Raw genomic sequence first — 260660 nt, forward strand, 5'->3', positions numbered from 1 at the left:
GAGTCTCTAGATTTATTTTTAAAAGGTTGGTGTGTCTTCCTTGTCTTTCCTATTTCAGAAGCATCTGTACTTGATTCCAGACATTTTACCCAAGATGCGCTGCATGTACAATCTGTACGTTCTACCAGTTTCACCTTGGGACCTCAATTTGGTCTTGGTGGTAATTCTGCAGGCTCCTTTTAGGCTCTGCAGTCATTTGAGCTGAAATGGCTTACTTGGAAGGTGACAATTTCTGATGGCCGTTGCTTCTGCTAGGATGGTCTCTGAGCTGGCAGTCCTGTCTGTTAGTTCCCCTCTTGATTTTCCACTCTGATCAGTCTGTACTCCGCACTCAACCATCTTTTCAGACCAAGTGGTCACTTGGTTTCACCTCACCTTCTTTAGGAGATAGTGTCACCAGCTTTTCATCCATTTGGCAGGTAACAAGGTGTCCACAGAGATTTGAAGGTTATGGGTACAATCCGGATCCGTACCAACAAGAGTCCTAAACATTCTGCAGTATTGTCCTAAAGTAGAACTTGGGTCAATAGGGTTTATATTTTGGAGGGCTCATATGTTTGGTGACCGCAGTTGGTATATGTGAATGATTATTCAAATTATGTTAAAATTTTAAAAATAAGATGATTGTAAAAAGTGTTTATGAGATTATAAGAGGTTGGCCAGTTAACCAGGTCTCTCATGGTGGTCTGTTTACCCTCCCTTTTTTTTTTCTTTTCCATTTTGCTATATACAAAAAAATCGATTGTATGTATTATGGTTGATCAATATACTATGCCATTTGAGCTCTAGCCTCGTGGGTCAGTATTCAGTCTACTGGAAGCTATGGAATTCGTGCATGTGCTTTTTGTATATTTGATGTCTTTTAATATCTTTGTTCAATAAAAACAAATGGTTAACTAAAGTAGAACTTATAGCTAGCTACTGAGCACCTTTTTTAAACCTAGTCTGGTTACCATAGTGTTGTGGCTTCAGCAGGGCATATTTTATATAACCCTTTCCAACAAGTTCAGGAATGTATTGGTACTTAAAGCAGACATCTAGAGAAAAGGAACACAACATATTTAAAAATACACAAATAAAGTCCTACAGTAAGTGACAAGTAATAAATTATTGGTGGAGAGATGATGTCAAGGAGGATTAACCTTTATCTACAACATGGCCAATAGCTTGCTGTCACCACATCTCTTCCCATGTTATCAGTTTTACAAGTTTCTCCTGTATGAGAAGTTTTACTTCCAGAATTGCTCCAACCTTTGCTCATACTACCTTGTTTCATTTTGTATTGCTCTATTTTGACATATGAATGCTGTAATACCCTGCCAAATAATCACTCTCTCCATGCTGGTTTTACCTAACAATTCAAATCAAGAATTTTACTGACTATGAGATATATAGATTAGGGCCATACCTAGGTGAGCGCACCGTCTGGTAGCAATTTCCCCCCCCCCCGGCCTCTCTCTCAAACATCAATAATCAGCAGTTTTCCGCCGCCTACTGCTGCTCCGCTTACCTGTATGTGGTGTGCGCTGAGCCCCTCTACAGCTAAGCGGCGAGTGCACCCACTATACAAGTTGCAGGCCGCTCTCTCAAGTGTCAATCACCACCGCCTCCTGCCTGCCTCTGCCCTGTATGTAGTGTGCACTAGGCAATACCCTCCCCTCCCCCCTCACTGTCCAGTCACTCAGTTCCTGGCACTGCTGATAAGGGTGAGCGGGGCTACGTGCACGCGCAGGAGTCAGGACGGCCCGGTTGTTGTCGGAAGCCTCGGTGTGGAGTGATTGATGTTAGTATGAGAGTGCTGGGTGTACGGGCGTGGACGCGGGGGAGGAGGATGAGGCGGGACCCCAGGTGCGTGACTGCCTGCAGCATGTGTCGTGATGTTCTCCAGCAAACGGTGCTATTTTCGCTAGTTGCAGTACTTAAAGCATACACCTGTTACACCTCACATGTCACCTTACACCTCAGGGTCACCTCTTACCTCACATACATGTCACCTAGAGATGACGTCTCTCCCAGCCCACCCTCTGCCCAACCACAGTGCCCTGCGCTGCGAAAAGCACAGCGTAGGGTGGGAAGAGGAGAGGCATGCCAGCTGGTCACAGCAGGTAAGTATAATTATCTCTCTCGCAAAAAGGGGGGCTCAGCTGCCATATGCCTGCTTAATGTGCAAAAAGGGGGACATTGCTGCTGTAATGTGTAAAAAAGGGGGACTTTGCCTGCCGTAATATGTAAAAAGGGAGCCCTGTGACCACAACCCTTCTGAGTGAAGCTACACCCCTATATTTTTTACACGCACACTGGCCTTGTTTTGTATGGGGGGTGCACTGATGCTGTTTCTTGCACACAGCGCTAAAATGTCTAGTTACAGCACTATATATTATATCTCCTATATAATAGCCCAGATCTGTGTCTGTGTGTATAACGCTGGGCGTGGCTAGGAGCTCTCATTGGGTTAGCGGCAGGTCTATCACACCCAGTCCACAGCTGATTGGGCAAGAAATGCCCTCCCACACAGGTTACATCCAATGGGAGGCTCTGCCCTTTCGCTGCTGTGTGTTCCCAGAGCAGGATTAACAATGGGGCTGATGGAACTGCAGCTCCAGGGCCACACCCCAAAATAGGCCCACTGCATCTACAGCAACATACCCTCCAACAATTTACACACAAAAATCAGTACAAATTCTAAAAAGGGGTGTGGCCACTGTAAAGGGGCCACACCCCTTTTCCTATACTTTCAATGAAGTTTGGAGAGACAAAAATTGGTACAGCCCATAAAAAAAAGGTACTGCACCTGCCAAAAAGGCACAGTTGGAGGGTATGAAGCAAGTATCTGCGCTGCAGATAGGGAAAAAATAAGAATTTACTCACCGGTAATTCTATTTCTCGTAGTCCGTAGTGGATGCTGGGAACTCCGTAAGGACCATGGGGAATAGCGGGCTCCGAAGGAGGCTGGGCACTCTAGAAAGATTTAGGACTACCTGGTGTGCACTGGCTCCTCCCACTATGACCCTCCTCCAAGCCTCAGTTAGGACACCGTGCCCGGACGAGCAGACATAATAAGGAAGGATTTAGAATCCCGGGTAAGACTCTTACCAGCCACACCAATCACACCGTACAACTCGTGATACAATATCCAGTTTGACAGTATGAAAACAACTGAGCCTCTCAACAGATGGCTCAACAATAACCCTTTTGTTAACAATAACTATTTACAAGTATTGCAGACGGATTGGGACGGGCGCCCAGCATCCACTACGGACTACGAGAAATAGAATTTTCGGTGAGTAAATTCTTATTTTCTCTAACGTCCTAGTGGATGCTGGGAACTCCGTAAGGACCATGGGGATTATACCAAAGCTCCCAAACGGGCGGGAGAGTGCGGATGACTCTGTAGCACCGAATGAGAGAACTCCAGGTCCTCCTCAGCCAGGGTATCAAATTTGTAGAATTTTGCAAACGTATTTGCCCCTGACCAAGTAGTTGCTCGGCAAAGTTGTAAAGCCGAGACCCCTCGGGCAGCCGCCCAAGATGAGCCCACCTTCCTTGTGGAATGGACCTTTACAGATTTTGGCTGTGGCATGCCTGCCACAGAATGTGCAAGCTGAATTGTACTGCAAATCCAGCGAGCAATAGACTGCTTAGAAGCAGGAGCACCCAACTTGTTGGGTGCATACAGGATAAACAGCGAGTCAGATTTTCTGACTCCAGCCGTCCTGGAAACATATATTTTCAGGGCCCTGACAACGTCTAGCAACTTGGAGTCCTACAATTCACTAGTAGCCGCCGGCACCACAATAGGCTGGTTCAGGTGAAACGCTGACACCACCTTAGGGAGAAATTGGGGACGAGTCCTCAACTCTGCCCTATCCATATGGAAAATCAGATAAGGGCTTTTACATGATAAAGCCGCCAATTCTGACACTCGCCTGGCTGAAGCCAAGGCTAATAACATGACCACTTTCCACGTGAGATATTTCAGATCCACGGTTTTTAGTGGCTCAAACCAATGTGATTTTAAGAAACTCAACTTCATGTTGAGATCCCAAGGTGCCACTGGAGGCACAAACGGGGGCTGAATATGCAGCACTCCCTTTACAAAAGTCTGAACTTCAGGTACTGAAGCTAGTTCTTTTTGAAAGAAAATCGACAGAGCCGAGATCTGTATTTTAATGGAGCCTAGTTTTAGGCCCATATCCACTCCTGCTTGCAGGAAATGCAGAAATCGACCTAGTTGAAATTCCTCTGTTGGGGCCTTATTGGCCTCGCACCATGCAACATATTTTCGCCATATGCGGTGATAATGCGTTGCCGTAACATCTTTCCTGGCCTTAATAAGCGTAGGAATGACTTCTTCCGGAATACCCTTTTCCTTCAGGATCCGGTGTTCAACCGCCATGCCGTCAAACGCAGCCGCGGTAAGTCTTGGAACAGACAGGGCCCCTGCTGCAGCAGGTCCTGTCTGAGCGGTAGAGGCCACGGGTCCTCTGAGAGCATCTCTTGAAGTTCCGGGTACCACGCTCGTCTTGGCCAATCCGGAACCACGAGTATTGTGTTTACTCCTCGCTTTCTTATTATTCTCAATACCTTTGGAATGAGAGGCAGAGGAGGGAACACATAAACCGACTGGTACACCCACGGTGTTACTAGAGCGTCCACAGCTAACGCCTGAGGGTCCCTTGACCTGGCGCAATATTTTTTTTAACTTTTTGTTGAGACGGGACGCCATCATGTCAACCTGTGGTTTTTCCCAACGGTTTACCAGCATCTGGAAGACTTCTGAGTGAAGTCCCCACTCCCCCGGGTGGAGGTCGTGTCTGCTGAGGAAGTCTGCTTCCCAGTTGTCCACTCCCGGAATGAACACTGCTGACAGTGCTAGTACATGATTTTCCGCCCATCGGAGAATTTTTGTGGCTTCTGCCATCGCCATCCTGCTTCTTGTGCCGCCCTGTCGATTTACATGGGCGACTGCCGTGATGTTGTCTGACTGGATCAGCACCGGCTGGTGTAGGAGCAGGGATTTTGCTTGACTTAGGGCATTGTAGATGGCCCTTAGTTCCAGAATATTTATGTGAAGGGAAGTCTCCTGACTCGACCATAGTCCTTGGAAGTTTCTTCCCTGTGTGACTGCCCCCCAGCCTCGAAGGCTGGCATCCGTGGTCACCAGGACCCAGTCCTGTATGCCGAACCTGCGGCCCTCTAGAAGATGAGCACTCTGCAGCCACCACAGTAGAGACACCCTGGTTCTTGGAGACAGGGTTATTAAGCGATGCATCTGAAGATGCGATCCGGACCACTGGTCCAACAGGTCCCACTGAAAGATTCTGGCATGGAACCTGCCGAAGGGAATTGCTTCGTAAGAAGCCACCATCTTTCCCAGGACCCGCGTGCAGTGATGCACTGATACCTGTTTTGGTTTCAGGAGGTCTCTGACTAGAGATGACAACTCCCTGGCTTTCTCCTCCGGGAGAAACACTTTTCTCTGGACTGTATCCAGAATCATACCCAGGAACAGTAGCCGTGTCGTCGGAACCAGCTGTGACTTTGGGATATTCAGAATCCAGCCGTGCTGGTGTAGCACTTCCTGGGATAGTGCTACTCCCACCAACAACTGTTCCTTGGACCTCGCTTTTATTAGGAGATCGCCCAAGTACGGGATAATTAAAACTCCCTTTCTTCGAAGGAGTATCATCATTTCCGCCATAATCTTGGTAAATACCCTCGGTGCCGTGGACAGTCCAAACGGCAGCGTCTGGAATTGGTAATGGCAATCCTGTACCACAAATCTGAGGTACTCCTGGTGAGGATGGTAAATGGGGACATGCAAGTAAGCATCCTTGATGTCCAGGGATACCATGTAATCCCCCTCGTCCAGGCTTGCAATAACCGCCCTGAGCGATTCCATCTTGAACTTGAATTTCTTTATGTATGTGTTCAAGGATTTCAAATTTAGAATGGGTCTCACCGAACCGTCCGGTTTCGGTACCACAAATCGTGTGGAATAATAACCCCGGCCTTGTTGAAGTAGGGGTACCTTGATTATCACCTGCTGAGAATACAGCTTGTGAATTGCCGTTAGCACCGCCTCCCTGTCTGAGGGAGCAATTGGCAAGGCAGATTTTAGGAACCGGTGGGGTGGGGAGGCCTCGAATTCCAGCTTGTACCCCTGAGATACTATTTGCAGGATCCAGGGATCCACCTGTGAGCGAACCCACTGATCGCTGAAATTTTTGAGGCGACCCCCCACCGTACCTGGCTCCGCCTGTGGAGCCCCACCGTCATGCGGCGGACTTGGAAGAGGAAGCGGGGGAGGACTTTTGCTCCTGGGAACCTGCTGTTTGTTGCAGCCTTTTTCCCCTACCTCTGCCTCTGGACAGAAAAGACCCGCCTTTTCCACGCCTGTTTTTCTGGGTCCGAAAGGACTGAACCTGATAAAACGGCGCCTTCTTAGGCTGTGAGGGGACATGGGGTAAAAATGCTGACTTCCCAGACGTTGCTGTGGAAACTAGGGCCCTCATTCCGAGTTGTTCGCTCGTTCTTTTTCATCGCATCGCAGTGAAAATCCGCTTAGTACGCATGCGCAAAGTTCGCACTGCGACTGCGCCAAGTAACTTTACTATGAAGAAAGTATTTTTACTCACGGCTTTTTCTTCGCTCCGGCGATCGTAATGTGATTGACAGGAAATGGGTGTTACTGGGCGGAAACACGGCGTTTCAGGGGCGTGTGGCTGAAAACGCTACCGTTTCCGGAAAAAACGCAGGAGTGGCCGGAGAAATGGTGGGAGTGCCTGGGCGAACGCTGGGTGTGTTTGTGACGTCAACCAGGAACGACAAGCACTGAACTGATCGCACAGGCAGAGTAAGTCTGGAGCTACTCTGAAACTGCTAAGTAGTTAGTAATCGCAATATTGCGAATACATCGGTCGCAATTTTAAGAAGCTAAGATTCACTCCCAGTAGGCGGCGGCTTAGCGTGTGTAACTCTGCTAAATTCGCCTTGCGACCGATCAACTCGGAATGAGGGCCTAGGTCCGAGAGACCATCCCCAAATAATTCCTCACCCTTATATGGCAACACTTCCATGTGCTTTTTAGAATCTGCATCTCCTGTCCACTGGCGAGTCCATAAGCCTCTCCTAGCAGAAATGGACAATGCACTTACTTTAGATGCCAGTCGGCAGATTTCCCTCTGTGCATCTCTCATATATAAGACTGAGTCTTTTATATGGTCTATGGTTAACAGGATCGTGTCTCTGTCTAATGGCCCTCATTCCGAGTTGTTCGCTCGTTCTTTTTCATCGCATCGCAGTGAAAATCTGCTTAGTACGCATGCGCAATGTTCGCACTGCGACTGCGCCAAGTAACTTTACTATGAAGAAAGTATTTTTACTCACGGCTTTTTCTTCGCTCCGGCGATCGTAATGTGATTGACAGGAAATGGGTGTTTCTGGGCGGAAACACGGCGTTTCAGGGGCGTGTGGCTGAAAACGCTACCGTTTCCGGAAAAAACGCAGGAGTGGCCGGAGAAACGGTGGGAGTGCCTGGGCGAACGCTGGGTGTGTTTGTGACGTCAACCAGGAACGACAAGCACTGAAATGATCGCACAGGCAGAGTAAGTCTGGAGCTACTCTGAAACTGCTAAGTAGTTAGTAATCGCATTATTGCGAATACATCGGTCGCAATTTTAAGAAGCTAAGATTCACTCCCAGTAGGCGGCGGCTTAGCGTGTGTAACTCTGCTAAATTCGCCTTGCGACCGATCAACTCGGAATGAGGGCCAATGTGTCAATATTTTCTGACAGTTTATCTGACCAAGCAGCGGCAGCACTGCACATCCAAGCTGACGCAATAGCTGGCCTAAGTATAATGCCTGTGTGTGTATATACAGACTTCAGGATCGCCTCCTGCTTTCTATCAGCAGGTTCCTTGAGGGCGGCCGTATCCGGAGACGGTAGTGCCACCTTTTTTGACAAACGTGTGAGCGCTTTATCCACTCTAGGGGGTGTTTCCCAACGTGACCAATCCTCTGGCGGGAAAGGGAACGCCATTAGTACCTTCTTAGGAATTACCAATTTTTTATCAGGGAAAGCCCACGCTTCTTCACACACTTCATTTAATTCATCTGATGGGGGAAAAACTACGGGTAGTTTTTTCTCTCCAAACATAATACCCTTTTTAGTGGTACCAGTAGTTATATCAGAAATGTTTAACACCTCTTTCATTGCCTCAATCATACAGTGAATGGCCTTAGTGGGCATCAGGTTTGACTCATCGTCGTCGACACTGGTGTCAGTATCAGTGTCGACATCTGGGTCTGCTTGTGGTAGCGGGCGTTTTAGAGCCCCTGACGACCCATGCGACGCCTGGGCAGGCACGAGTTGAGAAGTCGGCTGTCCCACATTTGGCATGTCGTCGATTTTCTTATATAAGGAGTCTATACGTGCACTCATTACTTTCCATAAGCCCATCCACTCAGGTGTCTGCCCCGCAGGGGGTGACATCCCTTCTAAAGGCATCTGCTCCGCCTCCACATCATTATCCTCATCAAACATGTCGACACATCCGTACCGACACACCGCACACACACAAGGAATGCTCCGAATGAGGACAGGACCCACAAAAGCCCTTTGGGGGGACAGAGTGAGAGTATGCAAGCACACACCAGAGCGCTATATAATGCAGGGACTAACTGAGTTATGTCCCCTATAGCTGCTTTTTATATTATATATGTATTGCGCCCAAATTTAGTGCCCCCCCTCTCTGTTTTTACCCTGTTCTGAAGTGTAGACTGCAGGGGAGAGCCAGGGAGCTTCCTTCCAGCGGATCTGTGAAGGAGAAATGGCGCCAGTGTGTCTGAGGGAGATAGCTCCGCCCCTTTTCCGCGGCCTATTCTCCCGCTTTTTCCAGGATTCTGGCAGGGGAATTTACCACATATATAGCCTCTAGGGCTATATATTGTGGTATTTTTGCCAGCCAAGGTGTTTTTATTGCAGCTCAGGGCGCCCCCCCCCAGCGCCCTGCACCCTCAGTGACCGGAGTGTGAAGTGTGCATGAGGAGCAATGGCGCACAGCTGCAGTGCTGTGCGCTACCTTGGTGAAGACTGATGTCTTCTGCCGCCGTTTTTCCGGACCTCTTCTTGCTTCTGGCTCTGTAAGGGGGACGGCGGCGCGGCTCCGGGACCGAACACCAAGGACTGGGCCTGCGGTCGATCCCTCTGGAGCTAATGGTGTCCAGTAGCCTAAGAAGCCCAATCCGGCTGCAAGCAGGCGAGTTCGCTTCTTCTCCCCTTAGTCCCTCGCTGCAGTGAGCCTGTTGCCAGCAGGTCTCACTGAAAATAAAAAACCTAAAACTATACTTTCTTTCTAAGGGCTCAGGAGAGCCCCTAGTGTGCATCCAACCTCGGCCGGGCACGAAATCTAACTGAGGCTTGGAGGAGGGTCATAGTGGGAGGAGCCAGTGCACACCAGGTAGTCCTAAATCTTTCTAGAGTGCCCAGCCTCCTTCGGAGCCCGCTATTCCCCATGGTCCTTACGGAGTTACCAGCATCCACTAGGACGTTAGAGAAATAAGAATTTACTCACCGGTAATTCTATTTCTCGTAGTCCGTAGTGGATGCTGGGGACTCCGTAAGGACCATGGGGAATAGCAGCTCCGCAGGAGACTGGGCACAACTAAAGAAAGCTTTAGGACCACCTGGTGAGCACTGGCTCCTCCCACTATGACCCTCCTCCAGACCTCAGTTAGAATCTTGTGCCCGGCTGAGCTGGATGCACACTAGGGGCTCTCCTGAGCTCCTAGAAAAGAAAGTATATTTTAGGTTTTTTATTTTCAGTGAGATCTGCTGGCAACAGACTCACTGCTACGAGGGACTAAGGGGAGAAGAAGTGAACCTACCTGCTTGCAGTTAGTTTGGGCTTCTCAGGCTACTGGACACCATTAGCTCCAGAGGGATCGAACACAGGACCCGACCTCGATCGTCCGGTCCCGGAGCCGCGCCGCCGTCCCCCTTACAGAGCCAGAAGCATGAAGATGGTCCTGAAAATCGGCGGCAGAAGACTTCGGTCTTCAACAAGGTAGCGCACAGCACTGCAGCTGTGCGCCATTGCTCCTCATGCACACCTCACACTCCGGTCACTGATGGGTGCAGGGCGCTGGGGGGGGGGGGGGGCGCCCTGAGCAGCAATATTAACACCTTGGCTGGCAAATAATCACAATATATAGTACTAGAGCCTATATATGTGAAAAATACCCCTGCCAGGATCCATAAAAAAGCGGGAGAAAGTCCGCCGAAAAAGGGACGGGGCTATCTCCCTCAGCACACTGGCGCCATTTTTCCCTCACAGCTCCGCTGGAAGGATCGCTCCCAGGCTCTCCCCTGCAGTTTCAAGACTACAAAGGGTTAAAAAGAGAGGGGGGGCACTAAATTTAGGCTCAGCAGTATATATATAAGCAGCTATAAGGGAAAATCACTCAGTTATAGTGTTCATCCCTGTGTTATATAGCGCTCTGGTGTGTGCTGGCATACTCTCTCTCTGTCTCCCCAAAGGGCTTTGTGGGGTCCTGTCCTCTGTCAGAACATTCCCTGTGTGTGTGCGTTGTGTCGGTACGGCTGTATCGACATGTTTGAGGAGGAGGCTTATGTGGAGGCGGAGCAGATGCCGATAAATGTGGTCACCCCCTGCGGGGTCGACACCTGAGTGGATGGTTATGTGGAAGGAATTACGCGACAGTGTTGACTTCTTACATAAAAGGTTTGACGACATACCAAATATGGGACAGCCGGCTTCTCAGCCTGTACCTGCCCAGGCGTCTCAAAAGCCATCAGGGGCTCTAAAACGCCCGCTACCTCAGATGGCAGACACAGATGTCGACACGGATACTGACTCCAGTGTCGACGACGATGAGACTAATGTAACTTCCAATAGGGCCACACGTTAAATGATTGAGGCAATGAAAAATGTGTTGCACATTTCTGATGTTACCCCAGGAACCACAAAAAAGGGTATTATGTTTGGAGAGAGAAAACTACCAGTAGTTTTTCCTCCATCTGAGGAATTAAATGAAGTGTGTGAAGAAGCGTGGGCTTCCCCCGATAAGAAACTGGTAATTTCTAAAAGGTTACTAATGACGTACCCTTTCCCGCCAGAGGATAGGTCACGTTGGGAAACATCCCCTAGGGTGGATAAAGCGCTCACACGTTTGTCAAAAAAGGTGGCACTACCGTCTCCGGATACGGCCGCCCTAAAGGAGCCTGCTGATAGGAAGCAGGAGGCTATCCTGAAGTCTGTATATACACACACAGGTATTATACTGAGACCAGCTATTGCTTCAGCATGGATGTGCAGTGCTGCAGCTGCGTGGTCAGATTCCCTGTCGGAAAATATTGATACCCTAGACAGGGACACTATATTGCTAACCGTAGAGCATATTAAAGACGCAGTCTTATACATGAGAGATGCACAGAGGGATATTTGCCGTCTGGCATCTAAAATAAGTGCAATGTCCATTTCTGCCAGGAGAGGGTTATGGACTCGGCAGTGGACAGGTGATGCAGATTCTAAAAGGCACATGGAAGTTTTGCCTTATAAGGGTGAGGAATTTTTCGGGGATGGTCTCTCGGACCTCGTTTCCACAGCAACAGCTGGGAAGTCAGCATTTTTACCCCATGCTCCCTCACAGCCAAAGAAAGCACCGTATTATCAGGTACAGTCCTTTCGGCCCCATAAGGGCAAGCGGGTTAAAGGCGCGTCCTTTCTGCCCAGAGGCAGAGGTAGAGGGAAAAAGCTGCAGCATACAGCCAGTTCCCAGGAGCAAAAGTCCTCCCCCGCTTCCTCCAAGTCCGCCGCATGACGCTGGGGCTCCACAGGCGGAGCCAGGTACGGTGGGGGCCCGTCTCAAAAACTTCAGCAATCAGTGGGCTCGCTCCCGGGTGGATCCCTGGATCCTTCAAGTAGTATCTCAGGGGTACAAGCTGGAATTCGAGACGTCTCCCCCCCGCCGTTTCCTCAAATCTGCCTTGCCAACAACTCCCTCAGGCAGGGAGGCAGTGCTAGAGGCGATTCACAAGCTGTATTCCCAGCAGGTGATAGTCAAGGTGCCCCTCCTTCAACAAGGACGGGGTTACTATTCCACAATGTTTGTGGTACCGAAACCGGACGGTTCGGTGAGACCCATTTTAAATTTGAAATCCTTGAACACATATATAAAAAAATTTAAGTTCAAGATGGAATCGCTCAGGGCGGTTATTGCAAGCCTGGATGAGGGGGATTACATGGTATCACTGGACATCAAGGATGCTTACCTGCATGTCCCCATTTACCATCCTCACCAGGAGTACCTCAGATTTGTGGTACAGGATTGTCATTACCAATTCCAGACGTTGCCGTTTGGTCTGTCCACGGCACCGAGGGTATTTACCAAGGTAATGGCCGAAATGATGATACTCCTTCGAAAAAAGGGAGTTTTAATTATCCCGTACTTGGACGATCTCCTGATAAAGACGAGGTCCAGGGAGCAGTTGTTGGTCGGGGTAGCACTATCTCGGGAGGTGCTACAACAGCACGGTTGGATTCTAAATATTCCAAAGTCACAGCTGGTCCCTACGACACGTCTACTGTTCCTGGGGATGGTTCTGGACACAGAACAGAAAAAAGTGTTTCTCCCGGAGGAGAAGGCCAAGGAGCTGTCATCTCTAGTCAGAGGCCTCCTAAAACCAAAACAGGTGTCGGTGCATCACTGCACGCGAGTCCTGGGAAAAATGGTAGCTTCCTACGAAGCAATTCCATTCGGCAGGTTCCATGCAAGGACTTTTCAGTGGGACCTGTTGGACAAGTGCTCCGGATCGCATCTTCAGATGCATCGGCTGATAACCCTGTCTCCAAGGACCAGGGTGTCTCTGCTGTGGTGGCTGCAAAGTGCTCATCTTCAAGAGGGCCGCAGATTCGGCATACAGGACTGGGTCCTGGTGACCACGGATGCCAGCCTTCGAGGCTGGGGGGCAGTCACACAGGGAAGAAACTTCCAAGGACTATGGTCTAGAGATGAGCGCCTGAAATTTTTCGGGTTTTGTGTTTTGGTTTTGGGTTCGGTTCCGCGGCCGTGTTTTGGGTTCGAACGCGTTTTGGCAAAACCTCACCGAATTTTTTTTGTCGGATTCGGGTGTGTTTTGGATTCGGGTGTTTTTTTCAAAAAACACTAAAAAACAGCTTAAATCATAGAATTTGGGGGTCATTTTGATCCCAAAGTATTATTAACCTCAAAAACCATAATTTACACTCATTTTCAGTCTATTCTGAATACCTCACACCTCACAATATTATTTTTAGTCCTAAAATTTGCACCGAGGTCGCTGTGTGAGTAAGATAAGCGACCCTAGTGGCCGACACAAACACCGGGCCCATCTAGGAGTGGCACTGCAGTGTCACGCAGGATGTCCCTTCCAAAAAACCCTCCCCAAACAGCACATGACGCAAAGAAAAAAAGAGGCGCAATGAGGTAGCTGTGTGAGTAAGATTAGCGACCCTAGTGGCCGACACAAACACCGGGCCCATCTAGGAGTGGCACTGCAGTGTCACGCAGGATGGCCCTTCCAAAAAACCCTCCCCAAACAGCACATGACGCAAAGAAAAAAAGAGGCGCAATGAGGTAGCTGTGTGAGTAAGATTAGCGACCCTAGTGGCCGACACAAACACCGGGCCCATCTAGGAGTGGCACTGCAGTGTCACGCAGGATGTCCCTTCCAAAAAACCCTCCCCAAACAGCACATGACGCAAAGAAAAAAAGAGGCGCAATGAGGTAGCTGTGTGAGTAAGATTAGCGACCCTAGTGGCCGACACAAACACCGGGCCCATCTAGGAGTGGCACTGCAGTGTCACGCAGGATGTCCCTTCCAAAAAACCCTCCCCAAACAGCACATGACGCAAAGAAAAAAAGAGGCGCAATGAGGTAGCTGACTGTGTGAGTAAGATTAGCGACCCTAGTGGCCGACACAAACACCGGGCCCATTTAGGAGTGGCACTGCAGTGTCACGCAGGATGTCCCTTCCAAAAAACCCTCCCCAATCAGCACATGATGCAAAGAAAAAGAAAAGAAAAAAGAGGTGCAAGATGGAATTGTCCTTGGGCCCTCCCACCCACCCTTATGTTGTATAAACAAAACAGGACATGCACACTTTAACCAACCCATCATTTCAGTGACAGGGTCTGCCACACGACTGTGACTGATATGACGGGTTGGTTTGGACCCCCCCAAAAAAGAAGCAATTAATCTCTCCTTGCACAAACTGGCTCTACAGAGGCAAGATGTCCACCTCATCATCACCCTCCGATATATCACCGTGTACATCCCCCTCCTCACAGATTATCAATTCGTCCCCACTGGAATCCACCATCTCAGCTCCCTGTGTACTTTGTGGAGGCAATTGCTGCTGGTCAATGTCTCCGCGGAGGAATTGATTATAATTCATTTTAATGAACATCATCTTCTCCACATTTTCTGGATGTAACCTCGTACGCCGATTGCTGACAAGGTGAGCGGCGGCACTAAACACTCTTTCGGAGTACACACTTGTGGGAGGGCAACTTAGGTAGAATAAAGCCAGTTTGTGCAAGGGCCTCCAAATTGCCTCTTTTTCCTGCCAGTATAAGTACGGACTGTGTGACGTGCCTACTTGGATGCGGTCACTCATATAATCCTCCACCATTCTATCAATGTTGAGAGAATCATATGCAGTGACAGTAGACGACATGTCCGTAATCGTTGTCAGGTCCTTCAGTCCGGACCAGATGTCAGCATCAGCAGTCGCTCCAGACTGCCCTGCATCACCGCCAGCGGGTGGGCTCGGAATTCTGAGCCTTTTCCTCGCACCCCCAGTTGCGGGAGAATGTGAAGGAGGAGATGTTGACAGGTCGCGTTCCGCTTGACTTGACAATTTTGTCACCAGCATGTCTTTCAACCCCAGCAGACTTGTGTCTGCCGGAAAGAGAGATCCAAGGTAGGCTTTAAATCTAGGATCGAGCACGGTGGCCAAAATGTAGTGCTCTGATTTCAACAGATTGACCACCCGTGAATCCTTGTTAAGCGAATTAAGGGCTCCATCCACAAGTCCCACATGCCTAGCGGAATCGCTCCGTGTTAGCTCCTCCTTCAATGTCTCCAGCTTCTTCTGCAAAAGCCTGATGAGGGGAATGACCTGACTCAGGCTGGCAGTGTCTGAACTGACTTCACGTGTGGCAAGTTCAAAGGGCATCAGAACCTTGCACAACGTTGAAATCATTCTCCACTGCGCTTGAGACAGGTGCATTCCACCTACTATATCGTGCTCAATTGTATAGGCTTGAATGGCCTTTTGCTGCTCCTCCAACCTCTGAAGCATATAGAGGGTTGAATTCCACCTCGTTACCACTTCTTGCTTCAGATGATGGCAGGGCAGGTTCAGTAGTTTTTGGTGGTGCTCCAGTCTTCTGTACGTGGTGCCTGTACGCCGAAAGTGTCCCGCAATTCTTCTGGCCACCGACAGCATCTCTTGCACGCCCCTGTCGTTTTTAAAAAAATTCTGCACCACCAAATTCAAGGTATGTGCAAAACATGGGACGTGCTGGAATTTGCCCATATTTAATGCACACACAATATTGCTGGCGTTGTCCGATGCCACAAATCCACAGGAGAGTCCAATTGGGGTAAGCCATTCCGCGATGATCTTCCTCAGTTGCCGTAAGAGGTTTTCAGCTGTGTGCGTATTCTGGAAAGCGGTGATACAAAGCGTAGCCTGCCTAGGAAAGAGTTGGCGTTTGCGAGATGCTGCTACTGGTGCCGCCGCTGCTGTTCTTGCGGCGGGAGTCCATACATCTACCCAGTGGGCTGTCACAGTCATATAGTCCTGACCCTGCCCTGCTCCACTTGTCCACATGTCCGTGGTTAAGTGGACATTGGGTACAACTGCATTTTTTAGGACACTGGTGAGTCTTTTTCTGACGTCCGTGTACATTCTCGGTATCGCCTGCCTAGAGAAGTGGAACCTAGATGGTATTTGGTAACGGGGGCACACTGCCTCAATAAATTGTCTAGTTCCCTGTGAACTAACGGCGGATACCGGACGCACGTCTAACACCAACATAGTTGTCAAGGCCTCAGTTATCCGCTTTGCAGTAGGATGACTGCTGTGATATTTCATCTTCCTCGCAAAGGACTGTTGAACAGTCAATTGCTTACTGGAAGTAGTACAAGTGGGCTTACGACTTCCCCTCTGGGATGACCATCGACTCCCAGCGGCAACAACAGCAGCGCCAGCAGCAGTAGGCGTTACACGCAAGGATGCATCGGAGGAATCCCAGGCAGGAGAGGACTCGTCAGAATTGCCAGTGACATGGCCTGCAGGACTATTGGCATTCCTGGGGAAGGAGGAAATTGACACTGAGGGAGTTGGTGGGGTGGTTTGCGTGAGCTTGGTTACAAGAGGAAGGGATTTACTGGTCAGTGGACTGCTTCCGCTGTCACCCAAAGTTTTTGAACTTGTCACTGACTTATTATGAATGCGCTGCAGGTGACGTATAAGGGAGGATGTTCCGAGGTGGTTAACGTCCTTACCCCTACTTATTACAGCTTGACAAAGGGAACACACGGCTTGACACCTGTTGTCCGCATTTCTGGTGAAATACCTCCACACCGAAGAGCTGATTTTTTTGGTATTTTCACCTGGCATGTCAATGGCCATATTCCTCCCACGGACAACAGGTGTCTCCCCGGGTGCCTGACTTAAACAAACCACCTCACCATCAGAATCCTCCTGGTCAATTTCCTCCCCAGCGCCAGCAACACCCATATCCTCCTCATCCTGGTGTACTTCAACACTGACATCTTCAATCTGACTATCAGGAACTGGACTGCGGGTGCTCCTTCCAGCACTTGCAGGGGGCGTGCAAATGGTGGAAGGCGCATGCTCTTCACGTCCAGTGTTGGGAAGGTCAGGCATCGCAACCGACACAATTGGACTCTCCTTGTGGATTTGGGATTTCGAAGAATGCACAGTTCTTTGCTGTGCTGCTTTTGCCAGCTTGAGTCTTTTCATTTTTCTAGCGAGAGGCTGAGTGCTTCCATCCTCATGTGAAGCTGAACCACTAGCCATGAACATAGGCCAGGGCCTCAGCCGTTCCTTGCCACTCCGTGTCGTAAATGGCATATTGGCAAGTTTACGCTTCTCCTCCGACAATTTTATTTTAGGTTTTGGAGTCCTTTTTTTTCTGATATTTGGTGTTTTGGATTTGACATGCTCTGTACTATGACATTGGGCATCGGCCTTGGCAGACGACGTTGCTGGCATTTCATCGTCTCGGCCATGACTAGTGGCAGCAGCTTCAGCACGAGGTGGAAGTGGATCTTGATCTTTCCCTAATTTTGGAACCTCAACATTTTTGTTCTCCATATTTTAATAGGCACAACTAAAAGGCACCTCAGGTAAACAATGGAGATGGATACTAGTATACAATTATGGACTGCCTGCCGAGTGCAGACACAGAGGTAGCCACAGCCGTGAACTACCGTACTGTACTGTGTCTGCTGCTAATATAGACTGCTTGATAAAGAGATAGTATACTCGTAACTAGTATGTATGTATAAAGAAAGAAAGAAAAACCACGGTTAGGTGGTATATACAATTATGGACGGGCTGCCGAGTGCCGACACAGAGGTAGCCACAGCCGTGAACTACCGCACTGTACTGTGTCTGCTGCTAGTATAGACTGGTTGATAAAGAGATAGTATACTCGTAACTAGTATGACTATAAAGAAAGAAAAAAAAACCACGGTTAGGTGGTATATACAATTATGGACGGGCTGCCGAGTGCCGACACAGAGGTAGCCACAGCCGTGAACTACCGCACTGTACTGTGTCTGCTGCTAATATATAGACTGGTTGATAAAGAGATAGTATACTCGTAACTAGTATGTATGTATAAAGAAAGAAAAAAAAACCACGGTTAGGTGGTATATACAATTATGGACGGGCTGCCGAGTGCCGACACAGAGGTAGCCACAGCCGTGAACTACCGCACTGTACTGTGTCTGCTGCTAATATAGACTGGTTGATAAAGAGATAGTATACTCGTAACTAGTATGTATGTATAAAGAAAGAAAAAAAAAACACGGTTAGGTGGTATATACAATTATGGACGGGCTGCCGAGTGCCGACACAGAGGTAGCCACAGCCGTGAACTACCGCACTGTACTGTGTCTGCTGCTAATATATAGACTGGTTGATAAAGAGATAGTATACTCGTAACTAGTATGTATGTATAAAGAAAGAAAAAAAAACCACGGTTAGGTGGTATATACAATTATGGACGGGCTGCCGAGTGCCGACACAGAGGTAGCCACAGCCGTGAACTACCGCACTGTACTGTGTCTGCTGCTAATATATAGACTGGTTGATAAAGAGATAGTATACTCGTAACTAGTATGTATGTATAAAGAAAGAAAGAAAAACCACGGTTAGGTGGTATATACAATTATGGACGGGCTGCCGAGTGCCGACACAGAGGTAGCCACAGCCGTGAACTACCGCACTGTACTGTGTCTGCTGCTAATATAGACTGGTTGATAAAGAGATAGTATACTCGTAACTAGTATGTATGTATAAAGAAAGAAAAAAAAACCACGGTTAGGTGGTATATACAATTATGGACGGGCTGCCGAGTGCCGACACAGAGGTAGCCACAGCCGTGAACTACCGCACTGTACTGTGTCTGCTGCTAATATAGACTGGTTGATAAAGAGATAGTATACTCGTAACTAGTATGTATGTATAAAGAAAGAAAAAAAAACCACGGTTAGGTGGTATATACAATTATGGACGGGCTGCCGAGTGCCGACACAGAGGTAGCCACAGCCGTGAACTACCGCACTGTACTGTGTCTGCTGCTAATATAGACTGGTTGATAAAGAGATAGTATACTCGTAACTAGTATGACTATAAAGAAAGAAAAAAAAACCACGGTTAGGTGGTATATACAATTATGGACGGGCTGCCGAGTGCCGACACAGAGGTAGCCACAGCCGTGAACTACCGCACTGTACTGTGTCTGCTGCTAATATAGACTGGTTGATAAAGAGATAGTATACTACTAATATTATATATACTGGTGGTCAGGTCACTGGTCACTAGTCACACTGGCAGTGGCACTCCTGCAGCAAAAGTGTGCACTGTTTAATTTTAATATAATATTATGTACTCCTGGCTCCTGCTATAACCTATAACTGGCACTGCAGTGCTCCCCAGTCTCCCCCACAATTATAAGCTGTGTGAGCTGAGCACAGTCAGATATATATATACATTGATGCAGCACACTGGGCTGAGCAGTGCACACAGATATGGTATGTGACTGAGTCACTGTGTGTATCGTTTTTTTCAGGCAGAGAACGGATATATTAAATAAAACAAACAACTGCACTGTCTGGTGGTCACTGTGGTCGTCAGTCACTAAACTCTGCACTCTCTTCTACAGTATCACACTCAGGTCAATCTCTCTCTCTCTCTCTCTCTCAACCCTAATCTAAATGGAGAGGACGCCAGCCACGTCCTCTCCCTATCAATCTCAATGCACGTGTGAAAATGGCGGCGACGCGCGGCTCCTTATATAGAATCCGAGTCTCGCGATAGAATCCGAGCCTCGCGAGAATCCGACAGCGTCATGATGACGTTCGGGCGCGCTCGGGTTAACCGAGCAAGGCGGGAAGATCCGAGTCGCTCGGACCCGTGAAAAAAAACATGAAGTTCGGGCTGGTTCGGATTCAGAGAAACCGAACCCGCTCATCTCTACTATGGTCAAGTCAGGAGACTTCCCTACACATAAATATTCTGGAACTGAGGGCCATTTTCAATGCCCTAAGTCAGGCAAAACCCCTGCTTCAAAACCAGCCGGTACTGATCCAGTCAGACAACATCACGGCAGTCGCCCATGTAAACCGACAGGGCGGCACAAGAAGCAAGACAGCGATGGCAGAAGCCACAAGGATTCTCCGATGGGCGGAAAATCACGTGTTAGCACTGTCAGCAGTGTTCATTCCGGGAGTGGACAACTGGGAAGCAGACTTCCTCAGCAGGCACGATCTTCACCCGGGAGAGTGGGGACTTCATCCAGAAGTCTTCCAACTGATTGTGAACCGTTGGGAAAGGCCACAGGTGGACATGATGGCGTCCCGCCTAAACAAAAAGCTAGAAAGATATTGCGCCAGGTCAAGAGACCCTCAGGCGATAGCTGTGGACGCTCTAGTGACACCGTGGGTGTACCGGTCGGTTTATGTGTTCCCTCCTCTTCCTCTCATACCCAAGGTACTGAGGATAATAAGGAGAAGAGGAGTAAGAACCTTTACTCATTGTTCCGGATTGGCCAAGAAGAGCTTGGTACCCGGAACTTCAAGAAATGATCTCAGAGGACACATGGCCTCTGCCGCTCAGACAGGACCTGCTGCAGCAGGGGCCCTGTCTGTTCCAAGACTTACCGCGGCTGCGTTTGACGGCATGGCGGTTGAACACCGGATCCTGAAGGAAAAGGGCATTCCGGAGGAAGTCATTCCTACGCTGATTAAAGCTAGGAAAGAAGTGACCGCAAACCATTATCACCGCATTTGGCGAAAATATGTTGCGTGGTGTGAGGCCAGGAAAGCCCCAACGGAGGAATTTCAGCTGGGCCGTTTTCTGTACTTCCTACAGTCGGGGGTGACTATGGGCCTAAAATTGGGTTCCATTAAGGTCCAGATTTCGGCTCTATCGATTTTCTTCCAGAGAGAACTGGCTTTGCTACCTGAAGTTCAGACTTTTGTTAAGGGAGTGCTGCATATTCAGCCCCCTTTTGTGCCTCCAGTGGCACCTTGGGATCTCAACGTGGTGTTGGATTTCTAAAAGTCACATTGGTTTGAGCCACTTAAAACCGTGGAATTAAAATATCTCACGTGGAAAGTGGTCATGCTGTTGGCCTTGGCTTCGGCCAGGCGTGTGTCAGAATTGGCGGCTTTGTCATGTAAAAGCCCTTATCTAATTTTCCATATGGATAGGGCAGAATTGAGGACTCGTCCCCAGTTTCTCCCTAAGGTGGTATCAGCCTTTCATTTGAACCAACCTATTGTGGTGCCTGCGGCTACTAAAGACTTGGAGGCTTCCAAGTTGTTGGACGTAGTCAGGGCCCTGAAAATTTATGTTTCCAGGATGGCTAGTGTCAGGAAAACTGACTCGCTATTTATCCTGTATGCACCCAACAAACTGGGTGCTCCTGCTTCAAAGCAGACTATTGCTCGCTGGATCTGTAGTACGATTCAGCTTGCACATTCTGCGGCTGGACTGCCGCATCCTAAATCAGTGAAAGCCCATTCCACAAGGAAGGTGGGCTCTTCTTGGGCGGCTGCCCGAGGGGTCTCGGCTTTACAACTTTGCCGAGCAGCTACTTGGTCGGGGTCAAACACATTTGCTAAATTCTACAAGTTTGACACCCTGGCTGAGGAGGACCTAGAGTTTGCCCATTCGGTGCTGCAGAGTCATCCGCACTCTCCCGCCCGTTTGGGAGCTTTGGTATAATCCCCATGGTCCTTACGGAGTCCCAGCATCCACTTAGGACGTCAGAGAAAATAAGATTTTACTCACCGGTAAATCTATTTCTCGTAGTCCGTAGTGGATGCTGGGCGCCCATCCCAAGTGCGGATTGTCTGCAATACTTGTATATAGTTATTGTTTAACTAAAGGGTTATTGTTGAGCCATCTGTTGAGAGGCTCAGTTATATTTTATACTGTTAACTGGGTATAGTATCACGAGTTATACGGTGTGATTGGTGTGGCTGGTATGAGTCTTACCCGGGATTCAAAATCCTTCCTTATTGTGTCAGCTCTTCCGGGCACAGTATCCTGAGGTCTGGAGGAGGGTCATAGTGGGAGGAGCCAGTGCACACCAGGTGGTCCTAAAGCTTTCTTTAGTTGTGCCCAGTCTCCTGCGGAGCCGCTATTCCCCATGGTCCTTACGGAGTCCCAGCATCCACTACGGACTACGAGAAATAGATTTACCGGTGAGTAAAATCTTATTATAGTCTTGCTGACTATATTATGTGTTTATTTGCCAATATAAGGTACTCTTATTGCAGCCCAGGGCGCCCCCCCCCCCCCCCAGCGCCCTGCACCCATCAGTGACCGGAGTGTGTGGTGTGCATGGGGAGCAATGGCGCACAGCTGCAGTGCTGTGCGCTACCTTAATGAAGACCGGAGTCTTCAGCCGCCGATTTTCTGGACGTTCTTCTTGCTTCTGGCTCTGCAAGGGGGACGGCGGCGCGGCTCCGGGACCGGACGACCGAGGCTGGGCCTGCGTTCGATCCCTCTGGAGCTAATGGTGTCCAGTAGCCTAAGAAGCCCAAGCTAGCTGCAAGCAGGTAGGTTCGCTTCTTCTCCCCTCAGTCCCTCGTAGCAGTGAGTCTGTTGCCAGCAGATCTCACTGAAAATAAAAAACCTAAATATACTTTCTTTCTAAGAGCTCAGGAGAGCCCCTAGTGTGCAACCAGCTCGGCCGGGCACAAAATTCTAACTGAGGTCTGGAGGAGGGGCATAGTGGGAGGAGCCAGTGCACACCAGGTAGTCCTAAATCTTTCTTAGTTGTGCCCAGTCTCCTGCGGAGCCGCTATTCCCCATGGTCCTTACGGAGTCCCCAGCATCCACTAGGACGTCAGAGAAATAAAAAATCCTTTTACTGTAGCATCCTATGTCCTGCTGCCAGTCCGCCTGCCCCCTCCGGCATCAACAATCCCCACTCCATAGCCACGGCGCAGGTGGAACAAAAGCTGCTGTGGCCACAGGTGTAGATGTGTATGAAAGCGGCACAGCGGAAGCCTTTCATGGCCCTCCCTGCACTGCATACTGTCTGAGACCCGGAGCCTCCTCTGCACGTGATGTCACAGAAGTGCCTCCCCGCCACAACCGCGCCCAGAGGCCCTGACTCCGTAACACAGCCCCTGGGCTGCCGGCCTGCAAGCCCCGAGATGGCTAATGTAACGGATAGAGTGGGTACTGGCCCTCATTCCGAGTTGATCGCTCGCTAGCTACTTTTAGCAGCCGTCCAAACGCATAGTCTCCGCCCAAGGGGGAGTGTATTTTTGCTTTTCAAGAGTGCAAACGCCTGTGCAGCCAAGCAGCAACAAACACATTTTGTGCAGAACTTACTTATTCTGTGCAATGATTGCTGTGACGAAGGTCCGGTATTGACGTCACACACCTGCCCAGCAAACGCCCAGCCACGCCTGCATTTTTCCAAACACTTCCAGAAAACGGTCATTTGACACCCAGAAACTCCCACTTCCTGTCAATCTCCTTGCATCCGCCAGTGCGACTGGAAGCGTCGCTAGAACCTGTGCAAAACCGCAAAGCTCTTTATACTTTTACAACGTGCCTGCGCATTGCGGTGCATCCGCTTGCGCAGATTAGCCCCGTTCTGCCATAATCGCTGCGCTGTGAAAATCCGTAGTGAGCGATCAATGTCTGGATGCTTAATCAATGTAAAAGGTGACAGTGCTGTGCAGTGCAGTGGGTGTGCAGCGTCATTGACACTAAACAGCACTCTCACCTTTTACATTGATTCAGCCAGTCAGTCAGTTCTGCCAGCCAGTCACTATTGTTAGCGCCGGTGTCCCAAAGCGCCGCATTACAGGGAAGTTAACACACTAAATAAATTACACCTTCCAGCAGCCCTTAGCGCCAAAGCATTCCGGCGCTAAGGGCTGCTGGGAGCTGTAGTTTATTGAGTGCAACTTCTTCCCTGTAATGCGGCGCGTTGGGACACCGGTGCTAACAATAGTGACTGGCTGCTTGCCTGCTGTGCGAGTCTCTGGGAGAGCCACTGCCAAAGGGGAGACAGCAGCTTAGCTACTTCCAGGAGGAGAAGCATTACCTACCCCTCCTCAACTCGCAGTACCTCCAGGCCCCATCTGCGGCACCCCCACACCCCATCTATCACCCGCGGTGGCTCCGGACCCCTCCCCCATGTGCAACACCCCCACCATTCCCCCACCCATGGTGGCTCTGGACCACCTTCCCCACCTGCGGCACCAATGCACCAGCCCCTCTCCCACCCGCGGCACCCCTGGACCCACTCCCCATCTGCGTCTCCCCTAACCATAGCACCTACTAGGTGATTCATCAGGCCCTGCATGCGCTGTTCACGCCGTTGCAAGAGGCTACGACCCCCTTAACCATTGCACGCCCTTTGTCGTGCAATATTTAACCACTCACACAATTATGATTGGAGGTAATACTCCATATAATAAAAATATTGGCGTGCAAGGGTTAAGGGGGCGTAGCCCATTACGATGGTGTGAAGTGTGCCCGTACGGCACGATGAATCACCTAGTCTGTGTGTGTGTGTGTGTATATATATATATATATATATGTGTGTATATATAATTCAAAAGTCGCAGTGCACCCTTTTGTTTACAAAAACTCTGCAGGAAATGGAAAAACTGAATACTCCAGTAAGGTATGGGTGAGGTGGGCTATCTTTTAGGGTATGTACCGAACATGGGTGCTATCTTGAAATTGGCCATCTTGAACCTAAGTCCATTCAGTTCAAATGGAAAGGGGGTCGTGTAACATGTCAAACAACATCAGAATTTGCTGAAAAGTTTATTGTTGCAGGCAGATTTGAAATAGCAGTTATGGTTCAAAAGTTACAACATTTTTTTTTTTTTTGCAGGAAACTGAAGATGGCTTTGACAAAAGAGGTCATTTTATTGTCTGGAGAACAAAGCCTCCCTGTCATAGCTGCAGATTTTAACAACCGGCACCCAGAAAGACCTCCAATTTCACATAACACTGTCAGCTGCCTAGTTTCCAAATTCTGAGAAACTGGGACTGTGGCTGACAAGTCACGGAGTGGTCGTCCAAAAAGTGCTACTGACGAGACAACCTCAACAATGGTTTTGGCATCCTTCGTGAAGTGCCCGCAACGCAGCACACGAAGTTTGTCAGCAGAATTACCTTAATTCTCTCCTCCTCTTCAGTTACCTGCAAAAAAAAAAAAAAAAAGGAAAAAAAAAGGATTTTAATTACCTAATGGTAAATCCTTTTCTTGTAGTCCGTAGAGGATACTGGGGTCCAGATTAGTACCATGGGGTATAGACAAGTCCACTAGGAGCCCTGGGCACTTTAAGAAATCAATAGTGTGGACTGGCTCCTCCCTCTATGTCCCTCCTACCAGACTCAGTCTAGAAACTGTGCCCGAGTAGACGGACATATTGTGAGAGAAGGATTCAGAAAAGAAAGTGGTGAGATTCGAACCAGCACACACAAACAAAAAGAAAACAAGTTAACACAACATAAATAAGAACAGCAACAGCTGATCCAACAAAAATACTTAACCAAGTAACCCTGCAGGAAACACGTAGCACTGGGCGGGTGCCCAGTATCTTCTACAGACTACGAGAAAAGGATTTACCGGTAGGTAATTAAAATCCTAGAGGATACTGGGGTCCACATTAGTACCATGGGGATGTACCAAAGCTTGCAAACCGGGTGGGAGAGTGCTGAGGTTCTTGCAGAACTAATTGACCAAACTGAAGGTCCTCAGAGGCCAAAGTATCAAACTTGTAGAACTTGGCAAACGTGTTCGAACCAGACCAAGTAGCTGCTCGGCAAAGCTGTAAAGCCAAGACACCCCGGGCAGCCACCCAGGAATAACCCACCGACCTAATAGAGTGGGCATGAACAGATTTAGGAACCGGCAAACCTGCCGTCGAATAAGCATGCTGGATAGTCAGCGTGATCCAGCGAGCAATAGACTGCTTAGAAGCAGGACACCCAATTTTCTTGGGATCATAGAGCACAAACAGCGAGTCCGATTTTCTGTGACGAGCTATCTGTTTGACAAAGATTCTCAAAGCCCTCACAACATCCAAGGACTTTGAAGTAGAAGACGTGTCAGTAAGCACCGGAACCACAATAGGTTGGTTGATATGAAACGCAGACACCACCTTTGGAAGAAAGTGCTGAAGAGTTCTGAGTTCAGCTCTATCTTCATGAAAAATCAAATAGTGGTGTTTGTGAGACAAGGCCCCCAAATATCGATGATGGTTAGTATGTGCTTAAATCCATCGTACTTCGCAAGATCCATGAGCGAAACCAAGTCGCATTGCCATTGTTGATTTATATCCGATACGCAGATCATGTTTCTTTTATAGTTTTCCCTGACCGGCTTATGTAATGTATACATATCATGTTTTTGCAGCCATTCTTAATATTGCTCCTTTTAAACACTTCTTTATTCGAAGCATAAAACTCCCTGGGTTTAATACGGTGTAATACGCATTCTTAATATGCTTTTTTCCGGTTAGCCGACCAACGTAACACGCCGGATCTTTTGTTCGCAGGCATAGCAGAATACACTTTTATAGATATCACACTCGAATCCAATAAACATCATTCACAGCTTGCATGCTTATTTTATAAATCAATTGGAAATAACATTTACTGTTGTAACTAAGAGTTAACAATACACAAATCAATTGGAAATAACACACTGATGCAACATTTAAGAGTTAATACACAGGAGGTTTTTCAATGATTAAACACCGCTTCTAATTAATTTGTAAGCTTATTTTATATAAAACACTAGCAAAAGGGGATGAACAGTGGGCATGTTAGGGGTGTGGTTAAAGGCAGATCTGGGCTTTTTTAGGGGCGTGTCGACCTGCGACTTGAGTTTGATGGAACATGGTGCTCTATCTACTCACGGGTCCTCCAGAAGCAGTTCCAGGAGATCTTAGTACCAAGCCCTTCTTGGCCAATCCGGAGCAATGAGAATTGCTTGAACCCTTTCCATTTTTATTCTTTTTAGAATTCTTGGGATCAATGGAAGTGGTGGAAAGACATACACTATCTGGTAGACCCACGGAGTCACGAGAGCATCCACCGCCACCGCCTGTGGATCTCTTGACCTGGAGCAGTACCACTGGAGCTTCTTGTTGAGACGAGAGGCCATCATGTCGATCTGTGGAATTCCCTACCGACGTGTCAAGTACCCGAACACCTCCGGGTGAAGGCCCCACTCTCCTGGGTGGAGGTCGTGTCTGCTGAGGAAGTCTGCTTCCCAGTTGTCCACTCCCAGAATGAAGATTGTGGACAGCGCCACAACGTGTCGCTCTGCCCAGAGGAGAATCCTTGTCACCTCGGACATTGCTGCTCTGCTCTTCGTTCCGCCCTGTCGGTTTATGTACATAACTGCCGTCACATTGTCCGACTGAACCTGGATGGCTTGATTTTGAAGATGAGACACCTGCAGAAGGGCATTGTATATTGCCCTTAGTTCCAACACGTTGATTGGAAGAATAGCTTCCTGACTTGTCCATCTTCCTTGGAAGTGTACCCCTTGGGTGACTGCTCCCCACCCTCTGAGGCTTGCATCCGTGGTTAGAGGATCCAATTTTGAATCCCGAACCTTTGGCCGTCGGTCAGGTGAGAAGTCTGTAGCCACCACAGAAGAGAAATCCTGGCTTTTGGCGACACGTATCCTCTGGTGCATGTGAAGATGCAAACCGGACCATTTGTCCAACAGATCCAGCTAGAAGGCCCTTGCATGAAACCTTCCGTACTGCAGAGCCTCGTAAGAGGCTACCATCTTTCCCAGGAGGCGAAGGCACAGATGTACCGATATACAGGGCAGCCGTAGGACATCCCTTACCATTGACTGAATTACCAATGCCAATTCCAGAGGTAGGAACACCTTCTGTACTTCCGTATCCAGTATCATCCCTAGGAACGGAAGCCTCCGTGTTGGTTCCAAGTGAGATTTTGGCAGATTCAGAATCCACCCGTGATCCTGTAGTCGTGTCGAGAGAGCAATGCTGTGTAACAACCTTTCCCTGGATGGTGCTTTTATCATTAAGATCATCCAGGTACGGTATTATGTTCACTCCCTGCTTGAGGAAGAGAAGCATCATCTCCACCATAACCTTGGTTAACACCCTTGGTGCCGTGGAGAGCCCAAAGGGCAGGGCCTGGAACTGGTAGTGACAGTCCTGCAACGCAAACCTTAGATAAGCCTGATGAGGCGGCCAAATCGGAATATGAAGATACACATCCTTGATATCCAGAGACACCAGGAATTCTCCCTCCTACAGACCTGAGATCACCGCTCTCAGCGACTCCATCTTCAATTTGAACACTCGTAAATATGGGTTCAGTGACTTGAAGTTTAAAATGGGTCTTACCGAACCATCCGCTTTGGGTACCACAAACAGGTTGGAATAGAAACCCTTGTTTTGTAGGTGAAATGGAACTGGAACAATGACCTGAGTCCGTACCAGTTTTTGAATTGCTGCTTGTAAGGTCATACTTGCTTCGGGTGAAGATGGTAAGCCGGATTTAAAGAATCTGTGAGGTGGGAGTTCCTGAAATTCCAGTCTGCAGCCCTGGACGATAAGATCATTTACCCATGGATCCAGGCATGAGGTGGTCCATACGTGACTGAAAAATCGTAACCGGGCTCCCACCTGCCTGTTGACCAGGCAGTGCGGTCCACCGTCATGCTGATGGCTTTGCGGAAGCAGAACCAGAGGACTGATCCTGCGAGACTGTATTTGCAGGTTTTCTGGGCTTACCTCTATTGCCTTTGAAGGCAGTAGAAGAGGCTTTGGCCTTACCTTTAAACTTTGCTGTCCGAAAGGACTGCAACGTTGGTGCAGCATAGGATTTCCTAGCCGGGGAAGCTGCGGAAGGAAGGTATGTAGACTTACCCGCCGTAGCCTTGGATATCCACGAATCCAGTTCATCTCCAAAAAGGGCTTCACCTGTGAAAGGCAGGCTTTCCACGCCTCTCCTGGAATCCGCATCCGCAGTCCACTGGCGTAGCCACAAGCCCCTATGTGCTGACACTGCCATGGAAGTAGTGCGCGCATTGAGCAATCCAATATCCTTCATGGCCTCCACCATAAAGTTAGCAGAATCTTGTATATGTTGTACGAGTAAAATAATCTCCCCCCTGGACAAGGAATCTAACCCATCAATTAGATTACCAGACAATTTTGCAATGGCCCCAGTGATCCATGCACAAGCTATAGTGGGTCTTTGGGCCACCCCCGCTGCTGTGCACAGAGATTTGAGAGTGGTCTCAATTTTGCGGTCTGCAGCATCCTTCAATGAAGCTGCCCCAGGAACCGATAAAACAATCTTAGGTGACAGCCTGGAAACTGACGCGTCCACTATTGGTGGGTTTTCCCATTTTTTCCTATCATCCTGACGAAACGGGAAGGACGTAATCAACCGTCTTGGAATTTGAAACTTCCTGTCAGGATTAACCCAAGTTGCTTCAAAGAGGGAATTTAGGGGCAAATTCAGTGTGAATCGCAAGTAGCGATTCATACAGAATTTTTGCTGAGGGGCCGTGGGTGCATGCGCAGCAGGCCCTACTGCGCATGCACCCGCAATTTCTGCGGGGCGGGAGGGGGGCAGCAATGCTCCATTTTCTGGGTGGAAACGGAGCGTTGCGGGTGTGTGCCAGCCCAAACGGTGGGCTGGTACATGCGAACGGGGGCGTGTCAGGGGTGCGGCTGCAGCGGCTGCGTGACAACAAAAATGGTGCTGGGACTCCTGCAGCCGCAGCTAAGCTGCGCCAGCAGGAGTCATCCTTAATTTCTGCTAACAAGCAGAAATTGCGTGCTGTTCGCAATTTCTGCTTGAAGCAGGGGAAGAGGCGCTGGTCAGCATGCTGGAAGGCCTCGGATCTTCCAGCAGTAACTCCGGAAGATCCGCATACCAAGCTCGCCTTGGCCAGCCTGGAGCAATGAGGATCGCCTGAACTCTTGTTCTTTTTAGAAGTTTTAGAATCCTTGGGATACACCGAAGATCCACGGCGTTACCAGTGCATCCATCACAACCGCCTGTGGGTCTCTCGACCTGGAACAGTACCTGCAAAGCTTCTTGTTGAGGTGGGAAGCCATAATGTCTATTTTAGGTACGCCCCAAAGACTTGTCACCTCTGCAAACACCTCGGGGTGGAGTCCCCACTCTCCTGGATGGAGGTCGTGTCTGCTGAGGAAGTCTGCTTCCCAGTTGTCCACTCCCAGAATGAAGATTGCTGATAATGCCATTGCATGCTTTTCTGCCCAGAGGAGAATCTTTGTTACCTCTGCCATTGCGGCTCTGCTCTTCGTTCCGTCTTGTCAGTTTATCTAGACCACCGTCGTTACATTGTCCGACTGCACCTGATCTTGCAGAAGATGTGCCGCTTGTAGAAGGCCGTTGTACACGGCTATTAGTTCCAGAATGTTTATCGGAAGGATGGATTCAAGATAGGTTGGGTGACCGCGCCCCAATCTCTGAGACTTGAATCCGTGGTTAGAAGGATCCAGTTCTGAATCCCGAACCTGCGGCCCTCGAGAAGGTGAGGCATCTGCAGCCACCATAGGAGCGAAATCCTGGCTTTCGGTGACAGACGTATCCTCTAGTGCATGTGCAGGTGAGATCTCGGCCACTTGTCCAGGAGAACCAGTTAGAAGGACCGTGCATGAAATCTACCGTACTGTGGAACCTCGTAGGAGGCAACCATCTTCCCCAGAAGGCGAATGCACTGATGAACCGATATTTGGGCAGGCTTCAAGACATCCCGGACCATTGATTGTATCACCAACGCTTTCTCTACCAGTAGAAATACCCTCTGCACTTCCGTGTCGAAGATCATCCCTAGGAAAGACAATCTTCTTGTCGGCTCCAAATGTGACTTCGGAAGGTTTAGGATCCATCCATGATCCCTGAACAGTCGAGTTGTGAGAACAATGGACTGCAACAACTTCTCCCTGGATGATGCTTTTATCAGCAGGTCGTCCAGATATGGAATTATGTTCACTCACTGCTTGCGGAGCAGAAGCACCATCTCTGCCATTACCTTGGTGAACACCCTCGGTACCATGGATAGCCCAAATGGCAGCACCTCGAACTGATAGTGACAGTCCAACAGTGCAAATCTAAGATAAGTCTGGAGCGGCGGCCAAATTGGAATGCGAAGGTACGCATCCCTGATATCTAATGATGCCAGGAATTCCCCCTTCTCCAGACCTGAGATCACCGCTCAGAGATTCCATCTTGAACTTGAAATCCCTCAAATTTGGATTTAATGATTTGAGGTTCAATATTGGTCTGACCGAACCGTCCGGTTTCGGCACCACAAATAGGATTTTGGTACCTACCGGTAAATCCTTTTCTCGTAGTCCGTAGAAGATGCTGGGGTCCACATTAGTACTATGTGATATAAACGGGGCCACCAGGAGCCATTGGCACGTTAAGAGTTTGAGAGTGTGGGCTGGCTCCTCCCTCTATGCCCCTCCTACCAGACTCAGTCTAGAAACTGTGCCCGAGGAGACAACATACTTCGAGAGAAGGATTTTACACAGATAGTGGTGAGATTCATACCAGCTCACACATACAAGGCACGTCAAGTGAACTACCTTGAACTACTCAGCAACTGCTGAAACATTACTTACCAAGTAACAATGCAGTACTCAACTAAAACGAAGTTGTACTGAACCAAATAACAAGTACAGGAAAACGAAGCGCTGGGCGGGCGCCCAGCATCCCCTACGGACTACGAGAAAAGGATTTACCGGTAGGTACCAAAATCCTATTTTCTCTTACGTCCTAGAGGATGCTGGGGTCCACATTAGTACCATAGGGATGTACCAAAGCTCCCAGAACGGGAGGGAGAGCGCAGAGGCTCCAGCAGAACTGAATGACTGAACTTCAGATCATCAGTAGCCAAAGTATCGAACTTGTAAAACTTTGCAAACATGTTCGACCCAGACCAAGTTGCAGCTCGGCAAAGTTGCAATGCCGAGACACCCCGGGCAGCCGCCCAGGAAGACCCCACTTAACGAGTAGAGTGGACCTTAACAGATTTTGGACATGGCAGTTCTGCCATAGAATAAGCGTGCTGGATAGTGAACCTAATCCAGCGAGAAATAGTCTGCTTAGAAGCAGGACACCCAATTTTCTTGGGATCATACAGGGTAAACAGAGAGTCCAACTTTCTGTTTTCTCAGAGCCCTTGCAACATCCAAGGACTTTGATGTAATTGAGGAGTCAGTAGCCACTGGCACCACAATAGGTTGGTTGATATGGAATGCCGACACAACCTTCGGAAGAAACTGCTGACAAGTCCGGAGCTCAGCTCTATCTTCATGGAAGATTAAGTAAGGGCTTTTACATGATAATCCCCCAGCTCGGACACACGTCTAGCAGAAGCTAAGGCCAACAAAGTGACCGCCTTCCAAGTAAGAAACTTGAGCTCTACCTCCTGTAGAGGCTCAAACCAATCCGATTGGAGGAACTGCAACACCACGTTAAGGTCCCATGGCGCCGTAGGTGGTACAAAGGGAGGTTGAATATGCAGGGCTCCCTTCAAAAAGGTCTGAACCTCAGGGAGGGCAGCTAATTGTTTCTGAAAGAAAATGGACAGGGCCGAGATCTGGACCTTCACAGATCCCAACCTCAGACCCATATCCACTCCTGCTTGCAGGAAGAGGAGGAAACGTCCCAGTTGAAACTCCACCGTAGGGAACTTCTTGGACTCACACCAAGAGACATATTTCTTCCAAATACGATGGTAATGTTTAGACGTTACCCCTTTCCTAGCCTGTATGAGGGTAGGAATAACTTTCTTCGGAAATACCCTTCCGAGCAAGAATCAGGTGCTCAACTTCCATGCCGTCAAACGTGGTAAGTCTTGATAGGCGAACGGCCCCTGCTGCAGCAGGTCCTCCCAAAGAGGAAGAGGCCTCGGCTCTTCTTGCAGTAGATTCAGAAGGTCCACTTACCAAGCCCTTCTTGGCCAGTCTGGGGCAATGAGGATCACTTGAACCCTTGTTCACTTTATGAGCTTTAGGATTCTTGAGATGAGTGGGAGTGGTGGAAACACGTACACTGACTGGAACACCCACGGAGACACCAGGGCGTCCACTGCCACTGCCTGTGGGTCCCTTGAACTGGAACAATAATGCCGAAGCTTCTTGTTGAGACGAAAGGCCATCATGTCTATTTGGGGTAAGCCCCAAAGATCTGTTACTTCCTTGAACACCTCCAGATGATGTCCCCACTCCCCTTGATGGAGATCGTGTGTGCTGAGAAAGTCTGCTTCCCAATTGTCTACTCCTGGAATGAAGATGGCTCGCAGCGCCAACGCGTGCTTTTCTGTCCAGAGGAGTATTCTTGTCACCTCTGACATTGCCGCTCTGCTCTTCGTTCTGCTCTGTCGGTTTATATAAGCCACTGTTGTTACATTGTCCAACTGTACTTGAATGGCCCAGTGTCTTAGAAGAGGGGCCGCCTGAAGAAGACCGTTGTAGACGGCTTTTAGCTCCAGAATATTGATGGGCAGGCCGGCTTCCATGCTTGACCACCGTCCTTGGAAGGTCACCCCTTGAGTGACTGCTCCCCAGCCAGGGAGGCTCGCATCCATTGTTAGCAGGACCCAGTCCTGAATCCCGAACCTGCGGCCTTCCAGGAGGTGAGGCAATTGGAGCCACCAGAGGAGTGAAATCCTTGCCCTTGGCGACAGACGAATTCTCTGATGCATGTGGAGGTGAGATCCCGACCACTTGTCCAGGAGATCCAATTGGAAGGTCTGAGCATGGAACCTCCCGTACTGGAGAGCCTCGTAAGAGGCCACCATCTTGCCCAATAGGCGAAAGCATTGATGAACAGACACCCGGGGTGGCTTAAAGACATCCCGAACCATGGATTGGATCACCAACGCCTTGTCCCACGGAAGAAACACCCGCTGCACTTCCGTATCCAGGATCATTCCCAGAAATGACAACTTCTGGGTTGGTTCCAAATGTGACTCTGGAGTCGCGTTGTGAGAGCAATGGACTGCAGCAGCTTCTCCTTGGACTATGCCTTTATCAGGAGATCATCCAGATAAGGAATGATGTTCACACCCTGCTTTCGTAGTACCATCATTTCCGCCATCACCTTGGTAAACACACTTGGTGCTGTGGAGAGGCCGACTGGCAGGGCCTGGAACTGAAAATGACAGTCCAGCAATGCGAAGCGGAGATAAGCCTGATGCAGCAGCCAGATCGGAATGTGAAGGTACGCATCCTTGATATCCAGTGATACCAGGAATTTCCCCTCTTCCAGACCTGATATCAGCACCCTGAGAGACTCCATCTTGAACTTGAACTCCTTTAGAAAGGGGTTCAATAATTTTAGGTTCAGAATGGGCCTGACCGAACCATCCAGTTTCAGTACCACGAAAAGGTTCGAATAGTAACCCTTGGTCAGCATGTGAGGTGGCACTGGCACAATGACCTGTGCCTCTATGAGCTTTTGGACAGCGTCTTGAAGCACTGTGCTGTCCTCCAACAGAGTTGGTAAGCCCGACTTGAAAAAACGATGAGGTGGGAGATTTTGAAATTCCAGCCTGTATCCCTGAGACACAATATCTGCTACCCAGGGATCCAGGCCGGATGATACCCAGACATGACTGAACTGAGTCTCACTCCCACAGGCCCCACCCCCGGGCCATGCAGTCCACCATCATGCGGAAGACTTTGGGGTACCTGAAGCAGGCTTTTGTTCCTGGGAACCTGCAGCTGCAGGTTTCTTGGACTTAACCCTACCTCCCCTAAAGAAGGTATTGGATGATCTGGTCTTTCTAGGCTTGTTAGGCCGAAAGTACTGCTGCGCAGCTGAGAAGGATTACTTCGGAGCAGGTGCTGCTGAGGGAAGAAACGGAGACTTACCCGCTGTAGCGGTGGATATCCACGCGTCAAGAGCTTCCCCAAAGAGAGCCTGACCTGTATAGGGTAGCGACTCAACGCTTCTTCTGGATTCCGCATCCGCTGACCACTGGCACAGCCACAGTCCCTGACGAGCTGAAACAGACATGGAAGAAATTCCTGCAACCATGGAACCCAGGGCTTTCATGGATTCTACCATAAAACCTGCAGAATCATGTATGTTGCGTAAATATAATGCAACGTCATCCCTATCCATCGTATCCCAAACCTCAAGCAAGGTAGCCGACTACTTCACTATTGCCTTCGCAATTCATGCACTAGCAATAGTGGGACGTAATATGGCTCCAGAGGCAGTGTACATTGATTTAAGTGTGTTATCAATTTTTCTATCTGCCGGCTCCTTTAAGGTGGTAGATCCCTTAACAGCTAAAACTACATTTTTTGAGAGTCTGGATACAGATGCGTCAACAATCGGCAGGTTTTCCCACTTTTTCCTATCCTCTTCAGGAAAAGGAAAAGCCACCAGAACCGTCTTAGGGATCTGAAACTTCTTTTCAGGGTTTAAACATGCTTTTTCAAATATAGCATTCAGCTCCTTTGACGCAGGGAAGGTTAGCGAGGCTTTCTTATTTTCAGTGAAGAAAAGCCTCCTCAACCTGCTCAGGTGTGGTATCATTAACATTTAACACATCCCTGATAGCCTCTATCAACAATTGCACCCCCCCTTGCAAGAGATGCGGACCCCCACAACACATCCCCATCACCATCTGTAGTGTCAGAATCGGTATCTGTGTAGTTCAGTGTGACATGCACAAGCGCACATTTGTGGGGGTATATAGCGCGGTGTCCTGAGGTAGCAGACATGGGCCATACAGCCATAGAGTTCTGCAATACCTGGGTTGCAGGTTCATTACTAGCAACCCTGTCAGAAATCTGAGAAATCCAAGTTTTGATAGGGGAAAATCACTCTGGTTCCCTTGCTGGTATCTGTGCTAAACCAGTGCTAACCTGATTACATGGAATGGGATCATCCTGGGAGGATAAATCCTCTGCAGCATATGACACAGTGTCCCTGGACATAGCTAAAGGAGACCACACACACACACACACACACACACACACACACACACACACACACACACACACGGGAAGACAGTTTCCCCTCCAAGAATGGCAAGGGAGACACAGATTGGAGCCAACCCACACACAGCGCTTTCAGCAAAGGGAGACCCCATGTCAGCACTGACTGTGCACCTTAATAGGATACACAGTTGTTTTACAGCCTCCCCTCCCTTCTACAACCCCCTGGTACTGTGTACAGTAAGCTGGAGTTGCTGTGGAGGGACCTGTTCTTCCTCTCAGCGCTGTGCAGGCAGGAAAATGGCGTTGGAACGCTGCTGGGTCCGCTCTAAGAAGCTCCGCCCCCTTAATGGCGCTGTCTTCCCGCTCTTCAGATTCTTAGACTGGCCTGAGGACGTTTGCTGGCTGAGATCCGCGGACCCCGACAGACTTGCTGACCAGTATGGGGGGTAAGCGCTGGCCCAGGGCGCCCCTCACAGTGCCGCACTATGTGCCTCCGGTACCTTCCAGGAGCGCAGTTAATACTGCACTCCCTCCCCGTTGCCATCTTCACACTGGCCCCCCGCTTCTTAGGGGGGTCGGTGACTCACTCACCACTTCTTCAGCTCTGTAAGGGGTTGGCGGCATGCTGCTGGGGCGAGCGGTTCCCCTGTGGCTGAGACCGATCAGACCCCTCTGGAGCTCAGTGTCCAGTCAGTGGAGTCAGTGGCTCAGACCCCGTAGGGCGGACACTGCTCCCCCCCTTAGTTCCTCGCTGCAGGCAGGCTGTTGCTAACAGCCTCCTGTAAAAAAAAAAAAAAAACTTTACTAGAAAAGCTCTGTAGAGCTCCCCTAGCTGTCACCAGTTCCTCCGGGCACATTTTCTAAACTGAGTCTGGTAGGAGGGGCATAGAGGGAGGAGCCAGCCCACACTCTCAAACTCTTAAAGTGCCAATGGCTCCTGGTGGACCAGTCTATACCCCATGGTACTAATGTGGACCCCAGCATCCTGTAGGACGTAAGAGAAAATAGGTTCGAGTAGTAACCCTTGTTTACCAGATGAGGTGGAACTGGAACAATGACATTTGCTTTTTCCAATTTTTGAATGGCTTCCTGCAGTATAGCCCTTTCTGTCAGCAAAGCTGGTAAGACTGATTTGAAGAATCTGTGAGGTGGAAGTTCTTGAAACTCCAGTCTGTACCCTTGGGATACAATATCTTGCACCCAGGGGTCCAGGCCTGAGGACACCCAGACCTGACTGAAATTCCGTAGACGAGCTCCCACCTGCCCGATCTCCAGGCTGGGAGGTCCACCGTCATTCTGAGGATTTTGAGGAAGCAGAACCCGGCTTCTGTTCCTGGGAACCTGTCGGTGCAGGTTTTCTTGATTTTCCCCTACCACCTCTGAAGAAGGTGGAAGAGGCTTTGGACTTCTTAAACTTTGCGGTCCGAAAGGACTGCATTGTAGATGTAGAAAAAGGCTTCTTCTGCGTTGGGGTGGCTGAGGGAAGAAAAGTTGACTTACCCGCAGTTGCCGTGGAAATCGATGCATCCAAAGCTTCCCCAAATAGAGCCTGACCTGTGAAGGGTAGGTTCTCCACACTCTTCAGGATTCCGCATCCGCAGACCATTGGCGCAGCCAGAGTCCCCTGCGTGCCGAGACAGCCATGGAAGACGTCCGTGCATTCAGATGACCAAGATCCTTCATGGCCTCCACCATGAAACCAGCAGAATCCTGTATGTGACGTAAAAACATTTCAATGTCACGTCTATCCATAGTGTCTAAATCCTCTAGTAATGTGCCTGACCACTTTACTATGGCTTTAGAAATCCATGCACAAGCAATGGTGGGGCTTAGCGCCACGCCTGAAGCAGTGTATATGGATTTGAGCGTAGTCTCAATCTTGCAGTCTGCTGGCTCTTTCAAAGCGGTAGACCCAGGGACAGGTAAAACCACCTTTTTAGACAATCTAGATACAGAAACGTCTACGTCTTCTCAAATAATGCGTTCAATTCCTTAGATGCAGGGAAAGTAAGGGAGGCTTTCTTATTGTCAGTAAAGTAAGCCTCCTCAACCTGTTCAGGTACCTTGTCAGAAATGTGTAAAACGTCCCGAATGGCCTCAATCATGAGCTGCACCCTCTTAGCAAGGGATGCCTCCCCCCTCAGTATATATCCCCGTCACCCGTGTCAGAGTCGGTATCCGTGTCGACCTGCATTACTTGGGTAAGAACGCGTTTTTGTGGGCATATACCAGGGGATTTTGATGAGGTAGTGAGAGAAGAATACGACAAAACCTCTACAGATTTTTTAAAACCTGTGTTTCAGTCTCATAATGTGCTATCAAAGATGAAATCTGGGATATCATTCCCTTAATGGAAGCCACCCACAGGGGTTCGAATTCGGAAGGTTGAGACATTATATTGCATTCCTGAGCACATGGAATGGACTCCTCTGGAGAAGATACATATTCTGCAGCACAAGGCACAGAGACCCTGGACATGCTAATGTGAGATATAAAACATACACACACACAGGAAAATGTCAGTCACAGTTTCCCTCCCAAGTACCCTCAGAGACACACAGAGTTAAGGAGCCAGCACACACAGCACTCCCGTAGGCAGCTATATAATAACAGCCTGGCGCTGCCTGAGTAACCTTAATAGACTACACAGAAATTTAGTGAACAAACACTCTCCTCCCCCCCCCCCCCCCCCCCCCTTCTATAACCCCCTGGTACTGCACAGGATAGCTGGAGTTATGTGGAGGGTCAGCGCTCCCTGTCAGCATCTCTGATCTGTGATCTGCAGGGAGGAAAATGGAGCTGGTGAGTGCTGGGTCCGCTCTGAGGAGAAGCTCCACCTCATTGTAATGGCATGTCTTCCCACACTTCTAAGGATTATACTGGACTAAGGTAATTGTTACTAGCAGTAGCACAGGGACCCTGATAGTCTTAGTGACCAGTTTTAGGGTATTGTCGCTGGCCCAGTGCGCCCCACTACAGTACCGCTGCGTCCTCACCCTGATGCCGCCATTCTCACCGGCTCCCCGCTTGTAAGGGCGCTGGCTTCCTACTCACCACCGACGTCTTCTGGCTCTGTTAGGGGGTGGCGGCAGTGCTGCGGGAGTGAGCGGTCGCCTCAGGGGCTTACGTTCGACAACCTCAGGAGCTCAGTGTCCTGTCAGCAGAGATAGTGGCCATTAATCTCAAGGGTTGTATACTACTCCCCCCCCCCCCCCCCCCCTCCTCCTCCTCCCCAAGTCCCACAAAGCAGGGAGGCTGTTGCCAAAAGCCTCCCTGTGCCTCACATCTTAAAATAAAAAAATAAAACCCAAAAAGCTCTAGGAGCTCACCCAGCTGTGACCGGCTCCACCGGGCAAATTTTATAAACTGAGTCTGGTAGGAGGGGCATAGAGGAAGGAGCCAGCCCACACTATCAAAGTGCCCATGGCTCCTAGTGGACCAGTCTATACCCCATGGTACTAATGTGGACCCCAGCATCCTCTTAGGATGCAAGAGAAACACAGTTAACTCACAGAGCCCTTCTAGGGGGAGACAGAGTAATGGAGCCAGCCGCACAGCGCCCCTATAGCTAAGGTATAGACCTAGCTGGTTCGCCAACTAAGAACCCCTAATAGGGTTTAGTATATCAAATTATTGCTCCACCCCCCCCCCCCCCCCTTTGCTATGACACCATGGTACCACTGAGGTGCTTTGGAGTCCACGTGGAGGAGCTGCAACGTCCAGTCAGGCTGCATGTGTAAACTTGCAGAAAGGAAATGGCGCTGGTGAGCCGCTGGATCCGCTCATAGTGAAGGTCCCACCCCCTTAATAGCGCGCGGCCTTTCTGCTTTTATACTGGCTAAAGTAACTTCAATTAAAGGGTTACAGTGGGTTAGAACCCCTGTAAACAGTGGCAGTCGTGAGTAATAAGCATGGCTTCGGCCGCCCCTCACAGCGGTCACTGCAGTGTCCCTGAAGCCGGAGCGCAGCGTGCATGCAGCACTGCGCTCTACCCTCATACCGCCATTACCACCAGCGACCCGCTAACCGGGACGCCGGCCACTTACTCACCACTCTTCTGGTTCTGTTAGGGGTGGCGGCGTGCTGCGTGTCTGTACGCTCGCCGTGGTGGGGCTTACGAATAGGACCCTCAAACTCAGTGTCCTCAGTCTGCTGCCAGCTAGTGTTACCTGAAAATAACAAAAAAAGAAAATAAATGCAGAAAACTTTTCAGGAGCTTCCCAAGTGTGATCGGCTCCTCTGGGCACATTTTCTAAACTGAGTCTGGTAGGAGGGGCATAGAGGGAGGAGCCAGTGCACACTATTGATTTCTTAAAGCGCCCAAGGCTCCTATTGGACCTATTTGGAATCCAGGGTAAGACTCATACCAGCCACACCGTATAACTTGTGATAACCTTACCCAGTTAACAGTATGAACAAACAACATAGCATCAACCAAAGGATGCCAATATAACATAACCCTTTATTAAGCAATAACTATATACACGTATTGCAGAAAGTCCGCACTGGGGACGGGCGCCCAGCATCCACTACGGACTACGAGAAAAAGATTTACCGGTGAGTAAAATCTTATTTTCTCTAACGTCCTAGTGGATGCTGGGGACTCCGTAAGGACCATGGGGATTATACCAAAGCCTCCAAACGGGCGGGAGAGTGCGGATGACTCTGCAGCACCGAATGGGCAAACACAAGGTCCTCCTCAGCCAGGGTATCAAACTTGTGGAATTTTGCAAAAGTGTTTGAACCCGACCAAGTAGCAGCTCGGCAAAGCTGTAATGCCGAGACCCCTCGGGCAGCCGCCCAAGAAGAGCCCACCTTCCTTGTGGAGTGGGCTTTCACTGATTTTGGATGCGGCAATCCTGCCGCAGAATGAGCCTGCTGAATCGTGTTACAGATCCAGCGAGCAATAGTCTGCTTTGAAGCAGGAGCACCCAGCTTGTTGGATGCATACAGGATAAACAGCGAGTCAGTCTTCCTGAATCCAGCCGTTCTGTTAACATAAGTCTTCAAAGCCAGGACCACGTCCAGCAACTTGGAATCTTCCAAGTCACGAGTAGCCGCAGGCACCACAATAGGTTGGTTCAAATGAAACGAAGACACAAGCTTTGGTAGAAATTGCGGACGAGTCCGCAATTCTGTCCTGTCCATATGAAAAACCAGATAGGGGCTTTTACATGACAAAGCCGCCAATTCTGACACACGCCTAGCCGACGCTAAGGCCAAGAGCATGACCACTTTCCATGTGAGATACTTTAGCTCCACGGTCTTAAGTGGCTCAAACCAGTGGGATTTCAGGAACCCCAAGACCACGTTAAGATCCCAAGGTGCCACTGGTGGCACAAAAGGGGTCTGAATATGCAGCACTCCCTTAACAAACGTCTGAACCTCAGGCAGTGAAGCCAGTTCCTTTTGAAAGAAAATGGATAGGGCCGAAATCTGGACCTTTATGGACCCTAATTTTAGGCCCATAGTCACTCCTGACTGTAGGAAGTGCAGGAATCGACCCAGCTGGAATTCCTCTGTAGGGGCCTTCCTGGCCTCACACCAAGCAACATATTTTCGCCATATACGGTGATAATGTTTTGCTGTCACGTCTTTCCTAGCCTTTATCAGCGTAGGAATAACTTCATCTGGAATGCCATTTTCCGCTAGGATCCGGCGTTCAACCGCCATGCCGTCAAACGCAGCCGCGGTAAGTCTTGGAACAGACAGGGCCCTTGTTGTAACAGGTCCTGTCTGAGAGGCAGAGGCCATGGGTCCTCTGTGAGCATTTCTTGCAGTTCCGGGTACCAAATCCTTCTTGGCCAATCCGGAGCAATGAATATTGTTCTCACTCCTCTTTTTCTTACAATTCTCAGCACCTTGGGTATGAGAGGAAGAGGAGGAAACACATAGACCGACTGGAACACCCATGGTGTTACTAGTGCGTCCACAGCTATCGCCTGAGGGTCCCTTGACCTGGCGCAATTCCCGTTTAGCTTTTTGTTGAGGCGTGACGCCATCATGTCCACCTGTGGGAGTTCCCATCGATTTGCAATCAGCGTGAAGACTTCTTGATGAAGTCCTCACTCTCCCGGGTGGAGGTCGTGTCTGCTGAGGTAGTCTGCTTCCCAGTTGTCGACCCCCGGAATGAACACTGCTGACAGTGCCTGCACGTGATTCTCCGCCCAACCAAGGAATCCTGGTGGCTTCTGCCTGTCGGTTGACATGGGCCACTGCAGTGATGTTGTCTGACTGAATCAGCACTGGTTGGTCTCGAAGCAGAGGCTCCGCTTGGCTTAGGGCGTTGTATATGGCCCTTAGTTCTAGGATATTTATGTGCAGACAAGTCTCCTGACTTGACCACAGCCCTTGGAAGTTTCTTCCCTGAGTGACTGCCCCTTAACCTCGGAGGCTTGCATCCGTGGTCACCAGGACCCAGTCCTGTATGCCGAACCTGCGGCCCTCGAGGAGGTGAGCCCTCTGCAGCCACCACAGAAGAGACACCCTGGCCCTGGGGGCCAGGGTGATCACCCAATGCATCTGAAGATGCGATCCGGACCACTTGTCCAACAGATCTCACTGAAAAATCCTGGCATGGAACCTGCCGAAGGGAATGGCTTCGTATGACGCCACCATCTTTCCCAGGACTCGCGTGCAGTGATGCACCGACACCTGTTTTGGTTTCAGGAGGTCCCTGACCAGAGTCACGAGCTCCTGAGCCTTCTCCTCCGGGAGAAATACCTTCTTCTGGCCTGTATCCAGAATCATGCCCAGGAAGGGCAGACGCTTCGTAGGGATCAGCTGCAACTTTGGAATATTCAGAATCCAGCCGTGCTGCCGCAACACTTCCTGAGAGTGTGCTACGCTGATCAGTAATTGCTCCCTGGACCTCGCCTTTATGAGGAGATCGTCCAAGTATGGGATAATTGTAACTCCTTGCTTCCGAAGGAGCACAATCATCTCCGCCATCACCTTGGTAAATATTCTCGGTGCCGTGGACAGGCCAAACGGCAGCGTCTGGAATTGGTAATGACAGTCCTGTACCACAAACCTGAGGTACTCTTGATGAGGCGGATAAATGGGGACATGCAAGTAAGCATCCTTGATGTCCAGAGACACCATGAAATCCCCCTCTTCCAGACTTGCAATGACCGCTCTGAGTGATTCCATTTTGAACTTGAATTTCCTCAGATAAATATTCAGGGATTTTAAATTCAGGATGGGCCTGACCGAACCGTCCGGTTTCGGTACCACAAACATAGTGGAATAGTAACCCCTTCCCTGTTGAAGGAGGGGAACCTTTACTACCACCTGCTGGAGGTATAGCTTGTGAATTGCCGCCAGCACTACCTCCCTTTCCATGGGGGAAGCTGGCAAGGCCAATTTTAGGTAACGGTGAGGGGGCGTTACTTCGAACTCCAGCTTGTATCCCTGAGACACAATTTGTATAGCCCAAGGATCCACCTGTGAGCGAACCCACCGCTCCTGGCTCCGCCTGTGGATTTAGTGGAAGCCGGGGAGGACTTTTGTTCCTGGGAACTAGCTGCATGGTGCAGTTTTTTTCCCTACCCCTGCCTCTGGCAAGAAAAGATGCCCCTCTGACTTTCTTGCTCTTTTGCGAACGAAAGGTCTGCATTTGGTAATACGGTGCTTTCTTCGGCTGTGAGGGAACATATGGCAAGAAATTTGACTTCCCTGCCGTAGCAGTGGAAACTAGGTCCGAGAGACCGTCCCTAAATAATTCCTCACCCTTATAAGGCAAAACCTCCATGTGTTTTTTAGAGTCTGCATCCCCTGTCCATTGCCGAGTCCATAAGACCCTTCTGGCAGAAATGGACATTGCGTTTATTCTAGAGCCCAGCAGGCAAATGTCCCTCTGGCCATCGCGCATATATAGGACAGCGTCCTTGATATGTCCAAGGGTCAGTAGAACAGTGTCCCTGTCCAGCGTATCTATCTCCTCCGAGAGATTATCAGTCCAAGCTGCTACAGCACTACACATCCAGGCCGAAGCAATTGCTGGCCTCAGGAGAGTACCAGAATGTGTATAAACAGACTTCAGGATAGCTTCCTGCTTTCTATCCGCAGGATCCTTTAGGGCGGCCGTATCCTGAGACGGCAGGGCCACCCTCTTAGATAAGCGTGTCAACGCCTTGTCTACCCTCGGGGAGGATTCCTAGCGTAACCGGTCCGTTGGCGGGAAAGGATACGCCATCAGTAATCTCTGGGAAATTACTACTTTCCTATCAGGGGAATCCCACGCTTTTACACATAATTCATTTAATTCATGTGAAGGGGGAAAAGTCACCTCTTGCTTTTTCTCCCCATACATATAAACCCTCTGGTCAGGGACAGGGGTTTCCTCTGATATGTGCAATATATCCTTCATTGCTATAATCATGTAGCGGATGGCTTTAGTCATTTTAGGCTGCAACTTTGCATCATCGTCATCGACACTGGAGTCAGACTCCGTGTCGGCAGAGCCGGCCATAGCTATAGGCAAACTAGGCAATTGCCTAGGGCATTTGATATGCCTAGGGGCATCAGCAGCTTCTGCTGATTAAAATGATATGCGGCATGCCTATATTCTGTGTGTAGCATTTTATATGCAGATACAGCCACAGTCTCACACAGTATATAGGCATGCAGCATATCATTTTAATCAGCAGAAGCTGCTTGTGCATCCTAGCCACATACCAATGCATTGCAAATAAGATGCATTTTCATAAAAAAAGGTGCCCGACGTTAGCATTGATGCAAGATTTGTGAGGACACATCTGTATCCAAGCAGAGGCAGAGGTCACAGTGTTAGTGGCAGTGTGAGTGCTGTGTGCATGTGAGTGGGTTGGTTGTGCAGTAGTGTTCGGAATATGTGTAAGGAGCATTATGTGTGTCATGTAAAAATGCATTAATAATGTGCAACATATGTGTAAGGGGCACTGTGTGTCATTATGTATATAAGGGCATTAATAATGTGCAGCATATGTGTAACAGGGTACTACTGTATGTGTGTCATTATGTGTATAGGGGCACTAATAATGTGCAGCAAATGTGTAGGGGGCACTATACATGTCATTATGTGTATAAGGTAATTAATAATGTGCGGCATATGTGTAAGGGACATTATGTGTAAAAGGGCATTAATAAAGGTTGTCATAATGTTTAAGGCGAATTATGTTTATAAGGACATTAATAATGTGTCTCATATGTGCAAGGGGCATTACTGTGTGGAATTATGTGTATAAATGCATTACTAATGTGTGGCATTATGTGTATAAGGTGCTCTACTATGTGGTGTTGCGTATAGAAAGGACACTACTGTTTCATCTAATGTGAATAAAGAGCAATAGGGTGTGGTGTAATGTGAATAAGGAGCAATTCAGTGTGATGTAATGTGAATAAGGGGCTCTACTGTGAGGCGTAACGTTTATAAGGTAAAGTGATACTACTGTGGGATGTAATATTAATTATGGACACTATTGCATGATAAAATGTGAATAAAGTCGCAGTACTATGTGGCGTAATTGGAATTGGGGTTACTTTTGTGTGGCCATGCCCCTTGCCATCAAAATCACACCCCTTTTTGGGCTGTGCGCCAAATGTGAGAACTGTTCCTATTTAAAATATAGGGGGTACAAACCCCAAAATAAGGACTGCTATGGGTGAGGGGTGATGGTGCTGGGAAAGAGGTGCAAGGTCAGAGGCGGAACCAGCGGTGGTGCTAGGGGGGCACCAGCCAAAATCTTGCCTAGGGCATCATATTGGTTAGGGCCGGCTCTGGGTGTCGGCATCTGTGTCAACCATCTGGGATAGTGGGCGCTTGTGAGACCCTGACGGCCTCTGCATTGTAGGATCAGGCATGGGTTGAGACCCTGACTGTCCCAAGGCTACAGCTTTATCCAACCTGTTATGCAAGGAGCTTACATTATCATTTAACACCTTCCACATATCCATCCAATCAGGTGTCGGCACCGTCGGCGGCGACACCTCATTCACCTGCACTTGTTCTGCCTCCACATATACTTCCTCATCAAACATGTCGACACTGACGTACCGACACACCGCACATACACAGGGAATGCTCTGACTGAGGACAGGACCCCACAAAGGCTTTTGGGGAGACAGAGAGAGAGTATGCCAGCACACACCCCAGCGCTATATAACCCAGGGATTACACTGTACCTTAGTGATTACCCAGTAGCTGCTGTTTGTGATCGTTTTGCGCCTAAATTTATGTGCCCCCCCTCTCTTTTTACCCTTTTTGCACCTGGATACTGCAGGGGAGAGCCTGGGGAGCGTCTTTCCAGCGGAGCTGTGAAAAGAAAATGGCGCTGTGTGCTGAGGAAGAAGGCCCCGTCCCCTCAGCGGCGGGCTTCTGTCCCGCTTCTATGTGTAAAAAATGGCGGGGGCTCGAACATATATCCAGTGCCTGACTGGATATATGTGTTATTTTGCCAAAAGGTACCTTAATTGCTGCCCAGGGCGCCCCCCCCCCCTGCGCCCTGCACCCTACAGTGACCAGGGTGTGCTGCGGGAGCAATGGCGCACAGCTGCAGTGCTGTGCGCTACCTTAAGTGAAGACAGGAGTCTTCTGCCGCCGATTTCGATGTCTTCATGCTTCTGCTGCTTCTGTACTTCTGGCTCTGCGAGGGGGACGGCGGCGCGGCTCCGGGAACGGACGATCAAGGTTAGGTACCTGTGTTCGATCCCTCTGGAGCTAATGGTGTCCAGTAGCCTAAGAAGCGCAACCTAGCCGCAGTTAGTAGGTTTGCTTCTCTCCCCTCAGTCCCACGTAGCAGAGAGTCTGTTGCCAGCAGAAGCTCTCTGAAAATAAAAAAACCTAAACTAAAATACTTTCTTCTTAGCAAGCTCAGGAGAGCCCACTAAAAGCACCCAGCTCTGGCCGGGCACAGATTCTAACTGAGGTCTGGAGGAGGGGCATAGAGGGAGGAGCCAGTGCACACCAGGTAGTACTAAATCTTTCTTTAGAGTGCCCAGTCTCCTGCGGAGCCCGTCTATTCCCCATGGTCCTTACGGAGTCCCCAGCATCCACTAGGACGTTAGAGAAACTGCTACAAATGCAGGTTATTGTTCCAGTTCCTCCTCTGTTCCAAAGCAGGGGATTTTATTCGAGCCTATTCGTGGTACTGAAACCGGACGGTTCGGTACGGCGGATCTTGAACCTCAAATCTCTGAACCCATACCTACGTGTGTTCAAGTTCAAGATGGAATCTCTAAGAGCGGTGGTCTCTGGCCTGGAGGATGGGGAATTCCTGATAGCCCTGGATAACAAGGATGCATACCTGCACATGCCGATATGGCTCCCTCATCAGGCTTATCTCAGAGTTGCGTTGCAGGACTGCCACTTCCAATCTCGGGCCTTGCGCTTTGGCCTATCCACGGCACCTAGGGTGTTCACGAAGATCATGGCGGAGATGATGCAGCAACTTACTTAGAAGATCTCCTCAAAAAAGCGGTGTCCAGAGAGCAACTGTTGCAAAGTATCAACCTGACTACGCGACTTCTTACGGACCACGGGTGGATCCTGAATCTACAGAAATCGCACCTGGAACCGTCGCAAAGGCTTTAGTTCCTGGGGATGATACTGGACACTGTCTCAGAAGGTTTTCCTCTCTATGGACAAAGCCTTGACAATTCAGTCTATGGTCCGCTCCATACTCAAGCCCCGCAAAATTTCGGTGCACCTTTGCATCCGCCTTTTAGGCAAGACGGTGGCCTCCTATGAGGCAATTCAGTATGGAAGGTTTCATGCCCATCCATTTCAACTAGATCTTCTGGACAAATTGTCTGTATCGCATCTTCATATGCACCAGAGGATATCCCTCTCACCAAAAAATAAGAATTTACTCACCGGTAATTCTATTTCTCGTAGTCCGTAGTGGATGCTGGGACTCCGTAAGGACCATGGGGAATAGCGGCTCCGCAGGAGACTGGGCACAACTATAAAGAAAGCTTTAGACTACTGGTGTGCACTGGCTCCTCCCACTATGACCCTCCTCCAGACTTCAGTTAGGATACTGTGCCCGGAAGAGCTGACACAATAAGGAAGGATTTTGAATCCCGGGTAAGACTCATACCAGCCACACCAATCACACCGTATAACTCGTGATACAATACCCAGTTAACAGTATGATAACAACTGAGTCTCCCAACAAATGGCTCAACTATAACCCTTTAGTTAACAATAACTATATACAAGTATTGCAGACAATCCGCACTTGGGATGGGCGCCCAGCATCTACTACGGACTACGAGAAATAGAATTACCGGTGAGTAAATTCTTATTTTCTCTGACGTCCTAAGTGGATGCTGGGACTCCGTAAGGACCATGGGGATTATACCAAAGCTCCCAAACGGGCGGGAGAGTGCGGATGACTCTGCAGTACCGAATGGGCAAACTCAAGGTCCTCCTCAGCCAGGGTGTCAAACTTGTAGAATTTAGCAAATGTGTTTGACCCCGACCAAGTAGCTGCTCAGCAAAGTTGTAGAGCCGAGACCCCTCGGGCAGCCGCCCAAGAAGAGCCCACCTTCCTCGTGGAATGGGCCTTCACTGATTTAGGATGCGGCAGTCCAGCCGCAGAATGTGCAAGCTGAATCGTACTACAGATCCAGCGAGCAATAGTCTGCTTTGAAGCAGGTGCACCCAACTTGTTGGGCGCATAAAGGATAAATAGCGAGTCAGTCTTTCTGACTCCAGCTGTCCTGGAAACATAAATTCTCAGGGCCCTGACTACGTCCAACAACTTGGAAGCCTCCGAGTCTTTAGTAGCCGCAGGCACCACGATAGGTTGGTTCAGATGAAAGGCTGATACCACCTTAGGGAGAAATTGGGGACGAGTCCTCAATTCTGCCCTATCCATATGGAAAATCAGATAAGGGCTTTTACATGACAAAGCCGCCAATTCTGATACACGCCTGGCCGAAGCCAAGGCCAACAACATGACCACTTTCCACGTGAGATATTTCAATTCCACGGTCTTAAGTGGCTCAAACCAATGTGACTTTAGGAAATCCAACACCACGTTGAGATCCCAAGGTGCCACTGGAGGCACAAAAGGGGGCAGAATATGCAGCACTCCCTTAACAAAAGTTTGAACTTCAGGTAGTGAAGCCAGTTCTCTCTGGAAGAAAATCGATAGAGCCGAAATCTGGACCTTAATGGAACCCAATTTAAGGCCCATAGTCACCCCTGACTGTAGGAAGTGCAGGAAACGGCCCAGTTGAAATTCTTCCGTTGGGGCCTTCCTGGCCTCACACCACGCAACATATTTTCGCCATATGCGGTGATAATGGTTTGCGGTTACTTCTTTCCTAGCTTTAATCAGCGTAGGAATGACTTCCTCCGGAATGCCCTTTTCCTTCAGGATCCGGTGTTCAACCGCCATGCCGTCAAACGCAGCCGCGGTAAGTCTTGGAACAGACAGGGCCCCTGCTGCAGCAGGTCCTGTCAGAGCGGCAGAGGCCATGGGTCCTCTGAGATCATTTCTTGAAGTTCCGGGTACCAAGCTCTTCTTGGCCAATCCGGAACAATGAGTATAGTTCTTACTCCTCTTCTCCTTATTATCCTCAGTACCTTTGGTATGAGAGGAAGAGGAGGGAACACATAAACCGACCGGTACACCCACGGTGTCACTAGAGCGTCCACAGCTATCGCCTGCGGGTCTCTTGACCTGGCGCAATACTTTTCTAGCTTTTTGTTTAGGCGGGACGCCATCATGTCCACCGGTGGCCTTTCCCAACGGTTTACAATCATTTGGAAGACTTCTGGATGAAGTCCCCACTCTCCCGGGTGGAGGTCGTGCCTGCTGAGGAAGTCTGCTTCCCAGTTGCCCACTCCCGGAATGAACACTGCTGACAGTGCTAACACGTGATTTTCCGCCCATCGGAGAATCCTTGTGGCTTCTGCCATCGCCGTCCTGCTTCTCGTGCCGCCCTGACGGTTTACATGGGCGACCGCCGTGATGTTGTCTGACTGGATCAGTACCGGCTGGTTTTGAAGCAGGGGTTTTGCCTGACTTAGGGCATTGTAAATGGCCCTTAGTTCCAGAATATTTATGTGCAGGGAAGTCTCCTGACTTGACCATAGTCCTTGGAAGTTTCTTCCCTGTGTGACTGCCCCCCAGCCTCGAAGGCTGGCATCCGTGGTCACCAGGACCCAGTCCTGTATGCCGAATCTGCGGCCCTCTCGAAGATGAGCACTCTGCAGCCACCACAGCAGAGACACCCTTGTCCTTGGAGACAGGGTTATCAGCCGATGCATCTGAAGATGCGATCCGGACCACTTGTCCAACAGGTCCCACTGAAAGGTTCTTGCATGGAACCTGCCGAATGGAATTGCTTCGTAGGAAGCTACCATCTTTCCCAGGATCCGCGTGCAGTGATGCACCGACACCTGTTTTGGTTTTAGGAGGCCTCTGACTAGAGATGACAGCTCCTCCGGGAGAAACACTTTTTTCTGTTCTGTGTCCAGAACCATCCCCAGGAACAGTAGACGTGTCGTAGGGACCAGCTGTGACTTTGGAATATTTAGAATCCAGCCGTGCTGTTGTAGCACCTCCCGAGATAGTGCTACCCCGACCAACAACTGCTCCCTGGACCTCGCCTTTATCAGGAGATCGTCCAAGTACGGGATAATTAAAACTCCCTTCTTTCGAAGGAGTATCATCATTTCTGCCATTACCTTGGTAAAGACCCTCGGAGCCGTGGATAGACCGAACGGCAACGTCTGGAATTGGTAATGACAATCCTGTACCACAAATCTGAGGTACTCCTGGTGAGGATGGTAAATGGGGACATGCAGGTAAGCATCCTTGATGTCCAGTGATACCATGTAATCCCCCTCGTCCAGGCTTGCAAATAACCGCCCTGAGCGATTCCATCTTGAACTTGAATTTTTTTATATATGTGTTCAAGGATTTCAAATTTAAAATGGGTCTCACCTAACCGTCCGGTTTCGGTACCACAAACATTGTGGAACTATCGCCTGTTGTGAATACAGATTGTGAATTGCCTGTAACACTGCCTCCCTGCCTGAGGGAGTGGTTGGTAAGGCAGATTTGAGGAAATGGCGGGGGGGGGGGGGGGGGGGGGGGGGACGTCTCGAATTCCAGCTTGTACCCCTGAGATACTATTTGAAAGATCCAGGGATCCACCCGTGAGCGAGCCCACTGATTGCTGAAATATTTGAGACGGGCCCCCACCGTACCTGGCTCCGCCTGTGGAGCCCCAGCGTCATGCCGTGGACTTAGAGGAAGCGGGGGAGGACTTTTGCTCCTGGGAACTGGCTGTATGCTGCAGCTTTTTCCCCCTACCTCTGCCTCTGGGCAGAAAGGACGCGCCCTTAACCCGCTTGCCCCTATTGGGCCGAAAGGACTGTACCTGATAATACGGTGCTTTCTTTGGCTGTGAGGGAACATGGGGTAAAAAATAAGAATTTACTCACCGATAATTCTATTTCTCGTAGTCCGTAGTGGATGCTGGGGACTCCGTAAGGACCATGGGGAATAGACGGCTCCGCAGGAGACTGGGCACATCTAAAGAAAGATTTAGGTCTATCTGGTGTGCACTGGCTCCTCCCCCTATGACCCTCCTCCAAGCCTCAGTTAGGACACTGTGCCCGGAAGAGCTGACACAATAAGGAAGGATTATGAATCCCGGGTAAGACTCATACCAGCCACACCAATCACACCGTATAACTCGTGATAGGAACCCCGGTTAACAGTATGATAACAACGGAGCCTCTGAACAGATGGCTCGCAATAACAACCCGATTTGTGTAACAATAACTATTTACAAGTATTGCAGACAATCCGCACTTGGGATGGGCGCCCAGCATCCACTACGGACTACGAGAAATAGAATTATCGGTGAGTAAATTCTTATTTTCTCTGACGTCCTAGTGGATGCTGGGGACTCCGTAAGGACCATGGGGATTATACCAAAGCTCCCAAACGGGCGGGAGAGTGCGGACGACTCTGCAGCACCGAATGAGAGAACTCCAGGTCCTCCTCAGCCAGGGTATCAAATTTGTAGAATTTTGCAAACGTGTTTGCCCCTGACCAAGTAGCAGCTCGGCAAAGTTGTAAAGCCGAGACCCCTCGGGCAGCCGCCCAAGATGAGCCCACCTTCCTTGTGGAATGGGCTTTTACAGATTTAGGCTGCGGTAGTCCCACCGCAGAATGCGCCAGCTGAATAGTGCTACAAATCCAGCGCGCGATAGTCTGCTTAGAAGCAGGAGCACCCAGTTCGTTGGGTGCATACAGGATAAACAGCAAGTCAGTTTTCCTGACTCCAGCCGTCCCGGAAACATAATTTTTCAGGGCCCTGACTACGTCCAGTAACTTGGAATCCTCCAAGTTCCTAGTAGCCGCAGGCACCACAATAGGCTGGTTCAAGTGAAAACGCTGATACCACCTTCGGGAGAAACTGAGGACGAGTCCTCAACTCTGCCCTATCCATATGGAAAATCAGATAAGGGCTTTTATAGGACAAAGCCGCCAATTCTGACACACGCCTGGCCGAAGCCAGAGCCAACAGCATGACCACTTTCCACGTGAGATATTTCAAATCCACAGTCTTAAGTGGTTCAAACCAATGTGATTTCAGGAACTCCAAAACCACATTGAGATCCCAAGGTGCCACTGGGGGCACAAAAGGAGGCAGAATACGCAGAACTCCTTTGACAAAAGTCTGAACTTCAGGCAGTGAAGCCAGTTCTTTCTGGAAGAAAATCGACAGGGCCGAAATCTGGACCTTAATGGACCCCAATTTGAGGCCCAACGTCACCCCTGCTTGCAGGAAATGCAGGAATCGACCCAGTTGAAATTCCTCCGTTGGGGCCTTCCTGGCCTCACACCAAGCAACATATTTCCGCCAAATGCGGTGATGTTTTGCAGTGACATCCTTCCTGGCTTTGATCAGGGTAGGGATGACTTCCTCCGGAATGCCCTTTTCTCAGTACCTTGGGAATGAGAGGCAGAGGAGGAAACACATAAACCGACTGGTACACCCACGGTGTTACTAGAGCGTCCACAGCGATCGCCTGAGGGTCCCTTGACCTGGCGCAATATCTTTTTAGCTTTTTGTTGAGGCGGGACGCCATCATGTCCACCTGTGGTCTTTCCCACCGGTTTTCCAGCATTTGGAAGACTTCTGGACGAAGTCCCCATTCTCCCGGGTGGAGGTCGTGCCTGCTGAGGAAGTCTGCTTCCCAGTTGTCCACTCCCGGAATGAACACTGCTGTCAGTGCTAACACATGATTTTCCGCCCAGCGGAGAATCCTTGTGGCTTCTGCCATTGCCCTCCTGCTTCTTGTGGCGCCCTGTCTGTTTACATGGGCGACCGCCGTGATGCTGTCTGATTGGATCAGTACCGGCTGGTTCTGAAGCAGGGGCCTTGCTTGGCTTAGGGCATTGTAAATGGCACTTAGCTCTAGAATATTTATGTGAAGCGAAATCTCCTGATTTGACCACAGTCCTTGGAAATTTCTTCCCTGTGTGACTGCGCCCCAGCCCCGAAGGCTGGCATCCGTGGTCACCAGGACCCAGTCCTGTATTCCGAATCTGCGGCCCTCTAGTAGATGAGCCCTCTGCAGCCACCACAGCAGCGACACCCTGGTCCTTGCCGACAGGGTTATCCGCTGTTGCATCTGGAGATGGGACCCGGACTATTTGTCCAACAGGTCCCACTGGAAAGTCCTTGCGTGGAACCTTCCGAATGGAATCGCTTCGTACGAAGCTACCATTTTTCCCAGGACTCGTGTGCATTGATGTACCGACACCTGTCCCGGTTTTAGGAGGTCTCTGACTAGAGATGACAACTCCTCGGCTTTTTCCACTGGAAGAAACACTTTTTTCTGGTCTGTGTCCAGAATCATTCCCAGGAACAGAAGACGTGTCGTCGGGACCAGCTGTGACTTTGGAATATTGAGAATCCAGCCGTGCTGTTGTAGCACTTCCCGAGAAAGTGCTACCCCCACTACCAACTCTTCCTTGGACCTCGCCTTTATCAGGAGATCGTCCAAGTACGGGATAATTAAAACTTCCTTCTTGCGAAGGAGTATCATCATTTCGGCCATTACCTTGGTAAAGACCCTCGGTGCCGTGGATAACCCAAACGGCAGCGTCTGGAACTGATAGTGACAGTCCTGTACCACAAATCTGAGGTACTCCTGGTGAGGAGGGTAAATGGGGACATGCAGGTACGCATCCTTGATGTCCAGGGAGACCATGTAATCCCCCTCGTCCAGGCTCGCAATAACCGCCCTGAGCGATTCCATCTTGAACTTGAACCTTTTGATATGTGTTCAAGGATTTTAAATTTAAGATGGGTCTCACCGAACCGTCCGGTTTCGGTACCACAAACATTGTGGAATAGTAACCCTTCCCTTGCTGAAGGAGGGGTACCTTGACAATCACTTGCTGTGAATACAGTTTTTGGATAGCCACCAACACTGCCTCCCTGGCAGAGGGAGTTGCTGGTAAGGCAGATTTTAGAAAACGGCGGGGGGGGGGGGGGGGGGGACATCTCGAATTCCAGCCTGTACCCCTGAGATACTACTTGAAGGGCCCAGGGATCCACCTGTGAGAGAGCCCACTGTGTGCTGAAATTTCTGAGACGGGCCCCCACCGTACCCGGATCCGCCTGTGAAGCCCCAGCGTCATGCTGTGGACTTACCGGACGCGGGGGAGGACTTTTGCTCTTGGGAACTGGCTGTATGCTGCAGCTTTTTCCCTCTACCTTTGCCTCTCGGCAGAAAGGATGCGCCTCGAGCCCTCTTGTGTTTATGGGCCCGAAAGGACTGTACTTGATAATACGGTGCCTTCTTTTGCTGTGGGGTAGCCTGTGGCAAAAATGTCGATTTCCCAGCCGTAGCTGTGGAAACGAGGTCTGAAAGACCATCCCCAAACAGTTCCACCCCCTTATAAGGCAAAACTTCCATGTGCCTTTTTGAATCGGCATCACCTGACCACTGCCGAGTCCATAACCCCCTTCTGGCGGCAATGGACATTGCGCTTATTTTTTATGCCAGCCGGCAAATATCCCTCTGTGCATCACGCATGTATAAGACAGCGTCCTTTATATGCTCTACTGTCAGCAAAATAGTGTCCCTATCCAGGGTATCAATATTATCCGACAGGGAATCTGACCACGCAGCAGCAGCACTGCACATCCATGCTGATGCAATCGCTGGTCGCAATATAATGCCCGTGTGTGTATATATAGCTTTTAGGGTAGCCTCCTGCTTTCTATCAGCAGGATCCTTTAGGGCGGCCGTATCCGGAGACGGTAGTGCCACCTGTTTTGATAAACGTGTAAGCGCTTTATCTACCCTAGGGGACGTTTCCCAACGTGACCTATCCTCTGGCGGGAAAGGGTACGCTGCCAATAACCGTTTAGAAATGATCAATTTCTTATCGGGGGAAGTCCAGGCTTCCTCACACACCTCATTTAATTCCTCAGATGCAGGAAAAAATAAGATTTTACTTACCGATAAATCTATTTCTCGTAGTCCGTAGTGGATGCTGGGACTCCGTAAGGACCATGGGGAATAGCGGCTCCGCAGGAGACAGGGCACAAAATAAAAGCTTGAGATATCAGGTGGTGTGCACTGGCTCCTCCCCTTATGACCCTCCTCCAAGCCAGTTAGGATACTGTGCCCGGACGAGCGTACATAATAAGGAAGGATATTGAATCCCGGGTAAGACTCATACCAGCCACACCAATCACACCGTACAACTCGTGATCTGAACCCAGTTAACAGTATGATAAATTTAAGAGAGCCTCTGAAAAGATGGCTCAACAATAATAACCCGAATTTTTTGTAACAATAACTATATACAAGTATTGCAGACAATCCGCACTAGGGATGGGCGCCCAGCATCCACTACGGACTACGAGAAATAGATTTATCGGTAAGTAAAATCTTATTTTCTCTAACGTCCTAAGTGGATGCTGGGACTCCGTAAGGACCATGGGGATTATACCAAAGCTCCCAAACGGGCGGGAGAGTGCGGATGACTCTGCAGCACCGAATGAGAGAACTCCAGGTCCTCCTCAGCCAGGGTATCAAATTTGTAGAATTTAGCAAACGTGTTTGCCCCTGACCAAGTAGCTGCTCGGCAAAGTTGTAAAGCCGAGACCCCTCGGGCAGCCGCCCAAGATGAGCCCACTTTCCTTGTGGAATGGGCTTTTACTGATTTTGGCTGTGGCAATCCTGCCACGGAATGTGCAAGCTGAATTGTACTACAAATCCAACGAGCAATCGTCTGCTTTGAAGCAGGAGCACCCAGCTTGTTGGGTGCATACAGGATAAACAGCGAGTCAGTTTTCCTGACTCCAGCCGTCCTGGAAACATATATTTTCAAGGCCCTGACAACGTCCAGCAACTTAGAGTCCTCTAAGTCCCTAGTAGCCGCAGGTACCACAATAGGTTGGTTCATGTGAAATGCAGAAACCACCTTAGGTAGAAATTGAGGACGAGTCCTCAATTCCGCCCTGTCAGAAAGAAAATTTAGGTAAGGGCTTTTACATGATAAAGCCGCCAATTCTGACACACGCCTAGCTGAAGCCAAGGCCAACAGCATCGACACCTTCCACGTGAGATATTTTAAATCTACCGTAGACAATGGTTCAAACCAGTGTGATTTTAGAAATCTCAACACAACATTGAGATCCCAAGGTGCCACTGGAGGCACAAAAGGAGGCTGTATGTGCAGCACCCCTTTCACAATGTCTGAACTTCAGGTACTGAAGCCAGTTCTTTCTGGAAGAATATCGACAGGGCCGAAATTTGAACCTTAATGGACCCTAATTTTAGGCCCATAGACAGTCCTGTTTGCAGGAAATGCAAGAAACGACCCAGTTGAAATTCCTGTGTAGGGGCCTTCTTGGCCTCACACCACGCAACATATTTACGCCAAATGCGGTGATAATGTTTTGCGGTTACTTCCTTTCTGGCTTTTACCAGAGTAGGGATGACTTCTTCTGGAATGCCCTTGTCCTTCAGGATCCGGCGTTCAACCGCCATGCCGTCAAACGCAGCCGCGGTAAGTCTTGGAACAGACAAGGCCCCTGCAGTAGCAGGTCCTGTCTTAGAGGTAGAGGCCACGGTTCGTCCGTGAGCATCTCTTGAAGTTCCGGGTACCAAGACCTTCTTGGCCAATCCGGAACCACGAGTATAGTTCTTACTCCTCTCCTTCTTATGATTCTCAATACTTTCGGTATGAGGGGCAGAGGAGGGAATACATACACTGACTGGTACACCCACGGCGTTACCAGAGCGTCCACTGCTATTGCCTGAGGGTCCCTTGACCTGGCGCAATATCTGTCCAGTTTTTTTGTTTAGACGTGACGCCATCATGTCCACCTTTGGTCTTTCCCAACGGTTTACAATTTGGTGGAAGACTTCTGGGTGAAGTCCCCACTCTCCCGGGTGAAGGTCGTGTCTGCTGAGGAAGTCTGCTTCCCAGTTGTCCACTCCCGGAATGAACACTGCTGACAGTGCTATCACATGATTTTCCGCCCAGCGAAGAATCCTTGCAGTTTCTGCCATTGCCCTCCTGCTTCTCGTGCCGCCCTGTCTGTTTATGTGGGCGACTGACGTGATGTTGTCCGACTGGATCAACACCGCCTGACCCTGAAGCAGAGGTTTTGCTTGAATTAAGGCATTGTAAATGGCCCTTAGTTCTAGAATGTTTATATGAAGAGATGTTTCCATGCTTGATCACAAGCCCTGGAAATTCCTTCCCTGTGTGACTGCTCCCCAGCCTCTCAGGCTGGCATCCGTGGTTACCAGGATCCAATCCTGAATGCCAAATCTGCGGCCCTCTAGTAGATGAGCCCTCTGAAGCCACCACAGGAGAGACACCCTTGTCCTTGGCGACAGGGTTATCCGTTGATGCATCTGAAGATGCGATCCGGACCATTTTCCCAGTAGATCCCACTGAAAAGTTCTTGCATGGAATCTTCCGAATGGAATCGCTTCGTAAGAAGCCACCATTTTTCCCAGGACCCTTGTGCACTGATGCACTGAGACCTGTCCTGGTTTTAGGAGGTTCCTGACTAGCTCGGATAACTCCCTGGCCTTCTCCTCCGGGAGAAACACCTTCTTCTGGACTGTGTCCAGAATCATTCCTAAGAACAGTAGACGTGTCGTTGGAATCAGCTGCGATTTTGGAATATTTAGAATCCATCCGTGCTGACTTAGCACTACCTGAGATAGTGCCACTCCGACTTCTAACTGTTCCTTGGTTCTTGCCCTTATCAGGAGATCGTCCAAGTAAGGGATAATTAAGATGCCTTTTCTTCGTAGAAGAATCATCATTTCGGCCATTACCTTGGTAAAGACCCGAGGCGCCGTGGACAATCCAAACGGCAGCGTCTGAAACTGATAATGACAGTTTTGTACTACAAACCTGAGGTACCCTTGGTGAGAAGGATATATTGGGACGTGGAGATAAGCATCCTTGATGTCCAGCGACACCATATAGTCCCCCTCTTCCAGGTTCGCTATCACCGCTCTGAGTGACTCCATCTTGAATTTGAACCTTTTTATGTAAGTGTTCAAAGATTTTAGATTTAATATTGGTCTCACCGAGCCGTCCGGCTTCGGTACCACAAATAGTGTGGAATAATACCCCTTCCCCTGTTGTAAGAGGGGTACCTTGATTATCACCTGCTGGGAGTACAGCTTGTGAATGGCTTCCAGAACTGCCTCCCTGTCGGAGGGAGACTTTGGTAAAGCAGACTTCAGGAACCGATGAGGAGGAAACGCCTCGAATTCCAGTTTGTACCCCTGTGATACTACCTGTAGAATCCAGGGATCCACTTGCGAGTGAGCCCACTGCGCGTTGAAATTCTTGAGACGGGCCCCCACCGTGTCTGAGTCTGCTTGTAAAGCCCCAGCGTCATGCTGAAGACTTGGCAGAAGCAGGGGAGGGCTTCTGCTCCTGGGAAGCGGCTGCATGGTGCTGCCTTTTTCCTCTTCCTCTGCCCTTGGGCAGAAAAGAGTGACCTTTTGCTCGCTTGTGAAGTAACCTGGGGTAAAAAGGTGGATTTTCCAGCCGTTGCCGTGGCCACCAGGTCTGTTAGACCAGCCCCAAATAACTCCTCCCCCTTATACGGCAATACTTCCATGTGCCATTTGGAATCTGCGTCCCCTGACCACTGTCTGGTCCATAATGCTCTTCTGGCAGAGATGGACATTGCGCTTACTCTTGATGCCAGGGTACAAATATCCCTCTGCGCATCACGCATATATAGCAATGCATCCTTTAAATGTTCTATAGTTAACAGAATATTGTCCCTATCCAGGGTATCAATATTCTCAGTCAGGGAATCCGCCCATGCGACTCCAGCACTGCACATCCAGGCTGATGCGATTGCTGGTCGCAGTATAACACCAGTATGTGTGTATATACTTTTCAGGATATTTTCCAGCCTCCTATCAGCTGGTTCTTTGAGGGTGGCCGTATCAGGGGACGGTAACGCTACTTGTTTAGATAAACGTGTGAGCGCCTTATCTACCCTAGGGGGTGTTTCCCACCGTGCCCTAACCTCTGGCGGGAAAGGGTATAGTGCTAATAACTTATTAGAAATTAGCTGTTTTTTATCGGGGGAAACCCACGCTTTATCACACACCTCATTTATTTTCTCAGACTCAGGAAAAACTATTGGCAGTTTTTTCACACCCCACATAATACCCGCCTTTGAGGTATTTGTAGTGTCAGAAAGGTTCAATGCCTCTTTCATTGCCGTGATCATGTAACGTGTGGCCCTACTGGACATTACGTTTGTCTCGTCACCGTCGACACTAGATTCAGTATCTGTATCTGGATCCGTGTCGACCCACTGAGGTAGCGGCCGTTTTAGGGCCCCTGAGGGTGTCTGAGACGCCTGAACAGGCACTAATTGATTTGCCGGCTTTCTCATGTCGTCAACAGTTTTTTGTAAATTGCTGACATTATCACTTAATTGCTTAAACACAATCATCCAGTCAGGTGTCGACTCCCTAGGGGGTGACATCACTAACACAGGCAACTGCTCCGCCTCCACCTCATTTTCCTCCTCATACATGTCGACACACGCGTACCGACACACAGCACACACACCGGGAATGCTCTGATAGAGGACAGGACCCTACTTAGCCCTTTGGAGAGACAGAGGGAGAGTCTGCCAGCACACACCCAGCGCTATATATATACAGGGATAACCTTATATAAGTGTTAATCCCTTATAGCTGCTGTTAATCTAGTTATTTGCTGCCAAAATGCCCCCCCTTCTCTTTTTTACCCTGAATCAGATGCAGTACTGCAGGGGAGAATCAGGGAGCCGTCCTTCCAGCGGAGCTGTGAGGGAATAATGGCGCCAGTGTGCTGAGGAGATAGGCCCCGCCCCTTCACGACGTCCTTAACTCCCGCTTTTTTGTGTAAAATGGCAGGGGAAAAAATACATCCATATAGCCCTGGAGCTATATGTGATGTATTCCTTTTGCCAGCTAAGGTATATGTGTGTTATATTGCGTCTCAGGGCGCTCCCCCCCAGCGCCCTGCACCCTCAGTGACCGAAGTGTGCTGAGAGCAATGGCGCACAGCTGCGGTGCTGTGCGCTACCTTAGTCTTGAAGACAGGATGTCTTCTGCCGCCGCTTTCACCGGACCTTCGTCTCTTCTGGCTCTGTAAGGGGGACGGCGGCGCGGCTCCGGTGACCCATCCAGGCTGAACCTGTGATCGTCCCTCTGGAGCTAACGTCCAGTAGCCTAAGAAGCCCAATCCACTCTGCACTCAGGTGAGTTCGCTTCTTCTCCCCTTAGTCCCACGATGCAGTGAGCCTGTTGCCAGCAGGACTCACTGAAAATAAAAAAAACCTAACTAAACTTTTATTCTAAGCAGCTCTGGAGAGCTACCTAGTTTGCACCCTTCTCGGCCGGGCACAAAAATCTAACTGGCTTGGAGGAGGGTCATAGGGGGAGGAGCCAGTGCACACCACCTGATATCTCAAGCTTTTATTTTGTGCCCTGTCTCCTGCGGAGCCGCTATTCCCCATGGTCCTTACGGAGTCCCAGCATCCACTTAGGACGTTAGAGAAACTACTGGTAGTTTTTTCTCACCGAACATAATACCCTTTTTTGTGGTACCTGGGGTACTATCAGAAATGTGTAATACATTTTTCATTGCCTCAATCATGTAACGGGTGGACCTATTGGAGGGTACACTAGTCTCATCGTCGTCGACACTGGAGTCGGTATCCGTGTCGACATCTGTGTCTGCCATCTGAGGTAGCGGGCGTTTTAAAGCCCCTGATGACATTTGAGACGCTGGAACAGTCACAAGCTGAGTAGCCGGCTGTCCTATGTCGTCAAACCTTTTATGTAAGGAGCTGACACGGTCACGTAATTCCTTCCATAAGTCCATCCACACAGGTGTCGACCCCTCAGGGGGTGACAACACATTTACAGGCATTTGCTCTGCCTCCACATCATTTTCCTCATCATACATGTCGACACAGCGGTACCGACACACAGCACACACACAGGGAATGCTCTGACAGAGGACAGGACCCCACAAAGCCCTTTGGGGAGACAGAGGGAGGGTATGCCAGCACACACCAGAGCGCTATATACCACAGGGATATCACCTATAAAGAGTGTTTTCCCTTATAGCTGCATATATATATTATACTGCGCCTAAATTTGTGCCCCCCCCCCCCCCCTCTCTTTTTTACCCTTTCTGTAGTGCAGGACTGCAGGGGAGAGCCAGGGAGCGATCCTTCCAGCGGAGCTGTGAGGGAAAATGGCGCCAGTGTGCTGAGGGAGATGGCTCCGCCCCTTTTTCGGCGGGCTTTCTCCCGCTTTTTGTGTTATTCTGGCAGGGGTAATATACACCTATATAGCCTCTGGGGCTATATATGGTGTCAGTTTTGCCAGCCAAGATGTCAATATTGCTGCTCAGGGCGCCCCCCCCCCCAGCGCCCTGCACCCATCAGTGACCGAAGTGTGTGGTGTGCATGAGGAGCAATGGCGCACAGCTGCAGTGCTGTGCGCTACCTTGGAGAAGACAGAAGTCTTCAGCCGCCGATTTTCCGGACCTTCTTGCTTCTGGCTCTGTAAGGGGGACGGCGGCGCGGCTCCGGGAACGGACGACGAAGTCGGGTCCTGTGTGCGATCCCTCTGGAGCTAATGGTGTCCAGTAGCCTAAGTAGTCCAAGCTACCACCACTTAGGTAGGTTCGCTTCTTCTCCCCTTAGTCCCTCGCTGCAGTGAGCCTGTTGCCAGCAGGTCTCACTGTAAAATAAAAAACCTAAACTATACTTTCTTTCTAGGAGCTCAGGAGAGCCCCTAGTGTGCATCCAGCTCGGCCGGGCACAGAAATCTAACTGAGGCTTGGAGGAGGGTCATAGGGAGAGGAGCCAGTGCACACCAGATAGACCTAAATCTTTCTTTAGATGTGCCCAGTCTCCTGCGGAGCCGTCTATTCCCCATGGTCCTTACGGAGTCCCCAGCATCCACTAGGACGTCAGAGAAATGTAGACTTCCCAGCTGTTGCTGTGGAAACGAGGTCCGAGAGACCATCCCCGAACAACTCCTCACCCTTATAAGGCAGAACTTCCATGTGCCTTTTGGAATCTGCATCTCCTGTCCACTGCCGAGTCCATAAACCTCTCCTAGCAGAAATGGACATTGCACTAATTTTAGATGCAGGCCGGCAAATATCCCTCTGTGCATCCCTCATGTATAAAAGTGCGTCTTTAATATGCTCTACGGTTAGCAATATAGTGTCCCTGTCCAGGGTATCAATATTTTCCGACAGGGAATCTGACCATGCAGCTGCAGCACTGCACATCCATGCTGAAGCAATAGCTGGTCTCAGTATAACACCTGTGTGTGTATATATAGACTTCAGGATAGCTTCCTGCTTTCTATCAGCAGATTCCTTGAGGGCGGCCGTATCCGGAGACGGTAGTGCCACCTTCTTTGACAAGCGTGTGAGCGCTTTATCCACCCTAGGGGATGTTTCCCAACGTGCCCTATCCTCTGGCGGGAAAGGGTACGCCATTAGTAACCTCTTAGAAATTACCAGTTTATTATCAGGGGAAGCCCACGCTTCTTCACACACTTCATTTAACTCCTCAGATGGAGGAAAAGCTACTGGTAGTTTTTTCTCTCCAAACATAATACCCTTTTTTGTGGTACCGGGGATAACATCAGAAATGTGCAACACATTTTTTCATTGCCTCAATCATGTAACGTGTGGCCCTACTGGAAGTTACATTAGTCTCATCGTCGTCGACACTGGAGTCAGTATCCGTGTCGACATCTGTGTCTGCCATCTGAGGTAGCGGGCGTTTTAGAGCCCCTGATGGCTTTTGAGACGCCTGGGCAGGCACAGGCTGAGAAGCCGGCTGTCCCACATTTGGTATGTCGTCAAACCTTTTATGCAAGGAGTCGACACTGTCGCGTAATTCCTTCCACAGCACTATCCACTCAGGTGTCGACCCCGCAGGGGGTGACCACATTTATCGGCATCTGCTCCGCCTCCACATAAGCCTCCTCATCAAACATGTCGACACAGCTGTACCGACACACCGCATACACACAGGGAATGCTCTGACAGAGGACAGGACCCCACAAAGCCCTTTGGGGAGACAGAGAGAGAGTATGCCAGCACACACCAGAGCGCTATATAACACAGGGATCCCACTATAAATGAGTGTTTTCCCTTATAGCTGCTTATTTTATATATACTGCGCCTAAATTTAGTGCCCCCCCTCTCTTTTTTACCCTTGTGTAGCTTGACAACTGCAGGGGAGAGCCAGGGTGCGTCCTTCCAGCGGAGCTGTGAGGGAAAAATGGCGCCAGTGTGCTGAGGGAGATGGCCCCGCCCCTTTTCCGGCAGACTTCTCCCGCTTTTTCTGGAATTCTGGCAGGGGTATTTTTACACCTATATAGCCTTCCTGACTATATATGGTGTAGATTTGCCAGCCAAGGTGTCTTATATTGCCCTCAGGGCGCCCCCCCCCCCCCAGCACCCATCAGTGACCGGAGTGTGAGGTGTGCATGAGGAGCAATGGCGCACAGCTGCAGTGCTGTGCGCTACCTTGTTGAAGACTGAAGTCTTCTGCCGCCGATTTTCCGGAACACTTCTTGCTTCTGGCTCTGTAAGGGGGCCGGCGGCGCGGCTCCGGGAACGAACACCAAGGTCGGGTCCTGCGGTCGATCCCTCTGGAGCTAATGGTGTCCAGTAGCCTAAGAAGCCCAAACTACCACCAGTTAGGTAGGTTCGCTTCTTCTCCCCTTAGTCCCTCGCTGCAGTGAGTCTGTTGCCAGCAGATCTCACTGTAAAATAAAAAACCTAAATATACTTTCTTTCTAGGAGCTCAGGAGAGCCCCTAGTGTGCATCCAGCTCAGCCGGGCACAAGATTCTAACTGAAGTCTGGAGGAGGGTCATAGTGGGAGGAGCCAGTGCACACCAGTAGTCTAAAGCTTTCTTTATAGTTGTGCCCAGTCTCCTGCGGAGCCGCTATTCCCCATGGTCCTTACGGAGTCCCAGCATCCACTTAGGACGTCAGAGAAACAAGGATTTCGGTGGTTGCAGATCTCTCACCTGGTAGAGTGTCGACAGTTCGGAATCCAGTACTGGATTCTGTTGACAATGTATGCGAGCCGCCGAGGGTGGGGTGCTGTGATCCAAGGGGCTCAGTTCCAAGGAAGGTGGTCGAGTCAGGAGTCTTCCCTTCCAATAAACATTCTGGAACTCAGGGCAATTTACAATGCCCTTCTACAGGCCTCCTCTATCCTCCAACATCAGGCCATACAGGTCCAGTCGGACAATGCTACGGCGGTAGCGTACATAAATAGACAGGGAGGAACAAAAAGCAGGGCCGCCATGCGAGAGGTGTCCAAGATACTCCTCTGGGTGGAAAACAACGCAAGGGCCCTGTCTGCCATATTCATTCCGGGAGTGGACAACTGGGAAGCGAACTTCCTCAGCAGACACGATCTACACCCAGGGAAATGGGGCCTTCTCCCTCAGGTGTTTCAACAGCTGGTTCATCGGTGGGGCTGCCCGCTGATAAACATGATGGCTTCTCGGCTCAACAAGAAGCTGCGTCGCTACTGTTACAGGACGGGGGATCCGCAGGCTGCAGCAGTGGACACTCTGATGGCATCGTGGGCTCACCATTTTATATATCTCTTCCCTTCAATTCCGCTCATTCCCAGAGTTCTAGAAAGACTCAAAAGGGAATGCGTTCAAGCAATTCTGATTGCCCTGGATTGGCCTCGTCAAGTTTGGTATGCGGACCTCATAACCATGTCCCTCGACGAGCCCTGGCCTCTGCCGCTTCGAAAAGATCTTCTCCAGCAAGGGCCATTCGTCTATCCAGACTTACTGTGGCTAGGTTTAACGGCATGGAAGTTGAAAGGGAGATTCTAGCCAGAAAAGGACTTCCGTCAAGGGTGGTCTCGACTATGGTCCAAGCCCGAAAGGTGGCCACATCGAAGCATTACCACCAAATCTGAAAGAAATATGTTTCTTGGTGTGAGGGTAGAAAATATTCTACTGTGAAATTTTAACTTGGCCGTTTCCTGCTCTTCTTGCAGGCAGGCGTGGATATGGGCCTACGGTCGGGCTCCATCATAGTTCAGATATCGGCTTTGTCCATATTTTTCCAGACACAATTGGCTGTGATTCCGGAGGCAAATGCCAAACGTACTGCACGGTGTTGGGCTGTAAGCACAAGCCCCACCTGTGGACATCGGGCCCTCATACCACCCTCATGGAGTCTGTTTCTGATCATTTGAGTAGACACATGCACATTTGTGGCTTGCTGGAGGTCATTTTGCAGGGCGCTGGCAGTGCTCCTCCTGTTCCTCCTTGCACAAAGGCGGAGGTAGCGGTCCTGCTGCTGGGATGTTGCCCTCCTACGGCCTCCTCCACGTCTCCTGATGTACTGCCCTGTCTCCTGGTAGTGCCTCCATGCTCTGGACACTACGCTGACAGACACAGCAAACCTTCTTGCCACAGCTCGCATTGATGTGCCATCCTTGATGAGCTGCACTACCTGAGCCACTTGTGTGGGTTGTAGGGAGGTCATACAGGCACGTGGAAGCCACACACACTACTGAGCCTCATTTTGACTTGTTTTAAGGACATTACATCAAAGTTGGATCAGCCTGTAGTGTGTTTATCCACTTTAATTTTGAGGGTGACTCCAAATCCAGACCTCCATGGGTTAATAAATTTGATTTCCTTTGATCATTTTTGTGTGATTTTGTTGTCAGCACATTCAACTATGTAAAGAACAAAGTATTTAATAAGAATATTTCATTCATTCAGATCTAGGATGTGTTATTTTAGTGTTCCCTTTATTTTTTGGAGAAGTATATATATATATATATGACGAAGACTGTGATAGGTCGAAACGCGTTGGGCGTGGCTAACTGCTGAGGACGTTGTGACGTCACCCGCCGGGTCCGGAGCCGACGAGACAGTTTCAGCTCGGTGAGCGCTGTTCCAGAGATCGTGTGGACCTCGCTGAGTTTGGATACTCTTACCGCTATGTATGTGGATATTACTCTTTTTTATACAAAGTAAATGATTTTACGTTTACCGGTGCGCTCTCCTTGTCTTGTTTCTAGCACCAATACCCTTTGCTCCCTGGCTGGGAGTAGGATTGAGCAGCACAGAATTAACGTTTAATAAAGACTCTGGATACATGGACTTGCAGCGCAGGAATTGAATCCTGTTTTCATATATATATATGCGTTGTATTACGCATATTCCCCACCGAATACCATTTTCTGACAACAATCTATCTAAAACACGGAGCTAATATTGCTAATACAGATATTGAATTATAATATCAACTATTGTGCAATTTATAACGGAAACTATTATAAAGTTAAAGTTGTTTTTTCAGATTATAGCCATTGAGCTGAACATGTATTAATAGTACTGTAATACATTTGTGGGTTTGTTTTTTTTATATGATTGTTTAGACAAATTTTGTTTTTAATAAATGGAGTCAATTATTCATTGCATACACACTCAATATATTAATATTCATTAACTAGCAGCCCTGTTCTCTTTAATTAGGTGACACAACCTAGCAGCAGCCTAAAGTAAAAAATTATCACGTAATCCCTCTGCATGTGCACAGCTGTGATGGCTTGCTGAGACCGTAGCCCCCCACTACGATCAGCAATCCCACAATCACATGGGTGGGGTGCAACCTCAGCAATGCCCTAAATTGAATACATGCTCTTAGTAGTTGATTTCTTCCCAAGCATCCTCAAATGAATTTCTAAGCCGTCACTTCACTTCACTACTTTCCCAATACCTTCCACATCCCTTTATTTAAACATAAACAACGTGCCAGAGTCATAATCATAGAAACACAGACCACCACAGGGAAGTCCAAGCATAGACAGGCCTACACAACACTGCCGTTTTAAAGCTACCATGGGAGATCGGAGAAGGAGCTTGTGCGGTCTGCCGTATCAAAGCTACTCAGCCTGTAAGGTGGGGTGGTAGAATAGGACACTATATTGTATCCTCCAGTCTTTGCATGTGTCACCCTGTGTGCTTTATATTCTATGTGTATTACAAACATGCAAGATACAATTAAAATCCATTTATTTTAATAATTACATTACTAAATTAATACCATATCTAAAGGCAAATATTAAATGTAGCCATAATGAATACGTGGGCTGCGCAGCAGCAATATTAAGAACGCCATTCCAGTGGCTGACACCGAAATAAAGGATCACTAAAGGTTGGAGCGAGTAGGTGTCAGGGAGATGGAAACACGATGTTGTAAATCTCTTCATAATGTTCAACAAAATGCACTTCCAGCCCTTCAGTAATAAAGTTGGCCAGATCGTAGTAATCTTTATTATTTTCTGCGGGGAGGATGATACAGGTCACACCTGCCCTTTTAGCCTGTAAACAGAAAGAAGAGTTTGTGGGTATAATAAGCATGGCATGGGAAAGGCGGCATGTTTTACAGTGAACAAAAATACTCTTCCTTTTATTAGCATTGCCGAGACAACTGAAGTGCTATAAAAAAAATATTTTTACCACATGATGTCCAAGTTGCGTACTTGTAAATCGGAGATCCATCTTCCCTCATCTGAAGGCTATTACAGCAACAGGCTGTGATACCTGGAAAGGCCGTACAATAGCCTGCTTTCCAGACAGTAATTATACTCGGGACTGTCATCACGTTATGGAGCAATGGGAATTAACAGTGTTCTGATGATCAACTCACACTCCCTTAATTAGACATAGCATTCAGTGGAGGACTATAAATGCTGACGGCTATATCCAAGTTCTGTATTAGTAAATCTGTTTTTTAAAGTTTGACAGCTGTTGTATACTCACAGCTATAGTTTTTTCTTTGATTCCCCCTACAGGCAGGATTTTGCCCGTCAAAGACACCTCCCCAGTCATTGCCACATTTTGGCGAGCTGGACAGCCCATAGCAAGGGAAAGTAAAGCAGTGACGATGGTGCAGCCAGCACTAGGACCGTCCTTTGGTGTAGCGCCCTAAACAGAACAAAAACATATTACTTCACTAAAATAACGGCATTAACCCTTTACTTATTTTTCTGGTCACATTGCAACATCAATATTAGTTATTTATCTGCCTTACTGCAACACGAAGACTGTTTGGTATTGGACGCTGTGGAGGCAGCCATCCACAGAGAAGAACTCCGTATGGCCAGCTCACTGAAAATGACAGCTCATTTTGGATAAGTAAATACAGGTTAAGTATCCATTATCCAAAATGCTTGGGACAAGAAGTATTTTGGATATCGTATTTTTCCATATTTTGGAATAATTGCATACCATAATGAGATATCATGGTGATGGGACCCAAGTCGAAGTACAGAATGCATTTATGTTTCATATACACCTTAAACACACAGCCTGAAGGTCATTTAATACAATATTTTTAATAACTTTTTGTATTAAACAAAGTTTGTGTACATTGAGCCATCAGAAAACAAAGGTTTCACTATCTCATTCAAAAAATTCCATATTTTGGAATATCTGGATGTGGGATACTCAACCTGTACTATATAAACTCTACAAAAGTCTATAGACTGTTGTACAGTTTATATAGTATTTACTTATCCGAAAGGGGCTGTATAGTTACCTTTTTTATTGTCTGTTTTCTGTACATACACAAAACACAGACAACAAAGAGGTTAAATATACAACATAGAATCTTAGGTCTATTGAGTTCATTGTAGAAGAGCAATCAATCCAAATGACCAAAGTTTGTGGATTTTTTTGTCAGGGCATACCTCAGCTACATATGTCATCTCAATAAGGGACCAATGACAAGCTCCATATATTCATTTATTAAAGGTTATAGCAGAGATTTCCAACAAAGTAATATTGACTTTTTAGAATAAAGCAGTTGGAGTACGAAGTACCTCTGGCATTTAAATTTTATTGACCAACCACAGAAGACAAAGGACGGTATCCAATTTGCCGCGGTTAATTACTGCAGCCAATTGATCCTCCAGGGGCTATCCAATTAGCCCCACAAGCTCGCAACTACAGTGGATTTTTTTCTTTTTACCTGCCCGAGGCAGGAGAAAAAATAAGAATTTACTTACCGATAATTCTATTTCTCATAGTCCGTAGTGGATGCTGGGGACTCCAAAAGGACCATGGGGAATAGCGGCTCCGCAGGAGACTGGGCACAAAAGTAAAAAGCTTTAGGACTACCTGGTGTGCACTGGCTCCTCCCCCTATGACCCTCCTCCAAGCCTCAGTTAGGATACTGTGCCCGGACGAGCGTACACAATAAGGAAGGATTTTGAATCCCGGGTAAGACTCATACCAGCCACACCAATCACACCGTACAACTTGTGATCTGAACCCAGTTAACAGCATGATAACAGAAAGAGCCTCTGAAAAGATGACTCACAACAACAATAACCCGATTTTTGTAACAATAACTATGTACAAGTAATGCAGACAATCCGCACTTGGGATGGGCGCCCAGCATCCACTACGGACTATGAGAAATAGAATTATCGGTAAGTAAATTCTTATTTTCTCTAACGTCCTAGTGGATGCTGGGGACTCCGAAAGGACCATGGGGATTATACCAAAGCTCCCAAACGGGCGGGAGAGTGCGGATGACTCTGCAGCACCGAATGAGAGAACTCCAGGTCCTCCTCAGCCAGGGTATCAAATTTGTAGAATTTAGCAAACGTGTTTGCCCCTGACCAAGTAGCTGCTCGGCAAAGTTGTAAAGCCGAGACCCCTCGGGCAGCCGCCCAAGATGAGCCCACTTTCCGTGTGGAATGGGCTTTTACAGATTTTGGCTGTGGCAGGCCTGCCACAGAATGTGCAAGCTAAATTGTACTACAAATCCAACGAGCAATCGTCTGCTTAGAAGCAGGAGCACCCAGCTTGTTGGGTGCATACAGGATAAACAGCGAATCAGATTTTCTGACTCCAGCCGTCCTGGAAACATATTTTCAGGGCCCTGACTACGTCCAGCAACTTGGAATCCTCCAAGTCCCTAGTAGCCGCAGGCACCACAATAGTCTGGTTTAAGTGAAATGCTGAAACCACCTTAGGGAGAAATTGAGGACGAGTCCTCAATTCTGCCCTGTCTGTATGAAAAATTAGGTAAGGGCTTTTATAGGATAAAGCCGCCAATTCTGAGACACGCCTGGCTGAAGCCAGGGCTAACAGCATTACCACTTTCCATGTGAGATATTTTAAGTCCACAGTGGTGAGTGGTTCAAACCAATGTGATTTTAGGAATCCCAAAACTACATTGAGATCCCAAGGTGCCACTGGAGGCACAAAAGGAGGCTGTATATGCAGTACTCCCTTGACAAACGTCTGAACTTCAGGAACAGAAGCTAGTTCTTTTTGGAAGAATATTGACAGGGCCGAAATTTGAACCTTAATGGACCCTAATTTGAGGCCCATAGACAGTCCTGTTTGCAGGAAATGTAGGAATCGACCCACTTGAAATTCCTCTGTAGGGGCCTTCCTGGCCTCGCACCACGCAACATATTTACGCCAAATACAGTGATAATGTTGTACGGTTACATCCTTCCTGGCTTTGATCAGGGTAGGGATGACTTCATCCGGAATGCCTTTTTCCTTCAGGATCCGGCGTTCAACCGCCATGCCGTCAAACGCAGCCGCGGTAAGTCTTGGAACAGACATGGTCCCTGCTGGAGCAGGTCCTTTCTTAGAGGTAGAGGCCACGGGTCTTCCGTGAGCATCTCTTGAATTTCCGGGTACCAAGTCCTTCTTGGCCAATCCGGAGCCACGAGTATAGTCTTTACTCCTCTCCTTCTTATGATTCTCAGTACTTTTGGTATGAGAGGAGAGGAGGGAACACATACCAGAGCGTCCACAGCTATTGCCTGAGGGTCCCTTGACCTGGCGCAATATCTGTCCAGTTTTTTGTTGAGGCGGGACGCCATCATGTCCACCTTTGGTTTTTCCCAACGGTTCACAATCATGTGGAAGACTTCTGGGTGAAGTCCCCACTCCCCCGGGTGAAGATAGTGTCTGCTGAGGAAGTCTGCTTCCCAGTTGTCCACTCCCGGAATGAACACTGCTGACAGTGCTATCACATGATTTTCCGCCCAGCGAAGAATCCTTGCCACTTCCATCATTGCCCTCCTGCTTCTTGTGCCGCCCTGTCTGTTTACGTGGGCGACTGCCGTGATGTTGTCCGACTGGATCAACACCGGCTGACCCTGAAGCAGAGGTCTTGCCTGACTTAGGGCATTGTAAATGGCCCTTAGTTCCAGGATATTTATGTGAAGTGACGTTTCCATGCTTGACCACAAGCCCTGGAAATTTCTTCCCTGTGTGACTGCTCCCCAGCCTCTCAGGCTGGCATCCGTGGTCACCAGGACCCAATCCTGAATGCCGAATCTGCGGCCCTCTAGGAGATGAGCACTCTGTAGCCACCACAGGAGAGACACCCTTGTCCTTGGAGACAGGGTTATCCGCTGATGCATTTGAAGATGCGATCCGGACCATTTGTCCAGCAGATCCCACTGAAAAGTTCTTGCGTGGAATCTGCCGAATGGAATCGCTTCGTAAGAAGCCACCATCTTTCCCAGGACCCTTGTGCATTGATGTACTGACACTTGGCCTGGTCTTAGGAGGTTCCTGACTAGGTCGGATAACTCCCTGGCTTTCTCTTCCGGGAGAAACACCTTTTTCTGTACTGTGTCCAGAATCATCCCTAGGAACAGCAGACGTGTCGTCGGAATCAGCTGCGATTTTGGAATATTTAGAATCCATCCGTGCTGTCGTAGTACTACTTGAGATAGTGCTACTCCGACCTCTAACTGTTCTCTGGACCTTGCCCTTATCAGGAGATCGTCCAAGTAAGGGATAATTAAGACGCCTTTTCTTCGAAGAAGAATCATCATTTCGGCCATTACCTTGGTAAAGACCCGGGGTGCCGTGGACAATCCAAACGGCAGCGTCTGAAACTGATAGTGACAGTTCTGTACCACCAACCTGAGGTACCCTTGGTGAGAAGGGCAAATTGGGACATGGAGGTAAGCATCCTTGATGTCCAGCGACACCATATAGTCCCCTTCTTCCAGGTTCGCTATCACTGCTCTGAGTGACTCCATCTTGAACTTGAACCTTTTTATGTAAGTGTTCAAGGATTTCAGATTTAAAATGGGTCTCACCGAGCCGTCCGGCTTCGGTACCACAAACAGCGTGGAATAATACCCCTTTCCCTGTTGTAGGAGGTGTACCTTGATTATCACCTGCTGGGAATACAGCTTGTGAATGGCTTCCAATACCGCCTCCCTGTCGGGGGGAGACGTTGGTAAAGCAGACTTCAGGAACCGGCGAGGGGTAGACGTCTCGAATTCCAATTTGTACCCCTGAGATACTACCTGCAGGATCCAGGGGTCCACTTGCGAGTGAGCCCACTGCGCGCTGAAATTCTTGAGACGGGCCCCCACCGTGCCTGAGTCCGCTTGTAAGGCCCCAGCGTCATGCTGAGGACTTGGCAGAAGCGGGGGAGGGCTTCTGTTCGTGGGAAGAGGCTGTCTGCTGCAGTCTTTTTCCCCTTCCTCTGCCCCGGGGCAGATATGAGTGGCCTTTTGCCCGCTTGCCCTTATGGGGACGAAAGGACTGAGCCTGAAAAGACGGTATCTTTTTCTGCTGCGAGGTGACTTGGGGTAAAAAGGTGGATTTCCCAGCCGTTGCCGTGGCCCCCAGGTCCGATAGACCGACCCCAAATAACTCCTCCCCTTTATACGGCAATACTTCCATATGCCGTTTGGAATCCGCATCCCCTGACCACTGTCGTGTCCATAATCCTCTTCTGGCAGAAATGGACATCGCACTTACTCTTGATGCCAGAGTGCAAATATCCCTCTGTGCATCTCGCATATATAGAAATGCATCCTTTAAATGCTCTATAGTCAATAATATATTGTCCCTGTCCAGGGTATCAATATTTTCAGTCAGGGAATCCGACCAAGCCACCCCAGCACTGCACATCCAGGCTGAGGCGATTGCTGGTCGCAGTATAATACCAGTATGTGTGTATATACTTTTAAGGATATTTTCCAGCTTCCTATCAGCTGGTTCCTTGAGGGCGGCCGTATCAGGAGACGGTAACGCCACTTGTTTTGATAAGCGTGTGAGCGCCTTATCTACCCTAGGGGGTGTTTCCCAACGCGCCCTAACCTCTGGCGGGAAAGGGTATAATGCCAATAACTTTTTAGAAATTAGCAGTTTTTTATCGGGGGAAACCCACGCTTCATCACACACCTCATTTAATTCATCTGATTCGGGAAAAACTACGGGTAGTTTTTTCACATCCCACATAATACCCTTTTTTGTGGTACTTGTAGTATCAGAAATGTTCAAAACCTCCTTCATTGCCGTGATCATGTAACGTGTGGCCCTACTGGAAAATACGTTTGTTTCCTCACCGTCGACACTGGAGTCAGTGTCCGTGTCTGTATCGACCTGAGGTAACGGGCGCTTTAGAGCCCCTGACGGTGTTTGAGACGCCTGTACAGGTATTAACTGATTTGCCGGCTGTCTCATGTCGTCAACAGTCTTTTGTGAAGTGCTGACACTATCACGTAATTCTTTCCATAAGACCATCCAGTCAGGTGTCGACTCCCTAGGGGGTGACATCACTAACACAGGCAATTGCTCCGCCTCCACACCATTTTCCTCCTCATACATGTCGACACAACGTACCGACACACAGCACACACACAGGGAATGCTCTGATAGAGGACAGGACCCCACTAGCCCTTTGGGGAGACAGAGGGAGAGTTTGCCAGCACACACCAGAGCGCTATATATATACAGGGATAACCTTATATAAGTGTTTTTCCCTAATATAGCTGCTGTATATATTTATATGCCAATTTAGTGCCCCCCCTCTCTTGTTTTACCCTGTTTCTGTAGTGCAGGACTGCAGGGGAGAGTCAGGGAGCCTTCCTCCAACGGAGCTGTGAGGAAAAAATGGCGCCAGTGTGCTGAGGAGATAGGCTCCGCCCCCTTATCGGCGGCCTTTCTCCCGCTTTTTTATGTAAAAATTGGCAGGGGTTAAATGCATCCATATAGCCCAGGAGCTATATGTGATGTATTTTTTGCCAAAAAAGGTGTTTTTATTGCGTCTCAGGGCGCCCCCCCCAGCGCCCTGCACCCTCAGTGGCCGGAGTGTGAAGTGTGCTGAGAGCAATGGCGCACAGCTGCAGTGCTGTGCGCTACCTTATTGAAGACAGGACGTCTTCTGCCGCCGATTTTCCGGACCTCTTCATTCTTCTGGCTCTGTAAGGGGGCCGGCGGCGCGGCTCTGGGACCCATCCATGGCTGGGCCTGTGATCGTCCCTCTGGAGCTAATGTCCAGTAGCCTAAGAAGCCCAATCCACTCTGCACGCAGGTGAGTTCGCTTCTTCTCCCCTTAGTCCCTCGGTGCAGTGAGCCTGTTGCCAGCAGGTCTCACTGAAAATAAAAAACCTACTTTAAACTTTTACACTAAGCAGCTCAGGAGAGCCCCTTAGCCTGCACCCGTCTCGTTCGGGCACAAAAATCTAACTGAGGCTTGGAGGAGGGTCATAGGGGGAGGAGCCAGTGCACACCAGGTAGTCCTAAAGCTTTTTACTTTTGTGCCCAGTCTCCTGCGGAGCCGCTATTCCCCATGGTCCTTTCGGAGTCCCCAGCATCCACTAGGACGTTAGAGAAATAATCCATGATAAACTACCCTTTTTTCGCGATTTCAGCCACAAAAATACATAGGTCCAGGAATTTATTCCACCCCTCCCCCCCCTCATCAAAAAAGGGGTAAAATTGGATAGCCCGATAAGGCACATTGGGAAAAATCACGCTAATAGCCCATTTTTTCAGGCCTAAAATTTTTAGTTGGTAATTCGATACCCCCCATAGTCTGGATGCTGAATATAGACAATGTGAGTCTTATTTAATACCAAAAATAAGTCATACCACTCACCTCTGGGACATGTAAGTGAATGTGTGAGGTCACCAGCATTTTATTATCTGGTTGTTTTCTCATTAGGAAAGCACGAGCAAATGTGTAGGCAATTTTTGCACTCTCCTTCATAACATCTCCAAGTTGACCTGTCACTTCCAGGGAACCATCCTTATTTTCTTTGTCAAGTGGACGTCGGAGGGAAGTCTCTATAAATAAGGTGGATCCACCTGAAAAGTGCCCATTTGATAAATGTAAAGGCTATGTCATATAACAGAAATTACAATATTGTTGTATATTTAACCAATCATTAGTCAATAATTCCCTGTATATCAGAAGGAGAAAGTCACAGGAAAAAATTTATTTAGAAGCTAACAAACTGAATTATTGTCTGTAAATGGTAGATAAATGCCTAAGATAATTGAGGATAACCATTTTGTGCAGTATCACAGCCTTATCTAGAACCAGAAGAGTAAAGGGAGGTACACACAGAGCGATGTTCAGCTAATTTCTAAGCAATCGCCGGTGCTAGACTGACACAATCTAGCAGGTCGCTCATTTCACCACTGGGTGAAATGAGCGTTCCCCCGTGTCGATCCCCCCCCCCCCCCTCGCTCAGCACATCGCGCTGTGCTGAGCGGGGAAGGGGGGGGGGGGGGGGGGGGAGACGTATGCTGAGCGGTCTGGGCTAGACTGCTCAGTACACATCTCTGGGGAAATCTCCCGATCAGTACGTCCCTGTAGGACGCCCAGTTATGATAGTTAGTGAAGGTTACCAGCAGAATACGGTGATACATTTCTAGAAGAACCTGTTCATTTCGGGTCTATAACTTTAGCAGTCTTACCACACCACCGGTTTCATTTTTCTGTCTTATTTGCAAATGGTGAAGCAATACACATGATCAGAACAGCCTTTTGGCTCCTCACCCATGGCAGTCCAAGCTAGGCCCATCACAACACCAGGTGGGGTGACATCATACATCCTATCCACAGTAAAGATTGGCTTTCCAACAAAGTCCTGCAGATTGGATGGGGTCACTTCCACATACTGGGTATCTCCATTCACAATTTTGTAAGCAGACTTGCGCAGAACCTTGAGAAAAGGGAAGATTTTTATCACCAGCTTATACAGTACATGCTTCTGGCATCATTTTCCACTTATGACAAATTACCCTATTAATATCATACGAGCTTTCTTATCTCACCCACCTTTTCCACTTGCTTCTGCAAGTTCCGGACTCCACTCTCTCTGCAATACTGTTTTATCAGCACAGTGAGAGCGTCCGATGTGATGCGAGTCTTTCCTTCGTCCAACCCACACATAGTCAGAGCATGTGGTACTAGATACCTCTACAAATGAACAGACACAAGTTTCATCATGAAAATCTGGGGCATTCCCTTTGTTGAAGGATGAAAAAATGTTTCCTAGTACTAACTTCTTAACAGAAAAACACACTTTAGGGACCATAGATAAAGTAAACATTTATAAATGATTAACTTCAAAAGTAGTAATAATAAAGCAATCCAAAAAATATGTTTCACCTCCGCTATGGCCAATTTCTCCTGGGCCACATAGCCAGAGATATTGATCATCTCCATACGATCCCTCAGAGGCTCTGGAATGGTTTCTGTTACATTGGCAGTGCAGATAAAGAGGACCTGAAAGAGATGGATGGAGATAAAGAGCTCAGTAGGGCAACAATGTTAGGGTCATAGTGGCCGACCAATCAGTCATAAGCATACAGTATGTTTTAGGAACTCATCAGAGCGAAAAACAATGGAACAGACTTGATACGTAATATAACACACTGCAGAGAGCACAAAATACCTTTCATTGGTGAACAGTGAATTACACTCTTCTGTAATAATCAATTTTTATACACACAGTGTCAACATAATCCAGTGGTGTATAATTATAGAGGAAACATAGGAACAGCACCACAGGGTAAAGCTCATAACCCACTGGCATCACGATACATGCTTTTATCAGCCGTTTTCTCCCAGTGAGAATAAAAGCATGAAAACTGGTATGAGAATATAATCCATGGGTTCTAGTGATCACACAGCATTTGCACTTACAGTCACAGTGTTTGTGCTGTGATGCTGTGCTTTGTATGTTGCCTCATCTATTTACTGTACATGTGATTACATGTGGAGAATGTACAGGATGTCACTGGAGTGTCCTCCAATTACCCCACTTTACCCTGACAAGTGCTCACATCCGCAATGCTCAAGTATTATTAGATGTTACTCTACCCAGCTGTTGTCACGTTTTAAATGTACCTGGCATTCCCAAGCTACCTAGTCAATGCTTTTTCATACGAGAAAAATGAAGTGGTTAATTCCCAATAAATCCTTTTCTCCAAGATTCAAATGGGAATACACATGCTATAAACATAGTTAAGCATCACCCAAAGTTGTCAATGACTAAAAACACAACAATTAGTCCCCATTAATCCCCATCTGAGCAAAGGGACTCTTTGTTTTTATGTAACAAGGAGGAGTGGACCAAACCAACCAAAAGGGAGTGATACATGTCTAGTCTAAACAAAAAATTAACAAAAATCCAACCATCCTAGGACAGCAAGACAACATCAACTATAGACCCAAGGAGAGATAATAATACTCCTAATAATATATATATATTTTTTAATATAACAAGCACTAATCATATATAATAAAATGCTAATGCTGTGCCTTACCTCTATGGGGGGGGAGAAAACCAAAGGCTTTTGCACACCGGCCACACAAAGATGGCGCCAACTGAGCAATTCAAGTGTTGCTCCATTCGGAAGCGCACCGCCGCTGACATTACTGTTATGTTACGTAATTTTGACAGGCTGATAACTAGTAAAATAATAAAAAATGAGATTTATGGTAAGAACTTACCATTGTTAAATCTCTTTCTGCGAGTTACACTTGGGCTCCACAGGGAATGACATTGGGGTGTAGAGTAGGATCTTGATCCGAGGCACCAACAGGCTCAAAGCTTTGACTGTTCCTAGAATGCCTAGTGCCGCCTGCTCTATAACCCCACCTCCGTGCACAGGAGCTCAGTTTTTGTTAACCAGCCCAATGCAGTAGCAGGTAAAAAAGACGACAATCGTTAGTAGCCACATACACCACACACTCACCACAGGAGAGGGTGTCAGCGGTTATTGCCATACCAACCCAAAGAAGCCAAGTGTGTCAGGGTGGGCGCCTTGTGGAGCCCAGTACCTCGCAGAAAGAGATTTAACATTGGTAAGTTCTTACCATAAACCTTGTTTTCTGCTGCGGGGTACACTGGGCTCCACAAGGATTAACATCGGGGATGTCCTAAAGCAGTTCCTTATGGGAGGGGACGCACTGTAGCGGGCACAAGAACCCGGCGTCCAAAGGAAGCATCCTGGGAGGCGGAAGTATTGAAGACATAGAACCTTATGAACGTGTTCACTGAGGACCACGTAGCCGCCTTGCACAATTGTTCAAGGGTTGCACCACGGCGGGCCGTCCAAGAAGGTCCAACAGACTGAGTAGAATGGGCTTTAATAGTAGCAGGAGTTGGGCGACCAGCCTGTACATAAGCATGTGCAATCACCATTCTAATCCATCTGGCCAAGGTCTGCTTGTGAGCAGGCCAGCCACGTTTGTGAAAACCAAACAGTACAAAGAGAATCAGACTTCCTGATGGAGGCAGTTCTCTTCACGTAGACACGGAGAGCCCGTACCACATCCAAAGACCGTTCTTTGGAAGACAAATCAGGAGAGGCAAAGGTCGGAACCACAATCTCCTGATTAAGGTGGAAAGACGACACCACCTTAGGTAAATACCCGGGACGTGTTCTAAGAACCGCCCAATCACGGTGAAAAATCAGATATGGTGACCTACAAGACAAGGCACCCAAAACCGACACCCGTCTAGCAGAGGCAATAGACAGCAGAAACAATACCGTAAGAGAAAGCCACTTAAGGTCTGCAGATTCAAGAGGCTCAAACGGAGACCCTTGCAACGCCTCCAGAACCACCGACAAGTCCCAAGGAGCCACCCGCGGGACCTAAGGAGGTTGAATCCGCAACACACCCTGAGTGAACGTATGCACATCAGGTAAGGTTGCAATTTTCCTCTGAAACCAAACCGACAAAGCAGAAATATTAACCTTGAGGGAGGCCAGATGAAAGGCCCAAGTCCAGGCCTTGTTGTAGAAAGGCCAAAAGTTTGGCCGTACTAAACTTGTAAGCGTCATGATTGTTAGATGCGCACCAAGCAAAGTAAGAATTCCAGACCCTATGACAAATCCGATCAGAAGCCGGTTTCCGGGCCTTCAACATGGTTTGAACGACCGCCTCAGAAAATCCCTTGGCCCTTAAGACGGAAGCTTCAAGAGCCACGCCGTCAGAGCCAATCGGGCTAAATCCTGATATACACAGGGACCCTGAATGAGGAGATCTGGGAGCTGCGGAAGTAGAAGGGGACGTGCTCTATCGAGAGACCCTGATGGTCTGAGAACCAATGCTGTCTGGGCCACGCTGGAGAGATCAAAAGTAGGATACCTCCTTTTTGCTTGAACTTCCTTATTACTCTGGGCAGGAGTGACACCGGAGGGAACACGTATGGCAGCCGAAAGTTCCATGGAATTGCCAGTGAGTCCACAAACGCTGCTTGAGGATCCCTTGTCCTTGCTCCGAAGACCGGAACCTTGAGATTGTGTCGAGATGCCATCAGGTCCACATCTGGAAGGCCCCACTTGTCCATGAGGATGGAGGCTCCACTCTCCGGCGTGCACGTCCTGGCGACTGAGAAAGTCCGCTTCCCAGTTTAGGACCCCCGGAATGAACACTGCCGATATGGCTGGCAGATGGCGTTCCACCCACTGAAGAATCCGTGATACTTTCCTCATTGCCATGCTGCTTCGAGTGCCGCCTTGATGACTGATGTACGCCACCGTGGTGGCGTTGTCCGACTATACTTGAACATGTCTGTTCTGTATTAAATGCTGGGCCAAGTTCAATGAGTTGAACACTGCCCGCAATTCCAGAATGTTTATCGGGAGGAGAGACTCCTCCCTGGTCCACCAACCCTGAAGGGAGTGTTGCTCCAACACTGCCCCAACCCCTCAGACTGGCGTCCGTCGTCAGAAGGACCCAGTTGGAGATCCAGAAGGGACGACCCCTGCTCAATCGTTGGTCCTGAAGCCACCAGTTCAGCGACAGACGGACCTCCGGAGACAATGAGATCACTTGAGACCTGATTCGGCGAGGCAGGCCGTCCCACTTGGCAAGAATTAGCCTCTGGAGAGGGCGGAAATGGAATTGAGCGTACACCACCATGTTGAAAGCCGACACCATGAGACCTAGCATTTGCATTGCCGAATGTATCGACACTTGTGGACGAGATAGGAAGCATCGAATCCTGTCCTGAAGCTTAAGGACTTTCTCCTGAGACAAGAACAACCGCTGGTTGTGAGTGTCCAACAACGCCCCCAGGTGCACCATGCTCTGAGCAGGGACCAGGGAGGATTTCTTCCAGTTGATGAGCCACCCGTGGGCTGGCAGAAACTGGAAGTCAGATCCAGATGGCGTAGCAGAATCTCTGGGGAATTTGCCAGTATCAACAAGTCATCCAAGTACGGTAGGATCCTGACCCCTTGACGGCGGAGTACAGCAGTCATTACCGTCATGAACTTGGTGAAGACTCGCGGAGCCGTGGTCAAACCAAAAGGTAACACCCGAAATTGGTAATGGAGGTTGCCAACTGCAAACCTCTGGTACTGCTGATGCGACACTGCAATGGGAATATGCAGGTAAGCATCCTGTATGTCCAGTGAGACCATATAGTCCCCAGGCCAGAACAATAGAGCGAAGAGTTTCCATACGAAACTTGGAGACCTTCACAAATTGTTCAAGGACATGAGGTTAAGAATGGGCTGGGAAGACCCATTCTGTTTCGGGACTAGGAACAGCGGTGAATAGTACCCCTTGCCTCTCTGAGCCAGAGGCACCTGTACTACCACTCCTGTATCCAGGAGGGACTGTACCACCAAATGAAGAGTCTGCCTTCACCTGATCCGAAGGGACGTCTGTCAGGCAAAATCGATGAGGGGGACGATTCTTGAAGGATACGGCGTAACCTCAAGTGACGACTTCCCGTACTCAGGCATCGGAAGTGGTCTTCAACCATTCCTGGGTAAACCCTAGAAGTCGGCCCCCCACTCTGGTATCCCCCAGAGGGAGGCCTGCCCCGTCATGCGGCAGGCTCGTAAGTTTTGGAAGCAGGCCGACGGGCAGCCCAGGACCGTTTGGGTTTATTGGGTTTGGAAGTGCGAACCTGTTTTAGGTACGCCTGACGTTTTGCTTTCCCTGAAGGATGAAAGGAGCGAAAGGAAGTACTCTTAGCCTTCGGCACCGAAGGAGCAGTACTAGGAAGTCATGCTGTTTTAGCAGACGCTAAGTCAGCCACTATTTTGTTGAGGTCTTCTCCGAAAAGAATGTCTCCTTTGAAGGGGAGTACGTCCAGGGTTTTCTTAGAGCCCAGGGCCACAGACCAGGACCGAAGCCAGAGAATTCGGCGAGCCAAAATGGACGTAGTAGAAGCCTTGACCGCCAGAATACCGGCATCAGAAGCCGCCTCTTTAATGTAATGGGATGCTGTAACAATATACAACAGGCATTTTCTAGCATGATCAGAAGCATTGGAAGGCAACTCCGACTCCAGCTTCTGAGCCCACGCTTCCACAGCTTCTGAGCTCATGTCGCTGCAATAGTGGGCCTATGCACCGCACCGTTTAGGGTGTAGATTGCCTTCAAACAACCCTCCACACGCTTGTCCGTCGGATCTCTCAAGGACGTGACGGTAGTTACAGGCAGAGCTGAGGATACTACCAGCCGCGCCACTTGCAAATCCAATTTTTATTAAGTTCCGCAGCAAGGGGGTAGCGAGCCAGCATCTTCTTGTGAGGCGTGAACTTCTTTCCTGGATTTTCCCAGGACTCATGACGTATGTCAATTAAATATTCAGAGTGAGGTAAAACTTGTTTAACCACCTTCTGACGTTTAAACCTGTCCGGTTTCTTAGGGGCAGTGTCAGGCTCTGGTTCAACATCAACCCGAAGAATGAGCCTCTAACAAATCAGGAAAATACACCTGCGAAAAAACTTCCCCATCAGGAGCATCAGGGTCAGAATATGTGGGGTCCGTATAAACGCCATCCTCATCAGACGAGGTGTCCGAGATGTTGGTGGATTGTGAGGAAGTAATTGCCCATTTCGAGGACCCCTTAGTCTTAGGCAGGCGAGGGTTAGACTTTTGAGCAGTCAGTGATTGGTTCAATTGCTGTAACTGAGTGGACAGTTGATCTGCCCATGGCGGGTTAACCGCAGGGACCATAAGCGGTTGTACCGGCACAGGAGGTCCCATAGGGGGCATTAGTCTAGTTACCAGCATATTCAATAACATGGAGAAGGTAGCCCAAGGGGTCATTTTGCACCCCTGTTGCTACAGTCCCACTGGGGGTAAGGAACCCCCATAACCTGAACCCTCAGCTGCTACGTTATCCTGAAATGTGTCTGCTGCGTCAACACCACGCAATGTGGGATAAGCCCCAGCTTATGTTGTCCTTTGTAGCTCACATAATAGAAGAAGAAGAAGCCAGCAACTGCACACCGCAATACCTAAGCTGTGATACAGCTTAGGTATTGCGGTGTGCAGTTGCTGGCTTCTTCTTCTTCTATTTGTGATATAGGGGCAAGACTCGGAGCGGCGCCATGTCAATCAAGCCAATCAGAAATTAGGAGGGACCATATAAGGAGTCCCATACAGCACTAATTGATACACTGCTCCCAGAGGAAGGCCAATTAAGGCTGAAACGCGTTGGAGGAACACGACATGATCTAACATTTATCATCTTTAAAAGATCCGCTGACAGCATCAACCGCTTCCCGATCCTACAGTCTCCTTCACTGGCTAGTGAAGTAGAGCCGCCGTCAGTGCTGCAGCGCGCCGGGGACTGAATGCCTACAACAGGCTAACAGTACCCAGAAGTGCCGTAGCCGCCGGTGATCTCGTCATCCCGGAGGTCCGTGCATCTCTGTGCAGGTTGCACACAGAGGTTCTACACCGGCCGGGGAGCGAGACGGAGGGACAAGCAAGCACAGCGGGGGACGAAAGACAAGGACGACCAGAAGAAGAAGGGTAAGTATATGCACCTGAGGGTTACGGGACGCCGCACCCCCAGAACATATATCCCCCAACGTATACCTGCATTTCTATTTTATACCCAAGAATCTGCTTCGGTTAGCAGGACTAAAGACGGCTCTATCTAGGGCGGAACATCACATTTAACAAGTACATTTGCGATCAGCAATTGAATTCTTTTATTTATTTTTTATTTTTATTTCTATATTTTGTTGATTGGATCATTTGGGCGCATTAACTTTGCGGGCCTATGATAATGGTCAGAGATTATTAAAAGTAATTTACAGGAGAAAATTCACGCAATTTGCATGGACAGAATTAACCCTGAACCCATAGTATTAACAAAGTGTCTGGGAGGAGCACTGTGACTCCCCAATAAAAGTTTAATTGATACCTTAAGTTATTATTATCTGTTTGACATCAATACAATCTATGATTCACACCTGTGACATAATATTATAATCAAGACTACATAGATAAGGTGAACACTGACACCCCATAAGTTCAATTATCAGGGGCTGAGCGCTGTGTTATACATACTCTGCAATAGATATAACAATGCACAGTAAAGACTGGATGTATATCAAAGGGTACTTGTACTAAATAACCCTGACTAAATGCACTTTTTCTTAACTAACACTGTCAGCAGACATGTAGACTACTTAAGTGTCCTGTAAAATACACAGCGCTGACAGGCAGGCAGCTTTACAGAGGAGGATTTGCCCAAACAGTCCCAGGATCAGCTCTGCTTGCTATAATGGCGCCCAAACACCGACAGGAAGTGAGGGAGAGAGAGCTATGCAGCTCCAGGGCGGGAACATTTACTCTAAATGGCGCCCTGGTGCTGGGGGAGGGGCTACAGGTCAAAGCCTTATTCCCCTGCTGGACTACACCACCGGGTACTGGGGGCTTAATAAAACGTTTTTATGAGAGAAAACCGACCTGTGCCCATGCCCTGGTGGTCTAGTGGGGTCCCTGTACTACCACAGTGTCCACGCCAGGTCGCGCGGGATCGAGGGGACCCCTTACCTCCTCCCTGAGTGCGGCCATGCGATCCGGGAGAGCAGCGGTCGCGTGTGTTACTTACTTGGAAGAAAACCGGAGCCTCCGCTGTAGGTACCCGGCAACCAGGATGGAGGTGATGGAGCTGCAGCAGGAGATGTCGGTGATTGACATCTAACACAGTCAGTGTCTCTGCTGCAGCCCTTGAAGTCTTCAATATTCTTTAAAAGCTTCTCTCAGGGCTGATGGAGCAGCCCCCCTGTTATGTGCCTGCTTACTGCATGGCACCAACTAGAAAACTGAGCTCCTGTTCACGGAGGCAGGGTGATATAGGAGGCGGCGCTATGCATCTTGGGAAGAAGGTCAAAGCTTTGAGCCTGTTGGTGCCTCGGATCAAGATCTTACTCTACATCCGATGTTAATCCTTGTGGAGCCCAGTGTACCTCGCAGCAGAAATACAAAATAAGTATATCCTGTGAACTACCTATATCAAACAAAAACCCTGACGCACTTAGCACCCCTCAGGGTACAGAATATAGTGATAGCAGTATGAGTGAGATACACGGAGTGGATAACATACAGCAGCTATATGCACACACAGTCACATGTACAATGCAGAAATTATGACAAACAATAAAACTGCACTGGACCAGCGATACCAATTAATACTAAGTAAAGCTATACAGATTAATAAATATAACAATGCACAGTAAAGACTGGATGTATATCACAGGGTACTTGCACTAAATAACCCTGCAGTAATGCACGGTTTCTTAACGAACACTGTCTAAGGACATGTAGAATACTTAAGTGTCCTGTAAAATGCACAGCGCTGATGATGCAGGCGGCTTTACAGAGTAGACATTGCCCATACATTCCCAGAATCAACTCCGCATGTAGTGATGGCGCCAAACGCTGACAGGGAGTGAGGGAGAGAGCTAAATATGCAGCTCCAAGACGGGAACATTTCAGTAAATGGCGCCTGGGGCTGGTGGAGGGGCTACAGGCCAGAGCCTTATTCCCTTGCTGGACTTCACCGCCAGGTACTGCGGGCCTTGTAAGAGAGATTAATAATGTAATCCGATCTGTGCCCTAGTGGTCTAGTGGGGTCCCTGTACAACCACAGTGTCCACGCCAGCGTGCGCGGCCTGTCTCCCAAAGGCCGCGCCAGTTCGCGGTTTGCAGCGGGTCCCGCCTGTGGGACCCTCTTATCCCCTCCCTTGGTGCGGCCACGCGATCCCGGAGAGCAGCGGCAGGTTTGTGTGTGCTAGTCAGCGCCGGAGCCCTCCGCTGTAAGTACCCGGCTACCAGGGCGCGGGAGTATACAACACCGCCGGGGGAGGTGATGGAGCTGCAGCATGAGATGACAGAATGACATCTAGCACTGTGAGTGCCTATGCTGCAGCCCTTGAAATCTTCTATTTCTTCTTATAAAAGCTCTTTTCAAGGCTGCTGGAGCAGCCCCACTGTTAGTGACCTGCCTGCAGGGCACCAACTTACAAACTGAGCTCCTGTGCACAGAGGCGAGGTTATAGAGGAGGCAGCTCTGTGCATCCTGGGAACAGTCAAAGCTTTTAGCCTGTTGGTGCCTCGGATCAAGATCCTACTCTACACCCCGATGTTATCCCTGTGGAACTCCAGTGTACCTCCGCTGCAGAAATATCATTTATATAGAGGAGTGAAAGGCTTACTGTGACTCAAAGTTCCCTGAGAAGGGACCGCAGAACATTAACCAGGCAAAAATGAATGGTTGGTACAATGAAGAAACCAGGGGCCCCAGATAAAGTCAAATTTGTGGGGGCAATCATGGAGATAGTAGGTAATCTTTTCCATATTTGCTATGAACCATACATTAGGGCAGGAATACTTGGGGGATTATTTGACTTCCAGTTTCTAGCAATTACAGATTTAGCTGCTGCAAGGATATGGGAAAACAATTTGTTTAGTGAAGGATATAAATATGGAAACGGTCAAGCTAATAGGAACACCCATGGGTCCAAGGAGAGCGGGAGGCCCTTTTTGAAGTGTTTTCACAGATTTAGGTAGGACCGAAGTGTCTGGAAAACCCTGTCCCAACAATTGTGGAAAATGAACCATTCCTGTACATATTCAGGAAACAGCTGCATATGTCTTACCTTCGATAAGTCTACCGGCACATCCAAATAATGGTCCAGGAAGTTTGAGTTCTGCTCTGGATCCAGGAGCTCCAGAAGAGCAGAAGATGGGTCGCCTTGATACCCACGCCCGAGTTTGTCCACCTGTCAGGGAGAGAGAGAGACACTGTCATATCATTCACGTTAGGACAAGTAAAGGTGGATCGCAAATTAAATATTGTACAAGTTCTTTGAAAATGACACTTTCTCTGCAATATTCAACTGCAAAGTCATCTATATATTTTAAGTAGAACAAAATGTATGAATGAAAGCATATAGTAAAAATCCAGAATTAACATCCCTGATGTTAAGACTCTACTCCTCAATATAACCATGAGTATAACCAGGGTCGGCTATACAATTAGTCAACTTTAGGCTGCTGCCTAGGGGCACCGGCCACTGGAGGCCACCACTGAATTCATCTAGCAAAAAAAATTGAAGGATGTCTCTGTATGCGAGTCAGTAATAAACTTACAGAGGGGAGGATGGAACACACTAAGTAGCATACCAATACACGCATGTCTGTGCGTATATATGTATGTGTACACATGTAGTTGGCATCGCGGCGGATGGGATGCTGGCGTTCAAACTAAAAAGTGAAATTGGCCTCAGTGTTCTATACGATTCCTAACATGCCAGCTTGTGTGTATACATAAAGAATAGACGGCAGTCAAGGACTTTAAAGTGAAAGAATATAGTAAGTAAAGTCACAAAATTGTATCACTTTAAGGGGGAATGAATTAGCTCCGATCATTTCAGAACTGATGAATTCCACTGCAGGTCGTTTTTGCCCGTTTTTAAGGCATTTTTGCCAATGCCTTTTCACCTTTTTGTTTTAAGTGAAAAGGCATTCACGAAAAATGCCTCAAAAATCTGCAAAAACGGTCTGTGGATCCGCCGGCGCAAAAACACATGGATCCTCCAACGCGAAAACACGTGGATCCACTGGTCCACATGTTTTTCGCTCCTGTCGAAAGTTCCGCCTAGGTGAAAATACAGCACTGCTATTGCATAGGGCGAATCCCTATTTGCCCTAAAAATAGCAAAAAGCTCAGTTTTTTCACCTAGGCGAAAAAAATTGACCTAATTGCATACCCCCAAGTCCTTGAGTGTTGTGCCTTTTGTCTGTATATGTATAATGATGCAATTCACCCCAGCCCCCTAGTGACCACCCGCAACTCCCCTCTGGGAGGGAAGTAAAAGGTTTTACAAAGGTTTTGATGGTCATAGAATGAGAATGAAGAAATTTAGATGCATGAAAGAAACCAATCAGATACCAATAAGACCATATCAATGCAATGGTTGGATGCATGGCCCCCTTTAAAGAAAAACTCCTTTATATTCACTAATAGTCACTTATAAATGAGGTTCTAGAAGAACAAAGACTTAAGTATCAGTGCCTATAATGCAAAATTCAGCTTCTCATGTATTCCTCCTTTCACAGATTACACCTGAGGTGCAATGAAATAGTGTTGATCATATCACCATTACATTGCAGCACAGAATGTGTAGTGGTTAGCATTACTACCCCACAGCACTGAGGTCTTGGCTGCAATTCCCACCAAAGCCCTGTGTGGCGTAAGTAAAGTCTCCCCATTCTTGCTTGGGTGGGTTTACTCCGGGTACTCCAGTTTTCTCCCACGCATGTTAAAATGAATATAGAATGTAAGCTCCACTGGGTCAGGGACTGTGGAATATGTATGCGCTATATAAATAAATAATTGCTTGAGATAACAAACCTCATCGATAAGAACAAGAGGATTCTCTGTCTTAGTCTTCTTCAGGCACTGAATGATTTTCCCTGGCATGGCCCCAACATATGTCCTCCTGCAGATAGAATGAGTACCACCATTGTAATGGTTACTGTACATAGTTATTCTATACACACACGTTTTGTTTTCTGAGCGATCTGAACATTACAGGTCGAGGTTATCACAGAATATTAATTACTGCGATTGCAATGGTGAATTAATGAGGGAACTGTTACCTTAGCCTGCACCATTCTATTACCTATGTACAATACAACATCAAAATATAATTTTATTTCACTAAACTTATTTTCAAAAAAGAAATGCCTGGGTAGAGTGGTCAAGAGAAGATTAAACCACTTGTTGGGGTATATAAAATGTTCTATTTATAGTATAAATGGTGAAGTAAAATGAATGGAGAGGTAACATAAGCAGAGCAGACACATACAGATGCCCAATCCATGAAGAGCAGAAACTAACACACATGAATAACTTTGGCCTGACTATGACCTGTGTCTTGAGCAAACACTGCCTGATCTTACCAGTCAGGAAGCAAAGTCAGTGGCAAAGTCAGCCCAACTTGTCATAATAGAAAAAAATTGGAGTTAAGAGTTTGGAAAATGCCATCAGACACTTCCGCTAAAAGAAACTGGAAATACACTCACCTGTGGCCCTTAATCTCAGCAACATCAGTCATTCCACCCACACTGAACCTGAAGTACTCCCTGTTCAGTGCACAAGCAATAGAGCGGGCAATACTAGTTTTTCCCACTCCTGGTGGACCATAGAAACACAGAATCTTTCCCTGGGTACTTCCTCGGAGCTGACTCACAGCTATAAACTCCTGTATAAGAAATCAAAGCATCAATTATACATATGACCAACAAGCACAGACATAGTAAATACGTATGTCCTTTACAGCTGAAATTAGGTTCCTGGAGTTTTGAGTTTATGCCATCTTTGGCACCACTAAATTAACAGCTAAGTGCACTTAAGAATTATTATTTTTTTTAAACTGTTTTTTGATAGTTCCCATTAGAGAATGTTCTGAGTGAATCCCCCCTCCCCCCCAAAAAAAAAGGGAAGCCAAGTTGAACCCCAAATAGGTAGATGTAAGTCCAAAATCAAATTTATTATAAGGATTGATACAGTATGTCCATACCAAAATACTGATACCCTAGACACTGGTGATGGGAAATACATACAGCAACAAAAGCCAAGATAACAAGTGAGGTATGATACACACAGTCCGCATGTTCTAAGGTAGGAGGTGTAAAGGTCCAACGTTGTGGACCCCCCCCCTCTCCCCCCAACCCCCGGTATTAGATATCATAACTATAAGATGCACACACAGAAAGACTCCTTATAGACCTTTGTAAAAGGGTGTTCATTCTGAAAGGTAAAATTGTATTTACACTGTATAATACCAACCTGATATTGGCCATATGACAATGTAAGACTCCAGCATGTCTGCATTCTAAAGCTGGGTTACACACTAATAGATACATCACCCGTTCCATTGAATGGTCGATATCTCTAGTGCATCAGCAGGTGCGTGCACTCGATATGTCTGTGAATGTTCAGGTCAGGCCCTACAGCACAACCAACGCATATTACAGATATATCATCATGTCTGTGTGTACGGGCGACCCGCCGATCGCCCGTGCACTGGCTGCAAGGACTGACATCACAGCTGGGCAGACAATCCGTCAGCATAGTGTGAACAAGACTACATCAACCCCATGAAAACACAAGGCCCTTTTATATTTTTTTATTCATGAATTAGTAAATATACTTGAAAACAGGGTTTGTGAAACTAATGATGCAAGCTAGCTAGTCAGTGTTACCTGCAAAATAGACCCACAGCAGGTCCATAACAATTACACAAAAAAATGTAAATAGAAAAACTAAAAAACAACATTGGACTATTCCTATAAAATACGATGAGAGCCGACACAGTATAAGCAGAGACTGCAGCAGACCTGCATCAATGAGATAAAGATTTCAATTTTAGTTTAAGGAATAAATTAATAGTTTGAAGACCAAAAACATTTTTTAAATGCATGAGTGACTATACATGGGAAAAAGAAAGACAAGTCCCTATCACTTCCCATGCCAGTTGAGATTATGCACCTGCTTGTTCTGTATTACATTTTTAAATGTTCAATGAAACTTGTTTTCTTTCACACAGAGAGTTAGAGCATACAAGACTGCAATAGTATTGTTGGTCCCTGTCCCTAGGTAAAACATACTTTGTACTGATGTGTAACATATTAAACCGGTCACTTTGCCTTTTTTCAATATATTCCAGTGATCTCCTCAGTTTAAAACTTTGCCAGCCAGGTGGCACCAGGAAGAAGCTGGGTGGTGGCCTCTGCAATATATTATATATTAATTATTCTCTTACTCTTAGAGGTCCAGTTGTCGGAAGCTTTTTCATAAACACAGCCTGTAGGATCTGGTCCTTTTAGTGATATCAGTATGAAATAATTTAATCTGCTCTGCTACATGCCATTCCATATACAGGTTTTAAAGTAGTAAATCCTCTTATAGCGGCCCAGATACTGCACCACTTGCTGACTACACAGAAGGCCACCCAGTAACAAATATGTCACCTCTGAACGCAGAGATGGACCCAGGCAGCCCACTTTCTCACTGTTCACCAGTGACTGTTCGTGCCGGCAATCCCTCTCTTTTTATATTGGGGGTGGAACCTGCTCTGTCCTCCTCCAACCTGATGCGGTTGCGCAACTTTCTGCTGCGTCACAGTTCCATGCGGCAGGGGAATTTTGCCAAGCGAACCACTCAACCTATCCAATATCAAATGTTTTTTTTTGTGTGTAATCAATTTGTATTAATTTTTGCAAATATATAAAACAAAAAACTGTTGCAGGCAATTATTATTATTATTATAATTATTAATAAAGACATTTCAATGGAACAATAAAACCTCAGACTCTTCCATTTTGTACATAAACTGTCTAAATAATTTGCTCAATATATCAGAAAAAAACAAAACAAAACAAAAAACAAGACAATAGAGAAAATTTGAATAGAGGATAGTAACAGATAAGAAAAGAATTGGGAGGGTAGGGATCAAGGGAGGGATCGACTCCTTCCAAGTAACTAGTATAATTAAAAGATTAGGTAGAGGACATGTAGAGCTTATAATCATCTGAAGTTTTCTATTCCAACCAAGGTAGCCATGTGGCCATATAACCAGATAACTTATACCCCTTTCAGACTGACAGAGCCGGGTCACACCCGGGAATGTGTTCCGGGACGCATCCCGGGATTGACCTCTTTCAGACTGCACTTAGACCTGGGATCGACCCGGGGCAGCCCCATTCACACTGATCTCGGGAAATCCCTGCAAATGCATACGGACATTTTTCTGTCCAGCCCCACTCTTTTTATGGTTGTTGTCATGCACCTTCAAGAACTGCTTGTTTAGAGTCTTCATTTTATTTACAACTTGCTGTTGTGTACATATAATGCCTCTTGCTTCAAGTAGCTTTGCAATATTTTTATAAATGACTGCATCCTTCACTGCGCCTGTGATTTTTTTTTTATCTCCTCCTCACACCTTATGCTGAGCAGCTCTTTCACCTCCTGATCTGTCCAGGTCGCCATGACTGTCTCCTCCGCTTCCTGCACGCTTCCCCGGGATCTGGATGATGACATCATATTTTCTGAGCCGGTAGAAGCTCCAATGAGAGGCCTTTTAACAGTCCCGGGTACTGAATACCGGGTAGGTCCCATTCACACTACACTGCATCCCGGGACGATCGCGGATTCAACCATGGTCGAGACCTGGGATGAAAAAATTGTTCCTGTACCCTTTCACACGGAGCAATTTCCCGGGTTGATGCGCGTTCATGTGAAATAACCCACAAAATTTTTGTCAGTCTGAAAGGGGTGGAGTTCAAAATGTGTGGAGTTCAAAATGTCTTCCACTGACATAAAGTAGTTTAGTTTATTAAACCAGTCTTTACGACATGGAGGTGTCTTAGATTTCCATAGGACCGGTATAAGAGTACGCGCTGTGTTTCCTAAATGTCTAAGGAGGGATACTTTAAATCCAGACAGAGGAGTGCAGGAGTGATTGAGAAGCCAAAAAGCAGACTCAAAGGGAACTGTGCACTTCAATATTTGCTGGGTGACGTTAACTACATCTGACCAATCATTTTTCAGTTTGGGACAGCTCCAACAGATATGTGCCAAAATTCCAGTATCTGATAAACTTCTCCAGCAAGTTTTGGGTGTTGAGGGATATATTACATGAAGTAGAGAATAGCGTCTATACAATCGCATAAGTAATTTATATTGCGTTTCCCTTGTAGTGATGCATATAGAGCTAAAATGGGTTTTTAGAAATATATTGCGCCAGTCAGTATCCGATAGGGAAATTCCCAATTCCCTTTCCAAGACTTAGCCCAGATAAGAATAGGAGAACCCTGTTTATGCTAAATAATTTTATATAAAGCGGAGATTCTGTGGGCTTGGGAAATAGTAGCAATACACTTTCTCAAAACTTGTAAGTTCTCTTTTAGCTGAAATCAGTCTATGTTCCGTCATTAAAAAATGATGAACCTGTAGAAATTTCCAAAAATCGGTCTGAAGAATATTCCATTGGTCACGAAGCTCTGTGAACGATTTAAGTCCTGAGCTAGACACCAGCTGACCCACTCTGAAAAGGCCCTCCTGAACCCAAGTCAGAAGAGATATTTGTTGTGTTTCTAAGAGATTTCCAGACAGCCAAAGTAGGGGTAATAGTAGGGGGGGGGGGGGGGGGAGAGTTTAAAGATTCTAGGTAGCCAATGCAATATTTCAATAGTAGAAGTCATAAGACTGTCCTCTAAGTCAACCCATTGTTTATTCCCCCTGTCCCTAGTCCATCTGAGAATTTCATTTAGCTGTATCGCTTGGAAGTATCGTTTAAAGTCTGGGAGTTGGAGACCACCCATCATTCCGGAATGAGTTAGAAAAGTCAGTTTGACTCTGGGATATTTCCTAGCCCATATAAACAGTCTAATCAAGGTATTAAGTGAATTGAACCAAGCCACAGGGATTTGTATTGGTAGGGCCTGAAAAAGGTAAAGAAGTTTGGGGAGTGTAATCATTTTAAGTGCATTGATCCTGCCTAACCAGGGGAGGGGTTTCATATTCCACTTAGCGTATTCAGATTTTAAAAAAGAAAGCATTGGAGTAAAATTAGTGGAAAAAAGAAGGGAGAGATCTCTCGGTATTTTAACTCCTAGGTAAGTTATATGCGAGGGGTGCCAGATAAGAGGGAAGGCAGGTTTCAAACCTTCTATCAGCTTATGGGGAGCTGTTTATTTTTCTAAATCATCAGCTTTGAATTTATCTTAAAATTAGAGAGTGTTAAAGGTCTTAAACTCAGACATAATGTGAGGCAACAACGTTATAGGATGAGAAATGGTAGCAAGCAGATCGTCTGCAAACAAAGCAAGTTTATACTCTAACCCTCCCACCCAAACCCCCTAAATCTGGAAATTAAATGTTATAGCAATGGCCAGAGCCTCGATACACAACACGAACACAAGGGGGGATAGAGAACATCCTTGGCGTGTACCATTACGGATTGTAATTGATTCCGACAGGGTGCCATTCATTTTTATTTTTGCCGTTGGGGACGAATAAAAGGGACAAGATTTTATGTAGGGCAGTCGGACCCAGACCCATATGCTCCAGCACAGATCTCATAAATGTCCAATTTATTTTATTGAAAGCTTTTTCGACATCCGTGGACAAAAGGATAGCAGGTGTGTTAATTCTAGTTTAACGTTGAATTAGATTCAGAATTTTAGTCATATTATCTCTTGCTTCTCTCCCTTTTATAAATCCTACTTGATCACTATGATCAACTGGGGGAGAATAACATTAATTCTATTGGCAATAATTATGGCATACAATTTGAGATCAACATTGAGCAAAGAGATAGGTCTGTAGCTAGAGCACAGGGACGGGTCATTACCTGGTTTGTGAATCACTGATATATGAGCTTCTAACGATTGGGGGGGGGGGGAAATATGAAGCAGCAGAAACCTTGTTAAAAGCTTTAAGAAGCATAGGTGCTAGCAAATTTTTAAACATTTTATAGTTCATTAAGTTGCCAGGACCACTGCTTGGGAGAAGATGAGGGCAGAATTATCGTCAGCGATATGGGGGCATGGTCAGACCATGTTATTGACTACACTTTAGCATCAACTAACAAGTGGAGGTGCCTATGGCTGAGAGAGAGATAATCAATACGAGAGTAACTTTTATGAGGGTGTGAACAGAAAGTAAAGTCTTTTTCAGATGGGTGGAGTACCCTCCAAGAGTCAGCCAACTGGTGCTCATGAAAAATCTTCCAGACTTTAGAGTACTCTGCCAATGAGAAGTTAGGGGCGTAAGTGGAGGTGTCAATAGAAAGGTTAAGAGTCCAATTAAGGTATCCACCGAAGATAGTACTATTTTTCATTAAGGGGCAACCAATTCAATTGCTGCCCTACGAAAAGTCAGTTGTGCATGGTTCGAGACATAGATATTAATTATGGTAAATGGTTGATGAAATATCAGGCATGTGATTAAAAGAAGTCTTCCAGGGATCAATCTGTGGACTTTTATATCTAGTATAGGAAGTCTGCGTGAGGATAAAATTGCAACTCCTTTGGCTTTCCAGTCAGGATTGTTACCATAAAATCCCAAAGGAAAACGATGGTCTCGAAGAAAGGGAGAAAGTAAACCTGTTTTGAAATGTCTCTCTTGGATTAAAGCTATATCAGTTGTACTCACCCACAGACCTCTTTTCAGCAACATTTAGACCTCTAGCGTTTATTGAAGAAATTACAAGTTTGGTCGGAATAGTAATTTATAAAAAAAATAAGCTTTTGCTTAGGGAGGTATCCCATATGTAAGGGGGAGGGGTGGGTTTTGCGGGAAATAGATGAAGTAAGCAAGGTAGAGAAAAGAAGAAAAAAGAAGAGAAAAAAGATAAAGTTATTATTATTACATTTTATTTATAGGGCGCCACAAGTGTTACGCAGCGCCGTACAAAGGACAGTACAGGGAGACAAAACTTAGCATAACAGTAATTAAATAACAAAAATGGAGTACAGGTAACAAAGAGCACCACTATTCTCAAAATATAATACAGCTTAGATGTAAGTAGCAAGGGAGTACCGTATTTTTCGGACCATAAGACGCACCTGACCATAAGAGGCACCTAGTTTTTAGAGTAGGAAAACTGGAAAAAAAATATTCTGAACCATTTCTGCTTTATCATCCTTGCGCTGCCTCCCTAGTTTTCACCAACCTCTAAGAGATATTTCTGTGTGATTTCTCAGACTCCTACAAGGATTCTGTACAGTGCAGCCTTCTGTCAGAGCCAGCATACAGAGACACACACACATCAGAGCCAGCATACACACACACTCACACTGACAGTACCAGTGGTTCCCCACGTCCAGGCTCTCAGCTAACGCTGCCCGCGGTGCACTCCTGAGGAGGGAGGAGGTGGGGGGGGGGGAGCGGGGGAGTCGCATGATGCCGGCTCTGCTGCTGAGATGCGGGCGCTCTGCTGATGACGGCGCAGCAGCATCATCCAGGACCCGCCGATACCCGCCGGCGCTACCCGCAAACACGTCTTATTCGCTCCATAAGACGCACATACTTTTCCCCCCACATTTTTGGGGAGAAAAAGTGCGTCTTATGGTCCGAAAATACGGGTAATCATTGTACTACTTGGGGCTGGCAACCATACATAGAGAGGAGCCTTTACCAGTAGGAGAAAAAGCAGGTAAAGATGGTCGCTGACTGAAATGTGTCGAGAAGAGGGCTTAGACAACAATAGGAAAGAGGGCCCTGCTCTGAAGAGCTAACAATCTAGTGGGGAGGGGTGACAGACAGATGACATGAGGTGCAAGCAAGCAGGAGGAAGCCTGATGGCAGTTCAGACATAACATCAAATGAGAGACCCACAACTGAGGATATGGAACAGGCAACATGTCCCAGCAACAAGTGTGAGATGTGGGTTTGTGGGATCAAGGGGGCCTGTGTCACTTAATCTTTAAATGTAATAACAATGGATACGGTGCATTAACAATAACACTTCTACAATAAGAATAACCATTTGTCAATAGTACGTCGTGAGGGAGATATCCTCACAAACATTTTAAACTTACATGAATGTCAAACCGTGATCAATGAAACGCATATTGCAAAGAAATACTTATCAACTGGAACAAGAAATATTTCGGAAAATTCAAGTATTCCCTGGGGAATAGACCATCATGCTTGAAGAAGATAAGGCAGTGTTTCAACATCAAGTCTTTTCTAGAAGAATGTCTATTCTTTTTGACTTTTTGCCAAGTAGATTTCTTCTCTGGAATACTGGAAAAGTCCACTTGAACTAGTGGATCCCTCCAGTCCGGAGTATCAATTATTGGGAGGCCCAGGGTAGAGCAGAAAGACTGTAAATCCGATGGGGTATGGAGGAAATGCGACTTTCCTGAACACTTGTAGATTGATTGGATAGCTCCATCGATATTTTATTTGGCGCTTACGCAGTTCATCAGTAAGTGGACGCAGTGCCCTACGTTGCTGCAGTGTATACCAAGATAAATCTTGATATATCTGTATAGTATCTCCATTGTAGTCTACGCAATCAAGTTGTCATACTCTGCATTATCCTGTCCTTTTGAGAGTAGTAGTGCAACCTACAGATCACATCTCTAAGTTTTTCAGAGGGGGTACCTCTTGGACAGAGAGCTCTGTGTACTCAGTCAAAAACAATTCCTTGTTAGAATCACTCAAGAACTTCGTTAAACACCTTCGTCAATGCTGGGATCAGATTAGGAGGTTGAATAGACCCAGGGAGGCCTCTAATTCTATTATTATTTCTTCTCCCTCTATTGCCTAGAACCTCAATCCGAGCTTTCATAGAACGTATTTCAGTCTATTGAAGTGCTATAAAACAGAATTTTGGTACTTACCAGTAAATCCCTTTCTCCAATTCCACAGGGAACACTGGAAGGCTTAAGACCGTGGGGTATAGATGGTGGCAGATGGGAGGCGGGCACTTTAAGAATGTAAATGTGTGACTGGCTCCTCCCCCTCTACGCCCCACCTCTAGACCAGTTAGAGACACTGAGCCCGAGGAGAGACGGAATAATAGACAACAGAGGAGGAGGATGAGCCCAACTGATAACTATGGGCAATGATACCGAAAAAATACACACTAAGAAAGATATAACAGATTTTATATAATATATAATAAGAATTTACTCACCGGTAATTCTATTTCTCGTAGTCCGTAGTGGATGCTGGGAACTCCGTAAGGACCATGGGGAATAGACGGGCTCCGCAGGAGACTGGGCACTCTAAAAGAAAGATTCGGTACTATCTGGTGTGCACTGGCTCCTCCCTCTATGCCCCTCCTCCAGACCTCAGTTAGGGAAACTGTGCCCGGAAGAGCTGACACAATAAGGAAAGGATTTGGAATCCCGGGTAAGACTCATACCAGCCACACCAATCACACCGTACAACTCGTGATACTATACCCAGTTAACAGTATGAATAACAACTGAGCCTCACGAACAGATGGCTCATAACAATAACCCTTTAGTTAGGCAATAACTATATACAAGTATTGCAGACAATCCGCACTTGGGATGGGCGCCCAGCATCCACTACGGACTACGAGAAATAGAATTACCGGTGAGTAAATTCTTATTTTCTCTGACGTCCTAGTGGATGCTGGGAACTCCGTAAGGACCATGGGGATTATACCAAAGCTCCCAAACGGGCGGGAGAGTGCGGATGACTCTGCAGCACCGAATGAGCAACTCAAGGTCCTCCTCAGCCAGGGTATCAAACTTGTAGAATTTTTGCAAACGTGTTTGATCCCGACCAAGTAGCAGCTCGGCAAAGTTGTAAAGCCGAGACCCCTCGGGCAGCCGCCCAAGAAGAGCCCCCTTCCTCGTGGAATGGGCCTTTACTGATTTAGGATGCGGCAGTCCAGCCGCAGAATGTGCAAGTTGAATCGTGGAGCAGATCCAGCGAGCAATAGTCTGCTTAGAAGCAGGAGCACCCAGCTTGTTGGGTGCATGCAGGATAAACAGCGAGTCAGTTTTTCTGACTCTAGCCGTCCTGGAAACATAGATTTTCAGGGCCCGGACTACGTCCAGCAACTTGGAGGCCTCCAAGTCCCGAGTAGCCGCAGGCACCACAATAGGTTGGTTCAAATGAAACGCTGATACCACCTTAGGGAGGAATTGGGGACGCGTCCTCAATTCTGCTCTGTCCATATGGAAGATCAGATAGGGGCTTTTACAGGACAAAGCCGCCAATTCTGACACCCGCCTAGCCGAAGCCAAGGCCAAAAGCATGACCACTTTCCACATGAGATATTTTAATTCCACGGTCTGAAGTGGCTCAAACCAATGTGATTTTAGGAAATCCAACACAACGTTGAGATCCCAAGGTGCCACTGGGGGCACAAAAGGGGCTGAATATGCAGCACTCCCTTAACAAACGTCTGAACTTCAGGCAGTGAACCCAGTTCTTTTTGAAAGAAAAGAGACAGGGCTGAAATCTGGACTTTAATGGAACCCAATTTTAGGCCCATAGTCACTCCTGACTGTAGGAAGTGCAGAAAACGACCCAGCTGAAATTCTTCTGTGGGGGCCTTCATAGCCTCACACCAAGCAACATATTTTCGCCATATGCGGTGATAATGCTTTGCTGTCACATCTTTCCTAGCTTTAATCAGCGTAGGAATGACTTCAACCGGAATGCCCTTTACCATCAGGATCCGGCGTTCAACCGCCATGCTGTCAAACGCAGCCGCGGTAAGTCTTGGAACAGACAGGGCCCCTGCTGTAGCAGGTCCTGTCTGAGAGGCAGAGGCCAAGGGTCCTCTGAGATCATTTCTTGCAGTTCCGGGTACCAAGTCCTTCTTGGCCAATCCGGAACGATGAGTATAGTTCTCACTCCTCTCTTTCTTATTATCCTCAGCACCTTTGGTATGAGAGGAAGAGGAGGGAACACATAAACCGACTGGTACACCCACGGTGTCACTAGAGCGTCCACAGCTATCGCCTGAGGGTCCCTTGACCTGGCGCAATATCTTTTTAACTTTTTGTTTAGGCGGGACGCCATCATGTCCACCTGTGGCCTTTCCCAACGGTTTACAATCAGTTGGAAGACTTCTGGATGAAGTCCCCACTCTCCCGGGTGGAGGCCGTGCCTGCTGAGGAAGTCTGCTTCCCAGTTGTCCACTCCCGGAATGAACACTGCTGACAGTGCTATCACGTGATTTTCCGCCCATCGGAGAATCCTTGTGGCTTCTGCCATCGCCATCCTGCTTCTTGTGCCGCCCTGTCGATTTACATGGGCGACCGCCGTGATGTTGTCTGACTGAATCAGCACCGGCTGGTTTTGAAGCGGGGATCTTGTGTAGGGAAGCCTCCTGACTCGACCATTGTCCCTGGAAGTTTCTTCCCTGAGTGACTGCCCCCCAACCTCGGAGGCTTGCATCCGTGGTCACCAGGACCCAGTCCTGTATGCCGAATCTGCGGCCCTCTAGAAGATGAGCACTCTGCAGCCACCACAGCAGAGACACCCTGGCCCTTGGGGACAGGGTGATCAGCCGATGCATCTGAAGATGCGATCCGGACCACTTGTCTAACAGATCCCACTGAAAGATCCTTGCATGGAACCTGCCGAATGGAATTGCCTCGTAAGAAGCTACCATCTTTCCCAGGACTCGCGTGCAGTGATGCACCGACACCTGTTTTGGTTTCAGGAGGTCTCTGACCAGAGATGACAACTCCTTGGCCTTCTCCTCCGGGAGAAACACCTTCTTCTGTTCTGTGTCCAGAACCATACCCAGGAACAGCAGACGCGTCGTAGGAACCAGCTGCGACTTTGGAATATTCAGAATCCAGCCGTGCTGTTGAAGCACTTCCTGAGATAGTGCTACTCCGACCAACAACTGCTCCCTGGACCTCGCCTTTATAAGGACATCGTCCAAGTATGGGATAATTATAACTCCCGTCTTTCGAAGGAGTATTATCATTTCGGCCATTACCTTGGTAACTACCCTCGGTGCCGTGGACAGACCAAACTGCAACGTCTGGAATTGGTAATGGCAGTCTTGTACCACAAAACGAAGGTACACCTGGTGAGGAGGGTAAATGGGGACATGCAGGTAGGCATCCTTGATGTCCAGTGATACCATGTAATCCCCTTCTTCCAGGCTTGCAATACCCGCCCTGAGCAATTCCATTTTGAACTTGAACCTTCTTATATAAGTGTTCAAGGATTTTAAATTTAGAATGGGTCTCACCGAACCGTCTGGTTTCGGTACCACAAACATTGTGGAATAGTAACCCCGTCCCTGTTGAAGGAGGGGAACTTTTATTATCACCTGCTGGAGGAACAGCTTGTGAATTGCCGCCAGCACTACCTCCCTGTCCGGGGGAGTAGCTGGCAAGGCTGATTTGAGGTAACGGCGAGGGGGAAGACGTCTCGAATTCCAGCTTGTATCCCTGAGATAACACTTGTAGAACCCAGGGATCCACCCGTGAGCGAACCCACCGGTCGCTGAAGTTCCGGAGACGGGCCCCCACCGCACCTGGCTCCACCAGTGGAGCCCCAGCGTCATGCGGTGGATTTAGTGGAAGCAGGGGAGGATTTCTGTTCTTGGGAACTGGCTGTATGCTGCAGCTTTTTCCCTCTACCCCTGCCTCTGGGCAGAAAGGACGCGCCTTAAACCCGCTTGGCTTTCTGGGGCCGAAAGGACTGTACCTGATAATACGGTGCTTTCTTTGGCTGTGAGGGAACCTGGGGTAAAAATGTCGACTTCCCAGCTGTCGCTGTGGAAACGAGGTCCGAGAGACCATCCCCAAACAATTCCTCACCCTTGTAAGGCAAAACCTCCATGTGCCTTTTAGAATCCGCATCACCTGTCCACTGCCGAGTCCATAATACTCTCCTGGCAGAAATGGACATTGCATTTATTCTAGATGCCAGCCGGCAAATATCCCTCTGTGCATCTCTCATGTATAAGACTACGTCTTTAATGTGCTCTATGGTTAGCAATATAGTGTCCCTGTCAAGGGAATCAATATTATCAGACAGGGAATCAGACCACGCTGCTGCAGCACTGCACGTCCATGCTGAAGCAATAGCAGGTCTCAGTATAGTACCTGAGTGTGTATACACAGACTTCAGGATAGCCTCCTGCTTTCTATCCGCAGGCTCCTTTAAGGCGGCCGTATCCTGACACGGTAGTGCCACCTTTTTTGACAAGCGTGTGAGCGCTTTATACACCCTCGGGGATGTCTCCCAACGTACCCTGTCCTCTGGCGGGAAAGGGTACGCCATTAGTAACTTTTTAGAAATCACTAATTTTTTTATCAGGGGATACCCACGCTTCTACACACACTTCATTTAACTCATCTGAAGGGGGAAAAACCACTGGTTGCTTTTTCTCCCCAAACATAATACCCTTTTTAGTGGTACCTGGGTTAATGTCAGAAATGTGCAACACATTTTTCATTGCTGTAATCATGCAACGGATAGCCTTAGTGGAATGTACATTTGTCTCGTCGTCGTCGACACTGGAGTCGGACTCCGTGTCGACATCTGTGTCTGCCATCTGAGGTAGCGGGCGTTTTTGAGCCCCTGATGGCCTTTGAGACGCCTGGGCAGGCACAGGCTGAGAGCCGGCTGTCCCACAGCTGTTATGTCATCAAACCTTTTATGTAAGGAGTTGACACTGTCGGTTAATACCTCCACATATCCATCCACACTGGTGTCGACCCCGCAGGGGGTGACATCACATTTATCAGCACTTGCTCCGCCTCCACATAAGCCTCCTCATCAAACATGTCGACACAGCCGTACCGACACACCGCACACACACAGGGAATGCTCTGACTGAGGACAGGACCCCACAAAGTCCTTTGGGGAGACAGAGAGAGAGAGTATGCCAGCACACACCACAGCGCTATATAATTAGGGATTTACACTATTACAGAAAGTGATTTTTCCCTATAGCTGCTTAACATGTATAGTTTGCGCCTAAATTTAGTGCCCCCCCTCTCTTTTTAACCCTTTGAGCCTGGAAACTGCAGGGGAGAGCTTGGGAGCTGTCTTCCAGCGGAACTGTTAAGAGAAAATGGCGCCAGTGTGCTGAGGGAGATAGCCCCGCCCCCTTCTCGGCGGGCTTATCCCGCTCTTTTATTAATATTATGGCAGGGGATTTTTACACATATATAGTTTATTAGACTATATTATGTGTTTTTTTGCCCCCCCCCCAGCGCCCTGCACCCATCAGTGACCGGAGTATGTGGTGTGCATGGGGAGCAATGGCGCACAGCTGCAGTGCTGTGCGCTACCTTAAAGAAGACCGGAGTCTTCAGCTGCCGATTTTCTCCTCGGAATCTTCCGTCTTCTGGCTCTGCAAGGGGGACGGCGGCGCGGCCCGGGACCGGACGACCGAGGCTGGGCCTGTGTTCGATCCCTCTGGAGCTAATGGTGTCCAGTAGCCTAGAAGCCCAAGCTAGCTGCAAGCAGGTAGGTTCGCTTCTCTCCCCTAAGTCCCTCGTAGCAGTGAGTCTGTTGCCAGCAGATCTCACTGAAAATAAAAAACCTAATAAATACTTTCTTTACTAGGAGCTCAGGAGAGCCCCTAGTGTGCAACCAGCTCGAGCCGGGCACAGATTCCAACTGAGGTCTGGAGGAGGGGCATAGAGGGAGGAGCCAGTGCACACCAGATAGTACCTAATCTTTCTTTTAGAGTGCCCAGTCTCCTGCGGAGCCCGTCTATTCCCCATGGTCCTTACGGAGTTCCCAGCATCCACTAGGACGTCAGAGAAATATATATATATATATATATATATATATATATATATATATATATATAGATATATATATAGATATATATATATATATATAGGAGTCCAAAAGGAGCGGCACTCAGTGAGTCTTCAGTATAGGAAGAATAAATACACGGCGGAGTATATGTTGTTTCTTGTTCCTTATATATTTTTTCATTTCTTTATTTGTTTATTTTTATATTTTATCATTTATTGTTTTTTTATATTTTCATGTTTATTTTTCATAATTACTTTACCCTACAGCATTTGTTAATTTTACGGGTCACATTGGCACAACTGGCTATGTACACCCACTTGCCCTCTTCCCTACCCTTTTGCATGACGGGGACTGATTGGTCTCTTTCTCTGAAGACACTTACATGGTGCCTTTCCTTTGCATGCCAGGCTGATAGGAAGTCTATTTTTTCTATTGCTATTTACATGTATTGTGGGCTTTTTTAATACTGGTGTCTGCGCTTTCTGTGTCCCCTCTCCCCAGCTTCCGGACTGCGGGTTTGAGCGTCAGGCGTTGCCGGGCAACTGACGGACAAGCGCAGCTGGGACGTCGGGCCACGTCATCTCCTGGCGCCTCCGCACACGCCGGACGGGGACGCTCGGGACTCCAGGTGCACGGGTGTTGTGGCGGGTTTCTGTCTCTATTTAAAGGTGAGTGGGTTCTTCTTGTTTCACACAGGTACATCTTGAAAAAGGGGTTAAAATCCCCGAAACGTTGATGTAAATTATGTATTGTTGAATACATCTTCTTTTCATCAGTCTCCGAGTGCCGCAGCATTTTTTCCCCATATATATATATATATATATATATATATATATATATATATATATATATATATATATATACACACACACACACACACGTGTGTGTAGTATTAGTGTAATTGGCGCCTTAGGGTTGTTATAACACCCCTATTTATTGTGACTGAATGACCTAATGTCAAATAAAATCTTGTTTAGGAAAACAAGCAATATGTTCCAATACGCAAAATGTATTAAAATTTATAAAATATCATCTGATACTGTATTGATATAACCGTCCATAAAACATTTCAACCACCACTAACGTCCAGTGGTGGTCCACATAAGAGCAGATGTACAAATATTTATTTTGCGAACTCCTCCTTCAAGGATTGTAAATTGGAGGTCAGATCATCACAACAAATTTGATAACCCAACGCGTTTTGTCTCTCACAGAGACTTCATCAGGGGTACATCTTATTCGAGTAATTAGCCTCAAACAATCAATGGATTCATTTGCTCTGGGATATTAACATCGGTAAAAAGTGAATCATCCACTAGGAGTACATAGCCAATAATGCCTGGCCAATCAGGAGGGATGAAATTGTGGAAATTATGGAATCAAAAACCCACTGGAGATTCATATAATTCACAAGCTGATCAATCTTAAAAATCGGCATGTGATACTCAAAGAATCAAAATTAGTAGTAGCACCCAACGGTTTTGTACCAATAGTGTGCTGTGCTGTGTGTCCCAGTATCACATATGATATGATAGTGCCCTGAGGAAGCCTATTAGAGCCAAATGCGCATTAGTGGCTAGCAATGTGTCCTCCGCTTTACTATATGTACTAAATACTTAATCGTAATGAACCCATAAGCTGTGTAAAATATCTAGTTAAATGTATCTCACTGTGAATGGATGTTTCAACGCTATGAGAGCCTTATCTGTTAATGTGTGATCCATTTTCACTTGCCGTCACGGTCTCTCTACTGCCCGCGCATAGAATAGGAACAGTTACTTACACTAATGCAGATAGGATATATTATATGTTGTGAGTGGCACAATTAATACGGAAAGCGTGTACAGTAATCAACCATTTATATTGTGCAGTGAAATATTATATAATACGAGTTGATATCTTTAAAACGCATCATACTGAACACTACATAACAATACTAATATAAGGTTAAACCTGGATTGAATGCACGATGCATATTAGAGCTACTTAGATATCGAGGGAATAGTCACAAATGCACCATATACTCAACCCCTTAGATATTGAGGGAACAGTAATAAATGCATCATACACCTAATCCCTTGTGATATATGTCACCAGTGCACCACTATAATCTGTACAGGTGACAAACAGATTGATGTGTATTATTTGCAATTATGCTGGTGTAGCGATGCACACCAGTGGTAATAGGAGATAGCACACGGATCAGCTGATACCCGTCAGCATATTATACAGTATATCATATGCTGGTGTAGTGATCCATATCGGTGCAGATAGGAGACCTTACACGGATCAATTAATATCGGTAAATATATTACACACATCAGTGGATAAAAAGATCCTTATATAAATTGTGAGTGGCACAATCAGTATGGTTACCATGCACAATAAATAATTATAATGAGCATGCAGTATGATATTATATGATACACGTCAGTGTCTTTAGAATGCCAAAAGTGTGTGCTTGCCTCATACTGAGAATTAAACATTATTAAGGACACAAAACAGGACACTGCATATCAGTATCCTTATAAGGTTTAACCTTGACTACATGCACGGTGCACTTTAAGTGCTCCTAAGATACGTGGCAATAACTTTGCCACGTATTTAATCTTTTAAAATATTACCATCAGTGCATGTATACAACTTGTATAGTTTTTTTTTTTAAATTCAACAATTTTTTCTTTTTTGTTCTGAGTACAATACAAAAATACAACATAAACCTAAAGCATTGCTGTCGGCAACAATATCAAGCAACATACAGAATGACGCACACAGACATATATTAATAATCGGTCGACATCTGAAAATAGACTTAGCAGACATGCCATTTCAAATATATATATATATAAAAACATTCAGCGGATTTCAATAACAGTATGCAGTCATGTCAGCATTCCAGAACTACTGTACACAACTATATCAAATATAGGAAGTAGTGCCGTGGGTGAGATAATAATATTTTAAACCTACCGGTAAATCTATTTCTCCTAGTCCGTAGAGGATGCTGGGGACTCCGTAAGGACCATGGGGTATAGACGGGCTCCGCAGGAGATAGGGCATCTAAAAAGAACTTTGACTATGGGTGTGCACTGGCTCCTCCCTCTATGCCCCTCCCCCAGACCTCAGTTAGAGAACTGTGCCCAGAGGAGATGGACAATACAAGGCAGGATTTAGCAATCCAAGGGCAAGACTCATACCAGCCCACACCAATCATACCATGCAACCTGGAACATACATAACCAGTTAACAGTATGAACAAAAACAACAGTAACGATCCAAGACCGATGTCAACTGTAACATAACCCTTATGTAAGCAACAACTATATACAAGTCTTGCAGAGTTTCCGCACTGGGACGGGCGCCCAGCATCCTCTACGGACTACGAGAAATAGATTTACCGGTAGGTTTAAAATCTTATTTTCTCTTACGTCCTAGAGGATGCTGGGGACTCCGTAAGGACCATGGGGTTTATACCAAAGCATCCAATCGGGCGGGAGAGTGCGGATGACTCTGCAGCACCGACTGAGCAAACGCTAGGTCCTCATCAGCCAGGGTATCAAACTTGTAGAATTTAGCAAAAGTGTTTGACCCCGACCACGTCGCCGCTCGGCAAAGTTGCAGCCGCCCAAGAAGAGCCCACCTTCCTAGTGGAATGGGCCTTAACCGAATTTGGTACCGGCAATCCAGCCGTAGAGTGAGCCTGCTGAATCGTATTACAGATCTAGCGAGCAATAGTCTGCTTTGAAGCAGGGGCGCCAATCTTATTGGCCGCATACAGGACAAACAGAGCCTCTGTTTTCCTAATTTTAGCCGTCCTGGCTACATAAATTTTTAAGGCCCTGACTACGTCCAGGGATCTGGAATCCTCCAGGTCACCAGTAACCACAGGCACCACAATAGGTTGATACATATGGAACGACGAAACCACTTTAGGCAAAAATTGCGGACGTGTCCTCAATTCAGCTCGATCCACATGAAAAATCAAGTAGGGGCTCTTGTGTGATAGAGCCGCCAATTCTGACACTCGCCTTGCTGATGCTAAGGCCAACAACATTACCACCTTCCAGGTAAGAAATTTCAACTCAACCTTGTTAAGCGGTTCAAACCAGTGTGATTTTAGGAACTGCAACACCACGTTCAGGTCCCTTGGTGCCACTGGAGGCACAAAAGGGGGCTGTATGTGCAGCACTCCCTTTACAAACGTCTGGACTTCTGGAAGAGAAGCCAATTCCTTCTGAAAGAAAATCGAGAGGGCCGAAATCTGTACCTTAACCGATCCTGATTTCAGGCCCATATCCACTCCTGTCTGTAGGAAGTGGAGAAGACGACCCAAATGAAAATCTTCCGTAGGTGCATTCTTGGTCTCACACCAAGACACATACTTTCGCCAGATACGGTGATAATGTTTTATTGTCACCTCCTTCCTAGCCTTTATTAAAGTAGGGATGACCTCTTCCGGAATCCCCTTTTTTGCTAGGATTCGGCGTTCAACCGCCATGCCATCAAACGTACCCGCGGTAAGTCTTGAAATACACAGGGCCCCTGCTGCAACAGGTCTTCCCTCAGAGGAGGAGGCCAGGGGTCTCCTGTGAGCATCTCTTGTAGATCAGAGTACCAAGCCCTTCGAGGCCAGTCTGGGACAACGAGTATCGTCTGTACTCTTCTTCGTCTTATGATCCTCAACACTTTCGTGATGAGAGGAAGAGGAGGGAACACGTAGACCGAGTCGAACACCCACGGTGTTACCAGTGCGTCTACTGCTACTGCCTGAGGGTCCCGAGACCTGGCGCAATACCTCCAAAGTTTTTTGTTGAGGCGTGACGCCATCATGTCTATTTGAGGAGTTCCCCAAAGACGTGTTACGTCTGCAAAGACTTCTTGATGAAGTCCCCACTCTCCTGCATGGAGATCGTTTCTGCTGAGGAAGTCTGCTTCCCAGTTGTCCACTCCCGGAATGAAGACAGCCGACAGAGCGCTTACATGATTTTCCGCCCAGCGAAGGATCCTTGTGGCTTCCGCCATCGCGACTCTGCTTCTTGTCCCGCCTTGGCGGTTCACATGAGCCACTGCTGTGACATTGTCTGATTGAATCAGAACCGGAAGGTTTCGAAGAAAACTCTCCGCTTGTCGAAGGCCGTTGTAAATGGCCCTGAGTTCCAACACATTGATGTGTAGACAGGACTCCTGGTCTGACCAAAGACCCTGAAAAGTCCTTCCCTGTGTGACCGCTCCCCATCCTCGGAGGCTCGCATCCGTGGTAACCAGGATCCAGTCCTGAATCCCGAACCTGCGACCCTCCAGCAGGTGAGCACTTTGCAACCACCACAGGAGGGACACTCTGGTTCCTGGGGACAGAGTTATTTTCCGATGTAAATGCAGATGGGACCCGGACCACTTGTCCAGAAGGTCCCATTGAAAAGTCCTTGCATGGAACCTTCCGAAGGGAATGGCCTCGTAGGCCGCCACCATTTTCCCCAGAACTCGAGTGCAATGGTGAACTGACACCCTTTTCAGTTTTAACAGGTCTCTGACCATGTTCTGGATGTCTTGGGCTTTCTCTATTGGGAGGAAGACCTTCATTTGTTCCGTATCCAGTATCATACCTAGGAACGATAGTCGAGTTGTCGGAATCAACTGTGACTTCGGTAGATTTAGACTCCAACCGTGTTGCTGGAGCACTCTCAGAGAGAGCGCCACACTGCTCAGCAATTTCTCTCTTGATCTCGCTTTTATCAGGAGATAGTCCAAGTATGGGATAATTGTGACACCATGTTTGCGCAGGACCACCATCATTTCCGCCATTATCTTGGTGAAAATCCTCGGGGCCGTGGAAAGTCCAAACGGCAACGTCTGAAATTGGTAATGACAATCCTGTACAGCGAATCTCAGGTATTCCTGATGGGGGGCATATATGGGGACATGAAGGTACGCATCCTTTATGTCCAGAGACACCATAAACTCCCCCTCCTCCATGTTGGCTATTATCGCCCTGAGTGATTCCATTTTGAATTTGAATCTTTTTATGTACAGGTTTAGGGATTTCAGATTCAAAATCGGTCTGACCGAACCGTCCGGTTTCGGGATCACAAATAGGGTTGAGTAGTAACCTCTTCCCTGCTGGTGCAGGGGAACCTTGATTATCACTTGCTGTATACACAGCGTTTTAATTTCAGCTAACACTACATCCCTGTCCGATGTGGAAGCTGGTAGGGCCGATTTGAAAAATCGGCGCGGGGGCACCTCCTCGAATTCCAATTTGTAACCCTGGGAAACTATTTCCAACACCCAGGGATTCAGGTCCGAACTGACCCAGGCCTGACTGAAAAGTCGAAGACGTGCCCCCACCGGTGCGGACTCCCTCAGGGGAGCCCCAGCGTCATGCTGTGGGTTTTGGAGCAGCCGGGGAGGACTTTTGTTCCTGGGCACCTGCCGAAGCAGGTGCTCTCTTGCCTCTGCCCTTACCTCTGGCGAGGAAAGAGGATCCCCGACCTCTTTTGGACTTGTGCGACCGAAAGGACTGCATCTGATAGGGTGTTACTTTCTTTTGCTGTTGGGGAATATATGGTAAAAAATTTGATTTACCTGCTGTAGCTGTGGAAACCAGGTCCGTCAGCCCATCCCCAAACAATACATCCCCCTTATAAGGTAGTACTTCCATATGTTTCTTGGAATCCGCATCACCCGTCCATTGGCGAGTCCATAAGAATCTTCTCGCTGAGATAGACATGGCATTGGCCCTAGAAGCTAGCAATCCAATGTCCCTTTGAGCATCCCTCATAAATGAGACTGCGTCTTTTATATGGGCTAGAGTTAGGAATATAGTATCCTTATCCATAGTGTCAAATTGATCTGTCAGCTCATCTGTCCAAGCTGCAATCGCGCTACACACCCATGCCGACGCAATCGTCGGTCTTAGCACAGCACCCGTATGAGAATAAATACCCTTTAAGGTAGTTTCTTGCCTGCGATCTGCTGGGTCTTTAAGGGCTGCTGTGTCAGGAGACGGTAGCGCCACTTTCTTGGATAAGCGCGTCAGGGCCTTGTCCACAGTGGGGGGTAATTCCCAAATCTCCCTGTCCTGCTTAGGGAAAGGGTATGCCATAAAAATTCTTTTGGGGATCTGCGGTCTCTTATCCGGAGTCTCCCAAGCTTTTCCAAAGAACTCAATTCATGAGATGTGGGAAAATTAATAATCTGTTTCTTTTCCTTAAACATGTGTACCCTTGTGTCGGGGACTGAGGGTTCAGCCACAATATGCAACACATCCCTTATTGCCACAATCATACACTGAACAGTTTTAGTCACCCTTAGGTGCAATTTTACTTCGTCATAGTCGATACTGGAATCAGAATCCGTGTCGGTAGCAGTGTCTTGTGTTAAGGGACGCTTTTGAGACCCCGACGGGCCCTGTGAGTCGGTCCTATCTGAGGATTGACCGCCTGATGTCCCCCCTAAACCAGCCTTATCAAGCCTTTTATGTAAAGATGCCACACTTGCATGCAACGTATGCCACATGTCCATCCAATCTGGAGTCGGCACAACCGACGGGGACACACCACTCATTTGCTCCACCTCCTCCTTGGAGAAGCCTTCCGCCTCAGACATGTCGACACACACGTACCGACACCCCACACACACAGGGAGTTACCTATAAGGGGACAAAAACCCCAACCAGGCCCTTAGGAGAGACAGAGAGATAGAGTATGCCAGCACACACCCAGCGCTTAAAACACTGGAATATATGACCAGATAGTGCTATTATATGTTATAATTGTAATCTCCACTCACTGCGTCGCCAAAGTGCCCCCCTCCTCCTTTTTCCAACCTGTGAAGCTCAGCAGGGGAGAGAACAGGGAGCCAGCGTTTTCTCATGCAGTCCTCTGTGGAGAAAATGGCGCTGGTTAGTGCCGAGGATCAAGCCCCGCCCACCCGACGGCAGGCTTCGGTCCCTTCATCATATACTAATAAAATGGCGGGGGTCCGCGGATTTACTGTCCCACAGCCTAATCCATCGTATTTATGGCCAAATCAAGGTTTATTGCTGCACCTGGCGCCCCCCCCCCCCTGCGCCCTGCACCCTTCAGTGCCTGCTTTGTGTGTGTGACTGGGAGCAATGGCGCGCAGCTTACCGCTGCGCGCTTACCTCATGAAGATCTGATGTCTTCTGCCGCCTGAAGTCTTTTCCTGAATACTCACCCGGCTTCTATCTTCGGCATCTGTGAGGAGGACGGCGGCACGGCTCCCGGACGAACCCCAGGTGAGACCTGTGTTCCGACTCCCTCTGGAGCTAATGGTGTAGAGTAGCATAGAAGCAGTGCCCAACTTTACAAGCCAGCTCTGCTTCTCTCTCCTCGGTCCCACGATGCAGGGAGCCTGTTGCCAACAGGACTCCCTGAAAATAAAAAACCTAACAAAATTCTTTTTCCACAGAAAACTCTGGAGAGCTCTCTGCAGTGCACCCATTCTCCTCTGGGCACAAGATCTAACTGAGGTCTGAGGGAGGGGCATAGAGGGAGGAGCCAGTGCACACCCATAGTCAAAGTTCTTTTTAGGTGCCCTATCTCCTGCGGAGCCCGTCTATACCCCATGGTCCTCACGGAGTCCCCAGCATCCTCTAGGACGTAAGAGAAATATAGTAAACAACAAGATTGTGCAAGCAGTACCATTTCCTAGCCTCCTCAGGTAGCCCCAGGGTGATTATGTTGAAGCTAAGCTCGCATCCGCAGACAGTGCAATGCGGGCATCCCTAACATATGGTGATGACAGCCACCTATCCCATATCGCATAGTATTTAGTAATGGCTTTCCTGGACACATAGACAAATCTTTCATGTGCCACTGTAGTATTCACTAAAGCAATCCATGAGTCAATATCTGGGCCAGCAGGTGCCATCCACGCCCGGGCTATAGAAACCTGTGCAAGAGCACAAAGGTTGATAACGTAACGTCTGCAGGGGGCATCCAGCAACTCCTCATCCACCACCGCCAGCACACACACAAGAGGGGTCAGCACATCAACAGGTATACCAGTGGAAACCATAATCTTGAGTACATCCTGCCAGAAGGCATTAACTATCCTACAGGACCAAATCATGTGCCAAACGGTGCCCCCATCTAGAGTACACTTGGGACATTTAGAATCCATTCTTCCTCCGAATCTCATCAACCTCTCAGGAGTAATATAGACTCTATGTAAAACAAAAAGATGCACCTGTTGGTAACAGACCGCTGTGGTCGCCAGTCTAGAGGCAGCCAGTGCATCCTCCCAGGTATCATGAGATATGGGCCCCAGATCACATTCCCATTTAGTTTTAAGAGAAAGAAGGGTCTCGCCATGATAAGCACGTAGTAGAGCCGAATAAAATATGGAAATAGGGAACTATTTGTTAATCTTCCTGCAATTGTTGGAAAGACTTAAATATACCCATATGATACAATTGCCCAAGAGACTGCACTCCTCGGCGGTACCAGACCTCCCTTATCTGTAACGATGCAAACTCGTTAAGAGAATGTGTGTAGGCCAGAGGCGTTTCCGGATCCCAACCCTCTCCCTGGAGCAATCTATGCGTCTGTCTCCATACCATAATTGCTTGTTTGACAACGGGAAGGTTAAGTATCGATACATTGTCACTCAACAGTAGTTGTAATGGGGTGCAATTCCGATCATTACATAGAGAATTCAGGAGATCAATTCATCTCTACCAGGATCATGTAACCACTTACTAATATGCACCATTAGTGCCGCTAGATAATATAATCTGAATTTAGGGAGGCCCAGGCCCCCAGAGTCACGTGGGCGTGTGAGGGTGTCCAATTTTATTCTGACCCGGCGTTTAGACCACACGATAGAGGACAGAAGACTATCTATTTTCCGAAAGGTTTTTAATGGGAGATAAACAGGGGAGTGCTGTAGCGCATACAGCAACTTAGGCAGGGCCACCATTTTCACTAAATTAATTCTACCCGTTATAGTTAGAGGTAGAGTCCCCCACACCGCAATACGGGAATGCAAATAATCTATATGAGGTTTTATGTTTAGGGAAAAAGTATTGAGAAGGATTATTTGTGACCCAGATTCCTAAGTACTTGAATGAGTCCACCCAGCGAAGAGGGAGGGCCACGGGCGGGACACCAGGACAAGCACCTCGAAAGGGCAGTATGCAGGACTTTCCCCAATTAATGGACAGGCCGGAGTACCCGCCATAGGTGTCAATAATACGCAACACGTGTGGCATGGTATTGCAGTAGTCTGATATAAACAGCAGAATATCATCCGTGTATAGGGCAATTTTGTCCGTGGTGGGGCCCACCTGGAATCCCCCCACCCGCAAGTCAGAACGCACCAAACACGCCAAGGACTCCACTGCTAGAGCAAAAAGGATAGGGGATAGCAGGCCGCTCTGCCTTGTACCCCTGGCTAGGGGAAATGCAGGAGGAAATTAATCCATTTATCGAGACCCTGGCTGATGGGGGGAGTAAAGTAACTTGACCCACTGTATAAAGCGTGGTCCAATACCGAAGCGGGCCATAGACCCCCACAAGATTGCCCACTCCAGTGAATCAAAAGCTTTAGCAGTGTCGAGAGACACTACAACAGAAGTGTCGGCGTCCCAGCGAAGGCCCTGTAAGTGCGTGAACAAGTGCCTAAGGTTAGTTAGAGAGGACCGCGCCGGCACGAAACCGGTCTGATCTGTGTGTATAATTTGGGTAATAACGGAGTCCAGTCTAAGTGCCAGGATCTTTACTAAGACCTTGACATCAGTTGTAAGCAGCGAGATAGGTCTATATGAATCTACCCGCTCTGGGTTCTTATCTGGTTTCAATAGCACTATTATCAAAGCCTCAGTCATAGAATCTGGCAGTGAACCTAACTCCAACAAGTAATTGAACAGAGCAAGCAATTTAGGGCCATAAAAGTCAATATGCTTCTTATATAGCTCAATAGGAATTCCATCTAGCCCTGGTAACTTGCCTCCAGGAAATGATTTGATGGCTGTTTCAATCTCCGTCAATGACAAAGGGGAATCCAGGAATGCAACCGCCACATTAGAGAGCGTTGGCAATGGTATACCAGCAAGATAATTATTTATTTCCGTTAAATCAGCCGATAATCTCGTACTATACAGACTTTTATAATAAGCAACAAATTGGTCCGCTATTTCCGGAGTTTTTACATAAGTTACACCATCATCCCCGCCTATCGCAAGGACAGTATTAGAAGATTTATCTGCCGCCGCTAAATGTGCTAGATAAGTACCAGGTCTATCGCCTGTAGCATAATAAGAGTGTTGGGCATACAGTAAACGGTATTTGGCTTTATCAGACAGACAGTTCCTCCATTTGGACTGCGCAAGCAACCATGCGTCCTTGGAGGCAACCAATCCATCTTGCAAATATTGAATTTCTAGGGACCTACAGTTCCATTTCTTGGCGTTTGTAGCCATTTTTTAAAGTAGCAGCCCGTCTAATTAAGGAACCACGTATAAATGCTTTAAATGCGTCCCAGAGGATTGCTGGGCCAGCAGTACCCCCGTTTAGCTCCAAGAACTCCCGCCATGCAAGCTCAAGTTCCGCTCCAGTGCCCATCTGTGAAAGCCAGAATGAGTTATATTTCCAAAACATCTGTCCCCGGGTACCCCCAGTATCCAGATTCAACAGTATTGGAGAGTGGTCAGAGATACCTCTAGTTGCATACCGGACATCAACAATTTTGGGAATTAAACAGGGGGAGACCAGGGCCATATCAATCCTAGAAAAGGAGGAGTAAGTAGGGGAGAAGCAGGAGAACTGGCAAGCAGCTGGATGCCGTGCCCTGCAGACGTCCACCAAGCCCATACCCTCCACTAACAGAGCGAAGTTACCCGGACGTGGACGAGGCACAGTAGCATTGGTGCTGAATCTATCCACTCTGAGATCCATGACATTATTAAAGTCCCCAATGCAGACAGTGGGAATGTTGGGGTAAAGGGACAGAAAATCAGCAGCCTTGCGTAGAACCTCCGGGGAGTACGGTGGAGGAATGTAAATAGCCAACAATAATAAAGACATGGAATTCATCTGAAATTTAAGAAAAATATATCTTCCCCACTGGTCTACCTGGACCTGGCCCAAAACAAATGGGACAGATCTGCGGATCAGGATGGAGACGCCTCTGGAATGGGAGGTATGAGTGGAGTGGTATAACCACCCAATCCATGGCTTTTTAAGAGATAGAACTTTGGCTCCCTCCAGGTGCGTCTCCATAAGACAAATAACACCTGCGGAGTACTGCCTAATTTGCCGAAGCACTAGGGCCCTTTTAATTTTATCATTATTATCCCGCACATTCCAGGATAACATTTTTAGACTAAGTGATGCCATAATACATAGTAGCAACAAGTGCTAAATGTGCCCAAAACATTGAAGGTATCTGAAAGAGACAGAGAAGTATTTTTGTTTTCTGTTCTTTTGAGGGTGTGGATGATGGAAATGGAATCAAACTTTTTTTGACATGTTGTAGGAATGTCTGGTCTGTGGTTTGATGCCTTTTGGAGATTTTTCCATCTTTCCTTGGCTTCTTTTTGCACATTGGAATGGATTTTTGCCTGGGGTGCCCAAGCTTTCAAACCCCATTGTATGTATTTTGGAATCCAGTAGCAACAACACTTTACTGAACAAAATGTAGAGCACCTTTAAGTACAGAGGGCCTGGTTCAGGTCTGATCACAGCAGCAAATTTGTTGGCAAATGGGCAGGGCCATGAGCACTGCAGGGGGGTGGATGTGGCGTGTGCAGAGAGCGTTAGATTTGGGTGGGGTATGTTCAAACTGAAATGTAAATTGCAGTGTAAAAATAAAGCAGCCAGTATTTACCGTGCACAGAAACAATATGACCCACCCAAATCTAGCTCTCTCTGCACATGTTATATCTGCCTTCCCTGCAGTGCACATGGTTTTGCCCAGTGGCTAGCAGATTTGCTGCTGCGATCAGATCTGTATTGGGCCCAGAGTCCTAAAGATGGCAAAGTCCTGCTATTACCTGTGCATGAGCTACAGAGGAGGTTGTCATCCAAGAGCCTGGTGTCAGAAGCCAGAGATGACAGTCCAAGAATCAGGTAAACATATTGCAGTAAACATTTATATGGGAATGGAGGTTCATGAATGAGCATCAGGGGCTTACAGTTTACCTAGATTAGGTGATTGTTAGCCCCACTCTCCAGTCAGAAGGGGCCTACACGTGGTGCGATATTTCTACCCATATACCTATATAGTCCATATCGGTAGAAAACGTATTGAATTGAACGGATAAAATCTTGGTTGCAGGATAGAAAACAGAGAGTTGTGGTAAATGGAGTGCATTCACAGGAGGGAAATGTTAACAGTGGAGTTACCCCAGGGATCTGTACTAGGACCAGTGCTTTTTAAAATCTTTATTGGTGACATTGCAGATGGCATTAAAGAGAAAGTATGCCTTTTTGCAGATGACACAAAGGTATGCAACAGGGTAGACACACCAGGTGGGGTAAAACAAATGACTGAGGATCTAGGTAGACTATAGGAATGGTCAAGAGTGTGGCAATTACAGTTTGATGCCAAAAAATGCAAAATCATGCACTTGGGTTTTAAAAATCCTAAGGCTAAATATAGTATTAATGGCACTATACTGGAAACGACTGAGGAGGAAACGGATCTAGGAGTCACTGGGGGTCATTCCGAGTTGTTCGCTCGTTGCCGATTTTCGCTATCCTGCGATTTGTTGCAAAATGCGCATGCGCAAGGCACGTAGGGCGCATGCGCTTAGTTATTTAACTAAAAACTTAGTAGATTTGCTGTGGATCCTGCGGTGCTTTTCAGTCGCTCTGCTGATCGGTGAGTGATTGACAGGAAAGGGGCGTTTCTGGGTGGTAACGGAGCGTTTTCCGGGAGTGTGATAAAAAACGCAGGCGTGTCAGGGAAAAACGCAGGAGTGTTTGGAGAAACGAGGGAGTGGCTGGCCGAACGCAAGGCGTGTTTGTGACGTCAAACCAGGAACTAAACGGATTGAGCTGATCGCAATCTATGAGTAGGTCTGGAGCTACTCAGAAACTGCAAAGAATTATTTATTAGCAGTTTTCTGCTAATCTTTCGTTCCCAATTCTGCTAAGCTAAGATACACTCCCAGAGGGCGGTGGCCTAGCGTGTGCAATGCTGCTAGAAGCAGCTAGCGAGTGAACAACTTGGAATGAGGGCCACTATTTCAGGTGACTTAAAGACAGGTAAGCAATGTAACAAAGCAATGAGGAAGGCTAGTCAGATGCTTGGCTGCATTGGGAGAGGAATAAGCAGCAGAAAGAAAGTAGTAATAATAATGCCATTGTATAGGTCATTGGTACGGCCTCATCTAGAATAATGTGTTCAATTCTGGAGGCCATATCTTCAAAAGGATATTAATACATTAGAGACTGTACAAAGAAGGGCAAGTAAACTAAAATGGTGCATGGCCTACATCACAAAACATACCCAGAAAGACTAAAAAATCTCAATATGTATAGTTTGGAGCAGAGAAGGGAAAGGGGGAACATGATAGAAACTATCAAATATATCAAGGGTTTTAACAAAGTCCAGGAGGGAAACATTCTCCAAATGAAGAGAAGCAATAGGACACGAGGACATGCACTGAGACTGGAGGGGGGGGGGGGGTTCAGGGGAAATTTGCGGAAAAATTATTTCACAGAAAGGGTAGTGGACAAGTGGAATAGCCTCCCATCAGAGGTGGTAGAGGCTAAGACACTAGAGCAATTTAAACATGCATGGGATAGACATAAGGATATCCTTACAAAGAAATAAGACTCAAATAAGGTTTGAGGTAAAAATATGGTTAAAAAAAGGGCAGACTAGATGGGCCAAGTGGTTCTTATCTGCCGTCAAATTCTATGTAAGTAACCGCCTGCGAAAGATTTCGCTAAACATGTCGCAACAGCAATGCTCAAAAAACATCAACCCATTAAATCCTCCCTTCCCCCCCATACAACCCCCCACCCTGTATACCGGCCCGAACTGTGGCATACCTAACCCCAAAAAACCTCCCAACAACTAAACAACTAGTAAAGAGGACAAAAAAAAAAATACAGCGGCCAAGGGCAGGCATTGCTCCTCCACCATAACCTACCACCCCCAGGGCCAGATTAGCACCCAACCCCCGAACAAGCAGGGACCCAATATCAAGTGCAACATTCAGTATACTACCAATAAAGGCTGTATCGACCCCCCTAGAAGGAAAAAGTCAACAAACATTAATGCAATAACTGTATACACAAATACTTAATGACATAAATCGCAGCCCAGTCCGCGGGTAGCCGTGACACTTAGTCATTTGCCAGAGCGCACCCTGCCGGGAACTGCCGGTCAAGCCACGTCGCCGCCTCCCGCGGGGTCAAAAAGAATTTTGTCTCTCCTCCCGCGACTTTGAGGGAAAGAGCATAGCATAAGGGAGATTGAGCTCCCGGAGACGTCTCTTAATTGGAAGGAATTGGGCTCTCTCCTTCTGGATGTCGACCGCAAAATCAGGAAACACTGAGATTCGGGTACCATTCCATTTAAGTGGGCCTTTGGTGCCTGCCAGGGTGAGAACCATGTCCCGATGCTTGAAGTGAAGGAATTTAGCTATAAATGTACGGGTAAGAGCCCCCGGCGGTAGTGGCCGCATAGGGATTCTATGTGCTCGTTCCACCGCGTAGTGTGACGTAAAAGCATCCATCCCAAAGAAATCTGTAAGCCCCTTCTCCAAAAACCGCTCAGGTGCATCGCCCTCTTCCTGCTCAGGCAGGCCAACAAACCGAATGTTATTCCGTCTCAGACGCCCCTCCATATCGGTCAACTTTTTCTGCACCTCCGTCATCTGGGACTCAAGGGCAGTGGAACACCCCTGACTCATGCACACTCCAGTAGACTGTAGAAGGGAAATCCCAATATGCTAGCCCCAGCAGGGGTTCTCAGACTGTAGGTGGAAGCACCTGGGTAGCACGTTATATGTTATATGGCCTGATGTTCTTCACAGTGCCTTGTCATGTGGAGCATAATATCAGAGGCAGCAGCAGCGCGGCCCCTCCGGCACCAGCAGCAGGCAGGAGGTATCAGACACAGGGGGAAACGGGGGCACGCTCAGCCCAGTGGACTGAAGCGTACAGGCAGGAGGTGCACTCCGTGCGCATCTCCCAGCCGCCGGCCGGAAGTAGCGCGGCCAGCCGCGGCCGGAGCAGGGGAGACCGCACTCATGGCAGAGGGACCGAGCGGCAACAGGAGGGAGGAGGGCAGGGAGCGCTCACCGCCGCAGATCTCTCCCCGGGAGCCCGACAGAACGCGCAGATGCAGCGCTCCGATCCCCGCAGCCACGGACACCGCGTCCCGCCGGCCAGGCACACAAGCAGGATAACAGAGCAGGGCCAGAAACACTCCGATGGGTCCACCAAACGGTAAGGCAGGTCCAGGGCACCTCTTAACCCCGGGTGGGGGAGCCGTCAGGATATGTAGGAGGATATTCAGGCAGGAGAGCTCAGCACAGTACGTGCTACTCCATCCCCATCGTAGCCATGCCCCCATACAACTTGTATAGTTGACAAACTGATTGATATATATCACCCACAATTATGTTGGCACAGTATTGTATGTCCCAATATATGCACTGATGTGTGATTGACAATTTGTCTTAAATTATCATTGCTACATTAGCGTTCACAACTATATTATACACTCACATCAATTAATCTCTGACTGCAGGTACGCTATTTATTAGTACTGTTATATATACACCGTTACACTGTCGGATGTTTATACGCAGGTGTACTACCGCTGGAATGATATTATCTTTATCGCTGCAGATATCTGTTCTAGTTTGTCTTGCAGCAGTGTAATACTATTTTATGCCTATACATTAGCATTATTCAGGCTTTTTCACATGTATCCATTATCAGTTGTCAGTCAGTAACAGTGTTTCTATACTGTAACATTTTAACATAACTGGACAGACTGGCAGTGGCACTGAACTTATAGTGCAACTAATTTGATACATATGTCACTAATATTGTGGATCATCATTGAAATAGTTTATTGCAGTATTTTCTCACTGTGAGAGACCAGTTTTATAATTTTACAGTTTACTCTATCCATGGGGCAATTATAAATTATATTAACTGAGTCAGTGCTGATACAGTACCTCATTTAGCCCCAACCTTCGGGTTCATTAATGTGTAGATAAGAAAGCACATATAAGAATTTAAGGAATGGACACATCTGCTATTTGTTTTTAATCTTTATTCACACTTTTTTTTTTTTTTGCAATCTTTTTTCACATTTCCTTTATTTTTTATACTTCGCTCGTCAAATAATAAAGGACGATCAGTCCCGATATGACAAAAATTAAAATGTATTCATACTTTTTGATGTATGTGGGCATTTAAGCCTCACTGTACAATACTAATACAGGGAAGCCTCAAACCCGTAATAAAGTATTACATATATTATAAGTTGGGTTGTGTTCACCCCAGTTATAACTGGTTTCTCTTTCTTGTCCCCTCACTATGGGGATTTGACAATGAATCAGGAGTGATGTACCAAAAAATAATTCACAATATACAGGATGTGATCTGTAATAACGGGCTTAAACGTAGGGATTGTAATGAATCCTGGAATACACCCCACACACTCTACCCCTTTCTTGTATCTCTCTCACTTGCATCACATCAAACGTTAAGATACTTGTACACATTAAACACAGAGTAAAGGAAAAGTGATTTTTATATATACACAAATGTAGCTGTGTGCAACTAGATATGCTGGGCTGCGACTATTCGCAACCCCTATGTATTCCTATGGCATGTGCGTGCTTACGCACACGAGTCATAGTCGCAGGCACACTAGCCGCGTCAGCTTTGCTGTGACTAGGGCGCACTGTGGCAAAGCGGAGCATGGCTACATCTGCATATAAAATAAGAAAGAGCACCATCTGCTATAATGTTTAGAATGTGTAACATGGTTATTGAAGATTGTTATAATATTAAAAATGTACAGGATATTAAATGAAGGTAGATCTTACGCGCATGTGGTAACTAACGTTGGCAGTTGGTTTACTGATGAAGTATTACCTTGAAATAGGCAATTCATTTTCATTAGTATATTTGCTTTATTATGGACTTACAAGTAACAATACTTACAAGTATTCTCTTCTTGACATCTTCCATCCCATAGTGGTCTTCTTCCAAAACCTCCTCAGCTCTCTGCAGATCCAAGTTCTCTGGGCTGTACTTGCCCCAGGGGATGGATGTTAGCCAATCTAGATAATTTCTTGTAACACTGAAGGTAGAGAAGCAGTATTACAGTAAGTAGCAGCTCATCTAAATATGAATGTACCTTTAGGTCATGATGCATATTAACCACGTGCTGACTGTGTATGTACAAAAAATATCCAAACACAAGATATTTGGGTTGTTTTTATTTTTTTTAACCTTTCCTTCCAGAATGTAAAAAATAAGAATTTACTCACCGGTAATTCTATTTCTCGTAGTCCGTAGTGGATGCTGGGGACTCCGTAAGGACCATGGGGAATAGACGGGCTCCGCAGGAGACTGGGCACACTATAAGAAAGATTTGGTACTACCTGGTGTGCACTGGCTCCTCCCTCTATGCCCCTCCTCCAGACCTCAGTTAGGATACTGTGCCCGGAAGAGCTGACACAATAAGGAAGGATTTTGAATCCCGGGTAAGACTCATACCAGCCACACCAATCACACCGTATAACTCGTGATATTAAACCCAGTTAACAGTATGAAACATAACTGAGCCTCTCAACAGATGGCTCAACAATAACCCTTTAGTTAGGCAATAACTATATACAAGTATTGCAGACAATCCGCACTTGGGATGGGCGCCCAGCATCCACTACGGATTACGAGAAATAGAATTACCGGTGAGTAAATTCTTATTTTCTCTGACGTCCTAGTGGATGCTGGGGACTCCGTAAGGACCATGGGGATTATACCAAAGCTCCCAAACGGGCGGGAGAGTGCGGATGACTCTGCAGCCCCGAATGAGAGAACTCAAGGTCCTCCTCAGCCAGGGTATCAAATTTGTAGAATTTAGCAAACGTGTTTGCCCCTGACCAAGTTGCAGCTCGGCAAAGTTGTAAAGCCGAGACCCCTCGGGCAGCCGCCCAAGATGAGCCCACCTTCCTTGTGGAATGGGCTTTCACCGATTTAGGATGCGGCAATCCAGCCGCAGAATGCGTCAGCTGAATTGTGCTACAAATCCAGCGAGCAATAGTCTGCTTAGAAGCAGGAGCACCTATTTTGTTGGGTGCATACAGGATAAAAAGCGAGTCAGTTTTCCTGACTCCAGCTGTCCTGGAAACATAAATTTTCAAGGCCCTGACTTTGTCCAGTAACTTGGAATCCTCCAAGTCCCTAGTAGCCGCAGGCACCACAATAGGTTGGTTCAAGTGAAAAGCTGATACCACCTTAGGGAGAAACTGGGGACGAGTCCTCAATTCTGCCCTATACATATGGAAAATCAGATAAGGGCTTTTACATGACAAAGCCGCCAATTCTGACACACGCCTGGCCGAAGCCAAGGCCAATAACATGACCACTTTCCACGTGAGATATTTCAGATCCACGGTTTTAAGTGGTTCAAACCAATGTGATTTTAGGAAACTCAACACCACATTGAGATCCCAAGGTGCCACAGGAGGCACAAAAGGGGGCTGAATATGAAGCACTCCCTTTACAAAAGTCTGAACTTCAGGCAGTGAAGCCAGTTCTTTCTGGAAGAAAATCGACAGAGCCGAAATCTGGACCTTAATGGAACCCAATTTTAGGCTTATAGTCACTCCTGACTGTAGGAAGTGCAGAAAACGACCCAGCTGAAATTCCTCTGTAGGGGCCTTCCTGGCCTCACACCACGCAACATATTTTCGCCAAATGCGGTGATAATGGTTTGCGGTAACTTCTTTCCTGGCTTTTATCAGCGTAGGAATGACTTCCTCCGGAATGCCCTTTTCCTTTAGGATCCGGAATTCAACCGCCATGCCGTCAAACGCAGCCGCGGTAAGTCTTGGAACAGACAGGGCCCCTGCTGTAGCAGATCCTGTCTGAGCGGTAGAGGCCATGGGTCCTCTGATAACATTTCTTGAAGTTCCGGGTACCAAGCTCTTCTTGGCCAATCCGGAACCACGAGTATCGTTCTTACTCCTCGCCTTCTTATTATTCTCAGAACCTTTGGTATGAGAGGCAGAGGAGGGAACACATAAACCGACTGGTACACCCACGGTGTCACTAGAGCGTCCACAGCTATCGCCTGAGGGTCCCTTGACCTGGCGCAATATCTCTTTAGCTTTTTGTTGAGGCGGGACGCCATCATGTCCACCTGTGGCCTTTCCCAACGGTTTACCAACAGTAGGAAGACTTCTGGATGAAGTCCCCACTCTCCCGGGTGTAGGTCGTGTCTGCTGAGGAAGTCTGCTTCCCAGTTGTCCACTCCCGGAATGAACACTGCTGACAGTGCTAGTACGTGATTTTCCGCCCATCGGAGAATCCTTGTGGCTTCTGCCATCGCCACCCTGCTTCTTGTGCCGCCCTGTCGGTCTACATGGGCGACTGCCGTGATGTTGTCTGATTGGATCAGAACCGGCTGGTTTTGAAGCAGGGGCCTTGCCTGACTTAGGGCATTGTAAATTGCCCTCAGTTCCAGAATGTTTATGTGTAGGGACGACTCCTGACTTGACCAAAGTCCCTGGAAATTTCTTCCCTGTGTGACTGCGCCCCAGCCCCGAAGGCTGGCATCCGTGGTCACAAGGACCCAGTCCTGTATGCCGAATCTGCGGCCCTCTAGAAGATGAGCACTCTGCAGCCACCACAGTAGAGACACCCTGGTCCTTGGAGACAGGGTTATCAGTTGATGCATCTGAAGATGCGATCCCGACCACTTGTCCAAGAGGTCCCACTGGAAGGTCCTTGCATGGAACCTGCCGAATGGAATTGCTTCGTACGAAGCCACCATTTTTCCAAGGACTCGTGTGCAGTGATGCACCGATACCCGTTTTGGTTTTAGGAGGTCTCTGACTAGAGATGACAGCTCCTTGGCTTTCTCCTGCGGGAGAAACACTTTTTTCTGTTCTGTGTCCAGAACCATCCCCAGGAACAGTAAGCGTGTGGAAGGAACCAGTTGTGACTTTGGAATGTTTAGAATCCAGCCATGCTGTTGTAGCACTTCCCGAGATAGTGCTACTCCGACCAGTAACTGCTCCCTGGACCTCGCCTTTATTAGGAGATCGTCCAAGTACGGGATAATTAAAACTCCCTTTTTTCGAAGGAGTATCATCATTTCTGCCATTACCTTGGTAAACACCCTCGGTGCCGTGGACAGTCCAAACGGTAGTGTCTGGAATTGGTAATGGCAATCCTGTATCACAAATCTGAGGTACTCCTGGTGAGGAAGGTAAATTGGGACATGCAGGTAAGCATCCTTGATGTCCAGGGATACCATGTAATCCCCCTCGTCCAGGCTTGCAATAACCGCCCTGAGCGATTCCATCTCGAACTTGAATCTTTTTATGTATGTGTTCAAGGATTTCAAATTTAAAATGGGTCTCACCGAACCGTCCGGTTTCGGTACCACAAACAGTGTGGAATAGTAACCCCGTCCTTGTTGAAGTAGGGGTACTTTGACTATCACCTGCTGGGAATACAGCTTGTGAATTGCCTCTAGTACAGCCTCCCTGCCCGAGGGAGTTGTCGGTAAGGCCGATTTGAGGAAACGGCGGGGGGGAGGCGCCTCGAATTCCAGCTTGTACCCCTGAGATACTACTTGAAGGATCCAGGGATCCACCCGTGAGCGAACCCACTGATCGCTGAAATTTTTGAGGCGGCCCCCCACCGTACCTGGCTCCGCCTGTGGAGCCCCACCGTCATGCGGCGGATTTGGAAGAAGCGGGGGAGGACTTTTGTTCCTGGGAACCTGCTGCATGGTGCAGCTTTTTTCCCCTTCCTCTGCCTCTAGACAGAAAGGACTCGCCTTTTCCCCGCCTGTTTTTCTGGAGTCGAAAGGACTGTACCCGATAATACGGCGCTTTCTTAGGCTGTGAGGGGACATGGGGCAAAAATGCTGACTTCCCAGCTGTTGCTGTGGAAACAAGGTCTGAGAGACCATCCCCGAATAACTCCTCACCCTTATAAGGCAAAACTTCCATGTGCCTTTTAAAATCTGCATCCCCTGTCCACTGCCGAGTCCATAAGCCTCTCCTAGCAGAAATGGACAATGCACTTATTCTAGATGCCAGCCGGCAGATCTCCCTCTGTGCATCTCTCATGTACAAGACTGAGTCTTTTATATGCTCTACGGTTAGCAATATAGTGTCCCTGTCCAGGGTGTCAATATTTTCCGACAGGGAATCTGACCAAGCAGCAGCAGCACTGCACATCCACGCTGAAGCAATAGCTGGTCTCAGTATAACACCAGTGTGTGTATATATAGACTTTAGGATAGCCTCCTGCTTTCTATCAGCAGGTTCCTTTAGGGCGGCCGTATCCGGAGACGGTAGTGCCACCTTTTTAGACAAACGTGTGAGCGCTTTATCCACCCTAGGGGGAGTTTCCCAACGTGACCTATCCTCTGGCGAGAAAGGGAACGCCATTAGTAATTTTTTTGAAATCACCAATTTTTTATCAGGGAAAGCCCACGCTTCTTCACACACTTCATTTAATTCTTCAGATGGGGGAAAAACTATTGGTAGTTTTTTCTCCCCAAACATAATACCCTTTTTTGAGGTACCTGGGTTTATATCAGAAATGTGTAAAACCTCTTTCACTGCCTCAATCATGCAACGAATGGCCCTAGTGGACATTAAATTTGACTCATCGTCGTAGACACTGGTATCAGTATCCGTGTCGACATCTGTGTCTGCCATCTGAGGTAGTGGGCGTTTTAGAGCCCCTGATGGCCTTTGAATTGCCTGGGCAGGCACGAGCTGAGAAGCCGGCTGTCCCGCATTTGGCATGTCGTCAAATTTTTTATGTAAGGAGTCGACACTTGCACGTAATTCCTTCCATAAGTCCATCCACTCAGGTGTCTGCCCCGCAGGGGGTGACATCACATTTATAGGCATCTGCTCCGCCTCCACATAAAAGTCTCCTCATCAAACATGTCGACACAGCCGTACCGACACACCGCGCACACACACAGGGAATGCTCTTAAAGGAGACAGGACCCCACAAAAGCCCTTTGGGGAGACAGAGAGAGAGTATGCCAGCACACACCAGAGCGCTATATAATGCAGGGACTAACTGAATTATGTCCCCTATAGCTGCTATAATATTTACTGCGCCTCAAATTTGTGCCCCCCCTCTCTTTTTTACCCTTTTCTGTAGTGTAGACTGCAGGGGAGAGTCAGGGAGCTTCCTTCCAGCGGAACTGTGAGGGAGAAATGGCGCCAGTGTGCTGAGGGAGATGGCTCCGCCCCTTTTTCGGCTGACTTTTCTCCCGCTTTTTTCTGTATTCTGGCAGGGGTAATTACCACATATATAGCCTCTGGGGCTATATATTGTGGATATTTTGCCAGCCAAGGTGATTTTATTGCTGCTCAGGGCGCCCCCCCCCCAGTGCCCTGCACCCTCAGTGACCGGAGTGTGAAGTGTGTATGAGGAGCAATGGCGCACAGCTGCAGTGCTGTGCGCTACCTTGGTGAAGACTGAAGTCTTCTGCCGCCGATTTTCCGGACCATCTTCTTGCTTCTGGCTCTGTAAGGGGGACGGCGGCGCGGCTCCGGGAACGAACACCAAGGACGGGTCCTGCGGTCGATCCCTCTGGAGCTAATGGTGTCCAGTAGCCTAAGAAGCCCAAGCTAGCTGCAAGCAGGTAGGTTCGCTTCTTCTCCCCTTAGTCCCTCGTTGCAGTGAGCCTGTTGCCAGCAGGTCTCACTGTAAAATAAAAAACCTAACATATACTTTCTTTCTAGGAGCTCAGGAGAGCCCCTAGTGTGCATCCAGCTCGGCCGGGCACAGAAATCTAACTGAGGTCTGGAGGAGGGGCATAGAGGGAGGAGCCAGTGCACACCAGGTAGTACCAAATCTTTCTTATAGTGTGCCCAGTCTCCTGCGGAGCCCGTCTATTCCCCATGGTCCTTACGGAGTCCCCAGCATCCACTAGGACGTCAGAGAAATAGGATTTTAATTACCTACCGGCACATCCTTTTCTCGTAGTCCGTAGAGGATGTTGGGGTCCACATTAGTACCGTGGGGTATAGACGGGTCCACTAGGAGCCATTGGCACTTTAAGAGTTTGAGAGTGTGGGCTGGCTCCTCCCTCTATGCCCCTCCCACCAGACCCAGTCCAGAAACTGTGCCCGAGGAGCCGGACATCTTCGAGAGAAGGATTATACAGATAGTGGCGATATTCACACCAGCTCACACACAAGGCAACCCAAGCTGACTAGCTTGAAACATCAGCAACGGCTGAACAGAATTACTTACCAAGTAACAAAACAGTACTAACCAAGAACTAAGCAGTACTGAACTAAATAACCACTGCAGGATAACGAAGCGCTGGGTGGGCGCCCAGCATCCTCTACAGACTACGAGAAAAGGATTTACCGGTAGGTAATTAAAATACTATTTTCTCTTACGTCCTAGAGGATGCTGGGGTCCACATTAGTACCATGGGGGAAGTACCAAAGCACCCAGAACGGGAGGGAGAGCACGGAGGCTCCTGCAGAACTGATTGACCTAACTTAAGGTCCTCAGAGGCCAAAGTATCGAACTTGTAGAACTTTGCGAACGTGTTCGACCCAGACCAAGTAGCCGCTCAGCAAAGTTGTAAAGCCGAGACACCCCGGGCAGCCGCCCAGGAAGAAACCACCTTACGAGTAGAGTGGGCCTTAACAGACGTAGGACACGGCAAGCCTGCCTTAGAATACGCATGATGGATAGAGAACCTGATCCAACGGGAGATCGTCTGCTTAGAAGCAGGACACCCAATTTTCTTGGGATCATACAGCGAGTCCGATTTTCTGTGACGAGCAGTCCTCATCACATAGATTTTTTTAGAGACCTTACAACATCTAAGGACTTTGATGAAATTGAGGAGTCAATCGCAACTGGCACCACAATAGGTCGATTGATATGAAATGTCAACACAACCTTCGGAAGAAACTGATGACGTGTCCGAAACTCAGCTCTATCTTCATGGAAGATCAAGTATGGGCTTTTACAGGACGAAGCCCCCAACTCCGACACACGTCTAGCAGAAGCGAAGGCCAACAAAGTGACAGCCTTCCACGTGAGAAACTTGACCTCAACCTCCTTAAGAGGCTCAAACCAGTCCGAATGGAGGACCACCACGTTAAGATCCCAAGGCGCCGTAGGCGGTACAAAGGGAGGTTGGATGCGCAGAACTCCTTCCAAAAAAGTCTGAGCTCAGGGAGGGCAGCCAACTGTTTCTGGAAGAAAATGGACAGGGATGAAATTTGGACTTTTATGGATCCTATCCTCAGGCCCATATCCAAGAAGAGAAAACGTTCCAGTTGAAACTCCACCGCAGGAAACTTCTTGGACTCACATCAAGATACATATTTTTGCCAAATACGATGGTAATGTTTTGACGGTACTCCTTTCTAGCCTGTATCAGGGTAGGAATAACCTTGTTCAGAATGCCCTTCCGAGCTAGTATCTGGTGTTCAACCTCCATGCCGTCAAACGTAGCCGCGGTAAGTCTTGATAGGCGAACGGCCCCTGCTGCAGCAGGTCCTCCCGAAGAGGAAGAGGCCTCGGCTCTTCTAGCAGTAGATCCAGAAGATCCGCGTACCAAGCCCTTCTTGGCCAGTTCGGAGCGATGAGGATTGCCTGAACTCTTGCTCTCCTTATGAGTTTGAGAACTCTTGGAATGAGTGGGAGTAGAGGAAACACATACACCGACTGGAACAACCACGGAGTCACCAGGGCGTCCACCGCCACTGCTTGTGGGTCCCTCGACCTGGAACAATACCAGCATGCTTCTTGTTGAGACGAGAGGCCATCATGACGATCTGGGGTACACCCCAAAGATATGTTACCTCCTTGAACACCTCCAGATGGAGGCCCCATTCCCCTGGATGGAGATCGTGTCTGCTGAGGAAGTCTGCTTCCCAGATGTCTACTACCGGAATGAAGATTGCCGACAGCGCCAACGCGTGTTTTTCTGCCCAGAGGATGATCCTTGTTACCTCCGACATTGCAGCTCTGCTTTTCGTTCCGCCTTGTCGGTTTATGTAAGCCACTGTCGTTACATTCTCCGACTGCACTTGAATGGGACGATTTCTCAGAAGAGGGGCCGCTTGGAGAAGACTGTTGTAGATTGCTCTTAGTTCCAGAATGTTTATTGGCAGGCTGGCTTCCAGACTTGACCACCTGCCTTGGAAGGTTTCCCCTTGAGTGACTGCTCCCCAGCCCCTGAGACTTGCATCCGTGGTTAGAAGGATCTAGTCGTGAATCCTGAACCTGCGGCCCTCCAGAAGGTGAGGTAATTGCAGCCACCAGAGGAGTGACAGACATATTCTCTGGTGCATGTGTAGATGGGATCCCGACCACTTGTCTAGGAGATCCAGTTGGAAGGACCGAGCGTGAAACCTCCCGTACTGCAGGGCCTCGTAGAGGCCACCATCTTTCCCAGAAGGCGAACGCACTAATGAACCAACACCTGGGCTGGCTTCAGGACATCCCGGACCATTGTTTGTATAACCAACACTTTTTCCTCCGGAAGAAACACCCTCTGCCCTTCCGTGTCGAGGATCATTCCCAGAAAGGACAACCTCCTGGTTGGTTCCAAATGTGATTTTGGGATATTCAGGATCCAACCATGTTCCCTGAGAAGCTGGGTCGTGAGAGCTATTGACCGTAACAGCTTCTCCTTGCCTTCATCAACAGATCGTCCAGATACGGAATTATGTTCACCCCCTGCCTGCGGAGGAGAACCATAATTTCCGCCCTCACCTTGGTGAATACCCTTGGTGCTGTGGTGAGGCCGAATGGTAGGGCCTGGAACTAAAAATGACAGTCCAACAGTGCGAATCGGAGATGAGCTTGATGCGGCAGCCAAATCGGAATGTGGAGGTACGCATCCTTGTTATCCAGGAATACCAGGAATTCCCCCTCTTCAAGACCTGATATCACCGCCCTTAGAGACTCCATTTTGAACTTGAACTCACTCAGAAAGGGGTTTAGTGATTTTAAGTTCAGAATGGGCCTGACTGAACCATCCGGTTTCGGTACCACGAAAAGGTTCGAAGAGTAACCTGTGTGTTGCATTTGAGGAGGGACTGGTACAATGACCTGTGCCTCCACCAACTTCTGGATGGCTCCCTGTAGGGTAGCCCTGTCTGCCAGCAAAGCTGGCAAGCCTGATGTGAAGAACCGATGAGGAGGGAGATCTTGAAATTCCAGCCGGTACCCCTGGGACACAATATCTAGTACCCAGGGGTCCAGGCCGGTCAACACCCAGACATGAGTGAAATATCTGAGTCTCGCCCCCACCTCCAGGCTGCACTGTCCACCGTCATGCGAAGGACTTTGGCGCACCTGAAGCAGGCTTCTGTTCCTGGGAACCCACCGCAGGTTTCTTGGATTTTGGTCGGCCCCCTATAAAGAAGGTGTTGGCCGGTTTGGCCTTTCTCGGTTTAGTAACCCGAAAGGACTGAGATGCAGGTGAAGAAAAATGTTTCTTCGTAGCAGGAGCTGCTGAGGGAAGAAAAGGGGACTTACCCGCTGTAGCCGTGGAGATCCAGCCATCCAATGCTTCACCAAAGAGAGCCTGACCTGTGTAGGGTAGGGTCTCCACACCTCTCCTGGATTCCGCGTCGGCAGACCACTGGCGCAGCCACAGTCCTCGACGAGCTGAGACACACATGGAAGAAATTCCTGCAGCCATTGAACCCAGGTCTTTCATGGATTCCACCATAAAACCTGCAGAATCCTGAATGTTACGGATAAACAATTCAATGTCACTGTTATCTAACGTATCCAAATCCTCAAGTAACGTGCCTGACCACTTTACTATAGCTTTGGAAATCCATGCACATGCAATAGTAGGATGGAGTATCGCCCTTGAAGCAGTGTATATGGATTTGAGCGTAGGAACAATTTTGCGATCAGCCGGCTCCTTCAAGGCGGTAGATCCTGGGACAGGTAAAACCACCTTTTTTGAGAGTCTGGATAAAGACGCGTCCACTATGGGTGGGTTTTCCCATTTCTTTCTAGCCTCCTCAGGGAAGGGGAAAGCAACCAGAGCCTTCCTAGGGATCTGGAATTTTTTCTCTGGATTTTCCCATGCTTTTTCAAAAATAGCATTTAATTCTTTGGACGCAGGGAAGGTTAGCGAGGTTTTCTTATTGTCAATGAAGTAAGCCTCCTCAACCTGTTCAGGTGTTGTGTAAATAATATTCAACACATCTCTAATAGCCTCTATCATCAACTGCACCCCTTTTGTAACAGAAGCGGCCCCCCTGAGCACGTCCCCATCACCGTCTGCCGTGTCAGAGTCGGTATCCGTGTCGTCTTGCATGATCTGGGCATGAGCATGTTTGTGGGAACCCACAGAGGGGGAAGGGGGGTCTGAGGTAACAGAACCAGACCAAACTGCCACAGAATTCTGTAAAACCTGAGTTGCAGATTCATTCTGAGCAACCCTAGCAGAAATCTGAGAAATCATAGTTTTGATAGAGGATAACCACTCAGGCTCCCTTGCTGGTATCTGCGCTACAACAGTGCAGTCCCGATTACATGGAATGAGATCATCCTGAGAGGACATGTCCTCAGCTGCATATGACACAGAGTCCCTGGACATAGCTAACTGGAGACCCCAAACACTCCACACACACACAGGGTAGGTTAGACAGAGTTTCCCCCCAGAGAATGGCAAGAGAGACACAGAGTTCAGAGCCAACCCCCACACAGCGCTGTTATATATAAAGGACACCCCTTATCAGCACTCACTGTGTACTGTAATAGTTACACAGATCTAATTCACCCCCCCCCCTCCCCTTCTACAACCCCCTAGTACCGCACAGGATAGCTGGAGTTGCTTGGAGGGACAGCTCTGTCAGCGTCTGTGTACAGGAACTGCAAGCAGGAAAATGGCGCTGAACGCTATTGGGTTCGCTCTGAGGAGCAGCTCCGCTCTTGAAGATGGCGTGTCTTCCCGCAAAAATTCTTTATACTGGCCTGAGGACTCCGTCGCAAGGCGGCGGATTCCGTCCCCTGTGAGCGTCTGAGTACAGAGGATTGTGACGCTAGCCTGGGGATTCAGTCTCCGGTTAGAGTCTGTGACCAGTGTAGGGTATTTAGACGCTGGCTCTGGACGCCCTTCAAAGCACCAACACTGTGCCGCTGAGCCTTCCCGGAGCACCTACCCTTGTGCCGCCATATCTCGCCTCTTCTGATCTTCTGGCTCTGTAAGGGGGTGGTGGCATGCTGCCGGGGTGAGCGATCCCCTGTGGCGGGGAACGTTCGATCCCCTCAGGAGCTCAGTGTCCTGTCAGCGGAGATAGTGGCACAGACCCCGCAGGGTGGACACTACCCCCCCCCCCCTTAGTCCCTCGAAGCAGGGAGGCTGTTGTCAGCAGCCTCCCTGTAAAATAATAAACTCTAAAAACAGGATTTTGATAAATACCGGTAAATCCTTTTCTCCCAGTCCGTAGAGGATGATGTGGTCCACTTCATGACCATGGGGTATAGACGGTTCCGCAGGAGCCATGGGCACTCTTAAGACTTTTCAATGGGTGTGAACTGGCTCCTCCCTCTATGCCCCTCCTCCAGACCTCAGTTATAGGAACTGTGCCTAGGGAGACAGACATTTCGAGGAAAGGATTTACTTTAAACTAGTGGTGAGATACATACCAGCTCACACCTCAACCATGCCGCACATGACAGTCAACAGAACACACGCCAACAGGCATGAACCAATTACAGCAACATGCTGAAACTAATATAACACAACTTGTGTAACTCTAACAACAAAACTGCAGGTAAAGTACGCACGGGACGGGCGCCCAGCATCCTCTATGGACTAGGAGAAAAGGATTTACCGGTAGGTATCAAAATCCTGTTTTCTCATACTTCCTAGAGGATGCTGAGGTCCACTTCATGACCATGGGGTTTATACCAAAGCTCCAGTACGGGAAGGAGAGTGTGGATGACCCTGCAGCACCGATTGACCGTACTTGAGGTCTTCATCGGCCAAGGTGTCAAACTTGTAGAATATAGCAAATGTGCCTGACCCCGACCAAGTAGCTGCTCGGCAAAGTTGCAATGCCGAGACCCCCCGGGCAGCCGCCCAGGATGAGCCAACCTTCCTAGTGGAATGGGCCTTCACCGACGTCGGTAACGGCAATCCAGCCGTAGTATGAGCGTGCTGAATCGTACTTCTGATCCAACGCGCAATAGTCTGCTTGGAAGCAGGACACCCAATCTTGTTGGGAGCATACAGGACAAACAAAGACTCTGTTTTCCATATTCGAACTGTTCTAGCGACATAAATCTTCAAAGCCCTAACCATATCTAGAAATTTTGACTCGGTGAACGTGTCAGTAACTACTGGCACCACAATAGTTTGGTTTATGTGGAAAGATGAAACCACCTTCGGAAGAAAATGTTGACGAGTCCTCAACTCTGCCCTATCTTCATGGAAGATCAGGTAAGGGCTCTTGTGAGACAAGGCCCCCAATTCAGACACCCACCGCGTGAATGCCAATGCCAAAAGTATCACCACTTTCCAAGTGAGAAACTTCAACTCTCTCTCTTGTACAGGCTCAAACCAATCTGATTGAAGGAACTGCAACACCACGTTAAGGTCCCATGGTGCCACTGGAGGCACAAATGGAGGCTGGATGTGCAGAACCCCTTTCACGAAGGTCTGAACCTCTGGAAGAGAGGCCAATTGTTTTTGGAAGAACACTGACAAGGCCGAAATCTGGACCTTCACTGATCCCAATCGTAGGCCCGCCTCCACACCAGCCTGCAGAAAATGGAAAAATGTCCCAACTCAAACTCTTCCGTAGGAACCATCTTGGATTCACACCAAGGAACATATTTTCTCCAAATACGGTGGAAATGTTTCGACGTTACTCCTTTCCTGGCCTGAATAAGGGTGGGGATGACTTCCTTGGGAACACCCTTTCGGGCTAGGATCCGGCGCTCAACAGCCATGCCGTCAAACGTAGCCGCGGTAAGTCTCGATACACGCACGGCCCCTGCTGCAGCAGGTCCTCGCGAAGAGGAAGAGGCCGAGGATCTTCTATGAGCAACTCCTGAAGATCTGGGTACCAAGCCCTCGTTTGCCAGTCTGGGGCTATGAAGATTGCTCAAACTCTTGTTCTTCTTATGATCCTGAGCACTTTTGGGATCAGCGGAAGTTGAGGGAAGACATACACCGACCGGAACACCCACTGGGCCACCAGCGCATCCACTGCTATTGCTTTAGGGTCTCTCGATCTGGAACAATATTTCTGAAGCTTCTTGTTGAGACGAGATGCCATCATGTCTACTTGAGGAACTCCCCAAAGACTTGTCACCTCTGCGAAGACTTCTTGGTGTAGGCCCCACTCTCCTGGATGGAGATCGTGTCTGCTGAGGAAGTCTGCTTCCCAGTTGTCTACTCCCGGAAAGAAAATTGCCGACAGAGCCTTTACATGTCTTTCTGCCCAGAGGAGGATCTTCGTCACCTCTGCCATTGCCGCTCTGCTTTTCGTTCCGCCCTGCCTGTTTATGTACACGACTGCGGTTACATTGTCCGACTGGATCTGCACGGGATGATCTTGAAGAAGATGTACCGCTTGTTGAATGCAGTTGTAAATGGCTCTCAATTCCAGCACTTTTATGTGAAGGCAGGCTTCCTGACTTGACCATTTTCCCTGGAAGCTTTCTCCCTGAGTGACAGCTCCCCAGCCTCGGAGACTTGCATCCGTGGTTACCAGGAGCAAGTCCTGAATCCCGAACCTGCGTCCCTCTAGTAGGTGAGAACTGTGTAGCCACCACAGGAGCGAAATCCTGGCTTTTGACGACAGGATTATCTTCCGGCGCATGTGTAGGTGGGATCCCGACCACTTGTCCAACAGGTCCCACTGGAATACCCTGGCATGGAACCTGCCAAACTGTATGGCCTAGTAGGCCGCCACCATCTTCCCCAACAACCGAATGCACTGATGGATCGACACACTCGATGGTTTCAATATCTGTTTTACCATTTTCTGGATTTCCAGAGCCTTTTCCACCGGAAGAAATACTCTCTGAACTTCTGTGTCCAGAATCATCCCGAGAAAAGACAATCTTGTCGTCCGTTCCAAACAACCGTGTTGTTGGAGTATTAACAGGGAGAGTGTGATGTTTTGTAACAACTGCTCCCTGGATCTCGCCTTTATCAGGAGATCGTCTAGATAAGGAATTATATTGACTCCTTTTTGACGCAGGAGAACCATCATCTCCGCCATCACCTTGGTGAATACCCTCGGCGCCGTGGAGGGACCGAAAGGTAACGTCTGGAATTGGTAATGGCAATCCTGAACCGCGAATCTCAGATAAGCCTGGTGAGGAGGATAAATGGGAACATGCAGGTAAGCATCTTTTATGTCTACAGACACCATGTAGTCCCCCTCCTCCAGACTGGAAATCATTGCCCTCAGTGATTCCATTTTGAACTTGAATCGTTTCAAGCAGAGATTCAGATTTTTCAGGTTTAGGATCGGTCTGACCGAGCAGTCCGGCTTCGGAACTACAAAAAGGCTTGAATAAAACCCCTCCCCTTGTTGTGACAAAGGTACCAGGACTATGACCTGATCCTGACATAATTTTTGGATTGCCGCTGTAACTGCTTCCCTTTCTGGAAGAGAAGCTGGCAAGGTCGATTTGAAAAATCGGCATGGGGGAACGTCTTGAAACTACAGCTTGTATCCCTGGGACACTATTTGCAACACCCAGGGATCCAGGCCAGACAGAATCCAACCTTGGCTGAACAGTTTGAGATGTGCCCCACCCGAGCGGCCTCCCGCAAAGGAGCCCCAGCGTCATGCTGAAGATTTGGCAGAAGTAGGGGTAGACTTCTGCTCCTGGGAACCTGAAGCTGCTGTGGACTTCTTTCCCTTTCCCCTACCCGTAAAGAAGGGGGAACCTCTTGCTTTTTTTATTTATTGGGCCGAAAGGACTGCATGTGCGGGTGATATGTCTTTTTTGCTGGTGCAGGCACAGAGGGCAAAAATGTCGACTTACCTGCGGTATCCGCCGAGACTAACGCATCCAGTCCATCGCCAAATAAGGCCTCACCTTTATATGGGAGAGCCTCCATATTTCTTTTGGAATCTGCATCCGCGTTCCACTGGCGAATCCACAATGCCCGCCAAGCCGTTACTGCCATGGTAGCGGCTTGTGAACTCAAGAATCCAATATCTTTCATCGCTTCTAGCATGTATGCGGCAGCGTCTTTGATATTCCCTAACTTAAGGAGTATCTCATCTTTATCAATCGTGTCAATTTCTGATGACACGCTTTCTGACCATTTTTCAATAGCGCGACTCACCCACGCGCAAACAATTGTGGGCCTGAGCAGCGTACCATTGGCAACATAAATGGATTTCAATGTAGTTTCCATCTTTCGGTCTGCCGGCTCTTTTAGTGAAGCCGTGCCAGGTGCAGGGAGAATTACCTTCTTTGTCAACCTGGACAGTGCCCTGTCTAACACAGGGGGTGACTCCCATTTTTTCCTGTCCTCCACCGGGAAAGGATAAGCCATTTGAATTCTCTTGGGAGTATGAAATTTCTTTTCGGGATTCACCCACATCCCTTCAAAGAGTGTATTAAGCTCGTGGGAAGGAGGGAAAGTGACCTTAGATTTCTTTTCTTTATAGAAATAAGCCTTCTCCTGAGGTACAGGAGTGGCTTCCGTGACTTCCAGAACTTCCTTTATAGCCACAATCATATATTGTATATTTTTTTGCCAATTTATGATCTATTTCTCTGGAGTCACTATCGTCGACACAAGAATCAGTGTCCGTGTCGGTATCCGTATTCACAATATTCGCAAATGGTCTCTTATGTGACCCAGAGGGGTCGCCTGCGGATGGAAGAACAGAGCCCTGAAAAATCACATCCTCCACAGATTTTCTCCAGTACTCAGCATGAGATTCAGACTTATCTAATCTCCTATTGATATGATGCATACTATCACGTATTTCTTTCACACATGCAGGCTCTTTGTGTTTTGGCAGCGCCACCACATTACACTTCTGTTTCCCTAAAATGGTTTCCTCCAGGGAGGTACTCCCTGCCTCTGACATGTCTTACACATGTGTACAACACACACACAGACACACTGGGACTTATAGGGGACAGACCCACAGTAAAATCTGTCAGAGGGACACAGTTTAGGAGCAGCCAGTTCACAACCCCAGCGCCAGTATCTAATGCCTGTGAACACAGAATGCCCACTGACATGCAGCGCTTTTTACACAGTAAAACACACTTGTAAAGCACCAAATTCGCTTGTGCCCCCCCGTTTTGCACCCTGATACTAGTAGTCAGAAGTGAAGGAGGACCAGCGATGTCTCTGCAGCCTGAGGAGAAAATGGCACTGAGCAGTGTGCTGACTGCCTGAGGAAGAAGCTCCGCCCTTTTTACCTCAGAAACTTTTCATAATATATATACTGTATATACTGGCGGGGGTAGGGCTGTGCCTGGGCATCTATTGCCCCCTTTTTGCCAGTTTATAGAGGTCTTTTTGCTGCCCAGGGCGCCTCTCCCCCCCCCCCCCCCCACCCCCCTGCGCTCTGCACCCTGCAGTGCCTGTGTGTGTGGGCAGCAATGGCGCGCTGCGCTCCCGCCAGCCGCGCTGTACCTCAGCCGTCACTTTTCTTGATAGAAGATCTGTCTTCTTCTATTCACCCGTCTTCTGACTTCTGGCTCTTTGAGGGGGGTGACGGCGTGCTGTGGGAGTAAGCATCTAGACACGGCTAGCGTTCAGTACCCTTCAGGAGCTAATGGTGTGCTGTCAGCCAGAAGCAGAGCCATGAAACTCTTCAGGAAGTTGGTTCCTACTTCTGCCCCCTCAGTCCCACGAAGCAGGGAGTCTGTTGCCAGCAGTTCTCCCTGAAAATAAAAAACCTAACATAAGTCTTTTAAGAGAAATTCAGTAGAGCTCCTCCGAGTGCATCCAGTCTGCCTGGGCACATTTCTAAAACGGAGGTCTGGAGGAGGGCCAGTTCACACCCATTGAAAAGTCTTAAGAGTGCCCATGGCTCCTGCGGAACCGTCTATACTCCATGGTCATGAAGTGGACCCCAGCATCCTCTAGGACGTATGAGAAATAAACTTTTACTAAAGAAGCTCTGTAGAGCTCCCCTAGCTGTGACTGGCTCCTCCGGGCACATTTTCTAAACTGGGTCTGGTGGGAGGGGCATAGAGGGAGGAGCCAGACCACACTCTCAAACTCTTAAAGTGGCAGTGGCTCCTAGTGGACCCATCTATACCCCATGGTACTAATGTGGACCCTAGCATCCTCTAGGACGTAAGAGAAAGGTGCATATTTGTTACTTGGTATTTTTAACTAAGGCAATCCTTGAGTAGTATACATATTGGATCTCTCAGCAGAACTAAAAAAAATTTAAACAAAGCAGAGAATATCTGGGGTTGCACAAATTGCACTAAAGAATAATTAGTCAGTAAGGAAACCTAAAAGTATAGATCTCCTTTTCTAGACCCCCCCCACCCCACCCCAAAACAACTTACATTAGAGGCACAGTCAGTTTAAACACAGCAAGGCAGTAACAAATCAGAGCAGACATACTACACTGAAGTGCCAAAAGTATTGGGATAGGTGCCTAGTATCATGTAGGACCCCCTTTAGCCTCGGGAAGCGCAGTAACTCAACATGGCACTGTCAGAATCCGTTTGGAATTTCCTCTGTAGGAACATATTCACAGGGACTGATGTTCTCGGTACAATAGCAGGTTTATTTATACAGGGTAAAGCAGTATACAACTGTAAATAATAAGTGAAAACCAGGAATGATTTGAGAACTCAAAATGAAAGGGAGAACTGAAATTGTACTTGCAATGCTGGGAGTCTGGGAAGTACTTGGCAGTGCTGGATACTTGGGACCACACTTGTGATGCTGGGATTGGAAACTCACTTGTGGTGCTGGGGACTGAGGGCACACAGAGGCGCTGGAAACTGTGGGTACACGGGGACGCCAGGAGACTGTGATTACACGGACACACTGAAGTCTGATCACACTTGAGACGCTAAAGACTGAAGACATTGAAACGCTGTAGACTGTGGAAACACTTGAGACGCTGTGGACTGTGAAGGCACTTGTAACACTGTAGACCGTATAGACACTGTAATAGGATCGTTCTGTAGCAGAATTAGCACCGTAGCAGGATGCACTTTAGCAGAGAATGCAGGGTTGCAGGATTGCACTGTAGAAGGTTAGCACAGTAGCAGGATAACAGGATTGCACTATAGCAGGATCACAGGATAGCACTGTAGTAGAGTATGCAATGTAGCAGGATAATAAGAATTTACTTACCGATAATTCTATTTCTCATAGTCCGTAGTGGATGCTGGGGACTCCGTAAGGACCATGGGGAATAGCGGCTCCGCAGGAGACTGGGCACAAAAGTAAAAGCTTTAGACTACCTGGTGTGCACTGGCTCCTCCCCCTATGACCCTCCTCCAAGCCTCAGTTAGGATACTGTGCCCGGACGAGCGTACACAATAAGGAAGGATTTTGAATCCCGGGTAAGACTCATACCAGCCACACCAATCACACCGTACAACTTGTGATCTGAACCCAGTTAACAGCATGATAACAGAGGAGCCTCTGAAAAGATGGCTCACAACAATAATAACCCGATTTTTGTAACAATAACTATGTACAAGTATTGCAGACAATCCGCACTTGGGATGGGCGCCCAGCATCCACTACGGACTATGAGAAATAGAATTATCGGTAAGTAAATTCTTATTTTCTCTAACGTCCTAGTGGATGCTGGGGACTCCGAAAGGACCATGGGTATTATACCAAAGCTCCCAAACGGGCGGGAGAGTGCGGATGACTCTGCAGCACCGAATGAGAGAACTCCAGGTCCTCCTCAGCCAGGGTATCAAATTTGTAGAATTTTGCAAACGTATTTGCCCCTGACCAAGTAGCTGCTCGGCAAAGTTGTAAAGCCGAGACCCCTCGGGCAGCCGCCCAAGATGAGCCCACTTTCCGTGTGGAATGGGCTTTTACAGATTTTGGCTGTGGCAGGCCTGCCACAGAATGTGCAAGCTGAATTGTACTACAAATCCAACGAGCAATCGTCTGCTTAGAAGCAGGAGCACCCAGCTTGTTGGGTGCATACAGGATAAACAGCGAGTCAGATTTTCTGACTCCAGCCGTCCTGGAAACATATATTTTCAGGGCCCTGACTACGTCCAGCAACTTGGAATCCTCCAAGTCCCTAGTAGCCGCAGGTACCACAATAGGCTGGTTTAAGTGAAATGCTGAAACCACCTTCGGGAGAAATTGAGGACGAGTCCTCAATTCTGCCCTGTCCGTATGAAAAATTAGGTAAGGGCTTTTATAGGATAAAGCCGCCAATTCTGACACACGCCTGGCTGAAGCCAGGGCTAACAGCATTACCACTTTCCATGTGAGATATTTTAAGTCCACAGTGGTGAGTGGTTCAAACCAATGTGATTTTAGGAATCCCAAAACTACATTGAGATCCCAAGGTGCCACTGGAGGCACAAAAGGAGGCTGTATATGCAGTACCCCCTTGACAAACGTCTGAACTTCAGGAACTGAAGCTAGTTCTTTTTGGAAGAATATTGACAGGGCCGAAATTTGAACCTTAATGGACCCTAATTTGAGGCCCATAGACAGTCCTGTTTGCAGGAAATGCAGGAATCGACCCAGTTGAAATTCCTCTGTAGGGGCCTTCCTGGCCTCACACCACGCAACATATTTACGCCAAATACGGTGATAATGTTGCACAGTTACATCCTTCCTGGCTTTGATCAGGGTAGGGATGACTTCATCTGGAATGCCTTTTTCCTTCAGAATCCGGCGTTCAACCGCCATGCCGTCAAACGCAGCCGCGGTAAGTCTTGGAACAGACATGGTCCCTGCTGGAGCAGGTCCTTTCTTAGAGGTAGAGGCCACAGGTCCTCCGTGAGCATCTCTTGAATTTCCGGGTACCAAGTCCTTCTTGGCCAATCCGGAGCCACGGGTATAGTCTTTACACCTCTCCTTCTTATGATTCTCAGTACCTTGGGTATGAGAGGCAGAGGAGGGAACACATATACTGACTGGTACACCCATGGTGTTACCAGAGCGTCCACAGCTATTGCCTGAGGGTCCCTTGACCTGGCGCAATATCTGTCCAGTTTTTTGTTGAGGCGGGACGCCATCATGTCCACCTTTGGTTTTTCCCAACGGTTCACAATCATGTGGAAGACTTCTGGGTGAAGTCCCCACTCGCCCGGGTGAAGATCGTGTCTGCTGAGGAAGTCTGCTTCCCAGTTGTCCACTCCCGGAATGAACACTGCTGACAGTGCTATCACATGATTTTCCGCCCAGCGAAGAATCCTTGCAACTTCCGTCATTGCCCTCCTGCTTCTTGTGCCGCCCTGTCTGTTTACGTGGGCGACTGCCGTGATGTTGTCCGACTGGATCAACACCGGCTGACCCTGAAGCAGAGGCCTTGCCTGACTTAGGGCATTGTAAATGGCCCTTAGTTCCAGGATATTTATGTGAAGTGACGTTTCCATGCTTGACCACAAGCCCTGGAAATTTTTTCCCTGTGTAACTGCTCCCCAGCCTCTCAGGCTGGCATCCGTGGTCACCAGGACCCAATCCTGAATGCCGAATCTGCGGCCCTCTAGGAGATGAGCACTCTGCAACCACCACAGGAGAGACACCCTTGTCCTTGGAGACAGGGTTATTCGCTGATGCATTTGAAGATGCGATCCGGACCATTTGTCCAGCAGATCCCACTGAAAAGTTCTTGCGTGGAATCTGCCGAATGGAATCGCTTCGTAAGAAGCCACCATCTTTCCCAGGACCCTTGTGCATGCACTGACACTTGGCCTGGTCTTAGGAGGTTCCTGACTAGGTCGGATAACTCCCTGGCTTTCTCCTCCGGGAGAAACACCTTTTTCTGTACTGTGTCCAGAATCATCCCTAGGAACAGCAGACGTGTCGTCGGAATCAGCTGCGATTTTGGAATATTTAGAATCCATCCGTGCTGTCGTAGTACTACTTGAGATAGTGCTACTCCGACCTCTAACTGTTCTCTGGACCTTGCCCTTATCAGGAGATCGTCCAAGTAAGGGATAATTAAGACGCCTTTTCTTCGAAGAAGAATCATCATTTCGGCCATTACCTTGGTAAAGACCCGGGGTGCCGTGGACAATCCAAACGGCAGCGTCTGAAACTGATAGTGACAGTTCTGTACCACAAACCTGAGGTACCCTTGGTGAGAAGGGTAAATTGGGACATGGAGGTAAGCATCCTTGATGTCCAGAGACACCATATAGTCCCCTTCTTCCAGGTTCGCTATCACTGCTCTGAGTGACTCCATCTTGAACTTGAACCTTTGTATGTAAGTGTTCAAGGATTTTAGGTTTAAAATTGGTCTCACCGAGCCGTCCGGCTTCGGTACCACAAATAGTGTGGAATAGTACCCCTTTCCCTGTTGTAGGAGGGGTACCTTGATTATCACCTGCTGGGAATACAGCTTGTGAATGGCTTCCAATACCGCCTCCCTGTCGGGGGGAGACGTTGGTAAAGCAGACTTCAGGAACCGGCGAAAGGGAGACGTCTCGAATTCCAATTTGTACCCCTGAGATACTACCTGCAGGATCCAGGGGTCCACATGCGAGTGAGCCCACTGCGCGCTGAAATTCTTGAGACGGGCCCCCACCTTGCCTGAGTCCGCTTGTAAGGCCCCAGCGTCATGCTGAGGACTTGGCAGAAGCGGGGGAGGGCTTCTGCTCGTGGGAAGAGGCTGTCTGCTGCAGTCTTTTTCCCCTTCCTCTGCCCCGGGGCAGATATGAGTGGCCTTTTGCCCGCTTGCCCTTATGGGGACGAAAGGACTGAGCCTGAAAAGACGGTATCTTTTTCTGTTGAGAGGTGACCTGGGGTAAAAAGGTGGATTTCCCAGCCGTTGCCGTGGCCACCAGGTCTGATAGACCGACCCCAAATAACTCCTCCCCTTTATACGGCAATACTTCCATATGCCGTTTGGAATCCGCATCACCTGACCACTGTCGCGTCCATAACCCTCTTCTGGCAGAAATGGACATCGCACTTACTCTTGATGCCAGAGTGCAAATATCCCTCTGTGCATCACGCATATATAGAAATGCATCCTTTAAATGCTCTATAGTCAATAATATATTGTCCCTGTCCAGGGTATCAATATTTTCAGTCAGGGAATCCGACCAAGCCACTCCAGCGCTGCACATCCAGGCTGAAGCGATTGCTGGTCGCAGTATAATACCAGTATGTGTGTATATACTTTTTAGGATATTTTCCAGCTTCCTATCAGCTGGTTCCTTGAGGGCGGCCGTATCAGGAGACGGTAACGCCACTTGTTTTGATAAGCGTGTGAGCGCCTTATCCACCCTAGGGGGTGTTTCCCAACGCGCCCTAACCTCTGGCGGGAAAGGGTATAATGCCAATAATTCTTTAGAAATTAGCAGTTTTTTATCGGGGGAAACCCACGCTTCATCACACACCTCATTTAATTCATCTGATTCAGGAAAAACTACGGGTAGTTTTTTCACACCCCACATAATACCCTTTTTTGTGGTACTTGTAGTATCAGAAATGTTCAAAACCTCCTTCATTGCCGTGATCATGTAACGTGTGGCCCTACTGGAAAATACGTTTGTTTCCTCACCGTCGACACTGGAGTCAGTGTCCGTGTCTGTATCGACCTGAGGTAACGGGCGTTTTATAGCCCCTGACGGTGTTTGAGACGCCTGTACAGGTATTAACTGATTTGCCGGCTGTCTCATGTCGTCAACAGTCTTTTGTAAAGTGCCGACACTATCACGTAATTCTTTCCATAAGACCATCCAGTCAGGTGTCGACTCCCTAGGGGGTGACATCACTAACACAGGCAATTGCTCCGCCTCCACACCATTTTCCTCCTCATACATGTCGACACAATGTACCGACACACAGCACACACACAGGGAATGCTCTGATAGAGGACAGGACCCCACTAGCCCTTTGGGGAGACAGAGGGAGAGTTTGCCAGCACACACCAGAGCGCTATATATATATACAGGGATAACCTTATATAAGTGTTTTTCCCTGATATAGCTGGTGTATATATTTATATGCCAAATGAGTGCCCCCCCTCTCTTGTTTTACCCTGTTTCTGAAGTGCAGGACTGCAGGGGAGAGTCAGGGAGCCTTCCTCCAACGGAGCTGTGAGGAAAAAATGGCGCCAGTGTGCTGAGGAGATAGGCTCCGCCCCCTTCTCGGCGGCCTTTCTCCCGCTTTTTTATGGAAAAATTGGCAGGGGTTAAATGCATCCATATAGCCCAGGAGCTATATGTGATGTATTTTTTGCCAAAAAAGGTATTTTTATTGCGTCTCAGGGCGCCCCCCCCAGCGCCCTGCACCCTCAGTGACCGGAGTGTGAAGTGTGCTGAGAGCAATGGCGCACAGCTGCGGTGCTGTGCGCTACCTTATTGAAGACAGGACGTCTTCTGCCGCCGATTTTCCGGACCTCTTCAGTCTTCTGGCTCTGTAAGGGGGCCGGCGGCGCGGCTCTGGGACCCATCCATGGCTGGGCCTGTGATCGTCCCTCTGGAGCTAATGTCCAGTAGCCTAAGAAGCCCAATCCACTCTGCATGCAGGTGAGTTCGCTTCTTCTCCCCTTAGTCCCTCGGTGCAGTGAGCCTGTTGCCAGCAGGTCTCACTAAAAATAAAAAACCTACTTTCAACTTTTACTCTAAGCAGCTCAGGAGAGCCCCTTAGTATGCACCCTTCTCGTTCGGGCACAAAAATCTAACTGAGGCTTGGAGGAGGGTCATAGGGGGAGGAGCCAGTGCACACCAGGTAGTCTAAAGCTTTTACTTTTGTGCCCAGTCTCCTGCGGAGCCGCTATTCCCCATGGTCCTTACGGAGTCCCCAGCATCCACTAGGACGTTAGAGAAAATGGGATTGCACTATAGCAGGATCACAGGATAGCACTGTAGTAGAGTGTGCAATGTAGCAGGATAACGGGATTGTACTATAGCAGGATCACAGGATAGCACTGCAGTAGAGTATGCAATGTAGCAGGATAACGGGATTGCACTGTAGCAGGGTAGCTACACAGGATAGCTGTTGGGAGTCCGGCAGTACTATGGATGATGTTAGCAGTAGACTAGCATAACCAGGAACAAGAACTGAGACAACCTTGACACGATGAACTGGCAACTGGGAGCCTGTGTGGCTGGCCTATATAGTGAGTTCTGGTGCTGCTCACAGCAGTGGTAACAGCTAATTACCAAGCTGCAGCTACAGAGCAGAGTGCTGAGACCCAGAGCAGAGGGCGCCACCCCAGGCACGAAGGAGAAACTGCATGGATCGTGACAGGCACTTTCCACAAGTGAATGGAAGACCTCTAGAGAGATGTTGACCCATGTTGACTGCATAGCTTCCCACAGCTCACTGATATTTGTAGGTACAGAGTCTTAGGTATGAATGGACCTCTACACCATGTTCCATAAATGGAAATTTCAAGTATTCTCCTCACACCACGTCTTGACAACTTGGGACCGATGAAATGGTGCCTTATCCAGCTGAAGTATTCTATCATTGTTGGGATACATGAAGTCCATGAAGGGCTGCAAATGGTCACCAAGCACTGCAACACAGCAGTTACCAGTCAATGACAAATTCAGGCAGTCCAGCAGACCCAAACAACGCCATGTAAACAGACCACCAGCTTGTTGACAACTGGGGTCCATGCCACCCCGAGCCTTGCCATCAGCTTGCCAACAACTGGAAATGTGACTCAAAAGATCACACCACATGTTGCCAGCGATGTCACAAGCCCAGGTGAGGTGATGTGTTCTGTGTCATAAGGATAACAGTGACGGGTCTTCTACTCACATCCCATGGAAGCTAAAAAATGCTGTATTGACCTGCTGGATATGCCTCTGGCACCGCCTGCATTGAATGTGGATGTGATTTGAGCCAGGGTCAAATTTTTGTTATCACGGACAATCCTGGTCAGACACCGCTGGTCAGGATCATTAAGCACCAGTGATCAGCCACTGTGCTGACCTTGTGTCTTCCATGAGATATTCCCGGTACACACGTGGCATAGTAGATTGTGCAATGTTCAATGGCCCATCTATCAGGCACCCACTATTATGCCTTGTTCGTACTCCGATCAAACTGACTCGCTAGATGTCAGATTACAACTGATGCAGGTCTGACCATTTCTATTACATCATATTACGCTGTCGCCACCTACTATTACCTTTACATACTGCCAGTGGCGGATTCAACCTCTGTTTTTATTTTATTGCAGGCAGATGCACACGGCCAGCACCAGCATGAGGCTCCTCCCCCATGCAGCTAGGGTTCATTGTTGCCCAGCTCTGCGGCAAAGCAGGCCTACCATTGCAGTGGCTGGATAGACCAGGGGGAGGTCGGGGAGCCATCTTGTCCACCCTCGGGCTAATACGTCAGAGATCCATGTACGTCCAAAGCCTCACATACATGGATGGCTGCGGTCGGGAGGCACACGTCCCCGGCTGCTTTGTGTAGTGACCAAGCAGTTCCGCCTCCCTTAACTCCCCTCTTCCTTAGCGGTGTCACGTCAGGCCAGGCTGACGGGGGACGTTTGTTAGAAGGCAACTTTAATGTTTGCTGGTTTTGCTTGTGGGGAGGACACGGTGTGTGAAGTGGACTATGGATAAGTACTGTGATGTGGTGATTATTGTATGGGGGGGGGGGGGGTAGAAATGTGAGGTGAATATTAGGGGGAGGTGGAAATTTTCTGTGAGAGGACAACATGGGGGGGACGGGGGGTGTTTTTGCCCAGACTCTCTCACCCTGTCCCCTACCAGACCTGTCCCCCACCAGTCCTGTCCCCGCACCCTCACCATGTACCCTACTAGACCTGTCCCCGCACCCTCACCCTGTCCCCAAACAAACCTGTCCCTGCACACTCATAGTGACGATAGTCACTAACATTTACAGTATGTGCAAGGATAACCCACAGCTATAGTGTACACCACATAAAATCAATAGTGCACTGGGTGATACTAGGATGCAAGGCTTGTCCGCCATTGAGTAACAAGCAGAGTAAAGCATTTCAGTGCCTATGAGTAAAGAAAATAGGAGTAGAAGTTGTATTATGAGTGAATGATGGATGTTTGACCACTTGCCTGGCATGGTCGCATCAGATGCGACCATGCCTGCAAGGGCTCTATCTGACCTGGTCGCACAGGATGCGACCAGTCAGATAGAGTGTGTTAGCAGCGGCAGGGAAGAGAAACTTCCCTCCGCTGCTGCTGTCAGAGGGAGCGGAAGGTCCCTCTGCCTCCCTGCACTCTCCCCCTGTGTCTGCCATGCTGCTGATCACTGCTGATCGGTCAGCACGGCAGGATCCCCCCCACCAGCGGCTGCAGTCAATGGCAGCCGCTGGGGAGAGTAAATGAACCCTCCCAAGTCACCCCAGACCCCCCCTGTATACCTGCAGGCTGTCCCGGCTTTCAAAATAAAAGCCGCGATGGTCGCGATGTTCCGACGGTTGCGATGTTCCCAATCGATGTTTTGATGAGAAAATATTTAAACAAAATCAAAAAATAAATATTTTTTTTTCCTTTTTTTAACTAAAATCATTTGGGATAGGGTTAAAGTCATGTGCTTCACCTAATTCACTCATAAAAAACCCCCGACAATTTTGAAGCGGTTTTCGGCGAACTAAATAGTCAGTTAAGTGGTTAAACCAACGTGAGTCTCAAATAAAGTAAAGACGAAATATAGATTCTATATACACAAACTCCTGCGCACCGTAAGAAGCCTGACTGTGGGAGTATTAATATAGTAGCGGACGAAACCTATTCTAAAAGTAGAGCTTAACCCACCTAGAGGAGCCTGTGTTCCACTGATGGAATTTATACTTGACATTGCTCTTTTCCCAGAGAATACACTATAATAATAATTTCTTTCTATATAATAAGTTTACTGTTAAAGGTGCCCACACAGGGAATGATGTGTCCTCCAGCGTCGGGACCTGGTGGGGTGTCTGCATCGGCAAGTACACACACTTGCTGAAGCCGGCATCGATTAGTGACGGTGGAAGGGGGTGTTGGAGCAAGAGATGAGGCAATGAATGACCCGCACATCGCATCGTTTACGTACTCACACACGGTTTTTTAAACGATGTGTCGTTCCGACTGGTCGGAAACGCCCACATTGTTTAAAAAAAAAAATCTTACCGTGTATGGTCACTTTTACTCTGCAACTTTAATAATAAATAACTTAGAGCTACATGCCAAAAACATAATAGTGGAAACAAAAACAAAAGAAAAAAATACCACAATGCACCACTGATTTGTGCATTACCTGAATTCAGAAGAATGGTTGTCAAGTAGTCCTAATTTGCCCAGTTCTTCTTCAATAACATCCATAACATGCTTAGGGACTGTGAGCTCCTTTAGGCGCTCACGGAACTTTTCCTCAATTGCCTCCTTGTCTTCTTTTTCAAGGCCGAGCTCCTTCTTTATGATCTTCAGCTGCTCTTGAAGCAGGTACTTCCTGTGTGTCTGCTTGATCTTTTCCTCTACCTGCAAACCACCAGACCCATTTTAAATATTAAAACATGCATTCCCTATACAGACAGCTCAATAGCAGTCACCATAAGAGTCTACTGACAAGTTATTCTAAACACTTGGAGAAACCTGGCCTTAGCCCTAATGACTATTTTAAAGAAAAAGAAAAAAAAGAAAAAAAGGCTGCTAGGCTCAGTAGTGGTTGAAACGTTTTAGAGGTGCATGGGTGACAGGTTAATGCAGTATGCAGTGGACAGACAACTAATATTTGATGAGCTCTGTGGTAAGCACATATACTTAAGTTTTACATTGGTAAATGTACCCGTATATTGACATTGCACTAAAGATAACTGAAGCTACACATCTTTAGAAGAGTTTTCTAATGAAATCCATAAACACAACGCTGCATTTCTGCAGAAAAAGTTTGAAAAGTTGTCATTCTGTGCTTGCTCAGTTGGAGGAGCACCATCCTCCTGGCCTGTTGTAGATGAGAGAGTATGGTTGGCATAATAAATTGTTAAAACACAAGCTATTTAATTTATATAATCCAGATTGCAAGACACAAACCTAATGTCAAACAGTGGCTTTTACTTGCCAATAAATTGTTTACAATCTATAACTACACTACATACATGGCTTCGGGCATAATAGTTTTACTTTAAACATCCTAGCCAAGAAGTTATGAATCACAAAGGTAACCATTTTGAGTAAAATATTTGAAGGAATTCTAATGGAAATTTACTAACATGTAATGTAACTCTTAAGTGCAGGAGATATATTTGGATTATTTGTTTTTATTTTATTTTTTTAAATCGGGGTAAGTCCCACATAACGCATTGATACACATTTCAGAATTCTAAGATTGGGGGAATCATATACACCTCTGCATATTACTAGTTAAATGTTAAACATTGAAGCATATTAAAACAGCATTTGGCAGCATGACCATTGCTGGTGATACCGCTTGACTGACCTGCATGCAGTCCGATGGGGTGATATATTCTGGAGTACGCATAGTCAGTGACATAGTGCATACACACTAGAAGATAACGTGAATAATGTGTCGGAATCGGGCTAGTGTGTAAGTCTGCAGCAACCTATGTCTGTCTGATAACTATACTTATTTGCATCCAGAGAAATTTTGAAAGGAGTTAATGATATGTAGGAGAATACTTCGGGAAAGTAAGTGCACATGATGCAAAAATAAGAATTTACTTACCGATAATTCTATTTCTTATAGGCCGTAGTGGATGCTGGGAACTCCGTAAGGACCATGGGGAATAGCGGCTCCGCAGGAGACTGGGCACAAAAAGTAAAAGCTTTAGACTAGCTGGTGTGCACTGGCTCCTCCCCCTATGACCCTCCTCCAAGCCTCAGTTAAGATACTGTGCCCGGACGAGCGTACATAATAAGGAAGGATCTTGAATCCCGGGTAAGACTCATACCAGCCACACCAATCACACCGTACAACTCGTGATCTGAACCCAGTTAACAGTATGATAACCGTAGGAGCCTCTGAAAAGATGGCTTCCAACAATAAACAACCCGATTTGTTTGTAACTATATACAAGTATTGCAGACAATCCGCACTTGGGATGGGCGCCCAGCATCCACTACGGACTATGAGAAATAGAATTATCGGTAAGTAAATTCTTATTTTCTCTGACGTCCTAGTGGATGCTGGGAACTCCGTAAGGACCATGGGGATTATACCAAAGCTCCCAAACGGGCGGGAGAGTGCGGATGACTCTGCAGCACCGAATGAGAGAACTCCAGGTCCTCCTCAGCCAGGGTATCAAATTTGTAGAACTTAGCAAACGTGTTTGCCCCTGACCAAGTAGCTGCTCGGCAAAGTTGTAAAGCCGAGACCCCTCGGGCAGCCGCCCAAGATGAGCCCACCTTCCTTGTGGAATGGGCTTTTACAGATTTTGGCTGTGGCAGGCCTGCCACAGAATGTGCAAGTTGAATTGTACTACAAATCCAACGAGCAATCGTCTGCTTAGAAGCAGGAGCACCCAGCTTGTTGGGTGCATACAGTATAAACAGCGAGTCAGATTTTCTGACTCCAGCCGTCCTGGAAACATATATTTTCAGGGCCCTGACTACGTCCAGCAACTTGGAGTCCTCCAAGTCCCTAGTAGCCACAGGTACCACAATAGGTTGATTCATGTGAAACGCTGAAACCACCTTAGGGAGAAATTGAGGACGAGTCCTCAATTCCGCCCTATCCGAATGAAATATCAGGTACGGGCTTTTATAGGATAAAGCCGCCAATTCTGATACGCGCCTGGCTGAAGCCAGAGCCAACAGCATTACCACTTTCCATGTGAGATATTTCAAATCCACTGTGGCAAGTGGTTCAAACCAATGTGATTTTAGGAACCCTAAAACTACATTGAGATCCCAAGGTGCCACTGGGGGCACAAAAGGAGGCTGTATATGCAGTACCCCTTTGACAAACGTCTGAACTTCAGGCAGTGAAGCCAGTTCTTTCTGGAAGATGATCGACAGGGCCGAAATTTGAACCTTAATGGATCCTAATTTTAGGCCCATAGACAATCCTGCTTGCAGGAAATGTAGGAAACGACCCAGTTGAAATTCCTCCGTAGGGGCCTTCTTGGCCTCACACCACGCAACATATTTTCACCAAATGCGATGATAATGTTTTGCAGTTACATCCTTCCTGGCCTTGATCAGGGTAGGGATGACTTCATCTGGAATGCCTTTTTCCTTCAGGATCCGGCGTTCAACCGCCATGCCGTCAAACGCAGCCGCGGTAAGTCTTGGAACAGACAAGGTCCCTGCTGGAGCAGGTCCTTCCTGAGAGGTAGAGGCCACGGGTCCTCCGTGAGCATCTCTTGCAGTTCCGGGTACCAAGTTCTTCTTGGCCAATCCGGAGCCACGAGTATCGTTCTTACTCCTCTCCTTCTTATGATTCTCAGTACTTTTGGTATGAGAGGAAGAGGAGGGAACACATATACCGACTGGAACACCCACGGAGTTACCAGAGCGTCCACCGCTATTGCCTGAGGGTCCCTTGACCTGGCGCAATATCTGTCCAGTTTCTTGTTGAGACGGGACGCCATCATGTCCACCTTTGGTTTTTCCCAACGGTTTACAATCACTTGGAAGACTTCTGGATGAAGTCCCCACTCCCCCGGGTGGAGGTCGTGTCTGCTGAGGAAGTCTGCTTCCCAGTTGTCCAACCCCGGAATGTACACTGCTGACAGTGCTATCACATGATTTTCCGCCCAGCGGAGAATCCTTGCAGCTTCTGCCATTGCCCTCCTGCTTCTTGTGCCGCCCTGTCTGTTTACGTGGGCGACAGCCGTGATGTTGTCCGACTGGATCAATACCAGTCGACCCTGAAGCAGAGGCCTTGCTTGACTTAGGGCATTGTAAATGGCCCTTAGCTCTAGGATATTTATGTGAAGAGACGTTTCCATGCTTGACCACAAGCCCTGGAAATTTCTTCCCTGTGTGACTGCTCCCCAGCCTCTCAGGCTGGCATCCGTGGTTACCAGCATCCAATCCTGAATGCCGAATCTGCGGCCCTCGAGAAGATGAGCCTTCTGTAACCACCACAGGAGAGATACCCTTGTCCTTGGAGATAGGGTTATCCGCTGATGCATCTGAAGATGCGATCCGGACCATTTGTCCAGCAGATCCCACTGAAAAGTTCTTGCATGGAATCTTCCGAATGGAATCGCTTCGTAAGAAGACACCATTTTTCCCAGGACTCTCGTGCACTGACACTTGTCCTGGTTTTAGGAGGTTCCTGACTAACTCGGATAACTCCCTGGCCTTCTCCTCCGGGAGAAACACCTTTTTCTGGACTGTGTCCAGAATCATCCCTAGGAACAGTAGTCGTGTTGTTGGAATCAGCTGTGATTTTGGGATATTTAGAATCCACCCGTGCTGACGTAGCACTACCTGAGATAGTGCTACTCCGACCTCTAACTGTTCCCTGGACCTTGCCCTTATCAGGAGATCGTCCAAGTAAGGGATAATTAATACGCCTTTTCTTCGAAGAAGAATCATCATTTCGGCCATTACCTTGGTAAAGACCCGTGGTGCCGTGGACAATCCAAACGGCAGCGTCTGAAACTGATAATGACAGTTTTGTATCACAAACCTGAGGTACCCTTGGTGAGAAGGGTAAATTGGGACATGGAGATAAGCATCCTTGATGTCTAGAGATACCATATAGTCCCCTTCTTCCAGGTTCGCTATCACTGCTCTGAGTGACTCCATCTTGAATTTGAACCTTTTTATGTAAGTGTTCAAAGATTTTAGATTTAAAATTGGTCTCACCGAGCTGTCCGGCTTCGGTACCACAAACTAGCGTGGAATAATACCCCTGTCCCTGTTGTAGGAGGGGTACCTTGATTATCACCTGCTGGGAATACAGCTTGTGAATAGCTTCCAATACTGCCTCCCTGTCGGAGGGAGACGTTGGTAGAGCAGACTTCAGGAACCGGCGAGGGGGAGACGTCTCGAATTCCAATTTGTACCCCTGTGATACTACCTGCAGGATCCAGGGGTCCACTTGCGAGTGAGCCCACTGCGCGCTGAAATTCTTGAGACGGCCCCCCACCGTGCCCGAGTCTGCTTGCAGATCCCCAGCGTCATGCTGAGGACTTGGCAGAAGCGGGGGAGGGCTTCTGCTCTTGGGAAGAGGCTGCATGGTGCAGTCTTTTTCCCCTTCCTCTGCCCCGAGGCAGGAATGAGCGGCCTTTTTCCCTCTTGCCCTTATAGGGACGAAAGGACTGGGTTTGAAAAGACGGTGTCTTTTTCTGCTGAGAGGTGACCTGGGGTAAAAAGGTGGATTTTCCAGCCGTTGCCGTGGCCACCAGGTCCGATAGACTGACCCCAAATAACTCCTCCCCTTTATACGGCAATACTTCCATATGCCGTTTGGAATCCACATCACCTGACCACTGTCGCGTCCATAACGTTCTTCTGGCAGAAATGGACATCGCACTTACTCTAGATGCCAGGGTGCAAATATCCCTCTGTGCATCTCGCATATATAGTAATGCATCCTTTAAATGCTCTATAGTTAATAATATACTGTCCCTATCCAGGGTATCAATATTTTCAGTCAGGGAATCCGACCAAGCCACTCCAGCGCTGCACATCCAGGCTGAGGCGATCGCTGGTCGCAGTATAACACCGGTATGTGTGTATATACCTTTTAAGATATTTTCCAGCCTTCTATCAGCTGGTTCCTTGAGAGCGGCCGTATCAGGAGACGGTAACGCCACTTGTTTTGATAAGCGCGTGAGCGCCTTATCCACCCTAGGGGGTGTTTCCCAACGTGCCCTAACCTCTGGCGGGAAAGGGTATAGTGCCAATAATTTATTAGAAATCAGCAGTTTTTTATCGGGGGAAACCCACGCTTTATCACACACCTCATTTAATTCATCTGACTCAGGAAAAACCACTGGTAGTTTTTTCACACCCCACATAATACCCTTTTTTGTGGTACTTGTAGTGTCAGAAATGTTCAATGTGTCGACCATCTGAGGTAACGGGCGTTTTAGCGCCCCTGACGGTGTCTGAGACGCCTGAACAGGCACTAATTGATTTGTCGGCTGTCTCATGTCGTCAACAGTTTTTTGCAAAGTGCTGACATTGTCACGTAATTCTTTAATTACTACCATCCAGTCAGGTGTCGACTCCCTAGGGGGTGACATCACTAACACAGGCAATTGCTCTGCTTCCACATCATTTTCCTCCTCATACATGTCGACACAATCGTACCGACACCCAGCACACACACAGGGAATGCTCTGATAGAGGACAGGACCCCACTAGCCCTTTGGGGAGACAGAGGGAGAGTTTGCCAGCACACACCAGAGCGCTATATATATATATATATATATATATATATATACAGGGATAACCTTATATAAGTAAGTGTTACTCCCTGTTATAGCTGCTGTATTTATATATTAGCTGCCAATAGTGCCCCCCTCTCTGTTTTACCCTGTTTCTGTAGTGCAGGACTGCAGGGGAGAGTCAGGGAGCCGTCCTTCCAGCGGAGCTGTGAAAGAAAATGGCGCTTGTGTGCTGAGGAGAAAGGCTCCGCCCCCTTCACGGCGGCCTTTTCTCCCGCTTTTTTAAGGAAACTGGCAGGGGATAAATGCATCCACATAGCCCAGGAGCTATATGTGATGCATTTTTTTAGCCATATAAGGTTTTTATATCGATTTTATTGCGTCTCAGGGCGCTCCTCCCCAGCGCCCTGCACCCTCAGTGACCGGAGTGTGAAGTGTGCTGAGAGCAATGGCGCACAGCTGCAGTGCTGTGCGCTACCTTATTTGAAGACAGGAACGTCTTCTGCCGCCGCTTTCTCCGGACCTCTTCGCTCTTCTGGCTCTGTAAGGGGGCCGGCGGCGCGGCTCCGGGACCCATCCAGGCTGAACCTGTGATCGTCCCTCTGGAGCTAATGTCCAGTAGCCAAGAAGCCCAATCCACTCTGCAGTCAGGTGAGTTCGCTTCTTCTCCCCTTAGTCCCACGATGCAGTGAGCCTGTTGCCAGCAGGACTCACTGAAAATAAAAAACCTATTTAAACTTTTACTTCTAAGCAGCTCAGGAGAGCCACCTAGCTTGCACCCTTCTCGTTCGGGCACAAAAATCTAACTGAGGCTTGGAGGAGGGTCATAGGGGGAGGAGCCAGTGCACACCAGCTAGTCTAAAGCTTTTACTTTTTGTGCCCAGTCTCCTGCGGAGCCGCTATTCCCCATGGTCCTTACGGAGTTCTCAGCATCCACTAGGACGTCAGAGAAATTAGATTTACCAGTGTATAATCACTAATCAGAACACATCTTGCATCTGCGATACAGGCTTCAACAAGGACATATTAGAACTTGACAGAAGGTCAACTTTCTTAAGTAAGGGCTTAGATTATACAGAAAGACTGAACATATTTACATGGGAAAAAGTGCCTTATAGGTGACCTAACTATCAAGTGTAAATATATCCGTGGTCAATGCAATGATTTGTCTACCAAGCTCTTCATACCTAGGACTGTGCAGGTGGCAGGGGAACATCCACTGCGTCTGGAAGAAAGACGGTTTCACCATCAGCACTGCAAGGGGTTCTTCACTGTAAGGGTAATCAGTCTATGGGGGTGTAGTACGGTATGCCAGCGCTCGGGCTCCCGGCGACCAGCATACCGGCGCCGGGAGCCCGACCGCCGGCATACCGACAGCGTGGCGAGCGCAAAGGAGCCCCTTGTGGGCTCGCTGCGCTCGCCACGCTGCGGGCGCGGTGGCGCGCCACACTATTTTATTCTCCCTCCAGGGGGGTCGTGGACCCCCACGAGGGAGAATAGTTGTCGGTATGCCGGGTGTCGGGATTCCGGCGCCGGTATACTGTGCGCCGGTATCCCGACATTCGGCATACAGAAGACCACCCAGTCTATGGAATGCTGCACCAAAGGACACTGGGCAGTACATTACATGGATCTAACTATGAATTTAATCTCTTTTTAAACAATAAATATTATATCTAGCAAATTAAAGTTTATAAGGGAGGTTGATCTAAGAAATTAATCAGACTGATATTTATTGAGGGAGTAGGGATGGAGGGCGTTTTGTTCTAAAATAATATATTGCCAGCTGCCTCACTGGGGTTTGCTCTAAGTCTTCTGGACCAACACTGCTATACCATATTAGAGGTGATTGGAATTTATGGACTTTTGCCTTTTTTTCCACCAACTTTGAGAACCATTTAAAAAATATTACCTCGCGACCCAAACGCTGCTGCAGCTTGCTGAGTTCGTATTCTTTCTTTAGTAATGACAGCGATTTGTACAGGCGCTTTGGGATCTGTTAAAGAAGAAGAGAAGTCACTGCAGGGATTGTCCGCTAACTATATAAATCAAATGCTATCTGAAGTAACGGTACATAACATAGGCATGACGCTAACTTCTCGCAGCTTAGATGATCCCATGTTAGCAATAAACACTCCTAGTCACAAAGTCACTTCACTGAACCCATCTATGTGACTTACATTTGTTTCCTCTAAGACATCCTGAAGCTCCTGGGAATCTGCTCCAGTTAGTGCGGCCCCCATGTCACTCAAATAAATAGGATTGTCAACCACTCTCTGTCCAGCCTGCATCATCTGCATTACAGACTCCCTTCCATTAGTAACAAAAGCAAAAGAAACAATTACTTTAGAAAAAATAAATAAAAACAAAACAACTGTCCAGAAAAACTAACAAAAGAAACGTAATAAAGTGAAGATTCTACATAAACTTGCAGAAAGATACACATACCTGTACAGAGGGTTAAGTGCAATAATATCCCGAATGGTCTTTACTATTTCAGCAGTTAGAGCCTAAAGGGAAAAATAACAAATTCATTTTTAAACGGTTATCAAATCGTAAGTTCCTCACCCACTGCACGATCCAAAATAATGAAATCAATTCATAAAAAACGACATGGCAGTCCTGTAACAGTTTTAGAGCCACAAAGTACCCAAAGTGGGTCAAAGGAAAAGAGGAAAACCCCACAGACAATGAACTTGCTCTTACTTTAACCTCCTCAGTTATTTGGAATTCTTCATGAGACACATTGTCCACTTCGACCATGAGAACTTCAGGGGTTGGGGTTGAATTGACCACTTCTTCCTTTTTTTTCCCCACTTCATTAATGTGTCGGGCTGCTATATTTCTTCTCCTCTTTTTCCCTTCTACTTTCTCCTCACTTTTACTTTCGTCACTTTCAACCTCAAGCTGCTTGTTGATGCGGATCCTAAATTGCACAACATAAGAAAGAATTAAGCTCTTTATGATATTTAGTACTGTCTATGAGCTTTTATTATGTGATGTAATTCTTACACATTTCTGATCATCATCCTTTCAAAATATATTTACTAACTTTCAAGCAAGTGTATCATCTTACACAGGCATGTCCAAACTGCGGCCCTCCAGCTGTTGTGAAACTACATATCCCAGCATGCCCTGACACAGTTTTGCTGTCAGAGAATGCTAAAGCTGTGTCAGGGCATGCTGGGATGTGTAGTTTCTCAACAGCTGGAGGGCCGCAGTTTGGACATGCCTGATCTTACACTTATAGCAGCATTGGCAGTCTCCAAAATAATTGCACAATTTGGATCACAGCTACAGAGGTAACACATAGGGTCCTCATTTAAAACATTAGACAGACAGAAAATGTGCATTTAATGTAGTCTGTGCTGTACAGCAGACGCGATATACCTGTGAACGAAGTCGTTTGCAGACATATCGCTAGTCCACACTGGCCGATGGACCAGCAATATATCGGCCGTTAAATTAAACGACCGATATATCAGCCTGCGTGTACCCAGCTGAAGTCAGTGGTATCCAACCTTTTTTTTTTGGGAGTGTCATATTAAAAAATAAATCCATTAATCTTTATGGAGGGCCAAAACATTTTGTTCATAAGGAAAAGATTTTCATCACAACAAAAAAGAAAAAAAGATTAAGATTGTACCACAGTTCACATTATGTCAGTGTAATTCCCATAATTCACTTTATGCCCCAGTGGAAAAAAAGTGACCAGTTGTAATCTTCATTATGCACAGATATCTCCTAATAGGAAGTACGGATAGGAGGGTTGTCAGATTAGGCCCTCAGGCCTTGGTTAAGATGCCCCTGGTCGAAGCGAACAATCCGTTTACCCTGTACTTTAATACCTAATTGTCATTACAAAGGCAATTGACTGCACCAACTTTCTCACAGTACCTCCGGTGACCCATGACGATCATACGCAGCTTGTCATCCATGTCCTGCATCTCATGTATCTGTACAAAGGTTCCTGTGTGGTAGATTTCATCCAGGCTTCCAACCAAATCTGACTCATTACTAAAAGTGTGATGGGTAAAGAGCAAGGAAACAAAAAATAAGATTTTACTCACCGGTAAATCTATTTCTCGTAGTCTGTAGTGGATGCTGGGGACTCCGTAAGGACCATGGGGAATAGACGGGCTCCGCAGGAGACTGGGCACTCTAAAGAAAGATTTAGTACTACCTGGTGTGCACTGGCTCCTCCCTCTATGCCCCTCCTCCAGACCTCAGTTAAGGAAACTGTGCCCGGAAGAGCTGACATTACAAGGAAAGGATTTTGGAATCCGGGGTAAGACTCATACCAGCCACACCAATCACACCGTATAACTCGTGATAAACTTACCCAGTTAACAGTATGAACAACAAACAAGCATCACTCAACTGATGCCACATAACATAACCCTTTAGTTAAGCAATAACTATATACACGTATTGCAGAAAGTCCGCACTTGGGACGGGCGCCCAGCATCCACTACGGACTACGAGATATAGATTTACCGGTGAGTAAAATCTTATTTTCTCTAACGTCCTAGTGGATGCTGGGGACTCCGTAAGGACCATGGGGATTATACCAAAGCTCCCAAACGGGCGGGAGAGTGCGGATGACTCTGCAGCACCGAATGGGCAAACTCAAGGTCCTCCTCAGCCAGGGTATCAAACTTGTAGAACTTTGCAAATGTGTTTGAACCCAACCAAGTAGCAGCTCGGCAAAGCTGTAATGCCGAGACCCCTCGGGCAGCCGCCCAAGAAGAGCCCACCTTTCTTGTGGAATGCAAACAGAACAAAAAGAGAGATTACCAGCGCTGGCTGATCATGCTTATAAATATAAAAAACAATCTATGTTCCAAAAGGCTTATAATTAAAAAGACATATTTATTTCACATGTATAATCCTATAAAATAAAAAATAATAAAAGGTGAATAAAAATACTCAATAAATTTTGCCACAATATCTTAATTGTTTATATATCCACATTTGGCTATTTGTAGTACTCAAGGGGACTGGAATCACTTGGAGATGTCCATCACTAATCGGTTATTTTTGCATAAAGCCGATAATTTGCAGATGTGAGGTATTTACCCGTGATCCTGAGAGCAGATAATGTCCACCTGATGTGTAACTGGATCAGATTGTCCTCTTTAGCATGGAGGATTAGGTCCAGAGGGTGGATGCTGCTAGTAAATTGTCCCAAATGGTATGCACCAGAGTATCCGTAAAGCCAGTGGAGATAGTGGTATTGGGTGTCCAGATAGGTTTAAAAGCTCAACGCGTTTCACTGGTTTATATAGTCCAGCTTCCTCAGGAGCAAGTGAGATAGTGGCTATAGTGGAGCCCTTTTATACCAGATATAAGTGGCAATAATTGATTACACATGAATGAATCACATAAAATCATATGCATAAGCCTTTTGGAAAATTCATATAATACTATATATATTGGAATATCCACTGGTCATATATACTTAATATACCAAGAAATATTAAAAACGATTCTTTATTAAGTAAATATGTACTTTTAAAGTGCATACCTGTTTCTATAATATTATGTAGCGTCCCGATCATGGGACGCTACATAAACGTCACAAGCTTTACCCTAACACTTCCGGACTGGTTACTAAGTAACCAACTCTATTATGGTCATGTGTTATATCACATGACCCGAACATAATACCTCCATTGATATGGAGAAGAAAAGGATAGTGAACTCTGGCGCACAAAGGTCTGCCCAATCAAACCCCTATACCTGCCCAAACACAGGTGAGAATGCAATACAGTAAAAAGGGAAAAGGGGGTATGATCAAAGGCGCCCAAAATTAACAAAAAACGAAAATAGGGAAATTAAGAGGGAGTGTCAACTTTAGAAAATAATTTAAACAATTTAAATAATTTAAACAATACTTGTGGATTCTTCAGGCGAATCTCGCTCAATCGTCTGTCTATGGTGAAAATCCTCAATGGATATGTAAAACAAAAGCAATAAAACAAAACCAATGTGTAGTAGATTTAAAAGAAAAAGTCTGTATGAAAGATGGTGTCCAGAAAATGAAGCCCTGGTGGGTAGGGGACTTGATAGCAGAAAGGACAGAATCTCGCCACCAATTCTTTCAGGATTAAGGACGTACCAAAACTCACATTAGAAGAGATGGGAAAAAGCACATAAAGGTATCTTTTTCTGGTCGTTAAAAGGTACTGCGTACCTTACTCACATGTACAACAGATGTTTTCCTCATATAACGGTATCTTTAAAAATGGTCCAGCGAATTCAATTTCAATAAAAGAGTTTTAATTTGACAAAAAGCCAATTGAAAATAAAATACAATAAGCCAATACAAAAAACCTTGCTTGTGTGGTGACACCAGGAGGTGTGGGGAGAAGATGTTAATAAACTCCAATACAAGAGGGTAGTCCGGAATCCCCTCTGTAAGTGAACCCCCCCGTGTACCTCACAAATGGTTGAAGATAATCAGGCTTATGTGGATAAAAGGAGAAAGTCCACTCTCAGCATGCACCAACGCCGTTTCAACCATAAGGTCTTTTTCAAGGTGTATTGGCTTATTGTATTTTATTTTCAATTGGCTTTTTGTCAAATTAAAAAACTCTTTTATTGAAATTGAATTCGCTGGACCATTTTTAAAGATACCGTTATATGAGGAAAACATCTGTTGTACATGTGAGTAAGGTACGCAGTACCTTTTAACGACCAGAAAAAGATACCTTTATGTGCTTTTTCCCATCTCTTCTAATGTGAGTTTTGGTACGTCCTTAATCCTGAAAGAATTGGTGGCGAGATTCTGTCCTTTCTGCTATCAAGTCCCCTACCCACCAGGGCTTCATTTTCTGGACACCATCTTTCATACAGACTTTTTCTTTTAAATCTACTACACATTGGTTTTGTTTTATTGCTTTTGTTTTACATATCCATTGAGGATTTTCACCATAGACAGACGATTGAGCGAGATTCGCCTGAAGAATCCACAAGTATTGTTTAAATTATTTAAATTGTTTAAATTATTTTCTAAAGTTGACACTCCCTCTTAATTTCCCTATTTTCGTTTTTTGTTAATTTTGGGCGCCTTTGATCATACCCCCTTTTCCCTTTTTACTGTATAATACCTCCATTGGATACAGACGCCGATCACGTGATATAGATAATCACATGATCGGGATATTATAGAAACAGGTATGCACTTTAAAAGTACATATTTACTTAATAAAGAATCGTTTTTAATATTTCTTGGTATATTAAGTATATGGGACCAGTGGATATTCCAATATATATAGTATTATATGAATTTTCCAAAAGGCTTATGCATATGATTTTATGTGATTCATTCATGTGTAATCAATTATTGCCACTTATATCTGGTATAAAAGGGCTCCACTATAGCCACTATCTCACTTGCTCCTGAGGAAGCTGGACTATATAAACCAGCGAAACGCGTTGAGCTTTTAAACCTATCTGGACACCCAATACCACTATCTCCATTGGCTTTACGGATACTCTGGTGCATACCATTTGGGACAATTTACTAGCAGCATCCACCCTCTGGACCTAATCCTCCATGCTAAAGAGGACAATCTGATCCAGTTACACATCAGGTGGACATTATCTGCTCTCAGGATCACGGGTAAATACCTCACATCTGCAAATTATCGGCTTTATGCAAAAATAACCGATTAGTGATGGACATCTCCAAGTGATTCCAGTCCCCTTGAGTACTACAAATAGCCAAATGTGGATATATAAACAATTAAGATATTGTGGCAAAATTTATTGAGTATTTTTATTCACCTTTTATTATTTTTTATTTTATAGGATTATACATGTGAAATAAATATGTCTTTTTAATTATAAGCCTTTTGGAACATAGATTGTTTTTTATATTTATAAGCATGATCAGCCAGCGCTGGTAATCTCTCTTTTTGTTCTGTTTGCATTACTCTAGGGGATTTACCATCCCCATACCAGCTGCTATTGATAGCGCAACCCCCTCCCCTTTTTCCATCCTTTATTCTTGTGGAATGGGCTTTCACTGATTTTGGATGCGGCAATCCAGCCGCAGAATGAGCCTGCTGAATCGTGCCACAGATCCAGCGAGCAATAGTTTGCTTTGAAGCAGGAGCACCCAGCTTGTTGGATGCATACAGGACAAACAGCGAGTCAGTCATCCTGACTCCAGTCGTTCTGGTCACATAAATCTTCAAAGCCCGGACTACGTCAAGCAACATGGAATCCTCCAAGTCACAAGTAGCCGCAGGCACCACAATAGGTTGGTTCAAAAGAAAGGATGACACCACCTTTGGCAGAAATTGCGGACGAGTCCGCAATTCTGCCCTATCCATATGGAAAACCAGATAGGGGCTTTTACATGACAAAGCCGCCAATTCTGACACACGCCTAGCCGAAGCTAAGGCCAACAGCATGACCACTTTCCACGTGAGATACTTTAGCTCCACGGTCTTAAGTGGCTCACACCAGTGGGATTTCAGGAAACTCAACACCACGTTAAGATCCCAAGGTACCACTGGTGGCACAAAAGGGGGCTGAATATGCAGCACTCCCTTAACAAACGTCTGAACCTCAGGCAGTGAAGCCAGTTCTGTTTGGAAGAAAATGGATAGGGCCGAAATCTGGACCTTTATGGACCCTAATTTTAGGCCCATAGTCACTCCTGACTGTCGACCCAGCTGGAATTCCTCTGTAGGGGCCTTCCTGGCCTCACACCAAGCAACATATTTTCGCCATATATGGTGATAATGCTTTGCTGTCACGTCCTTCCTAGCCTTTATCAGCGTAGGAATAACTTCATCCGGAATGCCTTTTTCCGCTAGGATCCGGCGTTCAACCGCCATGCCGTTAAACGCAGCCGCGGTGAGTCTTGGAACAGACAGGGCCCTTGTTGTAACAGGTCCTGTCTGAGAGGCAGAGGCCATGGGTCCTCTGTGAGCATTTCTTGCAATTCCGGGTACCAAGTCCTTCCTGTTCTCACTCCTCTTTTTCTTACAATTCTCAGCACCTTTGGTATGAGAGGAAGAGGAGGAAACACATAAACCGACTGGAACACCCACGGTGTTACTAGTGCGTCCACAGCTATCGCCTGAGGGTCCCTTGACCTGGCGCAATACCTTTTTAGCTTTTTGTTGAGACGGGACGCCATCATGTCCACCTGTGGCATTTCCCATCGATTTGCAATCTGCGTGAAGACTTCTTGATGAAGTCCCCACTCTCCCGGGTGGAGGTCGTGCCTGCTGAGGAAGTCTGCTTCCCAGTTGTCCACTCCCGGAATGAACACTGCTGACAGTGCTAGTACGTGATTCTCCGCCCAACGAAGAATCCTGGTGGCTTCTGCCATTGCCACCCTGCTTCTTGTGCCGCCCTGGCGGTTTACATGGGCCACTGCAGTGATGTTGTCTGACTGAATCAGCACTGGTTGATTTCGAAGCAGAGGCTCCGCTTGACCCAGGGCGTTGTATATGGCCCTTAGTTCCAGGATATTGATGTGCAGACAAGTCTCCTGACTTGACCACAGCCCCTGGAAGTTTCTTCCTTGAGTGACTGCCCCCCATCCTCGGAGGCTTGCATCCGTGGTCACCAGGACCCAGTCCTGTATGCCGAACCTGCGGCCCTCGAGGAGGTGAGCACTTTGCAGCCACCACAGAAGAGACACCCTGGCCCTGGGGGACAGGGTGATCAGCCGATGCATCTGAAGATGCGATCCGGACCACTTGTCCAACAGGTCCCACTGAAAGATCCTCGCATGGAACCTGCCGAAGGGAATGGCTTCGTATGACGCCACCATCTTTCCCAGGACTCGCGTGCAGTGATGCACCGATACCTGTTTTGGTTTTAGGAGGCCTCTGACCAGAGTCACGAGCTCCTGAGCCTTCTCCTCCGGAAGAAACACCTTTTTCTGGTTTGTGTCCAGAATCATGCCCAGGAAGGGCAGACGCGTCGTAGGAATCAGCTGCGACTTTGGAATATTCAGAATCCAGCCGTGCTGTAGCAACACTTCCTGAGAGAGTGCTACGCTGATCAGCAACCGCTCCCTGGACCTCGCCTTTATGAGGAGATCGTCCAAGTATGGGATAATTGTAACCCCTTGCTTCCGAAGGAGCACCATAATTTCCGCCATCACCTTGGTAAATATTCTCGGTGCCGTGGAGAGTCCAAACGGCAACGTCTGGAATTGGTAATGACAGTCCTGTACCACAAACCTGAGGTACTCCTGATGAGGTGGATAAATGGGGACATGTAAGTACGCATCCTTGATGTCCAGAGACACCATAAAATCCCCTTCCTCCAGGCTTGCAATGACCGCCCTGAGCGATTCCATCTTGAACTTGAATTTCTTCAGATAAATATTCAGGGATTTTAAATTCAAAATGGGTCTGACCGAACCGTCCGGTTTCGGTACCACAAACGTGGTGGAATAGTAACCCCCTCCCTGTTGAAGGAGGGAAACCTTCACTACCACCTGCTGGAGATATAGCTTGTGAATTGCTGCCAACACTACCTCCCTTTCCCTGGGGGAAGCTGGCAAGGCCGATTTTAGGTAACGGTGAGGGGGCGTCACCTCGAATTCCAGCTTGTATCCTTGAGACACAATTTGTATAGCCCAAGAATCCACCCGTGAGCGAACCCACTGGTGGCTGAAATTTCGGAGACGCGCCCCCACCGCTCCTGGCTCCGCCTGTGGAGCCCCAGCGTCATGCGGTGGATTTAGTGGAAGCCGGGGAGGACTTTTGTTCCTGGGAACTAGCTGCATGGTGCAGCTTTTTTTCCTCTACCCCTGCCTCTGGCAAGAAATGATGCACCTCTGACTTTCTTGCTTTTCTGTGAACGAAAGGACTGCATTTGGTAATACGGTGCTTTCTTTGGCTGTGAGGGAATATATGGCAAGAAATTTGACTTCCCAGCCGTAGCCGTGGAAACTAGGTCCGAGAGACCATCCCCAAACAATTCCTCACCCTTATAAGGCAACACCTCCATGTGTTTTTTTACAGTCGGCATCACCTGTCCATTGCCGAGTCCATAAGACCCTTCTGGCAGAAATCGACATTGCGTTTATTCTAGAGCCCAGCAGGCAAATGTCCCTCTGGGCATCCCGCATATATAGGACAGCGTCTTTGATATGTCCTAGGGTCAGTAAAATAGTCTACCTGTCCAGGGTATCTAACTCCTCAGACAGAGTATCCGTCCATGCTGTTACAGCACTACACATCCAGGCCGCAGCAATTGCTGGCCTCAGAAGAGTACCAGAATGTGTATAAACAGACTTCAGGATACCTTCCTGCTTCCTATCCGCAGGATCCTTTAGGGCGGCCGTATCCTGTGACGGCAGGGCCACCTTCTTAGATAAGCGCGTCAACGCTTTGTCTACCCTAGGGGAGGTTTCCCAGCGTAACCTATCCGTTGGCGGGAAAGGATACGCCATAAGTAATCTTTTGGAAATCAGTACTTTCCTATCAGGGGAATCCCACGCTTTTTCACATAACTCATTTAATTCATGTGAAGGGGGAAAAGTCACTTCTTGCTTTTTCTCCCCAAACATATAAACCCTCTTGTCAGGGACAGGGTTTTCCTCCGATATGTGCAATACATCCTTCATTGCTATAATCATGTATCGGATGGCTTTAGTCATTTTAGGCTGCAACTTTGCCTCATCGTCATTGACACTGGAGTCAGAATCCGTGTCGACATCTGTGTCAACCAACTGGGATAGTGGGCGCTTTTGAGACCCTGACAGCCTCTGAGCTGTAGAATCAGACACGGGTTGAGACCCTGACTGATTATCCAACCTTTTATGCAAGGAGCTTACGTTATCATTTAACACCTTCCACATATCCATCCAATCGGGTGTCGGCGCCGTCGGCGGCGACACCACATTCACTTGCACTTGTTCTGCCTCCACGTAACCGTCCTCGTCAAACATGTCGACACAAACGTACCGACACACCGCACACACACAGGGAATGCTCTAATTGAGGACAGGACCCCACAAGGCCTTTTGGGGAGACAGAGAGAGAGTATGCCAGCACACACCCCAGCGCTATATAACCCAGGGATTACACAGTAATTTAGTGTTTACCCAGTAGCTGCTGTTTATGATAATTTGCACCTAAATTTATGTGCCCCCCCCCCCCCCCCTCTCTTTTTACCCTTTTTCTACCTTGATACTGCAGGGGAGAGCCTGGGGAGCTTCCTCTCAGCGGAGCTGTGAAGAGAAAATGGCGGCAGGCTTCTGTCCCGGGTCTGTGTAATAAAATGGCGGGGGCTCGTACATATATACAGTGCCCAGCTGTATATATGTGTCTTTTTGCCAAGAGGTATCCTAATTGCTGCCCAGGGCGCCCCCCCCCTGCGCCCTGCACTCTACAGTGACCGGAGTGTGTGGGTAGTGTGGGCGCAATGGCGCACAGCTGCAGTGCTGTGCGCTACCTCATGTGAAGACAGGAGTCTTCTGCCGCCGATTTCGATGTCTTCTTGCTTCTGCCGGCTTCTGACTTCTGGCTCTGCGAGGGGGACGGCGGCGCGGCTCCGGGAACGGACGACCAAGGTTAAGATCCTGTGTTCGAACCCTCTGGAGCTAATGGTGTCCAGTAGCCTAAGAAGCGCAACCTAGCCGCAGTTAGTAGGTTTGCTTCTCTCCCCTCAGTCCCACGTAGCAGAAAGTCTGTTGCCAGCAGAAGCTCTCTGAAAATAAAAAAACCTAACTAAATTACTTTCTTATTAGCAAGCTCAGGAGAGCTCACTAAAAGCACCCAGCTCTGGCCGGGCACAGATTCTAACTGAGGTCTGGAGGAGGGGCATAGAGGGAGGAGCCAGTGCACACCAGGTAGTACTAAATCTTTCTTTAGAGTGCCCAGTCTCCTGCGGAGCCCGTCTATTCCCCATGGTCCTTACGGAGTCCCCAGCATTCACTAGGACGTTAGAGAAAATATGTTTTGACAGAGAGAAATACATGAACAAAAACAATAAGGAGAGTAACACCAGAATTGTGTGTTTTGCCTTATTTTCTGTGTTTTTTTATTTCTATATTAACCATATTACCTTACAATTAAAAGCACAATTTTTACTTATGTATTCATTTTTTAGAGACCAAGCAAAGTACTGAACATAATGTCAAATGTGGTTTACTATATATAATGCTACATATAAACACACTTAATACTACAATTTTATTCCGGCATACTATAACAACCCGCCCCACAACCAAACAACAAACATCTGCTCTGCAAAATCGAGATATCCTGCTATATTAAACAGAACACAGACACGTACTGACAGACACTATATTCCAGTGTGTATTGGACTATTCATTTAAGATTAAATAAAATGAAAAACTCTGGATGATGAAACCATCTCTTACTTATCATCTCTCTTAAGGAATACTCCAGCATACGGCTGTGCAAGCCTTACTTTACGTCTCAGAAGGGCTATTAAGTTTGGATTCTTCACCTTAATAAAGAAAGTAAGAAAATACAAAATATTGAGTGTTAATTACATCAAAATATTGTTGTGTTTTCAAATATTTATCTGATTCATTTAATCACACTATCAGCTACTTGTAATCATTTAAACAAATAATCAAAGTTTCCTTTCATGTAAACATTGAACACGTACTCCATGGGGTCGATTCTATTCGGCAACTTAAGAATAGCGCCGGGAATTAGCTCCCGATGCTATTCAATTCAGCTGCTAGTGACCCGCAATTGTCGGGAATTCTTCTCTCATCCCCGGGGGATGAGAGAAGAAACCCGACAAAAGTGCTGCCTCGTGGCCGGCGCGAGGCTGATTCTGTCGGGAATCAGCATCGCCGCGGGTAGTTAAGTCGGAGAATGCCCGTTCTCCCGACAAAACTACCTGTTAAGTCGGCGAGAACGGGACATCGCCGACTTAACTGGAGCTGAATTGAATAGCGTCGGGAGCTAATTCCCGGCGCTATTCTTAAGTTGCCGAATAGAATCGACCCCCATATTTGATGTACAACAGGTGGCAGTCCCCAATATTGCATCCTTAAAGATATGCTGATGGTACGGGAGGAAGTCAATATACTGGCTGTTGTGGTCCCGGAGTTCAGGAGACAGACGCCGGAATCCAGAAAGCTGGTAAAATACAGACACCCGGAATCCTGACACATGCTCGGTATTCCCACTCGGTTGGTGTGTCCGGTATCCGGTTGATAGAGAGTATCTAGTTAGACAGTCAATAGATAGACACCATATGTCAGACAGGGGTGTAGTATGGTATGCCGGCGGCCGGGCTCCCGGCTACCGGGAGCCCGACCGCAGGCATACCGACAGTGTGGCGAGCGCAAATGAGCCCCTTGCGGGCTCGCTGCGCGCGCCACGCTATTTTATTCTCCGTCCAGGGGGATCGTGGAACCCCAACGAGAAAGAAAAAGTGTCGGTATGCCGGCTGTCGGGATTCCGGCACCGGTATACTGTGCGCCGGGATCCCCGACAGTCGGCATACTGAAGACCACCCGTTAGACAGACATTAGGTCGACGGGGTCAAAAGGTCGACATAAAAAAAGATATACAATTTTTTTTTTAAATGTAACATGTTTTTGGACTATTTCATACTTAATCTATACATGTCGGCATATAGACGGTTATAAACCTTGTGGCGGGCGCAGCGAGCCACCGTGCCCGAAGCGTGGCGAGTGAAGCGAGCCCCGCGAGGGTATGCCTTTCTACAATTGGGTGTCCCAGATGACAAAACTATCCACACAAACCACAAAAAAACATGGTGTCTACCTTTTTCATATCTGCCTTTTGACCTGTCGGCCTAATGTCTGTCTAACATATGGTGTCTATCTATTGACTGTCTAACTAGACACTATCTATCTTTTATACCGTCACCGGTGTGTCCATGGTACCAAACAAGTGAGAAAAGAACTTGTGGCGAGAGAAGCAAGCCACCGGGCTCGATGTATGGCGAGCGGACTCGCTGCCGGGATTCTGGCAGACAGGATGCCGCTGTCGGTATAGTGACAGCTGGCATCCCGTCTGCCGAGATATCATATGTTTCCCTCTGGAATGGGGTAGATGGAATTTTCCCACTGCGCAAAGAATGGCTGCTAATGTGTGAAATGGAGGGAGTGTCACCCACACCCCAAACAAATACAATACAATGGAACAAAATACCACCACACGAAAAGCGCACAACTCCTCAAGTAAATGGCCCAAACAGAACCGGTTCTTTTCCTTCTCGAGGTTCACATAGATCAGTGATCCTCAATACCTCAAAAAAACAAAAATGAACATAGCGTAATATGATAATGAATGAAAACAATATCGAATGTTAAGGTGATGACTCGTACCCCTTCTGATGGTCTACCGTATGTAGACAATAAAGCTTTGGAGGAGCGGATATCACCGTGAGGTCTGTCTGGTCTTCTTCTAATGGTATGTGGGTTTTCACTTCCACAGTTATACAATGAAGAAAAGAAAAGCCTCCATAGTGTAAAACCTTACAGCATTTTATTTTTATAAAATCATGTGGGACAAATATATGAACCCACTCTGCTAAAATCACAACAGAATGTAATCCTAAAATACAGAAGCTGGGACTCCTACCAGATGGTGTTGTCCACTCCAAGAAGTAGACAATATGAGCATGGACTGGGGGGCCAGCAGGCGTCCCTGAAGTTCGACCTCCAAATCCTGGATAGGAATCCCTCTGTCTGTTCACCTTCCTTGCCAACGCGTTTCGATACCCACAGTATCTTCCTCAAGGCATAAGGAAGGTGTGCACACAGTGGGCCATTTATACCCACTAAGTGGTGAACATGAGCTATCCCTAAAACTAGACATGGATCAACTGACATTCTTTCCCTAAGTATACATATGGAACAAATTTTCCCACATCCAATCCATTTCCTAAATTATAAGATCCCCTTTTTTTCTAAAAAAGTCCGCCAAAAGGAGCCGTGTACATCATCTAAACATAATCAGGCCGCGTCACTACGCATGACCAAATCCCTCGTTCCCGTCCGTCTCCCGGAAGTGACGTAAGCCGCGCCGTCATCAGCGGCGTCACACCCGGAAGTCCAGTGTTGCGTTTCAGACCTTCGCCTCCCGGAAGTGATGTATACCGCGTCATCATCATCGGCATTACACCCGGAAGTCTTGTTCTGCGCTCCGTCCTTAATCTTGTATGGGACTTGAGGGATGAAGAATAATACCCGAAATGGATTCCAAATGTTCTTGGCTTGTCTTTCACAATAAATATCCCATGATGTCATCATCAGCGGAACATATTTGTATATCACGATGTAGTAGATTTTAATAACTCAGCTGTATTGAATCGTCATCTAATATACCTTAATACAAAAATGCATATGTTAGATTTTTTCTTGGATACATTGGATGTACATTATAAAAACCACTTCAACTCAAAGTCTTTGTTAATACCCTCTGGTGTCAGTGTTTTAAAACAATGTATCATATTCATTTCCATTTTAGCCAACCTTTTATTAATATCACTATGTCTTATGTCACCACTAATTTTTTACAAACCATAAAAATTAATGACGTGTTTGGTATCACAGCTGTGTTCTTCTCTAAAATATGAAGATAAAGCATGGGTTTCTACCCCCTTTTTAATATTGCGTAGGTGCTCACTAATTCGTATTTTTAGCGGCCTACTTGTTCTGCCAATATAAAATAAATGGCATGAACACTCAATCCCATAGACAACATTATTAGTGTTGCAAGTTATAAACTCCTGAATCTTACACATTTTTCCATTTATGTTAACATCCTCTTTTTTGTTGCCAAAAGTATTTTTTACATTTTTGCATCCTACACAGTCTCCACATCTATAGAAACCTTTTGATGTTATCGTGGGGATGTTTACTGGTGTTGGGCATAAACTTTTAACCAGCTGTGACTTAAGGTTGGGTGCTCTTCTAAATATGCACAGAGGTTTTTCAGGGATATCATTTCCAATGACCGGATCCCTTTTTAACAAATTCCAGTGTTTCTTCAGAACCCCTTCTACTTGTTTATGTTGTGAGGTGAACTGTGTTGTAAAGGCCCACTTAAATCTTTCATCTTCCCTATTTGTCTTCCGTTCTTTATATATAAGATCTTTTCTGTCAGTGTTTTGGGCGATTTCTAATGAGCTCAGGACACTTTTCTCATCATAGCCACAGGCTAAAAAGTTATCTTTCATTTCAGCTGCCTGTTCATTAAAAGTAGAGTTTTCAGTGCAGTTCCGTCTTAACCTTTTGAACTGCCCTATAGGTATCGATTTTAACCAGTTGTCGTGATGACAACTGTCCCTTTGGATATATGCCCTTGAATCAGTTGGCTTGATGAAATTCTTAGTTTTTAGAACCCCTTCTTCCACATATAAACTAAGGTCTAGGAAATCTATCCGGTGTTTATCAATATTAAATGTTAGAACAATATTCCTATCATTAGAGTTGAGGTAGGCACAGAAAGAGTCTAACTCTTCTCTATTCCCTTTCCAGATGAAAATTATGTCGTCTATATACCTCCGCCAGGCCACCAGGTTCGCCCCATGTGGGTTGTTATTCCACACTACCTCATCCTCCCATACGCCCATGAAAATATTGGCGTAACTCGGGGCGAACCTAGTGCCCATGGCGGTCCCTCTCTTCTGGATGAAATACTCATTTTTGAAGATGAAATAGTTATTGTTAAGTATGAAGAATATACCTTCCCGAATAAATTCCTGAAGTGAGGGATCAATAAGAATTTAACCTCATTTTTTGTAGGTCCCCAATTAGGTGACACAGGGACCTACAAAAAACTAAGGGGTAATCCAACCAATAAGATTTCCCTTAAGATCAAAGAGTTGATTGAGAAATTTAATAAGAAAGGGATCCTCACTGACAATGAGGCTAAATTCTTATTTATTGAAAATCCGGTAGTCCCTACGCTGTATGTATTACCTAAGGTTCATAAAAATGCAACTCACCCCCCAGGACGTCCCATCGTATCGGGAATTGAGTCTGCCACGTCAAATCTGTCACAATGGATTGACTACCATCTTCAACCTTTGGTGTCACTCAACCCCTCACATCTCAAGGATACACGGGACACCCTTGAATTTTTGGAAAAGATAAAATGGGAGGATAATTACTTCCTTATAACAGCTGATGTCAGCTCCCTCTATACTATTATCGATCACCAACAAGGGATAGAGGCTGTCTGCACTAAATTAATGACCACCACCCTTGATCCCTCACTTCAGGAATTTATTTGGGAAGGTATATTCCTAATACTTAACAATAACTATTTCATCTTCAAAAATGAGTATTTCATCCAGAAGAGAGGGACCGCCATGGGCACCAGGTTCGCCCCGAGTTACGCCAATATTTTCATGGGCGTATGGGAGGATGAGGTAGTGTGGAATAACAACCCACATGGGGCGAACCTGGTGGCCTGGCGGAGGTATATAGACGACATAATTTTCGTCTGGAAAGGGAATAGAGAAGAGTTAGACTCTTTCTGTGCCTACCTCAACTCTAATGACAGGAATATTGTTCTAACATTTAATATTGATAAACACCAGATAGATTTCCTAGACCTTAGTTTATATGTGGAAGAAGGGGTTCTAAAAACTAAGAATTTCATCAAGCCAACTGATTCAAGGGCATATATCCAAAGGGACAGTTGTCATCACGACAACTGGTTAAAATCGATACCTATAGGGCAGTTCAAAAGGTTAAGACGGAACTGCACTGAAAACTCTACTTTTAATGAACAGGCAGCTGAAATGAAAGATAACTTTTTAGCCTGTGGCTATGATGAGAAAAGTGTCCTGAGCTCATTAGAAATCGCCCAAAACACTGACAGAAAAGATCTTATATATAAAGAACGGAAGACAAATAGGGAAGATGAAAGATTTAAGTGGGCCTTTACAACACAGTTCACCTCACAACATAAACAAGTAGAAGGGGTTCTGAAGAAACACTGGAATTTGTTAAAAAGGGATCCGGTCATTGGAAATGATATCCCTGTAAAACCTCTGTGCATATTTAGAAGAGCACCCAACCTTAAGTCACAGCTGGTTAAAAGTTTATGCCCAACACCAGTAAACATCCCCACGATAACATCAAAAGGTTTCTATAGATGTGGAGACTGTGTAGGATGCAAAAATGTAAAAAATACTTTTGGCAACAAAAAAGAGGATGTTAACATAAATGGAAAAATGTGTAAGATTCAGGAGTTTATAACTTGCAACACTAATAATGTTGTCTATGGGATTGAGTGTTCATGCCATTTATTTTATATTGGCAGAACAAGTAGGCCGCTAAAAATACGAATTAGTGAGCACCTACACAATATTAAAAAGGGGGTAGAAACCCATGCTTTATCTTCATATTTTAGAGAAGAACACAGCTGTGATACCAAACACGTCATTAATTTTTATGGTTTGAAAAAAATTAGTGGTGACATAAGACATAGTGATATTAATAAAAGGTTGGCTAAAATGGAAATGAATATGATACATTGTTTTAAAACACTGACACCAGAGGGTATTAACAAAGACTTTGAGTTGAAGTGGTTTTTATAATGTACATCCAATGTATCCAAGAAAAAATCTAACATATGCATTTTTGTATTAAGGTATATTAGATGACGATTCAATACAGCTGAGTTATTAAAATCTACTACATCGTGATATACAAATATGTTCCGCTGATGATGACATCATGGGATATTTATTGTGAAAGACAAGACAAGAACATTTGGAATCCATTTCGGGTATTATTCTTCATCCCTCAAGTCCCATACAAGATTAAGGACGGAGCGCAGAACAAGACTTCCGGGTGTAATGCCGATGATGATGACGCGGTATACATCACTTCCGGGAGGCGAAGGTCTGAAACGCAAAACTGGACTTCCGGGTGTGACGCCGCTGATGACGGCGCGGCTTACGTCACTTCCGGGAGACGGACGGGAACGAGGGATGTGGTCATGCGTAGTGACGCGGCCTGATGATGTTTAGATGATGTACACGGCTCCTTTTGGCGGACTTTTTTAGAAAAAAGGGGATCTTATAATTTAGGAAATGGATTGGATGTGGGAAAATTTGTTCCATATGTATACTTAGGGAAAGAATGTCAGTTGATCCATGTCTAGTTTTAGGGATAGCTCATGTTCACCACTTAGTGGGTATAAATGGCCCACTGTGTGCACACCTTCCTTATGCCTTGAGGAAGATACTGTGGGTATCGAAACGCGTTGGCAAGGAAGGTGAACAGACAGAGGGATTCCTATCCAGGATTTGGAGGTCGAACTTCAGGGACGCCTGCTGGCCCCCCAGTCCATGCTCATATTGTCTACTCCTTGGAGTGGACAACACCATCTGGTAGGAGTCCCAGCTTCTGTATTTTAGGATTACATTCTGTTGTGATTTTAGCAGAGTGGGTTCATATATGTGTCCCACATGATTTTATAAAAATAAAATGCTGTAAGGTTTTACACTATGGAGGCTTTTCTTTTCTTCATTGTATAACTGTGGAAGTGAAAACCCACATACCATTAGAAGAAGACCAGACAGACCTCACGGTGATATCCGCTCCTCCAAAGCTTTATTGTCTACATACGGTAGACCATCAGAAGGGGTACGAGTCATCACCTTAACATTCGATATTGTTTTCATTCATTATCATATTACGCTATGTTCATTTTTGTTTTTTTGAGGTATTGAGGATCACTGATCTATGTGAACCTCGAGAAGGAAAAGAACCGGTTCTGTTTGGGCCATTTACTTGAGGAGTTGTGCGCTTTTCGTGTGGTGGTATTTTGTTCCATTGTATCATATGTTTCCCGTTGGTACGCTTTCTCCATCTAATCTTACTTTGTATTTTTCTCAATATGCACTATACTGTAACTATACATTTACTCAGTGGAGTCAAATGCCATCGCATTGCCATATGTGAGAAAGCATGGTGATTTGCAGAATCTACCTGTGCTTTCTACACTGTCATAGATGTATTTTCTGCAAAGTAGGTTTTATTAGAGACACCATGTCAGTGGCAAGCAATAACATATTACATACATAAGCAAAAAAACATCTGTAATGGTTTTATCAAATGCCAAGGTCGGCCCACCAAGGCTAAATGTCACAAATGACTTAGTAAGGTTAGCTATGAAAATATCTCATCTGACATTTACAAGTACAGCAGCAAACTCAAAAGCAATGATTTCTATTTACTTTAAATAGACAGTATAATACGTTTTAAGCATGTCCTGCTACAAAGCATTATCTCCATTTAAAAATCTCTCTGCAAGAAAAATCTCTCTGCAAGGCAGACAAGTATGGGTGTGTACACACGGTGAGATAAATCTGTGAGATTTTGACTATACAGTCAAAATCTTATGAAAAGTTAGTGCATATCTCATGGTGCTAGGCAGCTTGCGATACAGATTCAATCCCGATGCGCGCTCCCATGGCGTCGGTATCGTAAGGCTAGATAGAATGTGCAGGCAAGTCAATCTTGACTATCTAGCGTACAATCTAGTACAAAGTATAGTCAAAATTGGCACTTAGTCAAAATCGTACATAGACAAAATCTCAAGCACAGATAGTCAAAATCTGTACAATCTGTGCTATCTGGGCTCTGGGGGAGTTCAAAGGAAATCGCATAGCAAGGATCTCACCGTGTGTACACACTGTGACACTTCTATAGGGATGTGGATAAAATACCGGCAGTCGGAAAACCCATCAATGAGATCCCTATGGCTGTCAGCCACACGCACAAAGACTCATGTAATTTGATGGTAAGGATTTTACAGTGCACAAAACAAATGGAGTTTAGTACAGATGTGTCCTCCTACAGCTAGGCTCAATACACCATGCAGCGCGAGATACCTGGCTTGAGTGAGCCGCCAGTTTCCGTACATCTCTGATAATGTAGCGCGTCTTTTTGCTTAAAAAATAAGATTTTACTCACCGGTAAATCTATTTCTCGTAGTCCGTAGTGGATGCTGGGAACTCCGAAAGGACCATGGGGAATAGCGGCTCCGCAGGAGACTGGGCACAACTAAAGAAAGCTTTTAGGTCACCTGGTGTGCACTGGCTCCTCCCACTATGACCCTCCTCCAAGCCTCAGTTAGGACACTGTGCCCGGACGAGCTGACATAATAAGGAAGGATTTTGAATCCCGGGTAAGACTCTTACCAGCCACACCAATCACACCGTATAACTCGTGATACTATACCCAGTTTAACAGTATGAAAACAACTGAGCCTCTCAACAGATGGCTCAACAATAACCCTTTAGTTAACAATAACTATGTACAAGTATTGCAGACAATCCGCACTTGGGACGGGCGCCCAGCATCCACTACGGACTACGAGAAATAGATTTACCGGTGAGTAAAATCTTATTTTCTCTGACGTCCTAGTGGATGCTGGGAACTCCGAAAGGACCATGGGGATTATACCAAAGCTCCCAAACGGGCGGGAGAGTGCGGATGACTCTGCAGCACCGAATGAGAGAACTCAAGGTCCTCCTCAGCCAGGGTATCAAATTTGTAGAATTTTGCAAACGTGTTTGCCCCTGACCAAGTAGCAGCTCGGCAAAGTTGTAAAGCCGAGACCCCTCGGGCAGCCGCCCAAGATGAGCCCACCTTCCTTGTGGAATGAGCTTTTACTGATTTAGGATGCGGCAGTCCAGCCGCAGAATGCGCCAGCTGAATTGTGCTACAAATCCAGCGAGCAATAGTCTGCTTAGAAGCAGGAGCACCCAGCTTGTTGGGTGCATACAGGATAAATAGCGAGTCAGTTTTCCTGACTCCAGCCGTCCTGGAAACATAAATTTTCAAGGCCCTGACTACGTCCAGCAACTTGGAATCCTCCAAGTCCCTAGTAGCCGCAGGCACCACAATAGGTTGGTTCAAGTGAAAAGCTGATACCACCTTAGGGAGAAACTGGGGACGAGTCCTCAATTCCGCCCTATTCATATGGAAAATCAGATAAGGGCTTTTACATGACAAAGCTGCCAATTCTGACACACGCCTGGCTGAAGCCAAGGCCAATAACATGACCACTTTCCACGTGAGATATTTTAGATCCACGGTTTTAAGTGGCTCAAACCAATGTGATTTTAAGAAACTCAACACCACGTTGAGATCCCAGGGTGCCACTGGAGGCACAAACGGGGGCTGAATATGCAGCACTCCTTTCACAAACGTCTGAACTTCAGGTAGTGAAGCTAGTTCTTTCTGGAAGAAAATAGACAGAGCCGAGATCTGTACCTTAATGGAGCCTAATTTCAGGCCCATAGTCACTCCTGCTTGTAGGAAATGCAGAAATCGACCTAGTTGAAATTCCTCTGTTGGGGCCTTTTTGGCCTCACACCAAGCAACATATTTCCGCCATATGCGGTGATAATGCTTTGCAGTTACATCTTTCCTGGCTTTAATCAGCGTAGGAATGACTTCCTCCGGAATGCCCTTTTCCTTCAGGATCCGGCGTTCAACCGCCATGCCGTCAAACGCAGCCGCGGTAAGTCTTGGAACAGACAGGGCCCCTGCTGCAGCAGGTCCTGTCTGAGCGGCAGAGGCCATGGGTCCTCTGAGATCATCTCTTGAAGTTCCGGGTACCACGCTCGTCTTGGCCAATCCGGAACCACGAGTATTGTTCTTACTCCTCGTTTTCTTATTATTCTCAGTACCTTTGGTATGAGAGGCAGAGGAGGGAACACATAAACTGACTGGTACACCCACGGTGTCACTAGGGCGTCCACAGCTATCGCCTGAGGGTCCCTTGACCTGGCGCAATATCTCTCTAGTTTTTTGTTTAAGCGGGACGCCATCATGTCCACCTGTGGCCGTTCCCATCGATTTACAATCAGCGTGAAGACTTCTGGATGAAGTCCCCACTCTCCCGGGTGGAGGTCATGCCTGCTGAGAAAGTCTGCTTCCCAGTTGTCCACTCCCGGAATGAACACTGCTGACAGTGCTAGTACGTGATTTTCCGCCCATCGGAGAATCCTTGTGGCTTCTGCCATTGCCATCCTGCTTCTTGTGCCGCCCTGTCGATTTACATGGGCGACTGCCGTGATGTTGTCTGACTGGATCAGTACCGGCTGGTGTAGAAGCAGGGATTTTGCCTGATTTAGGGCATTGTAAATGGCCCTTAGTTCCAGAATATTTATGTGTAGGGAAGTCTCCTGACTCGACCATAGTCCTTGGAAGTTTCTTCCCTGTGTGACTGCCCCCCAGCCTCGAAGGCTGGCATCCGTGGTCACCAGGACCCAGTCCTGTATGCCGAATCTGCGGCCCTCTAGAAGATGAGCACTCTGCAGCCACCACAGCAGAGACACCCTGGTTCTTGGAGACAGGGTTATTAGGCGATGCATCTGAAGATGCGATCCGGACCATTGGTCCAACAGGTCCCACTGAAAGATTCTGGCATGGAACCTGCCGAAAGGAATTGCTTCGTAAGAAGCCACCATCTTTCCCAGGACCCGCGTGCAGTGATGCACCGATACCTGTTTCGGTTTCAGGAGGTCTCTGACTAGAGATGACAGCTCCTTGGCTTTCTCCTCCGGGAGAAACACTTTTTTCTGGACTGTATCCAGAATCATACCCAGGAACAGTAGACGTGTCGTCGGAACCAGCTGTGATTTTGGAATATTCAGAATCCAACCGTGCTGGTGTAGCACCTCCTGAGATAGTGCTACTCCCACCAACAACTGCTCCTTGGACCTCGCCTTTATTAGGAGATCGTCCAAGTACGGGATAATTAAAACTCCCTTTCTTCGAAGGAGTATCATCATTTCCGCCATTACTTTGGTAAACACCCTCGGTGCCGTGGAGAGTCCAAACGGCAGCGTCTGGAATTGGTAATGGCAATCCTGTACCACAAATCTGAGGTACTCCTGGTGAGGATAGTAAATGGGGACATGCAGGTAAGCATCCTTGATGTCCAGGGATACCATGTAATCCCCCTCGTCCAGGCTTGCAATAACCGCCCTGAGCGATTCCATCTTGAACTTGAATTTTTTTATGTATGTGTTCAAGGATTTCAATTTTAAAATGGGTCTCACCGAACCGTCCGGTATCGGTACCACAAACAGTGTGGAATAGTAACCCCGTCCTTGTTGAAGTAGGGGCACCTTGACTATCACCTGCTGGGAATACAGCTTGTGAATTGCCTCTAGCACAGCCTCCCTGCCTGAGGGAGTTGTCGGCAAGGCAGATTTTAGGAACCGGTGGGGTGGAGACGCCTCAAATTCCAGTTTGTACCCTTGAGATACTATTTGCAGGATCCAGGGATCCACCTGTGAGCGAGCCCACTGATCGCTGAAATTTTTGAGGCGGCCCCCCACCGTACCTGTGGAGCCTCACCGTCATGCGGCGGACTTGGAAGAAGCGGGGGAGGACTTTTGCTCCTGGGAACCTGCTGTTTGTTGCAGCCTTTTTCCCCTACCTCTGCCTCTGGACAGAAAGGACCCGCCTTTTCCACGCCTGTTTTTCTGAGTCCGAAAGGACTGTACCTGATAAAACGGCACCTTTTTAGGCTGTGAGGGAACATGGGGTAAAAATGCTGACTTCCCAGCAGTTGCTGTGGAAACTAGGTCTGAGAGACCATCCCCGAATAACTCCTCACCCTTATAAGGCAAAACTTCCATGTGCCTTTTAGAATCTGCATCCCCTGTCCACTGCCGAGTCCATAAGCCTCTCCTAGCAGAAATGGACAATGCACTTATTTTAGATGCCAGCCGGCAGATCTCCCTCTGTGCATCTCTCATGTATAAGACTGAGTCTTTTATATGCTCTATGGTTAGCAGAATAGTGTCCCTGTCTAGGGTGTCAATATTTTCTGACAGGGAATCTGACCACGCAGCGGCAGCACTGCACATCCATGCTGACGCAATAGCTGGTCTAAGTATAATGCCTGAGTGTGTATATACAGACTTCAGGATCGCCTCCTGCTTTCTATCAGCAGGTTCCTTGAGGGCGGCCGTATCCGGAGACGGTAGTGCCACCTTTTTAGACAAACGTGTGAGCGCTTTATCCACCCTAGGTGGTGTCTCCCAACGTGACCTATCCTCTGGCGGGAAAGGGAACGCCATTAGTAACTTCTTAGAGATTACCAATCTTTTATCAGGGAAAGCCCACGCTTCTTCACACACTTCATTTAATTTTTCTGATGGGGGAAAAACTACGGGTAGTTTTTTCTCCCCAAACATAATACCCTTTTTAGTAGTACCTGGGTTTATATCAGAAATTTGTAACACCTCTTTCATTGCTTCAATCATGCAACGAATGGCCTTAGTGGACATTAGACTAGACTCATCGTCGTCGACACTGGTGTCAGTATCCGTGTCGACATCCGCGTCTGCCATCTGAGGTAGCGGGCGTTTTAGAGCCCCCGATGGCCTTTGAGACGCCTGGACAGGCACGAGCTGAGAAGCCGGCTGTCCCGCATTTGGCATGTCGTCAAATTTTTTGTGTAAGGAGTCGACACGTGCACGCAATTCCTTCCATAAGTCCATCCACTCAGGTGACTGCCCCGCAGGGGGTGACATCCCTTCTATAGGCATCTGCTCCGCCTCCACATCATTATCCTCATCAAACATGTCGACACAGCCGTACCGACACACCGCACACACACAGGGAATGCTCTAACAGAGGACAGGACCCACAAAAGCCCTTTGGGGAGACAGAGTGAGAGTATGCCAGCACACACCAGAGCGCTATATAATGCAGGGACTAACTGAATTATGTCCCCTATAGCTGCTGTTATATATACTGCGCCTAAATTTAGTGCCCCCCCTCTCTTTTTTACCCTTTTCTGTAGTGTAGACTGCAGGGGAGAGCCAGGGAGCTTCCTTCCAGCGGAGCTGTGAGGGAGAAATGGCGCCAGTGTGCTGAAGGAGATAGCTCCGCCCCTTTTTCACGGACTATTCTCCTGCTTTTTTATGGATTCTGGCAGGGGTAATTATCACATATATAGCCTCTGGGGCTATATATTGTGGTATTTTTGCCAGCCAAGGTGTTTTTATTGCTGCTCAGGGCGCCCCCCCCCCTAGCGCCCTGCACCCTCAGTGACCGGAGTGTGAAGTGTGAATGAGGAGCAATGGCGCACAGCTGCAGTGCTGTGCGCTACCTTGGTGAAGACTGATGTCTTCTGCCGCCGATTTTCCGGACCTCTTCGAACTTCTGGCTCTGTAAGGGGGACGGCGGCGCGGCTCCGGGACCGAACACCAAGGCCAGTTCCATGCGGTCGATCCCTCTGGAGCTAATGGTGTCCAGTAGCCTAAGAAGCCCAAGCTAGCTGCAAGCAGGTAGGTTCGCTTCTTCTCCCCTTAGTCCCTCGCTGCAGTGAGCCTGTTGCCAGCAGGTCTCACTGTAAAATAAAAAACCTAATTATATACTTTCTTTCTAGAAGCTCAGGAGAGCCCCTAGTGTGCATCCAACCTCGGCCGGGCACAAAATCTAACTGAGGCTTGGAGGAGGGTCATAGTGGGAGGAGCCAGTGCACACCAGGTGACCTAAAAGCTTTCTTTAGTTGTGCCCAGTCTCCTGCGGAGCCGCTATTCCCCATGGTCCTTTCGGAGTTCCCAGCATCCACTAGGACGTCAGAGAAATAAGAATTTACTCACCGGTAATTCTATTTCTCGTAGTCCGTAGTGGATGCTGGGTACTCCATAAGGACCATGGGGAATAGACGGGCTCCGCAGGAGACTGGGCACTCTAAAAGAAAGATTAGGTACTATCTGGTGTGCACTGGCTCCTCCCTCTATGCCCCTCCTCCAGACCTCAGTTAGGGAAACTGTGCCCGGAAGAGCTGACACTACAAGGAAAGGATTTGGAATCCAGGGTAAGACTCATACCAGCCACACCAATCACACCGTACAACTTGTGATAACTATACCCAGTTAACAGTATGAACAACAAATGAGCCTCATTAACAGATGGCTCATAACAAAACCCTTTAGTTAAGCAATAACTATATACACGTATTGCAGAGAGTCCGCACTTGGGACGGGCTCCCAGCATCCACTACGGACTACGAGAAATAGAATTACCGGTGAGTAAATTCTTATTTTCTCTGACGTCCTAGTGGATGCTGGGTACTCCGTAAGGACCATGGGGATTATACCAAAGCTCCCAAACGGACGGGAGAGTGCGGATGACTCTGCAGCACCGCATGAGCAAACTCAAGGTCCTCCTCAGCCAGGGTATCAAACTTGTAGAATTTTGCAAAAGTGTTTGACCCCGACCAGGTAGCAGCTCGGCAAAGTTGTAATGCCGAGACCCCTTGGGCAGCCGCCAAAGAAGAGCCCCCTTCCTCGTGGAATGGGCTTTTACTGATTTAGGATGCGGCAGTCCAGCCGCAGAATGTGCAAGTTGAATCGTGCTACAGATCCAGCGAGCAATAGTCTGCTTAGAAGCAGGAGCACCCAGCTTGTTGGGTGCATGCAGGATAACAGCGAGTCAGAATTTCTGACTCTAGCCGTCCTGGAAACATAGATTTTCAGGGCCCGGACTACATCCAGCAACTTGGAGGCCTCCAAGTCCCGAGTAGCCGCAGGCACCACAATAGGTTGGTTCAAATGAAATGCTGATACCACCTTAGGGAGAAATTGGGAACGAATCCTCAATTCTGCCCTGTCCCTATGGAAGATCAGATAAGGGCTTTCACATGACAAAGCCGCCAATTCTGACACACGCCTAGCCGAAGCCAAGGCCAAATATATATATGACCACTTTCCACGTGAGATACTTCAACTCCACGTTCTGAAGTGGCTCAAAACAATGTGATTTTAGGAAATCCAACACTACGTTGAGATCCCAAGGTGCCCCTGGAGGCACAAAAGGGGGCTGAATATGCAGCACTCCATTAACAACGTCTGAACTTCAGGCAGCGTCTTTCCAAGCCTTTAACAGCGTAGGAATCACTTCATCTGGAACGCCCTTTTCCGTTAGGATTCGACGTTCAACCGCCAAGCCTTCAAACGCAGCCGCGGTAAGTTTTGGAACAGACAGGGCCCCTGCAGTAACAGGTCCTGTCTGAGAGACAGAGGCCATGGGTCCTCCGAGATCATTTCTTGTAGTTCTGGGTACCAAGTTCTTCTTGGCCAATCCGGAACTACGAGTATAGGTCTTACTCCTCTCTTACTTACTATCCTCAGTACCTTGGGTATGAGAGGAAGAGGAGGGAACACATAAACCGACTGGTACACCCACGGTGTCACTAGTGCGTCCACAGCTATCGCCTGATGGTCTCATGACCTGGCGCAAAACTTTTTTAGCTTTTTGTTGAGGCGGGACGCCATCATGTCCACCTGTGGCCGTTCCCAACGGTTCACAATCTGCGTGAAGACTTCTGGATGAAGCCCCCACTCTCCCGGGTGGAGGTCGTGCCTGCTGAGGAAGTCTGCTTCCTAGTTTTCCACACCCGGAATGAACACTGCTGACAGTGTTAGCACGTGATACTCCGCCCATCGGAGAATCCTTGTGGCTTCTGCCAACGCCATCCTGCTTCTTGTGCCGCCTTGTCGGTTTACATGGGCGACAGCCGTGATGTTGTCTGACTGAATCAGCACCGGCTGGTTTTGAAGCAGGGGTTCTGCTTGCCTTAGAGCATTGTAAATGGCCCTTAGGTCCAGAATATTTATGTGTAGGGAAGTCTCCTGACTCGACCATTGTCCTCGGAAATTTCTTCCCTGAGTGACTGCTCCCCAACCTCGGAGGCTTGCATCCGTGGTCACCAGGACCCAGTCCTGAATGCCGAATCTGCGGCCCTCGAGAAGATGAGCACTCTGCAGCCACCACAGCAGAGACACCCTGGCCCTCGGAGACAGGGTGATCAGCTGATGCATCTGAAGATGCGATCCTCACTTGTCTAACAGGTCCCACTGAAAGTTCCTTGCATGGAACCTGCCGAAGGGAATTGCTTCGTAAGAAGCTACCATCTTTTCCAGGACTCGCGTGCAATGATGCACCGACACCTGTTTTGGTTTCAGGAGGTCTCTGACCAGAGATGACAACTCCTTGGCCTTCTCCTCCGGGAGAAACACCTTCTTCTGTTCTGTGTCCAGAAACATGCCCAATATCAGCAGACGCGTCGTAGGAACCAGCTGCGACTTTGGGATATTCAGAATCCAGCCGTGCTGTTGTAGCACTTCCTGAGATAGTGTTACTCCGATCAACGACTGCTCCTTGGACCTCGCCTTTATAAGGAGATCGTCCAAGTACGGGATAATTATAACTCCCTTCTTTCGAAGAAGTATCATCATTTTGGCCATTACCTTGGAATACACCCTCGGTGCCGTGGACAGACCAAACGGCAACGTCTGGAATTGGTAATGTCAGTTCTGTACCACAACCTTGAGGTACTCCTGGTGAGGTGGGTAAATGGGGACATGTAGGTAAGCATCCATGATGTCCAGTGATACCATGTAATCCGCCTCTTCCAGGCTTGCAATAACCGCCCTGAGCGATTCCATTTTGAACTTGAACTTCCTTATATAAGTGTTCAAGGATTTCAAATTTAAAATAGGTCTCACCGAACCGTCTGGTTTCGGTACCACAAACATTGTGGAATAGTAACCCCGTCCCTGTTGAAGGAGGGGAACTTTTATTATCACCTGCTGGAGGTACAGCTTGTGAATTGCCGCCAGTACTACCTCCCAGTCCTGGGGAGTAGCTGGCAAGGCTGATTTGAGGTAACGGCGAGGGGGAGACGCCTCGAATTCCAGCTTGTATCCCTGAGATACCACTTGTAGAACCCAGAGATCCACCTGTGAGCGAACCCACTGGTCGCTGAAGTTCCGGAGACGCGCCCCCACCGCACCTGGCTCCGTCTGTGGAGCCCCAGCGTCATGCGGTGGACTTAGTAGAAGCAGGGGAGGATTTTTGTTCCTGGGAACTGGCTGTCTGGTGCAGCTTTTTCCCTCTCCCCCTGCCTCTGGGCAGAAAGGAAGCACCTTTGATCCGCTTGCCTTTCTGAGGCCGAAAGGACTGTACCTGATAGTACGGTGCTTTCTTAGGTTGTGAGGGAGCCTGAGGTAAAAATGTCGATTTCCCAGCTGTTGCTGTGGATACGAGGTCCGAGAGACCATCCCCAAACAATTCCTCACCCTTATAAGGCAAAACCTCCATGTGCCTTTTAGAATCAGCATCACCTGTCCACTGCCGGGTCCATAATACCCTCCTGGCAGAAATGGACATTGCATTAATTCTAGATGCCAGCCGGCAAATATCCCTCTGTGCATCCCTCATATATAAGACAACGTCTTTAATATGCTCTATGGTTAGCAAAATAGTATCCCTGTCGAGGATATCAATATTATCTGACAGGGTATCAGACCACGCTGCAGCAGCACTACACATCCATGCTGAAGCAATTGCAGGTCTCAGTATAGTACCTGAGTGTGTATATACAGACTTCAGGATAGCCTCCTGCTTTCTATCAGCAGGCTCCTTCAAGGCGGCCGTGTCCTGAGACGGCAGTGCCACCTTTTTTGACAAGCGTTTCTTATCGGGGGAACCCCGCGCTTCTTCACACACTTCATCAACTCATCTGATGGGGGAAAAAACACTGGCTGCTTTTTCTCCCCAAACATAATACCCTTTTTAGTGGTACCTGGGTTAATGTCAGAAATGTGTAACACATTTTTCATTGCAGTAATCATGCAACGGATGCCCCTTGTGGATTGTGTATATGTCTCATCCTCGTCGACACTGGAGTCAGACTCCGTGTCGACATCTGTGACTGCCATCTGAGGTAGCGGGCGTTTGTGAGCCCCTGATGGTCTTTGAGACGCCTGGGCAGGCACGGGCTGAGAAGCCGGCTGTCCCACGGCTGTTACGTCATCCAGCCTTTTATGTAAGGAGTTGACACTGTCGGTAAATACCTTCCACATATCCATCCACTCTGGTGTCGACCCCACAGGGGGTGACATCACACTTATCGGCACCTGCTCCGCCTCCATATAAGCCTCCTCATCAAACATGTCGACACAGCCGTACCGACACACCGCACACACACAGGGAATGCTCTGACTGAGGACAGGACCCCACCAAGTCCTTTGGGGAGACAGAGAGAGAGTATGCCAGCACACACCACAGCGCTATATAATCAGGGATTTACACTAACACAAAGTGATTTTTCCCTATAGCTGCTTTACATATACAGTTTGCGCCTAAATTTAGTGCCCCCCCCTCTCTTTTTTACCCTTTGAGCCTGGAAACTGCAGGGGAGAGCCTGGGGAGCTGTCTTCCAGCGGATCTGTGAAGAAGAAATGGCGCCAGTGTGCTGAGGGAGATAGCCCCGCCCCCTTCTCGGCGGACTTCTCCCGCTCTTATATTTATGTTATGGCAGGGGATTTTTGCACATATATAGTTTTTTAGACTATATTATGTGCTGTTTGCCAAAGTAAGGTACTCTAATTGCAGCCCAGGGCGCCCCCCCCCAGCGCCCTGCACCCATCAGTGACCGGAGTATGTGGTGTGCATAGGGAGCAATGGCGCACAGCTGCAGTGCTGTGCGCTACCTTAATGAAGACCGGAGTCTTCAGCCGCCGATTTCCAGGATGTTCTTCTTGCTTCTGGCTCTGCAAGGGGGACGGCGGCGTGGCTCAGGACGACCGAGGCTGGGCCTGTGTTCGATCCCTCTGGAGCTAATGGTGTCCAGTAGCCTAGAAGCCCAAGCTAGCTGCAAGCAGGTAGGTTCGCTACTCTACCCCAAGTCCCTCGTAGCAGTGAGTCTGTTGCCAGCAGATCTCACTGAAAATAAAAAACCTAACAAATACTTTCTTTACTAGAAGCTCAGGAGAGCCCCTGATGTGCAACCAGCTCGAGCCGGGCACAGATTCTAACTGAGGTCTGGAGGAGGGGCATAGAGGGAGGAGCCAGTGCACACCAGATAGTACCTAATCTTTCTTTTAGAGTGCCCAGTCTCCTGCGGAGCCCATCTATTCCCCATGGTCCTTACGGAGTACCCAGCATCCACTAGGACGTCAGAGAAATGTGACTTAAGCCGGGTACACAATAGACCACAGGTTCTCAAACTCGGTCCTCAGGTCCCCACACAGTGCATGTTTTGCAGGTCTCCTCACAGAATTGCAAGTGAAATCATTAGCTCCATCTGTGGACCTTTTAAAATGTGTCAGTGAGTAATTAATACACCTGTGCACCTGCTGGGTTACCTGCAAAACACGCACTGTGTGGGGTCCCGAGGATTGAGTTTGAGAACCCCTGCACTAGACTATATGCCATACTTGCCTACCTGACCCTCTCCATGAGGGAGAAAATTTTCTGTTCCTGGACTTTCCTGGTAATGTATGATTGCCATCACCTGTGGTGAGATAGTTAATTGATAAGAACGGTGTTTCACCACAGGTGATGGTAATCATACATTACCAGGAAAGTCCAGGAACAGAGCATTTTCTCCCTCATGGAGAGAGGGTCAGGTAGGCAAGTATGCTATATGCTCCAAGAGCGATATCATCAGTGGTTTCCCTTGAACTCCCGATTGCATACACACTGAACGAAATTGTTCAGTGACGTCACCCAGCCACCACCCTGAACTTGCAGTTTTGGACTATATAGCCAAAACTGACCTGAACGTACAGACAACAAAACACTCGCTAAGAACCCGCAGGCGCGTGATATTACAAAAGATATCGCTCAGAAAGGTCAGAATGACAGATATTGTTTAAAATATTGCTTAGTGTGTACCCAGCTTTAGTCACAATGCAATGTGACTAGGACGCACGAGGACACTGTGCTGATTCATTTGATTTAAGACACTTGTATATTGTGTGTGACTGAGGGGTCTATTTAATAAGCCTTGGACAGAGATACAGTACCAGCCCCTAGCTGTCATGTCACAGGCTGTGTTTGAAAAGTGACAGTTAGGAGCTGGTTGGCTGGTACTTTATCTCTGTCCAAGGCTTAGCAAATAGACCTTTGAGTCGGTATATGGAACAGAACAGAACTCGTATTTGAAAAAGCTGCGGCTTCTACATTGTAGAACTTCTTATACAGATTCACTCAGTCGCACGCAGATCGACAAGTGTCACATATCAAATTAATCAGCACAGTCTCCCAGTACATCCTAGTCGCATTACGTTGCGACTAAAGGTGGGTACACACTAGTAGATATATCTGCAGATCAATTGATCTGCAGATATATCTATGGACGGATCGGGCAGTGTGCTGTGCATACACAGTGCCCGATCCGTCGGGGACTGACGTCATGAACTGGGCAAGCGTGTACACACGCCCGTCCAGTTCAGCTGTCAATCACCGCCGGCCGCCGCAGCATGTGTACGGGCGGTCGGTACACACACAGCGACGCGCCAATATATCGGCCGTACACACTGGCCGACGGTCTAGCGATATATCGGCCGTTCAAGAGAACGGACGATATATCGACCAGTGTGTACGGGCCTTAAGATGCATGGTCACCACTAGAAGATTCTCCTGCGACCAGGAGTGCCAAGAGAGGCTGTTTCACGTGACTGCAGCAAAGGTGAATGAGGACACATCTTTAAGTCATTCCAAAACCTCTTTGTTGATTACATCAGGTGCCATCTGACTGTGGTTGCCATGCAGAATTCTAAATCAATAACAGCAAGCTGAAGAGTCAAACAAAAATTGTAATTACCAAGTCTTTTTACTGTTTAACAAATAAAAAAAACACCTAACTTTTTCCATGCACTTGCTGCCTGAATAAGAATATTATACACATTCAACACTTTTTTTCTTTTAAAGACAACTAATTAGCATTAATCTTCCTGCGGGAATGTTAAATGTGTATTTTCATATACATACAAGAAGCCCAGTAGTTCAGATGACATATAGCTTCTCAGTATCGTGAAAATAATTCATTATCCTGGGACAGTTGAGAAAACTATAGTTAATATCAGCAATTCTGACACCTCTGTGTTAGCAGTAAACAACTGGACAGATGTGGTAGCTATCCAATCAGCTATAGGCAAAACAAGTACCAGAAAATCAGATTAAAGTTCTCTTGCCAGAAACAGCTACAGTGCAAGTCTGTTTCACCATCATCAGACAGGTTTACACTAATGGGATTGGGACATTGCACCCATGCACAAACACAGATAAGGGCATGCTTTGAATGTAAGCAACATAAATATATAAGCTTTGAGTGTTAAACCAAAGAAAATATGTAGAAAGTGAGCACACCACACATAATAACTTTGTAAATCAATCATAATAGGTTGCAAAAAATGTACCCAAAAAATAGCAAAACAAAGCAAAGTACCCCATACTGTAAGCTCATTTGGAGCTGTAACTGATGCAAAGGATTACATATTCTTTATACAGCAATGTGTAATATAACAGACACTATAAATATAATATTTATAATAATATGCACAGAAGAGAACTAAGAGGGTAATACATAGGGTCTTATTCAGGGTTGTTAGCAAACCAAAAAAGCACACTAATGGGCAAAACCATGTGCACTGCAGGTGGGGCAGATATAACATGTGCAGAGAGAGCTAGAGTTGGATGGGTTATATTGTTTCTATGCAGGGTAAATACTGGCTGCTTTATTTTTACACTGCAATTTAGATTGAACACACCCCACCCACATCTAACGCTCTCTGCACATGTTACATCTGCCCCACCTGCACTGCATATGGTTTTGCCCTTTAGTGTGCTATTTTAATTTGCTAACAACCCTGAATAAGGCCCTACCTATGTACCTACCAGCAACAAGAATGGTGTTTTGAAAAAGCAGTGGTTTGTTCTGAAACTTTGGATTGATATTCCTCCAAGAAATTTGCTTGTATCTGGTATATAAAGACGGAATCCAGTAAGTATACTGGCAGTCGGAATCCCGAAGCTGGAATCGACACTGGCTGGAATGCCGAGGCCGGGATCCCGACATGAATCAAAATGCCGCACCAGAATAACGACTGTCGGCAACCTGAACGTAAGTATGCTAGGGCTCCTTAGGTTCGGCGGGGGTGTGTGTGTGTTTAGGTTGGGGGGGGGGGGGGGGGGGGGTTTAGGCACCACTGGGGAGGGTTAGGGATAGGCTGCACGGGTGGAAGGGTTAGGTTTAGGCTGCGGGGATGGGGGTTAGAGACCACTGGGGAGGGATAGGCTCGGGGGTGGGTTAGGTTTAGGCTGTGGAGAAGGGGGGGTTAGCATACTTACCTTCCAGGTGTGGGGATCCTGTGCGTCGGGAAGCTACTGTCAGTATTATGACTACTGGCATCCTGATACCATCCCATATAGAATATTAATATCTGGAATTCTATCTGGTGTATATATAGAACAGTAGTAGCCAACCCTGGTCCTCGAGAGCTACCAACAGTTCACGTTTTCCAGCTCACCTGGCAGGTGCACATGTGCAGTTATTACCAACTGTCACATTTTAAAAGATCCACAGGTGGATTCTGCGTGGATACCTGGAAAACGTGCACTGTTGGTAGCTCTCGAGGACCAGGGTTGGCTACCCCTGACATAGAATATTAATACTTATGGGCCCTACACATTTAAAAATCCGCCGCCGAGCTGCCCGACGGCAGATACGGCCGACCCGGCGGCGGGGGGGGGCAGTGACGGGGGGAGTGAAGTTACTTCACTCCCTTGTCACACGGCTCCATAGAAGTGCAGGTAAATATGGACGAAATCGTCCATATTGGCCTGCATGCACAGCCGACGGGGAACCAGCGATGAACGAGCGTGGGGCCGCGCATCGTTCATCGCTGGTGCCTCCACACTCAAAGATATGAACGGTATCTCGTTCATGTCTTTGAGTGATATCGCCCAGTGTGTAGGGCCTATTATTCCATGGAGGCTGTTCAGTCATGGTTGGCCTGCGGTCACAATGTGTGGATGTGGGGTCTCTCTGCAGCAACACTGCAGATTTTCCTGTGCACGTCTGTTGGATGTGAGGAACAATGGGCCTAATTCTGATCACTAGCGGGCGATTTTTGCACTGCTGCGATCAGATAGTCACAGCCTACAGGTGGAGTGTATTTTAGCTGTGCAAGTGTGCGATCGCATGTGTAGCAGAGCTGTACAAACACATTTTGTGCAGTCTCTGCGCAGCCCAAGACTTACTCAGCCACTGCGATCACATCAGCTTGTCCAGGACCGGAATTGACGAAAATGCCCATGGCGTTTAAACCGCGGCAACAGCACCCAATCTTGCACCAAAGTGCCCGGAGCCCTTTGGGGCATTGAGCACTTTTGTGCTAATTCAGGCAGCTGTAAAGTGTGCCCGCTGTCGCGATTATTCACACCCGCAATATTATCACGGCTAATAGGATCATCCCCTTTGTTTATGTCTGGTGACATTCTCACTACCTACACTATAGGGTCCATTCTATCATCGCAGCAGGGGCCGCACTTTACATTGGGCCGAATTTGCAGAAAACTGCTGGCCACCCCATAGAGGTACGAGAAATATTGTGCAAATTGGTACGGATTCAAGCCAGCGAAAGGTGCGAGATCGGGTGCCGGCGTATAAAACGCAGTTGCAACGGCACTTCACACCCTTCGCAGCTAATTGGATTGACCCCTATATGTATGGCCTGTTATTGAAGGGATGTATTTTCAAACTATAAAAACCACATCAAAAAGAAGTTTAATAAACACAACACATGCTTATCTATCCAACAGAGAACTGCGCTGTATGATGCCGCTATGCACCCATGCCACTTATTTCTATGCTGCAATACAGTCACACAGCCTGCTGACACCACCGGCCCTTACTTACCTCGATAATCTTGACGAACCTGGGGAACACGGGGTTCCTGGACACTGGTATGACCGGGACATTAGGGAAGACTTCGGGCACTGTGAGCGGGGTGAGAGCGGTCACAACGGGAGCCTCATACACCGCTTCCCCCACCCCGCCGCCCCCTTCCCCGCTGCCCCCTTCATCCTCCCCTCCTGCCGCTCCGCTCTGCGCCCCATCATCCCCAGAGAAAGCGCCGCTGCCGCGATTACCAAAGCCATGTAGCGCTCGCCAGTGACAGGGGCGCTGCAGCGGGGGAGCCTGGCAGGCAGCACGGATGCAGCGTGTCAGGGCAATGCCGGTTGATGCAACCTCAGTGTAAGCTGTCCGGGTACCGCTCTGCCTTCCCACACAGTACAGCCTGCCGGTGATCGCCGCGTTACCCTCCGCCTCTCTGGCGGCACCGAGCACCCCGAGCCTGCACCGTCCGAGCCACCGAGTGCTGCTCCACAGCCGCACGTACGCTGTCATGTTCCCGTGTTCTTGACAGCCTCACCGGCCACACTATCAGCACCACAGCACTGAGCACGCCGCTCACTTCCGACGCCAGGCGATGACATACAATGCATCGGCTGTCAGTAGGAGAATGCATGCATGTGAGGCACAGGCAGCCATGTTGGATACTGGCTAGAAGGGCATACATGGTCTTTCAATGTCAAAAGAGTTTATGTAACAGCTTATCCTGCTTTTAGAAGGCGCATTGACGACCTTGACCCTTCTTTTTTCTCTAACCATCAAAAGTTTTATCCTTTCTCTAACCATTAAAAGTTTCCTTTTATTATTTCAGAAGTTAGTATTGTACTCCTTAATAAAATAAAAATGTAAAAGTTCTGAAAGAATGGAGGTTTGTGTGGAAGAAATGCACATCTTCTCCCATACACATCTTGTAGTGTGCCCACCCCATATACCATACACTCCAACATTTTACACATAAAAATCGGTACAAAATAGAAAAGGGGGCGTGGCCACGGTAAACCACGTGTGTGACCACGCCCCTTTTCCTATACTTTCAATAGAAGTTTAGAGAGCCAAAAATCGGTACAGACCATAAAAAAAGGTACTGTACCTATTAAAATGGTACAGTTGGAGGGTATGCATATACCTATATGCACACATTGCTTTCTCCTAGTCATTATAATCAATAGCTGCATCCAATGAGACATTGGGCCTGATTTAGACGCACTGCTGATGTCGTGGACACCCACAAGTGGGATTAGTCCCTGTTAGTCAGCATGCCAACTGTTGGGACTGTAAGGGGGCGGGATTCCAGCGTTAGTATTGTGACACATAACTGCCTCCCTTCTGTCCATAATCCATACATCCAGGGCTCTGGCCCAGTGTTTTAAACCCAGTATACTGTGTGTACATCCAGGGGCGGGTGTATCCTGTCAGTATCAGTCCAGCGGTGCTCTGTCTGTCGTCTAGTGGTGTATCTGACAAGGTATGATCAGGCTTACCTACTTTGCTGCCTCCTCCTCCGGGAGGAGGCAGCGTTGTAGGTGAATGGGGGCGTGGCCGGCAGCAGGACGGGTGGTTTGGGGGCGTGGCCGGCAGCAGGATGGGCGGTCCGGGGGCGTTGCATCAGGGTCGCGTCATCGTGACTCCACCCCCCGCTGTGCTGTGTCAAGAAACAAGGCGCTGCATAGCGGGGGGCGGAGCTACGATGACGCGATTCAGCGCGAATCGCGTCATCGGACCCCCTCGGCCCGCCTACTTGTTCACTGCTGTGGGCGGCCGAGGGGGAAAGCGGGAGGCTTGCCCACCTTTCCGGGGGGCCGGGAGGGTCACCCGATTTTCGGGAGCCTCCCGGCCATTCCGGGAAGGTAGGCAAGTATGGGTATGATTTGTCTGTATACATTCATGGGCTCTGCCCCAGTGTTAAAAGTTATAACCCACTATATTGTGTGTACATCCAGAGGCTGGTGTGTCCGACTCTTATCAGTATCAGTCCAGGGGTGCTCTGTCTGCCATCTGTTGTATCTGTCAAGGGGTGCCCTGTCCACCTAGGGGGTGATCTGTCCATCCATCCAGCCTAAAAAAATAGTTATAACTTTTTTTGTTTGTTTGTGCTGTTCCTTAGTGTACTATAACATTTTTAGTTTATTTTCATAATTACTGTGACACTGCTGGTCAGACAGCAGTATATTATTATTCTGCACTCATACACGTATTGTACGACACTTGGTGAAATTAAACTGCCGTGTTTGATTACTATTCCTGACTCATACATGTATTGTGCGACACTGTGGGTGAAGTTGGTACCACAGTAATATATTTTCATACTCATCTCATACACATATTGTGCGACACTATTAGTGAAATTAAATCGCAGTGTTTGATTACTATTCCTGACTCATACATGTATTGTGCAACACTGTGGGTGAAGGTGTTATATACAGGGCTGTTTCTAGCCAAATTGGCTCCCAGTGCGAGATTTCAAAATGCGCCCCCCCTCCTCATTAAAATGGGCGTGGGCTCATTAAAGTGGGCGTGGCCTCATCTGATATCATCACGGCCACCACAGGGAAAAATAAAAAAATCTAAAGTCCCCATTTTACACAGTGTGGCAGGCAGGTGTCCCCATTTTACACAGTATGGCAGGCAGGTGTCCCCATTTTACACATCACGGCAGGCAAGTGTCCCCATTTTACACAGTCTGGCAGGCAGGTGTCCCCATTTTACACATTACGCAGGCAGGTGTCCCCATTTTATACATTACGGCAGGCAGGTGTCCCCTTTTTACACAGTACGCAGGCAGGTGTCCCCATTTTATAAATTACGGCAGGCAGGTGTCCCCATTTTACACATTACGCAGGCAGGTGTCCCCATTTTACACAGTGCGGCAGGCACATGTCCCCATTTTACACAGTACGGCAGGCAGGTGTCCCCTTTTTACACAGTATGGCAGGCAGGTGTCCCCATTTTATACACTACGCAGGCAGGTGTCCCCATTTTATACACTACGACAGGCAGGTGTCCCCATTTTACACAGTACACAAGCAGATGTCCCCATTACAGTGCGGCAGGCAGGTGTCCCCATTAAATACAGTGCGGCAGGCAGATGTCCCCATTAAATACAGTGCGGCAGGCAGGTGTCCCCATTAAATACAGTGCGGCAGGCAGGTGTCCCCATTAAATACAGTGCGGCAGGCAGATGTCCCCATTAAATGTAGTGCGGCAGGCAGGTGTCCCCATTAAATACAGTGCGGCAGGCAGATGTCCCCATTAAATACATTGCGGCAGGCAGGTGTCCCCATTAAACACAGTGCGGCAGGCAGGTGTCAAGTGGGGGGGGGAGGAAGGGGGGGAGAAAGAGAGACTACTTACATATACAGAACCTTCCCGCTCTTCGAAGTCGGGCCGCCTTACCTCCCTCGCGCCGGCCGCCTCCTCCTTCCAGGTAGTCTGCTCCTCCTCCATCATCCGAGTACTCCTGCTCGGGGGGCGTGGTTTCACGGAATTACGCGATTGCGTCGTGACGCAATCACGTCATTCTGCGAAACTCTGCCCCCTGAGCAGGAGTGCTCGGGAAGAGGAGGGAGGAGCAGACAAGGACGCGCAAAGTGCCGCGGCGGGCGCCCCGTGCGGTTGCACGGCTCGCCCGCTGCAAGAAACGGCACTGGTTATATATAGTAATATAGTAATATATTTTCATACTCATCTCATACACGTATTGTGCGACACTGTTGGTGAAATTAAACTGCAGTGTTTGATTACTATTCCTGACTCAAACACATATTGTGTAACACTGTGGGTTAAGGTGGTACCACAGTAATATATTTTCGTACTCATCTCATACACGTATAGTGCGACACTGTGGGTGAAAGTGGTAGCACAGTAATATATTTTAGTACTCATCTTATACACGTATTGTGCAACACTGTTGATGAAATTAAACCAAAGTGTTTGATAACTATTTCTGACTCATACAGGTATTGTGCGACAATGTGGGTGAAGGTTGTACCACAGTAATATATTTTCATACTCATACACATATTTATTGTGCGACACTGTTGGTGAAATTAAACCGCAGTGTTTGATTACTATTTCTGACTGATACACGTATTGTGACACTGTAGGTGGTACATTTGTTGTATAAATTGTGGTGTGTGCTGTACCCCACTTCATTCGTGTTTGTGTATAGATATGGCAGATGAACAATTGAGAGGAGTGCAGGAAGCACATACTAGTGGTGCAGGTGCTGCCACCAGTCATGATGATACAAGTCCGTCAACATAATCTACTATGGCCGATGCCCAAGGGCATAGACGGCTTAAGTCAGAGCATGTAAAATTAAAGAAGCAATATCATTTTACAGTGGCAAAGAAAAAAAAACTTAAAAAAGAATAAGTTAGCTACAGAGAAATATAAAATTGGCAATATGCCATTCACCACACGAAGTGGCAAGGAAAGGCTAAGGACTTGGCCTTTATTTATGAGTGGTGGTTCTGTCTTTTATGATGATGTAAGCCCTTCTCGACAGCAGCAGCAGCAGCATCTCAGAAATGCTAGCTCTTTCAGAGGCAGGCTACTCTGTTTATTACCGGATTCACTAAGAGGCACACCGCTGATAACCTCTTAGAAAAACTCAGGGAAGCCATTGCAAAATGGCTTACCCCACTTGGATTCTCCTCCGGATTTGTGATATCTGACAATGCCACCAATATTGTGAGATCATTACATCTGGGCAAATTCCAACACGTCCCATATTTTGCTCACACAATTAACTTGGTAGTGCAAATTTTATTTTTTAATGACAGGGGTGTACAGGAGATGCTGTCCGTGGCCCAGGAAATTTCGGGACATTTTCACCTTTCTGCAAGTGCATGTAGAATATTGCAGCACTTGCAAAAAATGTTGAATTTGCCATGCCATCAGCTGAAGCAAGATGTAGTAACGAGGTGGATTTCAACCCTCTATATACTTCAGTGGATGGAGGAGCAGCAAAAGGCTATCCAAAGCTACACATTGACCTATGACATAGGGAAGGGAGTGAAAATGCACCTTAGTCAAGCACAGTGGAGAATAATTTTCGTGTTGTGCACGGTTCTCAAACCCTTCGAAGTTGCCACATGTGAAGTTACTTCAGACACTGGCAGCTTAAGTAAGGTTATTTCTCTTATTAGACTCTTAGAAAAGAAGCTGGACAAATTGAAGGAGGAGCTAAAAAGAAGGGACTATGCTAAGCATGTCAGACTTGTAGATCAAGCCCTTCATTCGCCAGGATTCAAGGGTCGTTAATTTGAAATCGACCATACTTGATTCTAGGTTTAAGTCCTACATTGTATATTTCTTTCCGACGGACACAAATCTGAATGAATGCAAAGAGCAGTTTGTGAGCAAATTGTTAGCTCAAGCGGCACGTGATATGGCAACATCTCCTCCTTCAGTTTCTCTGGCAACTGTGGCTACGAGGAAAAACTCAGAGACCCGCTGGCGGTGATGCAGATCAGTCAGGAACAACTTTTGACATCTGGTCCGGACTGAAGGAGCTGCCTACAATGACTGAAATGTCTATTGTCACTGCATATGTGGAAAATAGGATGTTCATTAAAATTAATTGCCAATCCACGAGGAAGACCTTTACCGACAATTCTGTCCACAAAATAAAGAGGCACCTTATACAGTGGATACCAGCAGGGGCAAATTAATATTGTGTGAATAAGAAAATGTACACACTGATGTGGATGAGGAATCGGATGCTGATGATGACATCTTGCTATCTAGAGCCAGTTTGTGCACTGCCCAATGCCAGCTTGTTTTGTGGGGGCCCAAACAAACCAACAATTTCAATTACAAGTGACAGTCCCTGTCGCTGAAATTATTGGTCTGTTAAACTGTGCATGTCCTGTTTAATATATACAACATAAGGGTCGGTGTCAATTCCATCTTGTACCTCTTATCTTTGCATTATGTGCTGTTTGGGGCATTGCTGACTGTTTTGTTTTTGTTGCATAGTTTATTAAACTGCCATCCTGTCTGCCACTGCAGTGCCACTCCTAGATGTGCGATGTTGGAAGTTTAAGCGCCACATGTTTGTGCCACCCACTGCTGTCGCTTAGCTTAGTCATCCAGTTACCTCAGTGCAACCTTTTGGCCTAAAGCGGGTGAAAACAATATTGTGAGCTATGAAGTGGTCACAATTGACTGGAAATGAGTGGCAATGAATGTTATTGAGGTTAATAATACTGTAGAAACAAAAACAGGCCCAACTTCTGTAATTTTAGCTGTTTTTATGATTTGTTTAAAAAAAAAAAAAGTACAGATACAAAACCAAAACCAATACAGATACAAAACACGAAGGAGATACAGATCCAAACCCAACACCGAAGATTTGGGCGCACTTCTCTAATATATATAAATATATATATATATATACACAAACAACGGCGGGCGGCACTCTCAGATCGTTTTAACATGGAGTCAGAACAACGTGCTGATCAATGTTTCGATTTTACTGCAATCGTCTTCAGAATCCTGGTGAGCTAGTTAATTGATAAGAAAGGTGTTTCACCATAGGTGATGGCAATCATACATTACCAGGAAAGTCCAGGAACAGAGCATTTTCTCCCTCATGGAGAGGGTCAGGTAGGCAAGTATGACCAAGAGGAGGCCCAGGGAGGTCTTGGGACAGAGCAGGTTGTCATTCGGCCTTAGCACGGCCGGTTTTGGCTCCCTGGGGATTGGATGGAAGAGAGTGTGCAGGCTCTTATCCATGCAGGTCTGGTTCAGGTTTTGAAGCAGGCACTCCCAGCAATCAGGCACACCTGTGCCACACTTTTATCAATCTCGTTAGGGCAAGGGCTCAGGGCTCCTGATGACAACAAGTTACCAGGCGATAGAGGGCGAGACAGTGGGTTAGAGCCGGGGAGCCTGAGATTTGTGTACATGCTGTTTGTGGACCGGTGCCTGGTTAAGGTACCCTGTAAACTTGCCGTGATAAAGACCTTTTTGTTGTGCTGTGGAAGTAAACAGACTGCTTTTCCCATTCAACTGTGTCAGCGTCTTGTCTGGTGGAAGGTCGCTTTGTTAAAATATAAATATATATATATATATATATACATATATATATATTATATATATATATTGTCAAAGTAAAAAAAAATTACATAGAGAGAACATACAGACTCCACACATTATTAGTGGTGTATTGTTTTCTCTTATGGGATGCAGTGTTTTGAGATGTATAGCGCACATTCATAGCACATGGTAATAAGATGCGCAGGCGTCCACAGTATATATTAGAGCTGGCAATTTAAATATTTATTAGAAAGCAATTTGACTTGAGCAATATATATATATATATATATATATATATATATTTCTCTTACGTCCTAGGATGCTGGGGTCCATATTAGTACTATGGGGTATAGATGGGTCCTCCAGGAGCAATGTGTACTTTAAGACTTTGATAGTGTGGGCTGGCTTCTCCCTCTATGCCCCTCCTACCAGACTCAGTTTAGAAAATGTGCCCGGAGGAGTCGGTCACAGCTAGGGGAGCTTTTAGAGCTTTTCTGTTTTTTTTTTATTTTTTAAAGATGTTAGGCACAGGGAGGCTGCTGGCAACAGCCTCCCTGCTTCGTGGGACTTAGGGGGGAAGTAGTGTCCAACCCTCAGATTTTAATGGCCACTATCTCAGCTGACAGGACATTAAGCTCCTGAGGGTGATGACCGTTAGCCCCCGAGGCGACCGCTCACTCCCGCAGCTTGCCGCCACCCCCTAACAGAGCCAGAAGGTCGCGGTGGTGACTGTGTCACCGGTGACCCGACAAGCGGGGAGCCGGTGTGAATGGCAGCATCAGGGTGGGAGCACAGTACTGACACTGCGCTCCAGACGGCTCAGCGGTACATCAGGTGCGGCGCTGTGAGGGGCGCCCTGGGCCAGCGCAAATACCCTCAAAACTGGTCACAAATCCTATCAGGGACGTTGTTCTGCTGCTAGACTGAATTACCTCAGGCCAGTATAATCCTTTAAAATGCGGGAAGCTGCGCCATGTTTGGGGGCGGAGCTTCTCAGAGCGGACCCAGCAGCTCACTAGCGCCATTTTCTTCCTGCAGTTCATCATTGAGAGATGCTGACAGGGAGCGCTGACCCTCCATACGACTCCAGCTATCCTGTGCGGTACCAGGGGGTTGTAGAAGGTGGGGGGGGGGGCTGTAAATTAACTGTGTAATCTATTAAGGTACACAGGCAGCGCCAGGCTGTTGCTCTATCACTGCCTATTGGGGCGCTGTGTGTGCTGGCTCCAATCTCTGTGTTTCTCTGAAGGTACTTGGGGAAAACTGTGTCTGACATTTTCCTGTGTGTGTATGCTAATTATCACATAAACATGTCCAGGGACTCTGTGTCTTGTGCGGCAGAATATGTATCTTCTCCAGAGGAATCCATTCCTTGTACTCAGGAATGTAATATTTTGTCTCAGCCTTTTGAATCCGAGCACCAGTGAGTAGCTTCTATTAAGGGAATGATATCCCAGATTTCTACTAGGATTGCACATTATGAGACAGAATCACAGATTTTAAAACAATCTGTGGAGGTTTAGTCTGGTTCAGTCCCCACTACCTCAAAATCCCCTGGTGTGTCCAAGAAACGTGCGCTTGCTCAGATTATGCAGGTCGACACGGACACCAACTCTGACACGGCAGAGGGTGATGCAGATATGCGGGGGGGTGAGGCCGCCCTGGCAAGAGGGGTGCAACTCATGATTGAGGCTATTAGGGATGTGTTACACATTACTGACAAACCACCTGAGCAGGTAGAGGAGGCTTACTTTACAGACAATAAGAAAGCCTCCCTTACCTTCCCTGCCTCTAAGGAACTAAACGCATTGTTTGAAAAATCCTGGGAAAATCCAGAGAAAAAATTCCAGATCCCAAAGAGGGTTCTTGTGGCTTTTCCTTTCCCTGAGGATGATAGAAAAAAGTGGGAAAACCCGCCTATAGTAGACGCTTCTGTATCTAGACTGTCTAAAAAGGTGGTTTTACCTGTCCCGGGGTCTACCTCTTTGAAAGAACCGGCAGACCACAAGATTGAAACTACGCTCAAATCCATATACACTGCTTCAGGAGTGGCGTTAAGGCCCACTATTGCCTGTGCATTTATTTCTAAAGCCATAGTAAAGTGGTCAGGCACATTACTAGAGGAAATACAAAAAGTCCAAAAAAATTGGAGAGGAGGAAATAGCACAGCAGAATTGCTAAGGAATGAGACAAAATGGATATACCATTTAAAAACTCTGCAACCAAACGGACTTAATATAGACATAAATTTAAAAACCTTTTTGGAATAAATAAAATACCCATATTCTTATAAATGTAAAGATATCTTATTTATGTAAAGACACCCTTTTAAAATAATTTTTAAAATAATTTTATTCACATATTAACTTCATATAATCCATTTTATACACTAATCCCCTATTGATACCAGTAAAAACAAAAAGCATGAGGTTGCCTCCAAATAATGACATCACTTCCTGTTTGGAGATAAAGGACTTCCGTTTTTAAATGTTTTATAAATAAAGTTTTTTAAATGTCATCCAATAAATAGAGTGCCCCATGCAGCATATTCTATCCATGACTAAGTGCTGAGGCATGAAACGCGTTGGACCGTGTGACCGGAAGTACGTCATTGCCGCGACCGGAAGTGCTCCGCACCCGCAATTCGGCCGTGCATACAGTGAAGCAGGAGCTTGGAAACCAGCCACGGGAGCCAGAAGTCACCACTACAACAAGGTAGAGATAGGGAAAGCTAGCTTATAACTACCTGCTGAGGACACCCCAGAAGGCATATATATGGAATCCAAACATACTGCTTAGAAAATATAAATTCCGGACACTCATCTCATTAATTAAAAAAAGAGCTGTAAACATACTGGTATCTTCCCCTTCCCCTTCCCCTCATAGCGCTTTGATATAACCTTTATTACATTACTAGAGGACTTAGATTCTAAGGATAGAAGTGACATTGAATTATTTTTACGTAACATACAGGATTCTGCGGGTTTTATGGTGGAGGCCATGAAGGACCTGGGTAATCTGACTGCAAGGGGACTCTGGCTACACCAATAGTCTGCAGACGCGGAATTCAGAAGAAGTGTGGAGAACCTACCCTTCACAGGTCAGGTTCTATTTGGAGAAGCATTGAATGCGTGGATCTCCACGGCAACCGCTGGTAAGTCAACCTTTCTTTCCTCAGCCTCTCAGACGACGAAGAAACCCTTTTCTACGTCCTCGGTGCAGTCCTTTTCGGTCTGCAAAAGCTAAAAAGTCCAAGACTCCTACCACTTTCTTCAGGGGTGGCCGAGCTAAATCCCAAAAACCGGCAACTGCATGTTCCCAAGACCAGAAACCTGCCTCTGTGTCCTCAAAATCCTCAGCATGATGGTGGACCTCCCTGCCTGGAGAACGGGCAGGTGGGAGCGAGGCTCAGACATTTTCAGTCACGTATGGGTGTCGTCCGGTCTGGATCCCTGGGTACAGGATATTGTTTCCCAGGGGAACAAACTGGAGTTTCAAGAACTCCCACCCCACTGGTTCTTCAAATCAGGTCTGCCAGCATTGCTGACAGACAGGGATATCCTTCAGGAAGCCATTCACAAATTGGAAAGGGCAGATGTAATTGTTCCAGTTCCACCGCATCTGGTAAACCAGGGTTACTATTCAAACCTGTTTGTGGTACCGAAACCGGATGGTTCGGTGAGGCCAATTTTGAACCTGAAGTTGCTAAACCCTTATCTAAGGGAATTCAGGTTCAAAATGGAGTCTCTGAGAGCGGTGATCTCAGGACTGGAGGAGGGAGAGTTTCTGGTATCCTTGGACATCAAGGATGCATACCTCCATATTCCAATTTTGCCGCCACACCAGGCTTATCTCAGATTTACGCTGTTGGACTGTCACTATCAGTTCCAGGCACTGCCGTTCGGCCTTTCCACGGCACCGAGGGTGTTCACCAAGGTAATGGCAGAGATGATGATCCTCCTCCGCAGGCAGGGGGTGAATATAATTCTTTATCTGGACGATCTGTTGATAAAGGCATCTTCCAGGGAGAGGTTGTTGCAGTCCATTGCTCTCACGACTCAACTGCTCAGGGAACATGGATGGATCCTGAATCTCCCAAAATCACATTTGGAGCCGACAAGGAGATTGTCTTTCCTGGGGATGATCCTCGACACAGAGGTGCAGAAGGTATTTCTACCGGTTGAAAAGGCGTTGGTGATCCAAAGTATGGTCCGGGGTGTCTTGAAGCCTACCCGGTTATCGGTTCATCAGTGCATTCACCTTCTGGGGAAGATGGTTGCCTCCTACGAGGCTCTTCAGTACGGAAGATTTCATGCACGGCCCTTCTAACTGGACCTCCTGGACAAGTGGTCGGGATCTCATCTGCACATGCACCAGAGGATACGTCTGTCGCCAAAAGCCAGAATTTCACTCCTGTGGTGGCTACAATTGTCTCACCATCTAGAGGGCTGCAGGTTCGGGATTCAGGACTGGATCCTTCTAACCACGGATGCAAGTCTCAGAGGTTGGGGCGCAGTCACCCAAGGGGAAACCTTCCAAGGAAGGTGGTCAAGTCTGGAATCCATTCTTCCAATCAACATTCTGGTATTAAGGGCCGTGTACAATGGTCTTCTACAAGAGGCACATCTTCTACAAGATAGCGCCATTCGGGTGCAGTCAGACAATGTAACGATGGTGGCCTACATAAACCGACAGGGCGGAACGAAGAGCAGAGCTGCAATGTCAGAGGTAACAAGAATCATGCTCTGGGCAGAAAGTCATGCGTTGGCGCTGTCAGCAATCTTCATTCCGGGAGTGGACAAGTGGGAAGCGGACTTCCTCAGCAGACACGATCTCCATCCAGGAGAGTGGGGCCTCCATCTAGAGGTGTTCACGGAGGTGACAAATCTTTGGGGTGTACCTCAAATAGACATGATGGCCTCCCATCTCAACAAGAAGCTTCGGAGGTACTGTTCCAGGTCAAGAGACCCGCAAGCAGTGGCAGTGGATGCCCTGGTGACTCCATGGATGTTCCAGTCAATGTATGTCTTTCCTCCACTTCCACTCATTCCAAGGATTCTAAAGCTCATAAAGAGAACAAGAGTTCAGGCAATCCTCATTGCTCCGGACTGGCCAAGAAGGGCTTGGTACGTGGATCTTCTGGCTCTACTGCTGGAAGATCCGAGGCCTCTTCCTCTTCGGGAGCACCTGCTGCAACAGGAGCCGTTCGCTTATCAAGACGTTTGATGGCATGGAGGTTGAACGCCAGATATTAGCTCGGAAGGCATTCCGAACAAGGTTATTCCTACTCTGATACAGGCTAGGAAAGGAGTAATGTCTAAACATTACCATCGCATTTGGAAAAAGTATGTATCTTGGTGTGAATCCAAGAAGTTTCCTACGGTGTAGTTTCAACTGGGTCGGTTTCTCCTCTTCCTGCAAGCAGGTGAGGATATGGGCCTGAAGTTGGGATCCGTAAAGGTCCACATTTCGGCCTTATCCATTGTCTTCCAGAAACAACTGGCTTCCCTCCCTGAGGTTAGGACTTTCTTGAAAGGGGTTCTGCACATCCAGCCTCCCTTTGTGCCGCCTACGGCACCCTGGGATCTTAACGTGGTGTTACAGTTTCTCCAATCTACAGGAGGTTGAGGTCAAGTTTCTCACGTGGACGGCTCTCACTTTGTTGGCCTTAGCTTCTGCTAGACGTGTGTCGGAGTTGGGGGCTTTGTCTTGTAAAAGCCCCTACTTGATTTTCCATGAAGATAGAGCTGAGCTCTGGACACGTCAGCAGTTCCTTCCAAAGGTTGTGTCGGCTTTTCATATCAACCAACCTATTGTGGTGCCAGTTGCTACTGACTCCTCAGTTCCGTCAAAGTCCTTGGATGTTGTAAGGGCTCTAAAAATCTATGTGAAGAGAACTGCTTGTCACAGAAAATCGGATTCTCTGTTTGTCCTGCATGATCCCAAGAAATTTGGGTGTCCTGCTTCTAAGCAGACGATCTCTCGCTGGATCAGGGTCACTATCCAGCATGTATATTCTATGGCAGGATTGCCGTGTCCAAAATCTGTTAAGGCCCACTCTACTCGTAAAGTGGGTTCTTCCTGGGTGGCTGCCCGGGGTGTCTCAGCTTTACAGCTTTGCAGAGCGGCTACTTGGTCTGGGTCGAACACGTTTGCTAAGTTCTACAAGTTCGATACTTTGGCCACTGAGGACCTTAAGTTTGGTCAATCAGTTCTGCAGGAGCCTCCACGCTCTCCCTCCTGTTCTGGGAGCTTTGGTACATCCCTATGGTACTAATATGGACCCCAGCATCCTCTAGGACGTAAGAGAAAATAGGATTTTAATTACCTACCGGTAAATCCTTTTCTCGTAGTCCATAGAGGATGCTGGGCGCCCGCCCAGCGCTTCGTGATCCTGCAGTGGTTACTTAGTTCAGTACTGCTTTGTTCTTGGTTAAGTACTGTTTTTCTTACTTGATTAAGTAATATTGATCAGCCGTTGCTGAGTTTTCAAACTGGTTAGCTTGGTTTGCCATGTATGTGTGAGCTGGTGTGAATCTCGCCACTATCTGTGTATAATCCTTCTCTCGAAGTTGTCCGTCTCCTCGGGCACCGTTTCTAGACTGAGTCTGGTAGGAGGGGCATAGAGGGAGGAGCCAGCCCACACTATCAAAGTCTTAAAGTGCCCATGGCTCCTGGTGGACCCGTCTATACCCCATGGTAGTAATATGGACCCCAGCATCCTCTGCGGACTACGAGAAAAGGATTTACCAGTAGGTAATTAAAATCCTATTATGTATATCTCATATTTATATACACTCCAGTTACATTATTATGACCACATCCTAGATTTGATGTAGGCAGCGTGTAGCCCATGAAGTATGTCACGTGTTGTGCGCTGGCTTGGTGGGTATAAAAGGTGTGTGAAAGGCCGTCGTCACACATATCACTCGTTGCTGTCATGGGTATAAGGGGCGATTGCAAAAAGGGATGATTATATGCTTTCGGGCCAAGGGTGGCAATATTTCTGAAATAGCGCAGTTTGTAAACTGTTCGCATGCTGCTGTGGTGAAGGTGTATCATGACTGGACAAACTACCATTGCAAATAACCAGTGTGGAAACTGCAGAGCACCACGTTCCATTGATATGAGAGTGAACGTCGGCTACGAAGGTGCGTGAGGGACGACCGACACTCTACAGTGGAACAGCTCACCATCAAAATGAACCTGTGGGCTATCCAATGTGTGCCTAAAACAGTATAGCCCGTCTAGCTGCTTGCCGTGCTGCACAGGGCGGTTGCTCTGGCTGTTAGCTGGTGGTCATAATAATGTGGCTCAACCATGTATAAACAATGTGTTATGTGGACGGCAATAGCCAATACACAACTCAGAAATATATTACACTGTGCCTTTCAGCAACACAACCATCAAATACACTATTTTAAGTCTATAGAAATAGTGATCAGCATAGACAAAAAGGGTCTGGGACTCCAGGTCGACAACAAAAAGGTCGACACACCTTAGGTCGCCGCCAATTGGTCGACACACCTTAGGTCGACATGGACAAAAGGTAGACATGGACAAAAGGTCGACAGGAACAAGGTCGACATGGAAAAAGGTCGACATGAGTTTTTTTTATGGGGGTTTTGTGTCGTTTTCTTCGTAGAGTGATCAGGAACCCCAATTAGTGCACCGCGTCCCCTCGCATGGCTCGCTTCACTCGCCATGCTTCGGGCATGGTGCCTTCGCTCCGCTCCGCTCGGCACAGATTACCGTTCCAATCGTAGTCCACGTGGATCGTTAAGTATGAAAAGGTTCCAAAAAAGAAAAAAATTGTGAAAAACTCATGTCGACCTTGTTCCATGTCGACCTTGTTCCTGTCGACCTTTTGTCCATGTCGACATTTTGTCCACGTCGACCTAAGGTGTGTCGACCAATTGGCGGCGACCTAAGGTGTGTCGACCTTTATGTTGTCGACCTGGAGTCCGGATACCGACAAAAATATAGCTTATTGTAAGAGGGTATGATACATAAGATCTACATGCACTATGTCTACAGTCATTAGGTCGACTCCATATGGTTGACAGGCAGTAGGTCAACATGGACAAAAGGTTAACATATGAAAGCTCGACATTGGAAAAGGTTGACAGGTACAAAAGGTTGAGAGGGACAAAAGGTCGACATGACAATGGTTGGCACAAAAATGGTGGACAGCTTTTTTTGCATTTTTGGGGTTAGTGTGGATAGTTTTGATCTCTGGGACTTCCAATTGTTGAAACTCCTTTGCTCGCCAATCGCCATGCTTCGGCACAGTGTCTTGCTTCGCTCGCCACAAGGTTACTAAAGGATATTATTTGTGACATGGATAGTCAAGGAAGGAAAAAAGTAAATAAACATGAAAAAAAAAAAAACCATGCGGCGACCATATGTGTGTCGACCATTGTCATGTCGACCATATAAACCTATAGACCTTTTGAATCTATTTTCTTTTGAAAGAGACAATATAATTTATCAGTAAAGTAGAAAATTATATACCACAAAATAGCTTAGTTGGTTTTATACCCCATATTTGTACCCCTGTTCATTTTATGCCCCATACTAGTACCTCAGTTCATTTCTGCCCTTTATTGGTGTCCTAGTTCACATGTTCTCAAACTCGGTCCTGAGGACCCCACACAGTGCATGTTTTGCAGGTAACCCAGTAGGTGCACAGGTGTATTCATTACTCACTGACCCATTTTAAAAGATCCACAGGTGGAGCTAATTATTTCAATTGTGATTCTGTGAGGAGACCTGCAAAACATGCACTGTGTGTGGTCCTGAGGACCGAGTTTGAAAACCTGTGGTCTAGTTAATTTTAGGCCCCACAATGGTGCCCTAATTCCCAATTTACTGCAAAGAGGTGAGTATATTTAACTGAAACCTAATGGTGCATATGTGCTACTGTAGGGACTTGCAGAATATTATAATCCCTTGATTTCACTGCAATCTTATATATTTTTAATAATATGACAGCTAATACTCATTTATTAGCTACATACACACAGATTTGCAGTATACTATTGTTAGCGCTGATAGCAAAAGTCTGTTTTGTATATATTATTATTATTGTTTATTTATATGAGCCACAAGGTTTCCGCAACGCCTAACAAAGTACATAAACAAAGGAGCAAAACTAGAAAACAATGACTTACAGTACAAGACAATATAGGACAAGTACATGGTATATAAACATTGCTGCATCAGGGGACATGACACTAAGATAAGCATCAGGGTGGTAGAAAGAAACTGAGGGTTAGGTGTCATTGTAAAGAGCATGGGGCCTAATTCAGGGTTGATCGCAAAAGCAGAATCTTTCTCTAATGGGCAAAACCATGTTGCACTGCAGGTGGGGCAGATGTAACATGTGCAGAGAGTTATATTTGGGTGTGGTGTGTTCAAACTGAAATCTAAATTGCAGTGTAAAAATAAAGCAGCCAGTATTTACCCTGCACAGAAACAAAATAACCCACCCAAATGTAACTGTCTCTGCACATGTTATATTTGCAGTGCACATAGTTTTGCCCATTAGAGAAAGATTTTGCTTTTGCGATCAACCCTGAATTAGGCCAGTGGAGTGGAAGATAGTCAAAGTAAGAGAAGGAAAAGCACATGAGTGGAGCGGGCCCTGCTCATGAGAGCTTACATTCTAAAGGGGAGAGTCAGACACTATTTCAGATGACTGTCACTATTTCAGATGACTTAAAGGCAGGTAAGCAATGTAACAAGGCAATGAGGACGGCTAGTCAGATGCTTGGCTGCATTGGGAGAGGAATCAGCAGCAGAAAGAAAGAAAGAAGTAATAATGCCACTGTATAAGTCATTGGTACGGCCTTATCTAGAATACTGTGTTAATTTCTGGAGGCCATAGCTTCAAAAGGATATTAATACATTAGAAACTGTACAAAGGAGGGCAACTAAAATGGTGCATGGCCTACATCACAAAACATACCCAGAAAGACTAAGAAATCTCAATATCTATAGTTTGGAGAAGAGAAGGGAAAGGGGGGACATGATAGAAACTTTCAAATATATCAAGGGTTTTAACAAAGTCCAGGAGGGAAACATTCTCCAAATGAAGAGAAGCAATAGGACACGAGGACATGCACTGAGACTGGAGGGGGGGAGGTTCAGGGGAAATTTGCAGAAAAATTATTTCACAGAAAGGGTAGTGGAAAAGTGGAATAGCCTCCCATCAGAGGTGGTAGAGGCTAAGACAGTAGAGCAATTTAAACATGCATGGGATAGACATAAGGATATCCTTACAAAGAAATAAGGATCAAATAGGGTTAGAGAGAAAAATAATGTAAAAAAAAAAAAAAAAGGGGGGGGGGGGGGGGGCCAGACTAGATGGGCCAAGTGGTTCTCATCTACCGACAAATTCTAGACAGGCATGAGTGACACAGATGTGGTAGGTAGTTAACATGTAGCAGAGGGTTAGGATGAGAGATGGCTGGGTTTGATGTAAAAGTGGGCCTTGAGAGCTTGTTTAAAGTTTTGTAGATAGGTAGAGAGTCTGATAAGGAGAGGAAGAGAATTCCAGAGGTAGGGAGCACCACGGGCGAAATCCTGGAGGCAGGAATGGGAGGAAATAATCAGTTCGCAGGAGAGGCGGCATGCATTTATGGAGCAAAGAGGGCCGGTGGGAGTGAAAATGGAGATAAGATCATATACGTAAATGGGATATAAATAAAATAAAATTTTAAACCTACCAGTAAATCTTTTTCTCGTAGTCCGTAGAGGATGCTGGGGACTCCGTAAGGACCATGGGGAATAGACGGGCTCCACTGGAGACATGGGCACTAAAAAGATCTTTAGGTATGGGTCTGCACTGTCTCCTCCCTCTATGCCCCTCCTCCAGACCTCAGTTAGAGAAACTGTGCCCAGAGGAGACGTACAGTACGAGGAAAGGATTTTGGGAATCCCAGGGCAAGATTCATACCAGCCACACAATTCACACCGTATAACCTGGACTATACGAACCAGTCAACAGTATGAAACAAAATCAGCATCAGTCCAAAACTGATTCAACTGAAAACATAACCCTTATGTAAGCAACAACTCAGAGGCGGAACTACCGGCAGTGCAGGCAGTGCACTGCACTGGGGCCCGCCTCTGTCCAGGGGCCCAAGCATGTAATGAGTCAAACTGACTCATTACATGCCGCTGTGCGCTGCAGGCAACCGCTGCCCGCAGCGCACAGCCGCCCGGAGATAGGAGCTGAGCAGCGGTACAGACGGGGGAAGGAGGAGGGAGCCGGAGGACGGAGCCGCAGCAGCGCTTTGTTACTGGTGGAGGCGCTGCTGCTGCTGCTCCTCTGCTCCCCTATAGGCTGTCTTCCGAGAACAGCCTATAGGGAAGCAGAGGGGCAGCAGCAGCAGCGCCTCCACCAGTAACAAAGCGCTGCTGCGGCTCCGTCCTCCGGCTCCCTCCTCCTCATTCTCTACTGCCCGGGAATCGTCGTCTGACGCAGCTGCACCGAGGAGCCTGAGGGTAAGTATAATTCTTCTTTCTTTCTTTCTTTCTTTCTTTCTTTCTTTCTTTCTTTCTTTCTTTCTTTCTTTCGTTCTTTCTTTCTTTCTTTCTTTTTCTTTCCTTCTTTCTTTCTTGTGCCTGCCTGCCGCAATGTGTAAAAAGGGGGGACTACCTGCCGCAATGTGTAAAAAGGGGGGACTGCCTGCCGCACTGTGTAAAAAGGGGGGACTGCCTGCCGCAATGTGTAAAAAGGGCACGCTGTCTGCCGTAATGTGTAACAAGGGCACGCGGTCTGCTGTTATGTGTAAAAAGGGGTAATCTGCCCGACGCTATGTGTAAAAATGGGGAATCTGCCTGCCGTAATGTGTAAAAAAGGGGGCCTGCCTGACGCTATGTGTAAAAATGGGGAATCTGCCTGCTGCTATGTGTAAAAAAGAAGGAATCTGCCTGCCGCAATGTGTAAAAAGGGGGGACTGCCTGCCGCACTGTGTAAAAAGGGGGGACTGCCTGCCGCAATGTGTAAAAAGGGGGGACTACCTGCCGCAATGTGTAAAAAGGGGGGACTGCCTGCCGCAATGTGTAAAAAGGGGGGACTACCTGCCGCAATGTGTAAAAAGGGGGGACTGCCTGCCGCAATGTGTAAAAAGGGGGGACTGCCTGCCGCAATGTGTAAAAAGGGGGGACTACCTGCCGCAATGTGTAAAAAGGGGGGACTGCCTGCCACTATGTGTAAAAAGGGGAATCTGCCTGCCGTAATGTGTAAAAATGGGGACGCTGTCTGCCGTAATTTGTAACAAGGGCACGCTGTCTGCCGTAATGTGTAAAAAGGGCACGCTGTCTGCCGTAATGTGTAACAAGGGCACGCGGTCTGCTGTTATGTGTAAAAAGGGGTAATCTGCCCGACGCTATGTGTAAAAATGGGGAATCTGCCTGCCGTAATGTGTAAAAAAGGGGGGCTGCCTGACGCTATGTGTAAAAATGGGGAATCTGCCTGCTGCTATGTGTAAAAAGGAGGAATCTGCCTGCCGTAATGTGTAAAAATGGGGACGCTGTCTGCCGTAATGTGTAACAAGGGCACGCTGTCTGCCGTAATGTGTAACAAGGGCACGCTGTCTACCGTAATGTGTAAAAAGGGCACGCTGTCTGCCGTAATGTGTAACAAGGGCACGCGGTCTGCCGTTATGTGTAAAAAGGGCACGCTGTCTGCCGTTATGTGTAAAAAGGGCACGCTGTCTGCTGTAATGTGTAAAAAGAGGAATCTGTTCGCTGTAAGGTGTAAAAGGGTCTCTACCTGGTGTAGTGGTGCTACTGTGCGGCGTAATTTGAATAATGGAGACTACTGTGTTGGTATTATTTTGTGGCCACACCCCTTCCCCACGAAGCCACGCCACTATGTATTTTTGCGCGCGCCCCCGGCGCGCACTGCCCCCGGGGTGGACTTGGATGGGGGGGGGGGCCCAAAGCATTTTGTCGCACCTGGGCCCACCGCTTGCTTGTTCCGCCACTGCAACAACTATATACAAGTCTTGCAGAATGTCGTCTGCACTGGGACGGGCGCCCAGCATCCTCTACGGACTACGAGAAAAAGATTTACCGGTAGGTTTAAAATCTTATTTTCTCTTACATCCTAGAGGATGCTGGGGACTCCGTAAGGACCATGGGGATTATACCAAAGCTCCAAAACGGGCGGGAGAGTGCGGATGACTCTGCAGCACCGAATGAGCAAACATGAGGTCCTCATCAGCCAGGGTATCAAACTTGTAGAACTTTGCAAAAGTGTTTGAACCCGACCAAGTCGCCGCTCGGCAAAGTTGTAATGCCAAGACGCCTCGGGCAGCCGCCCAAGAAGAACCCACCTTCCTAGTGGAATGGGCCTTAACTGAATTCGGTAACGGCAATCCCGCCGTAGAATGAGCCTGCTGAATCGTGTTACAGATCCAGCGAGCAATAGTCTGCTTAGATGCAGGAGCACCAACCTTGTTGGCAGCATACAGGATAAACAGAGCCTCTGTTTTCCTAACTCGAGCTGTTCTGGCCACATAGATTTTCAATGCCATGACCACATCAAGGGACTCGGAATCCTCGACGTCCCGTGTAGCCACAGGCACCACAACAGTTTGCAGAAAGTGGAGAAAACGGCCCAGATGGAATTCTTCCGGAGGAGCAGTCTTGGCTTCGCACCAAGACACATACTTCCTCCAGATCCGGTGATAATGTTTCGATGTCACCTCTTTCCTTGCCTTAATCAAAGTAGGAATGACCTCCTCCGGAATGCCCTTCTCCGCTAGGATCCTGCGTTCAACCGCCATGCCGTCAAACGCAGTCGCGGTAAGTCCTGGAACAGACAGGGCCCTTGTTGTAACAGGTCTTCCCTGAGAGGAAGAGGCCACGGATCTTCTGAGAGCATTTCCAGAAGATCCGGATACCAGGCACTTCGAGGCCAATCTGGAACGATGAGAATCGCCTGAACCCCTCTTCGTCTTATGATTCTCAGTATCTTTGAGATGAGAGGAAGAGGAGGGAACACATAGACCGACTGAAACACCCACGGTGTCACCAGTGCGTCCACTGCAATCGCCTGAGGGTCCCTTGACCTGGCGCAATACCTTGGAAGTTTCTTGTTGAGGCGTGACGCCATCATGTCTATTTGAGGCAGTCCCCACTGACTTGCAATCTCTGCGAAGACTTCCTGATGAAGTCCCCACTCTCCTGGATGCAGATCGTGTCTGCTGAGGAAGTCTGCTTCCCAGTTGTCCACTCCCGGAATGAAGACTGCCGTCAGAGCGCTTACATGACTCTCCGCCCAACGAAGAATCCGTGTGGCTTCTGCCATAGCCACTCTGCTCCTTGTCCCGCCTTGGCAGTTTACATGAGCCACTGCTGTGATGTTGTCTGACTGAATCAGAACCGGTAGACCTTGAAGTAAGGTCTCCGCCTGACGAAGGCCGTTGTATATGGCCCTTAACTCCAGAACGTTGATGTGTAGGCAAGCCTCCTGTCTTGAACGCAGACCCTGGAAGTTTCTTCCCTGTGTGACTGCTCCCCATCCTCGGAGGCTCGCGTCCGCGGTCACCAGCACCCATTCCTGAATGCCGAACCTGCGACCCTCTAGAAGGTGAGCGCTCTGCAGCCACCACAGGAGAGACACCCTGGCCCTGGGGGACAGGCGGATCATCTGATGAATCTGTAGATGTGACCCGGACCATTTGTCCAGAAGGTCCCACTGAAAAGTCCTGGCATGGAACCTGCCGAACGGAATGGCCTCGTAAGACGCCACCATTTTTCCCAGCACTCGAGTGCAGTGATGTACCGACACCCTGTCTGGCTTCAACAGGTCCCTGACCAAGCCCTGAAGTTCCTGAGCCTTTTCCGTTGGGAGAAAGACCGTCTTTTGTTCCGTGTCCAGAATCATGCCTAAGAAAGGCAATCTGGTCGTTGGAACTAACTGTGACTTCGGTAGATTGAGAATCCAACCGTGTTGTTGTAACACCCTCAGGGAGAGTGATACGCTGTCCAGCAACTGTTCTCTCGATCTCACTTTTATCAGGAGATCGTCCAAGTATGGGATAATTATGACACCCTGCTTGCGCAGGAGCACCATCATCTCTGCCATTAATTTGGTAAAAATTCTCGGGGCCGTGGAAAGCTCAAACGGCAACGTCTGAAATTGGTAGTGACAATCCTGCACCACAAATCTCAGGAACGCCTGGTGAGGTTGATAAATGGGGACATGAAGGTATGCATCCTTTATGTCTAGGGACACCATATAATCTCCCTCTTGCAGACTTGCAATGACCGCCCTGAGCGATTCCATCTTGAACTTGAACCTCTTTAAGTATAGGTTTAAGGATTTTAAATTCAGAATGGGTCTGACCGAACCGTCCAGTTTCGGGACCACAAACAGGGTTGAGTAATAGCCCATCCCCTGTTGTTGCAGGGGAACTTTGACCACCACTTGTTGAAGGTACAACTTTTGAATAGCAGCCAAAACCACTTCCCTCTCCGGGGAAGAAGTCGGCAGTGCCGATTTGAAAAACCGGCGAGGAGGCACCTCTTCGAATTCCAGCTTGTACCCCTGGGACACAATGTCTATTGCCCAGGGGTCCACCTGAGAATGAACCCAGACCTGGCTGAAAAGACGAAGACGTGACCCCACAGGAGCGGACTCCACCTGCGGAGCCCCAGCGTCATGCGGTGGATTTAGTAGAGGCCGGAGAGGACTTTTGTTCCTGGGAACTGGCTGTAATTGGCAGCTTTTTCCCCTTGCCCTTACCTCTGGCAAGAAAGGAAGATCCCCGAGCTCTCTTGGATTTATGTGGCCGAAAGGACTGCATCTGATAATGTGGCGCTTTCTTAGGCTGTGAGGAAACATAAGTTAAAAAAGATGATTTACCTGCAGTAGCTGTGGAAATTAGGTCCGCGAGACCTTCCCCAAACAATTCCTCACCCTTGTAAGGCAAAACTTCCAGTTGACGTTTTGAGTCAGCATCACCCGACCACTGTCGGGTCCACAGCGCTCGCCTGGCAGAAATTGCCATGGCGTTTGCTCTGTACCCCAGTATGCCTATATCCCTTTGAGCCTCTCTCATATAAAGGACCGCATCCTTAATATGGCCCAGGGTCAATAAAATAGTTTCCTTATCCATGGTATCCATATCAGTAGATAAAGTATCGGTCCACGCTAGTACCGCGCTACAAACCCAGGCCGACGCTATTGCCGGTCTGAGTAAGGTACCGGTATGTGTGTAAATTGACTTCAAGGTAGTTTCCTGCTTGCGGTCAGCAGGATCCCTGAGGGCAGCGGTATCCTGAGAGGTTAGCGCCACCTTTTTTGAAAAGCGTGTCAATGCCTTGTCCACCCTTGGGGAGGATTCCCAGCGTATCCTGTCCTTGATCGGGAAAGGATACGCCATAAGAATCCTCTTGGGAATCTGCAGTTTCTTGTCTGGAGTTTCCCAAGCAATCTCAAATAACTCATTTAATTCAAAAGAGGGTGGAAAAGTAACCTCAGGCTTCTTTTCTTTAAACATGTGGATTTTTGGATTAGGCACCGCCGGGTCATCAATAATATGCAGCACATCCTTTTAGCAATAATCATATAATGAATACTTTTTGCCAATTTTGGCTGCAACCTCTGAACTATCCCTGGACTCTGCTTTGTCTAAACGTTTGTGCAATAAATTCACATTTGCATTTAAAATATTCCACATATCCATCCAGTCCTGTGTCGGCGTTGCCGACGGAGATACCACACTCATGCGCTCCACCTCATCCCTAGGAGAGCCTTCCGCTTCAGACATGCCGACACGCACGTACTGACACACCACACACTCAGGGAAAACTTTATCTGGAGACAGTTTCCCCACCAGGCCCTTTGGAGAGACAGAGAGAGAGTATGCCAGCACACACCCAGCGCCAATAACCCTGGGAAACAGAAAAAATGTACCCAAATATAGCGCTATACACTGCGCCAAATTATGTGCCCCCCCTTCTTTAAAACCCTCTGTCACCGGAGATCAGCAGGGGAGAGTTCGGGTAGCCAGCTTCTCAGCGTGTGCTTGTGTAGAAAATGGCGCTGGTGAGTGCTGAGGGAGAAGCCCCGCCCCCTCAGTGGCGGGCTTCGGTCCAGCTTTTTTTTTTCAACAAACTGGCGGGGATTACTCTAAAAATACATAAATGTGTCTTTACAGCCAGTTCTATAGGCATACATTGCTGCCCAGGGCGCCCCCCCCCCGCGCGCCCTGCACCCACAGTGTGCGCTGTGTGTGTGTGTTGGGAGCAATGGTGCGCAGCGTTACCTCAGTGAAGCTCTGATGTCTTCGGCCGCCTTCGAAGTCTTCTGCCTTCCTATACTCACCCGGCTTCTATCTTCCGGCTCTGCGAGGAGGACGGCGGCGCGGCTCCGGGACGAACCGCTAGGGGAGACCTGCGTTCTGACTCCCTCTGGAGCTAATGGTGTCCAGTAGCAGTAGTAGTAGCCTAAGAAGCAGAGCCTTGAAACTCACAGAAGTAGGTCTGCTTCTCTCTCCTCAGTCCCACGATGCAGGGAGCCTGTTGCCAGCAGGTCTCCCTGAAAATAAAAAACCTGACAAAATACTTTTTTACAGTAAGCTCAGGATAGCTCCCTGTAATGCACCCAGTCTCCTCTGGGCACAGTATTAAACTGAGGTCTGGAGGAGGGGCATAGAGGGAGGAGCCAGTGCACACCCATACCTAAAGTTCTTTTTAGTGCCCATGTCTCCAGTGGAGCCCGTCTATTCCCCATGGTCCTTACGGAGTCCCCAGCATCCTCTAGGACGTAAGAGAAATATAGAGTAACTGAGTGTGTGCAGCACGGACAGCAGTTAGACGGGCTGAACTGTTTTTGTAGACATACGTCTGGTAGCTACCAGGTTCAATTTGATGGTGAGCTGCTCCACTGTAGCGTATCGGTCAGCCCACACACACCTTCGTAGCCGATGTTCACCTCTCACATCAGTGGCACGTGGTGTTCCCCAATTTCCACGTTGGTTATTTGCAATGGTGCCATTTGTCCAGTCATGATACACCTTCACCACAGCAGCATGCAAACAGTTTACAAACTGCACTGTTTCAGAAATACTGCCACCCTTGGCCCGAAAGTCGATAATCATACCTTTTTGCAACTCGGATAAATCGCCACTTTTACCCATGACAGCAACAAGTGATATGTGGGCAGACGACCTATTTCACACCTCACACCACCAAGCCAGCGCACAACACGTGACGTACTTTATGGGTTACGTGCTGCCAATGTCAAATGTAGGAGGTGGTCCATAATAAATGTGACTCAACCGTATATATAGTATTAATATTGCCACACAGCTGGAACCAATACCAGTACAACCTGGATACAGATCAGATGGGTCACCTAGATCTCCATGCCCCACAGCAATGACACCCCTGCACCCACCATAGCTACTCCCTGGCCCCTGTCATCTCCATAGCACTACAACCACAGCACCTCATATCCACTGAGAAGCAAATACACGTAAAAAGGTCAAAATGTGTGCTTAGTGCAGACATGCAACCATGCAAATGTTGGCCATTGGCTAGCAGCAATATCAGAGAATGGGCTGCAAAGAGACTGTTTTGCAACAATCATCTGTTTTACTGTTGCAGCAGTAATTAAGCTATTTAAACTAAACTAAGGTTGCTAAATCTATACCTCCCAACTGTCCCAATTTCAGTGGGACAGTCCCACTATTCGGACACTGTCCCGCTTTTCCTCCTGCGGGTTGCAGTGTTCCGCGGGCGCGTGCAGGCGGGTGGGGGAGGGGGGGCAGTTGGGGGAACCAGTTATCACTGCTGCTCTGCTTTGCAAAGCAGCCGGTGATCACTGAATAGATGCCGTGCGCATGGCATCTGAATAGTGTGGGGAGGAGAGGAAGGGGCTGCCCAGCTGCTCAAGGAGCGCTGGGCACGCCCCCAATACAGCAAAAAACGGGAATCGTAGCATGATGCTCCGCCCCATCACCCGAGCCCCGCCCCTAACTTGATGCCCAACCCCTTTCCGGCCACAGTTGCGCCTTCGGCGCGGCATGTCTCGCTTCACAGATTCAGAAAGTTGGGAGGTATGCTGAATCTGATAAATGCACTTCCACCCTCATATACTGTACATATCTTTATAACCATCCCATCCCCAATGTGTTAATCCATGGAAACTGACCAGGTTATTAATTCTTAATTCCATTGGGTTATATAATAATTTATTAGAATGCATTTTATTTATTTATTATTATTATTATTATTATTATTATTATTTGTGCCCCTTACCAACCCTAACATAAAACCATTGAATTGTGGCTGTATCAAATGTAATTGTATTTTCTGTCATTAAATAGCATCCATTTAGATTATATTCAAAATTATTTATTGGCTTACCCGTTGGGGGACATTCTACATACCCCTAAGAGTCTTCGACCACCTTCTTTACCAACACTTCCCTCTACCCGTGCCTCACTGCGAACATGGGACAAATTAGCGGCGAAACTAACTACTACACCACCTACCTTTTTACATCTATTTCTCTTCGTGCCCTGATGAAACTAATTCCAAATTTGAATATCTCTCGATGGCATCTATGTGGCCTCTCTACACTGAGTGATCTATTAGACGGCTCAGTAATGATACCTTTCCCTGTCCTGCAATCTCAATTTTCCTTACCTGATTCCTCACGACTGAGCTATTACCAAATTAGTCATTGGTGGAGCTCGCTTCCTGTTGCTACCAGAGATGTTCATCCATATACTCATCGGGTTTACGCTAGGCTGAATGTGACAGATTCTAAGGGAGACATATCTTTTTGGTACAACGTTCTCATGGCCCTATTGCCCAACCCTAAAGTCAAAGCACAGATTAAGTGGGAGAAGGATTTGGGCCTCGGACTGTCCGATTCCCAATGGAGTACCATCTATTTATCTACACACACTATGTCTAAGTGTCTTAACCACACCGAGATGCACACAAAGTGGCTGAACAGACTATATCTCACCCCGGATAGACTCCATGTGTTTTGGCCCTCATGTTCAAAATTTTGTTGGCGGCACTGTGGGGAGGTAGGTGATATTTTTCAAATTTTTTGGACTTGTCCGTTACTGGCCCCCTTCTGGGCGGCTGTATTTGACTTAATTAATAATGTCCTCCATACGTCTCTAAGCCCCTCCCCTAGTATGGCGTTGCTTCATTTGATGCCGAATACCCTATCCTCCCGACACAAATATGTATTGGGTCACATTCTTATAGCGGCAAGAGCAGCTCTGGCGCAAAACTGGAAACAGTCTACATTGCCTCATATTTCGAAGGTTATTCAAAAAATTGAATTCCATTGTGAGATGGAAACACAGTTTGTGGCAATGTCACTTCATCCCCCTGCGAAACTACCAGATTGGTCATTATGGCAGGAATATGAAGCAAGTAGAGTCCGGTCCCACTTCTTACCGACTATTTCTAGTCCTAACCCCAGCCTGTTCCCTTTAAACGAACCGAATGATTCCCCTGGCCTTAGTCCATAAATACTCCGATCTCTCTGTGCTCGTATATGCTTGTGTATTTATATGCAGATGCCATGTTCTAATTTGATGCATAGTGAATCTGTTATCATAGATGTTTCCTCCCCTCCTAATTGTTTATAAATGTTTATTAATCCCCCCCCCTCTTTCTTTTTGTACCCTACCCTTTTTGTTGTTGAAAAAATAATAAAAACTTAATGATGGAAAAAAAAAATATTTATTGGTTGATCAAATATTTGTTGATTGTATTTGTGTATAGAAGTAAAAATATACAGATAACATATATATCTCTATTTGGTATGTTGATAATTACCAGACTATGGCTCTGACTGTGTAAGACATACTGTACATTTTTACAATGTATAGGTTTTTAAGATACTTCATACTGTACATAAAACATAAAAACATCACTCTTTTGTTACAAACATTACATATTTATGTCTAATAATTCCTGATTAAAATATGTGGGATTGAGTTTATAGTTATAATATTATTATTATTATTATTATTATTATATTATCCTTTATTTATATGGCGCCACATGCGATCCGCAGCGCCCAATTACAGAGTAAACAAATAAGCAAAACATGAAGATAGTGACTTACAGTTCAATAGAATATAGGACAAGTAAACAGCACTGAAATAAATATCAGGGTGGCAGAAAACCGAAGGATTTGGTGCCATCAAAGGGAGTATTGAAAAGACGATAAGTTAAGTAAGAGACGTAAAAGCACATGAGGGAAGAGGACCCTGCTCGTAAGAGCTTACATTCTAAAGGGGAGGGGCACACAGACAGGGGGTGACACAGATGGGGTAGAAAGTGAACGTGGGCCACAGAAGGCTTAGGATGAGAGATGGCTGGGTTTGGTGAAGAAGTGTGTCTTGAGAGCAGTGGCGGATTTAGCGGGGGGCGATTAGGGCGAACGCCCCCCCTACATATACCGGCACCGGGATGGAGGCCGGGTCCCGGCGCGGTATTGGGAACGGGGTGGAGAGCGGTGCAGCGCGGCGGGGTACGAGGAGAGAGAGGAGCGTCCTGACGCGCGTACAGCGACCTCTGTTCTGACCACGCCCCCTCCTTCCTGTACGCGCGTCAGGACGCTCTCTCTCTGTCTTCGTCCTCCGCCGCGCTGCACCGCTCTGCACCCCGTTCCCAATACCGCGGCGGGACCCGGCCTCCATCTATGAGGTGGGAGTGTGTGTGAGTGTGTGCGTGTGAGTGTGTGCGTGTGAGTGTGTGTGTGTGAGTGTGTGTGTGTGTGTGTGTCTCCCATTTCTCCCCCCCCCTCTTCTCCCTGCATTATTTGCCTGAATTTTGCCTCATTCTGTGTGCTATGTCATTTTTGACTCATACAGAGTGCTATAATGTGATTTTTCCCTCATTCTGCGTGCTATCATGTGCATTTTGCCTCATTCTACGTGCTATCATGTGAATTTTGCCTCATTCTGCGTGCTATCATGTCATTTTTGCCTCATACAGTGTGCTATAATGTGATTTTTCCCTCATTCTGCGTGCTATCATGTGAATTTTGCCTCATTCTGCGTGCTATAATGTCAATTTCGGCTCATTCTGCGTGCTATCATGTGAATTTTGCCTCATTCTGCGTGCTATAATGTCAATTTCGGCTCATTCTGCGTGCTATCATGTGAATTTTGCCTCATTCTGCGTGCTATAATGTCAATTTCGGCTCATTCTGCGTGCTATCATGTGAATTTTGCCTCATTCTGCGTGCTATCATGTCATTTTTGCCTCATACAGTGTGCTATAATGTGATTTTTCCCTCATTCTGCGTGCTATCATGTGAATTTTGCCTCATTCTGCGTGCTATAATGTGAATTTTCCCTCATTCTGCGTGCTATCATGTGAATTTTGCCTCATTCTGCGTGCTATAATGTCAATTTCGGCTCATTCTGCGTGCTATAACGTCATTTTTGCCTCATACAGTGTGCTATAATGTGATTTTTCCCTCATTCTGCGTGCTATCATGTGAATTTTCCCTCATTCTGCGTGCTATCATGTGAATTTCGGCTCATTCAGTGTGCTACAATGTGAATTTCGGCTCATTCAGTGTGCTATAATGTGAATTTGGGCTCATTCAGTGTGCTACAAGGTAAATTTCGGCTCATTCAGTATGCTATGATGTGAATTTCGGCTCATTCAGTGTGCTATGATGTAAATTTCGGCTCATTCAGTGTGCTACAATGTGAATTTCGGCTCATTCAGTGTGCTATAATGTGAATTTCGGATCATACTGTGTGCTATAATGTGAATTTTAGCTCATTCTGTGTGCTATAATGTGAATTTCGGCTCATACAGTGTGCTACAATGTGAATTTCGGCTCATTCAGTGTGCTATGATGTGAATTTCAGCTCATACAGTGTGCTATAATGTGAATGTCGGCTCATTCAGTGTGCTATAATGTGAATTTCGGCTCATTCTGTGTGCTGTAGAAACAGAATTTGTCGGCAGATAAGAACCACTTGGCCCATCTAGTCTGCCCCTTTTTTTTTTTTTTTTTACATTATTTTTATCTCTAACCTTATCTGATCCTTATTTCTTTGTAAGAATATCCTTATGTCTATCCCATGCATGTTTAAATTGCCCTACTGTCTTATCCTCTACCACCCCTGATGGAAGGAATGGCGATTCGCCAGTCTGTATCACCAGTGCGCAGGGTTCTCTCCACTAACTGGCAACATTTTATTAGTAATGGCAACAATAGTAAATTTTAGAAGCGAACGGGAAGGGCATTACTAAGTGGGAGGGGCTATGATTAGGGGGAGGAGTCATCATTCTTAAACCGGCCCCCCCTAAAAGTTAAGTCTAGATCCGCCACTGCTTGAGAGCCCGCTTGAAGTTTTGTAGAGAGGTGGAGAGTCTGAGGGGGAGAGGTAGAGAATTCCAGAGAAAGGGAGCAGCACGTGCAAAATCTTGGAGGTAGGAGTGGGAGGAGGTAATCAGAAGGCAGGAGAGGCGGCGTGCATTAGCAGAGTGAGAGGACGGACGGGAGTGTAAATGACGATAAGGTCAGAGACATAACTGGGAGAGGAGTGAGTGAGGGCTTTGTAAGTGAGTGTGTGAAGCTTGAAATGGATTCTGAAGGGGAAGGGGAGCCAGTGAAGGGCTAGTAAGAGAGGTGAGGTGGATGTAGTGCGTTTGGTGAGAAAGATGATCCGGGCAGCAGCATTGAGGATCGATTGGAGTGGAGAGATGTATGTGTTAGGGATGCCAGTCAGGAGGAGATTACAGTAGTCCAGTCTGGAGATGACCAGTGAGTGGATAAGGGTCTTAGTGACATCCTGGGTGAGAAAATATTTTTGAGATGAAAATGACAGGTTTGTGATAGGTGCTGAATGTGTGGTTTGAAGTACAGGTTAAGTTTTAGAAAACGCTGGGACATCTAGGAAGAGATAGCAGAGAGACAGTTGGATACACGAGTGAGGAGAGCAGGAGTGAGGTCAGGGGATCTAGGCAGTGGCGTCATAAAGGGTGTGCGGAGGGGACGGGCTGCTCCCGGGCATCACCCGCCGAATGCTGAAAACTGGGGTTGAGGCCACACCCCTTCCATGAGGCCACGCTCCTCCCTTAAGGCCATGCACCCATTTTCACGGTTACCTGCATCAGTTATGTATTGCGTGACCGGCGGTCAGGAGACCGCCGGTCAGCATACCAACGCTGGCATCCCGGTAGCGGAATGCAGGTATGTGTTTGTGGGGGGCAAGCGCAACTAGCCCCTTGCAGGCTCGGTGGCGACATGGTTTCTATTCCCACTCTATGGGTGTTGTGGACACCCACGAGTGGGAATAGTCCCTGCTAGTCATCATGCCAACTGTCGGGATTCTCAGGGGGCGTTATGTAGGGGGAGGTGTAACTACATCCCCCTGCATCGGGTGTCCTCAGGGGCAGTGACGCCCCTGTACCTAGGCAGGGTAGTAGAGACTGCCTGGCTGGGCCCAGGTACTTTTCAGGGGGTATGGTCTAATCAAAGGAGGTATGGTCATGCACCCTTAGAAAAAAAACACAGTGCAGCCCAGAACACAGCAGCATGTGCTGGGCTGAGGAGAAAAACTGCAGCTGCTGCTGCTAATTAATGAGTGGGGTGGGGGGAGGGGTAGCTGGGCCCCCACTGTGCCACTCCATCAGACTTGGGCCCAGGTAGTACCTACCACCACCTCTCTTGGCGCCATTGTACCTAGAAGGGTATCCAATTAAAAAAAAAAATTGGATACTGTGGCTATCGGGAGCGCTTATACTTACGGTATCAAATATAATTTTTTAAATGCAGAAAACCCTGCAGTTCAAGACAAATAACAATTTTAGGAAAATACAGACTTGCTCTGGGACTGTGAGAAAGAGTATAGATCATCAGTGCAGGTCATTTTCTCACTCAGCTGAATAAGAAATACCCAGAGGCTGCGAGAAAAAGCCGGAGTGCACAATTGAATATGCCCCCTAGAGCTTAACTGCAATGCTTATTTCTGTAGAATGAGAATTTAAGCCATATGTTTTGAACAGGCCAGGAATTTTCACAACCATTTTCCTGACAATGTAATCTGAGTGGCTTCTACATGAATAAAATTAAAGGTCACCCTGATTTGATTGGGCAAGACTGATAATCTGATTGGCAGATGTATCACAATGATGGGTGGTCTCTTCTCCCAGAATCAATCTATGAACAAGCCAGCTAGTTTACATGCTTTATGCTGGCCACACATACTGTATGGAGACTTGATCAGCAGTCTTAGGGGTCTATTCATGAAGTAGTGAAAAGCCCTGTTTTGCTGAAAACATCCTCTAGAATGTAAGCTCTCACGAGCAGGGCCCTCTTCCCTCATGTGCTTATCCTTGTCTTACTTTAATAATCTTCAACTGCACCACATCCAGCAGTCTTCTGCCACCTTGATGCTTACTTATCTCAGTGTCATCTACTGGTGTAGTTATGCTTAGTTACCCTGTACTTGTCCTATATTGTCTTCAACTGTAAGTCACTGTTTTCCTGTTTTGATTATGTGCACATGTACTCCGTAATTGGGCGCTGCGGAACCCTTGTGGCGCCATATAAATAAAGGATAATAATAATAATAACTCCATCCCTGCCACTGACCACCTGCTGATTCCCTCATATGATGGCTGGGGAAGGGAGGCTAGTGTAGGCCAGGTAATGATATTGAGGAGGGTCGGGGGTTCACTAGCGGCAGACGGGTGAATGGTATACTAGCTTGGGGGGCGAGGGAGTCATTAGCAGCGGCCGGGTAATAATATGCCTGGGGGAGAGGTCACTAGTGGCGGATGGGTGAATGGTATACTGGCTGGGGGTTTGAGTGGACGGGTGAGTAAGGCATCAAATTGTGTAAACCCCCCCATACGTGCCTTCTCACTCACCAAGCCTAGACTGGTCCTCCTCAGCATTGGCACAGCCGATTCTCTCTACCTTCCAGCTACTCCGGCAGACGGAACTCACGGCGCATGCGCAGAGAGGTCATTCTTGTGTGAAGACAACGCTGAATTGGGCTACCGCACCTCTCCACGGGATCGCTGAAGGGCTGGATTTCACATCACTTCCAAGAACATGTAAGTATACATCAATTGTTACTTAACTAAACTATGGGGGCCATTCCGACCCGTTCGCACGCAGCGGTTTATCGCTGCGGTGTGAATGGGAGCGGAATGCACATGCGCGGCGGCCGCTGTGCGCGACATTGCCCGGCGACAGAGGTCTAAAGAAGAAAGCGGTCGCGTCTAAAGAAGAAAGCGGTCGCGGGACGGACCACAAAGAAGATTGACAGGACGGAGGCGTGTCAGGGCGGATCCGGACCGTTTGGAGCCGTTTTCGGGGAGTGGTGAGTAAAACGCAGGCGTGTCCGGCAGAACGAAGGGCGGAGGAGTGACGTCAAAGCCGAGCCCATCATCGCTGGATCCATCGCACAGGGTAAGTATGTCCAGGGCTAGTCTAGTTTTGCTTGAAATTTTTTTAGCGTAGCAGGGCTGCACAAGCGATCGCAGCCCTGCTAAGCTAAAATACACTACCCCCATAGGCGTGGACTAGTTGATCGCAGCAGCAGCAGCAAAAAGTTGCTGGCTGCTATCAACTCAGTATGACCACCTATATACCATATCAAACTGATGCGATATATAGTGATAAGTAACAATTCTATATTCGTTTTCTAAATGAATAGACCCCTTGGTCATGGACACTATAGACAAACAGCTTTACCTTCGCTCTGAGCTGGAGATAAATAAAGAGGCTTTGATGTCATTATCTTCAGAACTTAATAAAAAATAAACATCCTGCCCTCCAAACAAAATAAAGTATACAAATATAAATATTTATATACATCTAAAAATAAAATAAAAAAAAACACATTGTGAAAACTATAAAGTCACTTTAGGTATAATGGTTTTGGAGAACATTTCCTAAATTTCCATAATTCTTATCATAAAATGATATTATGCCAGAACAACACTGTAACTTTTCTATGAGGTAGAGAGTGCTTAATATGGTTTATTGTATGTTAACAGTGGCACCTGTAAAAAAAGAAAAAGTTATTAAAATCAGAGGTTAAAGTGAGCCGGAACGGGACGGAACTGCGTTCCGTCAGTTCCAATTGGAGATGGAACACAGTTCCGCCAGTTCCAATTGGAGACGGAACGCAGTTCAGCCTCCTCCGGGTCACCAAACCCAGAATGTGAGCCCAGTGCCGCATGGGGATGCCGGGCGCCCGCTGAGGTTGGGTTACAGCCATAGCTCACTGCTGAGTCCCGGCTTCCGCTGTGTGCGGCTGTGCAGCGCTATGGGAGAGACGTCATGACGTCTCTCCCATAGATCCGAGGAGCTGGTGGCCAGGCAGAGGTCAACGGTCCGGAAGCAGGAGCGGGGGTGGTGAGTATTGTGTGGCTTTTTTTGTTTGTTTTTTGTGTGTGTGAAGCGGTGCTACTAGGGGGCAGCTTCTACTGGGGGCATCTGTACTGGGGACAGCTTCTACAGGGGGCATAACTACTGGGGGCAGCTTCTACTGGGGGCATCTCTACAGGGAGCATCTGTACAGGGGGCATAACTACAGGGGACATCTCTACTGGGGGCATAACTATAGGGGGCGTCTCTACAAGGGGCATAACTACGGGGGCATTACTACTGGGGGCAATACTACATGGCGCATTACCACTGGGGGCATATCTACTGGGGGCACTATTAATGAGGGCATTGCATAGGGGGCACTTAATAAGGGGCATCACTCCTGGGGACATAAGGGGCACTACTACTGGGGGCACTGTATAAAGGGCACCAAATCTATGGGCTTCACATAAGGGGCACTACAACTGTGGGCATTACCACCTCAGTGGGCATTGCATAAGGGGTATTACTACTGATTGCATCAGTGGCGGAACTAGCGAGCGGTGGGCCCAGGTGCGACAAAATGCTTTGGGCCCCCCCCCCATCCCATCCAAGTCCACCCCCTCACCCCTGGAGAGGATCTGGTGAGGGGGACCTGCTCAGGGCCAGAGAAATGGATACCTAGCAACAGTGCCGTAACTAGACATTTTAGCACTGTGTGCAAGAAATGGCATCGGAGCCCCACCCCTGCATGCAAAACAGGGGCAATGCGCGCCATAGGCGCGCGCAAAAATACATAGTGGCGTGGCTTCGTGGGGAAGGGGTGTGGCCACAAAATAATACCAATTCATAAAACGGTGCACAGTAGTCTCCATTATTCACATTATGCCGCACAGTAGCACCACTACACCAGGTAGAGACCCTTTTACACCTTACGGCGGACAGATTCCTCTTTTTACACATTACAGCAGACAGCGTCCCCTTTTTACACATTACGGCAGACAGCGTCCCCCTTTTTACACATAACGGCAGACAGCGTGCCCTTTTTACACATAATGGCAGACAGCGTGCCCTTGTTAAACATAGCGGCAGACAGCGTACACTTTTTACACATAACGGCAGACAGCGTGCCCTTTTTACACATAACGGCAGACAGCGTCCCCTTTTTACACATTACGGCAGACAGCGTGCCCTTGTTACACATTACGGCAGGCAGATTCCCCCTTTTTACACATTCGGCAGGCAGATTCCCCCCTTTTACACATTGCGGCAGACAGCGTCCCCTTTTTACACATCACGGCAGACAGATTCCCCCTTTTTACACATCACGTCAGGCAGATTCCCCCTTTTTACACTTCACGTCAGGCAGATTCCCCCTTTTTACACATCACGTCAGGCAGATTCCCCCTTTTTACACATCACGGCAGACAGATTCCCCCTTTTTACACATCACGGCAGACAGATTCCCCCTTTTTACACATCACGTCAGGCAGATTCCCCCTTTTTACACATCACGTCAGGCAGATTCCCCCTTTTTACACATCACGTCAGGCAGATTCCCCCTTTTTACACATTGCGGCAAAGATTCCCCTTTTTTACACATTACGGTAGGCAGATTCCCCCTTTTTACACATTGCGGCAGGCAGATTCCCCCTTTTTACACATTGCAGCAAAGATTCCCCCTTTTTACACATTAGGGCAGGCAGATTCCCCCTTTTTACACATTGCGGCAAAGATTCCCCCTTTTAACACATTACGGCAGGCAGATTCCCCCTTTTTACAAATTGCGGCAGACAGTCCCCCTTTTTGTACATAGAAAGAAAGAAAGAAAGAAAGAAAGAAAGAAAGAAAGAAAGAAAAGAAAGAAAGAATTATACTTATCCTCTCCGCTGGCTCAGGCTCCTCTGTGCAGCTTCTGGTCACGATTCCCGGGCAGGAGAGAATGAGGAGGAGGGGGGGTGGAGGAGGGAGCCGCAGCAGCGCTGTGTTATTGGTGGAGGCGCTGCTGCTGCTGCCCCTCTGCTTCACTATAGGCTGTTCTCGGAAGACAGCCTATAGTGAAGCAGAGGGCCAGCAGCAGCAGCGCCTCAACCAGTAGTAAAGCGCTGCTGCTGCGGCTCCCTCCTCCTCCTTCTCCCCCATACCGCTGCGCTCCTCTCCTCTCTGTCCGGGCGGCTGTGTGCTGCGGGCAGTGGTTGCCCGCAGCACACAGCGGCATTTAATGAGTCAGTTTGACTCATTACATGCTTTGGGCCCCTGGACAGTGGCGGGCCCCAGTGCAACGCACTGGTTGCACTGGCGGTAGTTCCGCCTCTGGCTGGCATTGTATAAGGGGTGCTACTGCAGTGGTCATGTGTATTAGGGGTGCTACTACTGTGGGCATTATGAGGGTCATTCCGAGTTGATCGCTAGCTGCTGTTATTTGCAGCGCAGCGTTCAGGCTAAAAATCAGCATTTCTGCGCATGCGTATGGGCTGCAATGCGCACGCGCGTCGTACGGGTACAAAGCCCATTGTGGTTGTGCACAGGTTCTAGCAAAGTTTTCAGTCGCACTGACAGCCGCAAGAAGATTGACAGGAAGGGGGCGTTTCTGGGTGTCAACTGACTGTTTTCAGGGAGTGTTTGCAAAAACGCAGGCGTGTCTGAAAAAACGCAGGCGTGGCTGGGCGTTCGCTGGGCGGGTGTATGACGTCAAATCCGGACACGAATAGGCTGAAGTGATCGCAAGCGCCGAGTAGGTTCAGAGCTACTCTGAAACTGCACAAACTGTTTTTGCATGGCTCGGCTGCACAAGCGTTCGCACTTCTGCTAAGCTAAAATACTCTCCCCAGTGGGCAGCGGCATAGCGTTTGCACGGCTGCTAAAACTAGCTAGCGAACGATCAACTCGGAATGACCCCCTATGTGTATTAGGGGTGCTACTACTGTGGGCTTTGTATAGAATTCATTATCAATGTTTAAGCCTCTTAGGCCTCTTGGTTTTAGAGTTTTTAATTCAAAGATTCATTTTGTTTCCTTTTTCATTTTTTTATAGGCCTAAACTCTAAATGAAAAAATGGATCTTTGAATTAAAAACTCTAAAACCAAGAGATTTTTTCTATAGCATAACAAATTTGTACAACAGTAACACAACATCACAGTGGCACCTGAAATAATAACGCACACATGAATTTTTATATGATTTTTAATATATGGTCACACAGTAGTGGATTATCAAAGATAATATATGGACATATGCTACCCGCACTTATCACCATTTCCGGCAGGAAGTTCAGTTTTTTTTACAATAAATAAAGACACAAAGGAGTTTTTTTTTTAATAATTCATCCTTGAAAAAATAAGAATTTACTTACCGATAATTCTATTTCTCGGAGTCCGTAGTGGATGCTGGGGTTCCTGAAAGGACCATGGGGAATAGCGGCTCCGCAGGAGACAGGGCACAAAAAAGTAAAGCTTTACTAGGTCAGGTGGTGTGCACTGGCTCCTCCCCCTATGACCCTCCTCCAGACTCCAGTTAGGTACTGTGCCCGGACGAGCATACACAATAAGGGAGGCATTTTGAATCCCGGGTAAGACTCATACCAGCCACACCAATCACACCGTACAACTTGTGATCTAAACCCAGTTAACAGTATGACAACAGAAAGGGCCTCTTAAAGATGGCTCCTTAACAATAACCCGAATTAGTTAACAATAACTATGTACAAGTATTGCAGATAATCCGCACTTGGGATGGGCGCCCAGCATCCACTACGGACTCCGAGAAATAGAATTATCGGTAAGTAAATTCTTATTTTCTCTATCGTCCTAAGTGGATGCTGGGGTTCCTGAAAGGACCATGGGGATTATACCAAAGCTCCCAAACGGGCGGGAGAGTGCGGATGACTCTGCAGCACCGAATGAGAGAACTCCAGGTCCTCCTTTGCCAGGGTATCAAATTTGTAAAATTTTACAAACGTGTTCTCCCCCGACCACGTAGCTGCTCGGCAGAGTTGTAATGCCGAGACCCCTCGGGCAGCCGCCCAAGATGAGCCCACCTTCCTTGTGGAGTGGGCTTTTACAGTTTTAGGCTGTGGCAGGCCTGCCACAGAATGTGCAAGTTGAATTGTGTTACAAATCCAACGAGCAATCGACTGCTTAGAAGCAGGTGCGCCCAACTTGTTGGGTGCATACAATATAAACAGCGAGTCAGATTTTCTGACTCCAGCCGTCCTTGCAATGTATATTTTTAAGGCTCTGACAACGTCCAACAACTTGGAGTCCTCCAAGTCGCTAGTGGCCGCAGGCACCACAATAGGTTGGTTCAGATGAAATGCTGATACCACTTTAGGGAGAAAATGCGGACGAGTCCGCAGTTCTGCCCTATCCGAATGGAAGATTAGATAAGGACTTTTATAAGATAAAGCCGCCAATTCAGATACTCTCCTGGCAGAGGCCAGGGCTAGTAACATAGTCACTTTCAATGTGAGATATTTCAAATCCACCTTTTTCAATGGTTCAAACCAATGGGATTTGAGGAAATCTAAAACTACATTTAGATCCCACGGTGCCACCGGAGGCACCACAGGAGGCTGTATATGCAGTACTCCCTTGACAAAAGTCTGGACCTCAGGGACAGAGGCCAATTCTTTTTGGAAGAATATTGACAGGGCCGAAATTTGAACCTTAATGGATCCCAATTTGAGACCCATAGATAATCCTGATTGCAGGAAATGTAGGAAACGACCCAGTTGGAATTCCTCCGTCGGAACCCTCCGATCCTCGCACCACGCTACATATTTTCGCCAAATGCGGTGATAATGTTTCACGGTGACTTCCTTCCGTGCCTTAATCAAGGTAGGAATGACTTCTTCTGGAATGCCTTTCCCTTTTAGGATCTGGCGTTCAACCGCCATGCCGTCAAACGCAGCCGCGGTAAGTCTTGAAAAAGACAGGGACCCTGCTGTAGCAGGTCCCTTCTCAGAGGTAGAGTCCACGGTTCGTCCGTGAGCATCTCTTGAAGTTCCGGATACCAAGTCCTTCTCGGCCAATCCGGAACCACTAGTATTGTTCTTACTCTTCTTTGCCGTATGATCTTCAATACCTTTGGTATGAGCGGCAGAGGAGGAAACACATACACTGACTGGTACACCCAAGGAGTTACCAGTGCGTCCACAGCTATTGCCTGTGGATCTCTTGACCTGGCGCAATATTTGTCCAGTTTCTTGTTGAGGCGAGACGCCATCATGTCTACAATTTGTCTTTCCCAACGGTCTATTAACATGTTGAAGACTTCTGGATGTAGACCCCACTCTCCCGGATGAAGATCGTGTCTGCTGAGGAAGTCTGCTTCCCAGTTGTCCACGCCCGGGATGAACACTGCTGACAGTGCTATCACGTGATTCTCCGCCCAGCGAAGAATCTTGGCAGCTTCTGCCATTGCACTCCTGCTTCTTGTGCCGCCCTGCCTGTTTACATGGGCGACCGCCGTGATGTTGTCCGACTGAATCAACACCGGCTTTCCTTGCAGGAGAAGTTCCGCCTGGCTTAGAGCATTGTAGATTGCTCTTAGTTCCAGAATGTTTATGTGAAGAGACTTTTCCAGACTCGTCCATACTCCCTGGAAGTTTCTTCCTTGTGTGACTGCTCCCCAGCCTCTCAGGCTGGCGTCCGTGGTCACCAGGATCCAATCCTGAATGCCGAATCTGCGGCCTTCTAATAGGTGAGCCTTCTGCAACCACCACAGAAGTGACACCCTTGTCTTTGGTGACAGGGTTATTCGCAGGTGCATCTGCAGATGCGACCCTGACCATTTGTCCAACAGATCCCTTTGGAATATTCTTGCATGGAATCTGCCGAATGGAATTGCTTCGTAAGAAGCCACCATTTTTCCCAGGACTCTTGTGCATTGATGTACTGACACTTTTCCTGGTTTTAGGAGGTTCCTGACCAGATCGGATAACTCCTTGGCTTTTTCCTCTGGAAGGAAAACCTTTTTCTGAACCGTGTCCAGAATCATTCCTAGGAACAGCAGACGAGTTGTCGGGATTAAATGGGATTTTGGAATATTCAGAATCCACCCGTGTTGTCTTAGCACCTCTTGAGATAGTGCTAAAGCTGTCTCCAGCTGTTCTCTGGACCTTGCCCTTATTAGGAGATCGTCCAAGTATGGGATAACTAATACGCCTTTTCTTCGAAGAAGAATCATCATCTCGGCCATTACCTTGGTAAAGACCCGAGGCGCCGTGGACAATCCGAACGGCAGCGTCTGAAACTGATAGTGACAGTTTTGAACAATGAACCTGAGGTACCCCTGGTGTGCGGGGTAAATCGGAACGTGTAGATACGCATCCTTGATGTCCAAGGATACCATAAAGTCCCCTTCTTCCAGGTTCGCTATCACTGCTCTGAGTGACTCCATCTTGAACTTGAACTTTTTTATGTAGAGGTTCAAGGACTTCAGATTTAGAATAGGCCTTACCGAGCCATCCGGCTTCGGTACCACAAATAGAGTGGAATAATACCCCTTTCCTTGTTGTAATAGGGGTACTTTGACTATCACCTGCTGAGCGTACAGCTTGTGAATGGCTTCCAACACCCTCTCCCTTTCGGAAGAGACGGTTGGTAAGGCAGACTTCAGGAAACGATGAGGAGGATCCGTCTCTAATTCCAACCTGTACCCCTGAGATATTATCTGCAGGATCCAGGGGTCTACCTGCGAGTGAGCCCACTGCGCGCTGTAATTTTTGAGACGGCCCCCCACTGTCCCCGAGTCCGCTTGAGAGGCCCCAGCGTCATGCTGAGGTTTTTGCAGGAGCCGGGGAGGGCTTCTGTTCCTGGGAAGGAGCTGCCTGTTGGTGTCTCTTCCCTCTTCCTCTGCCTCGTGGCAGGTACGACAAGCCCTTTGCTCTCTTATTTTTGTAGGAGCGAAAAGGCTGCGGTTGAAAGGTCGGTGCCTTTCTCTGTTGGGGAGTGACTTGAGGTAAAAAAGTGGATTTCCCGGCAGTAGCCGTGGCCACCAAGTCTGATAGACCAACTCCAAATAACTCCTCCCCTTTATACGGCAAAACCTCCATGTGACGTTTTGAATCCGCATCGCCTGTCCACTGTCGTGTCCATAAGGCTCTTCTGGCTGAAATGGACATAGCACTCACCCGAGATGCCAGTGTGCAAATATCCCTCTGTGCATCACGCATATAGATAAATGCATCCTTTATTTGTTCTAACGACAGTAAAACATTGTCCCTATCTAGGGTATCAATATTTTCAATCAGGGATTCTGACCAAACTACTCCAGCACTGCACATCCAGGCAGTTGCTATAGCTGGTCGTAGTATAACACCTGCATGTGTGTATATATTCTTTTGAATAACTTCCATCTTTCTATCTGATGGATCCTTAAGTGCGGCCGTCTCAGGAGAGGGTAACGCCACTTGTTTGGATAAGCGTGTGAGCGCCTTGTCCACCTTAGGGGGTGTTTCCCAGCGCGCCCTAACCTCTGGCGGGAAAGGGTATAATGCCAATAACTTTTTTGAAATTATCAACTTTTTATCAGGAGCAACCCACGCTTCATCACACACGTCATTTAATTCTTCTGATTCAGGAAAAACTGTTTGTAGTTTTTTTACACCATACATAATACCCTGTTTTACGGTATCTGTAGTATCAGCTAAATGTAACGTCTCCTTCATTGCCAAAATCATATAACGTGTGGCCCTACTGGAAAATACGTTTGAATTTCTACCGTCGTCACTGGAATCAGTGCCCGTGTCTGGGTCTGTGTCGACCGACTGAGGCAAAGGGCGTTTTACAGCCCCTGACGGTGTTTGAGGCGCCTGGACAGGCATTAATTGATTGTCCGGCCGCCTCATGTCCTCAACTGACTGTTTAAGGGAAGATAAACCATCACGTAATTCCACAAATAAAGGCATCCATTCTGGTGTCGACCCCCTGGGGGGTGACATCTGCATATTTGGCAATTGCTCCGCCTCCACACCAATATCGTCCTCATACATGTCGACACCACGTACCGACACACACCGCAAACTCACAGGGAATGCTCTAATGAAGACAGGACCCACTAGCCCTTTTGGGGAGACAGAGGGAGAGTCTGCCAGCACACACCACAAAGCGCTATATATACAAGGGATATCCTTATATTAAGTGCTCCCTTATAGCTGCTTTAATATATATATATATAGCCATTAATGTGCCCCCCCTCTCTGTTTTACCCTGTTTCTGTAGTGCAGTGCAGGGGAGAGACCTGGGAGCCGTTCTGACCAGCGGAGCTGTGACAGAAAACGGCGCCGTGTGCTGAGGAGATAGGCCCCGCCCCTTTTTCGGCGGGTTCTTCTCCCGCTATTTTTCCAGTCAGGCAGGGGTTAAATATCTCCATATAGCCCCTATGGGCTATATGTGAGGTATTTTTAGCCTTGTATAAGGTTTATATTTGCCTCTCAGAGCGCCCCCCCCCAGCGCTCTGCACCCTCAGTGACTGCCCAGTGAAGTGTGCTGAGAGGAAAATGGCGCACAGCTGCAGTGCTGTGCGCTACCTTATGAAGACTGAGGAGTCTTCAGCCGCCGGTTTCCGGACCTCTTCACGCTTCAGCATCTGCAAGGGGGTCGGCGGCGCGGCTCCGGGACCGGACTCCACGGCTGGGCCTGTGTTCGATCCCTCTGGAGCTAATGGTGTCCAGTAGCCAAGCAGCAAATCCACTCTGCATGCAGGTGAGTTTACTACTTTCCCCCTAAGTCCCACGTTGCAGTGATCCTGTTGCCAGCAGGACTCACTGTAAAGAAAAAAACCTAAACTAAACTTTCTCTAAGCAGCTCTTTAGGAGAGCCACCTAGATTGCACCCTTCTCGTTCGGGCACAAAATCTAACTGGAGTCTGGAGGAGGGTCATAGGGGGAGGAGCCAGTGCACACCACCTGACCTAGTAAAGCTTTACTTTTTTGTGCCCTGTCTCCTGCGGAGCCGCTATTCCCCATGGTCCTTTCAGGAACCCCAGCATCCACTTAGGACGATAGAGAAAGTGTGCTTTTGACACATGAAACGTGTTGGATGCAACAAGGTGACAGAAATACCTGCCACACCATAACATCACCAACTGGCCGTTCCACCAGCCGTTTCATGAGCCGCTCCTGTCGCTGCCCACGTGACATCACCAGTAAGAACCCGCTGCACACAGCATCAGAGACAGAGAGCCGCAGTCAGCCAAACACCATTGGCTGGAAAGCGCGGCTGGCTAACATAGGGACAGGTACAAGGCTGTCTTTTTGTATGGGCTCAATGGGCTCTTGCCCAAGGGCCCCAGGAATATAAGGGCCTTAGGCTGATAGCCGAGGGTCCTCTCTTTCCAGGGGTACCAGATTTTTGAAAATCAGCCTTGGGGAACTGGAGATATCTGACTTGAAAGCAGTGGTCCCCATCTGAGTCTTTTAATTGCTCTTCTCAGCCAGATATCTGGGGTTCTGTCTGACTTAGAATTTTCTGAGGTTATACTCCAAAAGCTGGGACTCTCCCCTTTTGGTGGACACTGGCAGCTTGTCTCTACTATGCCCAGAACAAGAGATATCAGCCTTCCAGCAGCTGGTCCCTGCTCCAGCTACACACGCCTAATATGCAGTTTTAGATTTTCATTGGTGAATTGCTCTGGCTCCTGAACTCTGATCCCCAAGTCCCCAGTCCTTCCTGAAAGGTGGGACGCTCTAGTTTCAATCCCATTCAAAGCTAATAAATATATTTTCAGAAACTTGAGATATCTGCAGTCAATACACAAAATGGAAAGCTGCTCAATCAGAAGCAGCCCTCCCACCGGAAAATAATAAATATTAAGCCCACTCCACTATCCACCCCTCCCCTACATATTAAACACCCTCTACCACCCTGGAAGTCATGTACCAGGGCTTCTTCATTCAGCCAAATTGCCCCCTTCTACAGTTTAGCCCCATCTGTGCAGTAAAGGAGTAATTAGCAGAAATAACTGCTCCTCCAGATCCTACATGCTGAGCGGAAGATAGAACACCGCCCGCAGGACAGTAAAGCTGCCGCTGGAGGATGGGTAGGGGCCCAGTGCATTGCTGTGCCCAGGGCCTACACTGCTGTTAAGACGGCCCTGGACATGTAGGGAAAGTAAGATCCTTCTGGAGCTGGCAAAAATAACAACTAAGTGGACTGGTTTGTCACTAACAATTTCAGAAAAGGGGCTGTAAACATTTTAATAACCTTTTCTTTTTTTACAGGTGCCACTGTTAACATACAATAGAACATATTAAGCGCTCGCTATCTTATAGCAATCTCTTCAATTCATAGATGAGCAGCTACTACATATTATAGCGCAGTTATTAACTATTTTTAAATACTGTAACTTTTCTATTTATGCCCCTTTTCCACCAAAATTCCGGCTCTGTCCTGGGATTTTTTATCCTGCATTTTGCAAGGTTGTATCTGGCTTAGACACCGTTTCCATTGCACCCTGGTCTTGGGATTTTCCCAGGTCGCCTCTGTTTCCATTAAACCCAGGTAAGCCCATCAAAACCTGTGAATGTAATTAAATATGGGCTTTATTAAGGCAGACAAAGTAGAGGTCACATGCAGGCAAGCTTCTCCAAACCCTCTTCAGATCTGTGACCAGCAATCAGCGCCCAGCTCTCCAAGTACTAAAGGCCTGTGACCCTGTGTGCGCCCAGCTCTCCTTCCAGGCCCTCTCTCAACAGCCTCTCCAGTGTGGACACCTCTTCTCTAGTCTCTGGATGATTACATTAGCAGCCAGCGCCCTGGCAGGGACCAATCAGCGGCTTTTGCAATTACTTAGGTCAGAAAACCCAGGTGAGAGCTGTTTCCACGGCAGTGTTACCGGTTTTACCCACTAAAACCCTACTCGATAGCAGGGAAAATATCCTGGGTCAGTAAATTTGGGATTATTTCCTTGGAGCTACTTCCACTAATTACTTTGTCTACCCGGGTTTTTTAGGCAGTGGAAAAGGGTATTTCTTTTCAAATACAGAACACATTGGGCCTGATTCAGGTCTGGATGTAGTAGTGGTGCATGCCGCAAAGTACCAATGTTTTGTACTTTGCGCATGTGCCGGACCTGTACTGTGCAGTACAGGTCTGCGACGTTGGTTGCAGTACAGCATCAGATTGCAGTGATTGACAGTGTGATGCTATTTGTGGGCAGGGAGTGGGCGGCGACAGGAGGGACAAGGCCGAGAATGGATATTTCCTGCCCACTTTGTAGTTTCTGTGGCAGCCGGCTCCATGAGTCCCGCAGCTGGCTGATGGTATCGCAGATGATCAGCACCGATCTGTAATGCATGCAGGAGGCATGAAGCATTATTAGTGCTGTCACTGCTGCTTAGCAATTCCAACCACAAGTGAATCAGGCCCATTATTCTTTCCAAACTGTGTATATAAGCCAAAAGCTGCTGTACTTGTGCTCTGTCTGCTAATCATTACTATACAGTGCCATGGAATTTCAGTACAAAGTATTGTGTAATGTGTATTTAGACAGCAATTAGTACTTTGAAAAATGTTTCAAGTTCGAATTTCTTCACATTAGTTCTTTGGTGTTCTCTTCCTGCTTGAAGGCCTGTATCAAGATAATAATAAAACCAGTTATTACATACAATGCAGTTTAATTATTTCATATAATGATAAGGCTTGATATGGTAATCATTTGTGCATCTGAACATAGTGGAGTGGCAGCAATATTTCCATTGCAAGAATGTTTAAAACTGTTTAGAATTTAAGTTACAATAGGAGACTGTAGTACAAAACAGAGAAGGGAGCAGTGACAATGGACAATGGGGTGTAGGTGGTTGGATAGGACCGGGCACCAAACAGTTAAAGCTTTAGCTCCCAGAGTGCTCTGGTCCCCCCCCCCCCCTATACCCCAACCACAGCCCAGGCTATTCAGTTTTGTCAACAAGCCCAAGGCAGGAGAAGGATAGGAGAGAAGAAAGGAGGCCTCCCCTAGGCCTCCTTGGACATGGTCTGTGCCCTTCGGATCTATGTGGATCGTACCAGTTCCTTCCAGAAATCGGATTCCCTCTTTGTCCTCTATGTAGTCCACAAGTAGGGTGGGCCAGCTGACAGACTCTGACCAAATGGCTTTGCATGGTTATCTCATAGGCTTACACGCAGACTGACCTTCCTGTGCCGGATACCATCTCTGCTCATTCTACTCACTCTGTGGGTCCTTTGTGGGCAGGCCGCCATGGAGCATCTGCCGAACAACTCTGGAGAGGTCCGAGGAGTGGAAAGACGATACCAATATTTATTTGTTGAGGGGGAAACAGAACATCACCTTGGGAGGTAGCCAGAACGAGTTTGAAGAACAATAATCAGAAAAGTAGAGTGCCCCTAAATCTGACCCCTTTCAGGCCGATGCAATAGCAAACCACTAACAAATCCCACGGAGCTGCTGGAGGGACAATGAGAGGTTAAATATGGGGGACACCCTGAAGAAAGGTGCAAACATCCGGCAGTGGAGCAATTCTGTGCTGGGATCATATTGACAGAGCAGAGACATGCACTTTCAGAGAGGCCAGGTGGAGTTCAAGATCCAATCCAGTTTTAAGAAAGGCAAGGATTCAGGAAACTCTAAAAAACAGAGGGCCATAGAGTCAGGGCACCACTGGAAGTATGTATGCCACACACGGTAATAGATTCGTGCGGAGGACGGCTTCTGTGCTCTGAGCATGGTCTAGACCACAGAGCAAGAGAAACCTTTGGACCCTTAGGAGGGATGACTCAAGAGCCACACCATCAAAGACAGACGGGCTTGGTCTGGGTGTAGACAGGGACCCTAAAACAACAGGTCTGGTCCAGGGAGCGGCTCTGGAAAGACTTTGGAGATCTGAGAACCTATGGTATCTGGGCCAGGCCAGAGCTACCAACAGGACAGTGCCTCCTTCTTGTTTGAATTTGCGAAGTGTTACAAGCCACCTCTGGTGGGTCTGTGTAATTGCAGCCTGACTCCTATGTCTTCTGTGTGCAGTCCAGCTGCTACATAATTAGGCCATTAGCACTAGGCCTTGTGTGTCAGGCTGCTCACCTGCAGTGACTCTCCTCATTAAGGGGGCTTGTCCTTTTTGTCTGTCCTGATTGGATATTGTGTCTTCTATTACACAGCCTGCCTAGGACCTAGGGGCTAGTTATACTCACTCTATCCTGACAAACCCTGATGTACCCTGAATAGTTTGTGTAATCCTGTCATACTCTGAGACTGCTGTTTCCCTGCAAGTGCCTGATCCTGGGTGTTCCAGTCTATACTGTCTCTGTTAAGAGCTTCTGTTTATGGACCTGATACTGTGCACAATCCGGTTGTTAGGCGCCGGGGTCCGCTTGTCTGCGCGGCCCGGCGCCTAGCAACTAGAGACGCCATGCGCGTACAGCCGCCGGCTCCCTAGCAACGCTAGACGCCGGGCTCGCTGAGCCGCACGGACCCTAGCAACGGGGACGCCACTGGCGGACCGCGTTCCCCGTTGCTAGGCTTTAGGAATTAATATATTCACCTGCTCTCTGGCCGTGCAGCAAGGCAGCTGCACGGCATTTATTCTAATCAGCCTTTTAGCAGCTGATTGGAGGACTCCTTGTTAAATACACTCCCAGGGCTTCTCACAGACGCCGGTAATAGCTTCCTGCATGCTGCCTTTGTTTGCTGAGAGTCTGTTTCCAGTCCTGCTGTATCCGGTCATTCCAGTCCTCTGAAGTCCGGTATTCGGGAGTTGTCATCTCATCCCAGGAGGTCGTTTGGTTCCCTGGAGTCCTGACTGATCACCGTTTTATATCCAGTGGTGTTCGTGAGTTGCGGCTCTGCCGTGTGTTGCGGCTCAGCCGCTTTACCTTTTATATTTTGTTTTTGGAGCATTTGCGGAGGGTTCCGCTTCCACAAGTCCTCTCTGGTACTCGGCGGTGCCGGGTAGGAGAATTGGACAAGTGGATATTTTGGTTGTCCTTTTCCCTGGCGGTTTCTCCGCACATATTATAGTTTTGAGTTAGCTTAGCCCCTGGCCTGGTTGTTTAGTTAGAGGGCCTCTTGTTATCACCCTGTCTCGGATTTCCCTTTGTCTCTCATTAAGACCGGGGGGCATCGGAGTTGGGCAGACATAATCCGCCCTTCAAACGCGGCTGCCAAGGGCTCAAGAAACCATATTCTTGCAGGGGATTTCTGACAACACGGGTGAGACAACAGAGTTAGGGCGCCAGGGGCTATTTTCCTGTCCTGCTCCCTTCCCCAGCATTCCGTTCCAGTGCTCCGGTCCTTGCCATAAGATCTCCTCTGACCAGAGTGCTGGAATCATAACATTATTACCGGCCATACCAAAACTTAAAATTAAACGAGGTTTAATTTTTTCTCATTCAGTTTTGTGAGAGTTTATCGGCCTCATGAATCCGACAGGTTTAGGGCCAAATCCTGGTCAGCTCTTAGTCAGCCAGATTCAAGAACTTACTCAGATGGTTCAGGATCTTTCTCTTCGGGTGAAGTCGCAGGAAGATCTTTTGCGAGCTTCCCCAAGGGTAGTCCCTGAACCAAAGATGCATTTGCCTGACCGTTTTTCTGGTGATAGAAAAGAGTTTTTTAATTTTAAAGAATCCTGTAAACTTTATTTTCGTTTAAGACCAACTTCCTCGGGTACAGAATCTCAGCGGGTCGGGATTATTATTTCTTTACTCCAGGGGGATCCTCAGACCTGGGCATTTGGTTTAAGAGCAGAGGATCCTGCATTTTTGTCAGTTGACGCTTTTTTTAAGTCTTTAGGGCTCTTGTATGATGACCCTGATAGAGAGGCGTCCGCTGAAAGTCAGCTGCGCGCTCTCAAACAAGGTAGAAATCATGCGGAGGTTTATTGTACGGAGTTTCGCCGTTGGTCGAACGACTGTGGCTGGAATGACCCAGCCCTGCGCAGTCAGTTTCGCCTCGGCTTATCAGAGTCTATAAAGGACAGTCTCCTTCAGTACCCCGCTCCTGAGACTCTCGATAAACTCATGGAGCTTTCTATTAAGATTGATCGTCATCTCAGAGAGCGGAGGGCTGAAAGAGGAGCACCTGTAAGGTCAAGTCCGTGTGTATATTCCATTCCTGAAGACGTAGAGGAGCCCATGCAGATGGGTCTCTCCCGGCTGTCTCCTGAGGAAAGAGCCAGAAGGCAAAATTTTGGTCTTTGTCTGTACTGTGGGGGTAAGAGACATTTTGCCCGTAATTGTCCGAACAAGTCGGGAAACGCTTTGACCAGGTGAATTGTGAGGGGGTTCACCTAGGTCTGCAGCTTATCTCCTCGAATAACTCCCTTTTAGTCCCAGTTAAAGTTTCCTTTGGCAGCCTCAGTTCTTCGGTGTCGGCTTTTGTTGACAGTGGAGCTGCAGGAAACTTTATGGATTTAACTTGGGCTAAGGCCTTAGGCATTCCTCAGTTACCTTTGGGTAGGTGTGTCACCATGCATGGCTTAGATGGGAGTCCGCTGTCCAATGGGATTATTTCTCTCCGTACACCCCCTGTACTACTTACAGTAGGAGCTCTACATTCCGAGAAAATCGAGTTCTATCTTACACATTGCCTAGCAGTTCCAGTTGTTCTGGGTCACCCTTGGCTGGCCTTTCATAATCCCACCATTGATTGGCGGTCGGGGGAGATTTCACAATGGGGTACTTTTTGTGATAAGGAATGTATCACGTTTCCAGTCAGAGTAGCAGCTGTCATTCCAGAACTCATTCCGGTGGAATACCAGGAGTTTGCTGATGTTTTCTCCAAAGGCAATGCGGACATTCTGCCTCCCCATCGGCCTTATGATTGTGCTATTGAGTTAATTCCTGGCGCCGCATTGCCAAAGGGAAGATTATATGCATTATCCGGGCCAGAAACTGCGGCTATGAATGATTATGTTAAGGAGAGCCTTGAGAAAGGATTTATTAGACCATCAAAATCTCCTTTAAGTGCAGGCTTCTTCTTTGTGGAGAAAAAGGATGGCTCGCTTAGACCTTGCATTGATTTTAGAGCCCTGAATAAGATCTCAGTTAAAAACACCTATCCTTTGCCGTTGATTTCTGTACTCTTTGATCAGTTACGTTCTGCTGTGATTTTTTCTAAAATTGACCTTAGAGGAGCGTACAACCTCATCCGAATTAAATCTGGAGATGAGTCGAAGACGGCCTTCAGTACTCAGTCGGGTCACTACGAATACCTGGTGATGCCGTTCGGTCTGTCCAATGCTCCAGCAGTTTTTCAGGACCTCATTAACGATGTGCTCCGTGACTTCCTAGGGAAATTCGTGGTCGTTTACTTAGACGACATCCTGATTTTTTTCTGAATCAATAGAACAACATGTTACCCAGGTGCGTCTGGTTCTTCAAAAGTTACGTGAGAATCATTTATATGCCAAGCTGGAGAAGTGTGAGTTTCATGTCACGGAAGTATCTATTTTAGGGTACATAATTTCCCCTCAGGGATTTTCCATGGAACCAAAGAAACTCCAGGCCATCCTTAGTTGGGCGCAACCCACCAATTTAAAAGCAATTCAGCGCTTTTTAGGGTTTGCGAATTATTATAGGAGGTTCATTCATTCTTTTTCTGACCTGGTTGCTCCCATTGTAGCTCTGACAAAGAAAGGAGCGGATCCTACCAACTGGTCGCGTGAAGCTGAGTTGTCCTTCCGGGCCTTGAAACAAGCCTTTGTCTCGGCTCCAGTCCTCAGACATCCTAATCCGGAATTGCCCTTTGTGGTGGAGGTTGATGCCTCGGAGGTTGGAGTGGGGGCTATCCTTTCTCAAAAGGATCCGGAGTCTCTGGAGTTACATCCTTGTGCCTTTATGTCCAGGAAATTCTTCTCCGCTGAATCCAACTATGACATTGGTAATCGGGAGTTACTGGCGGTAAAGTGGGCTTTCGAGGAGTGGAGGCATTGGCTGGAGGGAGCAAAACATACTATTTCGGTATTGACTGACCATAAGAACCTGCAATACATTGAATCGGCTAAGCGGCTTAATGCCCGGCAGGCACGTTGGGCATTATTTTTTACTTGTTTCAAATTTATAATCACTTTCAGGCCTGGTTCCAAGAATACTAAGGCTGATGCCCTGTCACGTAGCTTTCTTCCGGTTCACAATAACAATCCTGTTACCCCCATACTTCCATCTTCGGTCATCTGGGCGGGCCTCACACAAGATTTATTTACCCAATTAAAACAGCTTCAACACCAAGCTCCTAGAATTACTCCTGCTGGTCGTCTTTACGTCCCTGAGTTTTTGAGAGCTACTGTTTTAACGGAATTCCATGATAACAAAGTTTCAGGGCATCCAGGAGTTTCTAAGACATTGGAGTTAGTCTCTCGCTCAGTATGGTGGCCTGGTCTTTCTAAAGACGTCAAGGAATTTGTTTATTCATGTCAGGTTTGTGCACAGCATAAGGTTCCCCGTTCCTTGCCTATCGGGCAACTTATGCCCTTAAATGTTCCTCTCAGGCCATGGTCTCATATTTCCATGGATTTTGTGGTTGACCTTCCCCTTTCAGCCGGATTCCGAGTCATATGGGTGGTAGTGGACCGTTTTAGTAAAATGGCTCATTTTATTGCTCTTCCCCGATTGCCTTCTGCCCAAGGGTTGGCAGTTTTATTTCTCCGCCATGTATTCAGGCTTCATGGGTTGCCTACTGATATTGTTTCTGATCGGGGTCCACAATTCATCGCACAATTCTGGAAATGTTTTTGTGCCTCATTGAAGATGAAATTGTCGTTAACATCCGGTTACCACCCACAATCCAACGGGCAAACCGAACGAGTTAACCAATCATTGAAACAATATTTGCGCTTGTATTCAGCCAAACTCCAGAATGATTGGTCCGAGTTTCTTCCGTTGGCTGAATTTGCTTACAATAATTCTTGTCATTCCTCCACTAAAGAGTCTCCATTCTTTTCAGTTTTTGGTTTTCACCCCAGAGCTAATTCTTTTTTTCATCATTCCTCAGTCTCCTCGCTAACCTTAACCTCCCATCTCAGAGCCATTTGGAAAAAGGTGCACCTTGCTCTCAGAAAAGCGGCCTTTCGAGAGAAGAAATTTTCTGACAGGCTCCGACGTCCTTGCACTTTTAAGGTGGGAGATAGGGTGTGGTTGTCGACTCGCAACATCAGGCTTCGACAATCCTCGGCTAGACTGGGACCCAAATTTATTGGGCCATTTCTTATTATTAAAAGAGTCAACCCAGTTGCCTTTCGGTTACGTTTACCAAGATCTCTCAGGATTGGAAATACGTTTCATTGTTCCCTGTTGAAACAATACGTTTCTTCCAGTAGATTTCCTCGGAAGATCTCTCAGGGTAGATCTCCAGTGGATGTACAGGGACAACAGGAGTTCTTGGTAGAGAAGGTTCTCGATTCCAAATTGTCCCGGGGTTGGCTGTATTTTCTAGTTCACTGGAAAGGCTATGGTCCGGAGGAAAGGTCTTGGGTCCTGGATAAGGATCTTCATGCCCCGAGGCTCAAGAGGGCATTTTTTCGGGAATTTCCTCAGAAACCTGGCTTTAGGGGTTCCTTGATCCCTCCTCAAGGGGGGGGGTACTGTTAGGCGCCGGGGTCCGCTTGTCTGCGCGGCCCGGCGCCTAGCAACTAGAGACGCCGTGCGCGTACAGCCGCCGGCTCCCTAGCAACGCTAGACGCCGGGCGCGCTGAGCCGCACGGACCCTAGCAACGGGGACGCCACTGGCGGACCGCGTTCCCCGTTGCTAGGCTTTAGGAATTAATATATTCACTTGCTCTCTGGCCGTGCAGCAAGGCAGCTGCACGGCATTTATTCTAATCAGCCTTTTAGCAGCTGATTGGAGGACTCCTTGTTAAATACACTCCCAGGGCTTCTCACAGACGCCGGTAATAGCTTCCTGCATGCTGCCTTTGTTTGCTGAGAGTCTGTTTCCAGTCCTGCTGTATCCGGTCATTCCAGTCCTCTGAAGTCCGGTATTCGGGAGTTGTCATCTCATCCCAGGAGGTCGTTTGGTTCCCTGGAGTCCTGACTGATCACCGTTTTATATCCAGTGGTGTTCGTGAGTTGCGGCTCTGCCGTGTGTTGCGGCTCAGCCGCTTTACCTTTTATATTTTGTTTTTGGAGCATTTACGGAGGGTTCCGCTTCCACAAGTCCTCTCTGGTACTCGGCGGTGCCGGGTAGGAGAATTGGACAAGTGGATATTTTGGTTGTCCTTTTCCCTGGCGGTTTCTCCGCACATATTATAGTTTTGAGTTAGCTTAGCCCCTGGCCTGGTTGTTTAGTTAGAGGGCCTCTTGTTATCACCCTGTCTCGGATTTCCCTCTGTCTCTCATTAAGACCGGGGGGCATCGGAGTTGGGCAGACATAATCCGCCCTTCAAACGCGGCTGCCAAGGGCTCAAGAAACCATAGTCTCGCAGGGGATTTCTGACCACACGGGTGAGACAACAGAGTTAGGGCGCCAGGGGCTATTTTCCTGTCCTGCTCCCTTCCCCAGCATTCCGTTCCAGTGCTCCGGTCCTTGCCATAAGATCTCCTCTGACCAGAGTGCTGGAATCATAACACCGGTGTACTCCAACCTGTATTTGCTCTACTAGAGTTTATATTTATGTACCTGAACTGTGCACAATCTGGTGTACTCCAGCCTGTATTTGCTCAACTAGAGCTTCTGTTTATGTACCTGATACTGTGCACAATCTGGTGTACTCCAGCCTGTATTTGCTCAACTAGAGCTTCTGTTTATGTACCTGATACTGTGCACAATCTGGTGTACTCCAGCCTATATTTGCTCAACTAGAGCTTCTGTTTATGTACCTGATACTGTGCACAATCTGGTGTACTCCAGCCTCTATTTGCTCAACTAGAGCTTCTGTTTGTATCCTGTGTTATTACCTGTGTCCTGTCAGTCTGGTCCCGCAGTATGTCCGTTTGTGTCACTAGAAGCGTCTATTCCGCTGTGTTACATATGTATTGTCTGTGTCACTACCAGCGGCTACTCTGCTACCGAAGCCTGTCTGTCCACCAGCTTGTTTACCGGTGCTGTGTCGCTGTTGTCGATCGCTTCCGTATACCAGCCCCTCTACCCACCACTGCCGGTTCTGCTCCGCAGGCCGGTCCAGTAGTTTGTTCATTTGTATCTGCATTGCTAGCAATCCAGTCCTGTCCCTTGTCTGCCCGTATTGTATTTAGACCCTACCAGGCCATTGCATCCTGGCCATTGCAGTTCAGTACCCAGTGCTAGGTAATTTAATCTCCAGTGCTATGTACCATCTGCCGCAGTGGTTCCGTGCTAGTCGCACATGGTAGTGCGCTTTAGTGTCTCGTTTGTCCTGTGTCTGGTTCTTCCTTCTGTGTCCCAGTCTGACTCCAGTTCCGCACTTGCCTTGCCCAGCCTCCCACAGCAGCCTTGTCTATCATAAACACCTGGAGGCATCGGAGTTCTGGGCGGACCTAATCCTCCCGGGAAAGGCGCCTGATATAGGCAAAGTCTTTGGCTGCAGGAGGCTAAAGGACTGCTGGGCAAGAGCAACAGCGCCACCTAGTACAACCCTGGTGTCACCCCTAACACGAAGGATCTGAAGAAGGAGGTAGCCTGGAGGGAAAAGGTATGCCAGATGGAAGGTCCACTTCACTGCTAAGGCATCTACTAAGGCTGCTTCAGAATGTCTTGTTCCAGACCCATAACCAGGAACCTTGTGGTTGTGTTGGGAGGCCATGAGGTCCACGTCCGACAGGCCCCACTTGTCCATCAGAAGTTGAAAGACCTCTGGGTGTAGAGTCCACTCACTGCCATGTTTGTCATGATGGATGAGGAAGTCTGCTTCCTAGTTGAGGATCTCTGGGATGAACACCATCGAGATGGCCGGGAGATGCGACTGTGAGTGCTCCCTGATGGCTGAGGTAGGCCACCACAGTGGCGTTGTCGGACTAAACCTGGACCAGTCTCCCATGGAGAATGGTCCATGCCAAAGTGAGTGCTCTGAAGACAGCTTGTAGTTCCAGGACGTTGATTGGTAAGCAACTCTCGGTGGAAGTCCACTGGCCTTGAAAGGAGTGTTGATTGATCACTGCCCCCCATCCAGAGAGATTAACATCTGTGGTAAGGAGTACCAAATCCGGGATCCCAAAGGGTCGGCCCCTGTCCAAGTGAGATGCCTGGAGCCACCAGGCTAGGGACAGTCAAACTTCCAGAGAGATGACCATCATCTGGGACCTGATCAAATGTGGTTATCCATTCCACCTGGACAGGATCAGGTGTTGCAGGGGCCTGGAGTAAAATTGGGTGTACTCCCCCATGTTGAAGGTGGAGACCATAGGCCCCAAGACCTGCATTGCTGAGTGGATGGACACTCAGCGACTGTGAAGTAACTTGCACACTCTCAGCTGTAGTGCAGAAATCTTGTCTGCTGGCAGGAAAATTATTTGTATCTGAGAATCCAGGTGGCCTCCCAGATGTAACATCCTTTGGGATGGCATAAAGGATGACTTGTTTCAGTTTGTCATGGCTGTAGTTTTGTGAACCCGGCATGTATGTGAAGTCCATGCGGGCAACTGGAGGACTGTGTGAATATTGGCTGGTCTGTGGGAATCAGTAAGATGAAAAGCTTAAGGAAGACTATGGACGATGAAGTAGGTACAAAAAGTAAGATTTAATGGAGTAATGATAATTCACAGAGGCTGAGGTTACACCAATGACTGAACTGAAAAATGGAGTTAATAATTGTAAAACGATGCTGTAGCACTCTGTATGAAGAGCAATGACTGTGGCTGTGACTTTAAGACTTGGCTGAATAAGAACTGAAGACTGTGGCTGTGACTTTAAGACGAGGCTGAAGAATACTGTGACTGTGTCTTTAAGATGAAACTGAAGAATACTGTGACTGTGTCTTGAAGACGAGACTGAAGAATACTGTGGCTGTGTACCAGATCTAACTGGAAACGCAACTGTAATCCAGGCTGGGAAGCAAAAGCGCAGAGGTCAACAGGAAACTAAGGTAATTAGTATTACCTCTTAGGGAGCTCAGCTACTAAGCTCACACTGAGCTATGTGCAGGGTCGTAACTACCTGTGTGCCAGGTGTGCCTGGCACACAGCGCAGTTGCCCTGAGGGCGCAACAGCCAGCGGTATGTAATGAGTCAAATTGACTCATTACATGCCGCCTCTGCTGTGTGCGCCGTGCAGTTCCTTCATCCCAGCATCCACAGCAGCGGCAGGCAGCCAATACGGAAGGAAAGGGGACAGCTGTAGCGGCGCTTACTACCAATGAAATAGCGCTGCTGCGGCTCAGTCCCCCTCCCTCCTCCTCCTTCTTCTCCCCTGCCTCCGGAGCTGCCAGCACGAGAAGCCTGACTGCCAGCGGGAGAGATGGTAAGTATCTCTCTCTCTGTCTCTCTCTATCTTGTCTGCCTTTATGTGTAAAAAGGGGACTGTGCCTGCCGCAATGTGTAAAAAGGGGGACTGGCTGCCGTTATGTGTAAAAAGGGGGACGCTGTCTGCCGCAATGAGTAAAAAGGAACGCTGTCTGCAGTTATGTGTAAAAAGGGGGACTGTGCCTGCCGTAATGTGTAAAAAGGGGATGCTGTCTGCCGTAATGTGTAAAAAGGGGACGCTGTTTGCCGTAATGTGTAAAAAATGAGGTTTATGGTAAGAACTTACCTTTGTTAAAACTCTTTCTGCGAGGTACACTGAGCTCCACAAGGATAGACATAGGGGTGTAGAGTAGGATCTTGATCCAAAGCACCAACAAGCTCAAAAGCTTTGACCTTCTTCCCAAGATGCATAGCGCCGCCTCCTATATCACCTCGCCTCCGTGCACAGGAGCTCAGTTTTGTTAACCAGCCCAATGCAGTAGCAAGTAAAAGAGACGACAACTGCCAGTTGCCACAAACACCACACTCTCCCGACAGGAGAAGTGTCAGCGGCTAATGCCATACCAACCCAAAGAAGCTAAGTGCGTCAGGGTGGGCGCCTTGTGGAGCCCAGTGTACATCGCAGAAAGAGTTTTAAGGTAAGTTCTTACCATAAAACTCTTTCTGCTGCGGGGTACACTGGGCTCCACAAGGATAGACATAGGGGATGTCCTAAAACAGTTCCTTATGGGAGGGGACGCACTGTAGCGGGCACAAGAACCCGGCGTCCAAAGGAAGCATCCTGGGAAGCGGCAGTATCTGTCTTGCACAATTGTTCAAGGGTCACACCACGTTGGGTTGCCCAAGAAGGTCCAACAGACAGAGTAGAATGGGCCTTAATGTGATCAGGATCAGAGAGACCAGCCTTCACATAAGCATGTGCAATCACCATTCTAATCCATCTGGCCAGAGTTTGCTTGTGAGCAGGCCAGCCCCGTTTGAGAAACCCAAACACAACAAAAAGAGAATCAGATTTCCTAATAGGAGCAGTTCTCTTCACATAGATACGGTGAGCCCGTACCACATCCAAAGACCGCTCTTTGGGAGACAGATCAGGAGAAACAAGTGCCGGAACTACAATCTCCTGATTAAGGTGGAACGAAGAAACCACCTTAGGTAGATAGCCGGGACGAGTCCTAAGAACCGCCCGGTCACGGTGCAATATCAGATATGGGGAACTACAGGACAAGGCACCCAAATCCGACACTCTTCTAGCTGAAGCAATAGCCAGCAGAAACACCACCTTAAGGGAAAGCCACTTAAGGTCAGCTGAACCAAGAGGTTCAAACGGAGACTCTTGTAACGCCCCCAAAACCACCGACAAGTCCCAAGGAGCCACAGGCGGGACATAGGGAGGTTGGATACGCAACACGCCCTGAGTAAAGGTATGCACATCAGGTAAGGTCGCAATTTTTCTCTGAAACCACACCGACAAAGCAGATATTTGAACCTTGAGGGAGGCCAGACGCAGGCCTAAGTCCAGGCCCTGCTGAAGAAAAGCCAACAACTTGGCTATACTAAACTTGGAAGCGCCATAATCGTTAGATGCGCACCAAACAAAGTAAGAATGCCAGACCCTATAGTAAATCCGTGCAGAAGCCGGTTTCCGGGCCCGCTACATAGTTTGAATGACCGCCTCAGAAAACCCTTTAGCCCTTAAGATGGAAGCTTCAAGAGCCACGCCGTCAAAGATAGCTGGGCTAGGTCCTGGTAGACACAGGGGCCCTGAACGATGAGGTCTGGGCGTTGTGGAAGTAAAATTAGACGCTCTGACGATAGGCCTTGCAGGTCTGAGAACCAGTGCCGTCTGGGCCACGCTGGAGCTATGAGAACTTGAGAAGTAGAATTCCTTTTTCTTGCTTGAACTTCCGAATTACCCTGGGCAGGAGTGACACCGGAGGGAACACGTACGGCAGCCGAAACCTCCACTGTACAGCCAGCACATCCACGAATGCTGCTTGAGGATCCCTTGTCCTGCTCCGAAGACCGGAACCTTGTGATTGTGTCGAGACGCCATCAGATCTACGTCTGGAAGGCCCCACCTTTCCACTAGGAGTTGAAACACTTCTGGATGGAGGCCCCACTCGCCGGCATGCATGTCCTGATGACTGAGAAAGTCCGCTTCCCAATTCAGGACTCCCGGAATGAATATTGCCGATATGGCCGGTAGATGGCGTTCTGCCCAATGTAGAATCCGTGAGACTTCCTTCATGGCTAGGCGGCTTCGAGTGCCACCTTGATGATTTATGTAAGCCACTGTGGTGGCGTTGTCCGACTGTACTTGAACAGGACGGTTCTGAATTAAATGCTGGGCTAGGTTCAAGGCATTGAAGACCGCCCACAACTCCAGAATATTGATTGAGAGAAGGCACTCCTCCTTGGTCCACCGCCCCTGAAGGGAGTGTTTCTCCAGCACCGCGCCCCAACCTCTTAGACTGGCATCTGACGTCAACAGGACCCAGTCGGATATCCAGAACGGACGGCCCCTGCACAGTTGCTGGTCCCGGAGCCACCAGAGCAGCGACAGACGGACCTCCGGAGTCAATGAGATCATTTGAGACCTGATCCGGTGAGGCAGGCCGTCCCATTTGGCTAGAATCAGCCTCTGGAGAAGGCGAGAGCGAAATTGAGTGTACTCCACCATGTCGAATGCTGACACCATGAGGCCCAGCACCTGCATCGCTGAATGTATCGACACTTGCGGATGAGATAGGAAGCAACAAATCCTGTCCTGAAGTTTCAGGACTTTCTCCTGAGACAGGAACAACCGCTGGTTGTGAGTGTCCAATAGTGCTCCCAGATGCACCATGCTCTGAGCAGGGATCAGGGATGACTTCTTCCAGTTGATGAGCCACCCGTGGGCTTGCAGAAACCGGACCGTCACATCTAGATTACGCAGGAGAAGTTCTGGGGAATTTGCCAGGATTAACAAGTCGTCCAAATACGGCAGTATCCTGACCCCTTGACGGCGGAGTACCACCGTCATCACCGCCATGACTTTTGTAAAGACTCGCGGAGCCGTTGTTAAACGCCCGAAACTGGTAATGACAGTTGTCAATCGCAAATCTCAGGTATTGCTGATGAGACACTGCTATAGGAATATGCAAGTAAGCATCCTGTATATCCAGGGAGACCATGAAGTCCCCAGGTTCCAAGGCCAGAACTATAGAGCGAAGGGTTTCCATACGGAACTTGGAAACCTTCACAAACCTGTTCAATGCCTTGAGGTTGAGAATGGGCCGGGAGGACCCATTCGGTTTCGGGACTAGAAACAGCGGAGAATAGTACCCCCGGCCCCTCTGCGCAAGAGGCACCTGTACTACGACTCCTGTATCCAGGAGGGTCTGTGCCACCGAATGTAGAGTGTTTGCCTTTGACTTGTCCAACGGGACATCTGCGGGCCTGCTTGTTGTACGCCTGACCTTATGCTTTACCTGAAGGACGAAAGGGGCGAAAGGAAGTACCTTTAGCCTTCGACACAGAAGGAGCAGTACTTGGCAGACAGGCAGTTTTGGCAGTAGCCAAGTCAGCCACAATCTTATTTAAATCCTCCCCAAACAGAATATCTCCCTTAATAGGGAGTACCTCCAGGGTTTTTCTAAAGTCCAGATCCACAGACCAGGATCTCAGCCACAATATCCGGCGAGCCAGGACTGACGTAGTAGAGGCCTTGGCTGCTAGGATACCGGCATCAGAAGCCGCCTCTTTAATACAACGAGAAGCTGTGACAATATAAGACAAGCATGGTCTAGCATGGTCAGAGGAGATTTCAGCATCTAACTCCAAGGCCCATGCTTCAATGGCGTCTGCAGCCCAAGTAGCTGCAATAGTGGGCCTTTGTGCAGCACCCGTGAGGGTGTAAATCGCTTTCAGACAACCCTCCACACGTTTATCCGTAGGCTCTTTTAGAGACGTGACGGTAGTGACAGGTAGAGCTGAGGAAACCACCATTCTAGCCACATGTGAGTCTACTGGAGGAGGCGTTTCCCAATTTTTAGACGGCTCTGGTGCGAGGGGATAGCTAGCCAGCATCTTCTTTTGAGGCCCAAACTTCATACCCGGGTTTTCCCAGGGTTCCTGACGTATATCAATTAGGTGGTCAGAGTGAGGTAAAACTTGTTTAACCACCTTCTGACGCTTTAACCCGTCTGGTTTCTTAGGAGGGATGGATGGCTCAGGATCATCTGTAATCTGTAAAATCAACTTAATAGCCTCCAAAAGATCAGGAACATCCACATGTGAACTACCCTCCCCATCAGCAGTATCTGTGTCAGAATCTGTGGGGTCAGTGTAAGTGCTGTCTTCATCCGACGAGGTGTCAGTGACAGCAGTGGATTGTGAGGAGACAATCGCTCGCTTAGAGGACCACTTGGACATCGGCGAGCGCCGGTCAGACTTTTTAGTAGTCAGGGACTGGTTCAATTTCTTTATTTGAGCAGATAAATCGTTCGCCCACGGCGGGTTAGCTGCAGGGACCACAAACGGTTGCACCGGCATTGGGGATCCCATAGGGGGTGTTAGTTTATGAACTAGCGTATGCAGAAGCGTGGAAAAAGCGGCCCACGGCGGGTCATTATTTGCCCCTGTTGCCACCGTCCCACTGGGGGGCAAAGAGCCCCCAGAACCAGAGCCCAAAGCTGCTATATTCTCCTCATAGGTATCTGCGGCTTCAGCAACACCGGTAGTGTGTTCAGCCCTAGAACCATTACCCTCAGAAGCAGACATGATATAACTTGCAGTATCAGGTAACACAGTACAATTTGTCAGCAGCACAATATCTCTAGCCCAAACCCCTGTGCAGTGTAGTCAGCACCAGCAGAGATAAAGGAGAGATATGGTGACTAAATCACAGAGAAAAATACGTAATACAGTATATCTTTGTGAAAATCCTATATTAGATAAAACCTGACGCACCAAGTCCCCTCAGGTTATAGAATATAGGGATAGCAGGTTGAGTGAAAGACACGAAATGGACACCACTCAGCTATCACATACACACACAAATAGTCACAGTCTGTACAATGCAGAGGTTATTACTAACAATAATACTGCACTGGACTAGCTTACACAGCTATATAACAATAGATATAACAGTACACAGTAAGAACTGGATGTATATCACAGGGTAATTGTACTAGGAAACCCTGACTAAGTGCACTCTTTCTTAACTAACACTGACTAAAAAAGGCAGGTAGAATACTTAAGTGTCTTGTAAAGTCACAGCACTGACAACCAGGCGGCTTTACATAGGAGGATTTGCCCAAGCATTCCCAGGAACAGTGAGCTGAGGGATAATGGCGCCGCAGACACTGCCAGGGAGTGATGGAGAGGCAGATATGCAGCTCCAGGGCGGGAAAATTTGCGGGAAATGGCGCCCTGGGGCTGGGGGAGGGGCTCCAGGTCTAAGCCTTATCCCCTCTGCTGGCAAAACCACCGGGTACTGCGGGCTACTTGTAAAAAAGGTTTAGAGAAAACCTGACCTGCACCCATGCCCTGGTGATCTAGTGGGATCGCCTGTACTGCCACAGTGTCCACCGCCAGCGCGCGCGGCCCGCCTCCCACCGGCTGCGCCGGATCGCGATAAAGTGCGGGCCCTTTACCTCCTCCCGAAGTGCGGCCACACGATCCCGGAGAGCCCCAGCCGTGTGTGACTAACTTGGAAGAAAACCGGAGCCTCCTGCTGTAGGTACCCGGCAACCAGGGCACGGGAGTGTACATCGCCGCTGGGGGAGAGATGGAGCTGCAGCAGGCAATATCACTGACATCCAGCACAATCTGTGCCTCTGCTGCAGCCCTTGTAGTCTTCTTTTTTTCCTCAGAAAAAAGCTTTTTCTATAGCTGCTGTGAGCAGCTCTTCCTGTCACATGCTTGCACTGCAAGCACCAACTACAAACTGAGCTCCTGTGCACAGAGGCGGGGTGATATAGGAGGCGGCGCTATGCATCTTGGGAAGAAGGTCAAAGCTTTTGAGCCTGTTGATGCTTCGGATCAAGATCCTACTCTACACCCCTATGTCTATCCTTGTGGAGCCCAGTGTACCCTGCAGCAGAAAAGGGGACGCTGTCTGCCGTAATGTGTAAAAATAAGATTTTACTCACCGGTAAATCTATTTCTCGTAGTCCGTAGTGGATGCTGGGAACTCCGTAAGGACCATGGGGAATAGACGGGCTCCGCAGGAGACTGGGCACTCTAAAAGAAAGATTAGGTACTATCTGGTGTGCACTGGCTCCTCCCTCTATGCCCCTCCTCCAGACCTCAGTTAGGATACTGTGCCTGGAAGAGCTGACACAATAAGGAAGGATTTTGAATCCCGGGTAAGACTCATACCAGCCACACCAATCACACCGTATAACTCGTGATACTATACCCAGTTAACAGTATGAAATATAACTGAGCCTCTCAACAGATGGCTCAACAATAACCCTTTAGTTAGGCAATAACTATATACAAGTATTGCAGACAATCCGCACTTGGGATGGGCGCCCAGCATCCACTACGGACTACGAGAAATAGATTTACCGGTGAGTAAAATCTTATTTTCTCTGACGTCCTAGTGGATGCTGGGAACTCCGTAAGGACCATGGGGATTATACCAAAGCTCCCAAACGGGCGGGAGAGTGCGGATGACTCTGCAGCACCGAATGAGAGAACTCAAGGTCCTCCTCAGCCAGGGTATCAAATTTGTAGAATTTTTCAAACGTGTTTGCCCCTGACCAAGTTGCAGCTCGGCAAAGTTGTAAAGCCGAGACCCCTCTGGCAGCCGCCCAAGAAGAGCCCACTTTCCTCGTGGAATGGGCTTTTACTGATTTAGGATGCGGCAATCCAGCCGCAGAATGCAGCGAGCAATAGTCTGCTTAGAAGCAGGAGCACCTAGTTTGTTGGGTGCATACAGGATAAAAAGCGAGTCAGTTTTCCTGACTCCAGCCGTCCTGGAAACATAAATTTTCAAGGCCCTGACTACGTCCAGTAACTTGGAATCTTCCATGTCCCTAGTAGCCGCAGGCACTACAATAGGTTGGTTCAAGTGAAAAGCTGATACCACCTTAGGGAGAAACTGGGGACGAGTCCTCAATTCTGCCCTATCCATATGGAAAATCAGATAAGGGCTTTTACATGACAAAGCCGCCAATTCTGACACACGCCTGGCCGAAGCCAAGGCCAATAACAAGACCACTTGCCACGTGAGATATTTCAGATCCACAGTTTTAAGTGGCTCAAACCAATGTGATTTCAGGAAACTCAACACCACGTTGAGATCCCAAGGTGCCACAGGAGGCACAAAAGGGGGCTGAATATGTAGCACTCCCATTACAAATGTCTGAACTTCAGGCATTGAAGCCAGTTCTTTCTGGAAGAAAATCGACAGAGCCGAAATCTGGACCTTAATGGAACCCAATTTTAGGCCCATAGTCACTCCCGACTGTAGGAAGTGCAGAAAACGACCCAGCTGAAATTCCTCTGTAGGGACCTTCCTGGCCTCACACCACGCAACATATTTTCGCCAAATACGGTGATAATGGTTTGCGGTTACTTCTTTCCTGGCTTTTATCAGCGTAGGAATGACTTCCTCCGGAATGCCCTTTTCCTTTAGGATCCGGAATTCAACCGCCATGCCGTCAAACGCAGCCGCGGTAAGTCTTGGAACAGACAGGGCCCCTGCTGTAGCAGATCCTGTCTGAGCGGTAGAGGCCATGGGTCCTCTGATATCATTTCTTGAAGTTCTGGGTACCAAGCTCTTCTTGGCCAATCCGGAACCACGAGTATCGTTCTTACTCCTCGCCTTCTTATTATTCTCAGTACCTTTGGTATGAGAGGCAGAGGAGGGAACACATAAACAGACTGGTACACCCACGGTGTCACTAGAGCGTCCACAGCTATCGCCTGAGGGTCCCTTGACCTGGCGCAATATCTCTTTAGCTTTTTGTTGAGGCGGGACGCCATCATGTCCACCTGTGGCCTTTCCCAACGGTTTACCAACAGTTTGAAGACTTCTGGATGAAGTCCCCACTCTCCCGGGTGTAGGTCGTGTCTGCTGATGAAGTCTGCTTCCCAGTTGTCCACTCCCGGAATGAACACTGCTGACAGTGCTAAGACGTGATTTTCCGCCCATCGGAGAATCCTTGTGGCTTCTGCCATCGCCATCCTGCTTCTTGTGCCGCCCTGTCGTGATGTTGTCTGATTGGATCAGTACCGGCTGGTTTTGAAGCAGGGGCCTTGCCTGACTTAGGGCATTGTAAATGGCCCTCAGTTCCAGAATATTTATGTGTAGGGACGACTCCTGAACTGACCAAAGTCCCTGGAAATTTCTTCCCTGTGTGACTGCCCCCCAGCCTCTAAGGCTGGCATCCGTGGTCACCAGGACCCAGTCCTGTATGCCGAATCTGCGGCCCTCTAGAAGATGAGCACTCTGCAGCCACCACAGCAGAGACACCCTGGTCCTTGGAGACAGGGTTATCAGCCGATGCATCTGAAGATGCGATCCCGACCACTTGTCCAAGAGGTCCCACTGGAAGGTTCTTGCATGGAACCTGCCGAATGGAATTGCTTCGTATGAAGCTACCATTTTTCCGAGGACTCGTGTGCAGTGATGCACCGATACCTGTTTTGGTTTCAGGAGGTCTCTGACTAGAGATGACAGCTCCTTGGCTTTCTCCTGCGGGAGAAACACTTTTTTCTGTTCTGTGTCCAGAACCATCCCCAGGAACAGTAGGCGTGTGGAAGGAACCAGCTGTGACTTTGGAATGTTTAGAATCCATCCGTGCTGTTGTAGCACTTCCCGAGATAGTGCTACTCTGACCAACAACTGCTCCTTGGACCTCGCCTTTATAAGGAGATCGTCCAAGTACGGGATAATTAAAACTCCCTTTTTTCGAAGGAGTATCATCATTTCTGCCATTACCTTGGTAAACACCCTCGGTGCCGTGGACAGTCCAAACGGCAGTGTCTGGAATTGGTAATGGCAATTCTGTACCACAAATCTGAGGTACTCCTGGTGAGGATGGTAAATGGGGACATGCAGGTAAGCATCCTTGATGTCCAGTGATACCATGTAATCCCCCTCCTCCAGGCTTGCAATAACCGCCCTGAGCGATTCCATCTTGAACTTGAATTTTTTTATGTATGTGTTCAAGGATTTCAAATTTAAAATGGGTCTCACCGAACCGTCCGGTTTCGGTACCACAAACAGTGTGGAATAGTAACCCCGTCCTTGTTGAAGTAGGGGCACCTTGACTATCACCTGCTGGGAATACAGCTTGTGAATTGCCTCTAGCACAGCCTCCCTGCCCGAGGGAGTTGTCGGCAAGGCAGATTTGAGGAAATGGCGGGGGGGGAGACGCCTCGAATTCCAGCTTGTACCCCTGAGATACTACTTGAAGGATCCAGGGATCCACCTGTGAGCGAGCCCACTGATCGCTGAAATTTTTGAGGCGGCCCCCCACCGTACCTGGCTCCGCCTGCGGAGCCCCACCGTCATGCGGCGGACTTGGAAGAAGCGGGGGAGGACTTTTGTTCCTGGGAACCTGCTGTTTGTTGCAGCTTTTTTCCCCTACCTCTGCCTCTAGACAGAAAGGACCCGCCTTTTCCCCGCCTGTTTTTCTGGGGTCGAAAGGACTGTACCTGATAATACGGCGCTTTCTTAGGCTGTGAGGGGACATGGGGTAAAAATGCTGACTTCCCAGCTGTTGCTGCGGAAACTAGGTCTGAGAGACCATCCCCGAATAACTCCTCACCCTTATAAGGCAAAACTTCCATGTGCCTTTTCGAATCTGCATCCCCTGTCCACTGCCGAGTCCATAAGCCTCTCCTAGCAGAAATGGACAATGCACTTATTCTAGATGCCAGCCGGCAGATCTCCCTCTGTGCATCTCTCATGTATAAGACTGAGTCTTTTATATGCTCTACGGTTAGCAATATAGTGTCCCTGTCTAGGGTGTCAATATTTTCCGACAGGGAATCTGACCATGCAGCAGCAGCACTGCACATCCATGCTGAAGCAATAGCTGGTCTCAGTATAATGCCTGAGTGTGTATATACAGACTTCAGGATCGCCTCCTGCTTTCTATCAGCAGGCTCCTTTAGGGCGGCCGTATCCGGAGACGGTAGTGCCACCTTTTTTGACAAACGTGTGAGCGCTTTATCCACCCTAGGGGGTGTTTCCCAACGTGACCTATCCTCTGGCGAGAAAGGGAACGCCATTAGTAACTTTTTAGAAATTACCAATTTTTTATCGGGGAAAGCCCACGCTTCTTCACACACTTCATTTAATTCTTCAGATGGGGGAAAAACTATTGGTAGTTTTTTCTCCCCAAACATAATACCCTTTTTTGAGGTACCTGGGTTTATATCAGAAATGTGTAATACCTCTTTCATTGCCTCAATCATGCAACGAATGGCCCTAGTGGACATTAAATTAGACTCTTCGTCGTCGACACTGGTATCAGTATCCGTGTCGACATCTGTGTCTACCATCTGAGGTAGTGGGCGCTTTAGAGCCCCTGATGGCCTTTGAGTCGTCTGGGCAGGCACGAGCTGAGAAGCCGGCTGTCCCGCATTTGGCATGTCGTCAATTTTTTTATGTAAGGAGTCGACACTTGCACGTAATTCCTTCCATAAGTCCATCCACTCAGGTGTCTGCCCCGCAGGGGGTGACATCACATTTATAGGCATCTGCTCTGCCTCCACATAAGCCTCCTCATCAAACATGTCGACACAGTCGTACCGACACACCGCACACACACAGGGAATGCTCTTAACAGGAGACAGGACCCCACAAAAGCCCTTTGGGGAGACAGAGAGAGAGTATGCCAGCACACACCAGAGCGCTATATAATGCAGGGACTAACTGAATTATGTCCCCTTATAGCTGCTATAAGTTATACTGCGCTTAAATTTAGTGCCCCCCCCTCTCTTTTTTACCCTTTCTGTAGTGCAGACTGCAGGGGAGAGCCAGGGAGCTTCCTTCCAGCGGAGCTGTGAGGTAGAAATGGCGCCAGTGTGCTGAGGGAGATAGCTCCGCCCCTTTTTCAGCGGACTTTTCTCCCGCTTTTTTATGGATTCTGGCAGGGATAATTATCACATATATAGCCTCTGGGGCTATATATTGTGATTATTTTGCCAGCCAAGGTGTTTATATTGCTGCTCAGGGCGCCCCCCCCCCTCCCCCCAGCGCCCTGGACCCATCAGTGACCGGAGTGTGAGTTGTACAGAGGAGCAATGGCGCACAGCTGCAGTGCTGTGCGCTACCTTGGTGAAGACTGAAGTCTTCTGCCGCCGATTTT

The 260660-nt window shown here is 47.8% G+C and overlaps 1 protein-coding gene across 1 annotated transcript; it reads right to left on the bottom strand.

Moving 5' to 3' along the window:
- Window positions 1–67442: 67442 nt before the first annotated feature.
- LONP1 (lon peptidase 1, mitochondrial) lies at window positions 67443–193214 on the bottom strand. The gene is made up of 18 exons (XM_063920087.1): window positions 192625–193214; window positions 168279–168367; window positions 158807–158926; window positions 157616–157835; window positions 157358–157419; window positions 157090–157219; window positions 156822–156905; window positions 148861–149081; window positions 121440–121578; window positions 89052–89230; window positions 88378–88465; window positions 86621–86743; window positions 76854–76970; window positions 76521–76661; window positions 76239–76404; window positions 75333–75541; window positions 68210–68374; window positions 67443–67768 (listed from the first exon to the last, which is right to left on the bottom strand). The coding sequence occupies exons 1-18, from the start codon at window positions 193114–193116 to the stop codon at window positions 67619–67621; spliced, it is 2895 nt and encodes a 964-aa protein (XP_063776157.1). The 5' UTR covers window positions 193117–193214; the 3' UTR covers window positions 67443–67618.
- Between the last annotated feature and the right edge of the window lie 67446 nt (window positions 193215–260660).

The sequence above is a fragment of the Pseudophryne corroboree genome, chromosome 1 (assembly GCF_028390025.1).
Source record: "Pseudophryne corroboree isolate aPseCor3 chromosome 1, aPseCor3.hap2, whole genome shotgun sequence".
NCBI lineage: Eukaryota > Metazoa > Chordata > Amphibia > Anura > Myobatrachidae > Pseudophryne > Pseudophryne corroboree.

Coding starts and splice junctions, on each gene's coding strand:
- LONP1 (XM_063920087.1), bottom strand. CDS start 193,116: ATGACAGCGTACGTGCGGCTGTGGAGCAGCACTCGGTGGCTCGGACGG. Junction 149,082..156,821: donor AGCAGCGTTTGGGTCGCGAG/GTAATATTTTTT, acceptor GGTGGTTTGCAG/GTAGAGGAAAAGATCAAGCA. Junction 68,375..75,332: donor TTCACTTACATGTCCCAGAG/GTGAGTGGTATG, acceptor TGTTCTGTTTAG/GGCGCTACACCAAAGGACGG.